Below are 234304 nucleotides of genomic sequence, written 5' to 3'. Positions count from 1 at the left end.
GAATGACATTTCCCTAAATGTTTTGTGCCCTTGGAAATGGGAATTATTCAAATGAACAGCCAAGCTTGATAAATATCAGCAAAAGCTGTCCTTCCCAGGGTAGATTCAGCCGTCAATTGTTTCTAGCTGTACCATTTCTGTGAACTGAAATTATATATCATTTCAGAGGAATATAATCAACTCTTTAAACTCAAGTTGCAAGGTAGAAATAAACCAAAGGAATGTTTAGAGCATTCTTTAAGTTTTATGTTTTCTCCAGCATCAGTTTGAGGCAAACACACACACACACACACACACACACACACACAAATAAAAAATCTTCTTATTGAATCACGAGACAGCTGGAATCATTTTACTTATCTTTGGAAGTCGTACCAGTGATCAAAACCATCTCCAGTGCCATTTGGATGAGAAAGGACACAAATTAAAGACGTATTCTGGAAAGCATAGGGATGTCCAGTGGGTGATGTCATGTATTGCGAAAGGGCATCCAATGTCCGTGCCATAGCATCAACAGCGTGGTGACCATACGTCAGGAGTGAGGCAACATCCTCTCATTCCAGAAGTTTCCAATATCTCTGAATACCCTGCCCATAGCCCGGTATGGCCTGAATAAGAGAACGCAAAGAAAATCTCTCCTGGCTTTATGCAAATATGCTAAAGAAAAGTAGATTATGAACCTCATTTGCCATTTAAGGGTGTATTCATTGAGCATGACGTGCTAACCCAACATTTCATGTAGCCATTTATATAACTATTTGCAGGTGCATGTAGCTTAGTTACTGTACCAATGTCGCAAAGGTACAATATCAATGCTCCCTACATGGCAATCAAGGCTGCAACTCCAACCATTCCAGCATTTCCAAATACATTTTCTTGTTTTGGTCAGAGTACTGACCACTGGTCTTATTTATAGGGCAGATGTGTAGTTTACTTTGATGTCAGCTAAAAAAAAAAAAAACCCAAAGAGGGTTTTTTTTCACCCTACAGTATGTGATGCATCTGGAGCAACGACGGCACATGGAATGCACTGAAATGAAAGATAAATTGACTGCATTCTATCCAAACTGCGCCATGAGTGCTTTTTAATAAAAAATGGAGTAACTGGACGCAATGACATGTCCTGTTCAGTGTGCTTTTATCAATATCATCTCCTTCTGAAAGAAACCAACGCTCTAATGGAATGATATATAGCCATAACGTGATCCAGTTTTCAGCACCTCTGGGAAATTCCCATTCCACATTTCAAGAGGACGTGGGTGATTGAGCACCTTTAAAAAATGAATGCTGATCCTCTGGCCCCTTCGAAAGAAAGTGGATTTATGGTTTCATTTATGATTTATGGTTGCCTGAATTTCTTTGAAAGAGTTTAGTATGTTTAGGGTGAGGCTGGGTACTAGTGTACTGGACTTACCAGGAAGTGTGAGTAGGAGGAGTAGAGTGGACGTCAAGGAATTGTGCACACAAATGGAATGGGGATTTATCTTCTGGGGGGAGAGGGGGAGATTAAAGAAGGGCAATAAGTGGGATAGCAGACTAGAGGGTGTGTTGGGGTGGGCTGAGTCAAGGGGTGAAACACAGTGTTGGTGGGTTGTGGAGAAGGGGTTGGGGTGAACCAAGGTTGCCTGAAGTCTTTGTTGTGGAATGCGAGACCTGTTGACATTTGACGAGAGAAGAGGACAGGCCGGGATACATGGGAAGTAAGTCAGTGGGATAAAGTATTTGAGGGGCTTGGTCATGGGAAACAGGAATGGCGAGCGGTTTCTGCGGCCGGACTGCCCACGTGGCGGACGCCACAGGCAGGGAATCCAGGGCCGCCACAAGGTCCTGGCCCCAGGCCCAGGCCTAGGCCATAAGCCTGCTGGTGCATGTGGACCTGCTGGGAGATGGGTCACATGACCTAGGGATTCCACCCGATGGTTTTCCACTTGCACGGGTGAGCCAGCAAAACATGAGGGCTCTTTAAAAAACCCCACATGTGTTTTCACTTTTAAAAAGACCTTACCTGAAGTTAGAACTTAAAAAGCAAGTGTGCAGGTTTTTTTTTATCCTTACTTTTTAGAAAGGTCTGGGCCCAATTTAGAATGGTTTGTACACAAACTGCCTGAAAGCTTCCCTGGTTTTCCTCACTGGAGGAAAAATTTAAGATATGCAACAATTTACTCAACTATCACTGCTGACAATACAAACACGTCCCCTTCCACACTGGCCCCCTGTGAAAAAAAACGGAGAGAAAAGCTCAAGTACCCATAAACGTTGGTCATGAGTTTATCACTTTAATGCTATCCGAATGGAGTGGGAGGACAGAATAAACTCTGTGTGTTTGAGAAGTCTGAAGTTGCTGGAGCAGAAACCGACCCTGGCTTCAGACGCAGTGGAGAGCCAGACGGAACTCCAGCCCCCATCTGTCAAGCGGAGACACTCCCATCCAAACACCAGCTCAGCTCGGAAAAGGAGCCGTGTGATGTGCCCTGAAGTCAGGGTGGTGTGAAATACCTGCCCTCTACCCCCAGCTCTGAGAACACCACCGCCACTACCCCTCCCCCCCCATCATTATTTAATATCTATATAAACACGGCACTTCTTCATCTTCCCCTGCTCCTTTCCCATCGCCCTCAAAGCCAGCATTCCATCAACTCAGTTCCAGAGAAAAGTCTGAAAAATGACATCCTGTGCTGCTAACCTACCCTAACCCCATCCAGTCACTACCAACCCCTCCTCCTCCTCGTCCCAAGCCCCGAGCACCCCCTGTGCATGTCTCACAATTCCTTATGTTTACCCCCCCCTCACCCCTATGGGGGGGTATCCCTGCTTAACACAGAGGGCTTTCTTTAGCTCCTGTGGGCAGACCAGAAGGATGTGGGGGCAGAACGGGGTCTCAGAAGATCGGGGTCTCAGTTGATCGTGTCTCAGAAGACAAACACGCCGAAAATTCCTTAAACATTAAACAAACTGTGTCTCACTGCTTTTGGAACAGCCTGGATCAAATGGGAACAGTAAACAACAAAAGAAAGGAAGTTTTAGAGCTCTTAGCAACTGCACTATGGCAAACTTCCAAGTCTTCTAGAAGGCAAAAAATATGTAAAAACATAGTCATATTAAGGGCGTGTAATATTGAGAAATAAGCATAAACTATCCAATACTATGGAGTCAGTACCAGGGAATGTAAACTCCGTAACCACGGGGACTTTCATAACACTCAGCATAAATAAACAAGAATAAACAAGGTCAAAAACCAATCTCTGCTCCAAAAAGAATTACCCCTGTTCGATTTTTTATTTTGTTTTTTCAACAAGTGCCAAAATTCACCAAAAAAAAAAGTAGAGGCTCAGAAAAACTAACTGGCCCCTCGTGGACAGAGTTCTCACTCTTAAGTTCCCAGAATCCTTTAATGACGGCTTTGTCTTCTGTGCAGATCGTGGTGTCAGCAGGAGAGGCTAATGAGGGAGACCTTCGCCCAGCAGACAGCAAGAACCTCATAAAAGGCAACAGTGAAGGCAGCGTGTAGCCAGTTTGCAAAAAAAAAAAAAAAAAGTGTCTCTGTCGTTTGAAATAAAACTACCCATTTGTTTCGGGTTTTTTGCCCCAGCCCCCACCACTGGAAAAATATCTGCGGCCGTCTCCTGCTGCCAGATACAGTCATATGGTGCCTTATGCGCGTTTTTAGGCTGGGAGATAGTCAGAGAGCTTTTGCAGAACTTTAAGCGTATCGAGCAGTAGATAAAAGTTGTCCGAAGGCACTTTTGTTGAATATTAAAACTGCTAACTGGAACCATAAATATGGCAAAAACAAATAAATGGATTGGTACATATAGAAAAAAGACCGTTTATCAAAAAAGCAAGTTTTCCAATATATATGGTGATATATCATGGACAAAGCTGTTAGTTAGGAGCATTACAAAAAATATTTTTCAAAACCACAAAGGGAAACAGCCGTTTTTTCACATAAAAAAACAAATCAGCTCTTTACAAACTAGCCTCCTCTACACACCTGCTTTCAACTAATATTAATTGCAATCACCAGCAGGTGTGCAACTGACCTTACTCATTCACAGCTCCAGAGATTATTAGCAGTTTAAGGCAGGAATTACAACAAAATTGTTAAAACTGGAATTATAACAGAATGGTTAAGCAGAAGGCATGGTCCCTTAAGACATTTAAAAGCATTTCAACCATCAAACAAATTCATTGTGAAGAGGCCTAAGTGAATCTCGAAATACTGTCATATGCCAAACCTATCAACGCCAACCAAAGCCCAAGATTCAACTGTTTGCAGCTGTGACTGTCACCATGACAGTGAAAACAGATTTGGTTCCACAGTTTTAGGCAGAAGTGAGCAACGAGGGCTGCATCCATTTTGTACCAACTTCTGGTCTTAATTTTTTAATTAGCACTACATTAACGAAATCTGACATTTTAGCTACGCATGATGAGCATGAATAACAGCCGAAGACTGTTCTTCTGTCCCTGTATGAAACATTTACTGTAATCTAAACTACACAATGTAGTCAGTGAAAACAAAAACCTGCGTACACACCAGCCCTCCAGGACCAGGATTACCCACCCCTGTTTCAAAGGATACTAAAAGCGTGACAGAACCCAGCAACATTTTGGAGTAACAAGACCAGGTTAAAACCTAGTATATGGTTGGACCTAACACACGTGATCCAGCCGACCAATGGTGTAACTTCATCACTCACTCAGTCACTCAGTCACAGACATTCACGTTTGTAGGGCTGGCCCCGCTGTTGCGGTCCAGCCAAAAATAGTGACCAGCAATTAACTGAACCTCAGGACAAATTGTGACATAATTGTGTATGATGGGTCAACTTATACAAACAAACAAAAAAAGAACAATTATTGAGGGTAAATGAAAAAGTATGCAGCTTTCCCGTCCAATGTTTCTGTACTGGTTAAAGGAAACATGCACTTCAAGGTGTCCTAATTCATCTGATGTGAGATCTGAGAAGCTTCCTGAGGTGTTGCTAGTCGACGTGTCAGCGCAGATAACGGTAATCAAGCAGACAACGGCGATTTTTAAAAAAGTCCTTCGGAAATATCTGTTTGTGTCCCCAGCTGCTGAGCTGAGATGACTCACGGATTAGTGAAGTGCAAGGGAAGCGAGTCCAGTGTTACAAACAACCTGTGGGCTAAAACAAACTAGAGGTTGTGGGTTTCACAGCTGAGAGTGAACAGAGAAGAGGCTCCACTGGGAACCTGTTCCTTGCACTTGAAAGAGCTCTGACATTACTAAAAACGTGCATTTGTTTAACCTATTTATACATATTTTGTGGCTTTTTTCAAAACATTGGCTTGCATTCAGCTTGCACATTCAAATGTTTCTTTAACTTACACTCATAAAGGATAGCGAGTGTTATGGGGCCTACTATATTTCCTTACAAACATCACTTGGCACATTCATTTTAGCAGTCGCTGAACTCGCTAAACTCTGCGGAAAAAAACAGTAATTTGCGTTTGTTTGCAAGTCAATGTTAAGGACAAATTTTGATCGAAACCAGGCTGGTCATTTCCGAAATGTGTTTACATGTACATGTTTATTTAAAGTAAATCCCCTCTCTGTTTGAATAAGTTATTTTCAAAGCACTGGGAACTGCAGCGTCTTGGCCCAATAGAACAAGAGCGCAAAGTAGGTGTTATCCTTAAGCACTCTCTACTGATCCTGAAATCAATTTGAGCTAGTTCAGCTTGCGTGACATATGATCTTGATTAGCAGAGAAGTGAATAATTGATTCAGACAGTTTCCTTTGGTTACTATCCCCTGTTAGCTTGCCTGTGGTGAGAAGAATGTTTTGAAGTCTAACTGGATCTTGCACTTTGTGTTCATTAGTTTTTCGAAAGACCTGGTTTTTCTGATTGTCTTTCGTCCATGGGTATTAAATATTTAATCGCGTCTTTTACTTTTCGACAATAACCGATTGCAATGCTGCAAAATAAAAATGCATAAATAAATGTTGCATTTTTAACTGATGATAAAATACGTTTGGCTTTGTTCTGTTCTGGAGATTCTAAGAAATTGTAAAGAGTGAGAAATGGACTAAAGTTTGGCATGAAGTGATGCGCACCTGGAACATAAATACCTGCGTGTCATCCAACTACTAAATACAAAACAACAGCTTTTCAGGGCATGATGCCACACAAAATATGCCTGGAGAAGTCATTTCAAGGCAAGGTTTTTTATTTATTTATTGGAAACCTGTTAAGTAATCTTAAATTATCAAGATTGGCTACTCTTCAGGTGTCAGCATAGTAATGCGGTTCACCCCCATTTGGCAATCAATCCAATCAAACTCCCAACAAAACGGGGTCACTGGCCATAAAGTGAAACTTTCTTTATTGTTGGACAACATGTAACCATGGTTACTGGACAATTTTGGTGTTCCCTTTTAGAATGATAAAATTAAAATCATTCACAAAGCATTGTACAAGTGGAATTCATATAGTTTATGAACACAAACATGTTTTCTGTCATCTCAATGCTGTCCTTCCTGGCTCTTGATATTTAATGAATGCACTCTTTCTTGAATGCAATGTTCTGTGCTTGTGCAAAATTGATTTGGCCTACTCTGGGACACAATGATGAGCATTGTTTTTAGAAACAGTGATTTTATGGTTTTGGTCATTGTTGTGGAAGCAAAACAGATGAGTACAGCATACTTCAAAAGAGCTGCGAACCAGATCCAGGCCGTCCACAAAGCCAGCAGGCTCAGTATATCACAACTAAAAGTCGGATCCGCTCACAATCTCCCCTCACATGAAACAACATCAGATAGGCCTGCACTTCTCCAGCACCGACAAGCTGGCCCTACCCTCTGGTCATCCCTCACACCAGAGATCAATGCTGCCACGGTGTTGGCAAATTGTTGGCCCCGCTGCCATTCATATGGTGCTTGGCAAATATTGCATTCGGCCCTGGTGACTGTATTTCATCCAGAGGAGCTGCAGCTGGGCGTGCAGTACACCACAGTATGTTTCTGTTATTTGGTGGTCAGGAAATGGGGGAGACGAGGCGGGTTACTCTGCTGCTCTGGTAATTATTATACTGCATCATATTCGCTCTTGCCTTAATGCAGCAGTTTAACGGAGCTTACAGGCAAACCGAGCGAATTATGTAGGGAGCAAAAATGGCTTCAGTCTGATCCTCCACGGAACAGACCTCAGAAATCCCAATTTGACCTGTGTGCGGGTGCATGTGTGTGTGCAGGTGCGTGTGTGTGTGTCTGTCTGTCTGTCTCTGTGGTTTTCATATATCAGAGGTGGGCGAAATTTATTTTCTATAGAATACATTTTTCTACATAGATATAAATATATATTGAAATATAACTCATGTAAGATCAATATATTTTAACAATTTTTCATTAGAATTGTCTGTGCTCATATGTGTTACTTCCTGGATTTTATTTTTCCTTGTTCATGTTCATGTCTTACACACGTACAAGAAAATAAAATTACATGAGTAGGCACACCATGATATGAGGGCAGAACAGCAGCTGTAAAAATGAATAATGATACAGAAAAAAGAACAACTAGTACAAGTATAACATTGATATTAAATCTTTAAATGTCAGAAGTTTTCAGGCAGCAGTGATGTGGAAACCCCCCCCCCATCCAATGTTCCGCTCACTGAGCGCGTGCAAGTGACGCTGAAAACTGTCGGTTCTCGCTGTGCCATGTCGAGAGAGAAAACGCACCCGATTCAGAAGCACAACTACAACTCTACATGCAGTTTCCTCCCTAGTGGCCGTGGAAACATACGATCATGCCGTGTCAGTTTACGTTCTAATGGGCTTTACAGCAACGCTGCTGCGCGGCAATGGAACTTCTAATATTATATCAAGATTTTCAGAAGATAGGGGTAGTTATTCCTTTTTCTCTCCAAACCCAGTAGGAAACGGTTGGAAAAACTGAAATTGATTTCCGCAGTCTCTGCCAGCGAATGTAGAAATATATATGTGTAATTTTTTTTTAAGCTAGGGAGGATTTTCAATCAATTTGTTCCTCATCACAAGATGGAAAATTAATAGGATCTGTACACTGTTAAACAGGGGGTTGCAAACAAACCATTTAAAAGTAGAATACTTTGAATTTTAGCTTTTGCTTTTAGCAATGGTTCGATTTAATTGAAGAAAACCCATTCATGCAATGATATAATCCTCAGTCCGTGTCACTTTTCGGGCGAAACCCTGGATTTTCCAGTATTTATCTGAATAACTGTTGCTTCCATGTAGCAATCAGTCATCTGGGCTTTTTGTGATTTTGGTTGTGCACAAAAATAAGCACATGTGATTGGTATGTTCTGATCAGGGCACACAGACGACTTTGATGAAAAGCGTTTTTGTATTTGAATTGGTATGTTCCATGCGTGTGTGCTCATACTGTGCTGTTTCTAAACCAGGAAGACCGCTTGAGGCTGCTCTCAGCTGCCCGTTGCGGCTAAATGCACGCTTGGCTGTGAGGGGAATAATCAGAGAGTGCCCACACCTTGATTCTTAAAGGTGGATCTACACAGGTTTCCCAAATGCTTCCAGAGTACTGAGACAGAAGTGGGGAAAAATGACCCCAGAAGGTCAGTGCAGAACTTAAGGCCCAAGCACAGCTGAAAGCATGAGTTCGTTGGGCTGATTGGTGCACCAAACCAAAGAATTCATATGAACTGCTACTCCCCCCCCCCATCCCACTCTCTATGCATCGCTGGCATCATGTCAAACTGAAGCTATTTACTGGAATTGGAAAATGGCAACCAGGCAGACGTAGAGCGTGAGGCCTCGCTTGACAACTGTGAAGGACCTCGTCTTTTCATGTGGGCCCACTTTCCGTTTAACTGAACATAATTTGGACTGTTAATCCCATTACAACATTCTGTCTTTTACAAGGGAAACACAGAGGTTATTTAGCATGTGGTACAGATTACAGTCATGTTTCCTGCGCTCCTTTACTGTCAATGTCACTACATGGATACTGAACGTTGTAGACTGGCTCTTTAAATTTGTAGCTCAGTTCCAAAAAAAAGAAGTTAATGATGTTTATCGCTGGTGCTCCCTTTATGGCACATTCAATTCCCTACAGATTTGTTCATTTGGTTGAAACCTGTGCAGGCTTTCACAGGAAGGAAGGCAGGACCTTCACAGTCCTCCACTGAGTAAGGTTGTTCGCAGAAATGCGCCAGTGAGTCCAGCGCTTTACCTCGTGAGGATGATTCCAGCCCTGGAACCGCAGCTGAAAACCCTCCGGGTTCGGGGAGTGTAACAGACGTTACGGTACGTCCTTATCTGGAGGGCATCCCTGGAGCGTTACGCAACGACGCGGCTGGACCCGTGCCGAGGCAGCGCTCGACGAGAAGAGCCCAGCAGCTGGACATCTTTCAGCCACACGTCCAGTTGCTGGACCGGTGCTTCTCCAGCGGAGAGAGAGAAAACGATGGAGGCCAGGGTAAGCACAGGGATGAGGAATGACTTTGACGCAAGGAAGCTGCCTGGGCTCTTCCTCAAGCCTGGAGGATAACCTCATCGTGCAAAAATGGAAGGGATTATAAGACCAACATAATTTTGGAAGGGAAAGGTAGAGGAAGAGAGCGCCATGCAATTCTACATTGTGTGTGACGGTTGCAGTAGGTCTCTTTGAAATCTGAAATTGCATCTTAGAACATTCGTGGCCTGCCTCCTATAACTGGATGGTTGTGTAAACTGTTTTCACGATGCTGTTGTTTTGGATTAGACCTCAGGGACACTCTTAAGGGCATTTCAGCTTTTTTACAGCACAATTGTGCTGTAAAAAAATTAAAATTGCACAACTTCAGACTTATTAATTCCATAAACTGGGGTAAGACACCTTTGCTTGCAGCAATTCTCTTGATGGAGCTGGACCAAGTGATCAAATCTGTGTCACTAGTGTGTTCAAAACTGAAGTTCTGGAAGTCTTCAACTTTAAAAAATGGATTTTGGGATTAATTTTATGATTGCCCCCTCCCCTCCCCAGTCTTCTGCTCTTGTACATGACTGTACCTGCTGCCAGGTCAAGTGATCTCATCTAACAGACAACTTCCACCTTGCAGTTGTGGTCACCCACTTGCCGTCAGAGGATTGAGGGGTCCTTCCTTGGCCAAAGTCAAAACCAAAAACGCAGGAAAAGGGCACCTGGAATTTCTCCCTTGTCTGTGTCATTGGAACTCAAATGGCACGAAGGGCCATGTGCACATCTGCTGCCGAAGATGACATCACCACCTGCAGCCAAAAGAGGAGCGTGCTTATTTCCTTTGGCTCGGAGCCCTGGTCTTTAGCCCAGTGAGCTAATTGCAGCGTATTGCTGGTACTGTACTGACAGTAGAGGTCTAAGCTCACCAACCTGCAGAAGAGTCATGTCCGTTACACAGATACTCAGCATTATAGGGTTGGATGAGTCTTGTAATAGAAAGAACCACAGTATTAAAAAAAAAAAGAAGTCAGCCACCCTAACCCCTGCAAACCCAAAAGACAGCCTCAGAGAATATGAGTGTGTTTGCATGTGGTTGAGAAAGGGAAACTGTTTATGTTCAGGTGATGCAATCTGGCCCATAAATAATGCTCTGTGAGGGCGGGGAAGTGTGAAGACCAGACGCGACCAAACAGGGGATCTATAAGTTACTAAAGGGCACTCCAGTAACCACTGAGTCTCGTGAGAGACGAAATAAGAAGGGGGTGCTATACTCCTAAGGGACATATCCCAGATAATGAATAATAAACCCCTAAACGGGTAAATGAGGAAGGAGTATATAAAGAAAATAAAGGAACAGGGAAATGAGAAATGAAAAATAAACGACTTCGAACCGAAGCTGAGAAAAAGAAAAGGTCTTTTCAAAAACAAACAGAAGACGTTCTGAGGCCAACTAAAACAAGGGGGAAATTGGTTAGTAAGAGGCAGAAAGGTTTGTGCCCCGAAGGTGACACAATAACCCCTTAAAACCACCAACCTCAGAATCTGGACAAATACTGTCCGAATACCTTTTTCCCAAAAAACAAAAACAAACTAAAGTCTAAATTCTTTTTAAATTCCTTGGTTCCTAAGATCCTTACACCTTGCTCAGAAAAGCGACAGGGAACTGGCTAGAGCAAAACACATTACACTCAAGCACCGTTCCACTGCCTTCTGACGCTTTAAATACCCAGCCCCAGGTGTGGCTGGTAATCAGCGGAAGATGTGAGCAACCAACAGGTGAAACAGATCAGAGGTAATCCTGCAGGAATGCAAGGAATGTTAGAGCAGGAACAATCATCCCACAGGAACCAAAAATAACGATTAGCTGAGTGGCTAATCTGCAAGCTCGAAACTAATCGTCCCCACACACCAAAATAACGATTAGCCGAGTGGCTAATCGGAATGCTAACCACTGAGCCGGTGCAGGCACGGAAAATTGATCTACTCTGCACAGAAACCGTGACATGCTTCTACAGTCAATGCAGTTGAATGATATTTATTCATTGTTTGATTATTTGTCATTCAGCCTTGGTGTGGATTGAAAACTGCCTATTGGAGATTGACCTAAATATGCCTACTACTGTAGCAGAGGGTGTACACCTCCACTTGGTTTGCTGGTTGAGGTGGCTAATATGGACAAGAATGAGTCCGGTTAGAGAATCTGGCTCCAGAGGAGTGATATAATTTATTCTCGTCAAACAAATGCAATTGCCATTTAGACAGAGAAAGCAATGATGGATTATGATTGGAGTACTGCCAAATTATGGCAGGTTGGGTAAACATTTGTTTGTGTGTGTGTGTGTGTGTGTGTGTGTGTGTGAACCAAATGTCCTCACAAGGATAGAAAGATGAGAAAAATTTATCTTTGTGGGGACCTTTTGCTGGTCCCCACAAGGTCAAGAGGCTGTTTTAGGGTTAGGATTTAGGATTTAGGGTTAGGGTTAGGGTTACAATTAGGTTAAGGTTAGGGTTAAGGTTAGGCATGTAGTGGTTGGGGTTAGGGTTAGGGTTAGAGGTTACGGAATGAATGTAGTCAATGGGAAGTCCTCACAAGGATAGCAGTACGGGACTGTGTGTGTGTGTGTGTAAAATAAAGGAGAAAACAGAAAGAAATTAAATTAATATATGCACACTTGGCATTAGGGACAATATTAACATTGCTGCTAGTTCACACAAATTATATAAACTGGTGACAACCATTGTCATTAAATACAGCATTTAACATAAATACGTATCACGATAATTACAATGAAACGTAAATTGCATCAAATGATTCTCACAAGAGAAATGTAGCAGTGCGAAACTAGGAAACAAAGTCAGTCAGAAAACGTATGTTCATATCGGATTAACATAAATAAACCCACAACGTGGTTCAAGCCACAAACTACGCATTTAACTGACTCGAAAGCATGATCAAAATAAAGTAAAGTAATTTCTGATACTCACTTAGTTGCATGTACGCACAAGCAGAAAAACGAAATTCGGCAAGGTTCCATGAATGGCTACCTCTCTCCCAGCGCACATGCCAAACAAACCATAGAAAAAACCACGCCAGGACACTAGGCGTCGCTGACATATTTTCTCACAACTACTGTCATACTTTAAAAAAATGGATTACTGTTCATAGATTATTTCATAATGGAAAATGAATAACCATGAGTTATTACTCTCATTAATCATTCTCAACAGACAGCTGGACCAAAACTGAAACACTCAGGGGTATACATTTAGGCAGAGTTTTGGCAGCGTTTACTCTGGGGAAATGGCTATGTAAAAGCAATGTGTATCCAAGCGAGGTAAACCCGGCAAATGCAAGGGAGTTTAGAAAGTGGTATTTAGCTTAAATATAAGATTATGAAAACCATTAATTATACAGAAACAATAACATGCTTAAAATAAATATGTTTTCTGAGACATTTGCCCATCCCCAATTACAAACTTGCAAACTCATCTGAGCAGATGTTGGAACACAGAACTAAAACTCCAGTCCAGATGTAACCTTTTCCCCACCCATATGGTTATTTGACAGCTAGTTTCTATTTCTGGAAAAAATAATTGCATTATTTTAAAACTGCAAAATTGTCAATATTTCAAAATGGTAGTTAATTAAAGCCATTCGGAGAACGTATTTTATTTGAATTTCTGAAGTTCCAGCTATTATGTTTCAGCTGAAAGGCCAAGATTGAAAGTGGGAAAGTATATAATTGCTTCATTAAGTCATATTTTGTTTATAGAACATCAGACTTCTGTTCTTTTTCATTTTGTTTAAGTTTTTGGTTGTTTGACAAAAGCTTTCACGCACACTCTTTTTCGTTAAAAAAATCCTTGGAAACAGGAGGATATTTTTGGCTGTATCAAGGGAAAAACAGTGACTTTAAGTGACCATTTACACCTGAAAGGTGATTAGCTGCCCACTAACATACAGATGTACTGCTAATTTCTGCTGGGGAATGACTGATAGCCTTCCTTTATTTTTAGTAAAATGTCGATAATACTCTAATTTAAAAAGTCCTTCTAATGGCATAGGCTGACAATGAATGTAAAGTCAATAGTGAACAGGGTGAAATAAGATTTTCCGTGTTCTAGACTATGCAAACAGGCGAATCTGAGGATGTTTAAAGTACACTATAAAATATTCAGAAACTTTTCCGTGCGTTTATTTGCCTGCATCTATCACTGTCTGAAGTGGTATGATTGTGAATATGAGATATTTCCTCTCAAAACTAAAAGCAGCTTTGGGTTATTAATAACCTGGTGGCGAATGAAAAAGAAATACAGTAGAGTGTTCTGTGTGAGGACATGACCTCGGTGCATGGTCCTTTCACAGGGAAAGGGTTTGGGGGCATTTGGGCAGGGGAGCAGGGGGGTGGACATCTGTGCAGAATTATGTGTGGAGTTTCAGTTTGCTGTTAAATATCTTTTCGTCTGGCTATAGGATGTGGTTTACGAAGCAGAGAGTAGTTTGGGCGATCGGGACATACTGAAGATGGTCTCGGATGAACGTGAAACCGTAAAAAAAAAGTCCGGCTGAGGATGGAAGGGGAGGACAAGAATTGGGTTGCGGTTGCCATGGTATCCACACCCAATGTAAGAGGTCACCAGGTAAATGAGTTCATGCATTGGTGGGATTTGGAAGGAAGGGTGAAGCCAGTTCACGTCCCGCACATACCGAAAATAAAAACTTTTATGCTTTGGTTCTTAGGTTTCTAAGTTTTATGTGCTCTCAGCCATTTTTTAAGGAGTAAGGGTAAGTTTGGTCTTTGTTGCTGCTTTGGTCTCCTTTAATGACACTAAATTTGAGAAGCATGCACTCGTATCAGTGGTTGGAATTCGGAAACAGAAATCTGAAGACTTCATAGAAAGAACCAGAACCAAAGCCTCAAAACCGGAAATAATACAACCATATTTTTATTTCCAAGACCTTGCTTTGGCCTCCCACTTAGGCCCTTAGCTGGTTCACAATCTCTGCAGGCAACACAGCTCGACAAATAGGCTGATAAATCAAGAGAGGCACTGCAGAAGTCATTTCTATGGGGAGTTGGGATATAGCATTACATCAATATGCGTAAATTAGTTGGCTTGATGGGTGGACCAGTGCCAGAGACTATTTTTCTAGCCGTTCACTCCAAGCCAGTGAGACTGAGACCAGATGGACATGTACATATCCTTTGGAATCAGAGCAGAGTGTAGCAGCGTCTCCCGTGGTGACCAGGCTGTGGAGCTCGTTAGAACTCTACAGTAGCCAGGAAATGTCTCTTTTTTTTGAGGAGAAAACACTCAGGAAACAAGCATTATGGCACGCATACAGTGTCAAATGTGGTCTTAATCAAGTGACAAGTAATGGCATCTTCCGCAGGGGGATAATGTCAGACGAGGATGAAGTCCGAGCCAAACCATACACGCTGGCGGACTAAGTAAACTGTTTCTCCATGGAGTAGTTAACCAAAACCAACAAACTGCTCCCTGCGACATGCATGGGAGAACCAATCAGAGACGGAGAGCTATCTCCGATGAGTCATATATTCCTACACGTTTGGTTCAATGTGATTAGTCCCTTTTTTGGGGAAGAAAATGGTGCTGCATAAATATTTCAAAGGCGATAGGATGCATTGAAACAGATGTATGTATGTATGTGCCATTTTCATTAAACCCTTTACTCCCTCATAATATTTCATACTGGAGGAGAGGAGAGAATTAGACAACTCTGGCAACAGAAAAACATCTGCAATCAGATACTCTTGTCTTTCAGTTTGAAGTTAAAAATAAAAAAATCCAAGAAAAAATATATTATGCCATCAGGTATTGGTCTGTGTTTGCTAACACCAGTTGACTTTCTTGTTTAATGTCTGTACTAATACAGATTTACTATTGTTTACCTGCCATGACAAGCAGCCATACCAGCATGCACGTAGGTCCTGCCAAGTGGCTGAAGCAAAGCAAGTGTGGGCTTGGTTAGTACTTACATGGGAGTCCTCCTGGGAAAACTAAGTGGCTGCTGGAAGTGGTGTTGGGGGGCTGCCAGGGGATGGTCTTACCTCTGGTTAAATAAACCTCCATGCCCCAATGCAGTAATGGGTACACTGCTGGATGAGACATTAAACTGAGGTTCTGATTCACTGTGTTATTAAAGATCTAATGACACTCATTCATGTACAAGCAAATAAACCTGCTTGCAGGTCTTAAATTGCCAAAGTTGTCTGTAGGATATGCCCCAAAAAAGAACAGACATTTTGTTGTCAATTGTAGGCAATGAATAATCTACTGACTGAAACACAAATATGGCAAAATACCTTGCATAATTTGGGAAATTCAAGTTCTCCATCTGGATGATGACACCCAGAAATGTGAAGACATCCACAGTAGCATACATCGATGTATCCTGCTATTGTATCCCTCTATTTATACATTATTATTATTATTATTATTATTATTATTATTATTATTATTATTACTATTATTAGTATTATTATTATTAGTAGTATCACTTTGGTGGTGAGTTCAATACAGTTGGGATGTGTTTCCCCTTACCATTACCATGTTATCACTATTTCCAAAAATTCCAGAAACCCTCTGGTTCTCACACCTGCTGTGCAATGTTCGGGAATAGAGGACACTCTGGCTTCTTCCTGGATGGAGAGCAAATGTCTTGAGCATGAGAAATCAGACAGACGGCCAAGGTAAGCTAACATACAGCTAGGGGTCCCCAGAGCTGAATCAAGAGCTAGGCTCTCCCACACATTCATTCAGTCTCAGGATACAGCTAGTGCATTATGTTGGCGTTAACATGCATGGAACAATTGACTGTCCAACATACCATTGTGTGTGTGTTGGGGGGGGGGGGGGGGGGGTGTTATGAGTTGTTTGGTCCATCTGTAGAGTTCTGTCATCCAAGGACAATGTCAAGCAGAGTCCGTACTGTCAATTCTGTGATATACCGGACCCCCACAGGATTTGAATTGTGTTACTAATGCGTTCTTAAATTCAAAAGACATAGTGTTCATGTGATGAGCTTTACTTTGAGCCAGAAGGTTGAAGGACAGGTCAAGTCCTTGGAGTGATGCTGCTCATATCCTTGAGCAAAGTACTCAACAGGTATTAAACAGGTATCTTGTAGGTAAATGAATGTTAGCTAAGTCATCCTGAACTACAGAAGCATATGAGTAGCGTAATATCTTAATGTATTTGTCAAATTTTAGCAACTAATCCCTGTTCTGTTTAATATACAGTTTAATCTTACATATAAAATATGCATATTAAAAGGCAGAATGTCTCGGAGTTTCACAGAATTTATCGATTTGGAGAAAGTGAGGGAAACCTTTTGCGCTTTGGCTGGAGGAGAAAACTGTTCAGCCGAAACACACACACATCCCTGTGAAATGCCCTCCTTAAGGTAGAGATCATTAACCCCCAAACCCTCCCCCCCCACCCCCCCACAAAAAAACATGCTACTCTTTGCAAATTGATACTTGTAAGAGAGCCTCCTACATTCCATTTATATGGTTCGACAGTATTAATGGCTGTTTGTTAGATTTCTTTACATTTTTCCCTGTACTGTCCAGTTTTTTTTTAAAAGTCTAAAGTTTTGTTGTGCCAGGATCCTCCAAGCCAGGCTAGCAGTCCTGTGCAGCTGTTTGGCAGTGTGACTCCTCCAGCTGGGTGAAATGTGGTATTACCACACTGGTGTTCGGAACCACCGTAACTGCTTGATGCAGTGTGTGTGCGTGCGCATGCGCACGTATGTGTGTGTGTGAGAGAGAGAAACGCAAGGCCAGCGCACAGCACCATTTCACTGACTATCTGAGCGCAGATCTTTTAAGAATCTAGTTACCCACAAACAGGAAATTAAGTGGTCTGTCCTCTAAGGAACAATTCTGATCAACTCCTGCAATGGAAAACTGTCACTGAATCCATGAGAACAGGTTAAATTTTGTTTTGTTCTTTTTTTTGGGGGGAAGGGGGGTTGTGGGAGTGCCATGAGGAAAAAATATTCAGGTAATGGGTCCATGCTGACCCTACGCTGTGACTTTTTTCAGACACATGCGAGACTGCGCTCCAGGAATGATGGACAACCGTGACTTCTGGAAACACAACGGTTTGATGTTAAAGGTGACGCCTAGTGGCAGGGGAACTGGCTGAGAGATGGAGGGATGAGGGGGATGAGCTGCCTGCTGGGTGGATCCCTCTATTTTTTTTCTCTCTCTCTCTTTCTTTATGGTTCACAGCAAAAGATTTCCTCCATGGGCTTACACTCAATGAAGACCACAGTAGAATGTCACAATTTATTCTGGTGATATATAGACTTACTGAATTGGTCCATTATGTAACACCATATGTGTCAAAACAGCTCTCGACTCGTGGAAAGACACCCTAGCCACCAGATTCTCAGAAATGTCATATAATCGCCCTCTGTTTGAGGGCCTCAGTGTCCCAGGAGGACTTCTGGGTAACAAGGAGTAGGTCTACTGAGCTGCTTTTGGAAATATGATAATCAAATATCCTGCCTGTCTAAAGGAGAAACTTTCTGCCTGCCGAATACAGCTTTACTCCCACAACCCCTGCAAAATCCAACCAAGGGTGTGGATCACAGTGACAGTGTGTAGGTGGACGTGTACTCCTTCAGTGGACTATTAATGATGCTGTCATGGCGATACGTGTGAAAGTCATGCTCTGATTGTGTAACTATAACATGTTTCCAAAGGCTGCTGTAACACTGATGTTGATATTAAGTGTCTGTGCATTCAACAGGCTGTTTCTGTTACAGAAGCTCAGACCGCTAGTTTTTTTTGGCAGGTTGGTACAGTGATACCTTGCCAAACTTACCAGCTGCTTTATGTCCTGCTAAGTCATCCCCCCCCCATTCATCCCCTCTCCTAGAGAACATGCAGAATATGGTACTGTGATGAGGGACCTCGAATGGCGGGGTCATTGCCACGCAGGCAGTAACCACTAGAAATAGCACTAACAGAATGGAGAAGACGAAGAAGACGACAAAGAAGTGCTTCGCATTGCCATCGTAGTCATCACAGCCATTAGAGGTGGGGCCTTACCTATGACAATGGCCCAGGTTTAGCCCCCACCTGTTTGATGCTCCACAGCCATGCACCACTGCATCCTGTGACTGTGGACTGCATTTTTCTAATAGAGAATCAGTGTACTGCATAGACTTTGCTCCAAAGCTGCATTGGAAAGGTTGCTCTACTGTGGTCAGCATTTAGCTGTGGTGTCAGGCAGCACAGCTGGATACAAAGCAGTCAGCCAAGCCCGGCTGATACTGAAATCTCTCTCTCTCTCTCTCCCTCTTCCTCTCCCTCTCCCCCCGAAATCTCCCCTCATATCTGAGCCTCTCCTCCAGCCTCTTCTACTGGGCCCAGGAGCCAAAAAAAACTTTTAAAAAACTTCCAATGGTAGAAAGAGAACACAGCACACTCTCTTTTGGAGTTTCCCAAAATTCTGGATGACAGGGTCACACCAGTACCTGAATGCTGCCCTCCCCCCTAACCCTTACCTGAACGGAATTCCACGGTCACATGGTTTGGCAGACGTTCCATGTGGAAAAAGAAACGGGGGCTTCCCCTGGTGTCTCTCTCGAGGTCTGCTCCAGCTCCTGGTCTGCTTTTCTGCTCCACTTACTTTGGCTGTCTCAAGGTCAGAGGCAACCCGGCCCAATAATAACACAGACGCACCAGGCCCCGCACCTGGGAAACAAAGACGGCCTTCTTCTCTGATTGGTGACAGCGAATAGTCACTTTCCACTCGGCACGGGGCCAAGAGGTAAACTATTAAAATTAATAATAAACAGTTGTGGAGCCCGCACGCCTGCTCGTTGGCTCAGAAGTGATACTGCAGACTGCGGGACAAAGGACTGCCTCAGAGAGAACTTCTTTCACATTTTCTCACAATATCAGTCCTCTCCATTTTCCATCAGGGCTTTCTCCACTGGTTCCGACAAGGCCCGCCCCTTCTTAGGACTTGCTGTCAATCAAATGAGTGTAGCTCTGTATTTTCCCCTTGGCGTGGCCCACTGTTTTCATGCCCTCAATGCAAGGAAGACTTTCAAAAGCCTGGTGAGCAAGATTCGGGATTCTGTGTGTCCCGTGGTGCAGCACTGAAAGGTCAGTGTGTGCTGGTTGTGTGTTAACTAAAGTGTTCTCTTCTGAACCCAGTGACTGTGCAGCTCTGCTGGTGTACTGCAGAGCTGAATAAAGTCACATGCAGGTTTGTGAACTGAAACAAAATAAGTCACCTGGTGCGGTGAAATACAGTGGCCGTTGCAGTATCTCATAACCCTCTTACTTAGAGTGGGTCTCCCCTGGAATGGGGAGGGGGTAGCTTTTTCCTTCTCACAAACGTGTTGTACATGACAATCACAAGTGGCTTTCACCATGTCCTGGCAAAAACTGCATTCAGGCTGTCACCGTTTGCCTGTGTAGCCACCCTCCAGTTTGACCCCACCTCAGCTGATGTGTGCAGAGCGCCGGTAGGAATCACCCATTGGTGAATTGGGTAAACCAATCGCTCCTTAACTTTGAGGTGCTTTGAGATGCGCACAGTGCACTACATGTACGTGAGTGCGACCCATTGTGTATTCTGTTTGAGTCAAAGGACACAGCTTTTTGTTCCTCGCTCTGTCCCCACCCACACGTTGCGCGCAGTGCTGAGGTAGTTTTGTCTTCTCCTCCATGGCTACAGCACGATTTTCACCTGTCTCTGCAGGTTGTAGGAAGTGAGTTCCTGGTTTCCTGTCATGTGTGACCTTTTGTGTGTTAAACGCTCATCCCTCAACCTGTCAGTTTGACAGCCTGGCTTTCACCTCCAAAAAGTGTAAATCACCCCAGGCATATTCATTCCAAATATTCTTCCACTGTCAAATAGCACAGTGACCTATATATCAGGTTGGCACGTGTCCTTGCCTCAAATTTTCAAAGCATGAGTAACCACTGGTTAAACTAGCTCATAAACATTTTATCCATCCATCTTCTGGCCTATTTTTATATAGTGTGCAATAAAATAATCTTTGCTTCAAGACAGACTAGTAGAAGCAGAAGATAAGATATGTGGCTTTGGGAGTCTGGGATCCTAAGCCAACAGTTCACATGAGGAAAATGTTAACATCACTGCCTGTATTTTCAGAGTGGAATGCAAACAAAGGGCAGTATAAGAAACAAACCTTTGGAAGATATAATCCAGACGCAAAGATCCAGAAAACTGTGAGAGGATGTGAATAATATTAACCTGCGTCACATGAACCTTTTAAAAAGACATTTACTTGTCTCAGCGAAATTAGGTCAGTAGGGCGCTCCAATCAAAAACAAAATTCTTTTGAAGAGTAAATCACAAGCTTTCCTTTGGAGTTATCCAAGCAAGCATCTGTCATTTTGACAAAATCAGGTAAAAGTAATTCATGTATCAACTGGCACTAAATATTTCAACATATTTTTGCCCTAGATTCCACTCAAAACAATGTTTCATAGATCATACAATTCTACATGTATGTTCAGGGAATCATTGCTGACTGTTGGACAGAGTGCAAAAGTTGTGGATGGCACACTGGACCTTGGATCTGCGGACCTGGTCATGAATGCAAATTCTGGTTGGTGTACAGAACTTTCCAGTAAATGTCCAGCTGTGCATGTGACTTATAGATGTGTATGTGAAAAAACCACAGCAAGCAAAAAAAAAACAAAAAAAAAGCGGATAAGTGGACTGTGGCAGGCCCCAGAGCTCCTTTGCAGATCCATGCAAGGCTGGAAGAAAGAGAACTTGCAGAACAGTATGCTGCGCAAAACTGACACGTTTCTCCAGAAGGGGCCGCTACCGTCACAGTTACAGTTTTCTGTTTTTTTTCCCCCCCGAACAAAGGCTGACTTTCGAATGAGGTTTTCACCCACATCAACATGTCAAACATGTCCCACAGTTTCACATGCCACGTGTATTATTCAAAATCAGGCCTAGTCCTTTATTTATAAGCATACTGAATAATAATAAATATGTTATGAGAATGTTTTTAGATGCTCACCAATATAGAATGGGACCAAGTCTTTCACTGAACATGCCCTCTGCTGTGGAGTCAAAGCTGTTTTTACAGTCCTCAGATGAGTGATTTCTTCCAAGGCCTCAAAGTTTTCTGTTTTCTGTTTAGACAGGCATTGAAAAATATTATTTGTTGTAAAGGCACAAAGCCTCAAGAACTTTTCTTGTCGGTGGGTAACATTTTCAGTGTGCATATTGAAGACGTTATGGTTTGTTCATGCAGGGCCAAGCCTAACAAACTATACACCGTCAGAAACGTCATTTTATTGGCTAAAATGCTTTTCAGTCGTCACTATAATAGCTCACAATCGGCCTGCTGTGTACTGGCCAGAACTTTTACTATCCTAGTCGAGTTGTTTCTGGTGCATGGTGGGTCCGCATTGGCTGTACTGAGGGACTGCTTGGCCAGTACTCATCAGGCTTGTTGGTGGGCTCATCTTGTTTCAGAAAGTCTGTGCAAACCATGAGATAATATTCCTACGTACACAACACCTTCGGCCTGTAGGCTACATAATGGCTAAATGGACAACAGTGATAATTCCTCAGAAGAATTGCTAAGTAAACAATGGAAATTATATCGATGTTTCTCGTAGTTAGCACGTTTTTGGACAAAAAAAAATTACTATGGATTTGGTTCGCTGTATCCTTGCCATGATAAAGATACTGACTTTACCGTGATTCGTGTCATCTGTAGATTTTCAAAATGCATGAAAGGTGACTTAAGGGGTTAATGGTGTCCTATAGTCTTCAGATGGTTTATCTAAAGGCTGAAATACTCCATACCCCCATACATGCCAAAATCCATGGAAAAAAATCCATAATTGATTGTCAGGCTATCGTGCTATTACTATCATGTGTATAACATATTCTGGACAGCAAGAACAAACGTGTGTTCCCTACTAGGAGATGTATTCCTCAATGAAGGAAAAATAACTGGAAAATTAAATTATGTGTAGCCTGTTTCATGTAGCTCCGAAGAGCTATTACTTTAGAACTGTACAGAGGTTCTGACATTGAATGATTCCAGAGGTGACCTGGCTAACAGCTCAACAGAGCAGATGTTAACGTTACTGCAAATCTGTCATGCCTTCCAGTGTGTAACAGACATATAAACTGTAGCTGGTGCAATGCGTAGGTATATTAAGGATGTGCTAAGCAGACACCAACCACCTCCACTTGGGTCAACTTCCACAAGTTGCGAGGTTACAACACTGTTACAGTGTCCCTATCAATGTGCTGGAGGGTTTACAGAGGTAGGTTCGCCCCCTACTGGTTCACAAATGGCACAGACAAGTTTCCTAGGTCACGAGTTACCAAATATAGTTCAGAGTTTCTTAAGCAAAATTGGAGAAAATGCAGTTTCAGGAAAATTATTGCTATATTTCATAAATTATATATTTTAAACATTTAGATTAAAACAAAGTTCTGATTTGTACATCTGGTAATATTGAGATGCTTGTAATTATACAGTGTTATAAGTTTTAACAATATAACTGCATGTCTCACATGGATCCATGACATCGAAATATATACACTTGTTTCCATGTTAGTCAGTTTTGACTATCTGTCTGAGTATAGCGCAGGTCATCTACAATGTCTCTCCATCTCACTGTGTTCTGGGCTACTTTGCAGCTGGAGAAGGTGTCAGTAGTGGTCAATCATAAAAGATATCAAACATTAACAATTTCCTTGAGGTGCGGATCATAAGCCAAAAAGAGGTCATTTTAAATCATCACAAACGATCATCTTTTTAGACCTTACAGAGCAGCTGTGTACCTCCACTCTGCAGTTGTTTAGACTGTACCCAGGGGTACCATCAAGGATTTTGGGCCCCATGAAAAGACCTCACATTGGGCCCCAGCACACAAGAAAATCTGATGTTCTAATATTTTCTGAGGGTCCCCTGTCAGTTAGGGCCCTTGAAATCATCCTAAATCCCCCCTTACGGCTCCCCTGACTGTAGATCTATATCACATATAATCTGACCAGTGACACATATAATTTAGCTTTATAGTGTGCCTGCGTGTGCGCCGTCTAGAATAAGGGCACCTAGTCTGAATAAAACTATTGCTCCAAGAAATAATTTTGTTCCTCATATCCAAAACGGCATTGATTTATTAGGGCTGAACTCATTTCCCTTTGATACAAAAAGTAATAGCCATATAGATTTAGTTTCATACACAATATCAGTGTCGTTCATGTAGCACGTCTGCATAATCACGTTGGAAGAAACAACCATGAGACCATGAGAGAACAGAGCCCATCATAGAACTAAATAATTTGCTGTAAACCAACATGTATTATATTTGCACGGCCCTACAGAGAGCGCTGTTGTCTAACTTATATGCCTGATCGAACCGCAGCACGGACTGTGTTTGTTCTTTGAAATAATTTTCTCCAGATATTCAAAAAACATAGTTCTGCTGGTTTCAGGATGGATATGAGTATTCAGTGTAGGCATCACAATTAAGAATCGTTCACTTAAACCTAGGGTGAAATTATATAAATTGCAGAAACAATCTACATCGCTATCACCTCAACATACACGCCACAATATGGCCTGACTGGGCTCCCAAGACATTAACTCCGCTTCTGGGTGGAGTTTCCCGGGCTGGGTGTGGTCGAGCAAGAGAGCGAAGGCACTGATTCCCTTCAGCTGCTGTTGAAGTTGTGCGGAAGCTTTTTGTTTGTTTTGCTATTTTTATTTATTTATTGCGAATACAGAATAAGACACGTCCAGTTCCCTCTATCGCTAGCCGATTCCCATTCGCTCTGCCCACCTCGTCAAGCTTTCCCCTTTTCGGTGACATTCTACGCAGTCCATGTGGTTAGCCGTACCAGGCACTAGGTACAGTATGATATAAATCACAATATATCTGTGACTTTTTGTGAATTTGCAAATTTTCTTTTCTGCGCTGTTGAATCTTTATTCCCACTAGCCATTGGTTATATGCACTTCACAGTGCATATAACTTCACAGTGCGTCTGTCAACAGAGACTGTGAGGTTGGTATTTGAATAAGACAGAACTACAGGCAATATATAACTTTGAGAAGTAAAACCAGATGTTTTGTTCATAATACGTAGATCGACAGGATGTGGCTGAAATCGCAATGGTATGAAATGTATCCGTAAAAACTAAATCAAATGTGTGGTATTGCTGGCTTAGAGCAGTTGGATGTGATGGATGTAGTAATGAAAAAGGTTGACAATTATGGCATTTTCGTATTAATAGCACACTATAGAATATTCCAGATAGCCTACCAGCTGATGTAGACGGCTTTATAATTGTACTACGTTTCCCATGGCAACCACGTCAAAGCTGCTGCTGACAGTAATTTATCGCAATAGTAATGCCATTGAGGCTTTGAACTATGACTACTCTATGCTGTATACACATGCTATTATACTGCGCGTAGTCTGTACACTGATTTTCAGTGTGCTAAACAATGTGTGTTTGTAAGCGGTATTTTGCTGGCAAATGTACAAAACAAATACAACTCTAAACGATAATGGCGACTATAACGATACAAAGTTTCACAAGCATACACTCTGTAAGGACATCGCTCTACAATGTTCCGCTGCCTATCATTATGTGAAGCGTCATTTATTGAAGATGGAGGACGGCTATTTCACCGATCTCATACTCACTTTCTAAAATAAATCATTCGCGGCAGTTGGCTAGCTGGCATCTGCACTCTGAACTCTGCTATGACCGTTTAAGGAGCTGGGGAGTGGGGGCGATTTTGTTATACTAGCTAATGAGAGTTGTAGGGAAGGGTAGTGGGTACGAGGGAGGTAGCCTACTTACCACTTACAGTGCAGTCTATAGGTATTTGGACGGTGACACAGTTTTTGTTGTTTTGGATTTGTACTCCAGCATATGTGAAGTTTGAAATCAAACAAATAATATGAGGTTATTGAAGCGCAGACTGTCGGCTTTAATTTAAGGGTGTGTATATATATATATATATAGATATATATATCCGTATCCAGTGATCAAGGTAGGAATTACAGTCATTTTTAAACATAGTCCCCCCAAAAGTAATTGGGCAAATTAACATAATCTTGATGTTTTCATATTTAGTACTTGTTTTCAAATCGTTTGCATGCAATGACTGTCTGTGACCCGGCGATGTCACTAGAAACTGGGTATCTTCCCTGGTGGTGCTCTGCCAAACCTGTACTACTACAGCCATCTTCAGTTCCTGTTTATTTTGGGGGGGGGGGGGGTTGCTTTTAGTGTTGTATTGGGCAAGTGAAAAAGTCCTTGGTTGCTTTAGCTGTGTTTGGAGTTAGTGTCCTGCTGAAGAGGAAGCGATGTCTGATTAGTTTTGAAGCATTTGGTTAGATCTGAGCCAATAAGATGCTTTTGTAGACTTCAGAATTCATGCTGCTGCTGCCGTCAGTAGTCACATCATCAATAAAGACAAGTGAGCCCGTTCCAGTGGCATCCACACATTTTAGTCCTTCACACGTTGATGCCTACATCCTGGAGAGTTTTCTTGGTCTTGGTTTTCTTATTTGACGGTTAAAAAGCGGTCTTACTTCACAATTGAAAGCATTCTTTGGTCAATCACTACAGGGGTCTTCCGTGGTCTACCAGGTTGTTTGCTATTGCTGAGCTCACCAATGTGTTCTTGCTTATTAACAATGTGCCTACCAGTTGATTTTGAAACACCCTGAGTTTAGCGATGTCTCTGATCGATTTATTCTGATTTGTCCACCCCATGATGGTCTGCTTTACTGACATTGACACTTCTTTGGTCATCATGTGAAGAGACAACAACAACAGACTCCAAATGCTAATGCTACGCCTAGAATCAACTCTAGACCTTTTGTTAGCTTTCTTGTGCATGAACTAATGATGCAGCAGCACAGCTTGGCCAGAAACAGTTGAGCAGCCATTTGTCCAATTACTTTTGGTCCCCCATAATGGTGGGGGCTATGTATTAAAAGGGCAGCAGTTCCAACCCGGTTCACCCAATACGGATGTAAATACCTGTAGATTAAAGCTGACAGTCTACACTTGAACAGACTGTCAGAGACGAAACAAAGATTGTGTCACTTTCCAAACACTTACAGTCTGCACTGTATACCCAAGTGTCTCCCAGTACCTGTTTGGATTTTGACCTTTTTTGTGGGGATATTTTTGTAATCGGGATCACCTTTGTCAAACAAGGCTGGGCTCTTACAAACTTCCTCAATATCAGTCTCTCATGCAAACTAGATGCCATACTGTATTTGAATAATGCATGTGAGACAAATGGATGTCTGTCATGCAGTGAAACTGTCAGTGAATGATACAGCACAAACATTTTTTTCACATTAGAAGTCACTTTTGATTGGCTGCGAAGGTGCTTTATCATGTGCCAGCATGAAAAACATTGCTGTTGGAGCAATCCAAATTTATAGTCACAGTTATGGTTTAGGCTGCAGTCATAGTTATTATTAGGGAACATATGCATTCTTGCTTGCTTGAGACAAGTCTATTGCTTCTGTCGTTATTGTAATAGTTATTTAGGTGTGACGGTACGTTTACAATGTTATTTATTTTTATTGCAAAATGATAGTAAGATTAATGCAAATATAGTCGCTTCACATATTACAGCATGCATCTCACTCTTGTGTCGAAGGAAGAAGTGAAAAATCACAAAGCATTTTGAGGCAACCTGTCACTGCAATAGAGGTTAACAGTGGCAGTGACCTGTAGGAAGGCTCTCTCCATCTTTCGTGGTATTACGTCTTTTATCACGTTTTGTTTTGTGGTATTAGCTCTCGACATTGGAGGGTCTCTTTTGATGGTAAAATGGGAGGGAGGTGACTATTTCCTAAAGTTTGCTGCCGTTGTTAAACAATTTATTTATGTTGTTAAGCTATTTCAGGCTAACCATTATCTGGGATTTCAAAATGTTTCAACACATACAATATGGAATTTGTGAACAGGGCAGACGGAGGGTATTGTGATCAAACCAAGTGTAGGTTACAGGTGAGGGTGAAGCGGTAGAGGTGAATAAATGTGTGATTTTAACAAAATGATATAGTCCATTTGTGCAGTGCTGAAAAAGGTGTTTTTGAGACGATGTGTTTGATAAAATAAAAAAAAAAGGACAGCCTGTGCTCCATATTTGAACTTTGAGCACACAAGAACAGCATTCATGAGATCTTTGTCTAAGTAATAAATATGTCTTGGAGTGATATACAGGTTTGTTTCCGCTGTGCTATTTCGCTTTTATTTGTGGTTTCCTTTTGCACTTTTCAGACTTTTTTGTGTCTTTATTGACACCTGTGACAAAAAGAGCTTTATAATGTAGAAGTAAACAACTTTGCCTATAAGTTAATAAAATTTTAGTTGAACTTTTATTATGACACAGTTGGTAAAAATGACCCAAACAGAAATGGCAATAGATAAACAAACAAAATTAGAAGTTGCTACAGTTATAATGACTAGTGAAATGCCTGGCAGTACTGGTGGTGAAGGTGTGCAAATAAAATGCCATATATTTGCAGCATCTCTCACTCTCTCTGATGGCAAAAGTCAGCTTCCCCCCCCCATTTGATTCTCATTTGTTTATGTCAGGGATTTTACCAACCCCCCCTTAATTCACACACACACACACACACACACACACACACACAGAGTCACTATTCTGCACTGTTTTGCATGTGCCTGGAACAGACTAGTACAGTTAGTTGACCTTTGCATGTTGTATGTTTACTTTTCTCAAATGTATGTCTTGAATATAGCAAATCAAAAGCACTAATGGAATCTATAAAGACGCAAGGCCTTCAGTGACATAGTGATGTTCTGTAGCCTTTGCAGTCATGGGATGTGGAGATTTTGGGACATGCCATGTGGTCTAGTCATGAGAACTGTCTAAGTATAAAGCAGAGATTTGGAGCAAGTTGCCTCTCTGTCTTCAGAAAGAACTGACCTTATCAGTAAGGGCTGTTAACTGTGGACATGTGACTCCTTCATTGGCTCAGACACATATTTGTTCACCAGATAAATACAATAAAAAAATACAATCGTTGCATTCACTAAATTGTGACTCAGAAAGTACACCCAAACCAGCCCCTACTTAACTTTCTATCCCTCTTTTGTCAATAGGCCAAACTGTAAAACTAAGTATTAAGTATTAAGGAAGTATTTTAGAAAAAGGTGTGTTCTGCAACCCCTTGTCTTGGCTTGCAAACATCTCAGTGCTGCAGTTAGTTAATTTCATTTCGTCAGCTTGCAGTTGGAGTGAGTTCCTGTTTTCCCTGTGTGCCACAAGTCTCCCCTCCTCCCTGTGACATCCCCGCTGATGGGTGATATTCGTAGAGGAAGAGGAAGTGTGGTGCATGAAAGTGCCTGGGAAATTTGGAGCCTCTTCATAAAGGAGCGTAGTCCATTACGCAAACAGTGGATGGGGAACTAATGCTCTGAAACAGGCCTCAGGTTTGTGTTGTTACCTTAGAGGATGTGCCTTTGTGGTAGAAAGACACTGCATACCGAGGAATTTGTGAATTCCAGAATTTATTGACAAATTTAGCTGCAGGTAAATAAACAAAAGTCATTTGTAGAATGGGTGTTTCGCATAGCAATAAGGAATATCAATGAACTGAATGCTTTTAAATGTAGCTTACTGTACTTTGTTGATGAGAAATCATTTTAATTTGTGGAAAAAAAAATTTAAACTGTACTAAATTCATAGCTTCTGCTGGTAGTGCGATTTAAGGGGTGTGTTACGGTGGATGTTAAGGAACTGAATGTCTCATCATAGTGACTCACATGATTCTGACCTCTACCATTGTACCAGTGTTTGTGTATTAGCTAAATTACCACAGAAGTGCCTTTACAGTGTGGAAAATCATGGCTCGATACTTTGAATGATCGGTTCTCTCCATGTACTGGAGAGATGGGCAAACAGAAGGCAAGTGGATGCGGCCTTGCGGTCATTCACTTTAAGGCTGGCATTGGACCATTACACAAAGCCTGATGTGTCATAAATGCTGTAATGAGGGAGATGTCACGGCTTGTGGGCTTGATCATTGATCTGCACAGAGCAGCGTGTAACCTGGCAGGTGCTTAACTTTAGTCACTCAGGCAGGAGTGTGGAATGTGGGCAGGGGAGAGAGATGCCCCCTGGCATGTAATTGCAGTGGCAGTGTGTTTGGTTAATGGCATGCAGGCAGGGGGGCGGGGAGGGCGGGAGGGCAGCCAGTTCCACGTTGTCATTACCCTGCCCTCAGTGATCCTTGTGTAATTGTGTAACCCCACATTATCAGGCAGCTGTACTAGACTAGTCACCCTGCTTTCGCATTCCAAGCCCAACCGTCAACAAGCTCCACACTGCTGCTGCATTCAGGAAAAAAAACAAAGCAAAGACGGTTCAGTCTGAGTGCTTGAGATCTTGTTCTGCTGGTGGGGTGAGTCCCGAAGCAGAGCAGGTGTTTCCTGTCCCGTTCCCCACACACTGACATAATTGGGCTCATTAAGTTGGGGGAATGACGAGCCCCGTTGGGGTGCCTCAGTGGCAGGGCCTCTGGAGAGCCACTGGAGGGCTCCTGTTCTTTGATCATCAGGAGAGCCCCAGACCTTGGAATGCAGTTAATGGGCCCAAAACAATGCATGTGGCTGGCCTTGGTTGTCCTGGAAAAATTGGGAAAACTTTTTTGTTTTTTTGCACTCAGCACTGTTCCTTGGATGTTAGCGAGCGATGACTGAGACAGAGAGGGTTGTCTCTGGAGAGGGAGGTCTCCTGGTGCAGGTCTGGGCTGTGCTTGTGTTTGTGTCTGTAATTAAGTGTAGTTGCAACAATAGCTGACAGTAACCGTAGTTGTTAGTTATTAGTGAGGTTTTGCTCAAGTTATCCTTGTTTTTATTCTACCTCTAGAATGTTTTATTCTATTCTTCTTCCTCGCATTATTTTTGTTCTAAATGATTTTATATTGTTGAGTACATTAGAGGTTTCTTTTTATTCACAGAGTAAAGATGCTTCGTTTGGTATTGCTTTACTTGTGTTTCTTAAATAAAAGTCATTCTTGTGTAACCAGCATGGGCAGTGTAAAATCTAAATAGTCAGTTTCATGCACCAAATCATAGATTTTTACAAAAGAATGGATTCATTTGCAATTGTAAATAAGTGGCATTAAAGGCCTTATAGCATGTAGTAGAGCTTGTTCTGCCTCTGGTGACGTACTTTCCTGTGTGTGCACCATAATGTAGTTTAAAGGTCATCGTGAACCACAACCAGCATTGTTCTAAACAGAGCAATAGCACAAAGCCATAGCGAGAACCACTTCCTGCTTGCCAGGCCTCACATTTTGTTAAGGTTTTCCTCTCATTACGCAGATTACTCACCTTGTTTACTCTGTTTGAGTAAATACAGAGAGATATAAAGCAATACACACGCACACACACACACACAGTATTTTTCTGCAGGCCAATGGTCCTTCTGTGCAGGTTACTGGGTTTTTACTGCTCTCCCCTCCCTTGTACCCACCGTCCCTGTACTGAACACATGACCCTGGAGCCAGCTTCATGTTATGCTGATTCAGAGACTTCTCAAGGGCACAGATTCTCATGGGATCTTCTGTATGTATGCAGAACGATATCATGTGCACATACACACACACACACACAAACAGTCGGGTAGCACAGAGAGGAATAACTGTAGCATCCAGAGGCTCGTGGGTTTGATGCGTAACACATTTACGTCATGGGGTCACTATGATTAAGGATGTTGCTGTACTTTCATGAGAACATATATATAGCTGTTCTTAAACAAGCAAGGGCAACATATTTCTTTTTTCCTGCAGAGATATTTTTTCAGGAGAAGAACGTTGTAGAATGTGTCATGTTTGTATGCCTTCCAAGCACAGTTTCGAATCTAGGCTTTTGACAGAGGGAAAAATCTGCACATTTTCGGTGTCTCAGCGACGTAACTAGATTGAATCAATGGCCTTATTCAGCGTTTGAGCACCGTGAGATCAGAGCAGTCCAGGCGAACGCCCGCCCCCTCCTCCCTCGCCCTCGGTCTCCTCTGCAGAGGAGCTATGAAAGGAGGGCCTTGTGAGCGCGCTCAGTGTCCGCCGAAGGTCTGCGCCGCACGGTGACGATGCCGCGCTCCAGGCAGGTCGGACACTCCTGGGCATCAGGGGGGGTCTCTGTAGCCCCCCTCCTGGAGCACGCGCGTGGTGCAACACCTGCACAAATTGGGCGGGACCAGAATTTGAGCAAAAAGTGCTTGCTCATAGTCTGTCTTAGCTGCTATTTTTAAGTGTACACCAACAACCTTGCACGTGTCTTCAGGGAAAAAACGTATTGGTTCATTTATCCTTTATTTCACCAGGTGAGTCCCATTAAGATTTCCATCTCTTTTTCAAGGGAGCCCTGGTGAAGAGAAGTGCAATAGGCACTTTTGTAAAATTAGTTTACATACAAGCTCAACTCAGGCCTCTGCCTGCCCTCTGTTATTATTTAACAGACATTGGCCTTGGCCTTTCCAGGGCTTTCCTGTGTTTATAATATAACCCAGAAAAGGGAGGGCCTGCTCGTAGTGATGAAAGTTCGCTCTCTTTTCCTCCACAGGCCGTTCTAGCAGGAGGGCTGAGTCCGCACCGGAGCGATGGGCCTGCTGCAGCTGTTCAAGTCCCAGTTCCTCTGTCACCTGGTCATCTGCTACGTGTTCGTGGTCAGCGGGCTCATCATCAACCTGCTGCAGCTCTGCACCCTGCCACTCTGGCCAATCGACAAGCAGCTGGCCCGCAGGATCAACTGCCGGCTGGGATACTCCATCGCCAGCCGTGAGTGACGCCCCTGTCTCCAAATCCTGTTCTGCTTACTTGCATACTCTTCTTAATTTACTCCTGGATTACTTGCCCTTTACACCCTGCTCTCATCTTGCTCTGGGGCCTGCATTTTGGATTCTCCGATTGGCGCTGGGTACCTGAAGAAATAGTTCTTCTCGTCGTCATGGCAACCAAAATGAGCAACAGATAAACAGGAAGTGAGCCAGAGATAGAGGCGGAACTCAGAGTTCCAAGTTAGCAAGTAAAGTGAGAACCACAAAACAAGACTGACAGCTGTCTGACTGAGTGGCGGGGAAAAAAATCTAAAGAATGTCTTGCCTTCAGAATGGTATTGGAACGTTTCTGGATTTGGTCTTTACAGATTTGTAACGTTTCTGGGTTTAAAAAAAAAAATGTATTCAAACCTAGTCCCGCTTTAATCCAGTAATTTCTTTTTAGTGCTTTTAACTGTTATTTTTGAAGCTTGAACCTGTGAGCCACAAAGTGACAAAGTCCAGTAACTTTTGAATGATTTACAGTAGCATTACAGTTATCTCAAGGAAAACCGTTAAGGAAAGCACTGGTGCATTTGACTTGGTCTGCACTGTCTGTGATAGGTAAATGAGTCCAGCCCTCATATGGCATCAGTTTCCTCTGTTCACTGTAGTGCTGTTGTGTCACAGATGCTGAAGGCAATGGGGACTGAACTCATAAACGAGGGAGGGAGTTTGAAATACACCCCGGTACAGTAGGCTGCCAGTTCAGCTTTGTAAACCTGTCAGCTTGCCAACTTTCTGTGGTATAAATGTGAACCTGCACAATGTCTCCCCGGTGAAGAAAAGAATAAGGGCTGGTGCAGTGACCTGCCTGCTCGAATGATTCGATGCGGGCGTCTGTGTGTCTTGGCGTTTAGAGCTGGTGGCGTTGCTGGAGTGGTGGTCTGGCACAGAATGCACGCTCTACACAGACCCCGAGAGCTACCCGCTCTACGGCAAGGAGAATGCCATCGTCGTGCTCAATCACAACTTCGAGATCGACTTCCTGTGTGGCTGGACTTTCTGTGAAAGATTTGGTGTTCTGGGGGTAAGGAAGCTGGATGTTTTGCACATTGCAGTGCATTATGTCAGAATTCAAATATGTTTAGCACTGAAAATTGCATTATGTTTAATGCATTGCAAGGTAATTTAAAACCAGATGACTGAAATTTCCATTGATCATTTGACTAAAGTAATTTATTTTGAATTTAAATGAATCTATTCAATAACTCGCTAAGAAGTAATTTGATAATGTGCAATCAAAAAGGACATGATTCCATCCACCCTGTTCCAGAAATTACCCAGAATTCCTGTTTCAGAGTTCCAAAGTGCTGGCCAAGAAGGAACTGGCATACGTACCTTTGATTGGCTGGATGTGGTACTTCCTGGAGATTGTGTTCTGCAAGAGGAAATGGGAGGAGGACCGTAGGACAGTAGCACAGAGTCTTCAGAATCTTCGGGATTACCCAGAGAACTACTGGGTGAGTTCGGCCTGTACCATAATGGTGTCAGTTGTGGGGGCGAAGGCATCTGGAACAAACCAAAAAAATTTCAGTCCAGATACTCAATGAATTAACATTTTTGGCTTGTTTTTATAAGTATTGCTATTAATAAGCAGTAGTAAAAGTGCATTGTGTAAGTGGCCTTGCTGGACAGTGATGTTTGAGGTATGGTGTGTGCATTGGCCAATTTGAATGTGTTGGACCCCAGTTCCTGCTGCACTGCGAGGGAACACGCTTCACTGAGGAGAAGCATCAGATCAGCATGCAGGTGGCAGAGAGCAAGGGCCTGCCCAAACTGAAGTACCATCTGCTGCCCCGCACCAAGGGTTTCTGCATCACTGTACAGAACCTCCGGGGAGCAGGTCAGGGGGAGGGGCACGCCCCGCACAGTACTGCACACTTACTGCACACTTTTATATTGGAGATGATATGCACACATACACACATACATGCATCAACACACATGCAAACATGCACGTGCACACATACACACACTCTTGTATATGCACACACATACTATCAGATACTATCTAGTCTGTAGGTAATCAGACACAATTTAGTCTTAAAAATGGTGAGCATTGTTGGGCTGAATGGCCTATTCTTGTCATTATGTTATTATGCTACACACACATTCACACACTCGCCGTGAGGTATCCATTAGATGTTTGTCTCCCTTACTGTGCATACTTGGTTGTGTGTGTGTGTGTGTATGTTCCCTTTTTTGTGGTTTTAGTATCTCACTGTTTAACATTTAAGGTGTGCCACCCTGTGTCGTTGTGTGTGCAAGCTAACGTTCACCCCGTGTGACCCTGTGCCCTTCGCTGCCCCTTTTCTGACCATGTTTGTGTCTCCTCTGTAGTTACCGCTGTGTACGATTCTACGCTTAATTTCAGAAACAACGAAACTCCAACTCTGCTGGGTCTTCTGAATGGGAAAAAATATCATGCCGATTTGTATGTGAGGTAAAGGCTTGAGAGGCAGGAGTGTGAGATGGATGGCCTCTTTCTGTCTGTCTGCTACAGCGACACAAAGTGTTCATTACGGGGATATTTATTCATTCCTGTTTGTCATGCTTCTAGTTTGTCATTGTCTTTTCATGCATGCGTCTTTTCATCTGAAAATTCAGGGCTTCCATTTCCTATGTATATGAACTTTACATAATGTTTACGTAATTTTAATGAAGTGCAGATTAAGGAGAATGTGTTCTGGTGATTAAAGCGAACACTAACAATAAAATTATGACCTGGCATCAATAATGTTTGTTTAAACGTTGACACTGAAGCAGATGATTGTTAGTTTTGTACTCATTTTGGAGAGGTCAGCAGATGGCAAGCTTGCCAAAATGTGCTTGCCAAAAAGAAGAAAAAAAGAAGAAGAATATAGTCTTTGTTATTCCTCTGTGACTGGGTGTTAAATCCGAACCATTTTCCATCAAAGGAGAATTCCTCTGGAATCTGTTCCGGAGGATGAGGAGGAATGTGCGGCCTGGCTCCACAGACTCTACCAGGAAAAAGTGAGCAGTGCTTCATCGCTGAAGGGAAGAGTGTGTGTGTGTCTGTCTCTCCCATGGGAGGGTGTGTCAGATTCTCAGTTAGCAGGCTGAGGTCATAGAGTACTTACAGCAATCCTTAATTAGTTTGCATTGTTCTTCCAGACAAGGGTCACATTTATTTTTATTCCTGCAAATTTTCCTGGCCTGGCTGTTCTATGTAGGTACAGTAGTTAGCTGTCATATTTACATTTATATTTTCCATACAGCGATTGTTCCTCTTGCACAGGACAGATATTTACATCTTAACAAATGTTTTGTAAAGAAAATGGTAATAGATAGGCAGTGGTAACTGCATTGCCCCCGGTTTCATTATGTAATGCTGTACTTACTGAACCGGTTCTGGTCCTGTTCCCGTTCCTCTAGGACCAGTTCCAGGAGCAGTACTCCCAGACGGGTCGGTTCCCGGGGCCCATAGTCAGCCCGTCGCGGCGGCCCTGGACGCTGCTGAACTGGCTCTTCTGGACCTGCGTGCTGCTCTACCCGCTGGTGGGCCTCCTGGTGCAGCTGGTCAGCACCGGCTCCTCCACCACCATCCTCAGCACCGTGGCACTGTGTGTGGCAGGTGGGTTTGGCCGCAACATTTCAGGCCACTCATTCTGATATTGCCATTTACGTCAGTCCTGGTGCTAACTGTGGCCTGTGTTCCCCGGGGAGGGAGGGAGGGGGTGGGTGGCGGTGTGGGTGTGGTTGATCTTGTGAGTAATCATAATCTCCCTGCTTTGACCAGTGTTCAAAGGGAATTGATGTGTTTTAATGTTTTCACTTTTATCCAAACAAACCCATTAGGAAGCAGGTCAGGTACTTGAAAAGTAAGTGTGTGTGTGCGTGTTTTTTAATCTGTTGAATTGCAGTCCAGAATTTTTAGGAAGCATGTTGCCTTGCAGTCAGTTGCATGCTATCATTTTTTCAATCCTGGCTTATTTCCTACCTTTAAGAAAAGAACACAAACCGGCAAAGGATGGAACAGACAGACAAACATCTGAACGGATTACACCAGTGATTTGGTATCAGACCTGCAGAACAAATTTAGATCCGTCCACAAGTTTTTAACTCCTGTAATAATGAAGAATTTGATCCACTGTAGAATATCTATGGACATTTATGAAGCTGTCAGGGTGATACAGGCATTTAGCAGACGGTCTTATCCAGAGCAACTTACACAACATTCTACATATCATTTACATTGCATCCATTTATACAGGTGGATATATACTGAAGCAGTGCAGGTTAAGTACCTTGCTCAAGGGTACAGTGGCAGTGTCCTATCTGGGAATCGAACTTGTGACCTTGAGGTTACAAGACTAGTTCCTTACCCATTACCCATAATTATGCCTCATACAGTAGTAAATGAGTAAGCTTCAGAGTCCGTGTTAAATACTTCTGGGGGAAAAGGCGTCACCGCTGTTATCTATTGGGTGACCATAAGACCATAAGCCAATCAGCAGCAAGACCTTGCAACTTCCATGTGATTGATAAAAAAAAAACAGGTCACGTGATCACATTGAAGCTGTACGACCTTGCTGCTGATTGGCTGTCACATCAACACTCAATAGATGACAGTCATTACGTGTTTTTTTTTCCCTGGAAGAATTTCACGTGGCCTCTGAAGCGTGGTTGTTTACTACCACATTAGGTATAATTAAAGAGAATTAGAGGAAGAAAGGTAATACACCATATGGTGGAAAAGACCGTTATTGCAGTCCATAACTACTGTTGTAGTTATATCGCCCAGCCCTAAGCTGACTGTATAAAGTCCATGTATGCTGAAACTCACAGGCCAGATAATTTCACTCAGTTATTAGAACAATTTAAAATTTAGTTATTTGGGAGATACGTTTAGCCAAAGTGAATTACAAGTGCATTTAACATGGTTTAAGTGTTTTTATGCTTTGATATTTTTCTAAAATTTGAAGAAGTTTCATAGTTAATGGCCTCTGACCCACTTGAATTCCTTGTATGGGCAGAATTAGTCATGTCATAGATTTTGTCTGGCGCACTAGGACTGACATTATGCATAGCCAAACATGTCAAATTATGATCCGTTGATCAGTGAGATCTTGATCTAGCCATTCATTACAGTCCACAATATGATGCCACACTGGTTTTAGTTGAAAATGATCCAGGTTAGAAAAAATTTAAACATTGTCATGTTATTACATATTTTTGTAAATGTAATAAACTGGGATTATGCTGTATCCATTCAGAAACATTGAGTGCCAGAAGAATGTGCATGTTTGTAGTAAATAGCACACCTCTGAATTGAAACAACTAGTCACCATCTCAATAACACCATGGGAGGGTAGATTTTAAGAGGAATGACTCTCTATCCTGAGCTATTGGGAGGCCTGGTAGAAACTGGGGAGAATAGCCTTACATTCAGACTAATGACATCATATCCAAATACAGTGTCCCTAACTATCCATATTATCCCTTATTCAGGCATCCACCCTCATTTCTCACCTCTCTCTCTCTTCACTAGCCTCTGTGGGAGTGCGCTGGATGATTGGACAGACCGAGATCAAGAAGGGCTCCAGCTATGGGAACAAGAATGCCCCTGTGAACAACAACTGAAGTCTCCAAACATGACGACTGTCAAACTGCTTCGAACAGCACTCGCAGGTTCCAAATACAGAACTGCACGGCCACTCGGAAGTGTAATAGGACCATAAAGAAAGCCCAATGGACTGTTAAACATGTCTAGAGTGGAGCATTCTGATCAGATCAAAATGGTTCCTGAACTGCAGAATGCGTTGTTGCACTCTAGAATCCTCTTGCGTTCTAGAATTGGTCCAGTTGACAACTTCCTTAGCCAGCTGTGTGAACGGTGAGGTTTTACCACAATACAAAGTACAAACACCAGTTTGTCCAAGAACCTCACAATTCTTTGTATGCTGTGGAAAGAATTATGGTGCACTCTCAGTTTTGAACGAAGTGAGTCATTCACTCGCGTAAAAGATTAACATCAATGAGCACCCCATTTGGACAAACTAGGTACAAAGCAGTGAATTCTATGAAACTTTGGTGACAAGTTGTAACTTAAAAAAAATAAATTAAATCACTGACCGAGCACTAAGAAATACAAAAATAGACGTTATGGCTTCATTTCTAATTTGAACTCCTGTAAACTCTCTCACGATGCCTGCTGCTCAAAACACAATTCCTACAATGTGCCTTATATGGGTAAGAAACAAAAAAAATTCTACAGCAAGAACAGGTTTAATGTAAGGCAGTGAGCCAGGGTCTATGAATGTAGGGCATGTGAAAGAGATCAAAGTCACAGGACACACACTGCACACACAATATGGAATACCGAGGCTCCAAATGTTCCAGAACACTCGCACGAGAAGTCCATGCATCCAATGTGTGTCACCATATCAGGCAGACTTTACAAAGTGAGCAAGCTTCTCTTTTTTTTCTTTTTAAAACACACAGAGTGCTGAGGCGATCAGAAGATCGTTGGCACACGCGTGCACAGGTTTACTCGAGCAGGAAGTGTACACACTGTTCTTACGCTAGGTTCAAATCCAGCACAACTTTATCAGCGCCTACACCGCAGGTGGAGGGGGGGGGGGGTTTCTGCTGAAGCACGGCACCCGCCCAACCGAAATCCTGTTTTCTCCCTCGTCTCTGCCAGCGCTCTTTCCCCTCACAATCCTCATTTACACGTTTCTGCGCGTTAACTTTTTCCACCGCGCGCACGCTGTGTACTTGATGCTGCTACACCACGCGTTCTGAAATAAATCTCCCGGAGAGACGAGACTGCAGCCTGTTTCCAGTCTGCTAGAGAAAGCTCCAACCTTCACTTCTCTTTCACATTCCACCCATCAATCCCTCTGCTCACAAAAAATGCAGACCTTCAGGATTCAACAGCGTCAAAAAAAGTTAAAACTATTTATTCTTGTCTCTTTTTTTATTATTAGTCATCATTAAGAACAACAGATCCAGAAATGGCTTACTTCAGCTTTACAGTATTTATACAAGGATTACCCCATTCCCATTCTTACAGTATGTACAATGCAATGCCCCCGGAACTGTACAATGTAAGAGTCTCTTTGCTTAACTTTCTCCACCGTTGCATGCTGGGAAGGGTGACTGCTAGAGTTCGTCAGGAGTCATGATGACTCAACACCCTCTTAAAAACACCCCCTCTCTTCGGCCCAATTATTGAGAACGCAGTTCCTTGTAAATATTGTATTTCATATTTAATTTCATATTACAGTAGTGCTTGGGGTTGTTTTTTTTCTCTTTTTTTTTTTTTAAAGGCGAGAAAGTCCAGGACACTCATTCTTCATTCTTCATCTGTGCAAACCTGTAATTAACATGAGATAATGACATAAGACATCACAGAGCCATTCCACATTATGACTACATACATCTGAGCCAACAGGAAGGTGTTTAAGACAGCCAGCAGTTTTAGTTTTTTACTGTGTGTGTCTGTGCGCATGCGTTTGTATGTGCGTCCTTGACGGAGGGGTGGTGAAGGAGTGCGTTTGCACGCATCTGCGGGCGCATGTGTGTCTGACCTTGACGAAGGTGTGGTCCAGCAGAGTGCTGGCGGTCCAGCGCTGTTTGGGGTCGCTCTCCAGGCAGTGACCCAGGAAGTCCTTCCCTTCGGTGCTCAGTTTCTCTGGGATGGGCGGCTTGTGGCCCATGCCCACCTTGTACATGATCTGGAAGTTATGTTCGTACTCGTGCCATGGCCTCTGTGCACGTGCACACACACACACACACGCGCACACACAAATAAAGGCAGCTGTCAGTCACCTACACGCAATGTTCTTCTGACAATCAAAACCCAGCATCAAAGAACCTCAGTCGGTTCTAATTGTTCATAAACAATTGTTCATCATTAATTTCCACAGGACAATGCTCGGTGCCCTTAGTCTGAAGTTCCAATCTGATGTACACGTTGAAAGTTGTACAACATGGTAATGTCTATCGCAGAAGCACCCACTGTGCCTAATGCGAACGGGTTCTCCTAGTATGGGTGTTGGTAAGGCAGGGCAGATCCAGGTATGAGAGACTGGCCAGCAGACAGATTTTTAACCTGTTTCTCCAGAAACCTGTTTCTGCGGGAGAGCCAGCTCGACATGTGGGGGCAAGCATGCGAATTCCACACACGCACTGGGGCTCGACTTGAGCCCTGCTCCCAACAGACTTTAACTCTCGCACACCGCCCTAACCAGCAGTGCCAGGGACCGGAGAGAGGGGGCAGAACGTGTGAACTATCCGTTTATTTTGACTATGTTCAGTGCTGAAATAAAACTGTGGACTGTGCAAATGAAGATACCAACTACCTGTGCCACAGAAGAGAAGACCGAGGAAGAAATAGGTGGAAGAAGAACAAGACCATTAACCGTTGAGAGAAAGGAGTTGAGACAGGACTGTTCAAACACCTCACCTTCCCCGTTACCATCTCGATGAGGACACACCCCAGGCTCCAGATATCTGCCGCTCGCCCGTGACCTTCGCCCTTTGCTCTGGTGATGACCTCAGGAGCCATGTACGCTGGAGTAGAGACAGAGAGAGATTTTGAATTCCTAACTGAGATGGAAAAACACTTGAAAAATGTGTCACCTTAGACAGTCGCCCTTCTCTATAGTATCTTATTTTACAGAGGATGCCTCTGTATAACACTGAAAACCCCATCACTTTGAGAAACTCCAGCTGTGCTCATACATGTACACACAGCTCAGTGGTGCCATCTGCTGAAGAAAATGCGAACTGCCTTGTGTAGGAGTGAGTGCCATCACAACAGTCTAAAGGCCCGTTCTACGCACGCCACAGACCAAAAATACACCTCCAGCCCCTAAGTCATGTTTTTATTTAATCTTGATCATATTTTCTGACCCAGTCACATTGCTGGGTCTTCACCACAGTCATTCAGTGAGGGACTTTTTTGTAAAACCAGCTGAGAGTTTGTCTGGCACACAAACTCCCCCCCCCCTTCCTCCTCCTCCTCCTTCTCCTCCACAAGATGCTCACCTGCTGTTCCCAGGGTACTGTTCACCTCGCCTGGCATGGTCTGAGCGTTGTTCTTCAGCTTGACTGAACAGCCAAAGTCACCCAGCTTGATCAGGCCCGATGATGTCAGGAAGATGTTGGCTCCTGGGGGCGGAGTTGGTGGAGACACCATTGATAAGATTGAGGATTCAAGTATCAGAGGAAGCCCAGTCTCCAATCCTCCATAAGTCATGTCAATGCGGTAATGTGTTTCAACACAATGATGTGTTTGTTATTGTTTAACAATCAGGGCCAATAGCTTCCTCTCTCTGACTGGCCAATTCCCCTTTCTTTGGTTGTTCTTATGTTACAAACACAGGTGTGAAATTCCTCATCTAAACCACTGACACCACATCTCATGACACAGTACACCTGCACCAGACCGGCACTCACCCTTGATGTCGCGGTGCACGATGCCGTGTTCGTGCAGCACGTTGATCGCCGTGGTGATCTGCTTGCTGTAGAGACGGATCACGTGCTCCTGCAGGCCGAGTCGGGACACCTCCTCCAGAGTCCCTTCATCACAGTACTCCATGAAAATGTACATCTCCTCCTGTGAACGCACCCAGAGAGTGAGACACACACACACACACTGCACACAGGACATGTACACATCCTATAAACTGAGCTGAACACACCTGAGTACATCATCCCCTAGGAGGGGGGAAAGAGAGAGAGTGAGAGAGAGAGAGAGGAGACATAAGAAAGGCTGACTAAGTTTGATTGCTCTCACCCGATGGAGCTCCACTCCGAAGTAGCGCACCAGGTTGGGGTGTTTGATTCCTTCGAAGATTTTCAGCTCGTCCGCCGTCTCCTTGATGGTTTTGTGGTCATTAGGTTGGAACCTGATCTGTACTCGTGAGAAACAGGGAAAGAGCCCATGACTGGAACAGCACAGGGGAACACTGTTAATGCAGTGAAGTGTGCTACTGAAATTTCCTTGAGGGTGGTCTGCTGGTGAGCTCACACTATGACTCCTGTGCAAGCTAACATACAATGACTTCTGACCTATGACCTTGCTGCTTGACCCCACCCACCTCCTTCATGGCCATGAGCTCTCCAGTGTCCACGTTGATGCAGGTGTATACCTTCCCATACTGACCCTCACCTGCACAGATCAAATCGAGAGGAACGATTAGAGGCAAAGAACTGCATGAAAACTAAAAATGAACATCCCTGGACACCACTGGTGAGTGGGTTCATCGGCCACTGTCCTACACCGCAGTGTGTGAAACGTAACGTCAGAGAATAGTCCTGCAATGGGGCTTCAGGACTATCGCAGTGGAGTTGTGGGGAGTTGCCATTCCTCACACAGTTTCCAATGGGAAAGGATACTAGAACACTGTAACCGTGGAGATGAGGAGGGTGTACCTACAACACCACAACCAAAGATATGGGGGCGGGGGCAAGGAGAATGGAAAGTTAGGGATAAATACCACAGGTGCTGGCATCGTACCGATTTTGTTGCCTCTCTGCCACTTGAAGGTGACCTTCCTCAGGCCCACGTGCATGACGTTGTCGTAGGACTTGGGCGTGTGGCACACCTGGCCGATTATGTTGCGCTGCTTCATGATGGCGTAGCGCTTCTCCTCGAAGGAGCGGATGGAGCGGCGGACAGCCTCCATCGGGCTCTGCCTGGCGGCTGTATCTGTGGAGAACGGGAAGGAGGAAAAAATGCATGACTGTGGGGGGGGGGGGATATTCATTGGAAATGCTGCCACCTGGTGCCCCAATGAAAGAACTGAAGTTTCCATTCTGTGAAAATGCTGCCGCCTGGTGCCCAATGACAGAACTCTCCAGATACCAAAGCAAAGGTCTGTCAGTTGAGATGCTGGAGAATGCGTGTCCATGCGGGCCTGTCCCGCGTACGAGAGGTTTAATGTGGACCTCTGATTCTCACCCTTGGACTGGCTGATGAAGGTGCGAAGCTCCCAGCTCCGTCTGGCCGAGGTGCTAGGGTCTCCTTTTGGGTATGACGGCTCTGGAGAGACAGATAAGCAGTCAGCCAGACAGACTTTAAGACTGAATATAAAGGCTCCCAATTTTCTCAGGCTACAAACACAGACATGATGGACAGACACACAGACAGACAGGGATCCAGGAATGAGTAACGGTGAGAGGCCAACAGAGACGGACAGACAGAGAGAAGGAGAGAGAGAGAGAGCTGAACGAGAGAGAGAGAGAGTTGAACGAGTTCCCCAACCTTCTCTGTCCTCTGTGGGGCTGGAGTGGCGGCTCAGGGATTTGAACTCCGCTGCCACCGAAGACAGCCGGTCGTTCTCGTGGAGATTAGATCCTCTGCGTGGGCCAGACACAGTCGGACACAGTCACCAACGGTAACCCCCTCCCCACCTCTTTCCCAAGCCAGCCATCTCACACCTCCTCCCCCACAATAATACTACAATGGGTCACCTTAAAAACTGATTAACAGCCAAAACTCTGATATCAAAAATATTAGTTCTGACATGCCTCAAATTTAAATTTTTTAAAATGTAAAAGCAATTACATAAAATCCATTTACTGATATACATTTTTAAGCAACCAATATATGACGTCTGTAAAATCCCTCACTCCACTGTGATTAAGCACTGGTTTAATTGGCACAAGGATTCATTTAATGTCAAAATCTTGGTAGTAATGGTTCTAGAGCAACGGATTAAGAAAAAATTACTCAAGCATTTTCCAATGCCTGTGATTATGTCGCTATTCATATTATTCATTGTGTCATACAAACTGCCACTGGATAATTCCTATTAATTTTTTAATAGATTTCCCTAGCAATTAAAGTCGTAAACATCGAATGAAAACCATGGTAACACATTTTTATATTAATTGGCTTGGATTAATTATATGTTAGGCAGTTTCAGGAGAGTATCACCCTCTCCACACACATCTGTCAGCCAGTGACTCAGAAACACACGTGTGTCATAAGCACCGGAAAGCAAGCTTTCATCCCAGGCAGCCAACAGAGACGTCTACACAGGGTGGAGAGGTCTAAATTACTCAGGAAAGCCACAAGGTTAAGCAGGCTACAGTGTTAAAGAATCAGTCATTCAATCAGTCCCGCTAACAATGGTAGCATTTGCTTGCACATTTTCGCTTCTCCATGCACAGCAAGAGTCTGAAACGGCATCGACCTGAACTTATGTCTCATAAGATATCGGGTTAGGCTCAGGCTTTCAAATTTCAAAACCTTCAGTCAGTCAGTCATTCAGTCTCACCACCCAACACTCCACCAAACATATACAGTAGGCCTTTTTCCTGGCTGTGGAACGGTGTCTAGGGAAGCAGACTCGTGATCCAGTAGGGCTCAAATCCTGGGCGGTGCACGACGGCCTTTAAATCAAGCTGCCGCAGCAAGTGACGATATTCGAAGTGCACAGACTGAGCGCTACGCAAAGCAGCCTGGATGGCGGCGTCTGTAAAAGCACAGTCACAAACCCGAGGCGTGGCGGTGCGATGCGTACTTGTGACAATGCAACACGTTTTAGGACAAATCTTTTTCTGGCCGCTGGCACTTCCGCTTGACAGCCGAACACTTGGAGCAGTTCTGCGCATATCACAGCAGGGTGCAAAGGGGTGAACAGGAACCAGGTCTTTATACTTAAGCTGATCAATCAACTGCAGGGGTGATTGATCAGTTAGTTCACTGAATGCCAGTGAAAAGACAGTTTGGGGGACCCTGGCTGGTAGGCAGTGGAACAAAAGATGGGTTGTTTGGGTGGGCAGGACAGGAGGGCATGCCATACGGGCACCGGGGGTCTTACGGGGGGGGTGTACAAGGCTACCTGAGGTCATTGGGGGTGCTGCAGGGTGGTTTGGAGTGGCCTGGTTCCCCAAGGCCCACAGGGGCTGGGCGGGGGCCCGTGGGGCACAGCGGGGTCCGAAGGTCGCAGGGGAGACTCCGAGAGCTGCGGCGAAAAAACACACTGAGGAGGAGCTCTGCCTCCAGCACGGGAGGGAGGGGGGGAGGGGGGAGGGAGGGATACACGCACACGCGCGCGCACAGGCACACACGCACACGCGCGCGCACAGGCACACATGTACACACGCACACACAGGCACACACAGGCATACACGTGCACAGGCACACACAGGCATACACGTGCACAGGCACACACGCAAAGATAAGCACAGACGCACATGCACAGGCACTCAGACAGACAGGCGCACACATACACACAGACAGGCACACGCGCGTGCACACACAGACACAAACACAGACAGACAGACACAAACACAGACAGGCACACACACACACACGGACAAATACACACAGGCACGCGTGCACACAGACACAAACACAGACAGGCACACACACACACACACAGCTGCACGCAAACACATGCACACATCTATCTCCTCACTGATTGATCTTAGGAGGGGCCCGTTTCACCTCTCTCTTCATACTTTCACTTTTAAAACCAATCAGAAGGCGCAGCGTTCAACCAATGACAAGTCGACCTGGTTTAGCAACCAAGAGCAACATCTTGCTGTAAGCAGGAGAAATGCTACCATAATGTACCACACCATCACACATACAACATACATGTTCACATGTGTACACATAACACTGAACTCAAACCGCATTTGATGGCTGTTCACCAATTACATTGCATTCACTCTAGTGATTAAATGCCCACTGATTGCAAAAGAAAAGTTAGAACATGCAGGGGAAAAAAGTGCCTGCAGACGCACCAGCACACAAGCGTGAACCCAAACACGTTAGCAGTACCAGCGGTTCCGCTCGGCGCTGCTGTAGTCATGTGACCGGAGGCGTACCTGAAGCTCTCTGCGTTTGGGATGAACAGGTTGGGATTCGGGGGGTCGCTGTGACAGCGGGGTACCTTCACGGGCCGGGGGCTGTTCCTCGACCCTGAAAAGACATGAAATTGCTACTCGACAGCCCATCCCGAAACCTTAAAGCATCTACGCCTGAACGCTCACACACAGCACTGCACAGGACCCTGTGTGTGTGTGTGTGTGTGCGTGTGTCTCTCTCTGGCTCTAGTCCAGAAGCAGGCAGAGATACACACTCACCTGCGCTGCTCTTTATTGTAAATAATAAATAAACAAAAAGCAAACACACGTTACACAATGTTGAGACTGATTAAACCAGGCCCTCTAATCCCCCATAGTATCACCTTTCTTCACCAGTGAAAAAATGTGAACAAAAAAGTGTCCCATTAAGAGGGTTCCCCCCCCCCCCCCCCCTTTTAATACTGCGATCACAATAATGATTATGAATCAAAACGTAGTGAGTCACGTGCTTGGATTATGCTTCCACATCCACATCCACATGTAGGTATTAGAGGTCATACATCTATTGTTCAGTGTGTTTTGTTTAGAACACGTCTTCAGTATAATGGTGTTCAGAACATGTCTTCAGTATGATGTGAAGGCGAATTGATGTCTGTTGATTGGCCAGCTCAGTTTCAGTGATTGTGACCAACTTGTAACCCTGGGGCAGTTGATGGCGAACTGAGAGTGGAGCAAGGGAAGGTCTTACCGAAGTAGAGGCCACTGACAGGACTGTGAGGCTTCCCGATCACATGACCAATACACTCGTTCATTAGGGCCTGCAGACTCTGAAAGACAACAGTGACACCAAACTTTAAAAAACGTGGATTGGCTGGCAGTCGGGTCAGTGAACAACACATCTGGAAACACTTTAATTCTTAATCCTCTTTCTTACACACAAACACACACATACGTACAATTAAAACACAAATTAACACGTTTTTTTTACCAGGAAGTCGTCCTCAGGCAGTGCTGAAATAAAACCAGGTTCAATCGCCTGCAGAAAGTCAAAGCCTTGAGTAGCCCATCTGTGTATGTACACAAACACACAACAAAAAAAAGAAAACGCAAATCAAAGTGAGAAAACCAACACACACACACAAACTATTTCCACAGTCATTTCATATGGTTGCCAATGGAGACGCTCGTCTCACCTGGGTCGTGTGCCCCTCCCACTCTCGCATTTTGTCAGGACATAGTTCATCCACTTTCGGGCGAAGGCGATGTACCGATCGCCTATCCTCTGGCGAAACTCCCCAGACATCAAGCGCACCACCTCCTTGTGGTACTGAAATGCAGAAAGCGGAAAGCATTCCCATAATGCCGCAATCCCATAATACGACACAAAAAAACCCCCACTTTCCTAGGGGACGTTCCCTCTGCACCAGGACTTTCCATAAAACTTGGCATAAAAACAAATACAAATATGAACCACCTGCCAGGCACGTGCTGGAATGGCTAGAACCACTACAAATAATGGAACAAACTAACCCTCATTTTCCACTTACCCCAGCTCGTACACAAACACCAGAGATGAAAATCTGTTAATCTGATGCGTATTTCAATATTCCATACCTATAAGCAGGCCACAGTGGAGTTAGTCCCCTTGTTTAAAACTGTTCTGTGTAAATAATGATTCACTTTGTAAATAATGATTCACTATGAAGTACTCAACATTCACTTGCACGTTCTAACAGGAAAATGAATATTAATTATGTTATTTCACACTGGGGTCTTTTTGGAGGCTTTTCTTTAATTAATACTGTTTGTAAAATAATAAAGAGGCCTCATTTCTGTTTTACAGTTTACAAGGTTTTGAAAACCAGTGTGATTAAGATTAATTAAATAATAAACCCAGGTAGCATTTAAAATTTTCTGAACCTGGCTACAGCGTTGTGGAAACATCTACGCACTGCAATGCAACTGCAGTTACGTGTGAAGTCTGAACACATGAGCACGTGGCTTTTGTATTTTTGACCCACTGAACTCTGACCCTTTGAACCCTGACCTCGAAGGCAAAGTTGTAGCCCTGGATCATGGCTTCTCTGTAGTACTGCTGCAGAGTGGCGGACTCCGACTCCTCCACCTCGGCTTCGAATTCAGACGTGAACATGTACTCCACCCGGTCGATGGCCGTGTTGATTTTAATGCACAGCTGAAGGGCCTCGTTCTGAGAGGAGAGAGAAAAGAAAAAGCTTTCTATGATCAGCGCACGCATTCACCGCAACTCTGCCACACAGGAACTCATCGCAGCCTTATCGAGAGAAGAGGAAACGCGGGTGGCTGATCGGGGGTTTTTGGCTTCGACTGGAGAGGAAGTGGCTTCCGCCTCTCAGCGTTTTCTCACTGCAGGCGGCTGTTTTTAGGCAACGCAACAGCAGCAGCTCAGCCGATGGCCTGCCCCAGTTTTGTGGAGGTGTGGGACACGGCACAGAGGCGTAGAACGGGGAGCCAGAGGTGTGGGACTGGGTGCAGAGGCACAGGATGGGGTGCAGAGGCACAGGATGCGGTGCAGAGGAGTGGGACGGGGTGAAGAGGCACAGGATGGGGTGCAGAGGAGTGGGACGGGGTGAAGAGGCACAGGATGGGGTGCAGAGGAGTGGGACGGGGTGAAGAGGCACAGGATGGGGTGCAGAGGAGTGGGACGGGGTGAAGAGGCACAGGATGGGGTGCAGAGATGCGGGACGGGGTGCGGGGGCACGGGACGGGGGAGCAGAGGCCCCACCTTAAGCTGCTCCAAGGCTCCAGCGATGAGGGGCTGGCTGGACGTCTGCTCTCGCCGCAGGGTGAGGATGTCCTCCATGCACTGCTGGAAGGCCTTGCGCTGGGTCAGCAGGTGAGCCGACTGCATCACCACCAGCAGCAGGTTATCCACCTGCCAACCAGAGGGGGGCACAGCGTCGAGAGGGAAAAGGGCAGAAAGAGGTGGATTGTGATGGAGGGGGAGAGAAGAGGAAGCATTACGAAGAGGAAGTGAATTGGAAGGAGGGGAATGGATTGAGAGGAAAAGGGAAATGGGGCCACGTACAGGGTGTGATTGGGCGTTAGCAGAGAAACAAAGGGAGAGACAGAAATTGAGAGGGAGGAAAAGAAAAGGGGAAGGTGGGGCAGTGGGAGGTAAAGGAGAAGTTGTGAGAATTCAGGAAGATGCGCGAACATCAAAAGGCTGCTTCTGACAACTTCAGTTACACCAACCACATGCGACTATTCTTAGCGTCGTGTTTACCCGCAAAGTCACTATGTGCAAAACAGGGTCATTCTCAGTGGAGAGAGGAAAAAACAACAAACCGATATGCAATGCTAACAGTGCACCTTCATGGCCCTCAGAGTGTCCACAGTCTCCGTCTGAGGCACCAGCTTCAGCAGGGCTCCCTCCCACCGCGCCCAGTCGGCCTCCGTAGGCGAGTCCCCGGCTCCCTGCTTGCTCATGAGCAGGTAGGCCTCGTCGTCCGCCATTTCGTCGTGCTCCTTGGAGCAGTCCTTCCCGGCCGCCGCGTTGAGGAGCTGGAGGATGACGGGGCGCTGGGAGACCAGGCCGCTCGGGACGAACACCTGGAGCTCCTCCAATCCCGGGATCTGGACCTGTAGAGGCGGGAGGGGGGGGGGGTTACACCTGGAGCTTGAACAAGGCTAGCTATGAAGCGGAGCCAAAGCTGGCAGACCAAGCACAGCCTGACTGTTCGTCCACTCTGATGTACCCAAAGACATACGTAGAGGTGTGGGTCCACAGTGCAAGGTTCTTCCCCCCAAAATATTTTTCCCAGTCGTGGCTAGGATAGATGTGCGAGAGAAAAACAGATAGAGTGACAGAGGGAAGAGGCTGTTGGTGAAAGGTCAGAGGAGAGGTGGAGAGGACTACGTGGCAGCCAAAGACAGAGCGTAGCCTCTTCCTACCTTGACGCAGTTCTTTGCTTTGAGGGCACTGAGGAGGCCGGGGATTCCGGCAGCGATGCTGAAGTCGGCCGCAATCTCCAGGTCCTGCGGAGGAGAAGGCAGGCGCGGGGGTGAATGACAAACCCTCCCACAGGAACCCTGAGGTGCACTGGGGGGTAGGCGGAGGGGGGGGGGGGGGGGGGGGGGGGGGGGGGGGGGGGGCGGAAGTCCAGCTCACCTTGCGGAGCATCTTGGCGAAGCCGAGCGCTTTGGACGCCCGTTCGCGGGCCTCGTGGAAAAGCTCTTTCAGAGAACGGCTCGTCTCGATGACCGATCGCCTGCGGAGACAACCCATCGTTATGGTTACCACAGTGTCTGGATGCAGACGTATAGGCCATACAAGTAGTTGCAACAAAGGCAAAAGTGTATGTGCCTGTGAACAACGCCTGGCTAAAGATCACATGATTGTTTAGTGTTAATAAATGAATGCTAGTTACGGTCCATGCCACAGTAATAATTCCCAGTTTCCTGACCCACCTAATCTCATCAGAGGCAGTGCTGTCATCTGCACTTTCCCAGAATTCATCACCACTCTTCTGCAGGCCTGCATCCAGGAAGTCTCCAGTGGACTTGAGCAACATGCCAGCTATGTCACTGTGAGATGAAGGGGTGAAGGGGGAGGGTCACACAAACAGTGAACATAATCTGCTAGATAATAAGAACATTCTCTCCAATACCTTAAAGATATTGAACACTCCTAATGCACAGCAGTGTTAGCCTAGCCTAGCAGTCTCCACTCAACGTGCTAGCCTATAACACCTAGCCTAGTAACTAAGCAACATCTAGCCGAGTAACTAATTAAACTAGCCTAGCTAGACTAAGCATATAGCTGAGGAAACACACAGGGATCATATAGATAAAAGAAACATAGGAAAATAAAGAATATTAAGGGTATAATACAGAAGTCGAAAAAAGGACTAAGAAAACAACAACAAAACCAGAGAGAGAAACAGAAAGAAAGAGAAAGACGTTACGAGGTAGAGAAAGGAGAGCAGAAAGCGGGAGGGCTAACCAGAAGAGGCATCCAGACTGGGCCTCGCCGCCCCTAATGTAGGGGGTGATGACCTTGGTGAAGTTCCACTCTTCCTCCAGCAGGTTCTTAAGGCTGTGGGAGGCCTGGGGCAGCTGCTGCAGCATCTGGATCCAGCTGCGCATGTAATCGAAATACACCTGAGGGAAGGGGGCAGGGAAGGGGAGGGACGTCAAACAATAGTGCCACAGGTGTACAATTGCTTCGATATAGGGGGGCAACCCTTGTGGGAGTCAGAGGAAGGAACTCCCCCGCACAGGTAAATGGACTTTAAGTACGTGCTCAAAATTCAACCGCACGATATTTTAAAAATCCCTTCAGATACACCAAATGGCACGTAGGTTAAAGTGAAGCCAATGGTGCAAAATGTGTGTAGTTGAATGGCTATGTGTGTACAACGCACAGGTCTTATTGACGAATCTCCTCAAACCATTCCACTTTTCTCCTCATACATCTAAAGATCAATGGAAAACCCCAAGTCATCAAATACGGACACAATCACAACAAAACGGTAACATTACCGATCCTGCTTTTCCAATCTCTGTAAGCCTATCACACCAGGCTAACCTTTAGCTGACCACACTATCAAAGATGCCAGTTATGGTTTACATAATGCTAATCCAGCAGAACGTTTAGCAACTGCCACCATCTTTTTATCAAACCCTGCTGACTCCCTGTCAGCACAGTAAACAGTCAGTTTTCCTTTGGGGGTCTTATAAGGGGCACACTTCTGTAAAACCACCCTACAATATGGAGAGAGGGATAGATGCACAGACAGACCTAAATGCAATATCCTCTTAATGAGGCCTACGGTAGCAGACCATTAAGACTGGCGCAGAAGGCTGTGTTCTCAATGCTATCTTGGCAGCAGTTGTGTCATTACTCTGTACTGGAATTATGTCTCCAGCCCCTGTGCAAACATTACTGCCCTCCCAAGTCTTCCCCCCCTTTATTCCACAGTCCAGACTAACTGCCGTCTCCTGTGGCCTTCACACAGAAAACCACATTTACTCTCCCACAACCCCCCCCCCCCCCCCCCCTCCCAATCTCTGGAAAACGGCATCTCCCTGAAAAAAAAAAAAAAAAACTTTTGTTTGGTTACTAGATGCACTAGAGTCACCACGTGCTATCATGGACACTGCTTCTTGGGAATTACTACAGTTGGTGACTAAGTGTTTGAAAAATCTCTCTTTTATGATTGGTATAAACTGTTAGCGGAGCACTTTCAATAGACTTTGACCTTCGGTCCCCTGTTGGAATTCAGGGCCAGAACGCTGCATTCCAAGTCGCCTTCAAGGAACGCATTAGCCAGATCGCAGGCTCGTACCATAAGCATCTTGTGGAGGTCTTCCTCAAAGTCGTCGATGTTGGCGTTGGCCTGCAAGCCATCAGGGTCGGCGATGACGCCCTGCAGCATGAACTGGTAGTACTGCTTCATCAGGAGCCCCCCCTTCAACACCTCCTTACACTCGCGCACCAGCTGGAACACACACGCACATACACACACACACACACACACACACACGTGCGCACAGTCAGAACACCCACGCGGTCATGCATTGTGACACCAACACTAAAAAAGCTCTTAATGTGTCCAGGTGAATCAGGCCTGCGGGTTGATGATGGAATGAAAAGTGAGGACATTCGCTGCTTCTTTCACACTAGTGAGCACTGGTGGGTGAGTGATTCATTGAGTGGGAGAGTGATTCAGTGGGTGAATCAGTGATTCAGTCAGCAAGTGATTCGGTGAATGGGTAAGCGATTTGGTGAGATGGAAAGGGATTTGTTGAGCCGGTAAATGATTCAGTGAGTGGGCGAGTGTCTTGGCGAGCAGCCAAGTGATTCAGTGATTCGGTGAGTGAGCGAAGGAGTTGGTAAGCAGGCGAGTGATTGGGTGAGTGACTGGGTAAGTCTCAGACCTGCTTGATGCTGAGCAGCGAGGGCTCTCCGGCAGGCCTCTGCTCCAGACGCAGCTTCAGGCACTCGTGGATGACGTTGAGCAGAACCCGGCACAGCACCAGGAACGCGGGCTGGAAGGAGGGCAGCTCCATGGCCAGCAGCTCCACCCACGAGACCCGCTCCGTTCCCGCGTCCCCCAGCCCCCGGCCGCCACACGACAGGTGGCGCGAGAGCTCCGGCAGGTAGTCGCTGTACAGGAGGGGGTCTGGGAACTCGGAGAACTGAGGGGCACCACATTGTGTATAATGTTATACACATATATTTGTCCCTAAATATTACATATAGTTCACAAACACACACACACAGATACACACGCACAAACAGTTTTTACCTCATCTGGAGGGGTGTGGAACACACACACAGAAGCACACGTGCGCACACACAAACACACAGAGACACACACACACACACACACACACACACACACAGTTTTTAGCTCTGGTGGAGGGGTGTGGAACACACACACACACACACACAGTTCTTACCTCTGGTGGAGGGGTGTGGAAGAGCAGCGCAGCGCGGGACCTCTGCAGGGACCTGTCCATCAGCTTGTGGAGCCTCAGAATGAGTTTGCGCAGGCCCATCTGTTTCAGGGCCTTGTCCACAAAGGGCCTGTAGATGGAGGTGGGGCAGTAGCGGCTCCCCCCGCTCGCCCCACCCTCCGGGGGCGCCGTCACCTCCTGCGACCCGCCCCCGGCCACCACCAGGAGCTCGTCCTCCGAAAGCAGCCGTGCCAGCTTGGGCGTCAGGCAGGGCGACGTCTCGCCCTCCCCCTCGCCCTCGCCCTCTCCCTCCCCCTGCCCCTCCGGTCCCTCCGGCCCCTCCTCGGGGTCGCTGTCCGCCGTGAAGGTGGCGGTGGAGTCGTTCTCCTCCTCCTCCTCGTCCTCGTCGTCGTCCTCGTTGCCGCGGGAGCAGCGGGGGGAGGGGATGTCGAAGACGGGCCAGCCCAGGCGGGACAGGTCGCGCAGGCCCAGCACGGTGCCCATGATGCGCAGCTTCTGGTTGAGGTCCTGGGTGATGTTGAGCCACAGGCAGAGCGCCTGCACCCTGGCCTGGAAGTCGGGCGCCGCGTACTTCTCGTAGTCCTTCTGCAGCGTCTGCAGCGACGGGTACAGCGCCTCCACCGACTCCAGCAGCTCCATCACCCGCTTCACCTGCTCGAAGGCCAGCCGCTGCCGCTGCAGGTGCTCCCGGCAGTCCGGAGCCCCGCCCAGGGGCGTGGACGGGTCGTCAGCCCCCGCCCCCGCCCCCGCCCCCTCCCCCTCTCCCGCCCACACCCCGACCGTCCCCGACGCGCACTCGCCGAAAGCGGCCTGAGGGTCGTCTGTCCCGACGCCGGCCTCCGCCACCGCCCCCTCACCCCCCAGGCGGCCCGCGACCATCCCCAGAAGGCGCCCGGCGTCCCCCGCGTCCCCCGCCTCGGGCCCCGCCCCGCTCAGGCTGCGGAAGTCCACGCGGAAGTTGAGCACCTCGCTGATGATGTCGGGGATGGCCTTGCGGGCGGTGAAGAGGTAGAGGTCCTGGTCGGTGACGCTGCGGCGGGCGTGCCAGGCCTGCAGCTCCAGCCAGATCACCTCGTTGTTCTGGCCCAGGAAGCCGGTGTTCTCCAGGCCCCGCTGCTCCCGCTCCCGCTCCTTCTTCTTGGACGACATGGAGGTGAGCTTCAGCAGCAGCCGCAGCGTCTCGAAGAACTTGAGGCGGTCGGCGGGGCAGTCCGTGCGGGACGTCTGCCGGTGCGTGCGGGCCAGCGGGTGGGGCATGGTGACCAGGAGCTTGGCGCTGCCGCACCCCAGGCTCAGGTAGGGCTTCCGGGGGTCCATGCCCAGCGATCCGAAGGGGGCGGACTTGGACAGGGGGTCCAGCATGAACGAGCCCTCGAAGGTCTTCTTGTGATCGCGCTCGTTGGAGCGCAGGTTGGCCCGCTGCTTCTTGTCCTGCCGGTAGCTGGGCGCCTCCGGCGGCTCCGAGGGCTTGGCGCTCTCCCTCTCTCTGCTGGCGGCCTGGCTGGCAGGGGCCGCCTTCTCCGCTGAAACGCAAACAGCACAGCCGGTCACTACCGCAGCTCCCTGTGGGACTGCTGCAGGGGACCAAATACCACCATTCACACACCCCTCACTGTCACAGGTATAAACTAAACCTGACATAACCGCAAGACCTGCGCACCTCTACAAGCCAAACTTCAGGCTGGACTCAGTCACTGACCAGTCCCTGTTCAAGTCTTTCTACAGCTTGATAGCAAATCAATTTTTCTCTAATAAATAAAAACACACTTTCTCCCTCCTTCTTCAGAAAACCTAATTTCTCTAACTTCCTGGTTTTCCATTTCTCATCTTTTGGGAGGCTGCTCGGTGACTCCTGCGTTTGGGGCGGGTGACCCTTACCCTTGTTGGGCGAGCGCCCTGCCGACCTGCCGGAGGCGTTCCTCTGGTGCTTGCCAGACATGCGTTTCATCTGCCGGGGGGTGCAGGGCGGAGACGTGTTGTACGGGGCATCCTCTCCCTCGCTGGAGTCCCAAAGTTCATCCACCTCTGCGCTCCGGGCCTGTGCATCTTCCGCAGGACGGTCCCGCCTGTGGACACACACACACACACACACACACACACACACACACAGATCAGTGAAAGCAACACGCATCCACGCCACAATCAAGCCCCACATCACGGCAACACACACACGCGCACAGTCAGAGTAACACACACATTCACATCACACCCAAGCCCCAGGTGAAAGCAACACGCGCGCCCATGCACGCGCACACACATGCACACACACGCACACACACGAATGCACACACGCACACACAGACACACAAGCAGACACACGCAGACACACAAGCACACACGCACACGTACACACACACACACACACAAAGGAAAGGCATGCATTACTGCACTGAAACGCCTCTCTCCCTGCTGGCCACCTGCTAAGGGATCAGAAGTCAGTCACCCCTGGCTGTATGTGGCCAGGCCTTTGCTCTCCCCAGTTACGTAAGCACCAGCAGCACAAACAACAGCCCCGCCCCCCGCCCCCCGCCCCCCGCCAGCCTGCTTAACCTCTCAGGGGAAAACTAACCGCACTTATCAAGTTAAAGGAAGGGGGGGGGGGGGGGGGGGCATGACACTCAAAACAAATACTTTTGCACCCTTCCACAACAAATGCCTTTTCCACTGCCATTCCAACACGTCCAGATCAGAGGAGGTGATTTCGCCTTCATCAAAATGGAGAGAATAGGAGAAGAAGAAAAAAAAGACAAAACAACGGATAATGTTCTTGAAATGCTTCCTTTCAGAGGAAGAGAAAAACAAACAGGAAGAATGGAAAGCAGAACAGCGCACTCCAATTACAGCAGCAGGGCTTTGTTCCTTAAGCACATCTAAAGGCTTTTTTAATAGGATTAGAAGGGGCGGGGGAGGGGGGCAGCTGAACCTCTGACAAAGACCACAGATCGGGATAAAGAGGGGGCCCCTTCTACTGCACCCCAAGGGGACCCGCTCGCCGCACGCCACACTGTCACTCAGCTGTATCTGGGACACGCTGCCTCACACTAATTGTGCGTGTGGGGCGGGGGCGGGGGAGGGCGTGCGGTGTGGGCGGGAGGTGGGGGTGGCTGAGGGGTGTGGGGTAGGGCGGACAGGAGGCAGTGGGGCAGCGGGATCACTTTCACAGAGGTGGACTAATCCCTGGATCAGCCCACAAAGCCTTTCACTCAAGAAAGCAATGAACTGGAGAGCAGGATGTGAGAGAGAGAGAGAGAGAGAGAGTTCTACTGCCCATCTGCCCTTCTCCAGCCCAGAGCAACTACAACCACCTACAGTAGGGAGGGGTTATGACCCCCCAGGAGAGGAGACCCTTTGAGCGGTTTGCCCCTGCGTGCTGCTCCCCGATTCCCCAGCACCTCCAGCAGCGCTACAGTCAAACCTGCACACTCGGTATGAATCTGACTTCATCCTGCTGTGTGAACGCTTCCCAGCAATGTAAGAACGGTCCCACGCCCACGCAGGAAATAGGACTCCAACGCACCACACCAAATCGCACCAGCCTAGGAATTATGGGCCACACAGTGCGTGCTCCAGGCCGGGTACAAATAAGCTCGGGAATCTGGCAAAGAGCAGAATGATCCCGGCACAAGGTTTATAAGAGCAGCTGTGCATTACCATACGCAGTCACGTCTACAGTCACGTGTGGAGCGGAGGGATCCGGGTTCAAATCTCCGCCGGAGCACAGCACTGTGCCACGCGCGAGATGCGAAGCGGGGTGACGGGGAGAGCCAGCCGAGCGGGCCGTGCCACGTACCGCGGGCGAGGGAAGGAAGCACGCCGCCGCTTAGCTCTCCTCTGCGGGCGCAGGCCGCACCGCTGGAGCCGCGTGTGGCGAACTGGGCCGCGCGCGAACCGCTCGTTTTATTTCTGCCCCTTCCCGAGAGCCCTTTTCGGGGAAACGGGCGCTTTTCTCGCCTTTTCCTTCCTTCGACAGGAAACTAACCGCTCGTACGCCTGCGCTTTCCAAGACTTTCGGAAAAAATGCTAACTGCCAGAAACTCCCCCTCCCACCTTCCCCCCCCTCCCCCCCCATGCACACGGGCACGCACTCACAAAAACACGCATTCAGAGGAACCGCATGGGGGAAAACGCTGCGAAGAACAGAGCAGAGCTGCTGGAACAGAGCTTCCTCATGAGGCTGTGCGCGCGTGTGTGCGCGTGTGTGCGCTAAGCACGTGTGCGTTTCGTCCGCGAGCCGCTCTGCACAGAGCCTGCATGGCGCACACCGCCAGAGGGGTGACTGCATCACAGTGGAATGACCGGGAAAACCGTGACATCACTTGCTGCTCTGCTGTTTGTTTGGTTGCCTGGAGACAGCGGAGGAGCACCGGAGCGCGGCGCGGAACGCGGGAGTCAGAACCCCGAGGCGTGCAAATTCCACCTCCCCAAAAAAAAAATAAAAATGATCTTCCGTTTCTGACAGGCAGCGTACCCACCTGACAGAGGAGGGTGCAAGCCTGGCTTCCTTTACATCAGCTGCATGCAGGCTGGAAAGAAAAGGCCAAATTTCTTCTCGCCATTAAGAACTGGAGTCAACACTCACAACAAAAATGATCAAAGGCTGTGATTCAATACGTACACGCTTGCCTCAGCTTCCTCACTTCAGACACCGGACTCACTTTCCCACTCAGTCCTGCAATTTGCTACTGACCTCAAGCCTTTAAACCACAGCTGCCTACAATACCAGAGGTTTTAGCCGGAGCTCACGACCAACGCGAACGGTAATAGGCTGGTGTGTCTTCATCTACAAAACAATCACTGGGATCCAGTGTCTTTTTTAAAGTTCAAACACCCAGATCCATTTTTAGATAAAAGGCCTTTGACCACTTTGTTCTGTGGTCTTGGAAAACTGTCCAGTCCTAATTACAGCTCGATCATTTCATAGCATAAACCAACCTTGAGAGCAAAATTCAAAGCCTGCTACAAAATGTATGTTCCAGCTTTTAGTCTGTGGCAATATTGCATATTTTTTTAACAGCCCGCTTCAGATTTTTGTGTTTTTTTCTGCCTACGTTCGACATCGTGCTTTTAAATATTAGCTACCCTCTCAGTCAGGTCCACCTTGGGACAGGGATTCTCAGGGGGGGGACTTCCTGGTAAAATGAAGTTTTAACGCGATAAAAAAATTGTGGAAAAGCAAGTAAATGAAAGGCTGCCGACAGTCGCCTTTCTGTCCCGCCCTCGCCCCCGCCCCCCGCCCCCGCCCCCCCCCACACACAACCGCTGTCAAGCCAATTGCCCCCAGCAGGAGCTGCATCTATTGTGCGCAGGCGGCACGTGGAAGCGAGTCTCGTGCTGAAAAACCTGCTCCCAGCTGTCATGTGAGCGCTGCGCTCACAATGGCCGCACCAGAACACAGCCGCTGGCGCAGGGGGAAGGCTTCAGCCATTTTCATTATTCGCACTGTATTTTTCTGGCGTTGAGACACTGAAAAATGTGAGCAAATTGAAACATTCTACCGGAAAAACAGGTAAACGTTCTTACTTGTGTACCTGCTACCCTGCGATTATCTACCTGTTACCTAGGAACCAGAAGGCTTGTGGAAATTAGCAGGAGGCAATGATCGAGGCCAGGCCTGCATGCACTCCAAAAACCAACGATGTCGTAAAACACTTATCGCCTCACTGGCAAATGATTGCTCAGATAATTTAGAAAAATAAAAGCTACACTTTAAAAATCAATGCACATTAAAAAAAAAAAAAAAAGAAAAAAAAAAGAAGAAGAAGCTCAACAGTATGTCCGGAGCAATAAGCTAATAATCCACCCGATTACCACCGTGCTTGTGTGAAACGGCTCCTGCAGTGACCGAGCGCAGGTAGCACGTCTCTCCCTCTGCAGGAGAACGCAGTGAGCAGCAGTGAGCAGCGAGACGCAGCAGCAGGAGGCAGTGAGCAGCGAGACGCAGTGAGCAGCAGCGAGCAGCAGTGAGCAGCAGCGAGACGCAGTGAGCAGCAGTGAGCAGCAGTGAGCAGCGAGACGCAGTGAGCAGCAGTGAGCAGCAGCGAGACGCAGCAGGAGGCAGGCGCACAAACCGCACGGCATACCGCTCAGCGCTTCAAGGCCCAGCTCCCGGTACGCAACCTTGGCACGGGGCAGCAGACCACTCATTCATTTATTTAGGCTATTTCTCCTCGGTGTCAGACAGCTGGCCTCTCTCTCCTCCCCCCCCCCCACCCCCACCCCCCAGAGCCAGCGTGGTGCCGACCGGTACGAACACCTCTCTCCGCCTCCCGCCCCGTCTGCTTTGCACGCCACACTCCAGATCCCTAATTACACCTTTTCCCCCGGAGCACCCCGCCCAGCACCGCCAACCACGGCCACGCCCTTCCAGCCTGCCGTCAGAGAGAAAGTTATGTGACGAAAACGGGACGGACTGCACCCCGCCCTGCCTGGGGAACAGCATGTCCACGTCCTGACAATGAGAGGGCCGCGCCCCCCGCCCCCCCCCCCCTCCCCGCCCAACACCATCCTCAATATTCCTTTCTGGTTCCTTCTCTGTCAGACCAAACCTCAGAACCTCCCTCCCTCCTTCTCTTCTCCTCCCCTCCCCTCCCCTCCTCTCTCTCTCTCTTCGTTCCCTTTCAGTTTCTCTCTGTCTTGCAATCTCACTCTCGATCTCACTTTCTGTCTCTTCTGGTTTCCCTCCATGCATCAAGTCTGATAATAATCCACTTTACTGCCATGAAGTACACAGGGTTTTGCAATGCCACGGCACACACAGGCAATGAAAACACCACATGCAATAGTGAGGCAAAAGAAACCAAATGGTAAAAAAACAACTGTGCAGCAATGGCACTGCCAACAGTAATTACAATGGAACCTACAATAATGATAATGGGCTGCTGGATGGCTTATCCTGTTAAGGCACTGTTCTAGCACACAGACAGGGCAGTCTGGTACTGAATCAGGACCGTGCCAGCGGGACTAGCCAGCAGCCCCGTATGGCGACGCATAATTGGCTCCAGTGTCGCCCGGGATAGCAGAGTGTCATCGAGCGCCAGCGACCCCCCCAGTTTGTCTGCTGAGCTGCGCGGGGCCTTCTCCCAGCTCGTGTCTCTGGTAGCCCGACGTGTGAAGCGTGGTGCGATAAGAAGCTGCATGGAAGATCACATGCGTTTGAGCAGAGCAAATGCTAACCTGCACTCTCCCAAAATCGACAACAGAGGCTACGATGAGCACTGCAGCGCGAGAGTGACTGGGCAGAACAAATGAGAAGGGGAATAACATAAAACTGAATAAATAATAGCCTATTTATGCACGATACTGTAGTCGCTGACTCACTGTTCTTCAGGCTATAGCACAATTCCACATATCATCTACATGCTGGCACACAGTGCTGTGTGTTCCTCCACCCGTAAGACTGAACAGACCGTCGGCTCGGTCTTCCAGCTGGGAGAGGTTAATTGAAAATGATCAATACATCTGTCCCTGACTTTTGTCAATATAATAATTCCTGGGTCTGTCTGCAGCTGCCTTTCGCATGGAAACTGCACAGCTCTTCCCCTCCAGTAGCAGCCATGACTGTTGCACAACAGCCCTTCCTAATGGCCAGTAATGGCCAGGTTGCGGTCACACACCCTGCACTCAAGCAGGGGCCGCCTGTGCACAGTATCGTCATAGTGACGCGCGACATGTAGCCAATAGCCATGTACTAAAGCCACCGAGATATCTTTATATTCATTTCATCATCTGTGCCTCTCAAACAGGCTTTTTTTGTACGCTTTGCAATGCGGTGCATTCTGCTGGGTGGGGGAATGTTAGCAGAGCTGGTCCTGGCCTGCAGCACAACCCAGAGTTATTTGCTATGAACGGGAAGTGGCCTAATTCCACACTACCTGCACCATTTGTAGTTCTTTGCATGTGCAGGATATTTCAGCAAACTTCTGCAACGAGGGTTGTAAAACACATGCTTCTTACTCTGACGGCATGCAGCAAATTTAAATTTGGACATTTCATTTGTAGAGTCTCATTTTAATGCACAGAGCATCTCATTCTCTTTTCCTTTTTAATGTATTCACTTCCATGCTGAAGCTTGTTGACTATTGTAAAGAGCCTGGGTTTTCAACCTGAAGGTACTGTAGGGGGTCCGCACTATTAAACCCCACCATCCCAGTCCGCAATACTGTAATCTCCTAACCCCCCCCCCCCCCCCGTGCCCCTTAATTGCAACCTCTTTTTAAACTTACGATGGGGCTCCCCTGGATGCCTTTGAGTCTGGGTGGGGGTCACTGGATCACAACCAGTTGACAGCCCCTCATCTTGAGTTGGCACAGCCTACAGTAAAGTGATACCTTTTCCCCTGACATCTGGCCTTTTTTTCCCCCGTAAAATCATTTTACTTCGTGTCTTTAATTTTACAGCCCAGCATGGCGGTGCCTTCTCTTGGCTGGAGCCCTGGTTTGCAGGGGACTGCAGCCCCAGCTAATCTGCACAAAGGAGACCTTTTAATTCTGCGTCACATATCAAGAAGCCCACAGGCTGCAGACTGATCCAGCTGCACAGCTAACTTCCTGAAGTTTATATGTAATAGCACTGGACTGAGGCTGCAGCTCCACCTTACACCACAGTGCTGCTGGCAAAGATCTGACATGAAGCACTTTCCAGGAACCTAGTGAACTCACTCACACGGACACCCAGGACCATCCAAAACAACATGTCCAATGCCACCACCCTGCGCACCCCCCCCCCCCCCCCATTACACATAGTTACTGCCCCCTTCCCCCCAGGCCACCAGCGCTGCGTATGGTGCCGGCTGCAGAGCGAGACGCCGGAGAAAGCACGAAGAGCAGGCAGGAGCAGGGAGCGTTTGAAGTTGCCGTGCCCTAAACAAGCGAGTTAGCACATGGCCTGGCCACACAAATCAGCGGGAGGCCCCAGGAAGGGGTGAGACTGCGCCTTCGGGTCTACATTTGACAAGTGACTCCATTTTAAAAAAGAACATATGCACCAGGCGTCCCGTCATCGGCTGCCCAGAGAACGTGACTGCGCAGCCGCCGTGTCAGCGTGCCCGTCAATGTCCAATGCTGTCAAAGTGACATTCACAAATAAGCCCCTCCCCAAAAGACCTACACTACTAACAGAAATTTCTACAGACAACAGATTTGATATTTTTCCACAAACATACTGCATAGTAGCACTTCTGCATTATTGACCACAGACTGCAAAAATCAAACCTTTCAGGAAACGTGATAAAATGCATTTCTTTGAAAATGACTCTAAAAAGGCAAACATGAGCCAAAACCTATTGTAATGCACATCCAATAGATTCCACTCAACAGCAAAGCTACAACTGTGACCGGCAAGACAATAAATTAGTGATGTGGTTGCACAAGTTTATGTTCAGAAAAACACAGAGTTCCTTGAATGAATTAGCGCTAGCTTCCTTTTTTACTGGAATAACAGAGCTATTTCCTTTCTCTGGTATAGTAAAATATCTCTTTTCTCTTTCATGGTTATCCTGAAATAACCAAGAAATAACCTTCGAGCACTGAGCACGAAACATAGCGCAACTGTTGTTGGCAGCTAAACAGTGAAATGTGGAAATTCAAAGAATGCCAACCATCACGCCTCCGAGAGGAAGCTGGAGTGCGATTTAAACCAGCGTCCAGAAACACCTCAGCAATAACACAGCGAATTTACAGTCCAAAGGCCATCAATGGCATGTGCATTTATATGGAGGACCTCACAGGGTCTTACCAGCGGGTCATAAGTGCAGACCAAAGTCCAGATGGATGAAAGCATTGCCATCATACCGTTCATTCACTGCTTTATCTAAATCCCCTTGGTCCGGCCAGAATCTGTGATACATTAATGCGCACAGCGTGCAAGTCACCCTAGAAACAGGCCTCCGCTAAGTAAACAAGTCATGAAATAATGGCCTCAATAATGCAATGCCACTTCCTGACCAAAGACAGAACTGCACAGCTTTGAAAAGCACTTCCAAGGTCCTCAGAAGCCTGAATGCACCATGACAGGACTGGAAAGGAAAACAACACTAACCTAATAATGCTCCAAAATTCAACAAAACCAGGGGGCAGTGCTAAGAGAGGTACTGTTCATGAGCATGCCTTTGTGGCGTGTGCATATGTTTGGCAGGGGGGTGGGGGTGGGGGTAGTGTCGCATCTAGAATTTATTTCGGAGAGTACAGGGAGGTTCAGAATTTTGTGGTTAGTACAGCAATTGGCCACGGGCCCAAACGCTCGCGGGTAAAGGGCCTGCTAACAATATAACAAATAATGTTATAATGAGATCCAGCCCTGGCAGTACTTCCCACTATATACAGCACATTCTGAAATCTCAGGAATGCCTGTGAGAGTGTGTCCGTGTGTGTGCGTGTGTGCGATTACGTCTGAGTGTCTGTGTGCGTGTGTGTGTGTGTGGGGGGGGGGGGGGGGGGGGGAGGAGGTTGGAACACCGAAATTATGTTAATCTAGCATTGCATATTCCAGACAGCAATAAAAGCGATAAATACTTTTAGGTTTACCATGCACATGTTGAGTGAGGCCACTGCACAATCACATGCATTGTGTGCCCCTCCCTTCCATAGAGGGGTCTCTGTGACATTCCCAAAGCCAACACGAAGGCCCCTCTTTTCCTGGGAGAGGGAGGTTTAACGTCATGTCATCGTTGAGGTATTCACCCCACTTCCTCTCAAAACTCCACCGACCCACCCACCTCTCACTGAAGAAGCAAGACCTTGGCAGTGCCAGCCTGGTCGAGTTGCTTCACGCATTTCCAGGAAGTGCCTGAAGGCATGGTTATGTGCTGCACACAAAAAATACAATAAGCCTCTACAAATGGAGGCCAGAACAGAATACTCCCTGCTCTCCACCCCTCTCTCACCCGTAAACAACAGACACTGTCTGCAGTGTTCTGTCCTGTCGGCTGCAGCTGAACAGAGTGGACAGTCAATGCAGGAAACCTTAAACAAAATGATTGCAGCATTAAATATCAGTTCAATGAAGGAGACAGGGGCTATTGTAGAGACACAACACCACATTCCATAGAGGTTGTCGCCGCAAACTCGCCCAATGACGTCGTGCGGGGTCAGCTGCAGACATTAAAACAAAAACACACGGCCAGAAAACTTGGCAGCGCGCTTGTTAATTGCACTGCTGTGTGCGGAGTTTCAAAGTCCAACAATACAAAAAATTCAGCCATGAATTCAAATGTTCTCTAATGCCCCCCCCCCCCCCCCAAAAAAAAAAAAAAACAGTGCAAAGGTAAAATATTTTAAACTATTTAACGCAAGTTACCAATTTGACGTCTGACTAAAATTCCTCTTGAATATAGCATACTGGTTTTCACTAAATTAAATTGCAAACCTGGTTAGGACACCTACAATCTGCCTATAACACCAGGCTAGCAGCCAAGTCAAAATGAATGTCTATAGATAGCCAGCTAAGTACCCATAAAGGCGTGGAACGCGTTCGTGAGTGTTCCTTTTATTATTGCACAATGTGCACGCCTCACGAGCAAGCCAAGTGCAATCCTCTGCAAAAACAATCCCGTGTGCTATCAAGTGCCATCACCGCAAAGCAGAAAACTGCCGAAACAGCTGACTGTTAGTTAGCAAAGTAACACTTGTCACAACATAGATGGGCAAAAAGGTTATGGGATATCCGCCTGGTTAGCACCTTACCTTGATGCACTACGATTTCATAAAGATACCCACAGGAAATCAATTCAATAACTGTGTGTGATCGATTTACCAAGGTACATAGTTAGCTAGTTAGCTTCGAAATGTCCATCAGATAGAACTTAGCTAAGCTACCCGATACACAGCGGGCTCAATTTTCGCAGATAAGGGTCGCCACCCAATGCAAGCAGCTCGGACATGGTGAAACTGTAGTTCGTCTTATGCAAGCTAAACCTGACATTTCCAAGGTACCCACGGCGTCACTTTTACGTCAATATCTGTCAGTCATAACAACGTTAGCATTAGCTAGCGAGAGAATGTTGATTCAGCTGAGATTCCACATTTCAAGACCCTGCAGAGGGACAGCCAGACAAAGACGGTAGAATTAAAAAAAAATCAACAACCATGGTCATAATACTCAACTGTTGCGTGCCCTATGTTTAGTTTACCAGCTAACAAAAGTTATTTAGATATTTCAGAGAACTGGATGTGCATGCATGCGCAGTCCCCGTCCAGCGCTTGGATTTAACCTGAAAACTTTGTGATAAAATAAATCAGATGCTACCCTGGAAAGTATGCAGACAATACGGCGAGTGGTAGCTAGCTAGCTTGCTCGCAAGCTAACTATGCTGTAACTGCTTAATGTCAGATCGATGCAATAATTTTACCTTTTTCAGACGAAAAGCATTTTCCACAGCCCCTTCGCTTTTCACAAGAGACCGGAAAGCCAATGCAAATATTTATATAATTGTCTATTTTTTCTTCCAAAAGTTTGCAACTTTTCACTTTGGGTTGCAAATGCACGGTGATCACTATTTGACAGGAAGACACCGATCTCATAGTGCGCATGCGCTCACATCAATTTGTTTCGACTTCCACAAGAGGCTCACAATGTGGCAGGGGCCAGGTCCCGGCTGTGTAGTTCATGTAGCTCGCAAATTGCACCGAATTACTCCCATTCGCTTACCTGCTATCATCGCTGCGGTCCGGGGGCTCCATACCAAGGCGAGGGTGGGTCTTTTCTAGCCGTGCATGGAACCCAACATGATAAATTTAATATTACTGCGGTATGCACGTTTTTGCAATGTCTGTCTAAATCGGCGCCCTCGGTGTTCACTTTCTTATCCGCCTGCAGAGTCCAGACTCGCCCGTGTGTGCGCCGACGCCATCTTACCAGCAATCATCGAAGAACTGACACAGATCATTGCTACGGCAACCCGTGCAGTACATCAGACAGCCGCTGTGACTGCTCTTGAACTGCCGTAATAGGCTCTAATTACCGCCCGAGTTGACCCGTTTATTACTGTGGGCATGCTGACAGATCGCTTGTCATGCAACTTGATCTGGCAGGCACAGCATCTTGTAACTAAAATACGGTCATTTAGAACACACGTTATTATTGATTACAATATTTACAGAGAAAATTACCTTCTGCCTACGTCATATTTTACTTTTAAGATCACCTGACAAACACAGCAATGATCATTTTATCGCGATTTTCAGTGCTGTTGGCTCGTCTGAAAATGATCAAATTACTGCACTGCAGTACAATAGGCTATAGGCCTACGTTTTTCTCGTTTGGCATTACTGAATGGGTTGAGTATTTTTGGGTTAAGCTTTGAAAGTTTGAAGGGTGATGTTTTGACCGGTCAACCAAATAATTGGAATTGTGTTTTTTCATTTTGATTCAAATTATTCTTAGGCCACCCAAACAAGCCCGAGTTACAAACCCACTGGCAAAGGTTTCAAGAGGATACAATTTTCATTTGGCAGCTTTTATCAGTTATATGAAGTGGATTACTGCCTTTTAACTTAATGTAATGTTTCAGCTGTATAATATTACCACATCCACATTCACTGCATCTGTTTCCATAATTGACAAGGCATGTCACCCCCACCCACCCCAATACAGCCTCCTCTGCGTCTCTGGCATTCATTAAATCATTGAGTGTCACTTTTTAACAAACTTCATTTAAAAAAGGCTTTCAAACTTAACAGCATCAGCACCACTAAATGCCACTCCCTCGATTAATTTGCTCTTGCCTAATTACGTTGACTCACCTTCAGTGACCTGGGAGTCAGAGTGCCCTTCTAGGCATCTTGCTTGTCAGTTCACCACATTACATCACATTTTTGTATGTCATATTTCAAACACATATTATCTGTTTATACTGTTGGATGTTCAATCAAGTACTTCAGAATTTTTTCAAGGACAAAACAAAATTGCCTCACCTGGGAACTGAACCTGCAGACTTTGGGTTCAAGGTCAGTATATGGAATGGCAATGTATTCTCCCGTTTCCTGTACTCCCTAAACCCTTGAATTGAATGTGAGTGTGAGCGGGTGGAGGTTTTAATAGATGTAAAGTCAGAATTTGACACTGGACATTATTACACCGCTGGCCATGTGTATGTACAATTTTGAACAGCTTTTCTGATTCATAAAGGAGCATGCAGTTGAGAAAGTCCTCTGTCTCTCTGGTCAGATTGAATCATCAGTGTCCTCTGTTGATAGTATAACAAACCACACCTAGTTTGCTATTTTCCTTACACAAGAAACAAAATGCATTGATGGTAGTTTTCTGTTTGCATCTGTTGCATCCTCTCCAGAGAAGAGGAGTCTTAATTGGATCAAAGTCTGCAGGTGTTTTGTAATGACTAGTAGCCAAGTTGTAACGAAACAGATTTTCCCATTACATCAAATTGCAAGTGGCACTTCCATATTTCAAATGGATACAATATATTCTGCGTTTGAAGGCCCTGGCTGGAAGGCTAACTGGAAGACATAGAAATGGTGGTGCCCTGTTTCCTTCACCCTGACATAATGAGCTGCAAATTTGTTCGATTAGTTCCGTACCCTGAAGTCCAGCCCCTGTCCCCCTCACTTCGATTAATGATTTAATCAAGGAATTTTTTCTTGACCAGGTTCTGTTCTCTATCATGCAAGGTGCTCTGTGGTTTCCTAAATGAAGCTTCACGTTCAATGGGCAGTCCAGTTTTCAGGAGTGAGAACAAATGCTCACTCTGTCTCAGCCTATGACGTGAGCTGTGAGGAAGATAGGGACTTTGCCTAAAACAAGCGGCTCTTTGAAAAGGAAGCAATCCATTTGAGGAACTTTCTCTCTGTGGCGATAGGCCTCTCAATGCTTCTCTCACACCCTGACTGACATTTCCACATGGGACCACTTCTTGCATCTCTCTCATTCACACAGCTAGTGCTACTGAGATTAAAAGGCTTGCAGTTCTTTTTGCTGAATTTACAGCAATTGAGCAAATTCACAGCAGTGCTGTATAGGAATGTTAGGACAAGTCCAAGGACCCTTACTGACAAGGGCCCTCAAAACATATAGAACATAGGATTTTCTGGGGTGGTGGGGCCCAATGTGAGATATTTTCATGGGGCCCATAATGCCTGATGGTACCCCTGGCCCCCACTGCAGTTCATTTACTTCATTTCATACAGACTAGGATACTGATCAGAGTAGATGTATAAACCAGCCCACTAACCTAGAGCCATTCTGGCCATTAAATATAAAAAGTGTATAGGGAGAAATAGATGGAAGAACACACGAAGCAGTCACTATTGTCTAAGCAGATCTTTTATTTAAACCAAAACATTAGAACAAAGAAAAAACAAATAACTCCTCGATGACACACTATCCTATAGGCGCATGACCATAACCATGAATTGTGCCGCATTTTTCTTTTTTCTTTTTTATTTATGGGAGGGCAATTTGTCCATATTTGCTGAAGCTGTCATAGTTGGCTGTGCAGTGGGTTATGAAGATTGAGGTGGCTGTCAGGGGATTTCAGAGTGTGTGTCAGTGTCTGTGTGTGTGTGTGTGTTGCCAACATGATACCATTCTTTCCTGATGGGTGACTGGATGGCCAGTAATTATTTTTCTTGCTCTCTCTCACATAACCACAAGATGGCGTTTTTGCCTCTCTCCACACCACAGATGCATTGTAAACCAAAGAAAACAGTATGGTTGCCTTGATTGTTTTAAGTTTTAGAAGCTTAAAATGCTCAAAAGTGTCATAATTAGTTAATATTATTTTTTTCTACTTTTTGAAACTCTTTCACTTTTATTTAAATAAACATTAAAGCATATTTGCATGTCAAGAAAAGTTGACCACATACACACTAAATTTGTGGATATCATCCAACATGACCTTTTCCCAACAATCCCATATTCAGTATGGTTCAGTATGGAATCTGTGATCTGTACAGTAACTGTTTCCACAAAAGTTGATATCGTATTTTAGCCATGTTAAATTGAATTCCTTGTAGAAATAACAAATTGGCCTTAATGATAACTCCTGGTCGTGATGATGATGATTATTATTATTATTATTATTGAAATGTGAATTATGTATGGTTGTGTGTGTGTGTGTGTGTTTATGTGTGTGCACATGACTGATATGTTATCACTGTTTGCTGGTTACAGTTCTGAGTGGGGAGCACAGTTACTCAACATGGGGCATTGTTGGAAGCAATTCTAGACTTTGTTTGGCACTATGTCAGTAATGATAACAGCTAGCAGGATGTAATACAAATATGCAATTTTTGAAAATAATAGTCCTCACCCTAGTGATTGTTGCTTGTTTGTGAACAATTTTAGTATTCCAAAAAATTGTATATGAAAATGGTACAATGATTTAAAAAATATATATATTCCTCACACCAGAACATTCCTTCAAATAAGCAACCCTGATCGTCTAGCAGTGACAGAAATGGGCCCCCGCTTTGATGTCTGCCGTAGTCGAAAACTGGGTTTGAGCCAATATCTGCAGACAAACAGATAAACATTTATCCAATCATGTACACTCATCAGCTGTACCTCGAGCCAAACACTGTCAGCTTCATTTGACTCAGTCTACCCCTTCTCACGTTAGCCAATGTATGTGTGTGTGTGTGTGTGAGTGTGTACTTTTGTGGTAAATTATAGCCTAATATTGAAAGCTGTGACTGCACATCCAATAAGAGGCACCCATTATCACAAGCTGGCCTGGTGCCTTGCTGATCTTATTATTTTTGCGACTAGCTCACAGCAATTCACGGTGCAGAGAGTCTCATGAATGCAAAGTATGTTAACTTATCTTACTCTGTGGAACTACTAGAGACACTCTGAAAATGTCAGAAATGAAAAATATGCGCTGTAAAATATGGAGAAAACACAGTAATAATTTCAAAGAAGTCTCCAAATTAAGAACTACTATAGTTACAATATAAAAGGGTCTTAACCACTGCACTAACCTTCATTCATTTTGAGTTTTTTGTGTGTTTATTCTACTTATGCCGATAATGGAAAGAGAGTGTCACTCTGTTAATTTAGCGTCCTCTCCATGACCATGTACTGAAAAGTTTCATGAGGTTTTTGTCAACATTGATAGTCCAGAGTACCCATGAAAAAAAGCCTTTGATGTCCTTTTTCGAAGATTGAATTTCAATCCATGTAAATTTATTGTCTGTTAGAGTGCCAAAGTATCTGTATTCCTCCCAAAATGTCAAAGTATTTGATGTTTTTCAATTTTTGGTATAGGGACTATTAGTGAATATTTCAAACAATGGAGCAACATCACGTAACCACTTCACATACTGAATTTATGTCTTCCCTTACTGAATTTAGCTCTTCTCATACGGAATTCATCTGTTCCCTTACTGAATTCATCTGTTCCCTTACTGAATTAAGCTCTTCTCTTACTGAATTCAGCTCTTCTCATATGGAATTCATCTGTTCCCTTACTGAATTCAGCTCTTCTCTTACTGAATTCGGGTCTTGCTCTCATCATCAAGATCATGAGAAGAAAAAATCCCAAACCTCCCAGTCCAATTACAGACCTTGTACGGGACAGTGTCAGAATGTGTGAGAGGAAATTAACAGCCTAATTCTGGCCTCTGTATCTCTCAGGGAAGCCCATGGCCCCTCTCTGCAGGTTTAATCTTCATTGGCGATGTTGGTTGGCAGGGGCACACAATGTTTTGGCAGGAGAGAATATTACTAGCAGCTCCAAACCTTCTCACAATCCCATGTTCACCTACATCAGGAACTATGAATTGTCTCCCTGTCCTTCTTAGAATGGCCTGTACAGAACAATGTTAAACAACCTTTATTGCAATCATTGGATTTTGTTATTAGTAAAATATAATTTTGATTTGACTCACTGTTATCACTGTTATTAGAAGCTGATTACACTTTAACCCATATGGTGGAATATCAGCTTTCATATTTTACTAAATAAGGAAAACGATCAAAAACGTCAGTGAGGTGAAAGAAAGATAAAATGAAATTAATTGAAACCCTCAAAAGCGAGGCTTGCATAAACCCCTCTGTCATGTGGCAGTAGCAGTGTCATCTGAGTCCAGATCAATGGAGAGAAAATGGAAGCCTGCTCACGTGTGCCTGGTCAACTACAGCCTACTGAGAGACCCGTCTTTATTCTCAGGGTCACTGCCATTCACATTGCCAGCTCCAACCAGGCAATCAGATACTCCATGGCTTTCTACTCATTCTTACAGTCACACAATACTGCATTGTTGGGGGAAATGTCTTTGCTGTTTCCCAAGATATTCCTATCTTCCTCTTTTCTGTTTCTCTCCTGACTGCTCCTCAAATTATTTCCACCTTGAGGAAAGATTAATGTTCTTGCTTTTTTTTTTGTTTACAAGTTTTTTGAGGTGAGCATCACGGGAGATGTATTGGCAGGCTCTGGTTTTGAGCATCTGGTATTGCCACAGGTTAAGCTGTCATTTTGTTCATTGCATGTTTATCGCTAGTTTTAATTGGCTCTGCGGTGCCATTATTTCAACTCCTTTTAGATGCAAGCTTGCTCCAAAGCATCTGCATCTTCTGTAGTCGCTCTCATCTTTTTCTTTTGCTGTTCTGACTCTTACTGATGCTTTCTCTTCCTCTCCTGTCTTCTCCCTTATTCATTATTTTCCATTGGCTCAATTATCCTGCCTCATCCACCTCTATTTGTCAGCCAGCCTAATCTTTTTCTTACACATTCTTATTCCTGAAATCTCTTCCCTTTCACTCTCTCCCCCTTTTTGTAAATAAATTATATTTCTGGCTCTTTCTCTCACTCAATCAGTGACTCTTAAGACATCCCATTAGAGGATGTTGGTTCATGTAAATGCATTGCCTCTCATTAGCACCATCTCCCTGGCCGGTGGGCACGTCTTTTCTGCTGCAAACCGTTCTGACGTATGAAAAGTCTCTGTAGTTCAGCTATTCCCAACCGGCTCCTGCCAGTCACCAGCGATTCCTCATTCCTCATGCATTTGTCAGTGACCCCAGAGTTCTGTTAATGCGGGGACTAGGAACAGCAGGGAAATGATTAGAAAAAAGAACACAACATATAAGAAAAATGACATATCCCATGCACAGAATAGAGATTGTCTGCTTGTGATAATGATCCCCATTGTTCATGGCATACATGGCACAGTTACACAGATGAATAGGTCGCCCTGAGTAAAAGACTGAATACCTCAATGGGCCTTTACATTAATGCACGCTAAATGTGCCAAATTATGTAATTAGGGATGAGTTTAGCACAAAAATAATTGTAATTCATAGAGTTACTTCAATTGTAAGAATTTGCAAATGATGAGGAGGGTTCCAAAACAATTATGTACATTAAAACACTCATTTTGTTTCACAAGGTTCTGAACAGTTAAATATGTGTTTTCCTCTGTGTTAATTGGCCCAAATGTGAAGTGCATTTACAAACTACTCAGTATGGAAGCAACACTTACAAATCTTTGATTAATCCTAAGGATAAACTGGGCATGCTCCATTTTACTCTACAGGTGGTTGATAAGCCATGAAAATTTTTGTAGAACAAATGTCTGTTTGTCTGCTGTTTCTGGAAAATTAAACCGTGACAATATGGATCTGCTCTAAGGCGACAGGGCAGCAGGGCATTCTGGGATATATTTGAGCTCAGCGTACAGTAGAGGGCTGTCAGCATTTGAAAGTGTGCATTAACTGGAACAAATGGCATTGCTTCGGCTTGTTTATTTGATCATGGCCGATTTAAGAAAAACAAATGGCCCCTTATCATTGCAGAGAATGCAGATGAATAGTTCATATCAAGGATCATCGTCTAAATGGTTCTATTTGATGCTCTTATTTTATCTTATGGCCCCTTCCCCACACACACCACACATACATACTCCCATTCCTTGAGTTGTCACTGAGATGTATCTGCCCGTCTTAACAGGAAGAAAAATTTTTTTGCAAACAGCCTTGGACTGACTTCCAATTACTGAAGTCGCTGCTGGGAATCTCAGATTCCCAATACTGAGCCCTAAAATAACACAGTGCAGTAGAACAGTGCCTATTTTGGGCCCCAAGCCAGGGAGGAGTGGGGGGGGGGGAAGAAAAGTTACATTCACTGAAGCCCAGCCAAAACAGCAGCCCCCAGCACAGAACTTTGCTGCTGCAACGTTTTGAGAGAGCAGTGTCATGTTCAAACTTGTAGGGGTCGTGTGGTCAAGTTGCAGTTTGGTTGTGTTGTGCATGACACTCGCCTGGTTTCTGTCAAGCGCGTAGCACGGACAGAACAACTGTTCATGCTTTTGCGGAATCCTCCGGAAAAGAGAAACGTGTCAATAGAAGCTGCTGGGAATACTGATTAGACGGCTGAACTGTCGACCTGAGAGTCATAAATCATGGCCCCACGTGAAACTTCTGCAGCTTGCAATGTTATATGTCAGTCACAATAACTGATAAAAAGTACTGATTCCTGTACAGCTCTGACACCACTTCATTTAGTACAAGTTCTACCTTGCTCACAATAGTTGACGAGAATGCAGGGTGACTTTTAATATTACAATACTGACACTTCCACATCCTACAAGGACCATGTTCTGTTTAATTTTTTAGCTGCGCTGTGTTCACATTTACCTCGTCTAAAATGTAAATGTGGAACATTTTAGGTTAATTTAACTCAAAGTTTATGTGTCCAACAGGGATCAAATAGTCTCTATCAGAGTAAAATGCACTCTGTCAGAGTTTATTTAAAACTTAGCAGCTGTATATTCTTATTATTGAAACTGGAGTTCTTACAGAGACTCAAAAGTGCTGGATATCTTGTGGGTCTGAGAAAAATGTTTTACCAGTGTGAATGAACTTTGACCTTTGACAGGCAGTGGGTAATTCTGATAAACTCAGATTAGAGTGGCAACACACTGTTTTTTTTCTCTTCTCTTTTGAAACATACCCAATAACCACAGATTAACCATTTAAATGTTTTTAACTACAACCTGTTTAAAATTTACTTCAAAATATTAGAAGTTCATATCAATCCTTCTGGGTTAGGATGGTGAAATGAGCAGCACGTCGCACTATAAGGCAGTGGTTATGGTATACACCTTCAGATAGCAAGGCAGCTGATGACCCCATTGCACTGATAAAGCTGAATTGTGTAATAGGAGATTACTTTCATATTCCACGGTTTCACGTGGACAATATAACCCATGAACCCGTCTGTAATTCTGTTCATTCAGGTATATGCCTTTTACATCCGTTGTATGTACCATTTTTTCCCCTTCAGCTAGTAGTTTCTTTCAGGGTAGTATCTGCAGGTATATTTACTGAATATAGGCTAAATGTGTGGCTTCCTCTCTTCTCTCTGTCTGTCCTTTTAGCTCATGCCTGGCATGGAAATGTTCCCTTGAGCAGGAACTGGAAACCAGGCCACTATATAAATAATAAAGAAAGGAAGCTATATATAAATCTCTCCCTCTCTTTTGGCTCCATCTCTCTCGTTCTCTGGCCATGACTGATTGTAATATTTTAAATATATTTTATGATAGAAAAGCACAGAAACACAGGAACATGTATATGTCTGGTTTTGTCAAAATATATAAATGGAAATTTTGTTTGGGAGACTGGGAAGTTTAATTACAATATGATTTGTTTCCTCTAAATACTGTAACAAAATATATTAAACCCATATCTTATTATCAAACTTAGAAAAAGAAAAGAATAAATAAATGCAAAGCATGGTAGTGGGAAGGAACTGAGTAAAAAATTAATTTTAAAAATTGAATTTAAAACTAATATATAAACAAATATATATTTCAAATATTGATGAAAATTACATACTACTACTAATAATACTATTATTAATAATAATATTATTATTATTATTATTATTATTATTATTATTATTAATTATAATAATTATAATAATAATAACAATTATTATTATTATCATTGTTGTTGTTGTTTTTGTTGTTATTATTATTATTATTATTATTATTATTATTATATCCCAGACTTCAAGCATTTAGGACTATTTTTCAATCCAGTGCAGGAATTCCCCTACTTTGAGGACTCCTATTCTGCATATAGAGTGAGAAAAGCCACGGACTACCCCTGTTCCTCCCCCAGGTGAGTTTCAGCGGCCACGCCCTACCACACACACACACAATGACAGTGTACAGATGACATACTGTAGGGTGCCACTCTAATTTGGATTTTGTAGCTTTCTCAGGTTGTGCAGGATTGGATTACATCTTGTTGCCAAGGTTACAGTGCAAAGCCAAGGGCCACAATTGAGTCGATTGAGTCGAGAGAGAGGGGGTGGGGGGGGGGGGGGGGGTGATGTACCTACATTAAATCCATCCTATGATTCAAAGACATCCATCCTGGCATTTATGTAAAGGTCGTTGCCATGGAAACACCATTGTCAGTTAGAGCCTGGCAGGGAGAGTGCCAGAGCTCTGTAAAACTGTAGGCTATCTGTCAGGATGTTATAAAAACGACAAGCAGATGATCAATCAGGTCACAGAAGGTGTGCCATCATTACCTGGTGAAAGTACAAACATGTAGGTCATTAACATGTCAGAATACTATTACTCAAGAGCGTGATTAGTCATGTACATTGGACTATTTTGACTGGATCAAACAAATACAATGCACTTTTAACTCAGAGCTTACTCTGCTGCTATGATATGGCTACATATTATTGAAAATACAAATTCAAGCTCAAATGACAAAATATGCCATCATAGAATGAAAGATGGGTAAACTTTGTATTCAAAATAATGTCTTTAGTGTCAGATATACCTCGTTACTAAATAATATTCTCATAAAACTGCATTGTTGCTTAGCAAAAACAAATGTTTTGTGTACATTTCAGGTGTTTCATGGGCATCTTCTCTTTGTCTGCACTGCTTGTAGCCTAGATTCCTAGATTCATACACCCAGACACAAGGCCATGCAGTTCCACGTAAGCCACAGCCTACAAGCTTTATGCATGTCTTATTTAGTGACTAGTGTAGTATTCTTATGTGTATTACTTGGGTATGAGTATTCATAACAATCTGTGTTCATAAAGGCCATGTATAAGTGAACTTCAGCTCAAGTGCTACGCATCTCTCTAAGAAGCTGTGATGTGGCTGCACAAAAGCCAAGGAATATTGAGCTCTGGAAGTGTGTATTTGACCCGATTTACTGTGACTATTTCTGCTGATATACATTTTAAAAGTATGTAAATATTTCCAATAATTATGTGTAGGTTGATTTTTCTTTATTAGTCACTGCATTTGAATTAATTCCGGTAGCCTGTAAATGCACATCGCAAACATAGTGATATATCTGATACACGTGGATTGTTGCAGTGTGAACTACATTGGTAGCCTATTTTCATTTCGCTTTATAAAAAGACACTAATAGGCTGATGTGCGGTTTCACTTTGCTACGCTAAAATTTCCACTGAATTTGGCAACTCGTATTTCCTCTCGGTTCTATCTACCTGAGAAGAGACGGAGAAAAAAACATCGACGTCACACGTCCAACCTCCGAGTTCATTCGCCACATCACTTCGGCGCAGGACTCATCGAAAGTGAACTGAAAGAAAAAGCATTTGAAGAGGAAGCTGACACATCTAGAAACTGACTGTGAGGCTATCTAGCTAGTGGGCTACACCAGCGTGAGCGCACAGTCTGACAAACGATTAAAACAGGCGTTGTTATAAATAAGGTGCAGCGATTGCAGTTAGCGTACCGCTGTGATATTTATAGGGACCGTTTTCGCAGGCATAGGACATAGGAAAAAATGTTACAGTCTCTTACGAGCAACTCCTGCGTGCGACTGATTCAAAGCAATAAATCGACATGGTATTTCTTATTTCTGGTCCTGGGTTACGTGCTGTATCTCATCTTCGGCGCCGTGGTCTTTTCCTCGGTGGAGCTGCCTTACGAGGATCTTCTGCGGCAAGAGCTCCGGACCATCAAGCGCCAGTTTTTGCAGGAGAACAAATGCCTTTCAGAAGAGAGGCTGGAGGAGTTTTTAGCTAAAGCGTTGGAGGCCAGTAACTACGGGGTGTCTGTTCTCAACAACGCTTCGGCGAACTGGAACTGGGACTTTACCTCGGCGTTGTTTTTCGCCAGCACTGTGCTCTCCACGACAGGTAAGAAAACGCAAGGCCCTCCGTCATCACAGGCAGACCAACACAGGTAGACTAATGTTCAGTGCGCTCCACTCGGCGCGCAGAGTGAGATGTTAGCGTGGCGTTTGCGTGGGCGGTCTGTGAGATGTTGTGCCGTTTGTTATTCGGAACATTGTGAAAATGACATGTCACACAATGCCCGTTTTCCATAAATGTGAGCGTTTTTGTTAACGCGTGCCTCTTTCTCCCCCAGTGTTCATGTGTTTTCTATATGTAGTCTCAATTTACCTAACCATTCCAAGATGTGGCTATACTCATTGACGCTTTTGTTAACCTTAATTCCTAAATAATGATGTGGCTGTTCTCTGTGTGTTGCCAGTCATTATTCTGTCAATATTATAAATTATGATGTCATTTAGTGTATACATTTAACAGAGTAAGGTAATGGTCAAGGGAGTTTTAATCGGGTGTGAATTAATTGGGCTACTTGTTTTTTTTTTAATTAATTGTCCCTGATCCTGTTTGGTGAATTAAACGGAGGACCACAAACAATTAAAACAAATAGTTCTTTTTGTGTTATCCTTGCAATCTTCTTATGATTTTGTTCTTTATGGAAGTAAGACTAAAGTTTGGAGCAAAGGTCTTATACCCTTAAGGATTTTATAAAGGTTCCATACAAGTGCAAAGTGCCCTGTCCTATGGGATGAAAACATAACTGAAAAACATGTATTGTGGGCCCACTTTGAATTTCATGGCCTGTACTGCGCAAGAAGCAGAAATGCCATGAATGCATTTCAGATGAACTGACCGAGAAAAAATACTGAAAACTTGTTTGTCTTGAAATGAAAATAACAGATTTACCATGCTGATTACAAGCAAACATGTGATTGTTTTAATAATAATAACAATAATAATAATAATCATCACTTTATTTATATAGCACTTTTCATACAATGGTTTGCAGCCCAGAGTGCTTCACAGAAATTAATGGCACGGAAATGAATTTCCTGCCTGACAACTGCCATTTTACACCCAGTAGAGTAATACTATTAGTGCATGAGTAGAGTGGTCTTAGTGGACCTCAGTAATTTTTAGAATCGGACTGTAGCATTCCCTAAAGGTGAAGATGGAAGTTTGCATGTTATGTGAGCAGAGAACTGAGAAAAGGCAAGTTGTTTTATCCAAAACTCAAATGTACTTGCACTCACATATCCACACATGCATACATTTGATACACTCTGACTTCCCTTGTAAAGAAAGTTTGGTGGTGTAATCCCATCAAAAAAAAAAACAACTCAGGCCAGGAAAAGAGAGTGGGCTGAGGTTTGATTAATGATTAGTCAGCGTGATACCCTTCACCTGACGGGTGATACTTAAACCCACATCATTTTACCCTCCTTAGAGGGATGTCCTGTCCTTTGGCTTCCCCTGCTGCTGAATTATTTCCTTTGGGTTTCCTTGAAGCCACTGTTTCCTAACAAATCAATAATCCTGAGGCATAATATATACCCACTCCCACACACTTTAATAGATATCAACCGCAATTTGTCCTGATGGCTAGGGAACCAGGCTGCTCTGTGGTGAGAAGATTTCAAATCCCCAAGGTGAGATTTGGAGGGAGCAGTTGCCCACTTGAGCTTGCTAGATGAATAGACTTAATTGCTTCAGCAACTATCCTGCTGTATAATTGGAAAATTCTTTCTTTTGAAGGAGAGCAGGCAGTTAGCCCTCCTTATATATATTTTCCCACTTTATTCAGATGGGGGAAGTGGAGAGGGCTGCAGATAGAGATGGGATCATACTACAGAATGTAGGCCCACCATGGTGAGGAATTGAACCTGTGGCCATGTGGGGGATTTGTGTATGTCTTGAGACTCGGATATCCTACAGGCTGAGCTGCACAGTCTTTCTCATAACATAGTTTTTAAAAAGATGTAAGGTTATTAGTATTAGCCTATTAGTAATTCTGTATACGAGTTTCTATTCAAGAAATCAAAAAGTTACAATAATGATTGGATAACAATACAATAGACAGTCTTGTTTGGTGACTGCTTGGTTGTTGTGTGGTACATTTAAGATAATTGATCCGGGCGGGTTTACATGTTCGTAAAGGTCTTACTGTATCATTGATTATACGCTCCAGTTAGGTTACTGGTGGGGCACTATATTCAGTGTTTTCATTAGTACAGCTATGTCAGAAATATGTGGCCTTTTTCTAAAGTTAATGAGACGTGGCCTTGTTTACATAACTGACACATGCTAACTGCCATCTGCATGTGACACAGTGGTGATAGAACTAAGCGTAGAAAAGATGAAAGCTTTCACTCTGTTTGTCATCACTCAAGCCAAATTAGTTTCTCCATCTGCCCCTGCAAGATGTCTAGCTCCATATATGTTTCTTACATGAGTTCCATTTGTCTTATGGTCTGGTTGAGCAGTCCCTGGGATTCACACAGAAGGTAGACCTGTATGGCAGCAGTAGCATTTCTTATTTGTCTGTCAGTGGGGCTGGAGATCAACAACGGGTCCTTTCTGTGAGACGCTGGGTCCGATGCAGGTTTTTTTGGTGCAGTACTTTATATAGAACCCAAGCTGATGAGGGTGTGGAGCAGCTGTATCAGAGTTAAAAGCAGATTGGAGTTATAATACATGTCTCTCACAGTGAGAGACATCTTCTAGCCCACCTCCCCTTCCCTAAGTGGCTTTTGTCGCTTGTCAGGCCGCCATTGTAAATAAGAATTTGTTATTAATGACTTGCCTGGTGAAATAAAGGTGAAATAAAAAATAAATAAAAAGTGACATTTTTACATTACTATGCCATGATTAATTTTGTAAAGGTGGAAACCTTGTACAATGACCCTTTTAATAGTGATTGAAGTTGGAACACTAGCATGATACATGCTGGTATATATGCTCAGTCTGCTTTCTAAACCCTTCAACATTTAGTTCAGTGAATCAGACAGGGCGTTGTTCTCCAAAACACTTTTATATAATTTAGTTGCATTTTCCCTTGGAAGTACACTTCTTTTGGCAGATGACAGAGAGAGATGACAGACATTCTGTTCCTGTGATGACTGCTGGCACTACTTGTATCACTTTGAGTACATCGTCTATGTTTGAGACAAGGTGTTCTGTGCTTTTCATCAGAATTTGGTCTCTTGGTCTAGAGCTGTGAACCTTGTTATCCGTTGTTGATTTGGAGGCCACCTGCCCCCTTTTCTTCTGTTCTCATCCCTCCTTGTGGTTTGTGTGTTTTTTATTTTCCTAAAATCAGATTTCTGCTCGATTGTTTGGGAGAGAAAAAAGACAATTCAATTACAAAGATTAAGTACTTTAATTTCCCTGGAGGTGTCTTCCTGTTTTCTATGTACAGACTTCCTTGTTTCTGCATGTAATTGCAGGTTATGGCCACACTGCTCCTCTGTCAGACGGGGGCAAGGCCTTCTGCATCGTGTACTCTGTGATTGGGATCCCCTTCACCCTCCTTTTCCTCACGGCGGTGGTGCAAAGGATCATGGTTTTCAGCACGCGCCGGCCAGTCATGTACGTGCACACGCACTGGGGCCTGTCCAAGCCGCTGGTGGCCGCCGTCCACGCCTCCCTGCTGGCCGTCGTCACAGTGTCCGGCTTCTTCCTCATCCCTGCCGCCATCTTCTCTGCGCTGGAAGACGACTGGAACTTCCTGGAGTCCTTCTACTTCTGCTTCATCTCCCTCAGCACCATTGGCCTGGGCGACTACGTCCCCGGAGAGGGCTACAACCAGAGGTTCCGTGAACTCTACAAAGTGGGCATAACTAGTGAGTTTGGGGGCCTGGGAGTGGGGTGCCATTGATCAGTTGGAGGTGGGTGCCATTTTGCTTAGGTACAGGGATAAGTTGTCCTCAGTGTAGCTGACAGAGTTGTTGATCTGATTTAAAGACTGTGGAGGAAATGTCTGTTAGTCTTTGTGTCAGGGCAGAAGCAGAAGTTAGGTTAGAACTGAAAGTGAATCATTAGAGCAGAGGTGAATCATGTTGAAACAATCAGTTAAACCATAGACATGGAAAACATAACTGAGTTACACACAGTTGTGTTCTGCGTGCACAACTATTCATGATATACCGAATCAGTCTCATATAAGGTCATACATACTGTAGTTGGAATTGGCCATATTTCTGTATTTTGAAAATTTTATATTTCTTCATAAATTTTTTAACAAAACTGTCTCGGTTACAGAATTAAGTAGTCTGTAGAGAAAAGGATCAATGAAAAAATGAATTCCTGATTTTGGAAAGGTTGTGCTCAATACTGTCATTCATGGCAGATTTTGAATGTGTTGATAAAATAAGGGAGTGCTTAATATCTGAAACCTCCTGCTGTTATTGCTTTTCTTTATTTACAGTATATGTAGATGCATACTCTGCCCCTTCTTTCAGGATGATCAGACTCTCCTGGCTGCTTATCCATCACAATGAGGTTTACATATCACAGCTTTCATGTTTTATTTCATATTGCCATCAATTGAGTGTCCTCTTTGCTCACCGACAGTCCTGGGCATGAGTCATAACTATCACAGCCAATGCAGCCTTTATGTTTAATTTTGGCTGTAGCGCAGACCAAGCTAATTATTGTAATTATTTATTTATATAACAGATGCGCTCATACATGGCAGCAAGTCTGTCGGATCAAAATGCGCGTGCATGTCACAAGAGTTGGGAAAACAAAGAAATAAGCACTGACAGAACAAGGCAAATAAGGCACCAGTTATGAAATGTCAAGCTGGATTTCAGTGCGATATTCAGGATGTAGTGTGATCATAAGGGGAATCTTTACCTGTCTGTCAGTCACAAGCTTTAACTGTACTTAGGGTGACCAGATGTCAAATTTTTCCCAGGATAGCTCCTTTTCACATATGTATTCGTCCTGTATTTTGGTCATGCCATATTGCAGTTGGTTTTCTGACTGTAATGGCTGTTGTTATAGGATCACACTGCATTCTGTTCACAGTCTTCGAGGGTTCTGTTCACCCTGAAAGTACTTCTGCCTGTATACAGTGGGAGTGCTATGCCTGTGTGTTAACATGCTTGTGTTAGCACAGTGACTAAACAGTGGAATAAATCTTTTGACTGGTACTCTAAAGCGGGGCCACGTTTCCCCCATTTTGGCCTCCCTTCTCTGGCTCCCCGTTAGGTTTAGAGTTGATTTTAAGTTACTATTTGTTTTTAAAGCACTGAATGGGTTGGCATCACTTTACATCTCCAACCTCTTTTGCCCCTATTCTGCTTCCAGGTCACTTATATCTTCTAACCAGATGCTTTTGGCAGTCCCACAGGCTCGGTTAGAGCTAAAGGTTGATCGTGCGTTTACTACTGCTGCTCCAAAGCTGCGGAATAGTTTACCTCTTTATGTTAAAAGACATACCTCCTCTATTGACTCTTTAAAATCTCAGTAGAAAGGCCATTTTTTGTCCTTAACCTTTAAATCCAGTTGAGATCCAGTACACTTCATTTGGGTGTATTGTCTTTGTGGAATGTTTTGCAAGCCATGGTATCTGTTTTTATTTATTGGAGTTGTACAGCACTTTGGCCAGCGTCCGTTGTTTTTAAATGTGCTCCATAAATAAAGTTGACTTGACATGTATATCAATAATTGACTAATGCAATGATAATATTGCCGTTGTATTGTATTGACCGATAACAGTTTAAAACAATTTTATGGGTATCTGCCGATCAGCTAAGATTGTGGCTCATTATAAAAGTTGATATAATGACACAGCATGCTTCAGTGGGGGCATGCATCTGATGCCTTGCTGATGCTGCACATGAACTGAAATATGTAGCCTGATCATAGTCATATTTGACCAAACTGCCCATTAATATCCTCCCAAGACCCAACAATCCATTTTCAACACGAGTCACTGGTCTTAATCTCAAGAACCATATATTCTGTTATACTTAAACCTACACTACAAGGGACATTCAATAAAGATAAAATAATATTTGTGTAAATATTTTCACTGCAGCATGTTTTTGTCATCCAAGAGTCTTTTATTATGTCAAAAAATACTAAAATACTTTTTTTCTGCTGGATCTCAGGAGGATATAGAGTGATTTGCATGCTGGATGTGCTGGGGGGGAAATGGCTGCAGAGTGTAGCTATCTGCCCTTTTTAGCTTCATAAATAACACATTTACATTTTTTTTCCCTTCCATTAAGCCTTGACTTATTTGCCCAAGCAATCAGTCTTCCCGTGCTTTATTTTTAAAAAGCTGAAGATCCTCTGTGGCTGGCTCCCTCCATTTCACTCTGTCCTACTTTCCCGTGGATCTGTATCAAGTTCTTTGTCTTCGTTACGGAGCCTCAGTGTGTTGTTCGCTCTCACGCTCTGCTCTTTCTGTCTCTCTCTCCCTCCCTCCCTCTCTCTGCCTCTCACTCTCTCTGGCTGTCGCATCCTGGACAGCGTTCTGTCTGTGAAAAACGGCGTGAATTCCGTCTGTGAAAAACGCTGTGAATTCTCTCTGTGAAAAACAGCAAGAATACTGTCTGTGAAAAACAATATGAATACCCTCAGTTTATGAGCCACTAATACGAACAATTATATTCTATCTGTTCTTTTTCTCTGTCTGTTCCTGTCTCACTCCCTCATCCCATTTCCCACTGCCCACATGTTCCTTCTAGCTCTCTCACTCTCTTTTCTTCCGTTCCTTCACTCCCTCTCTTTTCACCACCCTCTCCCCCTCACCCCCCCTTTTCTCACTATGTTGGCATGGCATCCACATTTTAAATTCTGTCAATGTCTAGTGTGCACAATACACCAAGAACAGCAATGTCAGCAAGTACACACATAACCAATGAATGTGTAGTGTATAAATTAGATTATAATTTGATAATGATTTATATTGTATTGATCTCTCTCCCTTGCTCTCTCTCTCTCCCTGTTCCTCTCCCCATCACCCTTCCTCTCTTTCCCCCTCTCCTTTCCTCCCTCCCTCACTCTTTCTCCTCCCCCCCCAGTCTACCTGCTCCTAGGTCTAATTGCCGTGCTGGTGGTTTTGGAGACATTTTGTGAGCTGCAGCAGCTGAAGCAGCTGAGGAAGATGTTCTACCTGAAGAAGGAGAAACCGCAGGACCGGCTGACCATCCTGGACCACGACCACCTGTCCTTCACCTCTGTGTCTGACCAGGCCAACTCTCTTCGGGAGGACAAGACGGAGCCCTTTGTAGACGTCCCGGTGCTCTCGTCCCCCGCAGGGGACGGTCATATAATCAGATAAGGGATAGCAGGGGTGTGTGAAGCGAAAGAGGGTCATGGGCAGCGCTATGGTGGGGTAGGGATGGGGTTCCAGAAAGTGTTTCCAGTCAGATATTTCAGTGTTCCAGCCGATGTTCCTTGCTCTAGCTAGACCGGCTTTATATTGCCGTTATTTATAAACAATAAGGGTCTATCTCATGTAAACATCAACCGTTGCCATTTTCTGGGGAAACACATTTCCTGTGAAACATACAGTATTGTGTGTGCTACTATATGTGTGCAAATTTCATCAATATGAATAGAGATATAAACATTATGAATATATAGACATAGAATATTGCATTCTATAATGGATTTTATGTACAATTAGTGCACTGTAGTGTAGCTCTGTGCTGCTCTGTTTGTTCTAGCTTTAGCCTTTGGATGGATAAGAGCAGAGGTACGAATTTGTCAATCACTCAGATGGACAGAAACAAACATGACTGAAAACAGCCAGATAGTTCTGAGCGGAGAGTACTTGACATTTTAGCTTCAGGGATTTTTTGAAGAATAATTTTGAAAAATTATGTCTACAGAGAAAGCGTGAATTCACACTGATTATTTGTCTAATCAGGCTAATGAGTATGATAAGGGTTTTTCTTGTATTTATTATTTTCTTAATTTTTTTTTACGGGTGGTATCGATGGTTAAACAGATGGTAATTAGTAATGTGTCATCGATAAGCTTGTGGCTTATCTCTTATGGCCTTTGAGGGAAGAGAGAACTGGAGCAGAGAGGTTTATGTCATTAAGCTGAGGGCAACGGGGCCTGCCCCTGGCATGACCTTATGGGGCCTTTGCCATGAGCAGATTATTGTGTAGCAGCATTCCTGCTTCAACCAGCAGGTATTTTAAAAATACAGCAAAAACAGAAACAGAGAGAAACATAGAAAGAAAGGGGTGGAAAATACCGTGTGCGTAGTGTGAGTCCTCTTCTTTCTCTTTGGAAAAGAAGAGAGAACGGCTTATAAACATGTTCATTTACATTAAATCAATTCAGGGGACACTTTGTGTTCCCAGGAATGGATTCAGAGCAGGTGCTGTCCAAATACACTGAATTTCATGTTATTTGGGTGGGATTGATTCATCCATATAATATATAGGTTGGTTGACCTGTGCAGTACCTATGTGATACCTGAGTACATTAGGCTCACAGTCCTTATGAGTTGTAAAGACTCATTCAAGGAGCTACAGACATGAAATACACTGCTGCAGAGTTTTGGTCTTCACGGCTGGATTTGGCTCTAAGGCAGTGTGGTGCAGTAGCAAACGGACAGAATGGTTCTTCACCTCCTCTGATCCGGCAAAATCACAGCACTTACAGCACAATAAAAAAAAAATATCCATAATGTTTGCATAGTGGGGATAAAAATTAAGTCTTATGTTTTGTGAAAATGTTTTATTCAATTTTACTGTCAAATCTCCGACAGATTTCTCTTGTATTTTACTTTGGAATTGTGCAATACAAGCTACATTGATGACTTGTTCATGGTTTACATAAGAGTATTTCAGAAGAATAAGCCAAACACTGGGACTACAGTCGGATGCAAGATGTGACATGTGTAAGGCTTGTCCTGTATAAACCTTTAGTCTGTTTAGCAGATTAATAATGTATAATGATGTAAAATCACGTAATGCCAGTGCAATTACATCACAGATAACAGCATCATGTGACTTATTTATTATCAGAAATGCAGGATGTGATGCATGAGTTCTCTGCCACTGCACAATGGAGAGCATCTGATTCGCCGTTGCTTATTGTGCCTGTGCTTTTGTGATTTCTTTGCGTCATGCGTCTGTGCAAAAACACGAAAGAGAAACAAAGCCACTATTTTTTTATTTTCATCAGAGTAAATTAATTAACGGTGGTGTTAAATAGAGGCATGCCAGGAATAAACCATGTTTCAGTCGTACGTAAGAATGCATTGCTAACGGTGTGTAAAGCTGAGACCATTGTGCCTCCAAAACTCTTCAGACGGTGTCCCAGCACGGAGAGCCAGCCCCTACAAGTGTCTCAGACTGTCCTGGGACAGCACCTCTTTGGGGTAGTAGCAGCAATTCAAGTATGGGAAGATTTTATAGTGAGCACCAATGATATCAAGGAAACATAGGGGTCTGTTTGTTGCCTCTCAGTTTAATTGTGCCCTACTCAAAATAACTAGAAAACAGACTTTTACTCTAGATTTTAAAGCATTGTTGTGCTAGTTTTACTAATGTACTTTTAATCGATAAGGGTGAGGTGGCATCTATATCTGTACCGAATGAGTTCAGCACAAAGTGAGCTGTGTTTATTAGTATCTGTCAGTGTACAAAAGTCATTGAATGCATTTTGAGTGTAAATTGTGTCTTTAAAATAAACATGTTTTATTAAAGCTGTGCCCAAAGTTGCATTTGCTGCTACAGTGTGTGTGTGTATGTGTACGTGTGTATGTACGTGTGTACATGTGTGTGTTCATGTGTACGTGTGTACGTGTGTATGTGTGTGCACGTGTGTGCGTGTGTGTATGTACATGTACTGGTGTACAATATGTATCTGTGTGTGTGTGTCTGTGTGTATGTGTGTGTATGTTTGTACATGAGTACTTGTATGTGCGTACATGTGTGTGTGTGAATGTGTGAGTGTACGTTTGTACATGTGTACATGTGTACATGTGTGTGTGCGCACGCATGTGCATCGTGTGCATCTCTGCGTGTTTGTATGAGTGGGTAGAACAGTGCCTGAGTGCTTCCAGGCTGGGGTTTGTTCCTCTCTGGATGTGCCTTCCCATGTGGCTGCTCCCTGATGCCTGACACTGTAAAGCCATCCTGAGTGTACTCCCTCCTGAATGTGGTCTGAGAGAAATGCTCTTTATGATGTGAGCCTGCAGCTCTGCTCGGCACTGTGGCCGCTGACTGGGACCGTTGCCCACGGCAACAGTGGCTGCTGCCTATTCCATCTGCTCCAGCCCTCATGGCAAAGAGGAGGAAGAGGAGGAGGAGGAGGAGGCGGCAAGCGAGGGTGAAAAGGGAGGAAGGGAAGGGGAGAGAGGGATGCAACAAACCTGCAGAGCAGGTAATGAAGACTGGGGGGGAAGAGAGATGGGAAGGGCATGAGATTTTGGAGAAGAAAGAAGAGGAAAATGAGAGATGCCATGGTGATTGAGAGTGCATGGGTGGCTGCTTTAATCTTACAGGCCATGCTATGGCACCCAGTCTAACAAGAGAAACGGGGAGGCTAAATGTTTAACTCCTCACCTCAAATAACCTTTTCACGGGCTCCAAAAATTCTCCCAGAAAAAAAAAACAATATCATGATAGGCACTGGAATACACGTATCCAAGCGGCCAATGAGGATGCTTTTTTCCCCACTGGTGCTGAGGAAACTAGGTCTTCATATTTAAAATAGCTCACTGACAACCAAGGCCAAGATTCCCAATCAAAAACCCAAGTTATTTTTATGCCGGGGAGACAGGGTACTGGCTTATGTGACTACTTGAAAGCTTATCACCGGCAGCTGAACTGAAATTATTCACAGAGGATCCTGTCTCATTTTTATTCTGCTCATGAGTGTTAAGAATTTTCCTCACTGTTTCCAGGTTTGTGATGGGTTTTGAATTTTTTTTAAATGCTGGCTGTTCTTGAAAAGCAGCATTGGTTGCTTCCTGATTTTGCTTTAAGGTATTTAACATGGTGCAATGTTTGATTTTGACCAGTTCAATGGTCAGTGGTGAGTGAGAGGTCATTATTTTTTCTGCTTTTTTTGTTTAAGATTACATCATCATTAGTTTATATATACCAGAGCATTTACTTTGGTGGGTGTGCTTATGTCATTTGGCAGTACTGCGGTTACAACTTTGTAATCAAGTTCTGTTTGTTCTGTGACTGAACTGGATCTTTCTCTCTCCTTACTCATTCAGTGTTTTTGGGAATCTGCCCAAAGGGACCAGATGAGAGGCATGGCGCCACAGAAAACAGGAACGTCTGGAGGTTTTTTGTGGTGTGAAGTAATTAATTCCAGGAAGAGTGCACATTGCCACATTTCATTGGTGGCCAGGACTGGTGAGAAGGTGGGTGAAGGTTGTCAGGTGTTCCATGATGTCACAATGGGGTTTAATATGACAAATGAAAATGTGGGTTATTCACTGGTGAGTAGGGATGGTGAGAGGGCTCAGGGGCATTGTCAGGTGTTCTATGATGCCATAATGGGGACAGATGAAAATGTGGGTTATTCATTGGGATTGTTTTTCTCGGGACACGCCTCGCAGGCCTTCTTCCATAGCAGCAATGTGCCTGGAGCACTTTGCATTATTAGCACAGTCTACAGGGTTGGAGCTGGACAGGAAATAAACACCAGAGACAGAGCAGATTGTCCTGGTCCTTTTTTTACTCGCCAGACTCCATACTCCCATAAATTATCCCACATTCCTCCAACCTTTTCTTCATTTTGCACTTTTATTGCAGAATTATGAGTATTAGTACTCAGGGTACCAAAAGGCAGAGTTTGTCTAGTAGGGGTCTGCAACCGTAGCATTAGAGGGCTGAAGTGTGCGGTGGTTTTTTTGTTTATTGCTTTGCTGTATGTTTTTTTGTTTCTTAACTCAATCAATTGACCTGATTTCTTGAGTATGGATTGGTAGCCAATTCAAAATTGAAAACATAAACCGGCAGGCCCTGTGGCTTTCTAGGACCAGGATTGACCACCCTTTATGTAATTGATCTGCTTGTAGTATATCATAAACATAATGTGGAATAATATGGCTTAAGCGGATAGATATTCCCTCTAAACATGAAAATCACCAATTTAAGACAAATTAGCAGCTTGTTAAAACTCTGGGATGTAAATTTTGGTTGGAACAATAGCCAGCATAGACAGGGGAACGCCAGGACTGAGTTTAGCAAGCACTGATCTAGACAAATTAGTCTTTTAACATTAAGACTTGTATATATAAACATGTCCTCTCACTGTCTACATGGTCTACGTCAGAGTCTACACTCGAACAGTACAATTTAAAATGTAATCATATTTTATCAAAAGTACCAGATTGTGTGATCAATGCACAATATTTATTTAAAGCTTATGAGTTCGTTTTACTTCACTGACATTTAGCGGGCTCTTGTCCAGATTTAATTGAAATGGAACACGTGTGCAAAGATCAGAGATTGAAGTGCAGCAATTCCATAGAGAGGAAAAGGCTTTTGTTTCTCCCAGCAGAAAGTTTACACATACATTAATATATTAGCTATATTAATATAACATGGTGAGGGAGAGAGCAAAAGTCAGAGAGAGAGTCTCAATGCTTCTCTCCTGGGCTGACTCCGTTTTCAGGCTTTCTCCATTACAAACATGTCTGACAGAAGCCTGCTGAGTGTACTGTTCTGTGATCATGTCCTTCAAGGTCAGATTTTCAGGACTACCTCTGTCCTTTTTTTCTCTACCATCTATCTAGCTGAAAGCATCATTACTGAAGGAGAATATCTCTCTTTTCCAAGGCACACACCTTAATAATAGGCAACACAGAACCTCTCGATGTATATGTCTATTGGAAAAAAAAAAACATATCATTGTGTGAGCACATATGAAAATAATAAAACAAGAAAATTATAACAGAAATCGTAGATGAAAGCAAATTCTTTTGAATTGCCCAAACGCAACCTTTGTCATGCAGGAAAATGCACGCCCTCATACACTCACGTACAGTGCACACACATGACGTGTTTGCTTATTGATCTTTCCCTCCCAGCTGTAGCCTTTGGGGATATATGATAGATGAAAGTTAAAGCTAAGGTGAGAAAAAGGTGTGCCTCCTATTTGTTCTTGGTTTCTCTCTCAGGAAATCAGCCGCAGCTCATGGTGAGCTGGGACAATGCATATTCCACAAGAAATTAAAACACCCTTACACACTAGATGTGCTGAAAACCGAATCTCAGTCAAAATGAGCCATTTTGATAGTTAAAGCTTAGACACAGAAAACAAACACATGTAGACAGCTACACACACACACATACACACACACACACACACTAAACAGTATATTTGGGGAGGCCATTGAAAGTGATGTATGCTGTAGCCTCATCCTGCTCATATTTGAGAGGTGGGATGGAACGTCACCATTATGAATACTGCCATTTGATCTTTCTTCCTCGCTGCTCTTGTCTGATCATTTTGGTGCATTAGACAAGACAGCAGGCTAGATGAAAGCATTGAGCCTTCCTCTATTCAGCTGCAAACAAACCAGTTCTGCACCTCTGGTGCACTCAGGACCCGAAATTGGGAAAACTACTTTATGTGATGTCATCTTGTTGTCTTTTTAACATTAATTTAATATTACTAAATTACAATATTGAAATTACTCTGATGGAATATATGAATGGAAAAACAAATACAAGTAGGACCCATTTTTTAAATTACTGTAGGTTATATTTTGAAAAATATTTGTTATATTAATATAGCCATTACTGTGGTTATAGTTAATCTGTTCATGTCTATTTTGCAAGAGCAAGATTTTCCACAATCTTAGCCATGCAGCAATACGATATACATATTGCATCTACTTCCTCAAAATATTATTTGAATACAATGTGAAAAATTTGTGAATTATTTGTTGCTATCTTTACAATAAATCAAAACACAAAAGTACTTTCCTTTTCCATCCAATTACAGTTCTTCACTTTGCAGCATTAATCATGCTCCAGCTGGAATGGTTTAAAACGGAACACCTGCCGAACAGGCTGAATCCCATGCGCCTAGCAACAGCATTCCTTCCTTGGGCACCTAGCAACAAGTATGACAGTTGAGCGTGTGGAGGGAGGCGGCTCATAGGTCTTGTGCGTCAATCATACGGATGCTCTGCAGGGCTTTGATGCGTGATTGGGGGTGAGCGGCGCTGGTTTCTGCTGGGCACGCTCCGCCCTCCAGCTGCTGGGCCAGGGGGTTGTGAGGCTGTCCACTTCCTAGGTGTCTGCGGATGAATTTATATTTACCTCCCACCCTCTGGTGCGGCAGCATTCTCCAGCACCAGTGCTGTTGCGGGGCTACGTTAGCCTTGACAATGAGACGGGGGACCGGGGGATGCATGCACCACTAACCACAGCCCCCCAAGTGGTCTGCAGTGATGGATCCTAACATCACCAGGTGTGGGGGAGACGAAAGGCGAGAGAGAGGGCATAAGAAATGGAGAAGGAAAAGAGAGAGGGAGGCTGTGAGGGTGATGGGTAATGCTCTGGGAAAAATTCAACATTGCTCCTCTAAATAAAAGAAGTGCAATTTATATATCAGTACAACTACGTAAAGATGTACTACATGTTGGTTAATGTATCGCAGTGAATTATTCATAACTCATTTGCATTACCTATGCACGTGCACATATTTTGATGTGCATGTCTTATGATGCAATGTGTCTGGTCCAGAAATGAGAAATGGCTCAACAGCTTAGATAAAATGCCAATCACAGACTTCTAATTAAGACCTCTCTTGTTCCTCATTAAATATCTGCCCATTAATGCTGTTCTCTCTTGCCTCACTACGTCCACAGCACCTTGGCATTTGGAGCAGAGAAGCAATGGATTTACACACACAGTCACACGCACATACATACACGTATGCACATGCATACACCATCATACATTCTCTCCCCTCAGGTGCATAAGATGGAAGGGCTCGTTCCTCAAACTCTTGTCAGTGGGCTGGTCCTTATTATTCAGAGGCAATCAGTTACTCTAATCAGCTACTATTTGTATGCGTATGCATGCCTGTATGTCTTTTTATGTATGAGTGTCTCTGTGCCTGCTTATAAGCATTTTTGTGTGTGTGTACAGGTGTGTGCATTCATGCCTGCAGGTGTATGTGTGTGTGTATGTGTGTGTGTGCCTGCATGTCTGCATGTGTGCGAGTAAGCACGTACACAGATAATTTTTTTTCTTCTTTCTCAGGGAACAGACAAGCACCTGGCTTCTAAATACAATCCTTACAGTCATTGCCGTCCGCATGCAACCCATCCATATTCAAAGACCTCTCAAAGTGGCAGTCTAAATGGAAAAATATTGCATCACCTCTCCAGGGTTCTCAAACATGTGCTGCAGGGACTGGTAACCAATTATCACCACAAATGCAAAACAGACATTTGCGATGCTCACTCTCTTAGCCATAAGCACTGTGGTTGGGAGCCATTTGTGAACACCACTGATTTAATCACTGAATGATTAAACAGTAAAGCTGCTCTTTGATTCAAATGCATTTCATTTTGGGCAGCATTTTTTGGCCTCATTGATCACATGACATCATAAGAGCAACACAGGTTCAATTAGTAAGTGCAGTCAGGTCACTGAGGCTATGAGATCATTCATACTTCATATTTTTTGTATAATGTGCAGCTGGTTAGATTTTTTTTTTTTTTTGGGTAAGTGTAGAAAAGAATATGCACACAGAGAGAGAAATTAAAGCCATTGCCGCTAAATCCTAAGTTAAACATACTCACAAGTTAAGAGAGAAAATGAAGCATTTCTTTTCAAGAATCACGGTTAAAATTAGGGAAATAGCTTGTTAAAATATTTTGCTGCTCGCAGGAGTGCTGCTTATTTAAAAACTGCATCACATTATACAAATATTATTCTTCAAATCAGAGTGCGCTGGATGCTATTTCTGTTCTATTTACACTGCTATCGTTACCCAAATTTACAGGCTCTAAATGGCGCCAGTGCATACCAATCCTGGTCTGGAGCCTTGCAGAAAAACAGCGGAATTTCATATATGGAGATCCATGGTCCCTGGCAACACAGGAAACCGGTAGGATGGTGTCTAGCCAACCATTAAACATAATGGCCTCTTCACAGACACCTGAGTGTCTGAATCCCAATTTGTTAACCGATGAATTTAGAATTCAGAGTATTTGTTCTGCAACCAAAATGGTTATGTGTTCTGCTTCCTGTGAAGTACATTCCAATTACAGTATAAAAATAGTATCTGTTCTTTAACAAAGCTCAGTATCAGCTGAGTAGGCAAAGATGCTCAGTACCTTGTTGCTCAGGTCTCATTATTACAGAGACCAATTAAGGGCAATTTCCATGACAATGCCAATGGCCATTACCCATAATCCATCTCTGTATTTTGACCCTCTAGGTTGCCCAGGAGCAGTCTGCACTTTGATAGAGATGGCCATTTATCTCTATGAGAGAGCTTGTTGAAGATGCATGTGAACAATCTTAGTCCTTGACAAGTGACTCAAACAGACTTCAGACGTGTACTTCCATAATTATGTTGAAGTAATAATTTTGTTCAAAACAAAACTTATTTTCCATATGTCTCTTTCTGCAGGTGGATGGAGGCAAGACAATATTTGCATCAGTTATTTTCAAATGCGGTAAGCCATGGTGACAAACACACTATTTTACACTGTGAGAAATGTGGTGTTGCTAATGGCAACAGAATAGCAACAGTTACTCCCAGAACCCTGCAAGCCTCCTACTTGACTGTGTGCTCTTTTAGTAAAGGTCATGTTTTGATAAGGGAGGGCTGGGGGGGATTTCAAGGTTGAACTGGCATCCATGAAAGACATCCATGAAAATGTCATTATTCAACAAAAACTATGCAATGCATAAATTCAAGCTGGAATTTTAAAAATGTTTTAAAGCACAAAAACAGAGTGCAAGACAGTTCTGTGAGGTTGTACAAAGTTCATACTCCAGAATATTTTGATTTTGAGTAATGGGCTTTCTGTGCATCTTTTGCAATAGATGCAACAACCAGTGAAATAAGTGTGCTTCTGTATGTCGAGAGTCCAGTGTTTGTTTGTGTTTCAGTGTGTAATTATGTGTGAAGTATGTATACTTGTTGTGTATGTGTACTTGTGTATATGCAAATGCAAACATGTTATGTTTATTGTACGTGTGGATGCGTGATTGACTGTACATTTGCATGAACATTACCTGCATACCCTATGTGTTGGTTGACTTTGTGTAGAACCCCAGCCCAGGGTTGACATGATCCTTTGCACATGTGTGTGTGTGTGTGTGTGTCTGTGTGTGTTTGTGTGCATGTTTGCGTGCATGCATGTGTGTGCGTGTGTGTGCATGTGTGTGCGTGTGTGTGCAAATTTGCCTGAATCCGTTAATTGGAATGTTCAGAGTTTTGCTCATTCTGTTCGGCCTTTAGGTCTGGCTGCCATAGAACTTGCTTCTAATCTGCATTAATGGCCATGTCTCAGAGCAGCAGGTTCGTCGACTTAAGGGCCAATTAGAACACAATCGAGGGAAAACACGCTGACCGGACAGCGGGAGCGCATTAGTTTCTGAGTGCTGACTGGCTGCTAGTGACCTGAATATTATCCACCAACTGCCTGCAAACCAGCGAAATACATTCTGACCGGATCCAGGCACTGAGGACGCAGATGACTGCGTAAAAAACAGGCTACTGGGTAAGAACCAGGGCACATGCACAAAACCTCCAAGCAAATACACAGACATGCAACACGAGTTCATCAACCAGACTAGATCTTACATGAGCTGACACCGAGTAAGTGATGAGCTGGTGTGGGCTGTCAGGGACTGCGAGCTGCCTGGTGGAGAAGCATTGATTGCAGTGGGCATATATAACACAAACATGAACCCCCCCACTCTCCACCGGGGGGACTCTTTCGATCTGAGCTGTTGACCCGAATATTGATGACCAGCATCTGAATTTTCCCAGAGTAAGCACGGGGTCTGTTAGGCGGACGCACGAGGTGGGACGGCTTTTTCGATCAATACTAAACTCATCTTTCAATACGCCCCCCCCACCCTCCACTCCCACCCCACCCCTAGTCTGACAACTGTGCCACACTGCAGGTGAGAAGCCAAGGGAATGACAGCGCAATGCAGAGAGAGGATCGAAACCCACCCGACTGCAGGGAGAGCCGCCCTGGCAATGGGAGGTACGTCTACATCTGTGCTCACGCCGGGGTACAGCCCTTTTCATCTTGCGAAGCAATTATTCTGGAAATCAGAAGTCTGGATTTCACTTATATAAAGTTATTTGGCAGTTTATAGAGAGTACAATTACGGATGAATTAAGGATTGTGATTCTTTTTTAAAAGCTGGATGAAGGACTCTAGGAACCCCCGTGCTGTGAGTTTGTACCTCCCGCATTTAGTTTTGGTTTTTGTGCTGATTCAGCTTCTGCTTCTTAAGAGAAAATTTGCCTGCTAAGATCTCTGCAAGGTTTCTGCAAGGAGGCATTTAAACTGCATTTAAAGCCTTATTGAAAACTCCATAAACTAGTGACTTGGCTTTCAATCTCCAATTCAACTGTTATGGCATAATGTACATCTATTGCACCATAATGCGCAAAATCACATTTGAAACAAAGGGATCTGCTATGGAGATGGTTAATGACTAGAAGCTGAGCTTGAACAAAAGTCAGTGGGGACAGGTATGCTGCAGGACCTTGATTGACAGCCATAGCTTATCGTGGCAATGGCAATTGGATATGAACAATCTGAACCCTGCATTCAGTTAGCTTGATTGACACTTCTTTTGGCTGCCAATGAGAAGAGGATGCACCTCTTGTGACACCTTCCTTAATTATTGATTGACTGATTGATGGATTGGTCGATAGTCTTCCTTTAACTTCTCTGTGCTTGAGCATATTTGATTAATTTGAATAATCACGCGTCTACAGCAAGAGGGAGGGACCATAAAGTTTGTTTGAAGTGTTATCGTTCCCTAGGTTTGGTAATGGGGTGCAAATTGCCATGGGAAAGCAGGTTGCAGTATAAACCCTTGCCACTCCTCACACATCCTCTCCAGTGTTGTATCCTTTGTCTCCTCTTTATTTTCATTCTGTGTTTTACTCTCGAAGTATTATAATAGCCGTTTGATGCCTCCAGGGTGGGGGAGTCCATAGGCTGTGTGGCTGGATGGGTCCCCAGGCTCGAGTCTTGAGGGTCACAGCTGCCTCCTGCATGCAAGCGAGCTTAATTACGCAGCGGGGAGATACAGAAGACGGGTCTCACAGCGAGACCAACCCGAGATTGTGTCAGACACCTAAGATGGAGACAATTTCTTCCCAGGCAAATGATGACTAATGGCGTCGACCTCCCCGAGAGACGTGGCACTGAAACTGGGCCCCGTCCTCTGAGGCGGAACTGACAGCCCAGTCCCCTCTCCGCACGCAACCCCCAAATCTCAATTTCGCCCCGTCACACCGGTCACAGCAATCATCACACACGAGGAAAGAGAGGCTAAAAAAGATTCTGTCTCACTTACGGGAGCCAGCAACGTGACTCAGCCGCCCGCTAAGATCCTGACACCCCAGCGGCCTTCCTTCGTCACCTCGCGGCCACAGGAAGTGCTGGACGGTGCCGCTGAGTCTTCCAGTGGAGCAGCAGTCTACCTTCTCTCCCCTCTAATATTAATTATTGTTTTTTTCCTTCTTGAATGAGTTCCATTTTCAATTAAATTTTGAAATTATTTGATGCAATAATACCACCGGGGACGTTGTGTTCCTTTCAGGACCAAGCGCTTTAAAAGGTTTTCTATTTTCGGAACGGTAAATGGAGTGGCTTTTTTAAATAAAAGGCTGTGGCAATTTTCACTGACTACCTTGCTGGCTGGGATAAACAGGTTACGAAAACGCAACAGAGCAATATTAGAAAAGGTAAAAACGCAGAACATTTAAGGAGAGCTCCGTTCCTCCCTTCCTTGTGCCCTCAGTCTCTCCCCTACTTATCTTCCTATCCCCATCTACACCTGCAATTTTTCCCCACTTCTGTGAGATTGGGGCTGTCTGTCAGCCCCTGTGGCACCCCCAACCTCTCCAGATAAAGCAGGCACGGAGCTGAGCTCTGGAGCCAAGGTGAAAATTGGGGTCAGGATGGACTTTAGCTCATGCTCCAAAAACACTCGCCCCTGTCCATTTCACTGCCCTCCCCTCCGGTCTCATCTGTGAGGCCTGACTGAAAAAGCTGTGCAGATTAATATGAGTGTGCCATATGGTGGCATTTACATATTTCTGTACACGTAGGGTAAAAGATGCTGCCTAGCCTTTAAAACTGAGTCTGGCTTTTGACAGACCCAGACAGGCTGCTAAATGAGAAGCAATTGGTGATGGCGTATGTAACTAAAAATACCCCACCCCCACGCTTTCACCTCTCGCTTCCTCGTCAGCCGAAGCGGTCGCCTAGTTGGTGTTGTCGTGGTGTTGTTTCTGCGCGTTTGGCCTGTTGTGAATCCAAAAGAAACCCACTGGTACAGACTCACCCCCCTCCCCCCCCCCCCCACACACACACACACACATACACACTCACCCCGCATTTTACCCCTGCCAGCACTCACAACTGATTCAATTGCAGCAGTGACTGGGCAAGGCCGGTGAAGAGAGAAACGTCCTAATTGAAGCACAATTGATTTTAATTGGGAGAGATGACAGTGCCTGAGGCCCAGCGAGAGAGGCTGTGGGAGTTTATGCAGGGACTCCATCACCAAAACACCATGGGTTGAATTGGCTTTACCACATCAATCTGGTATTTTCCTGCCTCTCGATGGTTGACACGCAGACAGTGTTTCATCACAGACATAGCTGTCAAAGAACTGGATCTCCTGAATATGACACTGCTGTTGCATTCTTAAGCAAGGTAGCAGACCTAAATTCTTTCAGGTACTATGAAACCGTGCACAGGGATAGCATGTATAATGTAATCCGTGTATGTTGAAATGCACATGCAACACATGCAATATTTTTTTTTTCTCCATTTAATAACCTTTGAAGGTTCCCTGATGAGGAGATTTGTGAATACTGTGGCATGAAAACTTTACTGCTGCCTAGGAACATAACAATATTTTCTAGCTGCCAAGATACCACAGAACTCCTGCATTGCAAGAACAAGTCATAACTTATATTATATTTATATGTTTATTATATCTTAGTTAAAATACGTATGAAGAGGGTGTTGCAGTTATTTTAACGCAATGTCCGTATCCCCTTCACTCACGATTCTTGTCGATTTACCTCGTAACTCCGCTAGGCGTCGCTATTGCAGTGGACATTGAGGCTCCGGTGTGTGAAAGCGACAGAGAAACGCGGTAGCCTATCTGTGTTGAAATATGTAAATACCGCAGCTCCAAGGGTGTGTGGGTGAGCGAGAAAGCGGGGCGATGTTATTTCTTTACCGTCTGCCTTCTGGGGACTGTAGATAGGCTGTAGCGGGTTCACGCTGTCCCTCTGTGTGAGTACCATGTACGGAGATGGAGAGGGGGCGATTTGGGACCGAGTTGGACGCCCCCGGCGGGACTGCATGTGCTACCTGGGACCTCCGACTACTTTGATGCCCATGTAAGAATTAAAGTTACTATTAACTAAAATGTTGTTATATAGCCTTTGTATCGCTTACAATAATACGAAAACATATGCCTATAATATAAAACATTTTTAACAGAAATGTTACAAATATAACTGTTCTTTCTGACTGCTTGTGCGCACTGACAAGTAACATTAAATGAGTATGTGGGCAATATCAGTCGCAATATCCCGCGTATTTTAATCAACATAGGTTATTAGTGCTGACTAGAATACCCTATATAGCTAATAATCCGATGTGGAAAATTGGATTGTAATAGCTAGTACTTTATGGTCTAGGCTTGAGTAATTTAAATGTAATTGAAATGTATTTTTTTTTTTTTTTTGCGCAGCGAAACAGGTACGAGTGTATGTATATTCACGCTGGCCAATCGATTTCTGTTTATCTCTCACAGTGGTCATGTCATTATGATATCACCTCTGAAGTGTTTTATTATGCAACTAAGCACACATACCTATGACTTCCATATAGCGCACGTGCAAGTGACTTTTTTTAAAAACACAGGTGGTCGGTGGCACGTTTTTTTAAATTATTTTTTAAAAATGCTGTCTCCCCTAGGAGACGAGCACAAGTGTTTTTTGTGACAGAGAACGTGGCAACTCTTTAGATCGTGTGGAGTTACGCATTTACGAGTTATAAAATATAGTGTACATCTCTCGCAATTTGCAATCAATTTATGAGACTGCCTCCTGGTGGCTGAGACTAAATGTGACCGTGTGAGCCCCTGTCTTGTTAATGAAAGACAGAGCCAGGCGCTTCGGCCAAGTGGACATGTGTGGGGGCTCATGCGTAGGAGAGGGGTGCGCGCGTCGCCTTTTCTGTCCATGAACCTTTTGGCCTCCTCTTCTCAAATCGCCTTTAATCGATTGAATTCATCTGCGTGTTTTGCAGTTCACTAAGATATTTACTTATATTCTATTAATGGGGATTGCACGGTAAATGCAATCTATTGTTACAGTAGTAGTCACTTCCATTCACCATCTCCCTCTCTTCTCCCGTGCTGGACCAGTGAAGGATGATAATTCTCTCCACTATGTGTATCCAAGCAGTGTCTTACGCTGGAGGGGGGATATAGCCCTCCTCTCATGTCGCTGTTAGCAGAGAATGTAGGCTACTATTAAGCAGTATTTTAGATTAACTCTGCCCTGCCTCCACGGGCAACCTGGTTGTCGCCCCATCCTTGTTATGAAAGCACCACAATAGATCTCACCTGGCGCTCACGGAGCCGACAGTAATTATCTCGCCCTACCTCATCTGTCCTGTCTTTTTAGCGGAATGCGGAAATCGCCAGACGTGAGCCCTAGACGGCTGTCAGATATCAGCCCCCAACTACGACAGCTGAAGTACCTGGTAGTGGACGAATCAATTAAAGAAGACTTGAAGGCGTCCCGCTCGGTGGAGGACATAAACAGTGCATCCATCGAAGAGCGAATCCTGAGAATCACTGGCTACTATGGGTACCAGCCTTGGAATGCAGTTTACCACAGTAGTAAGTACACCACGTTTGAATAACCGGCTTTTTAATTTCAGAAGTTGAGATAACGCGTTTCTTAGAATAAAAATAATAAAAAATAATAAGAACACAACAGAAGAAATGAAAATTGCACTCCCCTTTGATTTTTGCTATGAAATTGTGTGCGTTTTACTTCACTCGCTGTGCCACAGAGCCACAATAGCGGGAACATAACCATGATAACTCGCATCGTGTGTTCATTTATTTATGTTGCTCGTGGAAGCAGGGAAATTTTCGTATTAAAATGTAATATCGATTACATTTTAATATGCAATGGGGCAGAGTCCTGTATTTGAGATAAAAATGTGTGTGTGTGTGTGTGTGTGTGTGAGAGAGAGAGAGAGAGAATTTGTGCGTGTGTGCCTTGCATCACTCAGCTATGATGGTCTCCAATTAATTACACAGCCATAACAGACATTAATTAGCGGCTGGCGTTCCTGGCAGACAGAAATGGCTAAACTGCTTATTGCAGTAGGCACGAATACAGAGGTTTAAGAATAGCTTGCAAGTGTTGCCTCTTTACCCCAGAGTTAAATTACAAGTCAATACCTTGAAAAAGCACCCTGTGATTTCAAGCATTATCATCTTGCAGCTGTGATTTCCTTGTGCAAAAGGCAAAAACACAACACAGTAGTGAATGGGGAGCCAGGGACATGGCGTGACCGCCCCCCCGCCCAGTACCCTATGAAACATTGATTTTCAAGTTTTCAGCTTTTGGTTGTTCAGTCTCAGAAGCTCTGCCAAGATCAAGGCATTTGTCACTCTTTGCATACTGGCTTTGCAGTTTCAAGTGTGAATATTCTTGTACTGGGAACATTTTTTCTCTTGATTTCTCTCCTTAGTTTTCTTTTATCTGTCCGTGTCATCCGAGGCCCAGGGGACAATGGAGTGTGGGCGTCTTGTTTTTGTGCCAGCGGGCTTTTCCACGTGCAACCAGACCTTGAAATAAATTTCTCTGTGTGATGCAGGAGTAAGAATTATAAATTCCTAAATTGAAATTTTAAACTTTTACTTGAACTTAAAACGTCAAATGTTTTCGAGATGACATGAGTAGTGTTTGATGGTAAAAATAGAACATATTAAGCAATTACAAACTTGAAGATAACAAATTCCCATGTCTGCTAGGAGCTAGCAATGCCTCTTCTGAAATCTAACAGTCCCCCGGCGGTTGCTGTCAGAGAGTGATGTGTATGTCAAAATCAGTGCTTTGTTTTTAAAATAAATGTTCTTTCTTTGATCAAAAATGCAGCACTCCGTGTTATGTGTTTAGAACTCAGCCAGGCAGGAAATTAGGATGTGTTTCTTTTTTGTTGTTGTTGGATCTAAGAGGAGCCTGTTCACCAGGCAATGCTTGAATCAGGGTTATGAGGTTCAGTTTCCTTTTACCATAGAAGAAGAATCAGTTTGGGTCTGGGATGCAACGATGCTGGGGGGTGGAAACACTGGCACACTGGACATCCGTGGTAGAGTCGGTTGGAAAGATTTCCCTGCTTTTCCGCTTGGTGAGGTGAGCCAGTTTCGGCCAGTGAGTTGCGAGCTATGTGAGGGCATGATTTCAGAAGCACCGGCCGTCTCATCTCCCTTGACGACCGTTATCTGCTTGGCTCAAGCTCCCCGCCCCGTCTCCCCCCAGCGTGTCTTACCGGCGGCTCTCTGCCACGTAGCCCTCCGCAGACACGGCTTTTTGTGCCTTGCACGGACGCAGCCTGGGCCCCCAGGGTGCTGTTGGGTGGGAGTGGAGAGGGAAGCTGACCTTTTCTTAGCTGTCCGGTTCTGTGTGTCGTTTACACTCCACACCACGTGAGGAAAGTGATGTGTGAATGGACGGGAAGCAGGAGGCTGGGCCCGTGTCCCCTTTCCCATTTACCCCAGGACCAGAGCGCTGACATGCAGTCGAGGAAATCACTTTGAAGATGAAGAGACTGGAGGTCTGGGAGTGGGGAATACTTAGTTTTAAGCAAACCCTCATTTTGTCTAGAATGCGCATCAGAGGAAAGCCCTATCTGGGTTTCTTTTAACTGCTGTTATCTGACACTTACCCTGGATGTGTGCTGTGGTGCTGGGGCATTGTGGTTCTGCGTTCCTGTGAACTTGTGGCATTTTAGCACTGTAGCCCCACGGCCTTGTGAACCTGTGAGAGTGGGTCCCTGTGAACCAGTGAGAGTGGGGACTTATGAATCTGTGAAAGTAAGAATTAGTACGTCTGTGAGAGTGGGTCCCTGTGAACCAGTGAGAGTGGATCCCTGTGAACCAGTGAGAGTGGATCCCTGTGAACCAGTGAGAGTGGGGATCTGTGAGAGTGGGTTTTTTTGGTACTGTAAACCTCCCCCAGCGTTTATTGAAGTCAAGTTGGAAATCTCTGCCCTTGATCGAGTTCTGTCCCATCCATGTAGCCCTGTCATTGCATCAAAGAACTGGGATAATGCTTTTTAAAAACATTGCATATAGATGTGATATGGCCTTAAAATGTGAGATACTGATGTTTCATTCACATTGTGCAGTTAGATTGGAATGGTTTCCAACCAAACTAAAGGAACTGCTCAGTTGCACTTGGTCTGGGTTCATTCAGAATTTGTTGTGGAAAAAACACAGATGAATGCTGGACTGATGATGAAAAGGGGCTGCTGTTGTCATCTGGGAGAACCATGTGACCGTTAGGAGAACCCTTAGCAGGAAGCTCGCTCCCAACACTTTCCGTCTGTGGATCTCTGCCTGCAGACCTTCCAGCGGGTTGCCAGGGTGTACACCGCACCCCTGGCTAACGGTCTCTGTATAAACTTGTTCCGGGTATAGTCCCCTGTGAAGTCGGGCTGGCTGTGTGAATAATGCATGATCTGTTCAGCTCACTCTGAATTATACAATGGCAGAGAGCTCTGAGTGTAAGGTTGGGAGGGGGGCTTAGATATATGAAGACCCTGCCTGGGCTATACACACACACACACACACACACACACACACACACACACACACACACACACACACATACACACACACACGTTACCCATAATCAATGTACAGTAGGCTTTTGTACAGTTCTCTGCAGAACATTTCAGGCATGATCCTGAAATACTTTGAACAGGAGCCTGAACTGCATTTGGGTCAGACGTGACTCAGCACGTGATTCTGGTGCAATGACAGCTAAAAATATGGGGCGCTGAGGTTCATGAACCTGAAAAGCAGCACTGTGAAATGTGGTATTTGAAGTATTTCAGAGATGAAGTACAATTCAAAACACTCAGCACACACAAAACACTCAGTGCTGTGCTGTACAAATGTGGGGATAAATCATAGAGTAAGTATCTGATAATCACCCTTATATCAATAGATTTTCATCCTTATCCTAGAAACTAGCAGTCCCAAATGTTTTACTGACAAAGGTACCAACAACTATTTGAATCGAGTCACTGGCTACAAGTAAGCGATTCTGACCTGGCATTTATTTCATGTGAACATTGCTCTACTTTGTGTAGAGCATCAAGGTGCTTTTATGCTGTACTCTGTAACCACACTCCTTTACTAAGCATGAATTTTCTAAGAAAAGGAAACGTACTCCAGCACACCCTGCATTTATCATGTTTCAGCCTGTGACCTTTATCAAGGCACAATAAAGGTCACAGACTGAATGATTGACAGATGAATAAATGCAGAAAAATGTGTGTGCATGAGTGTTATCAACTGATAGGGTTTATCACTTATTTAATGTGATAAATGCATATTTAGCCATATTTAGGGGAGGGTAGTGCTGTGGGTAGCACTATCACCTCATAGTAAGAAGGTCCTGGGTTCATCTGGCCTGGGCCTTTCTGTGTGGAGTTTTCATGTGGGTTTCCTCCCCACAGTTCCAAGACATGCAGGTAGGCTAATTGGAGACTCTAAATTGCCCATGGGTATGAGTGTGTGAGTGAATGGTGTACATGTCCTGCTTATTCCTGCCTCTCGCCCAATGCACGCTGGGATAGGCTCCACCACGACCCTGCCCAGGATAAGCTGGTATGCTGTAGATGATGGATGGATGGAAGTCCATATTTAGCGCCCCAGATGTTTTGGAGCACTGTGCATTTTCCTCTTGAATTCCTATAAAACAACAAAAGGACCATTCCAGCCTTGACCGTCCCTACTAGACAAGTCACACTTTGAATAGGAATGTGCCCACGGTTAACAACACACATTGCACATTGAAACCTCAGTTCTCAAACATTTGCATTTATCGTGGAGAGGAATCTTAGGGACTTCAGTGTTTTGTTCCTGTAACAGATAATGAATAACAACAAAGTCGACAGGTCACCATCTGCTCAGATTCAGCCCAATTCTTTTCCTGAAAACTCCGGCTATGCTGCATGAACGTAAGGCAAATATGAGTTCATGTTTTGGGGTATTTTTTCTGCTTAGAAACAGTCATGTTATGTAAGGTTAGAGAAATCAATTATTTATTGAGGGAGCTGAAATCATGCTTCTACTCCACCTGCCCTGACTGCTCTCTGAAATTACAGTCAGTCCAGACACATCTCGCTCTATCTTATGTCTCTCACTCTATCTTATCTCTCTCGCTCTCTCTCTCTTTCTATTTCCCTCTCCATCCCTCTGTCTCTGTCTTTCTCTCCAATTCTGACAACATTGGATAAATGTAGCACAGAAACAAGGCACAAGACAAAAATTGGTTCTCTCTTTTTGTTTCTCTCTAGCCTTCTCTGTCTCTCATAAAGCGCTCTCACCTGCCACAATGCAGTTAAGCTGCTGAACTTGTCGCCAAACATATTTGCATAATCAGTTCTTGGGGTGGGACACACCGCTGTGCTGCCCTTGCTTCAGTGAACACATTTGCCTGTGTTAAGCCCATTGGTGTGGAGTCAATTACAGTAACATTTGCCCAGAACGGCTCAGTAAGATGCAAGTTATGCACGTTCATGAACATAGTTTGGTGTGTTCAATGACTGCTCAAAAATTACTTATATAATAAAAAGTGAGTCAAAATTTATGAAAATAATTAAATTGTTGGTTGAATCAGTGCCGTTGTGTTTAGGCCAAACAAAAACCCCACACTTTTATTATGTATTGTAATTCCTTCTCCTGACATACCAAAGAATAAAATCAGTGCAGTTGTTCTTGAGCAAAAGGCAATGGAAATTTCTTGACCATTAAATACAGTATCTGTAGAGTATTATGTAAGAGCAAACTGTTGCTCAGAACATTATGAAAATTTCAGTGTAGGTAGAAGTAAGGGTCGCGGTGTGGGTTTGTCTCGGGACAGCAATATGCATTATCCACTGCCTGCAATTAAACCATTTCAGCTTTTACGGGTCAGGAGCATGATGTGTGTGTTTTCAGTGCAAGCGTTTAGGTTGCGTTTGAAAGAAAAGCTGCTCATTTGTTTCTTGGGCAGAAACCACATGAGATTTATTATAATCAATGACCCCAGCATGTGCTAATGAAAATATGGAGAGAAAATCAGACATCTACCCATTAGGGAAAAATCTATTGTGAGCAGTGTAGGAGAGCGAGGGAGAAGAGGGGGGTGGGAGATGTTGTCACCGTCTTGATGTCCCTGATCTGAGTTTACTATGCATTGACCGGCAAATGCACACAAATGCATTCACACACATATATGTGCACACACACACGCACATGCACATGTATATGACCTCATAGGCACACATACACACACACACACACACACATATGCACATGTATGTACCCACATAGGCACACACACACATACGCACACACACACACACACATATGCACATGCACATGTATGTACCCACATAAGAAACATACACACATACACACATGCACATGTATATACCCACATAGGCACACGCACACACACACACACACACATATGCACATGTATGTACACACATACGCACACACACACACACACACACACATATGCACATGCACATGTATGCACCCACATAAGAAACACACACACATACACACATGCACATGTATGCACCCACATAGGCACACGCACACACACACACATATGCACATGTATGCACCCACATAAGAAACACACACACATACACACATGCACATGTATATACCCACATAGGCACACGCACACACACACAAAGCTGTATCTGCAGGCAGCAGCTGTGAAGCGTCTGCCTTCTTGCTCAGTGTACCCTGTAATGGAAAAGTTGCCTGTTTAATTTCAGGCCTTTCCAGACCTCCATTTCCCTTCTCTCTCTCAGTTTCACTCTCTCTCCTCTCTCTTTCTCTCTTTCTGTCTCTCTCTCTCTCTCTCTCTCTCTCTCTCCCTCTGCACCACTCCCTTTTCCCTCTGTTGATCTCTCCCTCTCTGCCACTCTCCTCTCCCTCCCTTTCATTCTCAGTAATTACAGGTTCCGACTGAGGGAACAATACAACGCCTCTCAGTGTTATTAAATGGTGTAGTCTGTTGTGACCATGCCCCGGTGCTGGTAGGTAGTTATCGGAGAGGACGCTGGCTCCTCAGACGTGCTCTGAGATGGGCCCGGCCCTTCAACAGGCGGGAGATAGAAGAGGGGTAAACCAAAGAGAGATAATTGGACACGCTTTTCGAGCGCTGATCCCGCTCCCTTCACTTGAAGGCAAACTCTCAGAGGACTGGCAAACAAATTCCAAAAACAAAAATTATTTTAATTTGCTGATCAAATGCAGAGCTTTTATGATGTCATTACTCCCATTTTCCACAAAATACAGAGAAAATATATTAAATGGATGTCCTAAGGGAAAGTAAACTTCAAATAGAATCTTCTTCCTATCAGTGAGGCAGGGAATACTCTGGTGACTTGATCTCTCTCTTCCTGAGACAGTTTGGCCAGTTATGCATTTCTCTTTGGGACTGCTAAGAGTAGCTCTTAATGTTGGATGTGACATTAGTTTAATTATAAACTATATTTCATATGAAGATTTTTTAAAATCTCTCTAGGATTGCACGCACATACAAGCACACACAAACACAGCACACATGCACAAACGCGCACACACACTACACACACACTGAAGTTGACAGAAAAATTGTGTGTGTGTTTAACAAGGAAGAACCCAAGAGAGACAGGGTGAATGAAAAGATAGCAAAGGAAAGAAGTTTTATGTTAATGAAAAGAACAGAGCGTACAAGAAAAGCCAATGCTTGATTTGCTCTCAGCTTGAAGTGAATTACAATTAAGTACAAGTGCACAGAAAGGGCTAAATGTATAATACAGTTATATTTGCCGATTCAGTGTCATAATTTTAATGAACAACTGTCAGTTATGCTGAAATTAGCATATAAAATCTTATTTTGGAGTGTGTAAAAGAGCTCTGGATTTTTTCTCCTGGTGTGAATCGGAGGAGCTCTTCAACCAGAAGAAGAACCTGCATGCTCATTCCCACATTGTGCGTTGCTTACAGTGTGTCAAAGGGGATTGTTGCCTCTAAGTATATTTTGTTGTACGTTAATAATCACTTTGTGAAATACAGAGACCATTAGTAGCTCTCTGATAACAGCAGCTGCCAAACAAAGTAACTATTCAATGCGAAAAGAGTGACAATTAGGGACTGCACGGCAGAGTCACGATAAGTGAAAGGTAGTACTTTTAACATGAATTTTGTTACATAATTCATAATTGTAATTGATGGTACATTTGCGTAATGCACTTTCAAGAGCCTCCTTTGGGCTGTGATGACCCTCCATCTTCACCAAAGTGGGGACCGGAAGCACTGTTAAGTGAACTCGTACTAAATGTCTTTTCTTTGCGAAAAATAATTTTCAAAAAAAAAATGGAAGCTGTGACGGCAGAGAGCTAATGTAGCCTTGGGGTGCTCAGGTTTGTTGTGTGAATGCTGGGTTTTGTTCCAACCGCCCACGCTGGCATCATTTTCTCGACAGCTGCATACACCAATGCTTGTTTACTCCTATATCAGAACCACAGGAAAGGCTTTATGATTCCCTCCCCACCCCCCCCCCCCCCCAAAAAAAATCAGAAAATGTAACTGCTTGTTCTAATTTAAAAAAATTATGTCATAATACTTTGAAACTGACTGTGCTTTTTTCAGTCCATACTTACCTTCCTTCAGATCATTTCACTAGACCTCTGTTGCTAGCATACTTTAGTGCAGGACTAGAGCCATGTTGTTTCTGCCACTACAGTGGGAAAGAGAGATGAACGCCTTTGTACATCATCTCGGATTCATTTGGAGCCATTGTCCCCATCTAAGGAAGAGTAAACAAACAATGCAAGGAAAGCAAACACGCCAAAATGCGGGGCAGAGAATAGATTTAAGGGTTCGGCCCTCAGAGTGTGTGACAAGGTCTCATTTCATCCAAAATCAATGAGCTGTGTGTGTGTGTGTGTATATGTGTGTGTGTTTGTGTGTATTTGTATTTGCCTCAAGCACTACGTTGTCCTCTAGTCTGGGGTGTATCACACAGTAGAGAAGAGTGCACTTGTTCGGACTGCTATATGAGCGGTCTGGGCTGTTTTTGCTATAGGGATTGCGGGATTGATTCTCAGCTGGGAAGAGGAGTGGTGGTCAGGAGACAGAGGCAGCTTGAAGGGTCAGTGTGCCACCCCTCCAGTGAATATCCTGTCTGTATGGATGGCATGAGGCTTTTGCACATCTTTAATTGAATGTGAGCAGAAGGTCCTGTGGAGAAATACCATTTAACGGTGTTTCTGTAATAAAAGCAACATCCAATAGCAGTCAGCTCTTTCACTGACCAGCAGGGGATGGAGTTAGTGGGAAATCCCCTTTGGCTGGTCAACTGTGGGGTTTTGTGTGTGTGTGTGTGTGTGTGTGTGTGTTTGTAGGGGGTGGGGGTAGATCATACAAACCACGGCTGCATAGTAGTGTGTGTGAGAGTAGTGTAGCCCTTTGGCTGGTCACTATGTGTGTGCGCATGTGTGTGTGTCTATGCGTGCATTTGTGTGTGTGTGTGCATGTGTGCTTATGTGTGTGCGTGTGTGTGTGCACGCATGCGTGTGTGTGTGCATGCATGTGTGTGTGTGTGTGTGCCTGTGTGCTTATGTGTGTGTGTGTGTGTGTGTGTGTGTGTGCGCGCATGCCTGTGTGTGTGCATGCATGTGTGTGTGTGTGTGTGTGCCTGTGTGTGTTGGGAGGAGGGGAGCGCTAGTTCTGCCTTTGGCTGCTCAGCGGGCAGTATGTGTGGTGGGTTGAAGGGGTGGGTGTTCTGCCTTTCTGCATGAGCTCATTTCTGCATAACAACCACGTTTACAATATCATGTTAACCAACAAGCATCGAACAGGGTGAATTGTACTGTTGTGATGCAGTTAAATGTTGCCAGAGGTAAATATGAACCATCATTCACCACATGAATATCAGTCAATTCTATGTGTCATGGATGTGACTCATAAGCTATCTCTGAGAAGAAATATGTGCGTGTGAATGTGTATGTGTGGATATGTGTGTGCAGAGAGGATTATGAAGATTGTCAAGAAATTTCTGCACACACACTGCATCCCTTCTCTATCTCCCACACGCACAGAGTGCCATGCCATTGTAGTGAGGTGGTTTTAGAGGGAAAATCACTGAGGGAAGGTCAGGCTGCGGAACAAAAGCCTAAAGAGAAGGAACAGATCTGCCAGATATGAAAGAATGGAAGAGTGGGAGAGAGACTTATTTCAGAAGAAGAAAGGAGAGAATCTATTTTAGTGATTCTTTTTTTCCTTTCCTTCTTGATTTTCACTCCAGTAGGAATGGCCTCTCGTGCTGTGAGGAGGGACACGAAACCCTTTGAAAAGGAGAAACCCGCGTCATCACACATGCTTGACAGTTTCTCTCAGAAGCAGCATATTTTCTTGCCTGACATTTCAGTCAGGCTTTCCCGTCTTAGGACTAACGACGATCTGATAGGTAGACTTGCGCATGCTTTATACTGTATAACCTCAAGCAATGCTAATTGTCAGGCGTCTTCCTCTGCGGATGGTATCAAAAAGATACCGATCCTTGTTTAGACAAAACAACACTGTCCATTGCCGTACACAGCATTTCCAGCAATGGTGCTCTTTCTAAGAGTCACATCAGCATAAGACCAGCATAATATCGCACCTCCATGTCTAGTGTAACGTATTTCAGTATAGCGGAGGAATGGAGGAGGTCTGAAGGAAGCTGGAGGAACCAGGGAGCAGATATGCCTGGAGTCACTTTATTGACTGACTATGATATCACATGTCTCTCATATTTATTTCACAATTTGCGGTTGGATTTACCTTCGATTTTGTGTTTGTAGCGTAGATTGTGTGTTCCAGCTCATGTTCTGTAGAGAAAGATAAGAGAAGCTGGAAAGCCATTCTGCTGCTGAACGTACTGTGCCAGACAAGAGCAAGATGATAGGGGCAGGAAGTACTGCGGGCAGACGAGTCATACGTTTGGTGCCGCACAGACCACCTTCTCTTCACAAAAGGGGGAACAGAGAATAACCCATTCATTCAGCTTGCTGTGTACTGTTTATGCTAGCATGCCTCGCAGGTACTCCAGCTGTCTTCAGAAACCCATATTTAAGGTTCGGGCAGAGGGAGACGATGCTTTGTGCTGGCTGACTCCCCTAGCTTGCAGTGGGAAAAAAAATCTGAAATTACTGCAAACTAAAAAACTTTCAAATCTGGAGATTGACAATAAGGAAGCATTGTATTTTTTAGTTTCACTTTCTGCCAGCACTTACTTATTCCTACCTGTCCCTTATCCTGCCTGTCTGGTGTCTACTCGCTTTCCCTGGCAGCTCCTGTAATGACACACACATTCACACACATGTTTGGGGTCTCCAACAAGATAGAGGGATGGATGGCACCGCTAACACACTTTTGTAGATTGTTCTCTCTCTCTCTCAATTCAATTCAATTCAATTCAGTAAGCTTTAGTGGCATGGTAAGGGTACACTTACATTGACAAAGCATACACTCACGTGACAAACATAACAGACAGGCAATAACAATTTAACTACAATAAACAGAATAAATATAAAATCCAGTCCACAGAAATAAAATTCTACATCTAGAAGATAACGCATACAAAATGTCAATGAACTATAATAACTTTACTTTTTTGGTGTCAGTGTCCCTCAGTTTGTGGCAAGTGGCAATGTATTGTGCTGCCAAATCCACACATTCCCTTCTTTCTCCCAAAAGGAATGGCAGCTTCTCTGTCTCTGAGTGCATCTCAAATTGTGGGCAGATTTCTCTCTCTCTCTCTCTCTCTCTCTCTCTCTATCTGTCTTTTTGTTCTTCAGATATTCTCCAAGAACAATTGTAGATGATTGTGGGATTGTGCTCACTGATTGGCGGACGGGACTTAAGAGCGATGATGCAGCAGAGCTTCATCGCCGTCCCTGTTACCAACGCTGCCCTCGCCGCCATGATCTAGAACTCCGAGTGCTGTTCGGCGGGAGAATGTAATTTCACGTCAATATCAATATCAGTGATGCTGAACCGAGCACAAATGAGAGATTCATTATGCAGGCTGGTCCTCCAGTGCTCCCGCTGCTCTGTCTGCCCCTAAAGAGATGGCAAAGGAGACAGAACACAATTAGCATCGCACCATTTTCAGCTCCTGGAAAGATTTTGTGTATTTTTGGAGAACTCCGCAACTGCAGACTGCAGATATAGATTTGAAGCTCCTAATGGCTTGAGAAATACTTCTCTGTGATATTACAAGAATAATTTTATTTATTTATTTATTGGAGGGAAAAGCAAGAGATTCTAAGATTCTGAACTCTGAATTATGTATCTGATTTTTAAAAAAACTGGTCTCTGGGGAAAAAAAAAACAATTTTGTGGCAATGCACAATATTTCATTTTGTTTCATCACAGGAGACCTGCTAAGTTAGTGCCATGTTTGACTGACTCTCTCGCCTTAATTATGAAGAGACTGCATCTGAATATGCAACCGTGCAAGTAATTGAAGTTTTACTTATGGTCTGATTTCAGACGCTTAGAGAATATTTTCATTGTTGGCGCATTATTGCATGTCTGCTTGGCAGATTAACCACATCAGCTGGTATTGGGCTGTGCCCCGTCTGGATGGAGAAATCTGGTCAGGAGTTCATTTCCATCAATTCACCACACAGCTGAAGTAATTGCAGTTTTGATTTGAATCAGTGGTGAGGACTCTGTCACAGGTCCGGGATTGCTGAATTTATCATTCTGAGTCCACGATTCTGCTCTGATTGCATTTTGTTTGATTAATTGCATTGAGGTTACACTTTCATTTCATTGACCAATCAGGACATTTGACCCTTGGTCACTTTAGATGTTTCACTTGGAGTGTCCGTACCATGGAGTTGAGTTGGAGATAAGTAGCTTGATTTACTGGATGTGACAGTGAATATGCACAACGTTCATTATATAAATCATCGATTGTGTCAGCAATCGATCTTGAAAGTCACTGGCTGAGTTTGTTGTTCATTGAATGTGGAGCTGAATCACCAGTTTCTGCTGGCGTTAAGCCGTTCCTATGGAAAGATACTGTTAGAACACCTCAGACTTACAGGCTTCACAGCTGTGTACACAGCAGGGAGAACAGTACTACTGATGGAAAGCAAATATGGACACAATGCAGGCACAGGGATGGGGTTAGAGACGTAGAGAGGGATGTAGGACATTGAGAGAGAGGGAGTGATGTATAGGGGAGGTAGAGAAGTAGAGAGGGATGTAGGGAGTAGAAAGGGAGGGACAGATGTGCAGCGGAGGTAGAGAAGTAGAGAGGGGTGTAAGGAGTAGAGAGGGAGAGACAGATGTGCAAGGGAGGTAGCGAAGTAGAGAGGGATGTAGGGAGTAGAAAGGGAGGGACAGATGTGCAGCGGAGGTAGAGAAGTAGAGAGGGGTGTTGGAAGTAAAGAGACAGGGAGAGATGTACAGAGAGGGCTGTAGGGAGTAGAAAGGGAGGGACAGATGTGCAAGGGAGGTAGAGAAGTAGAGAGTGATGTAGGAAGTAGAAAGGGAGGGACAGATGTGCAAGGGAGGTAGAGAAGTAGAGAGACAGGGAGGTTGAGCAGCAGTCAGGAAGTAAGGGAGGCAGGGAGATAAAGACTGGGGAGGAGGAGCTGTTTAGGGGGGGCCAGGATCAGGGAGGAAGGAGACCCAGGGGAGGATGAGCCTCCTCCATGTCAGCACTAGTCACAGTCCCAGCTCGGGAGCAGGATCACCGCGGCGACCGGTCTGAGAAACTCACCAATTAAGGGAGCGGGAGAGACGTATTGGAGCGGACAGCCAAGGGAGTGTGGGAGGCGGCCGGGCGGAATCGGGACGGGGCTCCGTCCCACCCGTGCGGGGCTCCCTGTGCCGGGCTTCTCCCCAGGGTCCCGTTACATAATTGGAGTGTTTATTTAAAATGGTGGCATCAACTGCTCGGTTTTTGAGCTTTCAAACAGAGAGAGAAACAGACAAGCCAACTGTTTTATTTTCTTCAGTTTAGAAGCTTAATGGGGAAATTGAGGGTGAAACAGCAGACACAAATCAAATCCCAAAACAGGGAGAGAAAGAAATAGATGGAGTCACAGAATAGAAAGAGAGAGAGAGAGAGAGAGAGAGAGAGAGAGAGAGAGAGAGAGAGAGAGAGCGATTGGCAGAAGGATGATGTGGAGAAAAAGTTAGAGAGAGAAATGGAGTGAGATTTTAATCCCTTTAACCTTATTACACAGAAGCTCATTGTTTGTGGCAGTAATTATAAATATTTATTAATAGGAATGATCAGGATAGTAATCTTTATCCTCTATGGCTCACAAATTAAAGAGCAAATTACCATAGTTTTTGCTTCCCTGCTCCCTAGAGTATTCTGGCAATAAAGAGGGAGAAGAACTATGTTTGAATCTTGGGAGCGGTGTAGGTAAGCGTTTAGTAAGACTGTAATAGAGTATGTGGAAAATATAACAGTGCAGTTGTTTTGCATTAAATTTGTAAACTCTGTGTAACATCCATGCGTCTACTCTACATCTTTTTTAACAAATGAATATGGAACATGAGCAGTATAGCAGTTATGTACTGCACCAGATAATATACATTGTCATCATCAATCACAAGTACTGCTTTTGTCACAAAGTGAATATTATTTGATTAGATTTAAAGACCTTACAATCTCAATTGTAAGATTGCCCCATTTTCTCCATAATTTTGAAAGGTTAATTCCAGCCTATAGGCCCGCCCCTTCACTGTAATGTTCGCCATCGTTTCAGGGGAGTGAGGTTTAGCACACCCACAAAGTCAGCTAAGCACTTATTTTCATTCTGCTAGCCAGCAGCTAAGCCACTGCAGAAACTGGAGGATGGGGAAGCTGTAGTGACATCACAGACAGCTCACGGGTGAAGGCGGAGTCTCTCGTGATTGGTTCCTGGACCTCTTGTCACGCCACACACAAGTGCCTGGGTCCAGTCTACATCTTGCTAGCCAACTGTAAAAGTTGGAACATCAATTCAGATAACAAGAATGAACTGAAGCAACCTGCACCAGGTTCACTGAACTTGTTTGGCACCAACAGCTGATAGCATAGCGTACTCTAGTCGTGTTTCCGGGCTTTTGTTTGATGGGAGGAAACCTTTGGCGGCAGATGACGAGATGAGAGATGTGTTTACATGCTACGGTTGCCTGAGCAGGGCCCTGTAGTGTCCTTCATCGCTGACAGCGCGCGCCTGTTACCCTCCTTCAGAAAAGAGTCCAAACACCTGCTGCCAGAAGGGGTTTGAAGCCAGGTGTGGGGCTGATTAGAGACCGGCAGCATTACTGTGGAGAGACGGCAGTCTGGCCTGCCTGATGCAAGCCAGGCTGGGATCCCTGATCAAAGGGAGGACTGAGAACGTCTGAAGTGAAGTTTTTCATTCTTTAGGGATCGGTTCTCTCTCTTCCACTCCTCTCCCTTGCGACGTTTGCTTTGTTTATTCCTTTTCTTCCTCTAAGACGCCCGGGAACAGCGACATGCAACTGAGGCCTCAAACCGCTCTCAGAAAGTCAGCTGTTTGGCTGCTGTGTTGATATAATCAGTAGCGTGTACGGGGGCCTCTGTTTCCTGGGCTCGAATAATTGACCACAATAAACAGTAAACGCTCCCAACGCCCTCCGCAGCCAGGCCCCGCTCGCCTCCAAATGTCAATCAGCACCAGGCCAAAAATCCCTCCCTGGCTTAACTCTGCGTAATTGAAATTCATTCTGCCTGGGCCCCCATTAATTCAGGCTGCCAGCTCTTTTAAGTGGTATTAATAGTTCCCCCCCCGACCAGTGCCGGGGAGTCGGTACGACAGAGAAATGAGTCACACTCCCCGCGCTCGCTGTGGCGTTGAGACTGTTCGCCCGACTCGAGGGAGAGCGGCGCGTCTTGCGTGGCCAGCGTTGGCGACGTCTCCCTCGCAACCTGCGCGCCGACATGCGCGCACGCCTCGAGACCGAGCCGCTCCGCGTATCATCAATAGCGGGAAGGTGACGGCGAGAGTGTTCTTCGCTGAGAAAAAAAATCTTCAGCGCCAATTCAACCCTAACTGTTCTTTTGAGATTACACTGAATGGAAAAGTACTCTACCAGTTTAAACTGTGTATAATATGATATCAGAGTAGATTTTATACTGAGCATTTTGCAATTTTTATGTCGCTGGCTGCATGTTAGCAACTTTAACCATTTTACATGGATTTCTCTTCTCCTTTCATGGAAAAACAATAAGGAGACCCCACATGTTATGTGCATAGCCTGGCTTACATATGGAATGAGGCAATTCCAGGTCAGTCCACAGATGTGTCCTGGGGGATGGTGATTGTGGTTAAATGACTGCGCAGATTAAGTAAGTGACTGCAGTGCCAGGTAGCAGGTAAAATGACCGTAGAGACACAAGTGGTCCCAGAATTATTAGTTTGTGAACAACTCTGATACAATACAGTTTAGTAAAATGGTCAGAGACACAGTGGGCAGATTAAAGAACTAGTGTGACCGTGGGTAAAATGGTAAAGCAGGTAAAATGGCTATAGGGACAAATAAAATATGTAAATAATGTCAAATAAAAATGTACAGCCATAGAGAAACAATTATGTGATAAATTGGGAATTGAGAGGAGCAGATGAAGCAGTTGTTGGGACAGTAGGAATAAAAAATGACCAGAGATGCAATAAAGATCAGATAAATGGGTTTGTTGGTAGGCATGGGCAGCAAATTAATATTTTATGTGTATTTCTATATTTCACAATTAAGGCCTGTGGATGGCACAGTGGGGCTGTTGGTAGCACTGTCGCCTCACAGCAAGAACGTCCTGAGTTCAAATCCCAGCCTGGGCCTTACAGTGTGGAGTTTTCACGTTCTCCCTGTGTCTGCGTCAGTTGTCAGTTTCCTCCGGGTACTCCGGTTTCCTCCCACAGTCCAAAGACATGCAAGTAGGCTGATTGGAGACTCTAAATTGCCCATAGGTATGAGTGTGTGAGTGAATGGGGAGTGAACGGTGTGTGTGTGCCCTGCGAGAGATTGGCGATCTCTCCTGGGTGTATCCTGCCTCTCGCCCGATGCATGCTGGGATTGGCTCCTGCACCCCTCGCGACCCTGACCAGGTTAAGCGGGTATAGATAATGGATGGATAATTAGGGCCTTGCCGAATATACAGCCAGGGAAATCGTGTTACTGACCGTGAAGTCAGCTTTTTCCCATGAAATTGGGCTCATCCCCGGTAATTGATCGTTTGCCGTGAAATGCAGCGTTTTATTTATTTATTTATTTATGTATGTATTTATTTTTTATTTATTTTTTTTTTTTTTTGAAAATTTGTGTATTGAAGCTTAGAAAATTAAAATAGAGTAAAAGATTCAATAAATTCGGTAGGGTCCAATTCATAATATTTATTTCAGCTTTTGTATAAAATGCACCTCACTCATGGGAATCTCTGGGCAAATGCATGCGTCCAGATGGCTCCCACAAGTTTTCTCATTCCTGCATTGCATCTTTAGCAGTTAGCCTTACCACTGTTTCTGCTGGCAGCTGATGGGAAATTTGAAGCAGCTTAGGAAACGTAGCATAACCCTGAAGGCTTTGCCGCGTGGGAAGCGGATGGTAGGATTCCCACCTCATCGATTTGTGAGAGGGTTTAGGGTGAGCTGGTGGGTTGTGAAATGTGTAGGATCTCCCTGTTGCTGGAAAATGATCTGACTGTGTGCATGCGTGTGTGTGAGAGTGTGTGAGAGAGAGAGGAAGAGAGAGAGCGTGAAGGTCTTTTGACAGGTTGCCTCTAATGATGGGATGGGGAGAGGGAGAGAGTGAGAGAAGGTGGGGGTGGTAGGGGGTAGTGGGAGCCTGCTGTGTGTGGTTGTGTTGTGTGGAGAGCGTCAGCCCCATTCTCTCATTAGCTCCCTCCCTCTGTGGTATTCACCAACAGGGAGTAGAACCCCCCACCCCCCCCCCACCCCCTCAGTGATCCAGCAATACATTCATTCCCATGGTTCTCCGGGGAAATACTGCATATGCCAAAATACACCCTTTCCATCTACTCGACTGCCCTGCTTGTGCGTCTGTGTGTGCGTGTGTGTGTGTGTGTGTGTGTGTGTGTGTGTGTGCATATGTGTGTGTATGTTTATGTGTATGTGTCTGTGTGTGAATGTGTGTGTGTGTGCCAGTTGAAGGGGAATTAAAGTATAGTTTTCTCTTTTCTTGTAGTGACAAGCTATTATCATGCTAGGCAAAGCAGTTTTGTGAGGCGTGTGGATTCAATAAGGATCAGTAAATAATCAGACAGCGCCGCCTGCTGTTGGGAAAATGAAGGGCAGGGAAGCAAAAGGAGCTGAAATGCACCTGCCAGCTCTAGGATCTCTCTCTCTCTGCTTCATCCTCGTAGTGATGTCATAAATTCCTATCCTTTGCTTATTATTCATGCAATTTATTGTTTTAAATTCTTTGTTATTCTTAGTCTTTAGAGAGAGCATACTATAAACATGCTTTTTTAATGTCTGTGATTTTTCTGTGGAGCCCCTTACATTTGATGAATTGTAACATTGGATAATTTCTCGTGGATGTGGTTCCTTTTCTTTCATCAGCAGGTGGGGAACAGGGCAGTGGGGTACGGTGATGTCCAAAACTGTCCTTCCTTTAAGAGGTTGAGTGGATGGTACTGTGGGCTGTACCACTAGGGGTCAGGCTTGCCTTAGCATTAGAAAACCTTGTATTTATGGGTATTTATGGGGTTGGGCTAAAAATGAGTAGTCTTAGTCCCTCCTTGACTATGCTTTTAAACGTAACAATTCTGCTTTAAATCCATCCTAATTTGCCACCTCTTATATTATAATAAGAAGGTTTGTTGCAGAGTAATATGGGAAGCACTTATTAGCATTAGCAGGTGTTGTTCAAAGGGTGAGATGTTCTTGGCTCATTTTGAAGCACAATCTTTTGTTATAATCACAGTGTAGAATTAGGCATCAGGCTTAAGTACAAAGAGATCATTATTAAGGAAAAATTGTGAGCACATGAAGATGTCACAAATATTCAGATAAATGACAAGATACTTTTTTAAAACAATGATAGTATGATTAACAACAACACATCAATAACCATTTGAAACGTTTACCAAATGAATAATAGACCAAAGTAAGATGGATAAAAATTTAAAGTAACAAGAAGATAAATGCCATAACATAATAAATATAGCTGTTTTACTGCTCCATACAAACAGGCTCTTACACAGAGATTCAGAACCATGGACAGCACCACGCATCCATCCCACTGAAAAATCTGTTCCTGAGCTCATTTCCTGTAGTTGGACACAGTTCATAGCTTGTTCTCTCTCTCTCTCTCTCTCTCTCTCTCTCTCTCTCTCTCTCTCCATTTGTCCTACCACGTGGCAATAATCGTGGCTTATTAACGGGCCAACCCCAGTGTGCTGCTGAGAGATCGGTTCACTTTCAGGACCACACAGCTTAATGAACTCCACAGCTCCCCAGAGTGCTGTGGTTGTACGTTTTAAGCACTGCTCTCTGCCCCCCCCCCCCCCCACCCCCACCTACTCACCAATCTCTGCTGCCTCACTCTCTCAAGCCCCCCCCCCCCCCCCCCCCCCCCCCTCCACAGCACCCCTTCCCCAGGGTTCATATTGCTTGCTGGCTTTTAATTAAGTTGTTAGTGGAGTGAAGATCCTGGGACGGGATGGTCTGGCTTTGAGAGGAGAAATCCTATATGACCCAAGTACAGCTTTGAGAGTAAAGGAAGGTCCCCAATGGAGCTTTGCATAGAGGCTGGGTTTATGTGGAGGGACACCATTTTAATGGCCACACAGGCTGTTTAGTCTAGTTTCCTGTCTATTGTTTGTGGTCTGAATGAGATACTTATTCATGTAGATCTAAAATGCCATTTTAATGTACCCATGTTCAGGCTTTTCCATCTAATTGAACATTGCTATAATATTGCTTTATTCTCTGCAACTCTTTTAACAAATTTAAGGAAACGGCTTGCTACCCTGCAGTTCTTTGGCTTGGCATAGAAGACCCTTCATTGTTTCACCAATAAAAGTTTCATTTAGTCATTTGGTGCAATGCTGTGTGTGTGTGTGTGTGTGTGTGTGTGTATATATATATATATATATATATCATACACACACATGCACACACATTATATGTATATCTATATATATATATGTGTGTGTGTGTCTGTGTGTATGATACCATATATGACATATGATAGATATATATGTAAATGATAAAGTAATGGACATCAGATGCAGAACAAAGATAGTAAGGAAAGCTCGACAGAGTGACAGATTTGTAGATAGCTTAGGTATGCGTGGGTTCGGCAATGTGTGAAGGACACATTAAATGCATTATATATCATCTACAGTGGGACGTTATGGCGTTACTGTATGGGACTATGAGTCACCCTGCAGGAGTCTCTCCCACTTTTCTCTAAGCCCCCCCTTCCCCCCCCCCCCCCCCCCCCCCCCCACACACACACACACCCACTTCCCCTCCCTGTACCTCTCAAGACACGTATTCCCCTCTCCCCTCCCCTTTACTTTTAATCTTCCCCTCTGATAGAGCCACACTCCAACACAGTCCCTCCACAGGCTTTCATTCACCACACATTGTTAATTACCTAAGGAATCTAAAGATAAGTCATTGCATCGACACCCTGCTTGGCAGCTCACAGAGGCGACCTGCACACAGCCCACATCTGCAAGATCCACGCGGAATTCCTTCTTTTCCCTCTTCTCCTCCTCTTCCTCTGTGGTGAATAATTGATGGGACAGGATGACTGTGCAACTTCCCCCTGCTTCTTCGGGAATGACTGTGTCAGAGCAACAGGAATTCTGCTCCTCTCTCTCTCTCTCTCTCTCTCAATTCAAATTCAAATTCAAATGAGCCTTATTGGCATGACGCACATAGATACAGTACATATTGCCAAAGCATGAGTACAACAAACGTTCAATTAATATATAAACAGAGTACAAATTTGTGCGTATGTATGTGTGTTTGAGTTGTGTGTCTGTGTGTTTGCTCACTCTTCCTCTTCTCACCTTCTCCAGGATGTAGTGTGGTATTTTTAAATATGGTAGTAAAAAAAAACACATAAATCCCATGAACTACTGTAGCACCTTCTTGCATTGAAATTTCCATGGTGCTTGACAGTGTGCAGGACTACTGTTACAGAATAACAATCAGCAAAATAAATCATGCCTTGACATTTTACAATTCATCACACGCAAAGTGAAACCAAATGGAAATACCATTTCGTAACTGTTATCCCATATAAAACCGAAAATAAATGATGACAACCTAAGGAACTTTATATGTATTTATTCAATTTGAAGTTAAATAATGTCCTGTGTTTATAATAACCGATTCATCCGGAATCTTCTTAACTGTGAGTTACACATTGTAGAAGATGGCACTAATATTATTTCTTTACTTCTATATCATACATTTAGTAGTCACTTTAATGAATGGGTATAAAAAAGTAATACTTGCTCAGATGTGGTACTCAAAATCAATTTGAAGCTAAATTAAATTTTAAACTAAATAGGAGGATGGAAAATCTTCCCTGTGAGATCCCACAGATAGGACAGCCCAGGCTGCAAAGCACCTCACACCAAGGAGACTCCCAAACCTCCGCCACCGCTTGGCAGCGGTAAACGTTCCCGGTGCCAAGCTATTTTACAATTCCTGTAGCTTCTATTTAAATCTAAACCACTTAATGTGTCAACCACATAATATAGCCAGCTCATTATAAATGCAGGTATGGCATGTTACAAAGTGGTTTTAGTAGATGAAGTTATATATTTTGATTATATTCCTATTTTATCATAAACCCAATGAGAAGTGCTTAAGGCAGTCAATTTAATGCTATGCGTGTTTATAGAAACTGTATTCAAATCATGCCAGAGTATTTAACAGTTTGGCAGTGACATAATGCTATCGTCAGAACGATCAAATTGATCATTTCTAGGATGTGTGTTGCAATGGTTATGTATTTGCATTATATTATGTTGGATCATTTTATAATATTGTATTAAATATTATAACACTTTCCAATCAGGTGACGTGAATTGGCATTAACTAATGTAGTTGTTATATTCGTTTAATCTTTCAGTTTGTGTCAGCTGTGCAATGTGTTGAGATTTCTGTGAAATGCGCTTTAAATAAATGATGACTTGACTTGACTGTATTATTTGTGACTGTCTTGGCTTGGAAACCCGAAGGCATTTATCATGTTTAATTAAAATACAATATTGATTTGCCAGATTTTACTGCTTTGTGGTCAAAGCGTGACTTGTTGGGTGTCCCTCACTGAATTTCTGAGTGGCTACTGCAGTACTGACATTGTACCACTTCAGGGCCAATGTGCCTACAGAGCAGTGACTGTTTACTGCTTTTTCATGACAAAACACTTTCTGTTCCACATACAAATGCGCTTTATATGGTTACTGGTGGCTCCTAATGCAGATGTCTGATTATGTGTGTATGTGTGTGTGTGTTGTCCAGACCTTACACCTGACTGCTTCTGTGCCTTCTGTGTACAGAGATTCTATACAAGGATAAGGTGGGGTGATAAATGGCAGAAAATTTAGTTGGTATTTAAGAGAATAAGAGAGGGAGTGTGGGAAGTGTGGGAGGGAGGATCAGAAAGGATTTGAGACGTGTGGTGAGTGTACTGAGGAGGAGATCCTAGTCCCAGTTTCTCAGCATTTTATCTTGTGTGAGTGGGAGTCTGGTTGTTGAATTATTTATTTGGAGCCTCTCAGTAGAGGTGCACATGCGTGCACAGACAAAGATACACACACACATTAATGTATATACTGTAGACATACACACACCCACGTATGCAGAAAGGAAAATTTGGCAAAACCCAGGCCTGAACCTGCAAAAAGCAAGCAATTGAGGTAAAAAATATATATTAAAAAAAAACTCCCCAGTGGGAGGAAAAACACTCAAACAGTGGCAGGAAATAACTCCCCAATGGGGAGAAACCTCAGAAGGAACCCAACTATTAGGTGGGGAGCCCATCCTCCACTGGTTGGGCTAGTGTAATGATTAAGATAGAATGGAAGGTTAAAGAAATATAATGAGGATTTATCAGAGAAAATATATAAAATGGGTTGGGCATGTTACAGTCTGGGGTAGTTAAGCTAGCTGGTAAAATAGGGAGCCCGAACAGGGATATGTATAGTAATATGCAGTTTAGAGGGGCAGGTGATGCATCTAGGCCTGCAGGTTGCATCATGGTGTGGGCTTGAACCAGGCGAGGGACAGGGCTGGAGCAAACTCAGGGCAGGGGAAGGAGCAAAGGCCCCTGGGAAGAAACTAAAGAGAAGAACATTAAGCGTAATATAATTGTGAGAGTAAGTGTTGCATATGTAGAGTCCTAAACGGTCCAGTCTGCTATGCTGTGGCAGCATGTCTAAATGATGAGAAGAATGGGGGGGTGCGCAGAATCATTAGAGCGACCCTGAACTGCTAGTGACCCAACAAGGCACAGAACAGCAAACTTGAGCGTTTGCATGCAGTGGCAGGGAAACAGCAGTCAGCTCAGCTCGCATAACAGCTCCATTGTCCTGATTTACTTTTCCCAGGCATCTTTAACAAAAAAGGGTTTGACTAAAGATGTCAGTTTTGAGCCTAGACTTAAAAGACAGAGAGTGTGCCTGCACCTTGAACATGCAAAGGAAAATGATTCCATTAGAGAAGAGCTCTGTTGGAGTAGGCTCTGCCTCCCATTGTAATTTTAGACATGCTTTTAAAAGAAGGTGAATGTTATTTAGCAAATGACAAAGGATAAGGGATGTGAAAAAATGAGGGTAGCACAAAACAGGAGACAAAAAAGACTGTAAAGACAGGAAGAGAGAGAGAGAGAGAGAGAGAGAGATGGGCAACTTTTAAACATTTCAAATAAATTATTGGACCATTAACCCTAGTTGTGTTGCATATAATACTCCCTTAAAGTGAAAAACTGCGCTCTGAATTTTTGATCATGAAATCAAGGTCAATTTGCTAAGCTGACTTCCTGTAGAGGGGCCTGCAACAAAATCATACTTTTTGTTAGGAGTGTGTGTGTGTGTGCGTGTGCGTACTCTGCTTGTGTATGTATGTGTATGTGTGAGTGAGTGTGAGTCCTTGTGTGTGTGAGGGCTAATTGCACCCAGCTGTTTACACAAAAGGCAAGCTGATAGTAATATTGGCCAGGTTCTAGTAATAATTTTGTGATTGTGTTGCTTTTGTTGCCTATTGCTTTAATAACGGCGTTAAAAATACGCTTAGAAAAGCCTTGCGCTCAAATTGCTGCCGTGCGCCCAGATATATAACCCGCTCGTCCGCGCCTGTCCCATTCAATCTGTCACTCGACCCAGAATACATTGATATAGTCTTTATTGATTTGATCAATCCCCGTCCTTATCCGACTGCCCTGCAGCTTGCTGGGGGAGTCCACGGCAAGGGGTTTGGTTGGGCTCATCAGGACTGGCCTGGGTTATGGACGGGAGGGTGGTGCAGAAGAATGGAGTGGGTGGGCGCGCGGAGCCCTCGTGACGTGATGGAATTGCGGTAATCCCTTATGTTGAGCTAGATGGCCCGGCGCGCGCGGGTACTGCATTAGAGGGAGGGGGAAACAGAGAGCGAGGAAGGAGAGCAGAAGAAGGGGAGAGGGAGAGGAGACGCTCAATTCTCTTTTAGCCAAAGCGGCAGTTGTGACATCAGCTTCAGGGATGTAGCCGAAGAGGGGAGAGCTCCTCTCGCCCGAGCTCAACAAAATGAAGAAACATTCAGCCAGGGTAGCCCCACTGTCTGCCTGCAACACCCCGGTGCTCACCTTAACGAAAGTACAAGGTACGCGCTAGGAATTTCATATTGACCTATCGTGCATGGGTGCAAAGTGAAGTTCCGTAATAGGGTCGGTGTGATGGAATTTCTCGAGAATGCATTAATGTACGAACGAATTTTGGGCTGCCTATAGTTTAAGGTGTTGGTTTTAATTTTGGGGATAAATTAAATTAGGAAAGTGTGCATTAAGGGTTCTGCTCATGAAACGACGCTGGGTGAATTGTCTTGCGCTTATCAATTTGAAATGCGAATTTGTTTTCCTGGACCTAAAGCTAAATGGAACTGGGCACACTGATGCACGGTAACTTTTAACGCAATACAAGAGCGCTTAGAGCAATGCAGAGGAAGAAATAAAAAAACGTCGTCTGATTGTCATTTGCGCGTGACGGTCAAATTAAGGGCAGGTGCTGATCTCTTGAAATTTTAGTTGAAGAATGTGCCGTTTCATTGATTTTACACAAGTCTTTCAGACAAAACTAATGTGTCGCCAGCAAACCGGCACCCAGCTTTGTATTCGTGTGTCTGTGCGCGTGGGGAGGAGGGTGGGAGGGGGAGGGGGGGGATTATGTTTTTGTTTTCTTTAGTCTACCGATTTGTTTTTATTTCAAATCCCATAATTAGTTACCAAGTATGGGTTGCGGAGTGACTTCGTTTTAAGGTAGGCAGCATGCTTTGGCAAACACCCTATTTGTGTTCTGTTAATGTATACATCATATGAATAAATTCAATTATTTTTGTGCCGTTTTCAGTCTGCAGCTGAAGGTTAAATATAGAAAATGTGCGTATGCAGAACAATTCAGGTTAAGTAGCCTACCGTGCTTAAGATGCAATGGTAGTGCCACATGAAGGAATTGAAGCCTTTGGTTTATAAACCCAGTTCCCTTGCCACGATACTAAACCTCCACCTGTTTACAGGAGATTGTGTAGACAGGAACATCTCAGGGCTGCGTTGGGGGTGCGGCCTTTTATTGTTGACACTGGAACCTTTGCCCGTAAAAGGCAGTTTCCTTAGAGCCCAGAGACGCTTCGCTCTTTCATTGGGTTCCCTCAAAAATTCTTGTCCTAGGGTTTCAGCTGTCTACTCAAACGCCAGGAGGCTGTGTGTGAGTTCAGCTGCCATTGGAACACAACCAAAACCCTTACACAGCAATGCCGTCACTTCTCTGCGTTCGCTCAGCATTGGGAGACGTGACTGGCTTCAGAGTGAAGGGATGGAAGGCGCTCGGGGCAGAAGAGGCTTGTGATGGAGCAGGGTAGAAGCTGAAGGAGGGGGGGAGGTTTCGAGCGAACGGGAGGCGACCTGAAAGATTCGGTTGGACGAGCAGACGGGAGAGGCAGCGGTAACGGGGGGGCATGTCGTTGGTTCCCGGTGGATTGGGAAGGGGCGGTTTCATCCTGCGTGTCAGAGCAGAGGTGGGGTGGCGGCTGCGTTCCGGCGTGTTCTCCGCAGGACTACGTGAAGTCCGGGGGCGACCGGGCGAGCCTGCGCTTGTGAGGGAGTTCCCTCCCGTTCTGCGGGTGAGAGGATTCACGCGGTGCTCCCCGAGGACCCTCGGCGCTCGCCGCATCTTTTCCTGTTTGCGTGGGAACGCCGCACGCCGCACGATCAATCAAACCGCACCCCCGTGTTACTACGTGTGATGTTGCAGTTGGGCATGCGGTAGAAGATCAGCGTTTACCTTGAGAGCTGTGATGTGGCTTACGTACATAAACAGAGCCCTTTTAACAGCCGTGTGACATATTTCTTTTACGTTCATGAATAAATGTATCTACTTTGGCCAGCTGTCATAGAGCAAACACAGATATGAATCATAATACGTCACATTGTTTATGAAGATGTCGCGTCGGCTGCATCGTGATCCCGCTGCGTGTTGAAAAGGTGCCACGGACTGTAATAAGGTTGTAAATACTACTGCCTCCACATTACTGGGCTGGTCGTTTGAATCTGATGCTCTAGCCGTGTGTGTTTTGTCATGTTCACAAAGATCTCCACCCACTGATACCCTAGCATTACTCCCTAAAATCCAATGAGAGTTAAAGAGATCCACGGGGGGTTGATCTCTTTTACTCTCTTCAGTGCTTCTTCCAGTTTTTCTCCATCTCCCTCTTTCTCTTTTGTGTTCTGTTTTACTCCTCCCCTCCCACTGTTTAGCTGTTTCTCCCTGTTTCCTCATCCCCATGGCTCTCCTTCACCCCTGGCTGGTGGCCAGACCGAGCAGTTCTGAGATAACGATAAGAAATGAAGGTGTAATGAGCCTCTTCCCTTTCACAGGGCCTGCAGCCTCTGCAGTGCAGTGCCCTTATATGGCATGCTCTCAAGAGCATGATTTGTTAATGAATCAGCTGTTAATGGACTGTATTATTATTATTATTATTATTACTGTTATTTACTATGGGTAAAATTGCAGTGTCCCATGCAGGCTTCAAACAAGTGACCTGCCATCGTTCTGCCCTCTCATCATTGCTGTTTTCCTAAGTAGTCATTTCCTAAGAGCAAGGAGACAATGCAAGGAGATGTTTTATGGGTCCTCTGAGCTCCCCGGTATTTTACACAGGGCCCTCTTTCAGTGATTGTTGAGCTCTTCATTTTAATTTTGTTTGTGATTTATCCCATGCCTCCCTGAAAAAGAGACCTTTCAGGGTTTCTGAAGTACTGAAACTGTGTGTGTGTGTGTGCGTGTGCGTGTGTGTGTGTGTGTGTGTATGTATGTGCGCGCAAGTTGGACCCAGTCCCAAATGTTTGTAAGTGGGAGGATTTGGGAAAGCTCCTCTCTGTTGATTAATTACCAACACTATAGATTCCAGTCTTTAAAGCTCTTACAGTACTTATACAGTACTCCCCTAGGGACGGATCCGGTTTCACTGGCTGCCAAAACAAGACCGCTGCGGTGTCTGCTTTTTACTTTAACCGCGACTGCGCTCCATATCCAGTGAAAGTGATACTGCTTGTTTGCACAGGACGTGTCTGCACGCTGAACACGTGTTAAGCTGAGTTCTGTGGCTCATGCAGATACCTAAAGACAGGGCCGCTTGCTGACGTGCTTGTGTTTAAATCGTCTGCTCGTAGGGCACCACTTGCAGGTCTGGAATCCCTGGCACTGTTTTTACGGCTGCGATCACTGTCCAAAAGTGGCCCAGCGGCCCAAAAGTGGACCGGCCCACCTGCCATCTGCCAGAATTGCCAGATGGGCTGTCCGACTACGCAAGCCGCTGTCATAAACTCCTGATTATGTGCCTAATATAGTAGATTAGGTATGGAAAAAAATGAAGCATGAGTGATGTAATGGATGCGACACTGTGTCCTGTGGTATCTAAAACACTACAGCGTCATACTTGCGCATTACGTGCAAAAGGAGCTGTCAAAGATTCCAAGAATCACAGTAATGATGATGATGACTCAACCATGTGAAATGAACAGCTCCCTGGCAAACGCAACGGACTCAAAAGCTCATTTGACTCATTTGAAGCTGTCACTCCCACCCACTCTACTTAATGAATTTTAAGACAAAGGAGAAAAATGCCTCTCATACAGTTCCCATAAGGCCAGTGGAGATGTGAGCTTCCTGCATTCCCACCTGTAGGGATGGATGTTTTCAGTCCCTTAAGGATTCAGTGGGTTGGGTGCGAACATCTGTGAATGAGTACTTATTTTTATGAGTGAGTGAATAAAACAAGCAGGTGTGAGTGTGTAAAACTTGGGAGTGGTGAACTAGGCCTGAGAGATAGCTCAGTGATTCGGTTACTCAGTAGAAGGGCGAGTCTGTTGCTGAATCACAAGAATGCGTGGACACTTTGCATTTGTAAGTAGGGGGTGAGTGAGTAATCGAGCTAATGAGCTGTCAGCTGAGCGAGTGAGCGGGTAGGGGAGAGTAAGTCAGCGAGTGAGTGGATGAGTAGGGGTGAGTCGGGGTGAAGAATCACAGCCACATGTCAGTATCTACCCAGACAGGGTTTCCTGTGTTGATCCCTGCTCTCGAGGAAAGCCCTGTGGTGAGCTGCTCTGCCCACAGACAGCACAGCAGTTCTCTGTTTTACTGGTGAAACACTGGTGTGAGAGAGTATTGATCCAGTTGCATTAACCCTAAGTCCAGAGCCTAACTTGATCCCTGTCCCTGACGTGAACTATCATATCGGAAATGACAGGATGGAGAGGAGCCTTCGAACCCGAGCCAGGCTGTTCCTCTTGTCTCTCTCTGTGCACCGGTGGCAATGCAAACAGGTTCCATTTGTACTGTTAGCGCTTTAGCGGGAGGGCTGCCCCAAGACATTCATGATGAATTTAATTAAATGAAGGCTATGAAAGTTGCATAGAAAGCAACATTGCCGCAAGGTCTTTTCCATGATTGGAAATCGTCGACAAAATGCAAAAGCAAAAGTGCTATGTTCTGTAATTCCGTCGTCGAAATTCGCTGTAGAGTTCTGACGCGCGTGCTTTTTCAAAAATATTATCCGGTTCTGAATCAGGGGTGACCAGTTGGGGCTGAAATAACCCACGTGCCCCGGGCCTCATCCCTTAATCCCGCATTTACATTCTAAGCGAAACAGGCGGGAGAACCCCCCTTTTCAGCAGTCAGTCAAACGCTGAGTGAAATTCCCTGGCAGCAAACGCCCTTATGCATTAATTCAACAGGGAACCTGCAGCCCAATATTTAGAATATTGATCAGCGGCGGAGCGGTGGGAATCCTGCCAGCTGAATTAGCCGCCTCGCCTGCAGCAGAGGGGTTAAATGGGGCGGTGGTGACAGGGGCTGGAACATTTTAATTTAGATTACTGGACCTGCAGCGCTGGGTTGTTTTCTTTTTTTTTTGTTTTTTTCCTTTCATCGGATAGTCTATTGCATGGTGATTTGATTTTGATTGACAGGGTCAGTGTAGGCTGATGTCACAGCTGAGTCTTGTCTGTCTGTCACGCTGCTCGTCTGCCTCCCGACTGCGTATTGTGCCTCTGCTTTCTGAATGCATATTGCTGCTGCCTACTCAGTGCAGGTTTGCCTGTCGGGCCCCAGGTTCACCTGAGGACTGTATGCAATAAAAAGGCATTCCACAGCTTATTTTTAGCCTGCACTGGGAAATCATTGCTTGCGTTTCGCATAAATTTATCCTCTTTTTATGTATTTCTTTCTCTCTGCCTATTATATAAAATATTATCCCATTAGTTCTCTTAACCAAGGGCAGCGCCTCTGATCGATAAATGTTTATTCTGCTCGGCTATTCCGATGGTGCGCCAGTCACCTGCTTTTGAGCATGAACGCAGCCTGTTAAAATACGCTGCAGCTGAAAAGCCAGCACAGGAGTCCTTCCTGCAAGGGGAACGGGCGTCACCCGGCATGCGCTTTTTCTTCCTCTGTTTGTTTTGCTGCCCCCCGTTTCGGAGTTTTTTCTGCTCCGTGCTTAATGCGAGACCACGATCGATGCGGAGGAATTGTGGGATGCGAGGTGGAGCCGTTGTCATAAACATTCGGAGGCGCTGGCACCGGGAGAATGCCGCCGGAGGGCTGGGGATTGATTGTGGCCGCGCCTTCCCCCGAACCAAACAGATTGTCAAACTGAGAAATAATCCCTCATCCATGCAGAGGCGACAGGCTCGCCTCCTCCCACCAACCGCCACCCCGTTCTGTGGCCCCAGCATGTGCTGTCACACAAACCAGAGAGCTACCACACTGGGAACCACACGGGGAACAGTGTCTTAATCTGAGTGTGGAGCGCAGCAGCTGTTTTTATTTTTATTTTTAAATCTGTAGGGAGCTGTCTTTATCTTGGTAGTGTTTTTTTGTTTTTTTTGGGCGGGGGGCGGGGGCGGGGGCGGGGGGGGGGATTATAGAGGGTGGCAGGGAAATGTTTGCGGGTTTGGAACCATGCCCCTCCCTGTCGCAAGTGTGTAGTTGAGTCTTAACACAGAGTTGTTGTTGTTGTTGTTTTTTTTGTGTGGGTTTAAGCCAGACCCTGTGAGTGGGGAGGGAGGGAGGAAGCAGAGAGGATTGGCTGCCGTCAGCTGAGAGAGCTGCACTGCAGAGAGAGTAGGAGAGCGGAGGGAAGAGAAGAAAACACCGCAGAGAGGGAGAGACGCTGAGAGCAGGAGGAGGGAGAAGAGAGCAGCGGGGAGCCCGTCCTCATACGCTGTCCCCCTGCCGTTTAGTGAAAAGCAACAGAGGCGGACCCCCGACACCACTCCACGGCAGAATGCTGTGCTTGAGAATATTTAATCAAGAACGAGGCTCCATGAGCCTAAAATGGGCAGGGCTGCTGCTGTGTGTTATCAGAGCATCAGAGCAGATTTGGACCAATCATTGTTGCTTTGCTGTAGAATGCAAAACGTTTTGTTTGGTTTAAACATGCCAGTGATTGACAGCTTATTGTAGCTTCTGCCGTGATCCCTCATTGATTCCTTACGTGATCCCATGACTCATTCAGAATGTGCTTCTGGAGGGTACCTGCCAGCACTGGTTAGAAAAGTGTTTGTCTCATAATTTGTTCTTCTGGGCACCAAAGTCTGGAAGTGGAACACCAGGAAAACTTTGGGAAAACGCTATCTGGGTTCTTAACAGCAGAGTGGATCATGAAACGTGGGTAAAGATAAAATATTAGGAAATTTTATATTTCCATTCCTCTAGTGCAATCACAAACCCGCCTGCATGTCAGTAATGTAAGCTTCTGTCTTCTGCATTTCAAAGGCACAAAAATCCCTCAGTCTTTCTGGATGCCTTTCTGAAATACTGCAAGTACTACCATAACAATTATGTCATAACTAGGGCATTTTTAAAATGTAGAATTTATGACTTGAAGTGGCATTTACATTTTAGGTATTTAGCAGACATTCTTATCCAGAGCAATATCTATATTTGCAGAGCTTATATTTTTTTCACACAATTTATTCCGCTGGATATTTACTGATGAATTTCAGGTTAAGTACCCACCTGGGAATCAAACGTACAACCTTGCAGTGAAGCTAGACAACATTTCAAAATATTTCACTGGGACCCGTCGATTTGTTTCATTATCTAATTGTAGTCATTTGTTGCTTCGTAACGTTTGTGTTATGCCATTTCCAATGTAGGCAGGCTGCAACTAAGCGCAAAAGACACTTGCTGTCAGGGAGAAGTGTCGCACGGGTTAGGGGAGTGACAGATGAGGGCGCTGTATGAGGTACAGCACGCTGCAGTCCGGAGGTCAAGGACAGTCTCTCGACAGATCTCTCGTAATGATCCGTTTGCCGGAGAGACGGCCCTGCTTCACTGGAGAGCCTCAGCGTGCCGCTCCGCTGATGATGCAAATGAGAAGGTGAAGGAGACGGTGAGAGCTCAGCCGCCGGAGCTGGTAACGCCGTGCTCTGTGGGGACCGCGGTGCTCTGCGCTCCATCAGACATGTGACCCGTGTCCCTGGGCTTACCCGACCAACACCTGCCCTGCGTTGCCTAAATATATGCCTCCATATGCCATCAGACTGCAGTCAGAAAACATGTAGGTGATATTTTACTCAGAGTATCTCGGTGTTTGTAAGGATGATGGGGGGGGGGGGGGCATGTGCTTTGTGAGGTAGATGAGGATGTTTCTGTTGGCTGTTGGGTTCCTGAGAGGTGCCCAGGGCTGGTGTCCAGCTCCAATTGGCTGAAAGTGCTTAGCTCAGTCTCTCTTGCCTCCACCAGCTCTGATTTGCTTGGCATGTTTCGCTGCATTGGAAGATTAAACTTGCTGCAGTGTGGAGCGTTGGCCAGCGCGACGGATTCATGACGGGAGCCCATTAGGGACAAACTGCACAGCCAGGGTGACCTTCAGCTTGAGTTTGAATAGCCAGCAGTTGAAACTCTGTATTATCTGTGTTATGCGATTATGGATCCTTGTGTATGAGTATGTGTACAAAAGCATTTGTGAATGTGTCAGTGTATGTTTGTGTCTGTGTGCGTATGCATGTGTAATTACACACCATGCCTAATTGCTATTCTGCTGAATACACCTCACCTCAATGTCCAATATTTTCACACAGAATATACCATCATTTCAAATCTGCTCCACAGTACAGCCATTGGTTATTCCATACGTGGTGTGTGAATGTACAATAAATCAAATGTAATACAATTGAATGCCGATTGTTGACGGGACAGGAACATACAGAACTATTTAGCATTTTTAATTCATCCTTTGTAATTAGGGTCTTGCTTTTGTCCATTGATCCCATGAGAGAGAGTGATCACTTAAAGCACACCCCCAGATGCTGGAGAAATCCCCTTTAGCAGAGACTTTGAGCTGCTTTTGACAGAGGGCCTTGAGATTGAGGACAGAATGTGATTTTATGGTGATTTTATCAGCTGAGACTAATGAGGGAAGTCATCTCATATAGTTCATTTTTAAGATTAAGGTAGACTTGTTTTTATAATTGCACATAGCTTTTCCAATGAAATGGGTATTCTTTTCTACTCTTAGTAGCGTAAATCTAGCTCTCACATATATATATATATATATATATATGTTGTTGCATCTGTGGCTGTCAGCACCACCATGTTACTCACAAGATGATAATACACAGCGCTATGCAATAAGAGACAGCACTCTAATCCTATTCAGTTTATTTTGCCAAAATACTGGTCTTTAGGAAACAGTGATTCGATGTAATTTGCTGGCCTGTCTCCATCAGTCTGCTGAGAAATTGTTTTTACTGAACACCGAGGGGGGGATTAATGAATGAAAATATTTTTGAAGACATTTATGATTAAACATATGTTTCACTGGAAAAACTGAAATACATAAGCCTATAGTCTTATGTCCGAAAAGTGAAAAACATGCATAAAATTTAAATGTATGTTTTTTGCCATCCGTCTGATGAGAAATGGCATTTACTGAACAACCAGCTTGGAATAAATGAATGAAAATGTTTTTGAAGGCATTTATGATGAAAAATATATTTCACTGGAAAAACTGAAATACATAAGCCTATAGTCTTATGTCTAAAAAGTGAAAAACATGCATAAAATTTAAATGTATGTTTTTTGCCATCCGTCTGATGAGAAATGGCATTTACTGAACAACCAGCTTGGAATAAATGAATGAAAATGTTTTTGAAGGCATTTATGATGAAAAATATATTTCACTGGAAAAACTGAAATACATAAGCCTATAGTCTTATGTCTAAAAAGTGAAAAACATGCATAAAATTTAAATGTATGTTTTTTGCCATCCGTCTGATGAGAAATGGCATTTACTGAACAACCAGCTTGGAATAAATGAATGAAAATGTTTTTGAAGGCATTTATGATGAAAAATATATTTCACTGGAAAAATTGAAATACATAAGCCTATAGTCTTATGTCTAAAAAGTGAAAAACAAGCATAAAATTTAAATGTATGTTTTTTGCCATCCGTCTGATGAGAAATGGTATTTACTGAACAACCAGCTTGGAATAAATGAATGAAAATGTTTTTGAAGGCATTTATGATGAAAAATATATTTCACTGGAAAAACTGAAATACATAAGCCTTACATAAATACATAAATACATAAATACATAAAATAAATAAATAAATACATAATACATAAAACTGAAATACATAAGCCTTACATAAATACATAAGCCTGACATACATAAGTCTTATGTCTAAAAAGTGAAAAACATGCATAAAATTTAAATGTATGTTTTTTGCCATCCGTCTGATGAGAAATGGCATTTACTGAACAACCAGCTTGGAATAAATGAATGAAAATGTTTTTGAAGGCATTTATGATGAAAAATATATTTCACTGGAAAAACTGAAATACATAAGCCTATAGTTTTATGTCTAAAAAGTGAAAAACATGCATAAAATTTAAATGTATGTTTTTTGCCTACCGTCTGATGAGAAATGGTATTTACTGAACAACCAGCTTGGAATAAATGAATGAAAATGTTTTTGAAGGCATTTATGATGAAAAATATATTTCACTGGAAAAACTGAAATACATAAGCCTATAGTCTTATGTCTAAAAAGTGAAAAACATGCATAAAATTTAAATGTATGTTTTTTGCCTACCGTCTGATGAGAAATGGTATTTACTGAACAACCAGCTTGGAATAAATGAATGAAAATGTTTTTGAAGGCATTTATGATGAAAAATATATTTCACTGGAAAAACTGAAATACATAAGCCTATAGTCTTATGTCTAAAAAGTGAAAAACAAGCATAGAATTTAAATGTATGTTTTTTGCCATCCGTCTGATGAGAAATGGCATTTACTGAACAACCAGCTTGGAATAAATGAATGAAAATGTTTTTGAAAGCATTTATGATGAAAAATATATTTCACTGGAAAAACTGAAATACATAAGCCTATAGTCTTATGTCCGAAAAGTGAAAAACATGCATAAAATTTAAATGTATGTTTTTTGCCATCCGTCTGATGAGAAATGGCATTTACTGAACAACCAGCTTGGAATAAATGAATGAAAATGTTTTTGAAGGCATTTATGATGAAAAATATATTTCACTGGAAAAACTGAAATACATAAGCCTATAGTCTTATGTCTAAAAAGTGAAAAACATGCATAAAATTTAAATGTATGTTTTTTGCCATCCGTCTGATGAGAAATGGCATTTACTGAACAACCAGCTTGGAATAAATGAATGAAAATGTTTTTGAAGGCATTTATGACGAAAAATATATTTCACTGGAAAAATTGAAATACATAAGCCTATAGTCTTATGTCTAAAAAGTGAAAAACAAGCATAAAATTTAAATGTATGTTTTTTGCCATCCGTCTGATGAGAAATGGTATTTACTGAACAACCAGCTTGGAATAAATGAATGAAAATGTTTTTGAAGGCATTTATGATGAAAAATATATTTCACTGGAAAAACTGAAATACATAAGCCTTACATAAATACATAAATACATAAAATAAATAAATAAATACATAAATACATAATACATAAAACTGAAATACATAAGCCTTACATAAATACATAAGCCTGACATACATAAGTCTTATGTCCGAAAAGTGAAAAACATGCATAAAATTTAAATGTATGTTTTTTGCCATCCGTCTGATGAGAAATGGCATTTACTGAACAACCAGCTTGGAATAAATGAATGAAAATGTTTTTGAAGGCATTTATGATGAAAAATATATTTCACTGGAAAAACTGAAATACATAAGCCTATAGTCTTATGTCTAAAAAGTGAAAAACATGCATAAAATTTAAATGTATGTTTTTTGCCATCCGTCTGATGAGAAATGGCATTTACTGAACAACCAGCTTGGAATAAATGAATGAAAATGTTTTTGAAGGCATTTATGATGAAAAATATATTTCACTGGAAAAACTGAAATACATAAGCCTTACATAAATACATAAATACATAAATACATAAATACATAAAATAAATAAATAAATACATAAATACATAATACATAAAACTGAAATACATAAGCCTTACATAAATACATAAGCCTGACATACATAAGTCTTATGTCCGAAAAGTGAAAAACATGCATAAAATTTAAATGTATGTTTTTTGCCATCCGTCTGATGAGAAATGGCATTTACTGAACAACCAGCTTGGAATAAATGAATGAAAATGTTTTTGAAGGCATTTATGATGAAAAATATATTTCACTGGAAAAACTGAAATACATAAGCCTATAGTCTTATGTCTAAAAAGTGAAAAAAATGCATAAAATTTAAATATATGTTTTTTGCCATCCTTCTGATGAGAAATGGCATTTACTGAACAACCAGCTTGGAATAAATGAATGAAAATGTTTTTGAAGGCATTTATGATGAAAAATATATTTCACTGGAAAAACTGAAATACATAAGCCTATAGTCTTATGTCTAAAAAGTGAAGAACAAGCATAAAATTTAAATGTATGTTTTTTGCCATCCGTCTGATGAGAAATGGCATTTACTGAACAACCAGCTTGGAATAAATGAATGAAAATGTTTTTGAAGGCATTTATGATGAAAAATATATTTCACTGGAAAAACTGAAATACATAAGCCTATAGTCTTTTGTCCGAAAAGTGGAAAACATGCATAAAATGTAAATGTATGTTTTTTGCCATCCGTCTGATGAAAAATGGTATTTACTGAACAACCAGCTTGGAATAAATGAATGAAAATGTTTTTGAAGGCATTTATGATGAAAAATATATAGTTCACTGGAAAAACTGAAATACATAAGCCTATAGTCTTATGTCTAAAAAGTGAAAAACAAGCATAAAATTTAAATGTATGTTTTTTGCCTACCGTCTGATGAGAAATGGTATTTACTGAACAACCAGCTTGGAATACATGAATGAAAATGTTTTTGAAGGCATTTATGATGAAAAATATATTTCACTGGAAAAACTGAAATACATAAGCCTATAGTCTTATGTCAGAAAAGTGAAAAACATGCATACAATTTAAATGTATGTTTTTTGCCATCCGTCTGATGAGAAATGGCATTTACTGAACAACCAGCTTGGAATAAATTAATGAAAATGTTTTTGAAGGCATTTATGATGAAAAATATATTTCACTGGAAAAACTGAAATACATAAGCCTATAGTCTTATGTCTAAAAAGTGAAAAACATGCATAAAATTTAAATGTATGTTTTTTGCCATCCGTCTGATGAGAAATGGTATTTACTGAACAACCAGCTTGGAATAAATGAATGAAAATGTTTTTGAAGGCATTTATGATGAAAAATATATTTCACTGGAAAAACTGAAATACATAAGCCTTACATAAATACATAAATACATAAATACATAAAATAAATAAATAAATACATAAATACATAATACATAAAACTGAAATACATAAGCCTTACATAAATACATAAGCCTGACATACATAAGTCTTATGTCCGAAAAGTGAAAAACATGCATAAAATTTAAATGTATGTTTTTTGCCATCCGTCTGATGAGAAATGGCATTTACTGAACAACCAGCTTGGAATAAATGAATGAAAATGTTTTTGAAGGCATTTATGATGAAAAATATATTTCACTGGAAAAACTGAAATACATAAGCCTATAGTCTTATGTCTAAAAAGTGAAAAACATGCATAAAATTTAAATGTATGTTTTTTGCCATCCGTCTGATGAGAAATGGCATTTACTGAACAACCAGCTTGGAATAAATGAATGAAAATGTTTTTGAAGGCATTTATGATGAAAAATATATTTCACTGGAAAAACTGAAATACATAAGCCTTACATAAATACATAAATACATAAATACATAAATACATAAAATAAATAAATAAATACATAAATACATAATACATAAAACTGAAATACATAAGCCTTACATAAATACATAAGCCTGACATACATAAGTCTTATGTCCGAAAAGTGAAAAACATGCATAAAATTTAAATGTATGTTTTTTGCCATCCGTCTGATGAGAAATGGCATTTACTGAACAACCAGCTTGGAATAAATGAATGAAAATGTTTTTGAAGGCATTTATGATGAAAAATATATTTCACTGGAAAAACTGAAATACATAAGCCTATAGTCTTATGTCTAAAAAGTGAAAAAAATGCATAAAATTTAAATGTATGTTTTTTGCCATCCTTCTGATGAGAAATGGCATTTACTGAACAACCAGCTTGGAATAAATGAATGAAAATGTTTTTGAAGGCATTTATGATGAAAAATATATTTTACTGGAAAAACTGAAATACATAAGCCTATAGTCTTATGTCAGAAAAGTGAAAAACATGCATACAATTTAAATGTATGTTTTTTGCCATCCGTCTGATGAGAAATGGCATTTACTGAACAACCAGCTTGGAATAAATGAATGAAAATGTTTTTGAAGGCATTTATGATGAAAAATATATTTCACTGGAAAAACTGAAATACATAAGCCTATAGTCTTATGTCTAAAAAGTGAAAAACATGCATAAAATTTAAATGTATGTTTTTTGCCATTGGTTTGATGCAAACTCATGTTTACTGAACACCCAGGTTGGAATTAATGAATGCAAATGTTTTTGAAGACATTTATTATGAAAAATATATTTCACTGGAAAAACTGAAATACATAAGCCTTATGTCCAAAATGTGAAGACATGCTAAAAATTTTAATTTGTGCTTTTTACCATCTGTTGGAAGACAGATCATGTTTACTGAAAATCCAGAGTGGAATGAATCAATGAAATTGTTTTTAAAGACATTTGCACAAATCACAATATATAATACAAATTTTGCTGAAAAGAATGGAGAGAAAATATTTTTATTGATATGTTTCTTGATCAGTCTTGATACCCACTTAGAGAAACTGAGGTGGCTCTTCAGAATGTCTGTGTTCATGTGTATATGTGTTTGCATGTCCAAATGTGTATTGTGTGTGTGTGTGTATATATATATATATATATGCATGTGTGTTTATGTGTGTATTTAAAATCTCCCTGTATGTGTCATTTCAGGAGAGGACCGTCCCCGGGAGAATGTGGTGGGCACAGCAGATGGTGCAGCAGTGGGTGGGGCAGGGGCGGAGTCAGGGGGCGGGAAACGAAGACTACGTTGCTGCCTGAGAATCACAGCCGTCCAGGTGCGCAAGGCCCTGTGGGGCGTGGCCATGATCGTGTGCGTGTGCTCGTCCTGGGCGGGCTCCACCCAGCTGGCCAAGCTCACCTTCAAGAAGTACGACGCCCCCTTCACCCTCACCTGGTTCGCCACCTCGTGGAACTGTCTTTTCTTTCCCCTGTACTACGTGGGACACCTGTGCAAGAGCCCCGAGAGACAGACGCCCAGGCAGAGATTCCGGTAAGCGCTGCGTATCCTAGCCGTAGCTGCCCCGCGCTGCCGCTGCACGCCTCGCTCCCTGTGCCCTGCGGCAGGGGGAGGACCAGCGCATTAGCGCCTCACATATCCACAGGCCCTTTGTGCTCCCACTGCTCCCCGCTGCTGTATCCTCTCCCCTCAGGAGGGTGCGGATTTATCAAAGAGACACCCCTTGTGGCTGGCTAAACTTCCCCTTCATCACGCCTGAACTGCGTGGGCAGCGGCTGTGGGGATACACATCCAGGCGCTTTGGAGATTTGCTTCCAAACATCTTGCCCTGTGTTCGCCACTCCCGCTACCCTCCCTCCTCTGTGTATTTAACTTACATGGGGATTTAAGTTTGGGGTAGAGAGTGGAAGTTTCTCAGAGCTGGTTATGGTAGTGCTGGCCTGAGCTGAGATGCCAGGGCGAAACAGGAGACTCTGAGGACTTCGGATTTAAAGGGTCCCGAAGGTCCGTCAGAGGACAGCATGAGAGAGCTGGACTTGGACCGGCCAACCGTCTGGATTACCCATGCTGCACCACTGCACATTGCGGCCGTTTTTCCTCATCGATTCAGGAATAGGGCCAGGTTCAGTAATGAAATGAAGAGAAGCACTGACCTCATATTCATTGAGTTACTGGTGTGAAGCCACTTGTACTGTAAGAGATTGGCTCTTTGGACTCTACCAGAACAATATTTGGACATTTGAGAGTGCTCACTCTGCACTTTACCTAATGAAGGCTGAGTTCTCTGTAGCTGCGCTATAGCTAATGTGTTAGTGTCTACAACTGATGAAGTTTCATATCTGGCATAACCTTCATATCTCATGAACAGAGTCCAAATCTGAACAAGGCTTCATGTGGTCTAGTCCTTAAGTGTGCATATGTGTATGTGCATAGGAGCCCATGAATTAAGGATGTGGTTTGTATCTTAACAACATGATTATTTGTCTGTTTTGTGTGTGTGTTGGGTGGGGGTGTTTATACCTTCGTGATTCCACTATATGATGAATTATATTAATTAAAGCATTTAATGTGCATGCTTTAACACTGCATTTCTGGCTCTGCATTTATTAAGCGGTGTATAATGTGTGTTCTGTTGAAGGGAGTGCTGCAGGTTCTTTGGGGACGACGGCCTGACGCCGAAGGTGTTCCTCAAAAAGGTGGCGCCGTTCGGCGTACTGTGGACGCTGACCAACTACCTGTACCTGCAGGCCCTGCGTAAGATCAACAGCACAGACGTGTCGGTGCTCTTCTGCTGCAACAAGGCCTTCGTCTTCCTGCTGTCCTGGATCGTGCTCCGGGACCGCTTCATGGGGGTCAGGGTGAGCGTGTCACACGGAAAGCAGGTGGAGGGCGAAATGATTTGTGCTTTGCTAAACCAGCCGATTTTGGCATTTGAGTGTATTTGCGTGACATTGTGCGTATTTTTTGTGCTGTTTGTGTACTGTTGCCCCATCACGCCTCTGAGGAGTGATGACTTCTAAGAGTTGGCCACTTTGATGTGGCTCTTTTTAAATTGGCTGTCACACCTACAACCTACAACATTAAGCAACATAAGGTGAGATGGCTGCACATCTAACAGTAGCCGGTGTTTTTTTTTCCTTTTGTGGCCGGGGAGCATCCATGGGTTCGGACAATCAGGGCCACAGGATGAGGAGGAGGGAGACTTCCACAAATCGCTGAGCTTGAGTTTATTGACCGAGCCTGGAGTTCAGCTGTGCTGTCCCCTCTGCGCTTGAGAGGGTCTCCTGTTTTAGATGAATGGCTTTCATAGAGCTGGAGGGCTTCTTTCTGTGGTGGGGGGAAAAAAAACCCATAAGAAACTCCATTAGCTGGATTAATGGCTTCAGCCATAGACTAATGAAAACAGTTTCATTAAGGAGGAGTGTCATTAGAAAGGCAGAAGCAAACTGGGGATACTGGGTGGGAGAAGCCCTCAGTCACACAGGACGTTTTAACACATAAAGGACAAGCGTACTGTGAAATGGTTGCTCAGACTCTGATATACTGTATGCGTCCTTGCAGGAAAGGGTAGTTTAACTATGCAAGATGCACGTGTTGTGATCTGTGGTAAAATGGGAGAAAAAAGCATGAGGTCCTGTTTGATCTGTAGGAAATTCTTGTACCAAAGAGGGGCTTGGTTCAGTATATCTGTGTTCCAGCATTATATAAGCAGCCTGTTAACGCGGTTTCCCACAGAGGACTTGATAGTCACCCAACACAGCCTTTAATGTTTTATTCAAACTGAATTTCCTATAATGGCTGACTGGCGGTTTGGCAGTGATGCATTGCTGCTGTTCAGGGCAGGTGTGTTTCTGGGGCTTGCTATTGATTTTTGGTAATGCACTACTACACAGTAAGGGGATCTTATTAGATCCAGGACAGAGAGGGAGGAAGATTGAGATCAACATTAGGCATGCAAAATGCAGTGCTGCAATCCACATTTGGTGAGATTTCAATAAGGTCAAACAGTGCTGAACGCTGCAACTTTACAATGTCACCTGTCATATGACCATGAGGGTGAGGAAGTAAATGTGGTAATGACAAGCCATTTGGGACCGGCAGTACCGCATCTGTAATCTGGAGGCCACAGTCTGCCGCATGTTGTTGCATGGGGGAACATGACTGGGAGCAGATGACGGTCAGATGTTCCGGTCTCAGGCTGTGCTCACACTGACCTGCCGGTGAGCCCCTGCCCCGTGCAGCGCTCCACAGCAGGGCCTGTATTTAAAGCCCCTTCGGTCTGCGGGCTCTGTCATTGGCCGTCATTAATGATTGATGTCCGCCGGGGGGCCCGTGCTCGCAGCGAACGGAATCCCGCGCAGGAGATCTGAGGAGGAAGGAGAGGTGGGGAGTGGAGGAGAGGAGAGGAGAGATGAGAGGAAGGGGGTGCAGAGGACAGTTGGGGAGAGAGGAGTGGGGTGGGGGGAGGCAGTAGGATTAACAGTTCTGCTGACATGCAAGATATTCAGAGCTGACATCTCCCTTCACACCTGCTGTCTAACTCCACTCTGGGATTGCTAGGTCCCTTTCATCTCTGTGGTTATTACTCTGAAGACTCCCTCCCTGTCTTCCTTTGTCTTCCTTTCTCTTGTTCTTCTCTCTCTGTCTCTTTCTTCTCCCTTCATTCCTTTTCTCTGTGATTAAAACTTGACTAATTTACTCATCCACCCCCTCTGGCCCATTTCTCTCTCTCGCTCTCGCTCTCACTCTTCCTCGCCCTGCCCTGCTGTCTGTAACAATGCAGGGGAACTGGGATATAAATTTAGATATAGTTTTAGATGGAGTTAAACCATCCCTCCAAACTATTAATGTGCCCTTTTGCCATATGGTAGAAAAGCCCTGTTAATGTTGTGACTCCTGTGCTTGGAAGACCTGTAGAAGGAGTGTGGGAGGGGTATGGGAGGGTATGAGAGGGGTATGGGGGGGTGATAGGAGGGTTCAATCAAACCAGGCCCAAGCTCACTGCGGTTCATTGAGTTCCAAGCTTAAATAAATGACAAGGAAATGAAGCAAAATAACTTGAAACATCAAATGTTTACTTGTTTTTTACTGTTGTAAATGAGAAAGCCGTTGTTTGTCCTTTTGTGGAGGCCCTGCATAATAAGAGTGCTATATTCAAACTCCAGAGATTTCCCAACAGTACTTTAATGTCTATCATAACCATCATCATCGATTGCAATTATACTGTATTGTTTCTTCCTTTTGCGGAAGAACTGATTGTGATATGTTGAGACAGAAAATTACTTCGTTTCTAAGCAATAACAGTAGTCTCAAGGTCACCATCTTGTGGTGGCATCATGAAAGTGCGAGAGAAGATCGGCTTCGCGCTGCTCTCCCTCCCTTCTGACCTTGAGATACTGTTGGCAGGACAGCATGAAACGAAATACATGGGAATCATTGATTGGTCTGGAAAGCACCGGGCCTCTCGAAAATGAGAGGCACACCGTTGACTGACGCAGCGGGGCGGAGATTGCTCAGGGTTCCTCCGGGGTCTTGGCAGAGAAACACACAAAGGCCCATTCGTCTTCCTGACACCTCTGTAAAGCACTGCTAATCCACTCAGGCGCTGCTACCATCTTCCTGTCCATCATCTGGACATGTGCACACCCCGACCGATGCCCTTCCCCCTCACTCAGACCTGCCCTCGCAAAAGGGGAGGGCACCTGTTGGCCCCCCTGGCAGTCAGATGAGTGTGGGCCCTGTATTAGAAACGGTCCAGGCACCAAGCTTAAAGAGGAGATATGAGAAACACACTGTGCACTGAGAACAGTTATCATGAAGCTGTGGATGATATCAGAACTGTATAGAGTGTGGGTGTGTGTGTGTGTGTGAGAGAGAGAGAGACGGAGAGAGAGTGTGTGTGCGTGTTTGTCTGTGTCTGCGTGTGAGAGAGAAAGAGAGACTAGAGGGTAAGAAAAGTCAAAGGAAAAAGATAAAAAATAAGAGTGAGTAAGAGAGTGCGTAAAGATGCATGAAGAAGGTGGCTCATGCTCCCAGCCATCAGTAGGATTGTGCTTTCAGCAGCACGTGACGATTGATGGGGAGGCAATGAGCACCATGGCAATTACTGGTTCCTAGGCTACTGCTCTTCCCTGATTCCTACTTCATTTAAGCACACGCTGAGCTTCCATCTTCATCTGGATACTTCTGAACTGAGCACTCACATGTTAACTGTGGACTTTCCTTCTAGATTTGAAGTAATAAATGAGTTTAATGATAAAATAGCTCAAAATAATTATTCACCATTATTCAGTATAATTCACCCTCATTCACCTTCAAGTATTCATATTGAACCCTATTTTTGAAGTTCAGTGTCTACAGGATTTAAATCCACGTAGATAACCTTACTCAAAATATCATTCACCTTTTTATAGGTTCTCAATAGTATTTTTGATTATTTCTATTAATACTATCGAGAACCTATAAAAAGGTGAATGATATTTTGAGTAAGGTTATCTACATGGATTTAAATCCTGTAGACACTGAAGCCAACTTCAAAAATAGGGTTCAATATGAATGCTTGAAGGAGTATGAAGGTGGATAATACTGAATACAAATGCTGTGGCCATTTAGGGCCAAGGTTGAGTATCCCTGCAGGCACTGCAGCCTTCTAGAACCTAGGGTGGATTCGCCTTGCCAGTATTGCAGCTCTGCAGGGGGATTGGAATTGGGTTACGTGTATGTGATAGAAATTACATGTGAGCAACATCTGTTGTTCCTCACACAGATTGTGGCAGCCATCTTGGCCATCGCTGGCATCGTGATGATGACGTACGCCGACGGGTTCCACAGCCATTCTGTCATTGGCATCACGCTGGTGGTGGCTTCTGCATCCACATCAGCACTGTACAAGGTGAGGGAGACTCTCCACAGCAACAGCATCACATACCAAGCACTGCACCTAGCACTGTAGCATTTAAAAATGGCTAATACATTTATTTCTCAATCATTTGCTGGAGTGCTTCACCAAAAGCAATGCCAAACTAAAACCAAGTAACATCAGGTTAAATAGGTTAATAACCCTCAAACAATATACAGTATTTACATCATCCTTTGCTTCAATTTTTTAATTTTTTAAATAGCTCTTGATACCGCCTTCCTTAGTCTCTCTCTACATCCATTCATACTGGTCCACCTTTATTCAGTGCTGTTGTCTTAACTACTGTAGTACAGAAGCATTTCAAAGCGCTTGAACGTGGCAGTTCATTTGACTTTCTGAATAACGTTTATAGCAGTGGTTCCCAAACCTCTCCTGGGGTACCCCCAGCTGGATCCAGGTATTTGATGTGTTCCACCCGGAGCACACCTGACACAACTGATCAAGGGCTTGATTAGTTGCATCAGGGGGGGCTTGAGCAAGAGTACATCAAACACTTGGATCTGGCAGGGGGTACACCCCAGGAGAGGTTTGGGAACCACTGCTATAGACATTATTCAAAAAGTCAAATGAACTGCCACGTTCAAGCACTTTTAAATACTTCTGGGGAATCTGGGAATCACTGAACTATAGTATTGAGCAGATGCAGTGTATTCTAGCCTGGGTGTTGCTTAATGTCTTTTGTGATAAGCAGGGAGCAAGGCCTGGTGTCAGACAGATAATACAGACTTGGCACCTCACTGTCATTCTGCCATTCAGTCTGGTCCTCAGGGATGAATGTTGAATAGTTGGACAATTGGCTGACAATCCTTTTACTCTTGTAAATTGATCGGAGGATGCGTTCTCTGAACTGCTCCTCTTGAAAACCGCCTGGACGATGGGCTTACTGGATTGTTCACCTCGAAAAAAAAAAACAATTTGGATGGTGGGCTGACAGATTAACTACTCTTCAGAACTGATTGAATGATGGGCTGGGACTGAACTGCTGCTCTTCTAAACTGATTCCCCCTCGCAGGTCCTTTTCAAGCTGGTCCTAGGCAGTGCCAAATTTGGCGAGGCAGCACTGTTCTTGACTCTCATTGGGGGTGCTAATTTCGTCTTCATCAGCTTTGTGCCAGTTATCCTCTACTTTACACGCGTGGAGTACTTTGATTCGCCAGAAAACATCCCCTGGGGATGCCTGTGCGGTGTGGCCGTGCTCCTATTGGGTGAGTAAAGAGGCGGGGCCAAAATAACCCAATATTCAAGTGCCGCTGACATATACCTAGGGTCGCTGTATGAAAACATTGTCAGTCTTCCAATAATAAGTACTCTGTCCCATAGTTATCACTAAACTTGTGAATCTAATGTATAGGAGATTAGTGCCTTTGGGAGTAGTGGATGACTATTTTTAAACGAGCTCCAGGAAAATGAGATGTTTAATTAGATGTACAAAGCGTCTCATGTGTCCCGAGTCAGTGGCCCTGACACAGCTTGTACTGCTTTAGAAACACTTGGCACGTACAGCTGAAAGCTTTCCCACAGCATTGTTTTCTCACAGGTCACGCTAAATGCATTTTAATGAAGACCTAAGCATAATTCATGTGACACTGATACAAACAAGCGCTGCAATATTTTATCATAATTTAAAAGCAACACCAATAGATAATGCGTGACGTGTCTAATAAAACTTAACATGTTGCTAAGGATGATATTTGTTGACTGGTAACAGTACATACAAATGCAGGTGTTCATGCTATTATTGTAAAAGTAACAGTCATTTTAACCTCTTGATTGTAATTTTTTATTTTGTATTTGTATGTACCGTTTATTACTATACCTGTACTTGTTTCACGTATATTTTATATAATTAATATCTGGTCAACTGTATTACCTGTTGCAGCCTGTTTAGTACTCACACCTCTTGTCCTGGTCATTGTCAAATAATTGAAAAATAATAGGCAGGTAAACATAAAAAGAATCTTGAAGAAGATTCACCCAGGTATTTGGGAGTTAGCCATTTTTTCCCACAAGTGTTCTTCTGAAATGTTTTTAAATTTAAATTTTCTTAAAATGTTTTTGTTTTTTTCTCCGCTCACCAGCGTTCAACATTCTGGTAAACTTCGGAATCGCAATAACCTACCCCACCTTGATTTCCCTGGGCATTGTCCTCAGCGTCCCTGTTAATGCCAGTAAGCTATCCTCTCTTTCTCAGAACCTTTCACCGATCTCTGAAATAGACAAGGGCAATGAAGTGCATTCTGGGATGCGCTTCTGATTTTTGTTAAGAATGCGCTGCCAATATCACGAAAATGTGTTGGTTTCAGTTCATGAATGTCATGGGTTTATTTGAACTGTCCCATGATGTAAATTAACAATGCAGCTTGTTACATTGTGGTATAGTTCAAATAAACCACGTTGTCCATTGTGTTGATTAGGCAAACCAATTTCAAATGAATATCTACAAGTATAGCCCTGTACTTTCGTGTGCAAAACAGCCACCAAGGCAAATGTTGTTTTGTCTGACAAAGGGACTTAATTTGACAGATTTCTTTTTTGATCAAACACTAAATATCTTGTCTGTTAATGCAACAAGGGTGCACATTTACCCAGACCATTGATAGGGAAAAAAAGCAAAGCATCAAGTTAGCTGCGGTCTTATATTGTGAAGTGGCATACATCCAAACTATTTGGAAAGGAGATGTGCTGAGTTTGAGACGTGGGTGTTCTCTTGCAGTGGTGGATCTGTATACCTGTGAGATCGATTTTAACACGGTTCGCCTCATCGCCGTCTTCATAATCTGCCTGGGCTTCCTGATGCTTCTGCTTCCGGAGGACTGGGACCAGGGCCTGATCCAGCTGGCCACCAAGCTGCGCAAGAGGGAGCAACCAGCAGAGAGCGCCGGAGAGGCGGGGACCAGCTCGGGGCTCAATTGGAGCCGGAGAACCCGGACCTCCATGTCCACGTTTGCCCACTGACTCCCCCCTCCCCCTATTCTACTCCCAGCCCACTCCCTGCCCCCCCCGGCCAAATTCTGAGCCACACCTAAACACCTCCACCGCCACCACGCCCCAGCCAGATCTGCCTCTTTTGCATTGCTCCTGTCCTACAAGAACATGATAGCATTCATTCATTTGCTCATTTCAATGTCACTCACTGAGCCAGTCAAACAACCAGCCAATCAGTCCGTTAAACAATCTGATAAAGACTAGAACTATTTATTTCTCTACCAAAATGAAGCAAAAAAGCACAGCTATCATCCTAAAATCATTGCAACCGTTTTTATTTCCTCTTTTACATTTTGTACACAGCAGATCTATCTCATGTCCCTTAGAGGCCTGCTGTTTTATTGTCAATGAGCTTTCATTTACTGATTTTGTTTTCAAACCACCTTCCAAAGTCTTCTATTCACGATGCCTTCCTGCAAGTTATTTCATTTCCTTATTATTTCTGAAGACTGCACTCTGCACTTGAACCAGGAATCACTGCTCGCATTACATTACAAAGAGGGATTCAAGGCTTCTGCAACAAGTGGAGATTTTAAAAGAGAAAAGGTTTGTTGGGCCTGTAGAGAATGTACCTGCCAGATCCAAAGAAGATTACCTATGTCTGAGAATTATTTATCCCCATTAATGTAATTTGGTCATCAAAGAATATATATATAATAGCAAGTAAAAGCCTTCAATGCACTGGTCCACATGGTACATGCCATCCCAGGCCCAGTGAAGCACTGAAACTGGTACAAACTGAGGGCCAATGTCTGATGAGGATCACTGAGTGGCAGCTCACCTTCTTCTGGGAAATCGGGCCGCCCGTTGCCGTGGAGATTTACCCTGCTGAGACATTTTCACAGCAGGCCGAGCAGTCGCACCGATGATTCCTCCGAGGGGGTGCCAGGTCCACGCCAATTTCGTGCCATCTCAAGGAAATCAGAATCCATCAAAGATGGATGCCTTGGCTCAAAATTCTCCCTGGGCGGAACTCAATAGATTTCAGTCCTTCTTCGTATCCTTCCAGATTTGGAGTTCGACCGCCCCTTTGGGTAGCTCTGCGCAGATGCTGATGAGGGCGTATGGTCGAATCGCATTCGATAACCAGTTTGCGAGGACAACAAATTTGATACAGTAATAAAAGATGATCAGAACCAAGATAAATCTCCCTCTAACATGAAGCGGTGACACGACTGAGGAGAATCACTGTGGCCACTTTCGTTTTTTTTTTCTTTCATATTGTTGCAAACTTTGAACAGGTTTCACAGAACATAGCTGTCCATGACCATCTGACCCCGGGACAGCGCTCCACCGGGAAACAGAATCTGTTCACCTCTCTGTGAGACTAGGGATAATAATATCCGTGCTCCACCCCCTCCTGCATTGGACAGCGATGTTGGGGGGCCACTTATTTATACAAGCAAAACTAATATAATGAAAATGCCCCCATCGTAGAGCCTGAACAGTTTTATCACTGTGATGACACTGCACTGGTCACTGATGTAGCACTGTGCAATAGTAAGGGTGGTGCCGGTAGACTCCCAAAGAATTTCAGGGGTGGGGAGGCAGGGGGGGGGCATATCCTACTGTCTACAGGGTGGAGTTTGTCTCACGGTGCCTGTGCTTCTTAAAGCAGAAGAGGAAGCCAGGCTGCGTCCGCCATTTTGTGAATGTATGACCGTTGCCACATACTTTTCGCTTTCTGTCTGTGGATGAAACACGATGCCACAGCTTTAGATCACTGCACTTCTCCAGGCCTCACTTCAAAAGTTTTTTTTGATATACAATTGATAATTTTTTGCTGGTTTTTAATGGACAGGTAGTGGAGTTGAAGGACAGAGCATGTGAAAATGACCGGACAAAACTGAGCAATTCATTTTTTGCTGCCTTTCCTTTTTGCTTTTGCAATAGAATACACCAACGCTGTTTCTCATTGTCATTTTTTACAATGGCAATAAAATATTGAATTGTATTCCTCTGGAATTATTGCTAGAAGTAACTGTAAACCTTTGTAAGGAATGATGATTTTTACACTGAAATGTAACATGAAGGTTATCACGATTGAAGAAATGTATGTACTGTGTGAATAAATGATTCAAGTTCATTATATCTGCTGTTTGTTGAATTAGAACAGTATATTACATTATTGTGTTTGGAATTCAGAGGGTTTATTTTTATTTGAATGTATTCATAAAAGTAAAGCAAATCAAATAAATCAAGGATCATTTTGAAGATACATGGATTAAAGAGATAGTGGACTACAACTAAAAAGATGAACATTAAACCCATCCAGTGAATAACTGCCAAAAAAAACCCAATAATACACTGAAGAGATTTTCATTTTAAATGAGTACAGTATGCGTACAGTATTACTGTTATTACTGTAAATGAGTACAGTAATAAGGATTAATGTGTGAGCACTGAACATCATTAAAGACCAGTTTACAAACATCTGTAGGTAATTATGCTTCTGTTCCGTCAGGAATTTTAAAAAGCTGATGTATATATTTATTCCTATATATAAACAGGTCCAATGCTTCGTAATGGTTTTTCATATAGTACAGAAATATACTAAATTGTGTGCTCGGGATTATTTGTCATTCCACAGGGAGGAATTATGCTATCTTGTTTGATATGTGAAACATTTGAACCTTTTTTTAAAAGAAGAAATATAAAGCATAGGTCTGTCTTCTGCAAAAGGTTATAATGCTTGACAGCAGTGGTGCAACAGAGGTGTGGTAAATAAATGAGGAGAGACAATGCAATTGAATAAAGGCAGTTTGTGGCTATTGAAAACGCTGAGAGCAGTTCACACAGAGGCCACGTAAGGACAAACAGCCAGCAGAGAAACAGTGACTGACACAGCCCTGATCTCAGTGCTATATAAATATCAGAGACCCTTAAACATTTTGTAGAGATTTGTAATTAATTAATGTTCAGCCAATATTTATGTCATAAATTGTTTTAAATTATTTATTATTAAAAATGTCACAAATTCTTAATTATTATTAGCTTTATACTTAAATTATTTGTTTTCCAATGCAGTGCCTTCCTTAAAGGGTTTGGTTGATTGGCCAGGCTGAGTGGGGGTGTGTGGGCACAAAGTTGGGTACAAAATACTGTGGATAAGGAGGTATAATATCATCAAACTGCTAGAAAATGGTCACATTTTTTTAAAAGGTCATCATTAAATAGCCTCTAAGCGTTTAAGTGATTCTTAATTTTGAGAGGGTAGCACAAATAATCCTCTTCCAAAGAAATATGTGCGTTAATGACATTGAAGTTCAAAAAAAATAACAAGCTGAACCAGTTTTTACCCTACTGTCGCTTTCTGCCGTAAGTTTCTCCCGCTCGCATTTGTAGGCCCATCCAAATGCTGCAACGTCCTCCGTCAGTCACGGAGAGCAGCGCACTGACAGGCGCGTCCTCATCTCCAGTGCGCGCTCTTCGCAGCGTTTTACAGCTGAGCCGCACAGTCGTAGCACCAAAGGAGCGAACTTCACTCTGCAGCTGACGCAGCATCAAAAAGACGAGCCGTTCCTATGCGTGATGAAGCAAGAGAAATTGAAAAGGAACCCCCAACCTCCCTGGATGATGACTCATCACCCACCAGGTCCCGCAGTCATAGCAGGACAAGGATTTTGATTCCAGACCACGAGTACATCACTGGACAAAAAGATTAATGCTTTAGCTATAAGAAGAATGCACCACAACAGGAGTATAAAGATGTATAAAAAAAAGATGCATTATCATTATTGCTTATCTGATTGTAGTTGCAGATCATAAATATAATAATCAACTTTATCATAAAATATGACATGATACAATGGTTGACTTGAAAGTCCACTAGAATAGTACCTAGTATGATGTATAAAGAGAAGGTTGAATTACAAAACATATAAAAAATACCTTAAACAGAACAGGCAATAATAATAATAATAATAATAATAATAATAATAATAATAATAATAATATCCCAGTCTTGTGTCCATGTCCCACATGGTTTCAGTCCGCAGCATGTTCCACCTTGACGGTAATCTGGCCAAAAAAGAAAGTTGCTTGCCTGTCCTTGGTAGCTGCTGAGAAAGGGAGTCTATCCCCCTCTTGGGGCTTGGAGGGGACCTGCAGCCTGTCCACATGCCTCTCCCTGCCCCCATTTTGCCATACAGAGGAAGAGGAGGAGGAGGAGGAACTGCCAGGAAGGAAGATTCCGCTCAGAGGCTCCTTGCACACTTCGGTGCAGTTTGAGTCCACAGAGAAGACAGAGGAGCGGTTGGTCCTTTCTGAGGGGGCGTTGTTGGAGCTAAACTGGGGGAGGTGATTGGTTGCCGTGACGGTGCAAGGCTCGTGGTTTCCGTGCTCCCCCTCGTCCGCCCCATCTCCTCCTCTCCCGATGGCAGTTCTCAGCCAGGACCGCAGCTTGCGCCTCAAGCTCTTGAGCGCCCCCTGGAAGCGCTTGCTGAGCAGCGCGTAGAGCAGCGGGTTGATGTCGGAGTTGAGCAGAAGGAGCCAGTAGGCGAAGGTGACGACGTCGGGCGGGATCACGCTGGACGGGCGGGACAGGGCCGTCTCCACGGCCTGCACCAGCATCACGCCCACGAACGGCGTCCAGCACAGGAAGAAGGCGGCGATGACCACGAGCAGCCGCACCACGCCATGGTGCTGCTGGGAGCCCTGCTGATGGTGATTGTGCTGAGGGCCGCTGGCCTGCAGCTGCGTGAGAAGCGAGCGCAGTCGCCCGCCGCCGGTGTTGAGCGTGCCCGTCACGCTGCAGGACTGGTCAGGGAGGACAGCACCGGGGTGGCTCCTGTCCAGGTGGGCTTCCGGAACAATCCTCCCGCTCAGGTAGTAGACCAGCCGGGAGGAGGTGGGCATGTCCCAGAAAGGGTGAGGCTGGAGGTGGGCGGGGGTAGGGCCGGGCGCGCCGGAGCCAGCCGGCAGCCCCCTGCTGCGCTGCAGGTGGTCCTCCAGGTCGTGGATCCTCCGGGCGTGACCCCGGGCGACCTTCACGATCCGCACGTAGCAGAAGAGTATGACCGCCGCGGGCAGCAGGAAGCACAGGACGGACATGAACACAGTGTAGCTGGGACTGCTGGACCATTTGAAGGTGCAGATGTACATGGGGCCCACGTAGTCCATCTCACTCCAGCCCAGGAGAGGGGGGCAGCTGGTCACCATGGCCTGGAGCCAGATCCACAGCACCGCCGCGCCCTTGCGGCAGAGCGTGCACTGCGAGCTGTACCGCAGGCAGTCGATGATGGAGCGGTAGCGGTCCAGGGCGATGGCGGCCAGCGTCAGCACCGAGGCCGTGCAGTACACCGAGGAGGTATAGCCGACGTACAGACACAGGTCCTGCAGGGAGACGACGGAAAAGGCGAGGTCGAATAATAAAAATACACAAACGCCCTGCATTACTCCAATAACGAGCTCAACAAAGGAAGGGATTCAGGATCATTCTGGCTGCAGAAAAAAAAAACATCCACGTTGTGATGCTGTGCAACAGAAAGCTCCTATCAATCACAGTCTGACAACAAGAGCCCAGCCCTTTCTCCTGGTGACTGTCTTTACCAGCCGAGCAGCCTGAGAGCCACTGTCCACTTCAAGACCAAATGAAAATGCACATAACAACATATAACAAGGTTTCAGAAAGCTGTATAAACGCATATTCTGTAAAAAAAAATTAACATTGTGTATGTAGCTCAGGATAAAAGCGTCAGCCAACACTGTAATGCTACATGTTACATGAAATGTAGCCTTCAATGTTTAGCCGAATCCTCTAATGGAAGCAGAACGTTATGAATTAAGGAGCAAGAAATAACATATGAATTGTTCAAAATGAATGTCACGCATTATAATAACGATTACATGATACCGACCTCACAGCTGACCCAGGCGTCATTCATGACTGATACAGCCACAAAGGGCATGACCCCAATGCCCACGAGCAAGTCGCTGATGGCCAGATTGATGATGAGGACTGACGTCACTGAATGAAATGTCTTCGTTGCCGCCACTATCAGGATCACCAGAATGTTACCTGGGGGGCACACGCATTCATTAAAAGCATCAGTTAAAGTGTTTAGATCAATATCATCAAAAACAGAGATTTAAAAATACCCACAGCATACGTCAGACTCCAATGTAAATACTATATACATTTTACAAACCCATTTCATACTCAAAGATGTCTAAATTAAATATACAATTATATAAATGCATCTGCAATGTAGTTATTTGTAATGTTTCACATTAAGTAGCAGGTTTATAAAGATCATTTTCATCATTACTTGCTGTGATTTTTCAGTAAGATGTGACCTACATATCTGTAGAGCCTGTAACTGTAGATTAATGTGAAGGGACTGTTATGGAATTAAAAAAATACATTATTTAATAGTTTGTAAACATATACCGGGAAAGCTGCAAAAGCTGTACGTTTGTACAATAAATTTAAACTGTTAGAAACTTCAATTTCAAATATAAAATAATTCCAAACAACAAATCTGAAAATTAGGTACAGCCCTAAAAGGTACAAGTACACAACAACATATTTCCTGTTCTGCAACTATGAGATCTATAATTATCAAATAATAAATTATTATAGATTATCACAAATTATTAATTATTTGTTTTATTATAATAAAAATACGAACATGATATAACAATAAAAGTGTTTGCTATACCAAAATTAAAAAAAAAAAATTATTTTACTTTAAAATCACAGAGCCATCTATGCAGTATCAACATTCACTGAACAGGTTGCAGTAGCAAACTTCAACTTTTCACGTGCAAACCGACACACCTGTCACCGCGCCCAAACACATCAGCACGATCAATACTTCCAAGAACAGCTTGGTTCGAGGTAAGACATGTAACATTTTCACCGTGGAGTTGGCTGCAGCCAGTCGCAGTTCAGCAATAAGAGAGTCACTAGAGTCCGACCGTCCATTGAGCTGATCCATCGAAGCTGAAAATAACTGCAAATTTCCCACGGTCGTAGCGATGACACCCCAAACCTGGACGGTCCTGGTCCAGAATTCGGACAGCTGGACTTAAACTTGCTTTACACTTGTCCTCCCCCTTGTTCCTTCCGTTGGCTCGTCTTCGGTTATGCCACCTGCCCGTCGCTACTCTCCCGGCAAAGCGGGGTGTGGCGTGGCGCACGCACTGTGCCAGTGCATCACCGCGTTTGCACTGCCCGGCGTTTTGGCTGGACGGAAAATCAAACACTCCTTTTCATATTTTTTTTTTCCTGGAAAAAAAACCCTTTAGCAAATACCCGCAGCAAAATAATACATTTAACGACTTTGATCCTCAGTCCCCTCTGCAGCACCGAGACTGATAATGAAAGCGATAAAGTACACATTGCATATTTAAACAGTGATGAAATTCCCATTTGTTTATTAAAATGGTCGACCGCAGAAATATGTTCCTCACGCACAGCAAATGTAGTTATTAGTTGCCTTATATTTTAAGTAGTCCTTGCTTAAATATGGCTGTTACCAATTGCACAGCTTGTCCAAAGTGCGCAAAACCTGTTATTTCAGTACATAGATCAATCCCTAACGTCAATGTGGTTTTAATTCTACAGCAGCTTGTGTCGTAGCAAATGTATTATTGTATGCATTTATGATTATCTCGATAATGTATGTAAAAATAGAAATGTTCAGTGACAGTGCTTCGAAAAGCCAATATTTTAATAATTTGTGTGAGAAACGTATTTAATTAAAAAGTTAATGTTTATATCATTTTTTCATTAAAAACTTATTTTATGTATTAACAAGATAACGATCACAATTATACAGCGCACGTTCGTCTTTTCGCCCTTCGCGTGCAGAACAAAAAAAAAAAAAAAAAGAATTTAAGGAAAACCATCATCGTAAATGAGGACGATTTTCTGCGACTCGAAAGTGGCAATTACTGCAGCAATTTCTCCCTGCAGTCCCTCTGTTCTCTCTCCTCCTTCCTTTGTTCAAAGGGCCCAGAACATAAACTGTGTAATAACCTTCTTGCAGGATTTAAGACTGCGGAAAATCTTTGCAATCAACAGAAAAGTTGCTCCCTGTGGTTTTCCAGCATTTTTTCTCTCTTTGTCATGCTCTTATCTCTGCGACACTCACTGCAGCACGTGCACACACACACACACACACACACACACACACACACCTGTAAGTACAACAGAAATCAATACAGCCATAAGTACATTATTTACAAAATCTATTTATTCAAATAAAATTCTCATAACTAAGGCCTGGGGCTATGCTTCTGTTTGGACTTCAGATGCTGCAGAAATGACTGCCAATAAGGTTCATGCTTTAACATGCTTCTATCCTAGGGAGTCATGTAATATCCCCACAATTCTACTACCATTTTGTAGCCATTACTCAGTTCCATTGTACTGAGAGGCAGAGGGTAGGAGGGTGGGAAAAAGGGGAGGACAGTCTCTGCAGCACAAGAACCACAAGGTAAACACCTGCTCCAATTGGATCAGAAGAGATATCACCTGCACCAATCAGGAGCCAAGGCCCCACTTCTATCCGCATCAATGCAATAAAACAGTACACCAGTCAAAGCGAAAACACTGATAAAAACATTTACACTCTTTCCATAGATATTCCATTAAACTTTTAAATGCAAACAGAGGTAGAATGTATTTTTGCAGTTAAGTTCTGAGAATTTGTGCATCTTTGGCAAAAAATAAAAGCCTGTGCTGCTGACAGCAGATGCACAGAGGCAATGCACAAGTCACAGGGCACAGGGCACAGGCGATGACTGCCCAAATGTCTCAGTCAACTGTGCGGGGACCAGAGGGTCAGGGGTCAGGAGTCAGAGGTCACTACAGGCTGAGCCCCGGGGATCAGGTGCTGCCGCGTGTACTCCCACACCAGCAGGGCGGCGCTCACGTGCACGTTGAGAGAGCGCGTGATGCCTTGCTGTGGGATCTCCACGCAGACGTCCAGGAGCTGCAGCAAGTTCGCCGGAATCCCCTCCCGCTCGTTCCTGTTCAAGGAGAGGGGGTAAGTACCATATATATACAGTACACACGCATCTGCTCAGTGACAGTTCCATCATTTATTCAAGACACTGTTCCCATCACAATTTAGGGGTGCCACCTGGCCATTACACATATAGCTGCAGATACACGACTGTTCAAAGCTTAGTACGCCTTACACTTTCTCAGATCACAATTAGACGCCCTCCTCCCCATTATCAGCATCAGTGTACCTGGAGACAAGCACTCATTTCAGAAGGTGAATCTCAGTTTTACTCTGGTCTGCTGTCCACATGTCACTGCAGACTGGCTATTACGCACAAATCAGAGCTCACTCCACGGGGAGTGGGAGCTCATTAAACCCGTGGCGTGCTCAGACAGGTCGTTAATCTGTGCTCTGAGTAAACAAAGGTAAAAAGGGTGTGTGTGTGCGTGTGTGTGTGTGCGTGTGCGTGTGCGTGCGTGTGTACACGGTGGTAGTCTAGCATAATTACACTGCACAGCTTTGACAGCTCCTAAGTGATTTCTCCCGCTCTGTGGAGTCAAGCTGTGTGTGTGTGTGTGTGTGTGCGTGTGTGTGAGTGTGTGTGTGTGTGTGTGTGATCACATTCACAACACTATTGACTAATGCTAAAATATCAGTTTTAGCTTAATTGGGTTAGTTTGATTGGGCCTGAAAATGAAGCCCGTTTCGAACCCAAACCCAAAGGGACCAGCAAACCCAACCAAGCTCAACCCCAGTGCAGGCAGCGCATCACGGAGATTTACAAAACACTGCTGGGTGAGCTGAAAGACGCTCCACTGGTCCTGGACGTGGCGGGGCTGCAGAGAGACTCACCCCAGCAGCAGCAGGCTCTTCTCGGGGAAGCGGTAGTCCAGCAGGCTCTGGCTGTAGGCCGTCTGCTCCACTCCAACAATGCAGTACCCCTCCCTTTTCTTCACCTGCAGGAAGTCCGACAGCTCACCTGGCTTCACCTGCCGGGAGAGGAAATGAACGCCCAGGCGGTCCTAACCACTGCTTTTCCATGTGTTACATTTCCATTTAACCAGCCGTTGCCCTGAAATTTGGTTATGGTTTAACTGTCTGGCCCTGGCATTACCTGTGATGAAACTGGTCAAAAACCTGCACATAATACCGGCCCCATTGGATTACTGAGAGCTTTTGTCCTAAAGAGAACGTTCTCACGTATCGACATAAAAATCTTTTAGCTGTAAAACCTACGCATCAACACCTGCACATTGGACAGAAATGATAAGCCCAGGACAAGTGGAATGACAGGACATATTTTCATTATAGAGGGCAGGTAGTGAAGACAAATGACAGACAGATGCAAAAACATTCAGTACCACCCACCTCCAGTAGAGGAAGCCACAGCTCAGCTGACACACTCAGGGCCTGGAAGTTCCTGTCCTTGATGTGATGAAGGCTGTCCATCACAAGAGCATTCGCACCAAAGATCTCGCACGTCCGACACAACCCTGCTCAAACAAAGCAGTTGAAATCGATCCATGGCTACATTTACATCCAGGTCACGGTTTATTTTCCTCATTAAGAGTCACTTCAATAAGCATTTTTAAAATGGGTTTTCCCCAGTGTGGACCAATAAAAACACAATAAAAGCCTTCCACAGAGTATCTGGAGCAAGAGCGATTGATGTGCCTGAGGAAGCCATTTAATTCAACAAACAACAGGCTGCCATTGAATTTATCTTTGTATAAACTGAAATTGAGCTGGGATTGCTGCCTATGCCAGTGCGGTGTTTGCCTGGTGTGGCAATAGATAGAGCAGCAGTGCCTAGCAACTCAGCCTGCTGCTGGCTGGCATGCTTATCTGTGAAAAAGAAAACATTCTGAGCAGAGCTAAATAAGTACCCATCATCCCACTGATGCGCACACGTGTGGTGTGCATTAACAGTGCTGTGGGGCGGGGCTTGGTGTGTGTGTGCTTGCACGTATGGTGGGTGCAAATCGTGAAGAGGTATATGTGCACTTGATGTGGACATATATTAGAATGCATACTGTAGATTTATGTGCTTGTGTCTTACCTCCTAGGTTGGTGGGCTTATCAATGAGGGATGCAACCACCAGGAGGGCGCTGTGGAGCTTGCCCAGGCGAGCTGCCCTCTGCTGGGGCACCAGCTGCAGCTCAGGGTCCTGGTCCTGGATACTGAGCCTCCAGGGGGTGATCTTCTTCTGCACCTCCACCCAGCGCTCCTCCTTCTCCCCATCTGCGTTCACAGCAGACCCATTAATCAGCTCCATTACTAACCACTCATCTCAGGCACCCGAAATTGCCATCCAGAGACTGAGGACCCCCTATGTGGGTAAAATGGCTCATTTTGGAAACCCTTCATCGAACACCCACAACAATCTGAGCAGACTGGCAGTGTGGTGGCTTGCTGTCCATTGCTTGCGTGAGATTAGTGTGTGCCAAAGAGTGTCACAAGCATAGAAGATAGAGAGCTCCATCTGAACATCCAGAGTGTGCATTGCAGACATTCACTCACCATTAAATAGTTCACATCCAATAGACTTGCTTTAGATAGCCAGTCATTCAGTAAACAGTCTACCTCTTCCCATGATATAAACCTGCACTCACAAACACATTCATCTTTCTGCCGCCCCCTTGTGGTCTGGAGGTTAACTGTACCTTTGTCCTGCTGGATCCAGTCCCCAGGTTGCAGCTGGCTCAGGTCCTGGGTGGGATTCCTCAGTGGAAGCACAGAGCTGTGGGCAAAATCCACCAGCCGCTCAAACTTCCAGGGGGGAATCCATTCATCATCTGCCAGCTCTGACAGGCTAGGGAAGGTGTGGAATATGGTCTGGAAAACAACATGAGAATGAAAAAAAACATTCATATGAGAAATGATCCCTCCATTCCAACTATTACCATTGGAAGGTGATTACCATTATTTCAACAGGAAAACTGTAAACAACACTTAGTAACATTATTAATTATCATTATTTTATTATACAATATGATTAATTCCATTACTGGTAGTGCCCTTACAATCACTTTGTTTGTGGTTTGGCAAAGCAACAGCTAGCGTTTGATATTTTAATTAAGCTGATTTAAATTAGAATAATCAGGGACAGATGCTATTCCCTGGCAGACACACCTCCATGCTGTAGTCTTCCAGTGGGTGAAAGGCCCCAAAGAAGAAATGTTCCTGTATCCTGGTCCAGTTCTTCATCGCGTTCCTGCAGACACAGTCACTGATGGGACTACTTTTGCCTAAATCACCCAGCATTCTAAATGATGCAATCAAATCAGGCAGCCAACCCAGTCACCCAATTAACCCATCGACCAATCAGCTCGGCTTGACGGCTGCACACTCACCCCGTGCACTGCATGGCCTCGGCCTGCTGCAGGCAGGCCTGGACGACGACCGCCAGGCCCCTCAGCCCGCCGGGCCCCCCCGCCGTGTCCTCGGCCAGGGCCCGCGCCCCCTCCAGGCCCCAGACCCGCTTGAGGGCCAGCAGCGCGTAGAGACGGACGCTGAAGTTATGACTGAAGCACCACTGCAGGATCACGTCCACCGCCTTCTGCCACTGCTTAGCCTGGGAGGAGGGAGGGAGTGAGAGAGAGGGAGGGAGGGAGGGAGGAGAAGGGGAGAGGGAGAGGAGGAAGAGAGAGGCGAAGAGTGAGAAATGGGGAAAGATTTGAGCGTGTCTCCTGAGAGCTTACCTACTGTGACATTTTATATAGTTGTGGTTATAGATGATGCAATTAGAGGTCTTACCTTGTCTTGAACACCAGGTAGAATGATGTCCAAGTGCACCAGTACAGACAGGAAGGTGCAGATACTAGTCTTGGTCTTCTCTTGATCCTGCACACACACGTTAATGCACCGCAGGTTCAATGCTTATCTGCATTTATGATCCACAAAGACAGACTACAAACTGCTGATTTCAGATGTTTTACTCAAGATACCAGGTTTGACACTGCAGGCGTTAGTATTGTAGTGTAGAGCATTCCTAAACTGTGCTTCAGGAGTCCAAGAGGGTCCAAAGAGATCCTCTGCATACTAATTTTCCTGAAAATATATTTATGAAAATATATTGCTGACCCATTGTATATAGTATGTTGTCCAATTTCTGACATTCTTCCGAGTACTCATACATTAAATAGTAATTACATTGTCGACAGTAGTGTGCGTTGGACAAAGGTATCGGTACTTAGACCTGTGACTGATGTGGGGGTCATTAGATGAGTTCCACAGTCCCACGGTGCTCCATTACATTACAACCACGCGGCAGACGCTCTTATCTGACGCACTGCAGTGGACAGCGCGAGTGCCGCTCTCGGGGACGGTGTTAATGCAGCAGGGTGAAGTGCTCCGTGGCGCGGGCGTGTTGGGGTGCAGACGTAGCTCGGTGCTCACCACGCTGAAGCAGGCCCACAGACTGTCTATCAGGGCAGGGTGCCTGCAGAGGACCAGCAGGGTCATCCACTCGATCAGGTACTTCACCGAGGCCTGGTTGCTGCAGAATCCCGCCTCGCACACCCGGCTCAGCACGGTCTCCACAAACCCCTGCGCAGAGACGCCGCCCCCGTGAGTCAGGCTGAACACATGGGTATGCAAGAGACTGTGTGCACATTTGTGTGAGAGTGAGATACATATGTACAACTTAAGCTCGCACATACAGTATATCTCACATATTCATGTAACGGTGCTAGAGCACAGTATGTGAGTGAGTGTGTGTGTGTGAGAGAGAGTGTGTGTGCGTGTGTGTATACGTGCATGTTTGTGTGTGAATGTGTCTGTGTGTGTGTGTGTGCGCGTGTGTGCGCGTACATGCATGTTTGTGTGTGAATGTGTCTGTGTGTCTGTGTGTGTGTGTGTGTGTGTTTGTGCATGTGTGTGTGTGTGTGTGTGTGTGTGTGTGAGTCTGTGTGTGTGTGTGTGTGTGAGTGCATGAGGGAGAGTGTGCGTATGACTGCGCTGACTCGTATGTTTCACCTCTCTCAGTTTGGGCAGCAGCACCAGTAGTGTCTGCCACACCCTGTTCTTCACTCGATGCTGAAGGGAGTTACTATAGTAACGCACTTTCGACTTAGATATTTCCTGATCCTGAGAAAAAGCGGGAAGAGTTATAGTCACATCAGGGGGAAAGGACACACACACACACACACACACACACATTTACATACGCACACGCACATGCCCGCACACACACACACACACACACAGCATTGCGAGAAGTTCTCCCACTTGCCCCACCTTTCTTAGCAGCAGCAGAACCAGCTCCTCCATCAATCTTTCATGCAGAGCACAGGAGGCATCCAGCCTGCTGAGGAACGCCATCGCACAGAGACGAGGGAACTGCTCATCTCTGCTGTCACTGAGGGAGAGAGAGAGAGAGAGAGAGAGAGAGAGAGAGAGAGATAAAGGGGGAGAGAGAGAGAGAGAGAGAGAGAGAGAGAGAGAGCGAGAGCGAGAGAGCAATAGACTGTCAGGTACAGATGCAGGAATGTGTGGGTGGAGGAAAAAAGAGGAGAGAGAGAGAGAGGGAGACACACCCTGACCTGGTCACGGCTGTGTTTGCTGCACACTCCTCTCCGAGCTGTTCCACATACGTCTGCACTTCCTGGACCAGCCTGAATTCAGAAAAAGCAATTTTATGTTTTAGCACGGCTGTCCCCTCAATAATTCACAGTTGCACCATAAAACAGGATGGCATAAAAACCATGCTTCCAACCGCACTACTACAGTTATTACAAATACTGCCAATACTACAGCTACCACCAGGGACACTATATTCCACAAGTGCTACAGTCTACACTGCACATTCTACAACCAATATCATTTATTCTGCCTCGATAATCACTAAACTGTACTCTTCTGTTGCAGGTTACTCACAAGTACAAGTCAACACACCCAAAAACAAAACCTATTATATGATATTTTACTGATTTTTATAACCTGCTAATCTAGTAAAATTAATAATACTAAGTTACTTATGATTCCACACACACACAAACACACACACACACACACACACACAAACACACACACCTCTGATCCCTCCTGAACACGGGCCCGTACACACAGGCTTCGGCCAAGATGTCCACATGTTTGAGAGCACTGGAGAAGCAGGCGTCCCTCTGGCTTTCACTTCCGGGGTCAGAGGGCAGCCAGGTATGGCAGCAGTGCCGGATCAACACGTTGAACACGCCCGTCTTGACCTCGGACAGCTCCAATAGCTCAGAGGCAATCTGCAGAAAACACCCACAACCATTACAGTGTCCAACATTGAGTTAATCACAGCAAACTAATGAGGACCATTTCAACTATATATATACAAAAATAAGGACATTTCATTTATTTGTCATTTTTATGTATCCAAAGCACTGATCAGAATACAATTTAAGTGACAAAACTGAGTTTATAGAAATACACTGTGTTTACAGGCTTTTGCTTGTTATATAATGAATGCAGCCTCTTTAGCTCCTGTTTTCTGTATTTCTGACTGTCCTTCCACATTCTGTCAGCCTCACAGGTTATGAATGAACCCCACTCACCTGCCGCACAGTGGCGGACAGCCTCGGTGCCTCTGTGTCTGTTAGCTCCAGCAGGCTGCGGTCAAAGCCGAACCGCACAAAGCCTTCCAGAACAGGCCAGAAATCATGAGGGTTACTGCTCAGGCCCAGCACCACCTTCCAGGCCAGGGTCACTGCCTCCACAGTCAAAGCCTCTTCAGACAGCACCACCTGGTGGGCGGAAGATTAAAGGTTGGTTTAAAAGAAGTCTTTACATGAATACATGCACACACACCCAGCAAACACACAAAACAAAGTACCGTCCCCCCCCACACACACACGCACACGCACACACACACACTCACAGTGCAACTCCCATGAATACAACTATAAAAATAGTCTGTTCGCTGCAACCAAAAGGGAACAGCCAGGCTAATAATGAATGATGAATAAATGACATTGTGCCGAGCTCTGCAAATCCATCAGTCAGGCAAGTCATGCAGTAGATTGCACTTCAAGAAAAAAAATGTTTCAGCCACATACAGCACGAACAGTGAATCAAACAGCAGACATTGCAGATTATGTGTGTCACAATCAATAATACACAACAAGATTCAACCCTGAAAATGATTATGTTTTTCCCCAATTATGATTTAAGGATCTGCATTCTGCACACCCAACTTAAAAAGCAGCTTACAGTGACACACACACAGGCCACTGGCGATGGCGATCGCGCGGAGCCCTGTGCGCTACCCCGCTACTGACCTGGGGCAGCAGGGCAGTCATGCAGTCCAGGACAGGCAGAACCAGGTCACTGGTCAGGACAGCCAGCGCCTCCATCGCGGCTCCCAGAACCACGGGGGCCGAGGGGGCTAGTGCGGGCCCAGGCGGGACCCGGGAGGCCAGGACGAAGCGCAGGCAGGTCCACTGGTCCCGCACAAAGTGGGCCGCCATGCGACCCCAGCCCCGCAGGTCAGGGCCCTCATCGTGGCCCCTGAGGAACAAAAAGGGGTCCCATCACAGAGCGCTGGTTTACACTTACTGCTTTCAGACACAAAAGGATCCATAGGCACGAATGAAGAAATAACAAGATTAATTCAACTGATTTAACTGGCAAGTGATCAATTTAATTAGACATAAAGGATGAAAAAGTTGTTATCAACTACTCAGATATTCCAAAAATAGGACTAGGAATGCGTGTTAGAGATGTAGACAGTTCAGCCTCTCAGACATGTCCTACCCAGTCTCATGACAAGCATACAAAAACAAGTGGATCTGCATGGTTATTACTGGGCTTAATGTAGAATTAATGGAGTACACTGTGATGCACTGAGGCTTTCTCCACACATCATGTACATTTACTGCTGTCATCATGAGAACGCGTAAGATCACATTAACATACCCATGGCCCTTGACCATTACAGTTACGTAAGGATGAAGTGATCATTAAACAACAGATAAAACACAGATTGTTTATCATGGCTGAGCAGCCTTAACAGACTGTCTCTGTGGAGTTCCACGAGATCAGAGAAGTCCAAAAAACAAAGCAGGACCCCTACAGACTTGAGAGAAACCGCACTAACTGCACTGCATCCTTAAACTGACCCCTCCAGGTTGGTAGTTGAAGCTGCAGGCTTGCGCAGGGTCTGGATGGGGTTGTCCGATGAGGAAGAGGAGGTGAGGAAGAGCCCCGCTACAGAGGAGAGCGCTCGCACGGCTTCAGGGTGGAGGTCCTCCCGGTGCTCCTCTCCCAGCTCGCAGAGCTGGGCTAAGGACGCCATGCTCACTGCTCTGCCCACCTGCCCGCTGACAGAAGGATTCTGGGAACAAGGGGAGGGGCCAGGTCACATAAAATCTTCGCATTTCAGCAGCAGGAGTTAATACGTTACATAAAATAGCCAAATACAGCTCCAATACTATAGAACACTCTGATCTGAAACACACAAAACGGCTGTAAACTCTTCCGAAGCACAATAAATACATGCACTTTTTATGTTTACTCAAAAAACTAAAAACTAAAAAAATCAGCAAAGTGGCGCCACCATGTGGACATCCAAGAAAAAAAAATAGTTGGGGTGTCATTACATCAGAATATCCTCACTGCCACTCCCTGATTTTGCTGCAAAGGGGAGTAAAATCTATTTGGTATGAAAGTATTCTTAAATATAACAGGAGAGATTTTTTTTATATAAAGGAGTGAAAGAAATAACAGATTGGGGAAGAATGGCTCCTCTACCTCCTCCTCTGGTCCCTGCAGCGTCCGCAGGCAGTTCCGGATCAGAGGCGGGGCGAACCCTGCCAGCCGACTGGTGCGGTGCCATCCGACCGCGCCGTAGAGCCGGACCAGCTCCCTCAGGACTGAGAGATACAGAGCGCACCGGTCCACATCACAGAGCTGCAGAACGAGAGCGCGTCAGAGCTGCTGTACACACACCTACGACTGACAGAAACAGGAGGAGGAGAGAGGCGGACAGAACCAGAAACAGAGACACAGAGGGGTAGGGAGAGGAAGGAAAAGAGAGCGAAAGCGAGAGTGTGAAAGAGAAATAGATAAATGGAGCTTTTCATCGTGGTGAACGGGTGCTTACCTCACACAGCTCCCCACTCAACCTTCGCAAAAGGAACTCCTGCACCGGCTCAGCCACGGCCAACACGGATGTTTCCACGGCGACCAAGACCCCATCCACTGCAGAAGTGTGGGAAGATGGGGATATAAATGGCAACATGGGGGACAAAAGAAGCTGAGTTTTTTATAAATGCACACTGCAACAGTCGCTGCAAGTGAAAAATACCAGCATCTGACCGTGTGCAAGTATGTGAGCAGTAGGTATGAAACCTCAGGGACGACAACCAATTCTACAGACAAAAGAAGATGGTCACTGCCTGTACTCCTTCTGTTCCCACTATGTTCTAACTATTACAGTACAAAACATCAATCACTACAATATTATACTTGGTCACACCTAATCATGAACATAGATGCAACAACTCCTAATGTTTGTAGGGAGACAGAATGTCCACTGTTAAGAATAGAGTGAATAAAATCTGCAAGAATGTACTTCCACCAGAGGGGTGATGACATCACAATAATCAGAGAAACAGAGCCAATCAGGAAGCATGCCTTTCTGTGTGCTCCGGGCGCCTCCTCTGTGACACAGCTGGAGCAGCCGCAGCAGAAGTTGCAGGCTCTTGTCCGTCTTGCTGAGGGGGAGGTAGACATTGGTGCTGAGTCTGGTCAGCGTGTCCAGCAGGGGGCGCAGTAACTCCTCCAGTCCACCTGGCTGGTTCTCACCAGGTCCCCGTCTCTGCATGTCGGCAGAGAGGAGGATCGCTCGGGCCAAAGACTCCGCCTCCCTAGGGTCTGGTACGCTGGCACTTACATCTGCAATAAGCCACAGAGGAGGTTAACGAGGGAAGTACTGTCTGGCACGCACAGCACACACCTGCAATTAAACAATGGCGGTAATTACACCATTAACTTACTGTGAAATGAGCCAACCAGTGACTTCTGTGGCAGCTGTAAAATAAAGCCCATAAAGCTGCCACAGATGAGGCGGTTTATTTCATAATAAGTCAATTGTGTAATTACTGCCAGGATTGTAGCACATACTTTTTAGTCCCGGCTTTTTGAGGCCCCCCCCCCTCCCCCTGCATTGGGGCCCTTTGTAGTCAGTATCCCCCCTGACTACAATGCCCCTAATTACCACCACCACCACTGTGTTACGCACAGATTCCTGATCAAATGTGGACATATTATCAGACAGCAGACCCCGTCCCCCCCCACTCTGTCCCGAGCCCCCCCTCACCGACGCTGGCTGGGACCCTGAGGAAGGCCTCCAGCTGGCTCTGGACGAAGCTCTGCACTGACCCCTCAGAGCCAGGCCCTGGGTTCGAATCCCCGTCTCTGAGAACGTGCTTAAATCTTCCCTCACAGTCCAGCAGCCAGTCACACACCTAGAGGACACACACACAAAAGACACTAGCAAGCAGGACGAGTAGGCACAAACATGAAATACAAATGCACACTGTCAGTCAATTCTCAGTTTCACTGTTTAGCGAAATCAGGTGTAATCAGGCATAAGTTTCTGTTAAATTGCTGAGGTGACTGCAGGTGAGAAAAGTAGCTAGCTAGGGGTATTAAAAGCTGTGAGACAAATAGTTGCAATCATTTTTACAATATTACTTGGCAAACTTTAAATATATGACTATAAGTGAGACCTGTAGTTGGCCATTTGGCTGATAACCGGTGCTTAGGGAACTCCTTGTTGACTGTTGGCATGAGCCAATGTTCATCACAACCAGAGTGAGACCCTGTTCTGAGCAGCCAATCAAAAGCCTCTATGACATGATTGACCCCCCCTCCCCCCGATCTTCTAAACCCTGCTCATGCTGTGACTCAGACCTGATCCCAGAGCGCAGTCCCCCGGCACAGCGACTCCTCTGCCTGGAAGTGCGCCAGGAACCCAAAGACCTCAGCCAGCGTCACAGCAGTCTGCGTAGAGATCAGGGACAGCACACATAATTTAGCTTAATTAGCTCATTTGTCTTAGATCCTTTATATTCTTATCACTGCTGGGCAAACAGGACTTCTGCTTGTCTTCTTGAATCCTGTGCATAACTGAATAATGCAGTAACCACCCACTAAAACACTTATTGCATTTCATTTAATCCAGGGTTATTAAAACCTTTTCCCCTTCCATTTCGTATTACCATAAAAGTAAAGGTTCTTCCATAAAAAATAAGTATAAGTTCCTCATAAAAAAGCCATACCACATCTGTAAGGCAGAGGGCGCTGTGCAGCAGGTAGCACTGGGCTGCTCCTCTTAGCAGGACCTGGTGAGTGATCATGGTGCAGCGCAGCACCTCCCTGAAACACAAGAACGTCTCGTTACTTCCCCCTGGTGCTTCCCCAGAATCGGTCTTCCATGGTATTTGAGGATCCACTAGGACAAACATGCCAGGAAGCAATATATTAATTGCTTTACAATATTGAGCATATGCTACAATGTACCATAATTACTTTTAAATGAGCAAATTAGCAAGCTAACATAGACCGCAGCTCTCAGAGGTAAAAGCAGAGGCTCTGGGACATGAATGGGGCGTGGTCCGCCGGGTGAGTTACCTTAACGCATGCAGACCCTGCAGATCCAGGGCGGGGCAGGGTAACAGACGTGACAGGGCCTGGGAGAGGAAGAGGATTGGGACAGCACACCAGTGGCGAGATCCCATCCGCTGGACCAGCTGCAGCAGGACACCACCTAATGCAGGGGAAACAGATACATGCTTACCGCCCCACAGAGAGCATTACTGTTACCTCCATTACTACTACACTGTAGAGACCATTACTGCAGCCTCCATTGTTATATGACTGCACAGGGTTTTATCCAGGCATTTCAGTTACTTCAGTTAATTAAACTCATCGCTGGATCACAGCTGTCGAGGCCTTTCATGGTAAAGGAATATGATCATATTGAGACCTGGAAAAATTATACTGCAAAAAAAAATGAACACTGAAAAATGTAGTTACATAGAGTCATAAGAAAGAATTACAGTTTCTGCATACATAGCAGACATTCTTATTTAGATTTTTGTAATGTGATCCCAGGAGTTAATTAATCAGTCAGTTAATGCAAAAATATTTTTTATAGCATAGTTTTAGAACAGCACTTTCTTAAAACGCTGAACAGAGCATGGACTCCAGAAAAAAAACCCTGGAGATCCGAGGACACCCAGAGCTAACTGAGGATAAACCAGAAAATGATTCGCTCATTCATGAGGATCACTGAGGCAGAAACAGAAACAGATAATAGAAACAAACAAAAGCCTGTTGTACAAATGAACACATCCATCACCACCGAATACTCTTCACGGGTCAAGTTCCAGTTCAACAGCTACAGCTGCAGATTAAAACCCGAGCCATCCTGATTCTGGGCCCTGAGGCCCAGGCACCTAACCTCTGTTCTCCTGGGGCAGAGCACTGAAGAAGGTCACCATGAAGGCCTCAAGCTTGGTCCCAAAATCTGGCCGCTCCCCAATAATCTGGTTGGATGATCTGTGGGGGAAACAGCTATCATCAGGACGACAGCACATGATAAATGACAGAGAGTGATCGCCTGCCCTTTATGGCACAATTAAATAGGCTGAGTGCCACAAAATACTTCACAGAGGGATGCTGGGACATGAAGTCCAGAGCTCCTCAAAATTAATCCACAAACCCTGCTTCTGGACTTCAGTTCTTAATAGCCCCTCAGTCATCCTCCTATAGAACACAGATTAGCTTACTTTGCAAACCCATTCCAGCTCACAGCAGCAAACAAACTAGGGGGGTGCTGGTGTCATATGATTATTAATGAGCCAGTGACGTTAAACATTTGATATTATACTACTGGAGTAACTTACTAGTGACCATACAAAACCAAATGATCTTACCTGGCAAATTCAGACAGAAATACAAGAACAGACTATGCCATTTTGGCTGCCAGAATTACCCACACACTCACAATGACTCACCTGTGGAAGAGTGAGCTCTCAGCCAAGACGTCCAAGAAGGGACCAACAATAAACTAGGGGAGGGAGAAAGCAAGGAGCACAAGAGCCTGGTAAAGAACTCTGTACATCTGCAACCAAGCACATACATACTGATCATACCACAACAACAACTGATAGAGCTACTAGCTACATCTTTGATCCAAATTAAAAATTGAAAAATTGAAAAAGACAAAGGTATAAAAAGCATTATAAAACAGGTTGTTCCGATTGGCTGAGATGATTTCCTACAGTGATTGCAAATCCAATACAATAACAGTTAATCAGACAGCCTCTATGTAAATATTATCACTGCACACAAACCACTAATATAAAATATATTATTATTTATATATTCCAGTTAAAGCTAATTAAATGAGTTAACAGCCAGTATTTGTCCTTTCTTACCTGTGCAAAAGCCAAGGCAAAGGCAGGGCAGCGTATAACCTGCATGTCCAGCAGGTGGCACACGCCCTCCCTCATAACAGTCTTATTCTCACTGTGGAACATGCGCTGGTACACACACTCCAGCCAAGAGGGGTGTAGCAGGGCAATGTCTGAGGGAAAGGGAGAGAGAGAGAAGGGGGCAGGACAGTTTCGCATCATAATAATAACGGTTTGGGAACAGCGCTTGTAGCCCAGAGGTTGCAGGTTCAAATTCAAAGTATGCAACAAACCTGAAAATAATATAAAAGTAAAATAAGACTGCCAAAGGCTTAATGTTGAGTTACCTTCACTATCACTCACAGTAGCTTCGATCAATGTATTGATCCTGTTGAGTACAGGCCGGACCAAATGTATCTAGGGAAACAAGTGACATCACAGAATTGCATCATAAAAGCAATACTAATGGAGCTATCTGACAGCTCCTGTTTCTGAATGATGACAAAGAACTTATGAAAACTACGACCTTCACATATAATTTAATTCCTTGAGTAAGTGAATTGTTATTGACGTTGGCATATCCCGCAGTTCACTTACACAAAACAAGAGCTGACAGACAACGTTATGAACTACATTAAGTGTGTTTCTTCATAAATCAGTGCAGTACATTGCAGTGTACAAAAAAGCTGATGCACAGTACATATTTAACACTGATTAATAGCTGCCTACTTGGGTTTCATCTAGGGTCTCCATAATCAAAGCGTAGTCTTCCCAGAATTCCCGGAGTAGCTGGCTCCTGTTTGGAGCCCATCTGAAGACAATCTGACCTGCAGATAATTACGAGTGAGAATTAAATGAAAACAGATTTACCTGACATTGGCCTGGTACATGACTAGCACATAGATATAAAAAACAGAGCTCACTTTCGCTTGTAAGTGGGATGGTAATTCAACTACATTTCAGGGAAATATCCATCAACACGAGATGAGCAGTAATTGCATCACTGTCTTCGAGTAATACAGGTATTATACTTGTTACACGTCACCGCAAATACGCCAATACCTTACCTTCTGGAGATGCTGGATCACAGCAAAACTCCACCCTATCATCCTCTGATATCATCACACATCTCTTCAGAAGGTACAGAGCCCGTTTGCGCGCGAGGTTGTCTCTGTGCGTTAGTCCCTCTTGAATTATCTTCCAGAACTGAGATGAAAGGCGAGGGTCAGCCTCGACCGGGTGAAGAGTCGGTCTGTCTGGTGGGAACAGGTAGTCTGACAGTGCTGTCAGACACAGCAAGGTGCGAGCCGTAACTGTCGCCGAGCTGTCACTCGCGTGCCAGGTGCGCAAGTCACACCAGATGCGCCGAAGCACGTCTGCCCTCCTCTCGCCATCGCTGCAACTATTCAGGACAGTAAATAATACCCGGACCACGGTTTTGGAAACCTGCGTGTCCGATCGTGTCTTGATACAGTTGAAGGCAGAAGAAAGTATTCTCGCTGTCAACTGATTGTCGGACGAAACGGCAGGTAGAACAACAGCTAAGACCTCGATGGCAACGTCTACACTCAGAAGGGTTTTTCCTTCCAGGGTGCCTTCGGACACGTCCAAAACCGGCAAAATAATGTTGACCAATCTACCTGGTACTTCTGTGCCACATAGTCCAACACAGACAGCCAGTAACCCGTACAAAGCATTGAGCAGCTCTTTGGAGGTCCCAGTAGTCGGGTCGCTTTGTAAAGTCTCATTTTCGTTGGGGAGTTTGTACAAAAGCGGTAAACACTGATTCCATATAACATTCTGCACGTTTGTAACAAAACGTTCTCTTTTCACAGCTGCAGCGGCACTGTTACACGCTCTAGGTTTGTCCCCGTTAGATTCCTCGCCATAGTCGGGGAGTTTACCGACTGTGTCTATCAACGTGGTTAAAGCTTCAACTCTCTCAATCTCCGGCCACGAATCGGTTGTAAAATATAATTTAGACAATACAATTTCTGGATCGGGGCAATTAGATAAAAGTGCATTTATTAAAACCGAAGACATAGTCCACAAAAACCACAAATACCAGAGCACCACAGAAAACTCAACACGCTTCTTTACAACGGCACTCCAATCGAGCAAACACTTCCTGGACTCCCACGTGTCCAAACGATCTGTTGTACGCATGCGTGACGCGTGGCTGGTGACGTCACCAGGACAGAATATATGTTTTAGACTTGCCAAAAAGGAGAAATCGTCTTTTTGTTTTTTTTAAAAAAGAAGGAAAGTCCGTAATGCAAGGTCACAGTTATTTTAGCAGGTGGCAGTGCAGTAGAATTTCTTGGGAACTGAGCTTGCAATTTGAATGGATGAAAGTATCTATTAAATTTTAATATGTAAAGCTGCTAAAAGGAACAATAGACAAGAAGTGAAGGTTCAAATTGCCCAATGGCCACCAGTCAGAGAAATACCTCTCCTCCAATGGCATGTGGTTTATACTTTTTTTGGTTTAGTATAATTATTATTGGCAACATCTTCACAAACATGAACCCTGCTGTGCAATAAACCAAACAGTAATGTAACCGCCCCACCAAGACGTAAATTGGCACCAATAAAGTTTAAATGATATAGGTTTATATACACCAGGAATTCCAGTTCCTTTGTGGAAAGAAACACAGGAGCACAGTAATTCTTGTTCAGGCTTTCATTTTACTTATTATTCACGATGATAAAAGTGATTAAATGATCTGCAATGCTCTAATGTTTATAGTAGAATAGTTTAATAGAAAAACAACAACAATAAACATGATTGGGAGGATAATTCAACATACATTTGATTGATTATTCGCTGGATTATACATTCATCAATGTGTAAAATATTGCATGTGCAGGCTTAATATGGACTGTCATTCCAATTAAATTACTAACTTAATCCCAATTAATAACATTAACTGCAATCATCCAGAGTTGGACACAGCAGTGTTCCAAGAAAGCCATTCACTCATACGACAATTTATGTACAATTAGACATGTAGTGTCTATGAAATGTTCTGTTGTCTAATCTTAAAGGTAATACAGACCATTCCATTATTATAAAAAGGAAGGATTAAAGATTAAAAAAGTTAAAAAAAGTTGCAAGGGATTTTGATAGAAAAAACATTGAAAACATTGAAGTAGAAAGTCACTGCATTAACAGTTAATACTGGCTGCATTAATCAATAGGTCTCTAGTAAGTGTCCCACTCTTTACAATATTTAAAATCCTCATGGCTACATATAAATAAATAACACAATGATGAAGGAAGTGGAAGACATGGAATTTTACAGGAGAAAGACCACTTCAGATGCACATTATTATCCAGATGAGGAGGCTTGTGTTGAAAATGCACTCTGTCAGAGAATGTTAAGTCAATGCACAGTAAGGGGATTCATGTGGAAAAAATATGAAAGTATGTTTCTTTACTGCAAAAGGACTTTAACCAGTTAGAAAAGAAAAGAAAGAAAAACAGAGACTGAAAACCCATTCTTAGTTTCAACCACCTCTTTGCCAGCAAGAAAAAAAAGAAAACTGTACAAGCACCACTATACATGGATTACACTTACAGAGCCACACGAGAAAACACTTCATTTAGACAGCATATCAGTAAACAATGGCTGGCATGGCAAAGGGGCAGCCAGCTGAAAAGACATTTTTCAGTGACAGCCGCGTTCAGCTCGAACCCTCTGTCGGAGCGCTGTGACACAGCGCAAGCGCCAGCTCCATTTACCCCAGAACTCAGTGTGTTGAACCGTACGTGCAGACACCCATTTACAGATCCCGCAGCAGAAGCTGCAGTGTGGAACCGTACGTGCAGACACCCATTTACAGATCCCGCAGCAGAAGCTGCAGTGTGGAACCGTACGTGCAGACACCCATTTACAGATCCCGCAGCAGGAGCTGCAGTGTGGAACCCTGCATGCAAATACTAATTTACAGATCATCTGCAGAAGTTGTAGCGTAAACCCCTAAGTGCATATACTGTATGTATTCACAAATTATCTGTAAAATTTAAAGCAAAATCCTATGTTCATATATGCATTTATAAGTAATCTGTTTAGTCACAGTGCAGAATCCTAAGTGTGTACGCAGAATGCAAATCCTTACTATGCAAATATGCATTTACAAATTATTTGCAGACATTATGGTGTGTAACCTTTTGCACATATATGCGTTTACAAATAACATCTGTAAAATTGTAAATGTTGGTGTGACATTGTATGCCCATTAAACACATTTATTAATCCACCAAGACCTATGTATGCATAAGCTGTGCATTTAAAAAATCTACAGAGCTCACTGTTCAAATAAATGCTACGGTACAGTGTGCATTCGCAAAGTGTTACAATGCTGTTGGTAATAATGAAGATTATACATTTTCACATGAAAATTCCTCATCTGTAATAGCACATTTGTGTTCTTTGTCAATACTAACAAAATACTGCTAATGAATATAATGTTACAACAGTGCTCATTCACTCCAGGTTAGCATTCAGTTACTCTCTGATGGGTGTCTTCAATTCAGCCTTAGACAGCAACAGTATAGTTAACAGCACATAAAATAAACAAAAACAAGAAGTCTGTTTCACGTCTGTTCAAACAGACCAGTGACTTTAGCAACAAGAGACTGAATCCTGGATGTTGCAAGAAAAGGTAATTATGAGAGAATGAGGCTTTCACAAAATAAAAAAAACATTTTAAAAAGCAACAAAAATGTACAATAAATATGGCAGGTGCGGTGTGGAGGGGAGTGTGTCAATGAGTAGTGTGCTACCAGGGTAGGCTTCTGGGTGTGCCTGTGACTTAGCCCTCTCTTTCATGGTCAGCAGTACCACCATTCACCCCCATTTTCCTTGTCTCCAAAGTGGGTGGTGGAAAATGAGGAGACTTTGTGTTTACAGTTTAGGGCACTGTCTCCAGGCAACAGTTCAGAGCCTCTCTTTCACAGTGCGGTTCCCCACTGAGTGGAACTGAAAACCTGCTTCCCCAGCAGGATATCAGCGGTGAGGAGGTGGGGGTGAAGGGGGATGTGAAAACAAAGTCAAATATTTACACACACACACACACACACAACTGTACACAACAGCATTCACAAATATATTCATTTGCACTCATACTTTCTGTCCTTTAGGATTGGGAATTCCACACCCGAAGTTATTGTCAAGAGCTCTCTGCATACTCCCAGGGGAAAATCTGCAGCTTAGCTGCACCCTCTAGTGCTCACAGGATAAACTCCAACAGCTGCTCATCCCCCAGAAGGTCCAAGGAGAGGCAGTTCATTGACCTGCGGCCATAGAAGGAGGGTTTGGCAGGACAGTAGAGGGGGTAGCAGCCACGACCCACAGGCCCCTGGGGGTCCAGTTTGGGGTCTGGAAGGCCGAAGGTGTAGCTGTGGGAGGTGTCGGCCTGGAGGGTGGTGCCCAGCGGGGTGGGGGGCTGGAACAGACGAACATCATCCAGGCTCTGACTGTGTCTGTCAACAGTGCCTCGAGTCCTCCACTTCAGCACCTGGGGGGACGGGGGTGTGAGAGAGCAGGGAGACAGGGAAAGAAACAGGAGAGAGGGAACAAGAGCAAAGGTTAGCTGTAGAACGTCTGATCTTAATTTTACAAATGCTGAGAATGGTATGCAACATTCATCTTTTATGGTGTAGGCAGTGTGTCATGGCATTCCTCTGTTCCACAGTGCAGTACAAGAACCCTTATCTTTTCATTAAAGCCGTGTTGACTTCAACATCTGTGAGCTATACAAGTAATTTCTCTCCCAAGTGACTGACCTGCTCCAGGGAATCAGTGCTCCGCATTTTCACCTCATAGTCAGGTCCGTCCACCAGTTGCTCAATATCATCTGCAAAAAAAAAAAAAGTATTTTCGTTTTTATTTAATCTCTACAAATGTCACACACAAGTGCACACGTTCACATAAAATCATCCCGTGACACATGAACAGTAGAAATATGTAACTAAACAAAAAGTCACCCAAGTCAACAAAGTCAGAAACACCTTAAATTAAGTTTTTCTGCTTACCAGCAGGGGGCACAAAAGTCTAATGAAATCCTAATGCTGATGTGTGCATATTTATCTTCAGCTTGATACAGCGGATTTAGTTTACAGAATTCCTCTGTGATTTACATTTACATTTTCAGGCTTTTATCCGACACTCTTATCCACTCTCACATTCTGTACATACAGTCCATTCCTACAGTGGGATATTCACTGAAGCAATCCAGATTAAGTGGCTTGCTCGAGGGTACAACAGCAATGCCCCACCTAGGGTTGAAGTTCCAAACCCAGCTCCCTAACCATTACGCTACACTGCAGCCCATGTCAGTATGCGTGTGATAAGGGGTGTGGTTAATATAACTTTTCCACACAGCAAGGCCCGAAACATCAAAGTAAAAGGCTCTGTATCTGATGGTATCACAGAAAACATTTTCAGCAAGGAGCTCATGAGGAAAGCATGCACGTTTTGGACCATGAGACAGTGAATAGGGCAGTCACTAGGGCATTCACTCCAGCCAGGGCATGCAGTTGGGGGTTGAGGGGATGGGGCATAACCTCACCTCCCCAGTGGGTCTCAGGCGTGAGGTCAGGGCAGTCCAAAGACACGCCCTCTATCAGCTCGACCAATCGCAACATCTCAGGCTCGTCCACGGAAACCTCCTCCGGTTCGTCCACACTGAGTTCAGCCTCTGGTGAGGGTCACGAAGAGGCGATTAATAACCAAATAATGACCACATGCAAGGATTAATCAAAACAAAAATAACCAAAATAATTACACATCAGAGAGGATGAAAAACATTTGTTCATAAATTACTCTTGGATAGCTCAGGTTCGCTTAAGTAAATCTGATTGTCTAGGATATAAAACTAATGGGACATATTCCATTTTTTTCCCCAGAGTGATTTGTGGTGCAGAGTTCACGGTTGTGTAATCTCATTTTTGAGTGTTTCACAGATAAGATACAAGCGGAATTCGAGATATGCATTTCCATCAACACAGCTCGTACATTACCTGCAGAGCTACATTTCCAAACCCCTGCCAAAAGAGCTACGTAGGACCTGCCCATCATATCCTTAAAATGTACATTACGTACGAACGTAAACGCACAACCAACATTCCATCAGGACTTAACTGCTCCAGAGCCATTACCACCTGCTTTCTGCAGTCATTTTGTGCCTGAGCTCAGTTATGATTTGTTTTTGTTCTTAAAAACAGCCTTGACCACTGCAAAATATTATTGTACCTGTTCTTGTGATACATTTTATTGTTTTCTGACTAAATGTATCATTGGTCTTTCTTTTGGGAGGTAATGTATTCTTGCACATTCCCAGGGACTGCAGATGAAAATGAGCGATAATCCAACTCTTGTAAAATTCATACATTTTTGGGTCTATATGTAAACATGCACACACAACAAAAAAGCAAAATGACAAAAATATTAGCAAAAATAACCAACCGGTAAAATAAAGTGTCACTTTTTAAGCACAAAGGTCAACAACCCCCAGAACCTGCCCTAGGTAGCCCCCCTCCTCCTCCTCCTCCTCCTCCTCCCCTCACCTTCCTCCTGCCAGTCCTCTTCCTCGGTCCGCGCCTTGCTGCCGGTGTCCACGCCCGAGGTGTGGGAGCTGCCGTGGCTGGCCGCCGAGCCGAAGGGCTTGCCCGTCCGCTGCAGCGCCTCCTCCTCCTCCTCCACCGACGGCATCTCCATGGAGACGCGGCGCTGGCGGGAGTCGGCCTCGATGCCGGAGCTGCTGGTGGAGCGGCGGGAGAGGCCGGGGCTGCCCTCGCTCACCGTGGGGTCCAGGTCCAGGTCGTCGCTGATGTAGGACTCCCGGTACCTCTTCTTTTCTGGGGGAGGGTAGGGAAGAGGTTAGAGAGGTCTGCCATTGCCTACAAACAACTCAACAAGAAGTAAAACTAAACTTCAGATTTGAGAAAATCTACACTGCAGTAATTCAACATGGATTAAAAAAACTAGAAGTTCTCTACGCACAGCTGCTTCAAAAACTACACTGGCTCCTCCTTTTTTTTTTGCTCCTCCATCAATAATTTTGTCACTACTGTTGCAGGGGACTGTATGTGTCACATGATCTTGGGGCAGCTGAATAAACATTCAGTGTCCAGGAACTTCTGCAGCTTAAAGGCAAACTAAGCAGGTTTTTTTTGCCTTGCGGTGGTCCTGTGTTTACAGTCAAAGCAGTCTTCTCCTCTGTCCATGTCCATTTTTATATTTTATGTCCGTTTTTGCACTTCTTTTACTTTTAGATCTCCATTTTGCAATAGCCGTCAGCATCAAGGAAATGCAATTCCAAGATTGACTGTTTAATCTGATTTAAACTACAGTTATATTGTTCTACTGATTAATATAAATAGTGTCACATAAAGTATTTTTAGTCTGGGCATCATGCCAGGGAACTGCATCAAGTATTTGTAAGTCTACAGGCTTTGCAATTATCTACAGTGATAATGCGGAATCTGTTATGAAGCTTGTAGTTACCTAATTCTTTGCTCTTGGTACCATAATGGCCTTGTGGGCTGATTGGATCAAATGAAATAACATGTTAAAAGAATAAATATACTGAGCCTATGACATGAGCTCAAACTCCTACCAGGAGCCCGGTGTTGAAGGTGCAGGGAGCGGGACATCCCGCAGCCTTACCCTCGTTCTCCTCCAGCTGCCGCAGCTGTTTGAGGGCAGGCTGGATGTTCAGGTAGAGGCGATGGCTGTTGCTCAGGTGCTGCAGGAGGTGCCTGGAGCGGAAGGGTGACCCCGTGTAGTACACCAGCTTTCTGGCCGAAGGCAAGCCGTCCGGCTGGATCTCAAACTTCTTGCCCTGAACGGAGGGGAACACCGAGACTGAGACCCACAGACATCACACCAGCTTGGAGGAAAAGACCTGCCTCACTGACTGACTGGAGAGTCAACAGCAGCAATAACAAAAACTGAAATGAAAAACTAACATAATAATAATAATAATAATAATAATAAATTATGTTTTATACACCCAATGCAAAGGGTGCATTTCTCCCAATGACACTACCCCAGTTACTGTAACATGGGCAGGTTAATGTATACAGATTTCACTAGATCTGTATAGATGACAGTGTGTGTGGAGCAGGAGAGACCACAGGGACGCACCAGGAAGGTGAGGCGTCCCACGTTGGACCAGGGGAAATCGTACAGCAACTGACGTATGTTGTTCATCTCCTGAGTGACAAATCGCAACACAGAAAGACACACAAAAAATCAGAGAGATATCACAGACACAGACACACACATAGACACAGACATAGGCAACTCCTTGTTTGAGAGATTTATAGCTTCTTCTAGAAAGCTCTTACTAAAATGAAATTTTTGACACAAGCCATGTTTCCAGGAATGAGTGTCAAAAATTAATATACAAAAGGACCAATATCGACTCAACGACATGAATAGCATGCCCTAAATATTCATTTCGCTTCTTGCTTTGACAGTTCAATCTATATCAAAGCCAGTTAGCACACGATCGATAAGCGATGTGAAACGGTTAAAAAATAGTGGTGGACCCTTCAGTAAGCCAATCACTACTGAGATACACATCCAATATACCTCTAGGTGAAGTGCAATTAGAGTGAAGGGTAATTTGTCTTGTAAAACTGGGTCCGCTGGGCACCTAAATATTTGCATATGCTTGCACTACGGAACATACTGGACTTTGGCGTTTTAAGGATCAGAAGGCCAGCAACTCGGGCCCCACAGTTCAGCGGGCTGTTCATCCCACGAGCCCCGAGACCCTTCCGGACTAATCTGCACAGATGCCCTCTGACGGGCAGATCAAAAGAGAGAGACGAGTGCCACACATCCAATATCTGTTGTTTTAAAGGCTGCTCCTGGATAACCCCACATTCTTCGCTTGTCTGCTGCATGGAATTCTGTGATACTGGTGAACGCTTTTCTCTGAGAGAAAGCAGGAGCAGACTGATAGATATACACTCTCTCTCTCTCTCTCTCTCTCACACACACGGATACATGTACACACAAACTCACTCCCTCACACACACACTCAGACACAAAAACATACACACACACAGGCATGCAACTGAATGCTAACTCTTGTTCTCTTATGCAAATGCAGGAATAAACACTCAAAAACAGTCTCTCTCTCTCGCTCCCTCTCTCTCTCTCTCACACACACACACACACACACACCTGATAAACCTGCATTCCTCTCAGAGTTAGACCCAGTAGCGCTGAGCCCCTCTCCTCCTTCTTGTCCTGAAGAAGAAAGACAGACAAAAAGGATTCAGCACAAGAGATCAGATCCCTATTTGGGCCAAGACGTGAAGCAGAACCTCCCATGATAACATCCAGAATTATGAGGAAGTCTTCAAATCCCCATTACCATAAAACACAGTAATGGGTTGCACAGACTACAGTAACAAAGAGCATTAAGAATGTTTATGAAACTGGTATGCATTTCACAAGCAGCTACGGTACTCTGTATTGAGAAAAACCATTGCTTGTTGTAATAGATATCTTTATAAATAAATCAGCTGTATGAATAAATAAATAAATAAATAAATAAGTAAATAAATAATATTCCAAAAGTAAGAAAGCATCAAATGATTCACTACATATTACAGTGTGCATTCACTACGCACTACACGCCTACCCAACAGTGGTCGACGGGGATTTTGTAACCTTCTGGCTCAACAGTTGGGTGAGTAAAACATCTATGGGCCTTCAGACCCAGGAGGGTTTTGACCCGGCTGGATTAGAGACAAGGGCAAGGGTTGATCTCACATATACTGAACCCACGATAGATCATTCCCACCCCGTGACCCTGGCAGGCCTGGCCTGTGACCTCTGACCTTCTGCAGCCTGTAGAAAGTGACGGGCACGTCTTCCAGGCGGCAGGACTCCCGGATGAAGAGCAGAATGGCGTCGCGTGCTGACATGCCCCACAGCTCCCGGTGAACCTTGGGCCCGTGGCAAAGGAGGTATTCACGCCCCCGCTTCGCCACGATCTGCAGGGAGGGGGGGGCAAGGCATGAGTCATTTTTTAAAATTTTTATTAAAACATCCTTATATCATCTTGAAGAGGGAGAGAGAATATTAGGGACAAACAAAAGTTAATTAATTATATATACACATAAAAAGGAAACAAACCTGATAAACACGTGCATGTGCACACACACACACACACGCATACACACACACACACACACACACACTCATACACACACACTCATACATGCAGACACACACACACACACACACACACAGACACGTACTCACCCAGGGAGGGAAATAGTCTTTGGGTTGGAAGTATTGGACCTCTCCGTCTGCTTGCCCGGGCTGGGGACAGTCGGCCAGGTCGGCCTGCAGCGCGTACCCTGCCAGCTGGAAGTACAGCGCCTCCTGCTGGCGACACTCGGACCGCAGAACACGCTCCCGCAGGTCAGCGTAGTACAACCGCCGTGCCTTACGGTCGCTGGTGCCAGAAGAGGTGGGGAACAGGAAGAGAAGTTTAGAATGTGGTATTGCAGAGGAAGCAGGAAGAGAGGAAAGACAGAAAAAATAAATGTGGAAGAGGAGTCAATCTTCTAAGAACGGGGAAAAGTACAGCGGAAGAAAATCTGTCAACATCTTCGTTTCAAGGGGAAGATAAATGGTGTCTAACATCTAACCCTACACACATTCATCTCTTTTGTTTTGCAAGCACAGCTACCCATAATGTACAGAAATTTCAGCATACAGGGTTAACTGGCAGTTAACTGAAATCCGTCCACAAAAACTACAAAGGGCAAGGTGAGGCCTATTGGAAATGTGTGGTGCTTCAAGCCTGTTTGGGTTAGCACTAGGCTATATTGCACAAGCCATGTGAAAACACCGCGGGCATAGCCAAGGGCGCAACCAAGGACTGCACTGCTACTAGGAACCCCGACCGCGATTCCCTTCCTGACACTGACGCATTCTGATGGCCAGCAAGCGATTGCTCGGGATGATGGGAGAAAAGTGAAGGTGGCGTGGGAGGACTCACCAGATGAGTCGGCCATTCTCCACGTAGTACTGCACCTTCAGAAACAGCAGCAGGGGGAGGGCCCGTCTCTGGGTTCCCTGCACAGTTACAAGGACAACACACTGCAGTCACGACATAGCTGAAACAGCCTGTACACATGCAACATAACAGGTATATCAACACTGCTTTTGAATACTTTTTGCAATTTACTGTGTACATATTTATCTCCAAATCCTGTTATGCACCTAACAACTGCCCTATTTCTTTAGGCAAAGAGCAAGCCAGATAACAGTGGCCACAGGAGCGAGGTGGAGATAGAGCTGCACTGTGTAGCACCGCTCAGGGCACCAGCTGTTGGGTAGTGGTCATGGCAGAATCAGGCACTTCACCCACAACATTACATTCATTTTTTTAATTTTTTTTATTTATTTTTTTTTTATTTTATTTTATTACATTACAACATTATTACAACAGCCAGGGAAGGTGATCGATCAGAACATGTGAGATTTAAAACTGCCAGTGATCAAACGGTCTACTTGTTCCAGGCCTACCAGCCAGCCAGCCAAGCAGCAGGCCAGTCACCAAGCACCCACTGCCATAACCTGCACCGCTCACCGCTCACCTTCCCCGAGTCCGGCTTCCATTCCTTGGGGAAGTACTTGGTTAGCTTTTCTTCCAGGTCCAGGAATATGTGTTCATTGTCTGAATCAAAAAAAAAAAAAAAAAAGGTTTGGAAGTGGGGGGATGGGGAAAGCGGAAAAACAAAAAAAAAAGAGGAAACAAAAGAAACACAAAAGAAAACAATAGAATGCTGTAATCACGCCTGACATGTGACAAACAATGAAATTAATTAGGGAAGGGAGAATTCAACCCCCCCAGGCTTGTTTAAGCGTTTGTGTGAGCAGGAATCAGCTAAAGAATAGATAAAAACAGCCTGACTGAACGGGTCTGTTTGCTCATCCCACACCCAACACCAAAACAAAAAAAATAAACACTTGACAACGGGTAATGTCACATCACCCAAACCGTAACCAGAAGAGCTCCATGTGACATACAGTATATAAGTACATCATGTATATACAGAGCTACGTTTATTCCGTCTTCTGCACATTAACGAAAAGGGACTAAGACAAACATTTCACGCAAAATCATTACACACTTGACTTCGGCGCAACCCACAAAGATTTATTTCAGAGGCAAGTGCTGTTTGTACCATACCTCTCCCGACTGAATAAACACACAGACAACATCTAACAGCCAGTCAGCAATTATTCAGTTTTCCACATTCATTTTCTTTCACTCCCTCCCTCCCTCCCTATCTATCTCTTTCACCTCTCACTCCCCCCCTCATTCTTCCCTCACCCGCCTGGCCCGCTCTCCTTCATCACACCCAACCCATCCTCTGACTTCTCTCCTCCCTCTCCTCACCTTTCCTGCTCATTCTCTACCCCCTCTCTCTCTCTCTTCACCTCCTCACTCTCTCCATCCCTCCCTCTTTCCCTCCCTCCCTCGTGTAGAGGAATGTAGCTGCACATTCCAGGCTTAATGAAGTTAATATTGCTGGAATCTGGGACTGAGTGGACGGTGGCCTCCACACTACAAAAACAAAAGGGTCCTTGTTTGGGAGGGGGCTTCACAGGATTAACAAGGACCAGGAAAAAAGAGGGGGGAGGATGGGTGGAGGGGACAAAAGAGAGAGAGGGAACGAGTGAGGCCAAAAAAAGACATGGAGAGAGAGGAAAAGGTTAAAAAAAATAAATTTAACAAGTCGGGTGCGCGAGAGAGAAAATTAAAAATGGAAATGTTTTTTCACAGGTTGATACCTCGGAAACACTGTCACACTCTTCCCCTTTTTTCGTGCTGCGGAAATGTCACATGGATTCCCCTTCCGGCAGCTAACCCAGGTATTCTCACCTGTTATGCAAACAGGTTCAGAAATAATTCTGGCCATAAGGGGCCCTGGTGACACCCCAAGCCCAGAAAGCCGCTATTAGAAACAGCAAAGGCTAATTTAGACCAGTTAAACAGCGCTGTTTGGGACTGGGTCACAGGGGGGAGGCAGACAGGGAGGAAAACGAGATGGGGGAGTGCGGGTGGGGGAAACTCACCCTTCACCACAGTGAGGCCAAAGAAGTGGAGTTCTTTTATCCCAACGAGCTCAGAAACACGATTGAACACCTCCTGTCCTATGGCTTTCACCTGCAGCAGACAGACTTGGGTCAGCACTGCAATACACACCTGACCTAAACCCACCAATCAGGTTCCCCAAAGACTGAATACATACAGATCAGACACCACACACACACACACACACACACACACACATACACATACACACACAGACACACATTCTCTCTCTCTCACACACACAAACACACACTCACACATTCTCTCACACACACACACATTGACAAAAAACAGGCAGGCATACGGTAGGCATACGCACATGAGTTGCGCTCACTCACTCAGAAACCTTTGACCATTGTCTCCTTATCCACGCTACCACACAAGCTTCATTAAATTACCTTTTACGACGCGTAATAAAAAATGACTGTTTGCATTCCTTTGTATTTATCATCATAAAGCAACTTTAGTGAAGATTTAAGGCAGACCAGCTGAGACGGCGTGGGACACAGGTACCTGATTAGACCACCCGTATCACATCGAAATAGTTCACATAACACACAAGCATTTTCAATTGAGGTCAGTTCTGCTTGCAAGACTAACTTTCAGCCATGTTAGTTAATAGAGCAGAGCAAGTCTTTATTATCTCAATGGATAATTTGCCTTGTAGTGCGTCACATAACATTGGCATAGACAATAATTTAGAATTTACGATCTACACACAGGTAATAAGTAACATCCAATCAGAAAGACTGGAAGGACCAACTCACAAGAATAAGTCTTGAGTGGCCTCCAAAACTGCTGTGTGACACTCACCCCCACAGTAATGTCCAACTGCTCCTTATTGGGAAGCAGGACACACACGTTCCTCTCCAGTTTGGCCAAGAGAGACATGTTTCCTGGAGTTCCTCTTCGGACTGCTACCTCCCAAACCGTAGCCCGTCAACCTCTTTCTCTTCTGTCGTCTCTCACTGCTTCACTCCTCTCTGTCCAGACGCCTTGCTTCCTTCATCTCCTCTGTGGTAAAGACAGAACATACCAAGCCCCGATTGGAGAAGTGAAGAGCAGAGAAAGGCTCATTACAGCAGCATTAGTCATTCTCAAGGCCCTCCCATAGGTATGCGTTACTCATGTAGACAGCATAACTAAACGGTAAATAAATTACATTCATCTAAACCGCTAAATTGATTATCACCAGTTACCTAACTATGGTTTAGGTCAGCTTTTCTGCCAAGCCGTCTCGTTTATTTATTTTTTCTGAAACATGGAGACCAGAGAGTCAGCAAAAACACGTGAAACACGTGACATGTGACACTGATGGGCTTCTAAGTTACAGCCATACAAAAACAGTGGATTGGAAAGTATGCAGCCTTACTTGGATGGTTTTTGAGAAACAGAACTGCTCATACGCCGTTTCTCAAATTATACACCCCTGGCCATGGCTTCAATTAAAATAGTCCAGTCACGTTCACCAGCTTCAGGGAGTCATACACCCCTCACCCCCCAACACTGAAATTATCACACCAAATGCCACAGAAGCTTCAGTTCATGGGAACAGAGGGTTCTGGACTGGATGGATAAGGGCAATGCTTTCTGAAGGCATTAAATCGTCGTTTTCACACTGTCAGATATTTCAGCAGTCACACTGAATCTGAATTAAGATATCAGGTTACAACAGAGAGTGCTTTCGTGCACTCTCTGTTGTGAGAGTGTGAAATTTCGGTAAAATGATATCAACACAGAAACTGAATGACAGCCGCCCCCTTCCCACCCCCCCCATCCCTCCTCGGTTCGTGAAATCAAACCAAAACTGAAGCATGCGGGCATAACGCGTCATGACCAATAAGCAGGCTGATGTCAACATCACACCACAAGAAAAAAAAAAAAAAAAAAGTCACAGAGTAAATCCGAAATCCAGACATGAACACACACTCGACCCAAGATGGCATTCCACAAATAGCTGGGCAAATTACGCCTGGCCGGCCACTTTTCAGCCGCCCCGTACGATCAACATCACGGGCGCACACCACACGCAAACACTGATCTCCGGTCTGTGGGAGTGGCACAAGCTTTTCGACACGCGTTCAGAGAAAATGCTATTTGGCAGACAGGGCAATTTTCTGCTATTAGATGGCAAGTCGCAGGCTATCCACTCTGTGGCCAAAGTGAAATCTGGTTATTTCAAACAAAGCAGGCCAGTTAATCAAATTACTTGCATTCAAATTGACCTAGGTGGCTTTTTTCAAGTGGGTGCAGTTTGTACTAGAACAGCACTGACAGGTGCTGCACCAGTTTGATTCATTGCTCAATTTGTCTGCGATGTTAAGGTGCACATTAGCTAAATATTCCCATTGTGCATTCATTTTGGGGGGGGTGGGGGAGGGGGGGGTGAACAGCAAAATACCCGAAACACGGCTGCAACTTTACCCGCTGTCTGACAGGACATAAAAAGAACACATGCTTTGATTGGCTAAAACGTGTAGCCTAAATGCCTGACAGCACATCAAGTTCCTATTCATTCATTACAATGGGGACTTAGAGAATGACAGGGATGCTATTCTAACCGGTAGATAAATAGTGTCAGTTTGAGACTGTATGGTGCAGTCTGTATGGCAGCTACTACTAAACCCCTTTAGGATATGAAACCCCTTGTGCAGCCAGGGGTTCAATTCCCTGCAATAGTTCTTTGTGTGCCATTATCCCTTCTCTATCCGTAAACCTGTCTGCATTCCCCCTGTCTGAATAAATTTGGGGGGGGGGGGGGGGGGGGGGGGAGGAAATACACACAAAAAAAAAACAGTTTTAGGGCTTTGGATTTCAGGTCTTACACAGGACAATTTTGGGCACATTTGGCTGTCTGCAGATGAAACGAGCCGCCACTCGGGGGGGGGGGGGGGGGGGGGGGGAGCAACCGCACACCCCCTCCCCATCCCAGGCCCCGTAACCACGGGCCCGGGCTGGTACGGGCTCCGGGTGATTAACCACGGCTTATCTCCCCAAATCAATTAATCAGATCAGCGAGAGCAGCGCGCCGTTCTGATCCCCGCCGAGATCCCGCGGTAAGCCATTCCAGGGGCGAAGAAAAAAAGAGACCGAATAATTTTTAAGCGGAAAGAAAGATCAAAGCGCTCGCTAAAACCCCAGACGGGATAACGGGGACTCGATCGGACACTCATGCGGAAACGCCCGGCGCTGCCGAAGTCAACAGGCCGGCAACGTGACGACGTGTCGGGGCGAAGCGCACGCAAACAACATCAGAAAGGAAGAAAGGCACTCGGCCTTCGCACTAAAATGATTAGCCACAAGAGAAATTTAGAGTCTGCAATTGCATTACTTTAAACATGCAAATATATATCCCATGCCATGTGCATGTTCTGCCTTGGGCAAAATTTCATCTGTAACGTGGCTTGGGTGAGGGCCAGTACTGAAGATGACAGTATACAATAACCAAGAAGGAAGGGTATCAAAAGAACCATTAGGCCTAAGCCTTTTCATAGAGATACACTTGTAAATACACCTACAAATTATGTTCCTGAAAATCTGCAATACACACAATCTACCCCACACAAAATTAATGTTTCTACAGAGTAACGATTACAGAAAGTCTAAAAGATACTGGCAGTACACAAATGGGAGAGTATTCATGCTAAAAACAGGCCAGTTCAACGTCAGTCAAATATTCAACAGTTTAAGCCACACAGCTGAGGAGAGACGGTTAATTAAAAGAGTAAAATATTTTATTTTAACCAGAATAATTTGTGCAAAACATGATAAGAGAAGTCTGTAAACCAAATACTGTGTGTATAAATACTGTGTTGTTTTCATGCCGCAGCCATGGCAGGCTACTAATGGGGGCTTTAACTGAGGCTAATGGTCCTAACACGCTCCATAACGAGAGCAGACATAACAAGTCAAGCACGTGTTGTAATTACCTCATCTGATGCTGAAAGTCAGTTTGCAAAAACAAGCAAGTCAAAGAACGCGCAGCAGTTTAAAATAATGCCTCTAAATTCCAAATACAGTTACGTAAGGGAGTCAGCAGCCATGACACATGGCCGCAAGCGCAAGCCACTTGAAACACATCACATGACCCACCCCCAGAGTCAGGGGGCCTGAGGATTCAAACCCTCAAAGTAGTTTTATGTTTTTTTTTTTTGTTTTTTTTTTACCCGTGGTATTAGAAAATTTCAAAAGCAGGAACAGCTTCGAAAAGGAACACACTGAACATGGAGTGCTAACTCAAGGCAAGAGACAATGGGTGACTTAGGGTGGATGGCTTAACTGATGACTCCCCCCGCCCCCCAAAAAAAAAAAAACCTTGACGCCAGGTGCAGAAGAAATCTGACAGACAGAATGACAGCAGGTCCCAGGAACAGGAACAGACAGTCGAAACCTGACGTGCGCCTGTCACTCATGTTCCGTTCCACCGCTCATTCACCGAGTGCATGTACTGTACGCAACAGATCAGTCTGTTTTACAGCCAACCAGCCCGAGGCTGTGTGAACAGGCCCATACCTTCCGCTGGACTGCGTGAACCATGCCTGCGACATGACGCGCTCGCATGATGCAAAACAATCTCCCAGAGAACCTGCCAGTCCAGGATGTCTGCGGCCCCCACGGACCTGCAATTATGGTTTTCTGATGTCTGGCGACGCCACACTTGCTAATGGCAGTGACACGTGTCTTACTGTAACCTGTTTTTTCTTGCATTCGCTTGCTCTTGCTGTTGTATCTCCAGCAAATAAGGCCGCATTTCTTGTTGTGGACTTTTTCCAGCACGTTTAAGTTCACTGCATCCTGTGGGTTGTTGGGAAAATATATTCTTTCTAACTGAAAGATATTACAAGCAGAGAAGCGAAATTAACATGTGTAGCTGCATGACAGAAGTGGATGAAGACACACAAGCACATTTCATTTGGTCTCATTAGATGACCGTTCATTTTTATTTCTCAGTATGTGTCAGGAAAACTGGCAAAGAGCTAGCTTATGAACAATTCTGCCTGCAATTTCTGATCTTGCGAAATGATCCACTTCAGTCAGTTATCATCCACTGACTCACTATGACTTCAGCAGGAAAGCGGCGATATCTCCTTTCACTACCAATGACCACATTCTTGCATTAGGACACTGAGTTTAGAATCAGGTAATGATTCACGTTAATATGTAATGCACCAATAATGTTACTGCTCACGAAAATTCGCTGTAAAGTAAATAATTAACTAATAGAGGAGTTACCATGAGATTATTGCTAGTCTTAACTTTCACAGTCCTTTCGTTATAGTTTCCATCCATGGATATTCAGTTTTCCATAAAGGGATATCAAAAAGTCTTCAGTGAAGATTAAAATTTACATTTCAAATTGCTGGTATGCACAGCCATGAAATGTCATAATGAATTAGTGCTATTGTGGTGAATAGTGGGTTTTTGGATAAAAATGACACATATATTGGGGTTGGTGATGTACAAAGCCACAAGTTGTCATTCATTTTAGGGAATCCCTGCATTAGATCACTGAAGCAGGCAAGTGGTAGGATCGGAACCTCTATTTGTAAGAATTACCTTCCAACAATCTCCCCAACCGTAAATGTAGAAGCCAGTGATAACACAAGAAAGAACCCCCCCCTTCCTTGCCACTGGAGTTAGTCCAGGATACACCCATTTTTATGCTGCAGTTGCAATAAACGAAGCAGCGCTGCAGATGACACAGGGAAAAGAGGAATTACCTGAAAGACAGGGCCAGACCCTGAGGGTACACACAAGTGCACTTTCGCTCACATGCAGCGGATAATGGAGCCAATCGCAAACACACTGTAAGGCAGGGAGGCCAAAACAACCAGGACACCAACGCAAGGTGGCAGAGAAGGGGTGTGAAAAACACCACGGCACCCCCCAGCAGCGAAGTGGTCATTCAGGCGCGCTTGTTCCACAAGAACAATCTGTTCGCTCTAAGCATACCCATATGATAAAGACTACAAGTCCCAACCTGATGTCATTTATGAGCTAATGGCTACAGAAATTAAATGGCTGGTGTTACTCTTGTGGTAGACATCACCCAATATGGATGTCAATACCCTCAAAGCTGACGCACCCTAACCTCATATGCACTGGGTTCATTCCAATCACTTATGTTCACTCCTTGCATATCTTCCTTGCCTCCTGTCCTCGCTCCTTTGCTCCACGCAATGGAGGATGTGAAAAAGGGACGCAAGAATGAGAACTGAGGATGGAGGAATCAAGGCAACATGTATTAGGCAAACGGAACGTCCTTGATGAGTCACGCGTCAGTTTGAAGTGACACTGATTACAGACGCGGCAGATGTGGAGAGGTGGATACACAGGTCCACATTCATACGTCACGCAGTCCAAAAAAAGACTTCTGCAAAGACTGCGCTCACGTATCTTCACTGAAGCACCCTCTGGGAGCCTCCTCACTCCTCCAAGAAGCATTTAATAAATTGGAATGTCCGGAAAGATGATCGACCTCGATGGATTTCTGGGTATTGTGAGGACCGCAGAGATGAGGGCGGATAAAAAAAGAAGCAATTAGAACAAACCCGTTATTTCATCCAGTGTGTCTGGAGTACAGTGCTAAAGGACAACAAAAGCTGTGGCACTGTCCAAATACTTACAGAATGCTCTGTAACCGTGCTGAACGAAAGGGGAGGGAGGAGAGAGGGGCGGTGTAGGAATACAAAGAACATCACCTCCAGCCCATATACCCACAAGGAGGTGGTGTACAGAAAAGAGAGAGGACAAAAGGTCAGCTCCACAGAATTTCAAATGAAAAATGACAGACGGCACTCAGAGATGAAAGAGCCAATGCTGAAAGAGATGAGGCCAAAAAAAAAAACAGGACAGGGATCGGCTTCCTCTTTTTTCCACAACTATTTTCTGAATAGTCACCCATCAGCACTTGCATCTTTCCTCACAGCATCGACAGGATGTATCCGTCCAGTCCTGAAGAAGGACAATTTCACTGAAGCTTCACTCATTTGAGAACAAAAGTACCTGGAGAAGGTCTGTAAGGTCAAAGATATTTGCAAATCATGCTAGTTTTGAACTTAAATGTTTTTACATTTTAAAACCTTTGACTTTTGGGAACACGCCCACAAACACACACATACAGACAGTGATTCGAAGCAGGTTTAGTGTACACTATGTACAGTACACTGGCAGAAAAGCTACAGAACATTTGTAGTACATTATGGCGTACATTAGGATGGATTATCGCTTCCCCATACCGCTGGAGCACTGATCAAACACAGGCCCACGGGCAGAGCACTGCAGCTGCAGTCACACAAAGTTAAGAGCGATGTTGTTGCTGACCCACCTTCGTCTCTCGTTAGCACGCATTACCGACCGCGCCGAGGGCCTGCAGTCACGTGAGCAGGGACCATCTGCAGGTCTTAACTCCCCCTCAGTGCTGTTATAATCCTTGCTCTGAGCACGCTCCATGTTAAAAAACAAAAAAAACAACTGATCATCCTTTACCTTTTTAAATGTGCCTTCAAGTCTTTACTGGGCACATAATGGTGAGTTCATCGCCCTCAGCTCCAGAAAATTCCAAGAGCTTCACATTAGAACCCCATTCTTTCCCAGATTCAGCACTAGCAGCGCCAGGCTAATTAGCCAGATGCACATTCTAGCCACACATGATTAATGTCCTGACCAGCCTCTGGAACTCCGTCATGTGCCTGTGTAAGTCAGCGTTCCTCTCTTCTCTTCATCGGTGAACGAGAAGTGAAGGCAAGAGTCGAAAATAAAAAAGGGAAAAGGGAGAGAGAACGAGCGAGAAAGAAGAGAGGGGAGTTTGGGGGGGGGGGGTGTTGAAGAGGCAGGGGAGTTTGGAGGGGAATCCTTGCTGGATGCGAGGGGTCACGTCCGTCTTTGTTTTTGACCACTAAAGCAGAACAGCGGGGGCAGATTCAAAGCCCCCTCTCTGCGCAACGCTGTCCCGCGCACTCGTCGGAGGGGCAGTGAGAGAGAATGAGGCGAGAGCAAACTCTGGGACAGTAGGGCTTCTCTTGTCTTTGCTATCTACTCAAGACCATGATCAAATAAAAAAATTAAGCCACACAATATCCTTCATTCCTCAACACTGCACTGCAACTGAGTGACTTGCCATTAGGATCTGGTTGGACGTGAGAAATGTAACCACGAGTGCTCCTCTCATTCATCTTTCTTCCTTTTAAAAAATGAAAACATGACAGAACTGTGGAATGATTTGGGCCAGGTTTTTTTATTTTGAAGAAGCAGCACTGGCAACATACATTATTGCGGCATTAGCAACTAGCATGCATTCTGGCAGAACGTGAACCTTCACGCTATATTCAGACTTCACTCTCTCACACCAACTGTTTTGAGAGCATCCTTATGATAAAAAGGTCTCTCGCAGTGTTAGTCTTCTCAGAGAGAGCAGGCTGAGCCTGTGCGACCGATTAGTAAATCACACATTTTGGAAAAGGTCATTAGTCAATACAAGTCCTGTCCCTCAGCCCTACCCTCAGGTACTTCCCTGATGCTTTAGAGCATGTCTGATGGGTTAGATCGATACAATACGCAACATTTACAGCTTCGTGTCATTTATCTACCCCCACTGGCCCGTGTAGAAAAACCTATTACTCAGAAACCACATCCCGGCACCTTTCCACAGAACACGCAAACATGATATGTCAAGTGGGCACAGAAGGTTGAGGGTAGCACTATACTCACATGCACATTCGAAAGGAGCTAGAAAAGCTTCAAGTGCAAATCAGGCGATTCAACACGTAGGCTACACTGATTACGTTTATTCAACTAAACTGATTGAACTGGCCAAAAGTGCAAGAAGCTGCAAGCGTAGTCTCGCTTTATAAAATTTAATTCAGAAATAATTACAATCGACACTGCGATCCTGAGTATCACCAAATCGGCCACGCCACAGTAGCTTATCAAGGAGGTAAACATGCTGTGTTCAAAAACACAGTTTGTGGTTGAGCAAAGCAAAGCATCTCTTGTGGAAATAATTGCACGCACTCAGGGTAAGCCTTCTTGAAAAGTTACACTGGAACGATGCCCGCCTCTGACCAAACACTACGGTATGCTACTACGACTGGGGAAATATTTTTGAATTCCATCAACTGTCTCCTGTTCAGCTCTTGATCTTCCACATGCAACAAACAAATCCTGTCATATCTACCCAATCGGGCAACATAAGCACGTGAATCTGATAAAATAACAAGAAAACACAAAAAGTGTATTTATTCGTGGAGCATGCAGTATAGCCACTTATTTGTAGTTAACAATTAACTGTAGTTTAACTAATAAAAATCACGAAGTACTCACCGGCTCATGGAAACCGATAAAGCCAGTTTTTTTTTGTTTATAAACAAAATGTGTAAAGTGCAAAAAATTAATTCCAAATTAATTCAAAACAATGCTATCGATTCACATTGCACGACACAACCCTTCCAACTGCATGAGAGTAACGCAATAACTTCACAGTCCGTGATAGGGACGCCACAGGCTGGACTATACTATTTCTTGGTCAGGTAAAATGGGGGTGTTGTCTGTTATTCAAATGTTCGCTAAAATGTTTTCTTTTGTTTGCTACTTACATACACGAGCACACTGGTTCTGTTGATTAATAATAGTATTGTAATGCATTGTACTATCATTCATATACTTTATTTGAAATGTGTTCCCCTAAAACAGTGCTTTGAGTGTGCAGTGTACCCCTAGTTTAATGTTATGACACCGTCCGCGGTTTAAACAAATAAACAGGACCAGGTAGAATTATACTCTGTTTTTAGTGTTACATTATGTAAATTTCAATATCAACTTCAGTAGTCAGTAAGTGAATAGCAATTATTAATCACTTAAATTATGGTATTTGAAGTAATTGTCTTATTTTTGCTGAGGACTGCAAGAATAAGACCAAAAAATAAACGGAATGGGGAATAGCTCATTACGGTCCAGCTGTAGAAATATGTCATTTCATTTATTTTCTACTGCTTTACACAACACATTGTGGGTCTCTATTTTAAGCATCAAATTTAAAATAAGGGGGCCAACTACCTGTTCTTTTTATTGTGTTCAAAAGCGGTTTAGCGCAGTTTCTGAGTCAACACTCGCAGAACGCACACATTCCTGAAGTGTGACTGTTAACCTGCTTCTTTCAATGGTGACAAATTAAGAATGTGTCAACAGGCTTTAGCAACAATGCGTAGGCTACACGGCTAAAGATCGGCGCGCATATGACTCACTCGGAATCCTTTGTAGGGGTAGCCAAATGAAGTGCATCTTTGCAAAGTGTGCAGATTCCATAGAATGCTATTTTCATCGTGTCTGTGGTTTTATTTCACTGAATGAGCAAACAATGAAGTACTGACGGACTAAAAAAGAAAACTGCCTCGAGCCAAGTCTGGTACAATGCAGTTTGCTTCAGGATTCATGCAAATATTAAACGGTTGCTACATGAATACACATGGACAAAAAAATAAATTCCATTTGAAACAAATATATGGGATCATGGTCAAGACCAAAGATTCACGTTTTGTACATTACTTTTTAAAATATAGTAGTTAAAACATGGAATGAATATATACATACATATCCTGGATAGATAGATAGATAGATAAATAAATAAATAAATAGACCACTCTTTCGCGCAAGGTGCTGAACCCGCATTTCATTCAAACATTGTTGTCATTGAGAGAAGTTATGTATTAACCCACAGCTGCATGAGATATGAGTGTTCACACGTGTAGCAAAACGTGTGTAAACACGCATATACTCTGCCTAATGCAGCCGTTTTTTAAAGCGCCCTGAAAAGAGCTGAAAGAGTGTTGTCACTTGTTTACATTTTGTTGTGAATACATTTTGCCTTATTGTTGCATTGGTCATCAAAAAAGAGGTCTTACCAATGTTGCGAATATTGAATCTTTGATCTGACGGCCAGTAGAGGAAAATATGTTTTGGTGTGTATGTGTCCCCCTCCTAACCTCAGTATGTGCTTAATGACTGCCTTTAACTGGCTGTAAATCCAGATGGAATTAGATATGGCTCACATGCCATCTGGGGTTATGCTACTCCTTCTCGTATTAAAAAACAAAACTGAGAAGTATCTTGTTCATCGCTGCACTATACTTAATTAACTATGTAATGTGTACCATTACTGCTCCTGACATTATTTCTTCTACGTCCAATCCTGGACCACTCACAGTTTGAACAACACATTTGGTTTAAACAAAACAGGCTTTGTCCTGTGATCTGGACTCCAAAGGACCTGACAGGTACCATGGCCTGACAGGCAGATTACAGGGTAAGATTAGCATTAGTGTGCCAGAGATTACAGCTAATCAGGCTCCGTAGAGCATCCATGTCTCTTGTCTTCAAACCATTCAATTAATATACAGTATGTTACCAACTCGCTGTTGTGTTTGTGGATGCAAACATTTGTAGTCCAAATGCTTGAAAGATTGACCTGATCTGATTTGCAGCCGGGAGAAAACAAACCACAGGAAGAGGAACATGCCCGTTCTCCAGTCTCCAGATACTCCCGACTCACAAATCCCACCAGAAAACTCAGGGTAATTAAAAGCAATCCCCCAAATGCATTCTGTGGAGCGCAGAAGAAAAGGAAAGACAGGGGGAGTCAGACAGTACTCCCTCCAATTCTCTAATGAGGGGATCACAGACCCCCAGCCCCAAGCTTTCTGTCTGGTGAACATGGGGGTGTCTGAGACAAACAGATGCCCCCCCCCCCCACCCCCACCCCCACCCCCACCCCCACTCCCCTCCTCCCACCCCATCATTCTCACACCTGGCTCTCTGTGCTTTGCTGCTCAGCTATACTTTACAGCTCTGGTGAGGAAGCAGGGTGGCAGGGCATTGTCTGTGGTCACTCTCTTGGAGAGAGATGACATTTTTTCTCCGTCCCCCCCCTCCCCATCACCACCTCCTTCCCGCTGACCCCACCTCCCCCACCCTTGATCCCGCACAGTCAGCTCACACAACTTAGTACCTTCTGTGTGTTTGGGCGCACATTACGTCACCCCCACAGTGCTGCTGTGCTCTGAATGGGGGTGACAAGGGGTGAGAGGTGGGGGTGAAGGGGGGTCAGCTGGCTGCTTTTATTTGGGGCTCTGGGTTTCCATGGCAATGCCACATTCCAAACATCAGCTGTTTGTGAGAGGCTGGGTGCAACAGAATGCTGGAAGAGTAACCAATCCTGGGAAATGTTTCAGACACACACACGCACACGCACGCACACACATACGCGCACACACACACACTTGCACGTGCACACACATGCACACACACACACATAAACACATGCACACACACGCACACATGCACGCACACACACATGCATATGCACACACACGCACGCACACACACACTTGTACGCACATCCACGTGCATACTCACACAAGCACACATGCACATGCACACACACACATGCAAACAAAACATCTTAATGTTTCTCCATTAAAATAAGACATTAACATTTTATAATTTTAACATTGGTTCCATGATAACACCATTTTTTCAGTATCTTGGGCTGTTATATCACGTCATAACAATAGATTAAACTTGACCAAACCGTAGCTCTCATCCCCGCTAAAAGCAGATTGGCCTCTTTTAAAACAGTGTACTACAACGCCATCTTGTGGGAAAGAAAAAAAAGCCAATGATTGGACTTCATGATTTCACAGCCCTCGTTAATATTCAGAGCAACCGGTGGAATGTCACGAATCACGAGGTTAACAATTAAAGTTCACTTTTCTTACTGAGCAGCATAACTGATTGTGAGCACATGAAATTAAAGGTCCGTTGGTTCAGCCCTTTAATTAAGGTGTTCTTCTGAGGAAAAAAAATTAAAGATTTAGGAGAAAAGGCAAAAATAAAAATGGACTATTGTGGTTGGGAGAATTAATGCCTGTCTTAATGGTTCTGGCAGACATCCAATCTTTAGTCATTTTATGTCCCACATGGACTAATGGAGTGTTTGATATTAGCACTTAAAATTTAACAGAATTTAATAGTAATGGATTGGTGTGACCTGTCCAGGGGATACTCCTGCCTTTAACCCAATATATGCTTGGATAGGCTTACAAGACTGGTGCAACAAGGTATTTGGAAAATAAATTCAGTACTTGAAAGACAGGTGTCAGCATTGCTCTGCATTTCATTCAAACAGAGCTCCCCACTTTTCGCTGTGAATTGTTATTTCACCTTTCAGTAGTGGCATTACCATCAAGTATTTCACATAAAACTGGGAACAACAATCAGTTAGGATTTCCATGATTCCCTGTATGGTACAACAGCATTACAAAAACAGCCACTTTACGTATGTAAACCACCATTGTACTATTTTTTTCACAAAGGTTTGTGTTTTGGTGACACTCCACAGTTGCACATACATTCTGTCTAGATACACAATATAACACAAAAGCAAATAAACTAAATCCCTTCAAAGAAATACTCTGAAAAGGAACCTAACACTGGGTGTATTAAAACTGATGGTCTTTTTTTTTGTGGCGAGATTTCAGGCTAATTGTTCCAGGCATAGACGGATCAGTTTCCTCTGCAATCAAACATTTGCTGTAGGCTGTTGGAAATTAAGGTTGAAATGTGTGTTGCAGTGGGCACGTGGAAGTTGAATGGGGTAGGTTATGACAATTGGGTCTGCTGCAGACAAGCACACCGGACTGTAACTGAAGTTGATTTTTCCGATTTTATTGGCCATGTGACAATTTTGCTGTATGTAAAACTAAATATTTATATAATACAACGATGTTCACTTTTTGTTGATTAATATACCATCGAGCATCAAACACAAAGCTTGGTCTTTATAATAATAATATATAATAATACAATCATTGGAATGGGTTTACATTTTACTACACAATAATTTTCACCTTTATCTATGACTTCAGTTTTATGATGATATGTAATTATGGGGGAAAAAAACAACATTTGCTTGAATGTTTTATTCAAAGTAAATGGCAGGGCAAGTATCTATCACTGTATGTGTTGAATTTATTATTTTCATTATTTATGAGGTTAGCCCTAATTTGTGCAGGTTTTAGTCACAACAAATCTGTGTAATTGCATTTCATCATTGACCGACATATAAATAAAAGCAAATAAACACCTAGCTGTAATATACTCACTCATTTTTTTAAGATTGATTTTTTTGGATGTCCAGTTAGTGTTTGCTGCAAAAAAGAATAAAAAAACTTTTTTTTTAAAGTACATAAATTAGAAAGTTATTTCTCATGTATGTACATATCATATGGCCTTTGTTTTCAAGAGACCTGAAAGTGAAGTGTATTGTTTAAACTTGCCTTAGTTCAGGTAATAGCCCTAATTTAATTGTCCTGTTTGTTTTCTACAGGTCGTTCTTAGAGTGGCATTACCACCCTGGGAGAGTTAATTCGGCAGATAGAGTGTACCACACCTCTGCCAGAATACTCTGGCACCGTCCCCCACAAGAAAAAAATTAATATCCTGATTGTTTACTTCACCACAGAATATCTTGGATTAGATTTTAAAAGCTTTTCTCAGGGTAAGAAGGTAATACAAAAAATATACATGCATAAAACCCGGTATTTTAACAGTTTATTTAGTGCCTTATTTAGGAATTAACTTCTAATCTCTTAGTTTCGAAAATTGCAAAATCAGAACGTACATTTTTAAGTCTTCTTTCCATCCAGGCCAAACAGTGTTGAGATTGTTTCAAAGATTGTCATTTCTGCCTTTCGGGGAAACATCCAAATAAACGTTTTTGTTCTAACAAACCCGCGAAGGAGCAGTGACCAGAACAACCTGTTATTGGACCCGCGTTCCAGAGGGATGTGTGGAAAAGGGGGTCGATTCTTAAAGCATTTATCACTTTCAGCAAATGTGTATCTCATGAAATGCAACACCTCCCGGAGCTGTGCCTCAGGCTTCGAAAGGTTAAGAACTGAAGGGTGAAAGGTTTTTGGGCTTTTTATGAAGTCATATTTCCAGCCGATGGGCTGTCGGCAAGCGCCCATAAATTGTGGATTTACGACTCGAAGGGCCCAAGGAGTGAGGGGTCCCCAAAAAGGTTTCTTTTTTTAATGCACAATGGTCACTTTGACATCAGGTTGGAAGAGCGGGCCAGGACCCCTTGAGGGGGGTGGGGAGGGGGCCAGGACCTCTTGGGGGGGGGGGTGGGGAGTCGGGGGGGGGGTGTGTGTGCAAAAGGACTACCAGTCCTTTGAAATAGGAACCAGTGCTGGAAACACATATCGACAACGGCTCTACCATAAAAACTGCAAATCCATTTTATTTTCATTACCGAGATGACTAGAATTATTCGGACGAAGTGAATGAATTAAGTGTCACTCTCACTAATTTGTTAGTCTCAGCCTAATGTGTTAAGTACTGTGCTGTCCGAAGACCACCGATCAAATGTCAATCATTCATTTATTGACAGGCGAAAGCAAATGTTCAAGGGAACAGGCAGATGCCTTTACAATGGAGTAAATTTGAGACAGAGGTGTTTGTTTAAGGGATTGTGTGGTGGTGTTGTTAGGTGCCTTCCACAAGCTGAGTTTAAAAATGAGCAGATCAAAAGACTATGATCTAATGCACTAATGCAAAGGGTGTGGTCTGCGGGTGGGGCCTGAGACAGTTTCATCATCCGTTGCTATGTTGTAGGTCAACTGCAGGGCGAGAATTATAACGTAGCAAATACAGCAGTAGATTTTAAATACTGAAAATATTTGAAATGGCCCAATTACTTGAGTTCCTTTTTTATTACACCGTATATTTTCACTAGTTCTTTCAAGTGATAGTCATGTGATGTGACATGTGATGATTAGTTACGTGGCGTGCACTGCCTTCTGCAGCCGAGGAAAGGTCACGGGTGGCCAATAATAATCTCTCGTCATTCCTTCTGACATTTGGTCTTTCCAAAACTAGCCCAAAACATGCAATGCATTTCACATGCACTCATTATCTTTTACAAGCGACCCACTTTTCTCAGAACAAAAAAATCAGTTCATCTGTCAATCAAATTTTACTCTGGACATCACACTCCCAACATATAAAACTGGCTCTCCAAATCTGGCCTAATCACCCACTGTATGTGCTTGGTTAATTCCTACTCACATTGATTCCACTAGGTCATCATTGCTAAGGAGAATTCAGTACGCATTCGTTCTACCTTTTTAAAAAAAATGTTCAATAAATAAAAATATATAAATAAATAAAAACGGTCATACTGAACTTTGCAGATCTGGAGTACTTTTGGAGTGGTTCATGGGTCTTAGCGACTATTATATGTTTCATATTTATCTTCCAAAAACCATTGTGATGAGAGTAATAAATTCAGATGTAATTACTATGTTTGCAGACTGTGTGTAATCCACATCTTTATGGCAAATGTGGTAATTTTAAAGCCTGGGAGATTTGTTTGCTCATTATCTTAAAGCACCATAAACCAGTGGATTTAAATATGTAAGACATGTTAGAGGAAGGAGATTGTTTCCCACAATATTTTAATGAGTAATTCGATAGCTATGATATTTTCTTCTCACGATTCATTACATTTATGTAATAAAAAACAGACTTATGATTACAGAATGTGTTCTGTTTTTTTTTTCAGGTATTCTGGGAAATCTCTGTGTTACGGAGGTTTTTTATGTGAGAGACAATTTTAGTAAGTTGCTCGGTGTATTTTGCTTTGATAAACAATTGGTCCCTGTATACAACAGTTTGCTAGGTTTGCACCACAGTGGACCACCGCTGTTTAGTTCATTTTTATGTAAGGTATGCGATTATTTAAATATGATACATATTATCTGACACAGCACCTATCTACAGGATTAACACAACACCCATCTATTCACACATATGTGCTTTGTCAAATACCTAAAAGCAGGCTCTGGGAGAAGTTACAGACAGCTGATAAAACCTTGACCCTCTTGCTATTTTTTAATACTATTCATCAAGTTATCGGTTCAAATAAATATATACGTTTCATATGTTCCCTAAAACGGTCAATAAGCTTTGACCTACTGTATGTGGACAGTCTCACAACCGGAACGCAAGGTCCCTGGCTGTGCAGGGATATGTACCACTAGAGGGCACTATATCATGCTATAACAAGACACAAACTGCTGGCAGACTGCTTGTGCTATGCTGCTGTGGTTGAAATAGTGGAGGATTTTAGCTGATTATTTTCATGAACCCGTTTTTGTTTTGCTTCATTTTGTGTGAGCAGCAGAAGAGCTTGTTTACAGATGATTCATGCATCAGCAATTAATTACATTTGTACTTGATTTAATACAATCAGTGACAACAATTAATGGCTTTTTTATATCTCATGTTTAATAATTGTATATTGTAATAAATATATTGAATAACATTCAATAATTTTGATACATATAAAAACATTCGAGAAGCTAATGCCGATATTTCTGAGAGAGAGAGAGAGAGAGAGATGACAGATCAAGAAAGTTGTTTTGGCTGAACTGGATACAGCTGTACAAACACACACACATGCACACACACACACACACACACACACACACGCTACATAGGATTAATGCCCCTCCTACCATAAAAAGCCCTGGCCTCCCTTTCTGCCGAGTGTGTGTCCTGGCTCGTGTCGAGACCGCACACTGCTGTCATCCTCTATCTCCGCTCCTTCTTTCCCATAATTTCACAATTACCTGTCTGTCACAGAGAAACCTGTCATTACACAGGATCCCATTCACCCAAACAGCTATAGTGTACTCATTTACGCAAATGGAAGAGTGCGTTAGTGAGATTTCAAAAAAGGAAAATTAGAAACAATGTAACACTGCCTGTTTACAGGAGCAGCATGTGGATAATTCCTACAGGAATACGGTATATATTACATGTGTGTGTTCTTGCACACATGTGCACATCACCTTAGGGACATGGAATCCCCAAAGACTAAGAAGCAGTTGTGCAGTCTACTATGCGAAATGAAACCAAGGAAAACACTACGTACCTGTTCAAATGAAATAAGGCCACAATAAGGCACAGTGCTGAGAGGTGGATGCTGAATAATGGTTGGAAAGGTGTCCTTACATTGTCCCTGCCGACTATAGAAGCTGCATTTGGCTTTTCAAAGATGTACAGGATGCTAGACAGACCTTGCATTGTTTGTGCGCATTTGGGTATTGTAAATTGCTGTATAGACAAGGGCATCTGCTCGGCAAATAAAATAACACCACACATGTTAAATTATGTATTGTGTATCCTTCCTTATGGGTGTGTATACATGTGCGAGTGTGTACCAGACAGGGATCAATACCGCTGTTCCTGCTCCCGAGTTTACTGCCCTGGGTGAGCTGTTAACAGACCAGTCTTTAATTAATCTCCTGCTGACTCTCCTATAGAGGGGCGCAGAAATGAAGAGAGGCCAGGGTGTAATTACACCGCAGGGGACTTTATCATGTGCCTCTCTGTCCCGTCTGAGTGCAGGAAGGGTCTCTTTGAAGGCTTCCTGCGGGGGACAGCCCTCCGTCGGGGGGCCGTGACTCATCGGTACCCCTCCACGGACTTCCAGGAACCACACGGAGACAAAATGGAGAACAACGGGACAGGGTGGAGAGGGTCTTAATTGACTGGCTGCTGGACACAGAGGGGTGAGGGAGCCAGGGGTGTAAACTTGTAGACCATAGCCTTGAGCAAATGGAGCCCCCTGCAATTTGGGGGGTGGTGGGGGTTTTTACAGGGGGGCTTTGTTGACCGGCCGTCAGTTGTGGACAATAATCTTTGACACAGGAGCCATGCTGACGGAAGGTCATAGGTCATAACTCAGGAGTGGGGGCCTTGTAGACATGCAGTCAGGAATCTGGACCTCATTCTGGACTGGGGGAGAGGTAATGGCTCCCAGCCCAGCTATGCTCAGTGTTCTCTACTGTATACTGTCTAACTAGAGCCAGGGTAAAATATTTTGGGATATCCCTGAGCCATCATCCCTCTTGAGTCATAGCCGATGGCCAACACTACTGAATCAACATTACACTAATGGTACTTATATCAGGAGCCGGTCATCTCTCACAGATGATAACAGCAAGCCTGTAAGTGCACAGGGTATCATTATGAGGAAATATTCCAGCTTCTCTGGGAAGCTGAACTGTGGCTACCATAAACCCATCTTAATCCTAGTGGGGGAAAAACCAATCACATCCAGCCACTGTGTGCTCTCTGACAATGACAAATAGGGGCAGAGTCCTGGCTTAAGCCATGCAATGTCTAGGCTGTGGGTCCTAGCCAGCAGTAAGCGCAATTACTGACCGAGCCAATCGGACTGCAGGGCTTCAACCAAAGTGGCTATCTGAATATCTGCCTGCTCCATTGTGTGGCTTAGGAAGGAATGGTTTCAGAGGGCAGGGCAGTCACTGCATGCTTTTGCAATCGACTTGCTCTGGAAGATATATGGCCTCCCAGGTCACTGGATGCACAGCTCAGCTAGAGGCCTGCACTATGAGAAGCAGGGGCAGGTACCTGCACTTTGGAGAGCGTGTGAAGAACGTGTATTTGACTGCGCTCTCCCAAACTGATGGAGGAGGCTGTGGCAATGGAACAGATTTAGAACAGATACTGGGCACTCCAAATGTGGGACTATCTAGAAGACAGTATAACAGAACATCTGTGAAATTGCAAATCGCAAGGAATATCCAAAAAATGTTGGTATTGGACATTTCTGTACTGGTAAAGATGAGTACAATATATTTTTAAAATCCTTCACATCACAGCTTTTGTAATTCTGTTGAAAACATCCTGGCCTCCAAGCGAAACAAGAGAATTACCCCTAAGCGCCTTGAAAATCCTCGAACCCACACAGACAATGAACAGGCATTTCCACAAGCTACCACAAATTACTTCTAATTTTGTCAGCTTGACTCGAAGCACACAAACATTATCTTTTTGTGCATCCTTTCTGTGGGATGCACAGAGCCTTAGGAGAGTTCATTCATCACCAGTAAGGCATTTAGAGGATTCTGATCTCATACCATCACTCCGTGTTTCAGCCCTCCCCTATCTAGGTAGAGATGTGTCCACATGCAACAGACAGATCAAATGGAGCGTGTCAAGCCATACAGTCAAACAGGGCTGGTAGTAACATGCAGGCAACAGTTGTAAACAGACGTCATGTTTACCAGTGAATTGCAAAACCACACACGGCAAGACTAAAAAACAGGGCTCAGAAACAGAGAGAGAAAAGAATCTGAAGTGTCCAATGGTGCAATCCATAACTCAGATGTATCTAAACAGGAGGTGACATGGATCAACTGTAATTTTTTGCTCTGTCTTGTGTTACTTAGGAATTATTAACATGTATATTTATGTGTATACGATCCTTTTGACATTATTGGACCAGGGAACTTACAGAAGCGCCTTCATTTTTGTGTCTTTGTGCCTTCATTCAGGGGAAACTGTCATGTGTGGTGATGGTCAACACCCGCCTTGGTGCTGACTGAGAAGTGTCAGCTGGTTTAGTCGTGTGGTCCTGCTGTTACAGTTGCCAGCGGAGGCAGGAAAGGGTCTGTTTGTTGATGGCACTATGGTGCAGGGTTGTTAAACTTTATTTTTAAAAGCCACTTCACGCTTCCTCTCTGCATTCTTGTCACATTGGGCTGGGGGGGGGGGGGGGGGGGGGTGTCATGGGGGGCTGCTTTTTGGCAAACAGCCAAAAAGCATCTGCTCCCAGATGAACTGCTGGCTTTAGCATCTTTTACAGAAAAAACTGATTTCTGGCAGCATAGGAAATGCCACACCACCACTGCCTGGAGGATTGAGGTTTCTGTATTCAAGCACCATTATTGTCAGTGAAAATATTGTAGACGTGTGTTGCTAATTATAGTGGCCATGTTTGTGGACCAAAGCCACTACATTGTTTCAGAGCAAAAGATTGTGTTGTACTGATATTAGGCCTTTTTATGTTCTTTTTAACTCTGTGCATAACACTGGGTGACTCCTGTCTCCAGTCAGCATAATAAAGCCTGTTTGAATCCTTGAATCATTGAATGAAAGGAGAGAGCTGTTTTAAAAGGATAGAGAGTGAATCTGTTACCAGGGGAGACCAGAAAGCTCATTAGTTAAATGCCAACGGTTTTCCAGCTAAACTCCGTCTTAACATCTTTCTGTTCAGACCTCCTTTTAATCATGTTTCACTCGAAGAGAGGGGTCAAAGGTCGCCCATCACCCGGGGACCGCTGCATGACTGCAGAGAGTATGACGAGGGACGACGTCTGCGCGGAAATAGCCTGTTTAAGCCCATCGTGGGACTGCGTGTGTCGGGGTCGGGGCTGGGGGGGGGTCTTGGGTTTGGAGGGTCTATTCAGCCGGAGCAGTTCACACACTGGTCAGCTGAGTTCACTGCGTGCATTGGTTCCAATTCCAATGTCTCTCTCACATTCAAATTCAAATTCACATACCAAAACAATAGATTCCTAATCAAGTAAAAGCAGCACTGAAATTGATGATCATTCATGGATAACAAAAATCTCAAAAAATAAAAAGGGTGGTAAACATAAAGCATTTGATATACTGATAACAATAAGCAAGGAGACAATATATACCGTATATCAGTACAATAATATTTTGGACAAAATGATTTAATAAGCACTAATGAACATAAACTAGAAAGCAAGGGTATACAGACTAAAAGTGGAATAATAACATAACAAAGAATGACTACAGCCTAGAGGTTTTTCCAAAAGAAGCCAAAACCTCTGTTAGATCGTGACACAAACTCACCTTATTAAATGAACAAGGTATTTCCACCTATAGCGCTGCACCCAAACAAAATATACTGTCTGAAACAATGATTATAAAAATAGTGTAATATGCACACACATCCTGTGACATCGATGGTGTCATTTATCTGGAGATGCAGTCTGCATGCTTGGGTATGCCCAGGTGGCTGCATACCTGTGAGGTGACACCCAGAGGAGTCCATGTACAGGATCAACAGGGCACGATGTCGTCCATTCACACCTTACAGAGAGAGAGAGAGAGGTGGCAGCATCATTATGCTAAATATGAAGACCCAGGCTGTCCTGAATAGAGAAGATGTTTACATTAAGAGCAGTTGTCAGAATGATTAGCACTTTTTTTTTTAAGTGTCAGTTGTTACCGTCATGTGAAGAAAGCCTGATCTCATTAGAGAGAATTTGCCATGTTTCCGTGGGGACAGTGACACCTGCAGCAATAGCGTTCGCACTCCGAGGGCCAGTTGCCGTGCCAATGTAAGCGGCTAGTGTCACGGACACGTCACTGGAGCCCGGGGAGCAAACACGTCAAAATACGCGGGATTAGAGCCCTGTGTACAAGTCTGCTGGCCTATTCCAAGTTTCTGCTATAAATAACCTCAGCTCTCTCTGACTGCTTAAATCCACTCAAACAATTAACTACTTCCAGTGCTTCTGACACCTAACAAGGAGAATCCCACGGTCAATGATTCTGCCCACAAGCAATGCATCAGTGCATTCATCTGATTTATATAAATAATAGTTACAGAACTGGCTATACACAGGCACATGTGCACACACATATGTGCGCGCATGCACACACACACACACATACACAATCACACATTTAGTGACACAAGTTTTGTGTGTGAAAGAAACAAAATGAAGCATGAAGGGCAGGCCTAGCTGGTAAAGATGCTGGAAAATGTTTGTGCATTCATGCCACCATTTATATTTACCCCACTTAGAGTCCTTCTAATGTCACCATCCAGCAGCACAGCCAATTAAGTAGCTCTCTGGAATAGATACCTTCACCTCCCACGGTCCTCAGTGTTGTAATACAAGGCTGAAAATATTTGCCAGGAGAACAAGCTGCTTGTCTCTCTGCTGGAAGTCATTACAGGAGTTTGCATGCCAAGTTCCTCCCGGGGAGGATGACAGAGTGTTAGCGTGACAGCGTGCGTCTGACGTGTGGCTCAGCCCTCATATTTGCATGCCTGATGCTCTTATTTGAAACTATTTACAACATTGAGAAAGACATATTTGTATTTTTGCGATATTCAGGTACAGACGGGCGAGGAGATTTCTGGAATGTGATTGAATCATTGCCGATGTGGCTTTTCAACACATTTTTTGCACTATTCCTGTGGTCTGGTTTGACACTGGATGGAGGATGCCACTTCAATAGCCAGCGACCAACAGCTTAGAACATTGAGCAAGTGAATTCAGAGATACGATCAGAATGAAATACAGTGAGAAGAACAGAAGAGGATGAATGGAGTAAAGGAAACCTCAAAGTGCCTGGGCCCCTGTCTAATCTGTATGAAATGGTGTAAGTCCACCTGACTGGCAAAGCCTTGATAACACAAAGCAAAAAAAGACAAACAATATATTAACACAACTTACAACAATACAGACTTTGAGTTTACTATTAAAATGTTCTTTTGGAAACTCTTACGTGTACGTTCGAAAGGTGCTTTTCATAATCTCAGTTATATGATGTGATCTGAGGGGGGGGAAAGCAATATAAGTCCATAAGTCTGTCTAGGTCATCACAGATCTGCTGGCCAAACACAGGAAGCACAATGGCCCCCACTTCCTGTGGTAGAATTCTTAAAGGTGCCATGGAAACACACAATGGACCTGTGACAGCTGGAGCTGACAAGAACAATGCCCGCTGCGCCATGCCCTGACAGTGCCCCTTGTGTTGCGCACACGCTTTCTGTCCGAACACTGTCCATCACGCCCTGTCCACACAGAAGAGACATCCCGCTCACCAGTGATCTTCACTGAGTGGTCTTGTGCCAGCTGATAATGAAGACTCACAGTCCTCCCTTGTAACCTGGTTTTTTAACATTTGCCTTCAAGTCAAAGGAACAGACTTGCACTGCCAAAAAAACATGCCTTGGTAGGAACTTCACCACAAACATTATGAACAAAAAAGACAGGCTTTGGTTTCCAATTTGACTGTGGCAGTATGCTAATGTTGCCTTATCACACACATGGCTTGCACGGGCAATGGTGATGATATACACATGCAAGGAAAATGTAAATAATCTCATCCAATCTAAAACAGAATTATGTAAACTGATGAGATGTAGATGAATTAGCCTGCAGATCTCCCCAGGGCAGGATTAATGTAGACCTTTCTTCTGTTCTCTCCATATCCTGAGATCTCCATCCTTCCAGTGATCACTAATCAATAAGTCGTGACATCTCTTAATAAACCGGCCACTGCTACTGACTGAGGTTCTGGCCATACCTGAGCAGGGATGTAACAGGCGGGGGCTGGGTTGGGTGTAGAGAGGGTGTTATTGATCCTGGCACTCAGGAGAGAAACTGATCAATACAGACGTTCTGTTGCTATCGATCGTCTCTAGCAGGACGCCGGTGGCCCAGGCGCACTTAATAAGCAAAGCGATGGAGCCGCCACCATTCTTCTAAAAGCTGTCTTGATTTTTTTTTAGTGTTGTGCGGTTTTTTTTTGTTTGTTCGTTTGTTTTTGGAAATGAGTTTTAAGTTCCTTGTTTGGTGCCACCAGGGGGCTGACACCGCAGCTCTGACTCACTGAATCAACCCTTACGTGCCTGGGAGCCGGCAGGGAGGAGATGACTCACGACCATTAGCTTTGATTCATTTCGGTTCATAATTTACTACAGGTAATGAGGGGGGGGGGGGGGAGGGAGCGTACACAGTGATTACAGCTCCTGCCTTTTCAGCTTGTAATCAGCACCCACGGTCTTCTTCTTTCACCGTTTTAATTGAGACACGCTCCGGGCCCCGAGCGCAATTTGGGCTAATGGCTGCGCCAGCCCCTGCATTACGAATGTGAATTGAAAGGACGGACCCTGTGATTTAGCTCGCGTGAGAGCCTGTGTTTAGCACAGGCACGCCACAGCCAGATTAGCTCAAGATGGGCGCTGCAGTCTGAGCGCTCGGCACACGGCCTCCCGGCGGACGCGCACCAGACGCTGCTCCCCACCGCCAGCGGCGGCTCAGGGGGGTGTCCGTCCCCGCGGAGGGAACCCTGGCCGTCCCTGTCAACGCCGAGCGTCACTCCCGACCGATGCGCTGGGGCAGAACCCGACACGCTGCGGCCTTCTGTCATCGGAAGACTTTGCGAAGGCTGCGTAGGGAGCCGTGTGTAACTGCATTCTCTATTCACACCTCTTTTTCTGAGAAAAAGAACCTGCTACACTTTTGAGGTAATGGGTTTTCTAAAATTCTGTACATCGCATTTTGGCAACAAAAAAAAAAAAAATTATATCGCCACAAAACAAGTAACTGCTTTTACATTCTGCATTTCCAGAAGTACATACTTCAGTGTCTGCTTTGCCTGTATAACTATAAACATAGGTACAATATTTTCTTGCTGTTTTGTATTGTTTGCTCTAAACTTAGCAAGCATGTGCAAATAAACATAGTTTGTTAGTGTGTATGGTCTCGCTCATAACGGAATATATTCAGAGCAAGGCTGCTTCAATTATTTAACAGTCAGGTGTGCACCAGGGAGTGCAAGGGGAAGTGCCCCGTAAACAACCTGGCTAGAATGAATAAATGAAACTGGATCCAGCAGGAGGCCCGCGCTGGAGGGTAAGAGGTCTCATCCCAGCACAGGCTGAGGGGGACGGGCCAGCTGTGACATCACTCACCCACACAAACCGCCTGTCGGGGCACTTCAAAGATCGGCACTGGCCTTCATGTGCTAATCCCCGAACCAACTGGCCCTGAGTGGGCCGCTCGAGCTGTCCCATTCAGACAGCCTCACCGGGGCAGGGCCCAACCCTCGAGACGGACATCTGGCCAGAGTTTACTATTCAACATGACAGACGATTCCCATTCTGAAGCACACGTACAAACATGCATTCACATAAGAGCACATGAATGCATGCATAGACTCAGGAGTAGAACAGAGGTCATGGTGCACCCAGTTATGGGTCTTAAGTAAAGCTGTGGTCTGATACGGCATCTCTTCCTGAGTATATTTCTACATCATACACAGGGAAGTTTCATATATTCACTGTGAGGAATAAATGTGAAATAGATATAAAAGAGAACACAGAATGCAGCATTCCCCTCCCCCACCCCACCGTAACACACACACACACACACACACACAATAGCACAAATGTTTGTTGCTGTTTTTCTCTGCAAGCTATTTCTCAATGCATGGACAAGCTGGAAATGCATTAAAATAAGCAGCAGGTGTTGTTAGGTGCCTGTTAGTTCTTTGACTTTAAAAAATAAACACAAGTTCAAAGCATTGCAGGATCCAATATATTTCAGGAGAGCATAACTATAGGTTGCCATAATGGTTAGGGAACTGGGCTTATAACTCTGAACTTAAAGGTTTGGATTTCCAGGTGGGGCACTACCGCTGTACTCTTGGTACTTAATGTGAGGTGCTTCAGTGAATTTCCAGCTGTATGGCTTGCATGTCAAGAATGTGAGCTGCATAAGTCGCTCTGGATGCGAGTGTCTGCTAAACACTTAACATTTGAAAGGTTGCCTGAGTTTGAGAGGCCAAGCCCATTATCCGCAATTCTGTAATGTTAATCAAGAACCAGAGGTGTGGAGATGAAGGGAGATGAGTACAAATGTTATTGTTGAGGAGCACAGAGGATTCCCATTGAGGATCTTTACAAATTCATGGCGTGCATCACAGAACAATGATTAATCCGTTATCAGCTGTTGACTGATTGCCAGGGTTGTGGCAGTCACTCTGCACCCCACCCCCGAGTTCCCAAGATCCTCTGTGACAGAGAAGAGAACATTACCAATCACTGAGTTCCAAAACTTTATCTCTGGGAGTTGCATGTGCATTCCAAGCATGGTGCAATGGGGTGGCATTGCATAATAACGGTTTACTTGAATGCAAATCAGTGAGACACCATTATAATTATATGTATGAAGTTGGTCTCAGAAAACACAAGGTTTTGTGGTGATAACATAAAAAATCCCATGAATCACATATGAAGTGGTAAGGCAGTGCATAGACCTACACTGTTCTTCTGTCTGACTGAAGAGGCAAACAATTGGTTTGGGTGAAGAAGGACTCTCTTGAGACTTTTGTCTTGGGTTTTGTTTTGGAGTTATTTATGCCTTCTGAGTATTTAGGGGTTCTCTGAGGGCTGACTGAGGCCAGAAAAACAGGGAGAGATGAGGGATCTTGTCCCTAACGGCCCTCCCTGGCTATCACACCGTTTTGTTTTTCTCTGTTAGCCACTTCACATAGATTTACTTTTTTCATGCTCCGTGACCGCCTTGCCATCTCCTACTCTCATCCCCCATTTTCTCTGTCTCTAAATATCTTTCTCAAGATCTGACCCTTTATGTGTGTAATTCCTGCTGGACTCCTCTGCCCTTTTCATCCTGTTTTTTTTTTCTTTGCACAGATGAGTGGGTTTGGTTGTACAGATAGGATGGAAGCAGTTTGAATCTCCATTCACACCTTTTCTGTATTTTCATTTTTTTAGGTTTACACCATGCAGACATGTTGAGGCGTGCCTCGTGCTAGGAAAGGCCGCTAATAAGCTAGCTGCTGCCTGCACCTCAGAGACACACCTAAAACCACTGACCCCCAAGGAAAACATGCCTCCCCCCCATAATGAGCATGTTACTTTCCAAATTAAAGAATATAATTGGATATTCCCTGATGTTTAAAGTGCTGAGCTTTGGGTGTTTATGTATGCCTGGCTCTTTCTTTTTTTAAGAGGCCACAATTAACTCTGCACAAAGTCAAATGCCTCACCCTATCCTTCCTGTATACCTGGAAACTGCAGAGTGACAGTTTCTTCCTCCATTCTGGCATTTAGGCATTGGTGTCTTAGGGTTCAGGATTTATTGTATTTAAAAACGTAACGGTCTCAGGGCAAATTGCAAAGGCCTGAAACAATTCTGGAGATGAACAGGTTAGGATTATGGTCAGGTAACAAGACGTTGCCTTTAGAAAGAGAATTCTATGTACAATTACTGTCCAAGTTGAATATGATTTTCTTTTAAAAGATGTCATTGAATTTTGAGCCGGAATGACAAAACCGATTCCAGTCTTTTGCCCTCAAATTATTTCATTGACATATGTTGTTTTTTTTAAACCTCATTGACAAATAAGAGATTTTTCAGGAAAAACCAGCAATATACTTTCAAATGGCAATGTCATCAAGAAATCTTTTTTAAATCCTGCAGAAAGATAAGCAAAGAAACAGCCCAGCTTCCTGTCAATAAAGACTGTAACTGTCTTCTGGGACTTCACTGATAGGGTCTTTATGTTCCACTGAATTCAACAAGTCAGTAGGAATTCAAGATGTCTTTATAGATTGCAGGTTTCACAGAGTCCATGAGGCCCAATGCTAGGAATCCATTGCTTTCAAGTGGCCATTGTTTTTCAGGCTTCCAGTAGATTTAGCCCCCGTGCTGGAACAGAGGCGGAAGGAGGGGTGTGAGGGAATGTGGAAGTGTCTGATTGGGATGTTATTTGAGGGAAGGTGGCAGAGGAAAGCACGTAAAGTGCTGAAATGAAGCTGAGAATTCTTAGTTGTGTGGCCATAACACGTTGCCACCCCAACTGTGCCCACAATTTCAAACATTCTATCAATGAATGGGCGAATAGCCAGCAACAGCAACCAATCCATTTTCATTTACATTTGAGGCATTTAGAAAAAGGACATATGCAGCTTACATCACAGTATACAACCCCTTATACAGCTGGTTACTTACTGAAGCAACTCAGGTTAAATATCTTACTCAAGTATACAGTGGCAGTGCCCACCAGGGACTCCAACCGAAAACCCCAGAGCCCATTTCCCCAACATAACAGTGCACAGATAATTAAATCATTCTATCATCATCCAAAACATGTTGCCTTCCATTGGCTGATCCTAACAGATTAATTTCCAAGCAGAAATGTATCAGTTTTTATGCCCTGACATGGGAGAATGTTATTAGGTTTTCCAAATCACATCCATGACCATACAGCCTATACGTCTCCATCCATGAGACCCCCCCCCCCCCGGCCCCCATCATGGGTAAAGCCTGCGTGATCGCAGTAATCCTGATAGCGTGGTGTTCGCTGACATTGATGTCCATGAGGCAGAAAGCACTGGTGCTGTTCTAGTACAGGACGAGGCCTGAGTGATGACCTAATTCCTACCCAAACCGCGGTGGGCCTGGCTATCAAAGCGGTGCAGAAACGTCCTGGTGACTCTCCCCTCCTCTGATCTTATCTGGGAGACCTGATGGTAGCTGATGGCCCGTGGGACCATCTGTTCCTGGGGCCCTTTGATGTCCGATAATTAGCTGCCCACCCTCCCCCCTCCACCCCCCCCCCCCCCCCCCCCCCCCCCCCCCCCCCCCGCCCCCTCCGTGGTGGAAGTTCATCTGTGCTGCTCCACGGGTGATGCGGAGGAGCCCGTGCCCACATCTGTCTGGTTCAGTTTGTGTCTGAAGTGTGACTGAGAGCAGAAATGGAGGGGGGGGGGCTGAGAGGAGGCTGTTTGTTTTGAGGGTGAGGCTCGGATCAAGGACATTGTGGTCAATAAAAGCACCGTTTGTCCTGTTTTCAGCTGGGAAAAAGGAACATTTGTACAACATTTGCTTCCGCTTGCTTTCATGATAATGAACAGATTGCAGAAGCAAAAATATATAAATAAAAACCAAACAAAAACATACGAAACAACTACTATAATAGGATTCAGAAAGTCTCACATAATTAACATTGCATATTTTGAATAGGAATATTTAGTTATTAAACTGAATGCATGTTAACTGCAAAAGACAAGTTAGTCATATCATGACAGTGTCAGAATGTGACACGGCACTGAACAGTTAAAGCTATTCAATTATATGAGATTCAAAGATCATAATTGTATCATAACTTGCCATGCTAGCCCTCATTTTAATGTGTTTGTTTTACGCTGTTTGAAAAAGCAAAACTTTTAACCAGCAAAAGTTTTTAATTGCTTTACAGAGTTTTGTGTTCCACCATGCACCATCACTCACATTTCTACTCGCATGCAACATATTCCTTAAAGAAGATTTAGCACTAGTAAGGAATCATTCAAAACGAAAGGAAATGTCGTTTGGTCAGCTGCTGTCCTGTGGACTTTGGTGAAGATCATGGCGTATAATCCCGCTATTCAGCAAGCATTGGGACGGGAGCTCCGCACTGCCAGTCAGTGTGGGGTTGAAAGGGGAGATCCCCAGGTTGAAAGCCACTTTCCTGGTTTCCTCATTTCCTCCTGGATGGACCCCCCTGTGGGCCACAGGATGCTGGAGCTGGACCCACCACCTGCCACACTGTCTCTGAGCACTTCCTCCAGACCAGCAGCACAGGGAGGACTTTGCATTTTACCCTCAAGCAACTGTTATCCTGACCCTGCAGGCAATCAACGGCCCGCAGAGAAATTCTGTCAGTGTTGGAGATGGCGGCGCGCACACACGCGTACATGTGCACTTACACACATGCACGCACACACTCTTCTCCGGAGTAGACACTCTTCTCTAGAGTAACCTTAATTGCTTTTTTTAATGAGGCAAATCAGGTAGGGATGTTGTTCAAGGGTACAACAGCAGCACCCCAGCGGGGACTCACAGCCACAGCCTTTGAGTTACAGGCTGCATTGATTAACCATTACACCACACTGCCACCGACACAGGTTATGCATACAGATACACAGCCAGACGCTTATGCGTGCACGCCACACACAGTAACACAATACTTCACTCTCACAAAAGCATAACAATCGGGTGCCCACTGAGCAGAGGATGCAGAGCAAATCGGCCAACACAATGGGTCCCCACAAAGCAGCCAGCACCATGTGTTTGTACACCATGACTGTGTGTGATATGCATGCAATGAACTTTTGACCACTCTGTGACCACAGTGGTTGGTTTTATTGAACAATACAGAGCAAACACAAGCCTGGTAGGAGGGATTAGATATTTGGGGAGGGGTGAGGTGGGGTGGGATGGAATGGGATAGGAGTTGAAAGGATTTTTGAGGGGAGGGTGTTGGGTAAGAAACGTGGAACAAATAATGTGTCTGTTATAAAAATGTCTTTATCTCTCACACTCTTTTGTTCTCTTTCTCTCTTATCTCTCTATATGCGGTAATCTCTGAACGTGCAATCTGTCTTTCTCACTCTTCCCCTGCAACCTCACTTTCTCTCTTTTCCCTTGTAACTGGGAGAGCTGGTCCTCAGACTCGGCCCATAGTCTTTGTCATTCATGGGGCAGGAATTCCTGGCCTCCCCATTCATATGTACAGTAAAACAGGCACAAAGGATGGCATCCTCCTAGGCCACAGTGCGTGGGGGGTGGGGGCTCAACTCGGCTACCTGTCCATCATCTGGCCAAGGAGGGTGGAGTCAGATTCTTACTGGTTCTCTCCAGTGTTCTCATTTGTCCTGTTTGGTGTATGATTCAAATGAATTACTTTGGTTCAGGTGGTAAATGTAGGCTGGGTGCAATCGTTGTAGGTCTTTACCTGACATTGAGCTGGACTCCAGGAGAACTCAGCTGTATTTCATCTTAGGCTGTGTGCAGTCATTCATTGACAGTCATTTTGACACTCAAAACTAAACTAGAACCTAGTAGTATTAAGCTGATTGATATCTACACACAGCTACTAAGGCGGTTGTGAAAGCAATAAGCTTGGCTTGTAGTGCCCGACACGCTCCATGATCAAAGCTGTTAAACATTTGTACAACTGCAGGACAATCTAAAGTACGATTCTAAAGGTTCAGTTTCAATTTTGGAATTGCAGTAAGAAGCATGGCAAGTCGGTGCAAGCTTGAAAGGGAAATTCAAAGGAAAGTGACATTGAATCAGGTTTTACTGCTCCCTTAAATCATCACGGTCGTGTCAGGCTGGATCGATACATCTCACTGAGATGAATGTGTACTCCACAAAGCCTTCGCTCTCAAGTCCTTTCCATCTTGGCTGTAATGAGTTTTTCACCCCCTGCTTATCAACATGAGAAGTCCTCCTTTTAATTCAATCTGATAGCATCCTTTCTCACTACTGCTCACACACACACACACACAAACACACACACACACTTCCACCGGCAACACAGAAAAAGGCAGACAAGCCTTGACTGAGTCACCAGAGACCAGCCTGACATAGCCCACTGACACACAGTGTCCAGCACCCAACAACAACCAACATTAAATCAACACATCCTATCAAGTCAGATATCACTAGTATCACGCACATTGGTACAGGAAGGAGGCACTGGCCCAGTTCTGAACTGCATAATGAGCTTGGCTCCTTCCTGAGACAGCCCTTCCAACCAGTCTGAGACACTCTTTAAGCCATGAAGGTACAACTGCAGAGTGTCTTTCTGTACAAGGACCCAAACCTTAACTGCTTTGACCACAGGCGCTTTGCATATATCCAATGGTGTTACTCCAAACACACAGTCACAATAACAAACAGGCAGATGCACGCACACACACAAATATACACAGACAGGGAGCTGAACATCTGGAAGGGGCATGTTATTCCAGGGGGTTTTAAATTACACGCATCCTGGAGTGGAGAGGTGTTTGCGCTCGGGATTACCTCACTGAGGTGAAAGGAGAGACCCCCATTCCCACACTAAATCTGCGACCTCGCCCAGCCCCTCCCTTTGTCTAATTAACACCTGCCCGCTGAGCACACTTTGGTTCCTCTTGTCAGTGCGTTTCGTTTGGTTGTTACGTTTTTCGCTTTCCAGCTATTTTACACAGGCTCTTCGCCCCTGAACAGAAACAGAACTGAGGTTCAGGACTCCGCCATCTTCACCTTTCCTAGTTTTCCAACACATGGCTCTCACAGGATTATAGATTTAAACAGCAGGAGCCAACGGTAGGACAAATCCTACCATAACTGTAATGGAACTGCCAATATTATTGACCCTGTTCATCACAGCAGTGTGCACTGTGATATGAAAGCAATTTACAGAAGCCCGGCATGATCCCACAGTAATGGGCTGTCATGTGGAACTCGTGTGCATTGGGAGCTCTGTTTCTGAGCTGACAGGTCAGTAAGCAGATACAGGGGATGGACTCATGGGAATTCTGGGAAAAAGAAGAGCCATGATAGGGAAGGAGGGGAACCCTGAGAGGTGACAGAGTGGGTCGCCCCCCTCACGAGGTCTGATTTCGGCCTGGGGACGCACCCACCCCTCCCCCACCCAGCATCTGAACTGGCTGCAGCTCACTACTCAGTGTGCAGGGGGGAGACCGTGTGTAACCCTATCCAATCTTTCACTCTGTGTGTGTGTGTGTGTGTGTGTGTGAAAGAGAGAGAGAAAGCATGCAGCAGAATGAGCTGTAATTGTAGCCACTCCACCACTTCAGTGTGTATGGCTGTGTGTGTGTGTAACAAAATGGGATGTAATTCTACCCTCCTCCCCCCTTTACTTGTCAACGCGACTGAGGGTTAAGGCCTTTATATCAACACACAGACACAGCAGGCCAAGAGAGAGTGGCAGCCGAATCGTCTATGACAGAAAGGAAATCCCTTGTAATATACAAAATTGTGTACACTGTACATTAGTTTGCATTGTGCCAGGAGGATTCCAAGTGTGGATTGGGTTAAGAAGGCGTATGCATTTGCGATTGTCTTACCACACGTCCGTGGCATTTAAGGGGAGATGTTCTTGCTTGTTTGAGCTCAGGGAACTCTGATGCGGGGTGCGGATCAGAGGCTGCGGGGACAGTCTTTAAATGAGGGAGACAAATCAAAGCTGGCAGAGGGAGAAAGGCCAGACAGCCTAATTGTGTAAGCAGGTCAGCACTGCCCAGATCTGTTCACTGATGTGCTCTTGCCTGCATTGTGAGATCTCTGCGGCTGATTCCTTTGCCAAGGTGGATCTACTACTCTTACCTGTACCCGTTTATACAGGTGGAACATTATGGCCAAGCTTCTTGATTCAAGAGGACAGCTGTGGTGCCCAAACAATGTTCTCAGAAAAAACTATGTGATACTGGATACGATGGCCACTTTGCAATACAAGTTATCCAATTCTTCAGTTAAACACTTATTATATTAAGGGAAGTAAGATGATCTGAGTGGTAGGTTGTGGAATGTGGGCAGCTGTGTAGAGAGTGCCATTTCCCCCCAAACAAAAAAAATGACACACCCACACACACACACACACACACGCACGCACACACGCACACACACGCACACACACACGCATACACGCACGCACACACACACACACACGCACACACGCACACACACACACGCACACACACAGTCCAAAAAGACCCAGGACCCATAACACAGTAAAGACATAAGCAAGGTCAAACAAAATGACTGTCTGGTGATAATATTTCTGTGTGCAGCTGTTTTTACAGAGCTAAGCACATCGAAACGGCATAGCAGAAGCCCTGCAGAGCTGGAACCCGAGGCTCTCTGAACACAAAGCACTGGCTCTGTCTCTGGCCGCGAAGCCATGGAACAGTAATGCATGTAATGAAATCTACACGACACGGGTAATCCTTTAGTCTCCTCTGATAGCCCCCCGTGGAGGTCTTTAAATTATTACTTCTCCCCCCCCCCCCCCCCGCCACATCAGGCTCAATGCTCCCCTTTGACTCCCCGTCCTCTGCCCTGTGAGTTAGAGTGTTTGTCGTAACACCGCCTCCTACGCTAACACTTTTATAAAAGTCGGAAAATGTCCTAAAATGTCAGAACTTTCTAACAGAAACTGACCATTTCGTGTGTAGTTCACATGTGTTTCTCTAAAAGGTATCCAAAAAGTCAAATGACCAGAGGGGTTTTAAAACAGTGAGACGCCATCCAATTATTCCAAACCCGCTGCAAATGATCACATTTCCTCGGGGCGTGGAAACAAACAATGACAAGACAAACAAGTTTGTCATCAGAGGGCAAAAAGAAAAGGAAACGAGGAGAAAGAAAAGCAGGCGAGTGACAGGTGAGGATTTGTCGGAGAGGTGAAGGACGTGCGGCACAATTGCTCCCGACCGGCTCCATTGTGCTCGGACATGCCCCCCGAGCTGACCCGGCCTGCAGCTGGACAGGCCTGACGAGCGGGAGGTCAGGACCGCCAGGCCCCCCCATCAAAGGCAGCGGTAACCCCGCGCTCCCCGCGTCCGCGCCAACACAACAGGACTAATGCTGCCGACCCCTCCCCGCCCGGGGGTCGGAGGTCACCTGACGCAGACGGGGCCGAACCATCGCCGAGAGATCCCGACCCCAACTGACCCTCTCTCCTGCGCTCGCTGATGCAACCTCCTGCCAAAATGAATGACATCATCTGTGTTTAATATCTCAGCCATTTATTTTTCAGAGTAATCCCCATAATCTTTTGTTGGGCAGCTCTCTCTCTCTCTCTCTCTCTCTCTCTATCGCTATCTCTCTCTCAGAGGCCAGTCACGAGAGTGAGTGTTTTTCTGCGCATATTCAATGACATTCTTCTGCGTTTTCCGACATAAAATCTCTGATGGCTGGCTGATAGCGGAGGAATGGAGGAGAACACACTTCCTCCACGTCCCTACGGGCGACAGACTGATGCAGATTCACAGGGAGTCGGGCTGTGATTAAAGCCAGCGAGAGGTCAAAAGCCAGTACATTCCTACCTGGCAGGAGACAGTAAAGATTATACCTTGTCAGAGAAGCGGGGAGAAGCAAGTTGGGGGGGGAAGGGGGCAGGCTGTAAAGCCCATGGCTGAACTACACTATGAGCAGACCCCCCCCCCCCCTTCCCCCGGTCCACACTCCCACGTCTAAAACTTCAGGTATTTTAATGGAAAGACACCAGGGTACATTTTAAAAATGAGATTTAGAGATTCTCTGTCGAGAACCTGCTGTTAAATCTTCCGTGACAGCCTTCAGATGAAGGTGCCTCATATGGCCGAGTCATTTCCACTAAACCCCACTGCCCACTATTAAATCCATTAGTTTAGGAACGTTTAAGAACTTCTGAGCGAACTTTAGCATCCACGTTAACTGCACTCTGTGTGCAAGGCTGTGGAGACTGCTTTGTTGTCAAGAGACACAACCTGAGAACTGCAATCCAAGACTGAGTGGTTGGGTCACTCAGAGTTAATAGCCTGTGACTCTTGGCCATAAACTCTGGCGAGACTATTACCTGGAGTATCATAAAAAGGGCATAAACAAAGGGGAGGTTTCTCCCAGGCTTCGTGTGTTCTGTGGTTCCATAAAGGACCTTTTAAAGATAAGGAATAAAGGTCATGTGGTCACCTGAGTTTGAGGTACAACGCCACAAGCAAAATCAAATACACAAATAGGACGCAGCAGGATTTTAACATTAAATAGTACTTTATTAACAAACTCAGAATAAGATACCGGGGCAAAAATCAATGTACAAAAGCTCATACATGGGGGGGTTGGGGGGTGAAAACAAAAATAACATTCTTATCTGCAATATAAAAAAGTTAAAAGGAATGAAGGCCACATAAAATTTTCATGACAGTTGAACCGGGTGCATTCGTATTTACATGGTCAGTGTGATAAACACCCACAGAAAAGTTCCGTCAGAGTATCAACTGCAAAATCAACAAATCAATGAATTAACTGTTATTGTCCAGGCAGACAGTTTGTATTGAAGCAGACATATCTGAGTGAAATATGCTTTATAATTGTTCAGTTAAGCTCCGCTCTGTGCTCTCCTGAGCTAGACCAGCGTCATCACTTTGAGAGCAGCGGGTTGAAAATGGCGGATCTTCTTCTTCAGTGCTCGGGACGCCTTGATTCGGCAGGCCGGGGGCTCAGCGCGGGGCTGCTGGAGGGACAGCCCAGCAGCGGTGGGCCCCAGCGCGGCCTCCGCCCACACCAGGCCCCCTTCTTCTCCTCCGTCATCCTCCTCCTCTTCCTCCTCCTCCTCCTGAGAGAGGCTGCTGTCGGAGTCGGAGGCGGAGCGGGAGTCGCAGCTGGACTCGCTGTCGCCGAAGCGGTTGGCGGTGAAGTCGCTGAGCTCGCCCTCGCTGCTCTCGGCGATGGTGGAGTGGAAGAGGGAGGCGCAGTCGGCCGAGTACTCAGACTCGCTCCGCGGGGGGTAGCGGGGGCGGGGGACGGGGTAGGGGGCCGGCGGGTACCTGGAACCGTAGCTGCCGAAGTACGAGGAGGAGGAGGAGGAGGAAGAGGCGGTGTAGGGGTGCCCCGCCCACTGCCCCGACTGGGGCCTGGCGCTCACACTGCGCGGCATCACCCCTGACCGGCGGGCAGCGGCGTGGTTTGGCACTTCCTGCGCCCTCTGACCCGCCATCTCCGCCGCAGACTGCCACTTCCGGGTCACCTGCTTCCTCCTCGCCGGGTCAGCTAACGGGACGTCCTGGCTCTGTGGTCCGTGGGCCTTTCCGGGCCTGAGAGGCGGGTCCAGTTGGGGCGGGAACTGGGCGGGGTGGTGAGGGAAGGCGGAGCCATAGAGGCTGGTCTCTGAGCAGGACCGGCCGCTTCCCTCCCCCCTGCTGAGGGTCAGTTTGCGGGATGCCCGCGCCGGCCCCGCCTGCTTGGGGCCCCTGTCCAGGCCAGCGCCGGCCTCCCTCCCCATCTCGCTGGGCGCCTGTGGCTGCTTCGTCACCCGCGGCTTGTCGCAGCTCCTCTTCCTCAGCCGCACGGCCTTGGTCTTCCTGTCGGCCTGCCTCACCTTCACCCGCTGCGACCCTGCTGGGACAAACTGGGCGTGGACGAACTCCGGCTGAGCCCCGCTGACAGGCGGCCGGTCCTGGCCCCTCCCCTCCTCCTTGCTGGCGCTCCTCCCCAGACGGGGTCTTTTGTCCGACAGCTTCCTGGCCAGCGCTGCTCCGCGGAGCTGCTCTCTGCTGCTCTGATCGGGACAGCTGCTCTTCCCGTCCTCCTCCTCCACCCAGCTGCTCTGGTCCGAGGTGTGGGCAGCTTCCCTGGCCTTCCATTGGCTGGGGGCTGCAGGGTAAGAGCGGCAGTGGCAAGGCTCTTCCTTGGCATGATTTTGGATGGAGGCGGGGCTAACATGGTTCACCAGGTCCTGACTGCGCTCCAGGGGGCACTCCTGCCCCATCTCCACAGGGCGCTGATGCAGGCTCTGGTCTTGGGGCCTAAGTGCTTTGCCGCCGGTGACTCCTGGGACCCCGGTGATGACAGCAGGGGCTTCCGCGTGACTCCTGCTGGGAGGCTGGGCCCTGTCTCTGCCCCCCTCGCCCTGGAGGCTGGTCTTACTGAGGCTGCGCTGCAGGAGCTTGTTGATGTAGCTGGCCTGCCTGACCTCCGCCCCCTCGGCTCTCGCCTGCAGGCAGTCGCTGGCCGGGGCGGCCCCTCCCTGGGCCCCCGCAGTTTCTCGAGCAGCGGGCGTGGCCCCATCCCCGCTCAGAGAGAAGATGGGGCTCTGTAAGGCCACCGCGTGCAGGGGACTGGGGTAGCGGTACACCTCAGTGCCACCGCGGGACACCAGGTTACTCTGGTATTTGGGGTCGACCGTGGAGTGCCTCAGATTGTGGCAAGGGGAGGGCTTCTTCCCCTCCACACTGGGCACGAGGGTCAATATCCTCTCAAGGTCTCCTGCAAAGCACAATTGCACATATATATAGGTCAATAAAACAGTGTAGCATAATGGCTAAAAATTAATCTTACTGGATAATCTCACCAGGGAATAAAATTGCCAGGTTGGCAGAGCCATTGTACCCTTGAGCAAGGTTCTGAGACAATTACTTCAGTAAACATGCAAAACCTATTGAATATGAAATACGGAACATTTTTAATAATAAAGTGTCATAGAGTGTCGGCGCAGGGAGTTCTGCCCACCTGTGGAGACGGGCCTCTGTCGGGCCCGGTCGACGCCCCCGGTCCCGGTGCGGATCCAGCTGCTGCCCAAACGCACCCCGCCCGCGCGGGGGGACTCCCCCTGGGCGGCGCTCTCGTCGGCCGAGCGACGGCGGGACGCCTCAGGGGGCCCCGGGGGCCGGTGGGGGTGCGAGCCCGCGCCGGGCAGGCAGGGGGGCGGGAGGAGGCTGCTTTGGGAGGAGGACAGGCACTCGCTGTACACCGAAGTGCAGGAGTTGGACAGGGACCCCGAACCCCCATCGCTCAGGTCATAGAACCCTGCAGCACAAGGGAGAGACGCTCAGTCAAACACACCGTAGCTCACCCGAGGGTCTGCACTGGTGCACAAGTCAGAGGAGGGAAGGCATTTGTGCCTGTGTGAAGTTCGAAAGTAGCACTGTACATATTGTACATGTGTGCCCGTTGTTAATGCACAGATGAGTTGGTGTGTCAGTATGTCAGTGCATAACAGAGCTGGAATGCCTAGTGTGTCAGTCAATAGCAGAGCCGGTATGTCAGTACTGGTGAGCCAGTGGGCGTGCTCTTAAGTGTCATAGTCAGTGCATCAGCGCTCACCTGAGCTGGGCCTGCTGTCGGTCTCCAGGTGCTCAGAGGAGACCTTGCACACGTCCAGCTTCAGCTCGCTGATCTGCTGGTCCAGCTGCTGCAGGTGGCTCTTCAGCCCCACATCCTGTCTGCGCAGACGTGACTGAAACGCAAGCACAGGCACGGTAAGCACAGGCACCTGCAATCAATTACAAACGCCAAGCACCGCAAACGCTAGCCAAGAGGCATTGTGGTTTCTGTTCAGCAATTATTTATGGGGGCCATGTCCCCCAGCTCCACAATCATTGTGTGTGTGTGTGTGTGTGTGTGTAACAGTTTCCTTCAATAACAGGAGACCCAAATCCATTAATCCCCAAGATTAGTTTTGGCCTAGAAAGAAGCAATTGTCATTTCTTAATCCAAAAACCCAAAGACACTGATGTCCAACTGGGCCACCATACAAAACACCACACCCAGGAAGAGCACTGGACAGGGGGATCCTCCCGGCTACATGACTGTGTAGATGACTGGGGTTATACGATACCCAGGAAACAAAGAGGGAGCTGGTTGACCATTAACAGAGTAAGGACAAGAAGGAGATGGGAGTTTTCCTGGTGGATAATTCATTTCTCCCCCGCAGCGAATAAGCTGACCATTGTATAACCTTAGAGAGGAGCAGAGAGGGCAACAAAAACTCATGTTTGTTTAAACAGCTAAGCTCAGTAATACCCTCTGCTGAAGGCGAATGACCATTACTTGAATCGCACCCTCATTATCTCCCCATTCCTGATGCTGTGTGTCCATGGGGGGGAGGGGGCACTAGGTTTTAGCCTTGTACCCATAGTGACACAAGCAAGAACACATGTCTGTCTGCATTAACCAGACTGTGGAAATTACTACCTTTGGGACTAAAATACTAGGGAATAGGGAATACAAGTGAAGGACAGTCTGGTGCATAGATAAACATGTCCACTTGTTTCAAGTTTAAAAAAAGTCCCTCACTCTCAAAAACATGCCCTCAGAAATACATGACATGGTATGAGTAAAATTATCTACAGCAATTTGATTTTTTTCAAATTTCTCTATGAAAGCCAATTCTTTAAATATAGTCTTATCTGAGAACACAAATAGCACGAATCGTTCACAACGCATACACTACTGCATTATTCACGTCGTTGGATGCGATCTACAGCACGATTGTTATGTTAACTTGTCCGTCATTTGGTGGTACTCTACCCTCCAAAAGACTCTTTAGCCCTACACGTACCGGGTTCCCTCTGACCGCTGCAAGCAGGAAAATGCAATTCTAACTTCACCAGGAATCCTAACTTTGCTGTGATAGAATTTATGTTTCCACTCCTTTAAAGCGAGTTAATGATCGGAGATACCGCACCCCCACTTCTCTCGTGGTCCTGAAATGAACCTTGATTTATGACACGTTACCCCCTGCAGCGCTCGCTCACAAGTGCTTTGATCTCGAACCTCTGGTCAACTGTTGGTTATGCATGGTGTCATAGGCCGCATAATCGCAATAATGCATTACATGCATTGATAATGCCATGGTTTGCTGTTACGTTGTCTTAATGAAAAAGAGAATTTCTCAGAAGCTAAAAGGTAGGCTAGTTCAGATTTTTCTGTGATTTGCTCACATTTTGTTCACCCCCTACAAAGCCGTGAAAGGTCATGTATAGACTCAGGGTCAGACATGTTCTGGTTGTGCCCAAATGCTCCGACTTAAAATCAGACGATTGGATCAAATTAAGTGGGAAAAATACGATCCAATTTCTTTTGCATTCATTTGGTGGGGGGGACTATAAAACACATTTGAAATACATTTTTCAATAATCTTGATCGACCCTTACCAGTTGCTGCTTAAGGGCTGTCAGAGTCGCCTCCAGACGTTGCTCTTCCGTCTCGACATCGGGGTTTTCTTTGCATGGGTCGTTAGAAGACACCGGTTCCTCGCGGTCCATTCGTAGAGCCCAGAACACCATATTGCGCTGTTTCTCCTTGAGGAAATGTAACTCCTGTAGTCCAGCCAACGCCGCGCGTAACCTTTCCCCAACCCTTCCACGGTCGATCCCCGCAGCAGCGTTCAGCAGCCCAGATCCAGATATCTTTTTGCTCAGCATTATATAGGGAGATGTGCGGACATGTCCAGAAAAAGAAGCTAGGGACTTCTGAAAAGATGTACAAGACAACCTTAGCTATTATCACTTGGTCTTAGAGACAAAATCGTCAGGGCAAACAGCTCTTTCAGTAGTCCGTGCGTGTCGGTTGCTGCAGAAATGTGATGTGAGATTTCCTGAGTTGGCTGCCAGCATTACCTGCCCGGGACTAGAGGGTGTTTGGAGTCCCGCCCATGCGTCCCTACTAACCTGATTTGCCCCTTTTCATTGGTTGGTGAGTTCCAACAGATTGTCGCACTTGTCGGGGCACAACGGATCAAGTTTTTATTCTAAAAGTGAAATATTCCTCTCCAAAGATGCATTTGCTGAGACGTAACTTTTTTACTGGTTAAATGCCAGAGGTTATGCATCCTAGGCTACGTGAAATTGAGTGACCACCAGTCACTGGTATAGGAAGAAGAGTAGGCTATTTTCTGCGATAGTGCAGCACACTTATAATTACGCATACACCACTGAAGAAAAAAAGTCTCTGAACAAATGTTTTAGTCTTGTAATGAGACTTAATTTTTTCTCCCTCAATGAGAAAATATTAGGTTGTTTTAAGTTACTGTTTGCTTGGCATGTAAAATTGTATTACTCCATTTAAATGAATCAAACGGTCACCTCACTGGCAATGTGTTTGTCTTATTGAGCAAAAAAAAGCAATGGAAATATGATTGCTAAAATATCGAATAGAATTAAATGAAATAGCATGGATTATTGAGAAATTTAAGTGTAGTTTCACACTCAGATAGATAGATAGATAGATAGATAGATAGATAGATAGATAGATAGATAGATAGATAGATAGATAGATAGATAGATAGATAGATAGATAGATAGATAGATAGATAATCCGCGTCTTAACTGCCTAAACGGGCATCGTAAATCTCAGTCAACCTCACATGCGAAATTCGTGACAATTTGGCGCTAATGTTTCAAACGTCGAGCCCGCTATGCAAAATAAAGAACAGCCTCCTTAATGGCCTCGTGCCCATTTGTTATCCATATCATTTGCGTTTCCACCTCGTTATCCTCAAAGACCCCGCGACGTGTGAAAGAGCAAAAAACACCTCGTTGCATTACAGCCTATTCCCCATAGGCCTACGTCTGGCATCGTACAGATCATTTATAAAATTGGACAACAGATGTTTTGCACTGAACTGCTATTGAAGGTGACTTTGGCTCTCAAAAGAAAAGTCCCCCTACTAATTTATTTCATATGTATGTGTAAGAGCTGCCCTGCACAACTACAAGCACGCTGCACCAGAGTTTTAGCTCATTCACATCTGCAGTCCCTCGTGGGTCGCCTAGAATCACACTGGTAGCTCCCCTTTACGCCTCAGCAGTACACCAGTGTTTACTAAGGCCTTCCACAGTTTGACCAAATAAAAGTTAAATTTTAATATAAATATTTCTATACCAAGGCGACTGGTATAGTATACTTTTTTCATGTCATTTACAGTGACACGCGGTTTATTCTTTAAATAAGACGATTCTATGCATTCCATTTTTGTTTTGTTACACAGAAAGACAGTTATGAACGAAAACACGCAATCTATGTGGATAACCAAACGGTAATTTGCTATTGCAAACAAAACTCATATTGTTTTACATCAATACGTACGAAAATTGCACCTTTTCACCTTCTTCACAGCTTTAGGCGACAACACAAGTGCCATGTACGTAGGATTTAAAACTATACACTAGCGCCCCCTATTGATATGTAGTCGATTACCATTTTTTAAAGAACGGGTGAAACGAATAACCTCACACTTTTTTTCTGTACACAAAAGCAAAAAAATAATTTATTTTCAATTTTTTAAAGGCACCAGGCTATGGTGCATGGATAAGTCCCACGGTCTTGGATCAAATCTGAAGTGCCAGACTAAGGCCAGTAGCTTGGGAGTATTCTCTTGGTTAGAAGTCCACATTTCATTGCTCTCTAGTGACCATTGCTGGTTATTGGGAAACTGTGGACTGCTCGCGAAAAGCACATAGGATAGGTCTTCCTCCAACTCCACTCTATGCATACCAGGCTGTGGTGTGAAAAGCAGGCTGATTAAGTCTTTCAGGAGAACCACAGACATTTACACTCTTCCGACTTGGTAGTGGGGATTGGGCATGAATGTGACAGCAGTTGCCAACTGGACATTCCAAATTAGCGTGGGAATTGGACATGTTTGGGCATGTTTAGCAACATGTCCAATTTAAAAAATAAAAACCTTGGGCAGAAAACAAAACAAAGCTAAGAACCAAAAATAAGGTGGCAGACTGACCTCACTTCACTGAGTGGATCAGGGTTGCTGCGTGTTCAGCTCCCATACCCCCCACCACAACCAGTGAGTACTGCCAGTTAGTGCAGGCAAGTACAAAAACTGTTCCCACTGGATGTAACAACCAGATGACAGACATATTAGCAACAGGTAAACAGGACAAGAGAGTCATCCTTCAAACAAGAGGCAGGAAGGCCTCTATATAGGCTGCATCCCAGGTGTATTTAATCCAGGTATCTTCAGTTCAGGTGTGCGCAATTCATGCGGACTGCCAGGGAAACATCCAGGCAAAATGAATACAATCGACCAGCAGAGGGAGCCAGAGGAACATAACTCCTATATAAACACCATTGCCCACTCCTAAAATGCCCAACACCACACCCATTACTGTAATAAGGAGTTCGTCCCCATTTCCTGTGTATGTGTGTGGGTGGATGGCTGTCCATGTGCATAAAGGTCATATGAACATGACATATCCTAGGTAGGGGAGTGAAGTACTTTCGAGGAAAGTATTCTACCTTCAGTCCTTCACAAAATACTCAACTGTCTAACAGAAATGCAACCATACTAATGCAATGTAAAATACAGTACACTGTAAGGATGAGAACTTTTGCATCCTCTACCCCCATCCTTTTCTTGTACTCTATTTAAGCTGGTAATATGATAACAGTTAAAATACACAATGGGACAAAAATGAAAAGGGCATTTCAAAAAAAGGCATTCAATCATATCTCTACATTTGAGACGAGTTCAGCTCGTGTGTCATCTTCCACCAGTTACAGCCTAATGCCTGTGCTAGTTACCATAACGGTTTTATTCATGTACAGCAGTGAATTTCATGACAGCAGCATTTTGAAGGTGCTATTTTCATATCTTTGCTGATAAGGAGACGAAAGCAGGACACATTGGGTTGAGAAGAAAGGTCCGTATGCAAGTGAAAGTGATGATGCACATTCTAAAAGGTCATGTCCGTCAACCGACAGGCACTGGTTTTGCCATTCCACACGCTTGCAACTGCTCTATCTGATTAAAGATAAACTCCTGTGATGAAATGCTTATCAGCTCCATTTCTTTGACAGAGGGATGTCATCACCATTGATAGTTAATCCTGATAAGCTTTTCTCTCCAACTTTTCAGCTACACAATTAGGCAACATGATTCATATGCAATTCTGTGCTTAAACGCTGAATTTAACACATAGTTCGATATTACTGGGCAACACATTCAGGCCTAAATTCACAAAGCCTATGCACATTCCTTGAACCACTTTTATCAGCCTGGGGGGGGGGGGGGGGGGGGGGTCATAACTTATGCTTATTAAAATGTCAGTTGGGTGGCTAAGTTAAGGGAGTCACGTTTAATTTATTCATTTTTTATATATTCATATTCTGGGCAAGATTCAGGGTTTGGAAAGAGAACAAACCATGTGGTAATGAGAGAGGAGGAAGTCACCACTATATGCTATTAATTTAATATGAATAACCACCAGTTGGCCAACAAGGAGAGTCATGAGTGAAACATTGTTTTCAGATGTATGAAAAGGACTTTGAGGAAAAACTTTTTTTCTGATTTGAGAGGGGAAGTGAGATAATGCCACACAGTGAAACTTTCCTGGTAACCATGGGAAATAAAGTTCATGCGAACTTACACATGATCACTGATTAGTACACACTGGTGATTCAGGTACTCAATACATAATCCTAGATTTCATGAGGTGGAAATGAGAAGAAGAATTAATGAGGGGTCATCATTCATAAACATTTGGAAAAATAAGAAGAAAGTATTTTTTATATATAAAAACAGATTTTTTCTTAGACATTTGAAAAAGGAAAATTATTTTTCACTATTCCCCTTCGCCGTCTCAAATTATTCTCACCTGTGCCTCCCCCTGGTGGCCACGCTTCACAATACGCTGTAAACTAATTCAACCTCTGCTTTTAGTCATTATCATTTATGATCGGTTTGTGTTTAAATTAAATCAATCAATTTTTATGTCAGTTGTAACGTTTACTGTAATGAAGAATGCAGAATATTTATTTGGACTTCTGGTGTTAAACTGCATGAGTTAATGTATCTATCCTTTATCACCATGATCATATGTAATAATGATTTTTCATATAGGCTTACATGTATAATTGTAACGATGCTTCGGATAGTACGAAATGAATCCCAGACAAATTTTGATGATGCTGAACTCACTAGAACTACAACAACATGAACGACAAAATGAACACCAGCGTTTGAAATTTTTGGGGAAAATAATAAATAAATAAATAAATAAATAAATAAATAAATAAATAAATAAATAAATAAATAAATAAATAAATAAATAAATAAATAAATAAATTTCTTCCCATCATCTACGTGCACTTCCTTTAGTTTAAACTTTAAACAATTTCTTAATATTATCAAGTTGGCATGGCAATAAACTATCAAATGTAATACCCAAATCCGTTAACAGGAGTTGCGAACGGCTCGGTCACTAGAGGAAATTAATGACCTTCCTTTGAAAACTGAGTCATATAATTTTGGGACCGAGAACTTCTATTCTGTTTACCTTTACATTGAGTGTTAAATTGCCCCCACTGAAAATCAAACACATCATCGGCTCGCTGTCTTGCTCAAGAATGTCCGTGGGGGTACCCTGTATTATAAGTGTTTTTAACTGGTATCCGTGGCCTCCAGTATCCGCCGACTGCACGGACACTGCACAGGATCAGGATGAGCAATGTCTTAAACAGTGGATCTGCTCGTCCACAAAAAAACCCCATCATCCCACGCAGAAACGAGACAGCAGCGGCTGTTTCATCTCCCTTCCAGATACGTAAACTTCTGATAAAAGAGAAACTACGTCCAGTCACAAGTGTTTACACTACCGAGGGCTTTGATGCCGAGGGAGGTATGTAAACAACTATATGCATTTAATTACATGCATAAGACGTCTTCCCCTGTTACTGTAATACAAATGTACTGATGTAAGACTATACGTGCAGGTTATGAATCTGTACCACTAGATCTTTAACTCAACGACACATTTTTTCTAATCTTTAAATCAAACACTTGAGATCACGATTTCAGGTGAGCTACAATACAAATGCGGACTCAATTTGTGTGAGATGTGAGTGACAATTGTTTATCGCTGGGTTTTGAAATAAAGTCTGCATTTATTTATGAAACTGCATTAAAAACAAATGCTTGGCGCATTTAAAATTAGTGAGTTGGCGTGCCAACAAAGCCAATCAAGCGCCAGCGAGTGTTTTTTTACGTTACAAAAAAATCAAAGACAGAGGGGCACATGGCTTGAGAAACAGACAACATGCTTTCGAATTTAATAAAAGTTTTTGGTCTTTCCATCTATGTTGTGGAAGCCGGCTTTCGCTGCTTTCCAGCCTCACCTCTAGGTGGCAGTCACACTGTACAGTTGAAAGAACCTCCAAGCGCAAGTTTTTGGTTCTTAATATCTGCAGCATATTTTTAATCAATTTTGTGAAAAATTTACTTAAATATAATATGTTGAGGGCACTGATTACACAGTAGGCTATGACTTCTGTCCTTCTGACAAGCTACCATCTGTTAACGAACATGTTGAACTGTTATGAATTAGTAGATTATCACTGTCGCAAGGTACCAGTTCAAAAATCATGTGAAATTTCCCTGATTTATCTGCCTCTCGATAATTCTCATCCGGAAGCCGAACATAATTACTTAGCATTTATGCTTCTTTAATTTCCACTGGCTGCTAAGGAAGCTCTCAGGTCTGGATGTATTAACCTGATATATTCAGGCTAAGCAACAGGGGAATTACAAAGCTAATTCCTGAAGCAAAGTATGCATTCTACCACCTGCTTGTGTTGACCTAGCACAAGATTCTATTACGTAGTGCAGCTTGAATGTTTTGTACAACAAAGTTGAAGTAATTAATATTAAGTGTGTTGATGTACACGGCTACATATGTTGTGTGTGTCAGGGAACACGAAAAAGGAATTTTATTTTTTCAAGGAGGGTGACATCATGTGAAACCATAACTGATAGACAGTTTGTTCTTATGAACAGTATGGCATTTGCAATTTGTATGATGTGGGACAGATCCTAACTGATGTACTCAGAACAGAATGGCACGGTGTGTTTCCTTTGCCCAGAAAAGGGGTCGTTTTAAATGTTTGGCGCACCGAATACACAAAACACATCATTGTACAGCCTGGGGGTCCCTCTTCCCCCATTCACTTCAAAGCACTTCCTCGTGGTGACATCAGCGTGGGCGTCGGCCTTTGCGCTGTCCTCGCAATCAAGGGCCTGGCATTGTGCATCCTGCATTCTGCGCATCAGAGAGAGCAGGGGCGCAGATGAGCTTTGTTTACTCATTCTGCCTCCCCCCCCCCACCCCACCTCCAAAAAAAAAAAACTCCCCCCCGTCTGCCCCCATCCGTTTCCCTCAGACCCAGAAGACAAAAACAGTAACCTTTCCCGTGTGCTCTTCGAAGTCAAGGCAGAACAACACACAAGCTTTGTTTCAGCAAGATCTCTACCTCTTAATGCACCTTCCCTATCAGCGACATTCATCTGCATGCTTTCAGCCCTTCCACCCTGGCCCCGCCCACCACTTCTTAAAAAAAAAATAAAATAAAATAAAATCCGCACCGTCAAAGATGTTTTATTGTGTCTGGAGAAGTTCATGAAAAGTCACTACGTAACGACTTGAAACACAGCAACACAGGAAAACAAAGCACCTGCGTTAGGCAACAGGGCAAACACAAGTGCCCGATGCAAAACAAGCTCGCAAACAGGATGCGTGGGTGGGGGCGGGGGGGGGGGGGGGGGGGGCGGGGGCTGGGGGGGTCTCAAAGGGTAGATATTGGCTGCTGTCATATGTGGGATGGTGCTCACAATGGAGCAGAAGTGAATGCATCCTCAGCCCTCACATGCGGAAACAGCCTTTCACAGTCTGGTCATTGTGCACTGGAGGTTCAAAGGGGTGAATGTGATATCACGGGTCAGGTATATCTCTACACGTGGAAGTTTCTCCATTGCGTGTGTATGCGTGTTTGATGTTTGCGTATGTGCTTGTATCCACGTGATTGTGAGTGGGTGTGTATACAGAGGCACATGTATATGTGTGTATGTGTGTGTGTGTATGCATCAGTCTTTGTTTGTGTCTTGTTTGATGTGTATACGCATACATATTTGTGTGTATACATGCTTATTTATGTGTGTGTTTGCAATTGGATGCATGTATGTGTTTTTTGGGTGAGTATTTGGATGCGTACTGGTACATGGATGTGTGCATGCTTGTGTGCGTGTGTGTGTGTGTGTGTGTGTGTGTGTATGCGTGCACGCGCACAAAAGCATTTGTGTAGTCCATGCATGTATTATGATTGCCTGTCATGAGGGGAATCCCATGCGGTTGCTCTGATTGAAGTTCCAGCTACAGGACTCTGTCAGCAACAAAGGAAAGACGCAAAATTCCACAGATCAAACGGGGCTCGCTCTCACTTGAAGAAAAAAAAAAAAACCCTAAACCTGCCACTTCACTCAGATCTCCATATAACGTTTAAGGCCCGGAGTTTCTTAAGGATATAGTATGAATCTTCATAATCATTACTGAATGACATTTAATGGATGGGTTATGTAGCACTATGAATGAAAGTAATTGTGATAACAGTAGAACTACGCCAAGAGAAAGTTGTTAGCTACATCGGTTCTTTATTGAATTAGTGGGGCACTTAGAATGAAGAACTGTGGGAAAGAGACCGTAAAAACCAGGCTGCCTGAATGTCATCCATAATGAAAATGAATGGCAGTGAAACCCTTAGGCAGACCTGACCAGGAAGTCTCTATCTCGACGGTCTTACACACACACACACACACACACACACACACACATACACACACATACACACATACACACGCGCACACACACACACATACACACGCGCACACACACACACTTTGCACTCATATGTCTCTCACACAT

At 44.4% G+C, this 234304-nt stretch overlaps 8 protein-coding genes and 1 long non-coding RNA gene across 18 annotated transcripts in view; 4 read left to right on the top strand and 5 right to left on the bottom strand.

Annotated features, from left to right (window-relative positions):
* The first annotated feature begins 24095 nt into the window (after positions 1–24095).
* agpat4 (1-acylglycerol-3-phosphate O-acyltransferase 4 (lysophosphatidic acid acyltransferase, delta)) lies at positions 24096–37962 on the top strand. 3 transcript variants are annotated; one of them, XM_035400080.1, is made up of 10 exons: positions 24096–24346; positions 32074–32288; positions 33187–33356; positions 33628–33789; positions 34019–34172; positions 34670–34772; positions 35248–35323; positions 35726–35924; positions 36149–36171; positions 37842–37955. In XM_035400080.1, the coding sequence occupies exons 2-9, from the start codon at positions 32111–32113 to the stop codon at positions 36166–36168; spliced, it is 1062 nt and encodes a 353-aa protein (XP_035255971.1). In that variant the 5' UTR covers positions 24096–24346; positions 32074–32110; the 3' UTR covers positions 36169–36171; positions 37842–37955. The 3 variants fall into 3 exon arrangements, with proteins under 3 accessions (XP_035255971.1, XP_035255969.1, XP_035255970.1); XM_035400078.1 differs by lacking the exon at positions 36149–36171 and having other exon boundaries at positions 24099–24346; positions 37842–37962; XM_035400079.1 differs by lacking the exons at positions 24096–24346; positions 36149–36171 and adding an exon at positions 28804–28938 and having other exon boundaries at positions 37842–37962.
* Positions 37963–39603: 1641 nt separating this feature from the next.
* Positions 39604–66438, bottom strand: map3k4 (mitogen-activated protein kinase kinase kinase 4). Of its 5 annotated transcripts, none has more exons than XM_035400074.1 (27): positions 65934–66087; positions 55469–55656; positions 53573–55113; positions 53048–53308; positions 52456–52608; positions 51111–51268; positions 50576–50692; positions 50277–50376; positions 50060–50143; positions 49478–49747; positions 48891–49040; positions 48174–48335; positions 47320–47453; positions 47115–47193; positions 46875–46953; positions 46148–46241; positions 45154–45276; positions 43569–43663; positions 43266–43346; positions 42822–43013; positions 42403–42473; positions 42099–42215; positions 41759–41918; positions 41348–41470; positions 40764–40870; positions 39886–40065; positions 39604–39671 (listed from the first exon to the last, which is right to left on the bottom strand). In XM_035400074.1, exons 2-27 carry the CDS (start codon positions 55536–55538, stop codon positions 39651–39653), a joined length of 4722 nt encoding a protein of 1573 aa, XP_035255965.1. In that variant the 5' UTR covers positions 55539–55656; positions 65934–66087; the 3' UTR covers positions 39604–39650. The 5 variants fall into 5 exon arrangements, with proteins under 5 accessions (XP_035255965.1, XP_035255968.1, XP_035255966.1 ...); XM_035400077.1 differs by lacking the exon at positions 65934–66087 and adding an exon at positions 65689–65813; XM_035400075.1 differs by lacking the exon at positions 65934–66087 and adding an exon at positions 65269–65449.
* On the top strand, positions 66197–66693 carry LOC118217897. The gene is made up of 2 exons (XR_004763333.1): positions 66197–66276; positions 66401–66693. It is a non-coding gene; the product is annotated as an uncharacterized LOC118217897 (long non-coding RNA).
* A 10240-nt stretch (positions 66694–76933) lies between these two features.
* Positions 76934–87309, top strand: kcnk1b (potassium channel, subfamily K, member 1b). Its single transcript, XM_035401211.1, has 3 exons — positions 76934–77690; positions 81071–81466; positions 84662–87309. Exons 1-3 carry the CDS (start codon positions 77336–77338, stop codon positions 84919–84921), a joined length of 1011 nt encoding a protein of 336 aa, XP_035257102.1. The 5' UTR covers positions 76934–77335; the 3' UTR covers positions 84922–87309.
* Positions 87310–98957: 11648 nt separating this feature from the next.
* slc35f3b (solute carrier family 35 member F3b) lies at positions 98958–150187 on the top strand. Of its 2 annotated transcripts, XM_035399670.1 has the most exons (8): positions 98958–99218; positions 100515–100732; positions 139386–139725; positions 140831–141050; positions 144959–145084; positions 146124–146316; positions 147190–147279; positions 147825–150187. In XM_035399670.1, exons 1-8 carry the CDS (start codon positions 99121–99123, stop codon positions 148064–148066), a joined length of 1527 nt encoding a protein of 508 aa, XP_035255561.1. In that variant the 5' UTR covers positions 98958–99120; the 3' UTR covers positions 148067–150187. The 2 variants fall into 2 exon arrangements, with proteins under 2 accessions (XP_035255561.1, XP_035255562.1); XM_035399671.1 differs by lacking the exons at positions 98958–99218; positions 100515–100732 and adding an exon at positions 124681–124995.
* Positions 150188–151119: 932 nt separating this feature from the next.
* On the bottom strand, positions 151120–156223 carry LOC118218458 (octopamine receptor 1). The gene is made up of 3 exons (XM_035401114.1): positions 154878–156223; positions 153955–154115; positions 151120–153430 (listed from the first exon to the last, which is right to left on the bottom strand). Exons 1-3 carry the CDS (start codon positions 155035–155037, stop codon positions 152084–152086), a joined length of 1668 nt encoding a protein of 555 aa, XP_035257005.1. The 5' UTR covers positions 155038–156223; the 3' UTR covers positions 151120–152083.
* Positions 156224–156275: 52 nt separating this feature from the next.
* On the bottom strand, positions 156276–172619 carry tarbp1 (TAR (HIV-1) RNA binding protein 1). Its single transcript, XM_035401113.1, has 29 exons — positions 171528–172619; positions 171190–171287; positions 170808–170877; positions 170485–170633; positions 170062–170114; positions 169506–169603; positions 168674–168809; positions 168322–168418; positions 167954–168043; positions 167358–167505; positions 166673–166933; positions 166140–166237; positions 165788–165946; positions 165157–165371; positions 164317–164545; positions 163594–163782; positions 163088–163287; positions 162598–162669; positions 162293–162413; positions 162032–162142; positions 161453–161602; positions 160811–160897; positions 160408–160628; positions 160187–160268; positions 159718–159889; positions 159113–159295; positions 158422–158546; positions 157906–158042; positions 156276–157075 (listed from the first exon to the last, which is right to left on the bottom strand). Exons 1-29 carry the CDS (start codon positions 172501–172503, stop codon positions 156895–156897), a joined length of 4908 nt encoding a protein of 1635 aa, XP_035257004.1. The 5' UTR covers positions 172504–172619; the 3' UTR covers positions 156276–156894.
* A 509-nt stretch (positions 172620–173128) lies between these two features.
* Positions 173129–194965, bottom strand: zgc:172136 (uncharacterized protein LOC566376 homolog). 2 transcript variants are annotated; one of them, XM_035399591.1, is made up of 14 exons: positions 194847–194965; positions 185419–185619; positions 184587–184677; positions 183101–183180; positions 182500–182576; positions 181755–181950; positions 181328–181483; positions 180666–180731; positions 179616–179684; positions 179136–179310; positions 178034–178324; positions 177037–177165; positions 176252–176322; positions 173129–175983 (listed from the first exon to the last, which is right to left on the bottom strand). In XM_035399591.1, the coding sequence occupies exons 2-14, from the start codon at positions 185494–185496 to the stop codon at positions 175696–175698; spliced, it is 1767 nt and encodes a 588-aa protein (XP_035255482.1). In that variant the 5' UTR covers positions 185497–185619; positions 194847–194965; the 3' UTR covers positions 173129–175695. The 2 variants fall into 2 exon arrangements, with proteins under 2 accessions (XP_035255482.1, XP_035255481.1); XM_035399590.1 differs by lacking the exon at positions 194847–194965 and adding an exon at positions 193927–194061.
* A 25884-nt stretch (positions 194966–220849) lies between these two features.
* The window catches only part of dact2 (dishevelled-binding antagonist of beta-catenin 2), a 38392-nt gene continuing 24937 nt past the window's right edge, over positions 220850–234304 (bottom strand). Inside the window, exons 2-5 of one of the 2 annotated variants that reach the window (XM_035399788.1) lie at positions 225752–226069; positions 223920–224052; positions 223326–223622; positions 220850–223082 (exon numbers count right to left, since the gene is read on the bottom strand). In XM_035399788.1, coding sequence (XP_035255679.1) covers positions 221224–223082; positions 223326–223622; positions 223920–224052; positions 225752–226069 — 2607 coding nt within the window. In that variant the 3' untranslated portion in view covers positions 220850–221223. The remainder of the gene's footprint in view (positions 223083–223325; positions 223623–223919; positions 224053–225751; positions 226070–234304) is intronic. The other variant, XM_035399789.1, reaches the window with a different exon arrangement.

This window comes from Anguilla anguilla, chromosome 18 (assembly GCF_013347855.1).
Source record: "Anguilla anguilla isolate fAngAng1 chromosome 18, fAngAng1.pri, whole genome shotgun sequence".
NCBI lineage: Eukaryota > Metazoa > Chordata > Actinopteri > Anguilliformes > Anguillidae > Anguilla > Anguilla anguilla.
This window is presented reverse-complemented; position numbering and strand designations above follow the sequence as displayed.

Bases quoted from the DNA above. Each gene is read 5' to 3' on its own strand.
- agpat4 (XM_035400078.1), top strand. From the start codon at position 32,111: ATGGGCCTGCTGCAGCTGTTCAAGTCCCAGTTCCTCTGTCACCTGGTC. The intron at 32,289-33,186 runs GTGAGTGACGCC...CTTGGCGTTTAG, and splicing joins GGGATACTCCATCGCCAGCC to AGCTGGTGGCGTTGCTGGAG. The intron at 35,925-37,841 runs GTGGGTTTGGCC...TCTCTTCACTAG, and splicing joins CGTGGCACTGTGTGTGGCAG to CCTCTGTGGGAGTGCGCTGG.
- map3k4 (XM_035400072.1), bottom strand. From the start codon at position 66,264: ATGGAGCCCCCGGACCGCAGCGATGATAGCAG. The intron at 45,277-46,147 runs GTACGCCTCCGG...TTTTCGCCGCAG, and splicing joins CCAAACGCAGAGAGCTTCAG to CTCTCGGAGTCTCCCCTGCG. The intron at 41,471-41,758 runs GTGAGTGCCGGT...CTCCGCCCCCAG, and splicing joins CGTGCACCGCGACATCAAGG to GAGCCAACATCTTCCTGACA.
- kcnk1b (XM_035401211.1), top strand. From the start codon at position 77,336: ATGTTACAGTCTCTTACGAGCAACTCCTGCGTGCGACTGATTCAAAGC. The intron at 77,691-81,070 runs GTAAGAAAACGC...ATGTAATTGCAG, and splicing joins CACTGTGCTCTCCACGACAG to GTTATGGCCACACTGCTCCT. The intron at 81,467-84,661 runs GTGAGTTTGGGG...CTCCCCCCCCAG, and splicing joins CTACAAAGTGGGCATAACTA to TCTACCTGCTCCTAGGTCTA.
- slc35f3b (XM_035399670.1), top strand. From the start codon at position 99,121: ATGTACGGAGATGGAGAGGGGGCGATTTGGGACCGAGTTGGACGCCCC. The intron at 99,219-100,514 runs GTAAGAATTAAA...CTGTCTTTTTAG, and splicing joins CCGACTACTTTGATGCCCAT to CGGAATGCGGAAATCGCCAG. The intron at 100,733-139,385 runs GTAAGTACACCA...GTGTCATTTCAG, and splicing joins GAATGCAGTTTACCACAGTA to GAGAGGACCGTCCCCGGGAG.
- LOC118218458 (XM_035401114.1), bottom strand. From the start codon at position 155,037: ATGGATCAGCTCAATGGACGGTCGGACTCTAGTGACTCTCTTATTGCT. The intron at 154,116-154,877 runs GTGTGTCGGTTT...TGTGCCCCCCAG, and splicing joins GTGTTTGGGCGCGGTGACAG to GTAACATTCTGGTGATCCTG. The intron at 153,431-153,954 runs GTCGGTATCATG...GTCTCCCTGCAG, and splicing joins ACGCCTGGGTCAGCTGTGAG to GACCTGTGTCTGTACGTCGG.
- tarbp1 (XM_035401113.1), bottom strand. From the start codon at position 172,503: ATGTCTTCGGTTTTAATAAATGCACTTTTATCTAATTGCCCCGATCCA. The intron at 163,783-164,316 runs GTCAGTAGCGGG...TCCGCCCACCAG, and splicing joins TGACTGCCCTGCTGCCCCAG to GTGGTGCTGTCTGAAGAGGC. The intron at 159,890-160,186 runs GTGTGTCTGCCA...GTTGTTTTCCAG, and splicing joins TGGAAGACTACAGCATGGAG to ACCATATTCCACACCTTCCC.
- zgc:172136 (XM_035399591.1), bottom strand. From the start codon at position 185,496: ATGTCTCTCTTGGCCAAACTGGAGAGGAACGTGTGTGTCCTGCTTCCC. The intron at 181,484-181,754 runs GTGAGTACGTGT...CCCTCCCTGCAG, and splicing joins AAGACTATTTCCCTCCCTGG to ATCGTGGCGAAGCGGGGGCG. The intron at 179,311-179,615 runs GTGCGTCCCTGT...CCCTCCGTTCAG, and splicing joins TGGGACGCCTCACCTTCCTG to GGCAAGAAGTTTGAGATCCA.